The sequence below is a fragment of the Sminthopsis crassicaudata genome, chromosome 2, assembly GCF_048593235.1.
Source record: "Sminthopsis crassicaudata isolate SCR6 chromosome 2, ASM4859323v1, whole genome shotgun sequence".
NCBI classification, from domain to species: domain Eukaryota; kingdom Metazoa; phylum Chordata; class Mammalia; order Dasyuromorphia; family Dasyuridae; genus Sminthopsis; species Sminthopsis crassicaudata.
In genome coordinates this window covers 285,997,603-286,285,960 of record NC_133618.1, presented here as the reverse complement: position 1 = coordinate 286,285,960, position 288,358 = coordinate 285,997,603, and positions in this window count along the sequence as shown.

Sequence of the window (288,358 nt, the reverse complement as noted above, 5' to 3'; positions counted from 1 at the left end):
TACAATATAACCCAGATACAATATATGTGTGTAAATACCATTTTCTTGTTGCACATTAAGTATTAGATTCTGAAGGTATAAGTAACCTGGGTAGATAGACAGTAGTGCTAACAATTTACATTCACTTCCCAGTGTTCCTTCTCTGGGTGTAGTTATTTCTGTCCATCATTGATCAACTGGAAGTGAGTTGGATCTTCTTTATGTTGAAAATATCCACTTCCATCAGAATACATCTTCATACAACATTGAAGTGTACAGCGATCTTCTGGTTCTATTCATTTCACTCAGCATCAGTTGATGTAAGTCTCTCCAAGCCTCTCTGTATTCCTCCTGCTAGTCATTTCTTACAGAGCAATAATATTCCATAACCTTCATATACCATAATTTACCCAACCATTCTTCAATTGATGGGCATCCATTCATCTTCCAGTTTCTAGCTACAACAAAAAGAGCTGCCACAAACATTTTGGCACATACAGGTCCCTTTCTGCTCTTTAGTATTTCTTTGGGATATAAGCCCAATAGCAGCAATGCTGGGTCAAAGGGTATGTACAGTTTGATAACTTTTTGGGCATAGTTCCAAATTGCTCTCCAGAATGGATGGATTCTTTCACAACTCCACCAACAATGTATCAGTGTCCCAGTTTTCCCACATCCCCTCCAACATTCATAAGATGAACTTTAGAAAACTTTTCTTCAAAAATCCATTGCCAATTATGTAATAGCTGAGATATCTTTAATGGAGACCCATGTGTAAAATTTGGAGTTGTGGCCAATAAAATTTGCCACTCTGGGATGGTTTCACAGCATACATTAATTTGTGTGTTGGTATAAAAGGTATATATCTTGTCAGGACTTATCACAGATACTTGTACTACTTGCTTAATGGCATGTAATAAAATTCTAGCCTCAAGCAGTGGGTAAGGAGTAAGGATTTGTTTTGGTTGTGCTGGGAGGTTCCCCTCCTGCTCTTTCTCCTCATACTTCCTTGTCTGTAGTCCACCTTAAAAAGCTTTTCTTTTTTGTAGACCTTATGGGATTCTTTAAAGCCAATTGTATTATATTGTACATAAGGAATGTTTCCTCAGGAATTGAATCAGTACCCATAGTTTTGTAATATTCAATTAGTTGTTCTCCAACTAGTTCCCACATATCTGACTCTAATTTTTCTTCCTTAGAAAGCCAAGAAGACATGCACTCTAATATATTTAGCAGCCCAATGATATGCCTTTGAGTTACCAACAAACCTTGCTTCTTTATTAACCTATGCATTCTACATACTTCCCTTGGGATGGGAAAGACTCTTTTCTTAGTATTTGCCCCATTTCAGCTGAAAAAAGAAAGTGTGTACTTTAGCCCTTACCAAAGTTTCCTGCTTCTCTGTTTTTATACTCACCTTATTCTCGGATCACAGGGACTTCTCCACTGCGCTTACAATGGCATCACTTAAATTGATTTGAGCTTTGCAAGGCCCTGCGTTTCTAGGCACCAAAATGTAATATCCAGACTAGCTCTCTGGAGGACTTTGGGATCAGCCTGAGTTCTTGGTCTTACTGGAGGAGTGATGAAAGCAGGAGAGCCATGAGGATGGTCAAAGATGGAATCCTGAGTCTTTCCTGTGTCTGTGTCTGTGTCTGATAGAGACTCCCTTAAATATTTCAGTAAGATTATGTCACTACAGCACACTGAGCATGTGTCATTACATCAACATCACATTAAGGATATGTTTAGAAAACCATTATCTCACACTGAGTGGTGCTTAACTATAAGCACCCTGCTGTCCTTGATTCAAGTACATCTTTTTAGAGTTCTGGCCCTCTAAAGAATATGACCATTTTTTGAACAAAACAAACAAACAAACAAACACACACACACACACACACACACACACACAAACAAGGTTATAGTTATATAAAAATTCTCTAAATTGTTACTTATTAGAGAAATGCAAATTTAAACAACCTTATACTTATTAGATTGCCAAAAATCACCAAAAAGGACAATGATAAATGTTGAAAGGGATGTAGGAAAACTGGGGTACTAATGTGTTGTTGGTAGAGTTGTGAACTAATGCAAACATTCTGAAGAGCATTTTAAAACTTTGCCCAAAGAGCCATAAAACTGTGGATCTCCTTTGATTCAGAAATATCATTGCTTGATTGATATCCCAAGACAGCAAAAAAAAGGAAAAAAAAGGATCTATTCTATAAAAATATTTATAGCAGCTCTTTATATGATGGCAAAGAATTGGGAATTGAAGGAACACCCATCAATTAGGGAATGGCTGAACAGGTTGTGGTATGTAATTGTGATGGAATTCTATTGTGCTATAAAAAGTGATAAACAGTATGATTTTAGAAAAATGTGGAAGGACTTATATGGATTGATACAAAGTGAAATGAACAGAGACAGGAGAATATTATGCACAGCAATAACAAAACTTAAGGAAGAACTGCCAATAACTTAATTATTCTTAGTAATACAATGATTTGAGCTAAACCCAAAGGACTCATGATGAAAAATGCTCTATGTCTTCAGAACTGATGTTTGACTACAGACAGAAGCATAGTATTGTGTTTCTTTCTCTTCTTCTTTCCTTTCTTTTTTCAAGTCTTGCACAAAACGACTAATAAAACATGGATATATTTTACATGATTGCATGTATATAACCCATAGTAAATAGTTTACTATTTAAGAGAGGTTGGAGGGCATGCAGGGTATGAAAGGTAGAATTTGGAATTCAAAACTTGAAAAAAATGTTAAAATTGTTTGAATGTAATGAGGGAATGTAATTTTAAAAAACTGTTACATCCATATATTTTGAAATAATTTTTAGAGATTGGTTCCTCTGCTTTGATTGATTCTCCCCTCTTGGGCAAATTTCTCTACTTTCTTTTCCTAAGAGGGACAGTCATAGTCCCATTCACTTTGAGCAGTTCTCTTGCAATCAGAAAGCTTTGCATTTCCTTTTTCGCTAGAAGGATCAAATATAAATGCTGTTTGCAAACTCCTGCAATGTGAGTAGCTTACAGGATATAGTCAGCCTTCCCATGGAGAGCTGGCCTATCAAGCATGTGGCGAAAACCTTAAGGGGGTTGGTTGTTGGATGACTTGCCAGTGCAATGAGCAACTTGCCTCATCCCTTGTTGTAAGCATGTTAATTCAGGCTTAACTCCTCTAAAACCTTAAAGGCTTGAGCAAATCTCTCTCTCCACTCTTTTCCCTCTTAAAAAAAAAAAAAAAAAAAAAAAAAAAAAAAAAAAAAAGTTTATATTTTCACACATTCATTGGCAGGATTTAAATGATAGAGGGGTCTTTGCTAAATCTTTATCACAGCTGTGACAACAGTTAAGCATACATCAGCTAACTCAGATTGAAAATCTGCCTGTGGCATAAGCGGGATAGGACTCTGTTCACATGTGTTTTGCTTTGCAATATGTCAAATTTGTATCAGGGCACCATATAACATTTAAGGTATTGGTCTTTTCCAAGCTGTGGTTCTCTGTTACATGGGCTGTGAGCCAACCAGAAACTGGCTTTCCGTATTCAACTACAGAAGTTAATTAAATCCCATCTGATGGTCTAAACCCTATTTTCCAACAGTCTGCAGTCATATGGATGCTCATGTCTTACACAACACATAGAAAAGATATAGCATGTACTCTGGAGCATTACAATTATAGCAGGTGGTTCTAGGTGGCTGGCTTTGTCACTTACATTATTATTTTTTTTAATCCCTTCATTAGCTTGCATTTAAATGATTGTTTGCATCACATGCATTCTATTTCTCAAAGAAGATGCCAAATAATGAAGATGGGCAGTCTCACATGGAACAACCATTAGGAAACTCTGTTTTAGTTAGTGGTTAGTTATTCAGTTAGCAAATATTTTTTAATCACTTATTGTTCCAAGCTCCAGAAATACAAAGAAAGGATATGTGTGTGTAAATATGTATCTATACACATATATGTATATATTTGGTAATATGTGTTAGGATTCTTACAAGGTGCTAAGTAAGTGGAATTGATAGAGACAATAATAATGTACTTAGTATTTACTAGAGTTCTACAAGATTCACACTTTTAAGAGAGCATATCTAAACTGGGAGCCTCAACCAGGACTCACTCCGGGAGATTCAGAAGCCAGGATTCAGTTGAGTAGATTCACAAGCCAGAGAAGGCAGTCGGGCAGAACTAAGGAGAACTGAGAAGTGGTGGCAGGCTGTCCTGTGGAGAACACTGAAATCAAGATCCAGAAGGCCTCCAGAAAAGCTAGCCAAGCCCCAAGTGAAGGAGACAAGATTTTGAAGAAGAGGATAAAGGATTTGGACTTTAATCCGTGGCTGAAACGAAGGATGCTCCCAGAAGCCTTCCAAGAAACCTGCTCCCAGAGAACATTACATTTTTTAGAGAAGAACATTACATTTTGGTACTTGAATGTGGGACCAAGAACCTTCATCTGTGACCCAGAAATTAGGGTGAGTACAACAAGGAAACTTTGCTAAAAAGCTAAAGTAGAATTTCAGCTAAAATGGGACAGATGTTTAAAAAACAGTCTTCTTTTCTAATTCAAGGAAAATGTGTAGAGGACATTGTTAGACTTATGAAAAGCCAAAGTTTGATTATAATTTGGGAGCAGATCACTGAACTTTTAGAAACTGTACTGTACACATCTCCTTGGTTCTCTAAGGAAAAAGAATTGAATCTAGACAAGTGGAAATTAGTAGGAGAGCAACTATGTCAATTCTATAATGAAAATGAACCTGCCTAAATTTCCAAAGATACACTTAATACATACAATTTAATACAACTGGCTTTAGGAAATTATATAAGTTATAGAATAAGGAAAAAGATGAAAGAGCAGGGGGGGAGGATTCAACTAAACTAGGTGAAAAGGATGAAGAATCAGATAAGAATGGAGTTAAGTACAATTCTAAGTATGGTATTCACAGCAGGAGAAATTAGGTCATTCCACATCCCCTGACCTACTTCCCTCAATAAACCCTTCATGGGTGGAGAGAGAAGGAGAAGAGGGAGAGACAGTAACACAATCAGCATCTCCTATGAAGCAGCTTATGACAAGATTACAAAAGGCATTGGTTAAGGCTGAGATAGAAGGACAGGATATATCTGATTTAAAAATAAATGCATACCCTGTTATTGAAAAGCTTGACTTTTCAGGTCAGAAGAGGAGAAGATATAATACTTTTGATTTGGGAAAAATCAAGGATTTGAAAAAAAGGTTGCACTCTTTATGAGATTATATCATCTTATTTTAAGATGTTACTAAATAATTTGTCTTATGAAATCCTAATCCCAAGTGATTGGAAATCCATAGCAAGGACATGTTTAGAACCTGGACAAAACTTATTCTGGCTTTCAGAGTATCATGAATTATGTAGGATTCAAGCCCAACACAATAAGCAAACAGAAATTAATGTACAAGTCACTTTTGATCAACTAGCCAGTGAAGGTCAATATGGAGAGAATTCAGCACAGATTAATTACCCCACAACAGCTTATGAACAGATTGCTACTGCTGCTATAAAAGCATGGGATTCCCTCCCAGGAAAAAATGAAATTAAAGCCTTTACAAAAATAGAGCAAGGTCCCAATGAATCCTTTGCAGATTTTGTGGGATGTCTGCAAACAGCTGTCACAAGAACCATTGGAGAAAATGCAGCTACAAGAATAATGATCAGACAACTGGCTAAAGAAAATGCCAATGAAGTTTGCAGAAGAATTATATGGAGATTACACAAAGATGCCCCTTTAGAGGAGATCATAAGACACTGTGCCACAGTGGGCACAAATGCTTTTTATACCCAGACTATGATGAACATGGAAAGACGAGGTCCCTTTTGACAAGGGACTTTTAGAGAAAATCATTGATGTTTTCAGTGTGGAAAACTAGGACATCTGAGAGCCAAGTATAGGCAAAGAGATAGAGTGAGAAGACAGGATGAGAGAAGACCTAAAACCCTATGTCCAAAATGCCACAAGGGTTTGCACTGGGCCTCAGAATATAGATTGACCCAAGGAAATGAGAGGCAGAGCCCAGCTCTAAAATATCATACAAAAGACAGGTGGGGCATGATTACACCCAGAGAGCCTTTAGAAGTTCAGGATTCTGATGTGATCAATCAGCTGAAAAGCAATCACAAAGCAGAAAGGGATTTCACTTGGGGAAAATAAAGGCTTTTTAACCCAACAGAAGGGCAGTGTCCAGTGCAAGCAGCTTCAATGTAATTGCCAGATGACAAGAAGAGATTTAGAAAGTGGGAAATTGAAGAGACTAGGTAGGTTAATGGCTTGGGAGAAAGGGTTTGTTTGTATTTCTACAGATGGAGAATGAATCAGATGGATGCCAATGAGCTGTATTTGCCTTGTCCATCAGAGAGAGACAGAAAAAAGAGAAAAAGCTCAAAACAAAGGAGAAGACCTAAAAAAATCTGACACTGAAAGAGAATGGCTGATAATGAGACTGTTGAAGAACTTCAAAATCTGCAGGAATCATTGGATTCCTTTTTTTTTTTTTTTTTTTAATTTTTTATTTTATTTTATAATTATAACATTTTTTGACAGTACATATGCATGGGTAATTTTTTACAACATTATCCCTTGCACTTACTTCTATTCAGATTTTTTCCCTTCCTCCCCCAACCCCCTCCCCCAGATGGCAAGCAGTCTTATATATGTTAAATATATTACAGTATAATTTAGATACAATATATGTGTGTAGAACCGAATTTTTTGTTGCACAGGAAGAATTGGATTCAGAAGGTAAAAATAACAGTTTACATTCATTTCCCAGTGTTCCTTTTCTGGATGTAGCTGGTTCTGTCCATCATTAATCAATTGGAATTGGATTAGTTCTTCTCTATGTTGAAGAAATCCACTTCCATCAGCATACATCCTCATACAGTATCATTGTTGAAGTGTATAATGATCTTCTGGTTCTGCTCGTTTCACTCAGCATCAGTTGATGTAAGTCCCTCCAAGCCTCTCTGTATTTCTCCTGTTGGTCATTTCTTATAGAACAATAATATTCCATAACATTCATATACCATAGTTTACCCAACCATTCTCCAATTGATAGACATCCATTCATCTTCCAGCTTCTAGCCACTATGAAAAGGGCTGCCACAAACATTTTGGCACATACAGGACCCTTTCCCTTCTCTAGTAGTTCCTTGGGGTATAAGCCCAGTAGTAGTATGGCTGGGTCAAAGGGTATGCACATTTTGATAACTTTTTGGGCATAATTCCAGATTGCTCTCCAGAATGGTTGGATTCTTTCACAACTCCACCAACAATGCATCAGTGTCCCAGTTTTCCCACAGCCCCTCCAACATTCATCGTTATTTATTCCTGTCATCTTAGCCAATCTGACAGGTGTGTAATGATACCTCAGAATTGTCTTAATTTGCATTTCTCTGATCAATAGTGATTTGGAACACTCTTTCATATGAGTGGAAATAGTTTTAATTTCATCATCTGAAAATTGTCTGTTCATATCCTTTGACCATTTATCAATTGGAGAATGGCTTGATTTCTTATAAATTAAAGTCAATTCTCTGTATATTTTGGAGATGAGGCCTTTATCAGAACCTTTAACTGTAAAAAATTTTTTCCCAATTTGTTACTTCCCTTCTAATCTTGTTTGCATTAGTTTTGTTTGTGCAGAAACTTTTTAATTTGGTGTAATCAAAATGTTCTATTTTGTGATCAATAATGGTCTCTAGTTCTCCCTTGGACACAAACTCCTTCCTCCTCCACAAATCTGAGAGGTAAACCATCCCATGTTCCTCCAATTTATTTATGATTTCGTTCTTTATGCCTAAATCTTGGACCCATTTTGATCTAATCTTAGTATGTGGTGTTAAATGTGGGTCCATGCCTAGTTTCTGCCATACTAATTTCCAGTTTTCCCAGCAGTTTTTGTCAAATAATGAATTCTTATCCCAAAATTTGGGATCTTTGGGTTTGTCAAAGATTAGATTGCTATTTTTATTCACTATCTTGTCCTGTGAACCTAACCTATGCCACTGATCAACTAGTCTATTTCTTAGCCAATACCAAATGGTTTTGGTGACTGTTGCTTTATAATATAGCTTTAAATCAGGTACACTTAGACCACCTTCCTCTGACTTTTTTTTCATTAGTTCCCTTGCAATTCTCGACCTTTTATTCTTCCATATGAATTTTGTTGTTATTTTTTCTAGGTCATTAAAATAGTTTCTTGGGAGTCTGATTGGTATAGCACTAAATAAATAGATTAGTTTGGGGAGTATTGTCATCTTTATTATATTCGCTCGGCCTATCCAAGAACATTGAATGTCTTTCCAATTATTTAAATCTGACTTTATTTTTGTGGCAAGTGTTTTGTAATTTTGCTCATATAATTCCTGACTCTCCTTTGGTAGATATATTCCCAAATATTTGATACTATCGACTGTTATTTTGAATGGAATTTCTCTTTGTATCTCTTGCTGTTGGATTGTGTTGGTAATGTATAAAAATCCTGAGGATTTATGTGGATTTATTTTGTATCCTGCGACTTTGCTAAAATTCTGAATTATTTCTAATAGCTTTTTAGCAGAGTCTTTGGGGTTCTCTAAGTATACCATCATGTCATCTGCGAAAAGTGACAATTTGATTTCTTCATTTCCTACTCTAATTCCTTGTTTCTCTTTCTCGGCTCTTATTGCCAAGGCTAGAGTTTCTAGTACTATATTGAATAGTAATGGTGATAGTGGGCAACCTTGTTTCACTCCTGATCTTACAGGGAAAGGTTCTAGTTTATCACCATTACATATGATGTTTACTGAAGGTTTTAAATATATGCTCTTTATTATTTTAAGGAATAGTCCATTTATTCCTATACTCTCAAGCGTTTTTAGTAGGAATGGATGTTGGATTTTATCAAATGCCTTTTCTGCATCTATTGAGATGATCATATGGTTTTTATTAATTTGATTATTAATATGGTCAATTATACTAATAGTTTTCCTAATATTAAACCAGCCCTGCATTCCTGGTATAAATCCCACTTGGTCATAGTGTATTATCCTGGGGATGATTTTCTGAAGTCTATTTGCTAATATCTTATTTAAGATTTTAGCATCAATATTCATTAAGGAAATTGGTCTATAGTTTTCTTTCTCAGTTTTCGATCTACCTGGTTTAGGTATCAGTACCATGTCTGTGTCATAAAAGGAATTTGGTAGGACTCCTTCAATCCCTATTTTTTCAAATAGTTTACATAGCATTGGAGTTAGTTGTTCTTTAAATGTTTGGTAGAATTCACCTGTAAATCCATCTGGTCCTGGGGACTTTTTCTTAGGAAGTTGGTTAATAGCTTGGTCTATTTCTTTTTCTGAGATGGGACTATTTAGACTACTTACTTCTTCCTCTGTTAATCTGGGCAAGCTATATTTTTGAAGGTATTCTTCCATTTCATTTAAGTTATCGAATTTATCGGCATAAAGTTGAGCAAAGTAGCTCCTAACTATTGTTCTAATTTCCTCTTCATTAGTGGTGAGTTCACCCTTTTCATTTTCAAGACTATCAATTTGCTTTTTCTCTTTCCTTTTTTTAATCAGGTTTACTAAGGGTTTGTCTATTTTCTTGGTTTTTTCATAAAACCAACTCTTAGTTTTATTAATTAATTCAATAGTTTTTTTACTTTCAATTTTATTAATCTCACCTTTTATTTTTTGAATTTCAAGTTTTGTGTTTGTCTGGGGGTTTTTAATTTGTTCCTTTTCTAGCAATTTTAGTTGTAAACCCAATTCGTTGGCCCTCTCTTTCTCTATTTTATGCAGGTAGGCCTGTAGAGATATAAAACTTCCCCTAATTACTGCTTTGGCTGTATCCCACACATTTTGGTATGATGTCTCATTATTGTCATTTTCTTGGGTGAAGTTATTAATTATGTCTATGATTTGCTGTTTTACCCAATCATTCTTTAGTATAAGATTATTTAGTTTCCAATTATTTTTTGGTCTATTTTTTTCTGGCTTTTTATTAAATGTTATTTTGATTGCATTATGGTCTGAAAAGGATGCATTTACTATTTCTGCCTTACTGCATTTGATTTTGAGGTTTTTATGCCCTAGTATATGATCAACTTTTGTATAGGTTCCATGAACTGCTGAGAAGAAAGTATATTCCTTTCTGTTTCCATTTAGCTTTCGCCAAAGATCTATCATATCAAACTTTTCTAGTATTCTATTTACCTCTTTGACTTCTTTCTTATTTATTTTGTGGTTTGATTTATCTAATTCTGATAGTGCAAGGTTGAGATCTCCCGCTATTATAGTTTTGCTATCTATTTCCTCTTGCAGCTCTCTTAATTTCTCTTTTAAGAATTTAGATGCTGCACCACTTGGTGCATACATGTTTAATATTGATACTGCTTCACTATTGATGCTTCCCTTTAGCAGGATATAATGCCCTTCCTTATCTCTTTTAATTAGATCAATTTTTGTTTTTGCTTAATCTGAGATGAGGTTGGCTACTCCTGCTTTTTTGGTTTTGCCTGAAGCATAATAGATTCTGCTCCACCCTTTTACTTTTAGTTTGAATGTCTCATCCTGTTTCAGGTGTGTTTCCTGTAAACAACATATAGTAGGATTCTGACTTTTAATCCAGTCTGCTAACTGCTTCCTCTTTATGAGGCAGTTTTCCCCATTCACATTTATGGTTAGAAGGACTAATTCTATATTGCTTGCCATCCTATTAACCCCTGCTTATGCTTTTCCCCTTTCCTTCCCTTTTACCCTCCTATCCAGTATTAAACTGGTAAACACCACTTGCTTTTCACAGCCCTCCCTTTTTAGGATCCCTCCCCCACCTTAAAGATCCTCCCCTTATTTTAACCCTTTTCCTCGAAATTACTGTATTCCCTTCCCCTTAGCTTACTCCTTCCCTTTCACTTTTCAATGAAGTGGAAGAAATTTCACCATAAATCGAATATGTCTATTGATACACGCTATGTTCATCTCCCTCCTTTCTTTCTCTCAGATATAATAGGTTACCTTTGCCTCTTCATGAGATGTAGTACCACCACTTTATACTTTTTTATGATATAATCTCCTTTCCACCTCTAGTTTCTAAGACAAATTGTACATATGTTCTTTACATATTTTTTTGACAGAAGTATAGTTCTCAAGATTTCTTTTTACCTTTTTTAGAAGTCTCTTGAGTTCTGTATTTGAAGATCAAACCTCTTATGTAGGTCTGGTTTTTTCATCAAAAATAGATGGAATTCATTTATTTCGTTAAATGTCCATCTTCTTCCCTGGAAAACGATGCTCATTCTTGCTGGGTAAGTTATTCTTGGCTGCATACCAAGTTCCTTAGCCTTTCGGAATATCATGTTCCAGGCCCTGCGTTCTTTTAATGTGGATGCTGCTAGATCCTGTGTTATCCTTATTGTGGATCCTCCATATCTGAATTGTTTTTTTCTAGCAGCTTCCAATATCTTTTCCTTTGTCTGATGGTTCTTGAACTTGGCCACTATATTTCTTGGCGTTTTGATTTTAGGGTCCCTTTCAGTAGGTGATCGATGAATTTTCTCAATGTCTATTTTACCCTCTGTTTCCAAAACGTCTGGGCAGTTCTCTTTGATAATTTCCTCGAAAATGGTGTCCAAGCTCTTTTTTTCCTCCCATTTTTCAGGGAGTCCGATTATTCTCAAATTGTCTCTCCTGGATCTGTTTTCCAGGTCTGTTGTCTTTCTGGTAAGGTACTTGACAGTCTTTTCAATTGTTTCATTTCTCTGGTTTTGCTTGACTCCCTCTTGGTTTCTCCTTGAGTCATTCATTTCTACTTGTTCCAGTCTAATTTTCAATGATGTATTTTCTTCACTCACTTTTTTTATATCTCTTTGTAATTGTCCAATTGAGTTTTTATCTTCTATGGAATTTTTTTCCATTTTATCCATTTTATTTTTTAGAGAGCTGATTTCTTTTTCTAGCTCTCTAATCCTGTTTTCCTTGGAGTTGTTTACCTTTTCCAGCTCACTAATCCTGTTTTCCTTGGAGTTGTTTACCTTTTCCAGCTCACTAATCTTGTTTCTCAATGATTTGATTTCTTTATCCATTCTGTCTTTGAATGCATGGGATGACTTCCCCAGGCTCTCTTGCCAAGCTTCCCTTTCCTTTTCCCATTTCTCTTCCAGCTCTCTTGTGAGAGCCTTTTTGATTTCCTCTATGAGGTTCTTTTGTATTGAGGAGCAGCTTATATCCCTCCCAGGGGATACATCTGGGGACAATCTGTTCCTAGTCTCCTCAGCATTTGAAGTCTGCTCCCTCTCCACACAGAAGCTGTCAATGTTTAGGCCCTTTTGAATTTTTTGTTCATTTTGTCAGAGTAGGAATCAAAGAAAACAAACTGACAAGAGAAACAATTGGTCTGTTTTGCGGGGGATAGGGCTGGATGTTATTAATGGGCTTCCTCTACAGACTGGGGGTAGGGCAGCAGAGAGCCACTAACAGAACAGCAATGACTGTACTGAGTCTGCGCTCTGAGGCTCTGAGAACGCACCGAGTCAGTCCAGGTGGGGGTTGGGGGTGGCCGGGCTCTGAGAGACGCTGGCTTTCTGGGGTTTTAATCTTCACCTCCGGTGTTTACACCCTCTCTGCAGCTCCTGGCTTGCTGCCAAGACAGAGCATCCACACTGGGGCAAAAGCCCTTTCGCAGAAACGGCAGAGATCACACCCCTCCCCCTCCGGTCTGAGCTGTGTGAGCTGCCTGTCTTGCTCTGGCTGTCTGCCCTCAGTCTGCGCCCAGTCTGATTGACCCTCCCCCAAACAAACACAGACCTTTTCTGGCGACTTTCAAGGATGTCTTCTCTTGGTGATAATTTGTGGATTTCTTTCTGGGTCAAGCATTAAGTCAGAGGCTTGTCATGAAGTAAGTTCTGAGAGAAAACGAGGAGCTCAAGCAGCTGTCTGCCTCCACGCCGCCATCTTGGCCGGAAGTCTCCATTGGATTCCTTAAGATGAAAAATTGTTGATAAGACTATTGCAGGACTTCAAAACTTCCAGGAATTATTGGATTCCTGGCATATGAACTAATGGATAATAGATTGGTTTTGGACTATTTCTAGGACTTATGGACATGTATAACTCCTCATGTTGATTCATGTTATTTGTTACATCATTACTAGCCTGTGTTATATTGCTATGTGCTTATAATTTATACAATTATGTGTAATACCTCTCATATTGATGGATTTATGTATTCCTGGTTCAAGTGAGCCTCTTCAGAAACCCGCTAGTCTGATTTGACTTGCCATTTCCTTTGGTGTTTTCATCTTCCTTCCTGAGATGTTAGGGAGGGCATGATCACCTCTTTTTATGGTATTTTCACTCCTTTTTTTGAGCAGTCAGGGAAGGCATGATCACCTTTTTTGGGGTTCTCACCTCCTTGAGAAGTGAGGGAAGTCATGACCACCTATGTTCTAAAAAAAAAAAAAAAATTAAAAGAAAGCAGGAGATGTTAAGATTCTTACAAGGTACCAAGTCAGTGGAATTGATGTGATAATGATTCTCTAATTTACATGTACTTAGTACTTACTATAATTCCACAAGATTCACACCTTTAAGGGAGCATATGTAAGCTAGGAGCCTCAACCAGGATTCAGTTCCGGAAATTCAGAAGTCAGAGTGGACAAGCCTACTAAAGAACAAGCCCACTCTTGGAGGAGGAGACAGATTCATTCCATCTTCCACCTTTGTTGTGGCTGGAGACTGAATCAGAAACCTTTGGAGTCTGGGAGATTCAGAAGCCAGAGACAATAAAGGATTTTGACTTTAACTCCTAGCTGCATTTGGGGTGGTTGAACTGAAACTAAGGCTACTCCCAGAAGTGCCCCAAGAAACCTGCTCCCAGAGAACATTATATCTTAGAGAAGAATATTACAATATGTATATATACACACATGTATATATACATATATGCACATAAATATACATATATACTCATATATATGTTGTTTCTGCCCTCAAGGAGTTCTCATTTTAATGAAGGAAACAACATGTAAATAACTATGAGCAAAATATATATGATATAAAAGGAAGAAATAATGTGGGGAGAGGAAAGAGGAAAAGACCTCTTGGAGAAGATGAATCTTGAAGAAAGCCAGAGGAGTAAAGAGGTAAAGAAATAAGAAAGAAATGCACTTCAAGCATGGGGAAAGTCAAAGAAAAGGGGTGTGGAAGCTCAGGGAAATCACCATTTTTCTTATTACCTTCTGACTACCCATGTAGTTCTAAAATGCCAAGAAGAGGGAATTTCCACCTTGTTCTTCCTTGCCCATGGGGAACCAGTGTCATAGACTTCTTATCTTGGTAATACCCCTTACCTTCATTTCTTTTTTGAGAGTAAAGTCCTCTTTACCTGCATTCTTTTTTTTTTTTTTAATTGTAGTAAGTTTATTTATTTATTTTTAACAGGCATTTCTTTATGGATCATGTCGGGAGAGAAAAATCAGGCAAAATGGAAAAATTATGGGAGAGGTAAAAACAAATAAACAAACAAACAAAAGAAGAGAACATAGCATGTGTTGATTTCTATTTAATTTCCTTAGTTCTTTTTCTGGCTGCAGATGGTATTTTCTGTCCAAAATCTATTAGGATTGCTTAGGATAGGTGAATTACTGAAAAGAACCAAGTCTTTCATAATTGATCATCATATATACTTGCTGTTATTGGGTACAGTGTATTCTTGGTTCTGCTTGTTTTGTTCAGCATCAGCTAATGTAAATCCTTCCAGGCCTTTCTATAATCAGCTTCTTTATTTTTTTTTATAGATAAATAATATTCCATTATCTTCATATACCATGATTTATTCAGCTGTTTCTCAATTGATGGTCATCCACTCATTTCCAATTCTTTGATACCACACAAAGAGCTATTACAGACATTTTTGTAGATGTGGGTCATTTTCCCTCCGTTAAGATTTCCTTGGGATTGGCACTACTGGATCAAAGGGTATGCACAGTTTTATAGCCTTTTGAGCATAGTTCCAAATTGCTCTCAAGAATGGTTGAATCATTTCACAATTCTATCAACAATGTATTAGTGTCCTTGTTTTCCCACATCCCCTCCAACATTCATCATCATCTTTTCCTGTTATCTTAGTCAATCTAAAAGGCATGATGTGATACCTTAGAGTTTTTAATTTGCATTTCTCTAATCCATAGTAATTTAGAGAATTCTTTCATATAACTATAAATGGCTTTAATTTTGTCACCTGAATATTGTCTGTTCATGTCCTTTGACCATTTATCAGTTGAAAAATGATTTGTATTCTTATAAATTTGATAGTTATTTATATATTTTAGAAATGACACCTTTATCAGAAACACTGGCTATATCTTTTTCCCCAGCTTTGTACTTTTAATCTTGTTTCTGTTGGTTTTGTTTGCGTAAAACCTTTTTAATTTAACATAATCAAAGTTGTTTATTTTGCCTGTATATTGTTCTCTATTTCTTCTTTGGTCATCAATTCCTTCCTTTTCCAAAGATATGATAGTAAATTACCCCCAGTTCTCCTAATTTGTTTATGGTATCATCCTTTATCCCCAAATCATGTATCCATTTTGTCCTTATTTTGAGTGGGGGATGTGAGATGTAAGTCTGGCTGAGTTTCTGATATAATATTTTCATGTTTTCCCAGCAATTTTTGTCATAATAAATTCTTATTCCAGAAGCTAGAGTTTAGGGGTTTATCAAATATTAGATTGCTATAGGCATTGATTATTGTGTCATGTGTATCTAATCTATACGACTGATCTACCACTATTTCTTAGCCAGTACCAAATGGTTTTGATGACTGATGGTTTATAATACAGTTTTAGTATTGATACTCTAAACCACCATACTTAGTATTTTTCTTTATTAATTTCATTGATATTCTTGACTTTTTGTCTTACAGATGGATTTTGTTATTTTTTTTAGTTTAGCTTTATTTTAGTTTAGTGCCAAAATAATATTTTGGCAGTTTGATTGATATGGCACTGAACAAGTAGACCAATTTAGGCAGAATTTTCATTTTTATTATATTAGCTTGGTCTAATCATGAACAGTTCATATTTTTCCAGTTGTTTAGATCTGATTTTATGTCTGAAGTGTTTTACAATTGTGTTCATATAGTTATTGGGTGTGTCTTTGCAAGTAGACCCCTAAGAATTTTATTTCAGTAACTATAATGGAATTTCTCTTTCTATTTCTTGCTGATGGGATTTGTCAGAAATATATAGAAATGCTGATGATTTGGGTGAATTTATTTTATATCCTGCAACTGTGCTAAAACTCAATTGTTTCCAGTAGGTTTTTGGAGGATTTTCTAAATTCATATCATCATATCATCTGCAAAGAATGATAGTTTTATTTCCTTATTGTCTATTTTAATTTCTTTAATTTCCTTTTCTTATTTCTAAAGCCAACATTTCTAGTACAATATTGAATAATAGTGATAATGGGCATCCTTGTTGGGAATGCATCCAGCTTCTCTCCATTACAAATAATGCTTGTTTCTTTATGTTTTTGAAAGGTATGTTTATGATTTTAAGAAAATATCCCTTTAGCTTATGTTCTCTAGTGTTTTATAGTTCTATAGGAATGGATGCTTGTATTTTGTCAAAAGCTTTTTATGCCTCTACTGAGATTATCATATGATTTCTTTTGGTTTTGTTATTGATGTGATTGATTATGGTAATAGTTTTCCTGATATTGAACCCCTCCTGCATTATTTGTATAAATCCTACTTTGTTATAGTATATTATCCTGCTGATAAGTTGCTGGAATCTCTTTGCTAACATTTTATGTAAAAATTTTGCATCAATATTCATTAGGGTGATTACTCTGTAATTTTCTTTCTCCATTTTGGCTCTTCCTGGTTTAGGTATCAGTACTATATTAGTGTCATAGAAGGAATTTGTCAGTACTCCTTCTTAACTTATTTTTCCAAATAGTTTACATAGTATTGGAATGAATTTATTCTATTTAAGTATTTTATTTCCTCTTTTGTTATTTTGGGCAATTTATATTTCTGCAAATATTCATGCATTTCAGTTAGATTGCCAGACTTCCTGCCATAGAGTTGGGCCCAATAGCTCCTAATTATTGCTTTGATTTCTATTCCATTGATGGTAAGTTCACCTCTTTCATTTTTCATGATGCTGATTTTTTTCTTTCCTTTTTCTGATCAAATTAACCAAAGGTTTATCTATTTTGTTAGTCCCTCCCCCATAAAACCAACTCTTAGTTTTGTTTTAACAGTTTTATTAGTTTCTATTTTATTAATCTTTTATTTGAATTTGAATTTTTAAAAATTTGGTATTTAGTTGGGGTTATAAAATTTGTTCTTTTTCTAGCCTTTTTAGTTGCATGCCTGATTATTGAACTCCTCTTTCTTCTTTTTTTTAAAATGTAGTTATTTAGAGATATAAAATTTTCCCTACGAACTGCTTTGGCTGCATACCATCAATTTTGGTATGTTGTCTCATTTTTGTTTTTTTCTTGGATGATACTATGGATTGTTTCTGTGGTTTGTTGTTGAGGCAATTGGAGTTAAGTGACTTGCCCAGGGTCACACAGCTAGGAAGTGTTAAGTCCCTGAGGCCAGATTTGAGCTCAGGTCTTCCTGATTTCAGGATTGGTGCTCTATCCACTATGCCACCTAGCTGCCCTTAGTAGTGGTTTTTTAACCCACTCTACCCACTACCTTATCTTCTATCAACCAGTTCCCCTCTTCTCTTCTCTTTTTTCCTCTCTTTTTTCCTTCTCTTTTTCTCTTCTTTCTTTTCTTTTCTTTTTTTTTTATGGTTTTTGTTCTCCCTCTTTTTCCTTGTACTTCTTTCTAATGTTAGATGAATTTCTATACCCAACTGAGTGATTAAATTATTCCCTCTTAGAGCCAAAAAAGACAATATCAAGCTTCAGACAATACTCAACCCTCTCCCTTTTCTCCTTCAATTATACTAGCTCTTTTGAGCCTCTTGGTGTGACCATGTACCATTATACCTCTTCTTTCCTCTTTTTCCAGTATAGATTTTTTTTTCTACCCCTTAATGTCTTTTTCTTTCATGTCAACACATCAGAGTCCATTCACAACCACACCCTCAGTCCATGTGATGCTCCTCTCTGTCTGCCCCAGTGACAAACACAGTTCTCAAAAGCCACAGATACCATTTTCCTATCTTTGGATGTAAACAGTTTAACCCCAAATATATATTTCCCCCCTGTTTACCTTTCTATGCTTCTCTTGAGTTCTGTGCTTGTAGATTACATTTTCTGTTTAGTTCTGATTTTTTCAATAGTAATGACTGAAAGGCTCTTACTTCATTGAAACTCCATCTCCTCCCCTGAAAGATGATGCTAAATCTCTCTGGGTACTCAATTCTTGGTAGTAACTCCAGATCCTTTGCTTTCCAGAATATGGTATTTCAGGCCCTCTGATCCTTTACTGTAGAAGCTTCCATATCCTGGGTAATCCTGACTGTTGTGCCTTGATATTTGAATTGCTTTTGTCTGGCAACTTACAGTAATTTTTTCCTTGAGATTATAGTTTTGGAGTTTTGCAACAATGTCCCTTGGGATTTTCCTCATAGAATCTCTTTCTAGAAATAATTTCAATGTTTCTAGAATATAGGGATAGTTTTCCTTAATGATCTGAGGTAGAATGCTATCCAATTTTTTTATCATGGCCTTCAAGTGGGCCAATAATTTTTAAATTGCCTCTTCTGGATCTATTTTCCAGGTTGGCTGTTTTGCCAATGAGGTATTTCACATTTTTTCTACTTTTTCATTCTTTTTAGTTTGTTTGACTGATTCTTGGTGTCTCACAAAGTCATTAGCTTCCATTTGCCCTGTTCTAGTTTTTATTGTAAGATTTTCTTCAATTATCTTTTATATCTCTTTTTCCATTTGGTTTATTATATTGTTTAAAAGTTGTTTCCTTCAGAGAATTTTTTCCCTTCCTTTTCCAAAGTGTTGCCTCTCTGGTGCTTACCTCTCATTTCTTTTCTCATTTTTTTTTCTACTTCTCTTATTTGCCTTTTGAAGTCTTTTATGAGTATTTTCAAGAAGGCTCTGAGCTTGAGACAATTTCATTTCACCTTTTGAGATTTCTTTTGTTGATATTTTGTTTCTTCTAAGTTTGTATTTTGGTCTGCCTTGTCACTATAGTATCTTTCTATGGTCAAAATTCTTTTTGGTATCTTGCTAATTTTCTTTCTTTTGGTATTTCCTCTTTTTTTTTTTACTTTTATGGTTGAACTCTACTTCTAGGATAAAGGGAATACTGTCCCATATTCTGGTAGCTCTGAGCCTTGGCTTTGAGCATAGGGGCCCCTTATGTTTGCAGTGGGTAGATTTACCTATTCTGTTCAGAGAACAGCCTGGTTTCCCATAGTTTTCCTTCTGAGCTGGGACTGGAAGCTGCCCCATGATCTGCTTCTCTACTGAGCCAGGATTGAGGATCTTAGTTGCTGATTAAGATCCTTTCACTGGTTTTCCCAGAATCTGTCTGGTCTGAAGTGAACACCCTTTTCATCCCAGTGAGATTGACCTTTCTTGAAGTTTTTTCAGTCTATCTTGAGCTGGAGATTGGTTTTATTCCATCAAACTCTGTCCAGAGGCTTGGTTTCATGTGTTTTTTGAGGGAAACTGGGAGAGCTCGAGTAGCTTCCTGAATTTACTCTGCCATCTTGGCTCCATCCCAGAATGTCTTTAGCTCTACCACCTGAATTTTTTCCTCATAATGTAATATCCTTCCTTTCACCATGTAAACTGGCCTATCCCAGTTGATCTAAGCATTTTACATTTAGATAGTTCAGCATAGAGCAACTGAGAACTGAACTTGGTGCACCCAAAAACTGGATTTTTAATTACATTTTAAATTTGTGTCATGAATAAATTATTATCTAATTTATCTTCACCTCTTCCACAGAGGCATCATCTATAATTAACATTTATAAGCAAAATAGATTTAAAATCAGCAAAACTGATCAACATAACAAAAATATCTGAAAAGATATGTTATATCCCACATCTTTACATGGAGATGGTTGTCTTCTCATATTTCTTAGGATCATGGTTGTTCTTTGGAATTTTGCCATATTTAATAGTTTGTGGTTGTTGTTTCAATTTACAATGTTTATCATTATATACATTGTTTTCTTAGCCTGCTTCACTTTGTATCATGACATATGAATCTTACCATGTTTCACTGTATTCATTGTATTCATCATTACTTACAAAATAGCAATATTCTATTATATTCATATACCACAATTTGTTTATCCATACTTCAATAAATGAACAGCCACTTAATTTCCAATTTCTTGCTATTGTGGCGCATCTTCTTCTGTTTTCTTATTAATAGCTTCCTGTCAGAACAAGCTTAATAATGGACTCTCTTGTTCAAAGAATATGAACTTTTAGTTGGTCTATTTGAGTAATGCAAATTGTTCTCAAAAAATGTATAATAAACTACTATAGTTGACTCTTCCTTTTTTTTTAAACCTTTATTAATTTGATAGTAGTGAAATGAAACCTCAGATTGTTTTATTTTGCACTTCTCCAATTATTTGAGAATTATAGTATTTTTTCTTAAGGTTGTTAACAGCAGGCAATTTTTCTCTTGACAACTTGACAATTCATATTTTTGTTCCCTTATCTATGATGAGTAGAATATGAAGATCTAGTTTTGAATTGTACTTCTGAAACTTAATAGTCATAGAAACTTCTTATAATTCACTCTTAGTCTCTGATCCTTGATTTCTTCATCTGCATAATTGGGAGAATAATAGCACCTATCTAACAGAATAGTTATAAGAATCTAAAGACAATATACCTAAAGATGTTTTCAGACCTTAAGATACTATATGTTTTTAGCAATTGTTATTGTTACATATAACTTAATATAATTGAGAGAATATAACTTTAGTGTTAAAAGGATAAAATGTTAGTTTACTAACTAAAAATACCTGGGTAATATTTAAATTTCTTTGTGCCTTAATTTTCTCACCTTATATTAATTACTTCACAGGATCCTTGTGAATATCAAACGAGATTATGAAAAGCTCTTTGTGCCTAAGTTGTTATCATGACTTTAAGAATGATTCCTTGGAGCCTGTGTAGGGTAAAACTAATCTTTTCATTTCAGTCTAGTCAAATTCAATCAAAAATTCATCAAGAATGAATAAGACAGATCAGCATTTTTTTTAAACCATATAAGAACTCTGGAAGTAAGTAAACTTTAAAAATTCATACATAAGCTGAAGAGTTATTCTTCAATATATATGTTTAAAGATTAAAGGATAAGAACAAATAGTATGCAAGAGAAGAAATGCAAAGCATCCACAACTACATAAAAATTATTTTTGTTTTTCTATTGCACTTTGATGACTTTGCAGGAGAGAATAAAGCTAACAACTTTGCACAGCTCTGCTTCACTTAAAACTAATTTATGCTCATGTAAAGACATTACCCTTTCTTTATCATTGGTCCTCTTTGAGAATGAAGAAAGAATAACAACAACCACAACAATAATGTTTTAAATCACTTATAACAAGAAAATGCAAGTCAGAACAACTCTGAAGTTTTGCATTTTCAATAAGGTAGTCAACTTAACATGGTAAAAGTGGAAATAGTTGATGCTAGAAAAGCCAAAAGGAGAAAGACACATAAATTCTCTGTTGATGAAACTATGAATTTATTTAATTGTTCTGGAAACCAACTTGAAATTACATGAGAAAAGACCTTAAAATATTCAGAGCATCTGACCTAGTAATCTCACTATTGATTATATACTCTTAGATGAAAAATACAAAGCAAGGTACCTTAGCACATTTTTAGGAAGTAGAGTTGGTAAAAATTAACAGCTGACTGAAGAAGGAAAATAACAGAGAAAGGATTCTAAGTTAATATAGAGGATATGCCTTTGAATGAAAGGGGTAAAAATGTTGCAGTGATAGAAATTGAATTTGTAGATATTGTTTTGATATTCACTTTTAAAGACTTAGTAGCTCAAATCAAGAAAATAGTCTAATAAAGGAGAGAGATGGAGAAAGAAGGAAAGACTTCTGAGACTGCATGTCAGAGAAATATCAACATTTATGTAGTTTAAGGAGCCAAGGCAGGAAAAGACATAGCAAAAGAACAGTTAGGAGTCTGGGAAACAACCAGGAGACTATGGTATCAATGAAAGCAAAAGAATCAGAAAATTTCAAGAGGTAGGAGAAGGAAAGAACAGTATCAAATTCATCAAAGATATAAAAGATGATAGGACTGAAGAAATATCATAAGCATTACTTAGAGGAGCATACTTAGAATGTAATTTCAGTAGACTAGTGGATACAAAAGCTAGTTTTTTTTTTTTTTTAAGCTCAGGAAATACTCATCAGCAGGTAAAGCACAAAATTCATTATCTGCGGACTCTAGGAGACACTTCTAATGAGTTGATTGCTATTAAATCACACAGGCAAAGAAGAGTTTTCCCCTTGATCTGTTGTTTAAATGTGATTTTATTCCACTTGTGTATTTTGTATCCTGCCTGATTTAAGTCCTGGGAAGTAATTTATAGGAAAACTGCTTAAATCTGGGGTCATGTCCCCACATGGAGTTGCTTAACTGAATGTGGTGGTCAAGAAAAATTTGGTATTTGTAAAAGTTTTCTGAAAATGCAATGATCAAAAATTAATTCAAAATCAAACGCATAATGAATCAGAGATATTCTGGTAGTGATTACCTATGTCGCACTGTGGAATTTCACTGAAACCTTGGTTCTGAACACACATGATCACTTTGCACTGTGCATGAACAAATGCTGCTAGAAACACATTGGCTCATATTCAAGGCAGAGCTGTGTACAAATTTCTTGAACTAAAAGAGGTCACAAGTGGGAAAAGTTTAAGAAGCTCTGATCTATAGGAGCATCATTCCTCTAAACTATTCAAAAATAACCTTGTTTTAGAACAAACAATAAGATGCACAGGACAGCATTTAGATTGTCCCTATGAGATCATAGGAATATAGATTTTGAAGTAGAAAGGACCCTAAGGGTCATCCAATTAATTTTCCTCATTTTATAGATGAACAAACTGAGGCTCAGGGATTTTAAGCATCTTGTATTATCTACAAAGGTAGCAATTTGCAAAGCCCCTTTTTAAGTGTAGTTCCTTCTGTCTCCAAATCTATCACTTCCATTTATTTTAAGTCTCTATAGACATAATTGGATTAAACCTTTAAAAAAATCACTTCAATAATTCAACAGTATGATACCTGTTTAAAGTTCTATTGAATAGTTCCTTTGAACAATTTAATTCAGAGTATGCTTAGTGGATTTTCATCATCTGTTTTAGCTTGACCATTTCTTTGAGGATGATTAGGCATCATGATAATAGAATAGATGTTTCCTTTCCAAAATTTTCTTATATTCAACTGAGGAAAAAGCATAGCCTTTGACAGAAATAAGATTATCTGGAATCTATATCCAGCAAATAATTTGTAAAAGATTGTGTTTTGGTGAATAATTGAGAAAGGAATGAATTAAAAAAAAATTTTTTTTGAAACTTACTTTAAGCCTTCAATGGTTTTCCTTCAGCAATTAAAATTGTAATCTATCTATTCTTCCCTGTAAATTTTGGAGGGAGGAGGGAAGGCAAGCTGAGTAATGGGATAAAAGGAACATATTGGAGAATTTTAGTTTGCTGGAGTTGTTCACCAATTTTTTATTCTCCCTCCACCACTATACCTCCATTTAATCCATTTCCTTTGCATTCTGGTAGCATGGTGTTAGTATCAGGGAAGCACATAGATTTTCCATTAGTTATCTCTTGTTCTTGCCACATTGGTATCACATTCTTTCTGGTAATATATTTCTCTGATTATATTGTTTATACTGCTTTCTTCCTTTCGTTCAAAGCAAAAGGAGTTTGCTCTGGGCATTGGGAGTTGAGACTTCTCAGCTATTCTTACCCTCTACCTTAAATAAAATTTAATTCCTGGTTGGGAATGAATTACAGAATATTCATACATATCAGATACCTCTCTGTTGCTCTTTGAGGCAGGAAATGTACTTCTCTTCATAATTTAACTCTTTGGAGAAAGTAGCATCTCATGACTCTCATCTCTACAGTATCACTGGAAAAATCTTGTATAATAAGATAAATCTTTTTTCTCCCTAAGAGAGAAGCATAGGGTTATTGTAAACATTTTAAAACAAATGTGATTCTAAATTAGAATCAGTACATTATACTGAACATAAAGCTAGCCCTAGAGCAAGAATGACCTGAATGTAACTTCTATTTCTGACATAAATCAGCTATGTGACTCTGGGAAAGCTACAACCTCTCACTTCTCTAGATTGCAGACAAGGTACTGACTTGTACCGCTAGGAAAGTTCCTTTACCTAAGAGTTCCTTTTACTAATAAAATCTGTGTTCCAGCCCACATCCCTATCATACACACTATTTAATGGGCCTTCACACAATTTTGTAGGATATTCCAGATTAAAATAAAAAGCCAAATATCAGTGATGCAGATGGCACTAATTCTCTGGCTTTTTTTTTTTTTTTTTTTTTTAATAATTTGACATTTTCGTCATGATCATAACTGACCTCTTAAGTTCTTAAATACTGCAAATGCTTAAATACTATCAACACTACAAGCTGAATTTATGACAATTTCTTCTCTTGTTTTTTTTAAACTTAACAACTTTCACAAGGGCTTGATCAAAATGTTCTAGAAGTTTTGACTCCCAATATTCAGATCAATGTTTCTTCTTTAGAATCATATTGTCTCAATCCTTGGGAAGAACTTTAAAAAAGTCAGTTTTCCATTCCAGTATCATAATGCATTTGCACATGTTATAACTTTTCCTGAAGCAGGCTCTGAATTCATTTGAGTTTTTGTTCTTGGTGTCACCATGACACAGGATTGAAGGACTGAATTTCTTAAAGGTAGATGAATTTCTTTTGAAATTTATAAGGTTAGATACTTGCTTGTTAAATGAATGATTGGAACCTAATGTTCAGAACAGAACCACATTACAATGATTGTTATCAGTTTTATCACCCCTTAGGATATTGAAACTAGAACTGAAATTTTGTTCAAGACATATATAAAATACAACTAAGTTTGGAATATGGATATGGATATCCATATTTTAAGAAAACACTTAGACAAATATAGTTAATCCATATAAAATTTTCTGTGATTGAATTGATTATATTATATTGAACAGTACTTAGCAAAGGATTGGATGAGAGACAGTGCTATTTATCACTATTGTCCAAATCTTGGGTCAAAATATAATGGACAAAGTACAATTCTTATAAAAAGGACCAGAAGTTTAGCTTTCTATAAATCAACAATGTCATAGAGCACCATTTCTTGCCATAAACATCTCCATTGCGCCCTTGAAAAAAAATTTATCTCAGGATGAATCGATGAAAACAAAGCATTCAGAATAAAGACATTAACTCTTTCCTTGTCAGAATGTGTCTGGTATACTGGATTATGTTTGAAGTGCCATCTTGGAGGAAAGACTTTGAGAAATTGTGTTATGTCTGGAGGAAGATAAAGCTATTGAAGAGATATCTTTCCATAAACAGATTGCTTAAAATAAATGGGAGGGGGGGTGAGGATTTGCTGGATAAATAGGGAGATGGTACACTTGAGGATTGCCTTTAAGCATTTGAATGGTTAGCATGTGGGAAATACACACCCACCCACACCCACATCCACACCCACACACTCATTAAAGATTTGTTGCTTTAGGGTCCTAAAAGTCCTCCAAGGTAAAAATGAAAATAATATAGAGTTTAGTTAGATATAAAGGAAAGAAAAAAATACCACCAGTAACAATTAGGACAATAATAACACATCTTGCTGCTAATTACAGCTATCTAAAAATGTAAGGGCTATCCAAGGAAGAAATGAGTTTATCCTTGGAGTTTTTTAAACGGAGAGGGAAAAGCCAATTTCTCAGTATCCTGACAAGAGTTTGGGTCAGGTGTACATTTGACTGATGTACCATGTTTGGTTCCAAATTCTGATCCCCAGATTCTGTGAACATTCATTTTCATTTGTAACCATTGTTTTATTAAAGTAACTAAGACAAATGACAATAGAACTTCTAAGATTGCTGCATAAAAGCCATGGCTTATTTTCAAGTTTATGCCTTGAAACTTTTTAATATTATAAATTTACAACAAATTTGTCTTGACCATTTGAACTGTTTTTTTTTTTATGCAACAAAATGCTTCCTTTAATTTTGATTTTTTGTGTTTTTAAGGAACTAAACTCTTCTATAGCTCCTGTTATCCATTATTAGTCTTTGATCCATGAAATATCAGTGTACCCTTTCCAATTTTGTCAATTAGGACCTTTGAGACAATTTATGACATCCAAAATATTTCATATTATAGCTCATTTGTTGTAAAATAAAAATTAAGATCTTGAAATTGTGGGAAAGTTTTGAAACAGTCTATTTTGCAATTTTTTGATTGTTTAAAATAGCATAGTTTAAAAAATAAATCTGATTACTTCTTGAAAGACAATCTGGCTAGTTTTGGTATCCTTGTTTCCTTTTTAGAATAGTAAAATTTCATTTCATTATTTCTAGCAGCACTTAGAGGCAAAAAAAATTGTACATCCTGCTCATGGCTATCAAATAAGAAACAAAGGAAGACATAGGAATTGATGTTGAATAAGGTAAGTATAATAAGAAAAATCACATATACAGTGACTACAAATATATAATTAAAAAAAAAAAAGAATAGCTCCTCTTCCTTGCAGATGGATTAAAAAGTGATTATGGATATAATGGATGTATATAAAGGATAGACTATGTAAGTATGTTGATTTAGTTTTGCTGAATTGCTTTCCTCTCCCCCATTTATTTATTTTTATGAAAAGGCCTGTCTTGCTGACTAGACAGAAGGATAGGGAAGGTACATTAATAAAAGTGAGGTAAAAACAAAACAAAACAAAATACCAGTAATTTTTTTTTTTCTTTTTTTTACTGAGGCTATTGGGGCTAAGTGACTTACACAGGGCACACAGCTAGGAAGTGTTAAGTGTCTGAGACCAGATTTGAACTCAGGTCCTCCTGACTTCAGGGCTGGTGCTCTATCCACTACACCACTTAGCTGACCCACAGTAAATATTTTAAAAGGAAATGTATAAAGAGAGGTAAAAAAAGAATGGAGTCAATTAGAAATCTAAAAATATTAAAATTTTTGGTGGATAGTGTATAAGATCTAGGACTTAAAATAATTATTAGTTTGCATTCTAGCCAATTTTCTAAATTCATTCAGTACATTCAAACTTTGTTCAGATGAAACCAATGGATTGAAATTAGTGAGGTGTATTTTAAACATCTGGATTAAAGTGAAAAAGGAGATAAACTTCCAGGAATCACCAATCTCAACTATAGCCTGAATCTCTCAAGTAGCCTCTTCTTGTTATGCTATTTAAATTTAGTGGAAAAAAAAAAAAAAAGAAATTGAATGATAGTAAAAGTAGAGACCATAACGTTTAGGAATCTGAAAGAGAATATAACTTCAAATGAACTCACAGAACCCAGTAAGGGGATAATAATTTCATCAAGAAGGATTAGAATAAGAAAAATAAGTTGAATATGAGAGTGAGACAGAAATATATGCAAATACTATGTTAGATGACCATTCCATTGTACTCAGCATAATTCAGAACTTTTTTTTTTAAGTTATTGATTTACCCAGTTCTAGGCTTTCTAGATTTAGTTTCCCATTCCATGGTACCAACTGCCAACTAGATTTCTACAGAAAGACATCTCAAAAGCGAATTATTGTTTTCTTTCAAATTCTCCCATTTTCTTAACATCCTAATTTCTGTTAAAAAAAAAAAAAAAAGCACCACTAATCTTATGTCACCTAAATTACTTAGTAGTCATCTTCAACTCTTCCATTGCCTCATTTATCAACTGCCAAATTTTGTCAATTATTTTTCTACAGTATCTTCTGTCTGTCCCCTCTGTAGTCATAATGCCACTAATCTAGTTTAAGTTCTCCATTTCTCATGAACTATTATAACAGCTTCCTAATTCTATCTTCCTGCAGGCTTATTTCACATTACTTTTTCAAATAACAAGTTTAATTTCACTTCCACATACTTCCTCCATTAATATTGCTATAACTATGTCTAATCTTTTCCTAATGTAAAGTCTGTATAAGTGCCATTGAACTGGCCACCACATATATAATATATGACAGGCTTGGGATCATGACACTGAAAAATTATGATACTAACATAAGAATTGATCATATATTACTGCATATGATGTATTACTATCAATATATAAAGCAATAAACTTGTGACATTAAAATATTTTCATCTGTGTGTTTAAAATAGGATCATTTCTGGTTTTTCCCTTCTTTCTACCATGTGTTAAGTCTATCTGTCTCTTCTCCATCCCTAACCCACACTGAAAAATAAAAATTAAAAAAAAAAAAAAAAAAAGCTGTGTCTTCACTTGATTATTCCAAAGATCAAAGGTTCAAATTTAATATAGGTTTCTGGTGATTTCTGACAAAAATTGACATGGTTCTATGGTTGCTAAGGTAAAAAAGGGCCCACTCATTTGGAGAGCCCTTCACACTTGGTGGATATCTAAAGGCCCTTCAGTCATTGCAATCTGCCTTACTGATAGAAAGTATTTCCATATGAAGGCAAGGGGAAATTTTTTCTACCAAATTCAAGTGTTATATTATTCTTGTTGAATACTCTTCTTTTCCTATTGCTAAATAAAACTCCTTTAGTTAGCTCTATGCTACATAGGTATCTCATTGGTTCCAACATGTACTTAACAACCAAGTGAAGCATAACCAGTATAGTTTCCTCGGATTAAAACATTTTGGGTATTCTTTTTTAGAATTGACTTCAAAGCCAATTAACAAGTTCTAGACAGAAGAAAGTTAGTTCTCATCCTACTCCCTCCAGTCCTTTTTATTACATTTTTTTTTAAAATAGTATTATCCAATTTGTTTTTCCATCTTATTCACCAGACTTGCTTTGGGATCATGTTTGGGTGTTTCCAATACTCAAATAATTAGGATTTGTTACCACTGAGGGCATGGAAGCTTTGACAGCAGATCCAAAAGAAGTTACCAAAATGTTCTGAGCACGTCAGTAAGTTGAAATAAGTAAGTTGCCACTTCCTAAATGAAATATTCATTAAGTATTTATAGTTTTATTTGATTATTTTAAATACTTAAACTTCTTCTCCAACTTAAAAATGATAATAAAAGAAATACAAATCAAAACAGCTCTGAGGTTTCTCCTCATATTCTGTGAATCAGCAAAAATGATAAGAGATTGGGCATGGTTAATATTGGAACAGTTATGGTTACATGGGATGTCTAAAGTACTGGTGTTGGAACTATGAGCTATCAACTCAACCATTCTGGAAAATAGTTGGGGAAAAGGTGACTAAAATGTTCATATACTATGAGCCACAAATTTCATTGTTAAATATATACCAGAAAGAGGAATGTGATAATTTTGCTATATAATACTTCAGTGAGAACACATCTGAAAGATGTGTCCAATTCTTGAAGTCACATGTATAAGAATACAAAAAATATTTTAAAAAATACTTTTGCAAGCTGCAGTATGTCTTGCTAGGGATGAGAAGAATGATGAGAATTTTGGAAGCTTTATATTAGATCAGTTGGAGGAAATTGGGTTCCTAACCCTAAACAAAGAAAGAACTGGAGGTGATGAAGTTGCTTTAGAAATATTTGAAGGTTTATCAGGTGAAAGAAGCATTAAATTTATTTTGCTTGGCCTTAGGTAGTAGAACTAGGAGCAATTGGTAGAAGTTATAGGAAAGTCTATTTTTAGCTCAATAAAAATAATCACTTCCTAATATTCAACAAATCATATAGATGTAGAAAGAGGATTATTTTGTGGGTAGTGAATTCCTCAATAATGGAGGTCTTTAAGACAAGCCATAATGGCCATCCAATAGAAATATAGTAGATTGTACTCATATTTCAAGTAAAGGGATGAGAGTTGATGGTTTGTAAGATATCTTTCTCCCCATTCTAGGAAGATACAATTTTACAAATCTTTTCCCATTTTTTTTTCTAACCTAAGCCTGAGCTAGAAGACATCTAGATGGTACAATGATAGGATACTGAGCTTACAAGCAGAAGGCTCATCTTTTTTTTTTTTTTTTTTTTTTTTTTTTTTTTTTCCTTGCTGAGGCAATTGGGGTTAAGTGACTTGCCGAAGGTCACACAGCTAGGAAATGTTAAGTGTCTGAGGTCATATTTAAACTCAGGTTCTCCTGACTTCAGGGCTGGTGTTCTAATCATCTTACCACCTAGCTGCCCTAGGCTCATCTTTCTAAATTCAAATTAGACTTGAGAAATGTATTAGCTATGTGACCTTTGGCAAGTCACTTAACACTGTTTGCCTCAGTTTCTTCATCTATAAAATGAGCTGTAGATGGAAATGGCAAAGCATTCCAGCAATTTTATGAAGAAAATATCCCCAAAAGGATATGAAAAGGTGGACATGACTGAAAAATGAATAAGCTGAAACATAAGTAGAATTAATCTCTCCCTCTTCTGAATTCCCCTAACAATTCAAATTTCAAAACTTAACTTTGAGAGTTTATCTTGAATTATAGTCAGCAATATGCTGATAAATGTTTTAATAATTTGGCTTTTAAACAATAATAAAATCATCAATAACAAAAGACAGGATACTTTTAAGTTTAAGCTGCATTGTTTACATTTTCTCCATCATTTTATTATCTACACCAGGGATCCTCAAACTATAGCCATGTGGCCCTCCAGGTTATGGCAAAATCAGATTGGAAGTGATGTTGGACCTAAACTTGCATTAGCAAAGCACACTTCTGGGACTTCTGCTGAGGCAGCTAAGACAGAGTGTGAGGCGATACTGAGCTGTGGTAAGTTCCCAGGCCGGGGTGTATGGTGTGGGGAAGAGAGAGAGATGCAGAAGACGGAGAACTGATGGCCCACGGCCTTGTAAAGTAAAGGAAGCCACCACAACAGACAGGGGCGAGGGATGTACAGTGCATGCTGCACATGTCACAGCCACTGCAGGGGGAATATATGGGCTGTGTCTGGTGCGCGGGTATAGTAACAGTTAGTACTACAAGTCCCAGCTTGACTCTATCATTGTCATTATGCTGTAATGACAATGTAACAGCTTCCTCTCTAAGCGCATGTTGTGGTACTGACTGCTATTGTCGCCCAGAGTGAGGCTCCTGGTACTAGGCCATGGCCCTGTATCCATAGTGACCTCATGTCTGGCTGTTGTGGTCATCAGCTTTATCATTGTGTGTATGTTCTGTAGTTTCATAAAGAGACGGAATATTGCTAATATTTATCATCATCTTATAATCACTGGGGGGTCTGACTTTAGTGCCCCCCCCACTTATCCTGAGTATGAGGGGGTGAAGAACTGGTGTACTGCTTCATCCCCCTCCAGATTCTTAAGGTCCCCATACACTTGTGCAGCTTCAAATCATATGATGACCTCCCCCAGAAGCCCCAATGTACAATTTGTCACTGAAGCTCATTATGCACATACAATATATCATGCAGTTATATACATATATGCACAGTCTTACCTGCGATTATGATAAATTACAAATGCAGCACGTACGATCATGCAGTGCGGGATCATGAGAATTGATCCCAGGATTCAGAGGAAGCCAGGGCATTTGGGAGGGCCGCCTGAGCGGTGACTTGTGTGCAGTGAAGGTCTGAAGCAAGAGAGAGAATGTGGGAAATGGAGGCATCACAGCGCAGAGGCAGCTTGGAAGAAGTTGGGCATTGCAATCTGTATGTTTCTGTGTGGGCAAAGTTATTTCTGATATATTGTTTTTGTAGCGCTGTATATATAATGGTATTTTACTAATAGCAATTTGGAATCCCTTAGAAATAATGATGTCAAGAAAAAGAAAAACTGACTTGGGTGTAGGATATTCAAAGAACAGTGGACTTATGATTACTTTTTCATGCAGTACAAGGAAAGAACTGTATGTCTGATGTTAGGGTTTTATTTTCCTCTCCCTAACTAATGCTAATCTATCCTTATTCCTAGGCCTATCAGAGAAAATCTGGTAAATATAATATCATCAATCTCACCTCTATTTTGAGGTCTTCAGAATCCTCTGGCTACTATCTCATAGAAAGTAATTGAAGCATAACAGAGCACCTGAGAGTTTAAATGAGCAGCAATCTTAAACTTTATCTCCTTAAATCACATCTACCCTATGACCTCCTGCACGTACCTTAGTATCGACTTCCCAGTCCAGGCTCCAGGTGGAAAGAAGAAGGAGAAAAGGGAAAAGAGGGGAAAAAAGGGAAGGGCTCTCCTTGTCTCGAGCTTAAATAGAGTCAATGAGGTCACGGACACAAGCCAATCAACGATGAAGTCTACATTCCGAACTTTGACTGAGATTTCAGAGCGAGATCTAGGTTCCCACCATGGGAACCCACGAAGGAAGTCCCTATGTAATCTACTCTTAAGCACATCTAGGGATAAAGACCATTGGTCCACTTACATCTTAATTGAGCTGGCCTGACCTTTCTTGGACCCTTACAGTCTGATATGCCAGAATATAGTGTCTGTGTTCAAAGAATATAATTTGCGTCAATACTATGAAACTCAACGTAAAGATAAATATGGTTGTTTGGTTGGAGAAGTGAGAAAAGATAAAATATTAAAACTGAAAAATACATTGACAACTCAGCAAAATATTTTTGTGAAGCAGAAGCAACTAAATATTTCATCACTGCAAGCAAGTTTTCAAGTTGCCAAACTAATAGCACCCACTGGCAGACCATTTGTGGAGGGAGAATTTGTTAAAGATGCTTTCTTTATGTTGCCAAAGAGATGTGTCCAGAGTAGGCCGATTTATTTAGTACAGTGAGTCTTTCAGGACCTACAATTACATGGAGGATTGAAGAAATGGGAGACAATCTGCATCAGCATTTGCAAAACTTCACAAAAAAAAATTCATATTTTCCTTGGCACTCGACAAAAGTAATGATTTTTGTGAATCTGCACAACTTTTAATTTTTATTTGTGAGACAAATGATTATTTTGAAGTCATAGAAGAGCTTGCTACACTGCAAAACATCAAAAGAACAACTACAGGAAAGGATATCTATGAAAAGGTTTGCCAAGCTATGAATACTTTGGAACTGGACTGGGCTAAATTAGCTAGCATGACAACTGATGGTGCCCCTAGCATGGTGGGGTCTAAGAAAGGAGCAATTGCTTGCATTAACCACGAGATGGACAAACATAACCATTCTCATCCAATAGCCATACATTGCCTCATATACCAACAAGCGCTGTGTAGTAAATCACTGAAGTGGGAGCTCAATGATGCAGAATGGAAATGGCACCTTGCCTTTCTGACAGATGTAACAGAGCTACTCAATAATTTCAATATGCAACTTCAAGGAAAGGGGAAGCTCATCTGTGATATGCAATCACATGTCAAAGCATTTGAAGTAAAATTAGGCCTCCTCATCATACAAGTGAAGGAGGAAAACTTCTGCCATCTCTCCACAACTCAAAATCTGTTAGCAGAAAAACTGCTGATTGCATTCCCAAACAAAACACGTGTGGATTCATTGGAAAAATTGCAAAAGGAGTTCCAATTTAGATTTAAAGAGCTTCATCTCCATGAACAGGACATACAGCTTTTCCATAACCCATTTTCTATTGACATTGAAAATGTGGATACAATTTACCAAATGGAGCTGGCTGAATTGCAGAATTATGACTCTCTGAAAGACACATTCAAGTCAAGCAGCCTTCATAATTTCTATGCATCTCTCCCCTCTGAGACATATCCTCATCTCAGGAACCATGTACTCAAAATGGCAACCATCTTTGGCAGCACTTATGTCTGTGAACAGACTTTTTATAGAATGAAACATTTGAAATCTCCAACCAGATCAAGACTAACAGATGCACACTTGCATCACTTGTTACGATTAGCAGTGACAAATATGGAACCAGACATTGACCGTCTCATTAGCCAAAAGCAGGCCCATAGTTCCCATTGAAATGCTGGTAAGTTTGTTGATTTAACTTTACTTCCTTTTAAATGTTGTATTTGTTCCCATTTTGTTTCTTTACTTCAAAATAAGATATATGCAGTGTGCATAGGAATTTGTTCATAGTTTTTGTTTTTATTATAGTCTGGCCCTCCAACAGTCTGAGGGACAGTGAACTGGCCCCTATTTAAAAAGTTTGAGGACCACTGGTCTAGACAATCAACAAAACAATAAATCAATCCCTGATTTATAGTGTTTGCTGATTTCTTAAGTATTATATTCATATTAAAAATTAAAGCCAATTGTCCTGAGCTGGTTGTTGAACACCTCTGAACATAACCTCTTTTTAAATCACTCATCTATAAACTTTGTGAGGGCATCCAAAATCTTCTTTAATACTTAGAGCAGTAGCTAAAATGTGGCAAAAATCCAAATATTTCCTTAATATGTGAATAAAAGTTAGGCAATGGTGGCTTCAAAGTAGTGTGTTTACAGAAAATAATCCATCCAAGGGAATCTCACACACACACACATGAAATCATTTATCTGCCTGATCATATTGTCAGAATTTTTCAAACATCTAGACTTTTAGATTGCAATATTCATCCATTTCAAACTTAATACACACAATTGCTATACTTATTATTATTTATTAACACACCTTTTGTCTTGTGACCTTGAATTCATATCACCTTTTCCCTTTGGAATTGGGAAGTTATTAAATAAATACTTGTTAGAAACAGTTGTTACTTTACTTCTTACATTTTCAGTCTTGCAAAATAAGTGTCTTGCTACTTTTCAAGAGCTCTTGTACCATACCTTCCACTAAAGTGTTATGCCAATGTCTCATCTTGGCAAAGAGGTGACCCTAAATTCTGGAAAGGTATGCCAGCAGAGTGCTACCAAGCTCTGGCAGGTCTTACCGAGCTGGATATGCTTCAAGAATGGACCTTGGCAGACTGTTTGTTTGTCATCCAAGGACTAGCCTAGTTAAGCATGAAGAACCATTACCAGGAACACTGAACAGTAAGTGAGTATTTTTTTTTTATAGCCATATCAAATGAGGAAAGCCATCTACTAAGAAGTACAGGGAGAATTATATATTTCAGTAGAGAGATTAGCCACAGATGAAAGCATGAATCCTTGTAGTATTGAAGCATGTAATAACACTCTTTAAGTGACAACTTTTAAAAATCTACAGCTATGTGATTTTGTAGGAAAGGTTGGGTGATTTTATTTGGTTTTAAATGCAGAAACTTTTTTTTTGGATGAAACAAATAGTGAGAATTAAAAAGAAAAATGTTCTTGGCTTCAACAATTGCCTACTTGTTACAAACAAATGATTCTATTTTTTTAATTTATGTGACAAAATTCAAATGGACTTTTTCCCCTCAGAAGATGAAGAAAGGTAACTGTTGTCAACATTTAGAAATGGAAAGTATTGTATGAGTGTGCATTAAACCACATAAAAGATAGCCAAGAAATGTTCAAAACAAGGCCAAAGGTTTGTTTTACTATATTCTGAAGTTTCCTCTGAATTTTTATGGAAATTTACAAGAGAAGAGAGTGGTACAAAAGTAGACACATAAACTTGTTCTCTAGTTGTTAGGTTAAAAGATAAAGTCAAGGGGCAGCTGGGTGACACAGTAGATAGAACACCAGCCCTGCAGTTGGGAAGACCTGAATTCAAATCTGGCCTCAGACACAACACTTCCTGGCTATGTGAGTCTGGGCAAGTCACTTAATCCCAATTGCCTCAGGAAAAAAAAAAAAAAAAAAAAAAAAAAAAAAGATAAAGTCAAATTAATTAAGTAGTTAATGAACGAAATTCTGTTGTCCTTACTAAAATTTATTATTATTGTTGTTGTTGTTGTTATGCCATTGGGATTGGATAAATTGAGATAAAATGCCAAAAGATTATTCTGCTATTGATTTTATTCAGTTTCTTCTACTTGTTGTGGATAGTAATATGAAGGATGGGGCTAGAAATAACAGATGTTTTTGCACTTCTGGCAGAGAAGAGTTTTACTCAAAGGCTGGGATGATTTGAAGCTTGCTTAAAGCTGATTTGGCATCTGCTAGATGTTATTCTTCAGGAAAAGGGGATGCTCAGCTTAAAGGAAAAGTTGGTTGGACTTTATTGGCTATAGTTCAAATTGATTGAAGAAGATAGGAAAAAAAAAACCCTTTGATTTGAAGTACTTTTGTAATACAAACCAAGATTTGGCTTCCAAATAGTCATACAATGAATAACCTTGGAGAATTCTTTCTTTGTAATTTTTTTAGAAGCTCCATCCCAAAACTGTGATCTCCAAGTATTTTACTTTTGCCAATTAAGAGTTAAAACAGAAAAACTCCTAAGAGCCATAACTGCCCAAACTTATTTCTGGCCCATGGAAAATGACATATGTCACCCACTCTGCCCTTTCCAGCACCCACCCACCCACCATGAGGCTGACTCAATAGGTGGAGCAGGTGTCATAAATTCCATTGAGCTCATGTTATTCCCAGTGCAAGTCACTCAGTATGCCCTCATTTGTCAAATCCTTTGAGAAAGCCAACTATTCATTAGTTGGAATAAGAAAAAAAATGTAAAAAGCTAGAGGAATTATAAATGAATTCCAATTTTATCCAATTTATATCATATTTAATTTTGTCTTCAGTCTTCTAAAGCAATGGAGTCTAGTAGTTTGCTAGTTTATAGATAATTATCCATATGCTTAAAAATTCTTAAAGTTTTAACCTGTTGGGTGTTCTGTCTGGTTTGTTATTGTACTGAAGATAAGAGGATCATGAACTCAGTGTAATTGAAATAAGTAAGCCAGGCACTATTTTAGGCACTTATCAAACTTTGGTAAAACCTCCTCAAACTAGGTATTCTCTTCACATACTAGGTGTTATAGAAATGTTTAATGTTTATTCCCATCAACCTTTATTATTACTTAGCTATAACCATTAAATACACATATATATACCAAAACTCAATGAATTGTCCATTTAACTTAGTATTATGTTCTGGACAATAGGCATTCTTTATTCATTTGGACGTGCTTAGGTGTACAATAGGTTCAAATTCTTCTGAGTGATTATTGATCTTATTGAGTGAACCCTGTAATGTTACAGAGATTTATTCAATTGACACAATTTCTATAACTTAAGTAACTTACCAATTCCATTGAAACTCTGTGCTGAAATCCTGCATGACAGTGATAAACAACTTTGGAGAGCATGTATCCCACTATTTTATGCTTTATTTGTGATTTATTAGCAATCTGAACATTGTTAGAAAAAATTGTTTCTGCTGTTACATCTTTCAAGAAATTTTATAAGATTTTGACATATACATGGGAGATGTAATGTTGGAGGAGCTCATGTGTATAATAATCATAGATGATAGAGAACATTAAGTTTTGCCAAGCCCCGTACATATATTATTTGATTCTGTTGTTGTCTTTCAACCACTTCTGACTCTTTATAACCCCATTTGGGGTTTTCTTGGGAAAGATACTGAAGTGGTTTGCCATTTCCTTCTCCAGCTCATTTTATAGATGGCAAACTGTGAGACAAACAGAATTAAATGACTTGGCCAAAGTCATCCATCTAGTAAGTATCTGAAGTCCTATTTGAACATAGGAAGATGAGTCTTTCTGATTCCAGGTCCAGTACTCTTTCCATTGTGCCACCTCACTATCCTTTTATTATCTGATTTAAATCTCTTCAAAACCATATTGTACATATTCTGCAAAAATTTCGAACCCATTTTATAGATAAAGAGGATAAGTGATTTGCATGGGATTACACAACCTATAAGTGTCAGGGACAGGATTCTAGAACCCCATTCACTATGGCCCCATTTCTTGGTAGATAAACTAACATTTATTCTAGAAATAATTGAGCAAGAAACTATCTTAGTACTTGGGAGACAAATACACACTAAGGAGTTGAATAAAAAATAAATAATTGTAATAGTGACCTAGTTCATTTTGAAAAGGGTGAGATTGATGAGTGTTGTTATTTTTACACTGAAAATCAGGTTCAGTCTGTCTTTTTTTTTTTTTTTAAGAATATAACAAAATTTTTGACAGTCTAGTATCATGTTAATTGAAAAGGTCTATTCCCATAATTAAAATAACAGCCTAAAAATTGATAAACTCTTCAAAAGTATTTAATATCTGAAATAGCTTATCCCATATGAAATTGAGGAGGGGATGAAGAGAAGTTTTAACCCACCTAATCCTATAATAATAATGGCCTATGCTGAAATCAATGTTTGAAAGTTGTAGAGCTATATTCAATGAGTGGATCTGTTGGGAGACGTTGGCTTTGAACAGAGGAGTCTTACTGTGCTGAATATATATCTTTTTGGGTCTGATCCCTTTAAACTATCAAACATGAAATGAATGAACTATTTCAAATAATATACTTAACTCAAATAGCTGTTGTCATAGAAATAGCAAGAGCATAAAAATGTAAAATTCAAGAATTATCCCAAAACTTCAAATTAATCGTTTTTCCATTTTTTTTAACTGAATTCAATTTGCTAGACATGTAAATGAGCCCAAACTAAGTTTATTTTTGTAATCTGTTATTTCTACTTCTGATCTTTACATCAGTGCCACCATTATTCTTATTAGGAGGTACTACTGTTAGCTAGTTAGAATTTATATAATGCTTAAAGTTTTGCAACATACTTTATAAATGTCTCATTTCATGGCCACAAGAATGCTGAGAGGTAAATGCTGCTATTATGTTCCTTTTACAGATGAGAAAACTAAGGTAGACAAAGGTTTCCTGTGTTACCCAGCAAACAAATGTTTGAAGCTGGATTTTAACTCAGGTCTTTCTGATTCTACATTCTGCCACTATCAGCTTTGACTGCTGCTGTTGCTATTGTTGCTCTTGCTACTACTACCATTGTTGTATGGTCATTTCAGTAATGTCTGACTGTTCACAATCCCACTTGGCTTTTTCCTGGCTATGATACTTGAGTGGTGTGTTATTTCCTTTTCCAGCTCATTTTATAGATAAAGGAACTAAGGCAAACAGGATTAATTGACTTGTCCAGAGTCACACAGCTTCTGAGACCAAATTTGTACTCAGGAAAATTAATCTTCCAAACTCCCAGTCCAGCATTCCAACCACTTTATCACCTAGCTGCCATGATTGCTACCATTATAATTAGTTAAAAGTTATAAGTGATTTTCAGATAAAAGGGTTTTAAGAATTTTCCACTCATTTCCCTATATATGAAAATCTAAAAAAGAAAATAACTACCCTTAGAGATAGCTTTGATCATTGCTTTCATTTGATTGATAAAGAAGCCAACTTTCAGACCAGTTAAATGATTTGCCCAAGATCATACTGCTAGTGAGCATCCAAAGCTCTTCTCAACCCATGTCCTCCAAAGTCAAAGTCTATTCTCTATCCTTTATACCACAACAACTTGATCTATTGTCATTGCTCATCAAAGTGCCTGGTTCAAAGTAGACAGTTAACAAATCTATATTAGTTAATTTGGTATAAACTCATTCTGGAAAAAAGTCTGGTCTTTAGGCTTATTCTCTCTTGCAGGAACTTAGCATAGACCTTGTACATAGTAAGTCTTTAATTGATGTTTGCTGAATGAATGCGTGAATGAATTAATCTTTTCACAATGATATAAGTGCTTACTGGGAAATAAATTTTCTGAAGAAGTGAGGAGTAGAGCTGGCCAAGAAAACCCACAAATTCAGATAACTAGATAATCAAGAGGAGATTTCATCAATAATATTCAGTAAACTGAATAAGCCAAGCCAATGAATATTAAGTGCTTGTCATGTCCCAGGCACTTTACTAAGAGCTGCTCTGAAATCTCATCACTACGCCCTTTTAATATTACCTTCTCATTCAGTTTCCTTTCCCTTTGGATTAGAAGATTACAGAATAGAACAACACACTCCTGACAAAACCTTATTTTCTAGAGGGCTGTGAAATATCAGAATTTTCCAGATAAGTCTCCATTTTCCATCTGCAACAGAGTTTGGTTTGAATTCCATGGAATAATTTGGTAGGTAACTATAAACTTTTTAAAGGGAGGACCTATCTTCCTTTTTCTTATTTATATCCTCAACATTTAGCAAAGTGCCTGGCACATACTCAGTGCTTAATTTACTAAATTGAATTGCTATTTTAACCCTTGTCACAAAACCCATTGGGATGGAATTCTCTCCTTATTAGTGGAAGTCAATGCCCTGACCATCATGGAAGATAGTGTAGGCAAGAACTTCAGTTCTCAAGCACTATACATTTGAAATTCTCCCAGGAAAGATGGACAAGACCAGTCCCCTGTTGTTGAAGGAAAAATGTAAAGGAAGATAGGAAAGGAGTAGATAGACTTCATCATGTTCTAACTTCCAGCTTGCTTCTAAGAGGTTTCCTTGGATCAGTCCAGGACTCTCTCTTGATTAAGCTGAGTTTTTTTTTTTTTTTTTTTTTTTTGTTAAGTCATTTTAGTCTGTGACTCTGTGATCTCAGATCTCTGTGTATTCTTTACAAAGACCACTAGAGTGGTTTGCTCTTTCCTTCTCCAGTTCATATTATATATGAGGAAACTAAGGAAAATGAGGTAACTGAGGATTAAGTGACTTGTGCAGCATCAAAGTATCTGAGGTCACATTTGACCTTAGGTCATTTTGACTACAGGTTCAACACTCTATCCACTAAAAATGTATACATTCTTTGATTTCTGTTTTGCTATGATTTTCCAAAGTTGGTTTCTTTGCTCTTCTCCTGTGGGATTATGGTAAAACTGTTATTAGGTGGGAAAGGGTTCAAGCCTTACATATGTAGCTTGGGGGTCCTCATTCTTACTCCAAAATGACAGGGCAGTCAAAAATTAACTTGAATCAGGGGCAGCTAGGTGGTACAGTGGATAGAGCACCAGCCCTGAATTCAGGAGGACCTGAGTTCAAATCTGATCTCAGACACTTAACACTTCCTAGCTGTGTGACCCTGGGCAAGTCCATAACCCCAGCCTCAGGGGAAAAAAAAATAATTTGAATCCAATCATACCCCTTAGACTAATAATATTTAAGAGAACAGATAGATATGCTTCTATCCCAGTTTCTCTTCTTGAGGAGAACAAAGTAGTGGCCTCTGGCATCAACTTCCTGTTGAAATGAGAAGGATGGAAGGAGAAGAGGCTAGAGATGGTTATTCTTCCTCTCTTTGATTCACACACAAAAATAGCCCCTTGGCATACATGGCCTCTCAATACATGTAGGGTTCATCCTTTTGTTTCTTTATATTGGTAATACAAATATTAACAAAAAGAAAGAATCCCCCTCCCTCAAGGACCTTGCATTCTAATGAAGGAAAACAATGCATAAAAGGCAGCTGAAAAACCAAGGGGAAAGATAGAGAAGGTACTCAGAAGTTGGAGGAAAGGGGAATGGTTCAGGGAGTCAGGAACAGAGCTAGGAAATGAGTAAAGGAATAATTGTACATTTCCTCCAAAAACAAAAACAAAAAAAGGTAGAATTGAGTCCTCAAAATATATTGAGTAGAACCAAATTCATACATAATAATGAATGATATTGGTGCAATGTGTTAAAATTTATAAAATATTTAATATAAATAATTTTGTTTGACCCTCATAAAAATCTTTTCATAGGGTCATAAATTTAGCACTTGAAGGAATATGAGAAGTCATCATGAGTGCTACCCACTCATTTTATTATTAAAGAAACTAAGGCATAAAGAAGCTGAGTGATCTGTCTAGGGACCTGCTTTTTAAGTATCTGACACAGGATCCAAAACTAGGTCCTGATCCCAGACCAGTGCCCTGTGATTTTACTATGTTGCTTGCCTTCTTTAGATTGGTGCTTATTGCTTATATTTTTCCAAATTGGGCAACTGAAGCTCAGAAAGATTAATTTGGTATGGGTCATACATCTAATAAAAGTGTATGAGGCAGGGTTCATACCCAGGTCTTCCAGATGATGAAATTGACTCTCTGGTTACTTATTTATTCTCTAGAAATGCTATGTCAGAATTTTGAACAAGTATTTATTGAAATCCTACTATGTTCAAATTATAATTAAAGAGCAAGATTTTTGGACTAGGACTCAATAATATCAAGCGCAAAATTTGCTGTATGTATAATTTCAAGGAAGTTATTTAAATTTTTCAGGTCTTGCTTTTTTCATCTGATAAATGAGATTGTTGACTTATAGTATCTCAACTTTCTACCAGCTTCAAGAGTCTATAATCTTCAATAGTTGAACAAAATGATGTTTTTCTTTTTTTATCAAAACAAACCCACTATTGGCATAAAATTCTTCTTGACTTCCCTAACTGTTAAATTGTTATCAAGTGTCAAAATATATCATTGCCTAGAATAATGTCAGATAAATCCATTCAATGCACATTTAATGACTTATCTCCACAAATTTATTTAAATCTTTCTCTCCTCTTATTACTTACCAACCATTGTTTTCTTATTATTTTCTTATACATTAATTCAATTCCATTTAACAAATTCTTATTAAGTACCTTCTTTGGAATGTGTAAGGCATGGTTCACCAAGACAAGAATGCTTTCTTCCAAGTAATTTAAATCAAATCCAATTCAGGATTGGAAAGTGGTTTTAGTCACTTTACTATCCAATCAAAGAAAGCATTTAGAAATGGGAGATGAAAATTCCTCTCTATATTCATATTAATGAGGACTGCTGCTTGTCTCTAGAAACACTTTAATTTTAAAAGATTTAGATGAAATTATTTGAAGTTTAGAGGATTAGAGTTCATGTGATTGATGGCAAGGACACTTCTTTATGTTTGGAAGGAATAGTTTGGAATGCCTCAATGTTTTGTCAGATTTAGGATTTGGGAGCAGGTGGGCAAAAGAAACACTTGGGTAATACCAGAAGTCATTTCATGTTGCTGGTGCCGAGCTTGCTATTTTGGGGGCCCTTCATTGGTTAGAAGCAGTGGGATGATTGTTGTGCCATGCACTTTCGAGGAGTGATCACTAGGCCCTCACTCTGCCAACCACTGCTGAATAACCAGCACCAGATGGTACCTTGACAGTATCTGAGATGATGCTGTGTGACAGTACCCATTGTGATGATCAGAATTTATGCCCCAATGTGTTTGTGACTTGTAGGGAATGCCAACTTGTTATATAACCCCAAATAGCACATTTACTCTAAATGTAATTTTAAAAATCATTACTATTTTATGAATGGTGCATATGTTTCTGCTTCTGCCTAGAAACAGAATTTGAACTTTGGGAATTTGTCCCAAATAGACATTTTTCCTATTTTTTCCTAGGAAAAAATATCATGAAGTTTACAAGGTTATTATATAATATTCCATGAGCAGGAAATCAAGAAAAAGTTAAAAATTTCTAGTAGCTTGTCTTCCAGACTCCCTAGTATCTTTATTCTTTTCTAGAGATGATAGCATCCTTCCTGTTGTATCTTTTATTTCTTATAGCAGCAACAAGCCAGAGGCCTGCCTGAGAGTCCAGTTTCCTGAGCTGTAGAAACAGTACTCTCTTTGAGAAAGGTTCTGAGAGGTTATTTATACTGCAGGCAACCAGATGGCTTTGAACTTTTGGAGAAGCTCTGGGACAGGGATGTTTGGAATCAAGGGCAGATTTGAAATCCCACGTGTCTCAGTTTTAGGCCAGAAAAGTTCAAATATATTAAGATTAAAGATGGAAAATCACCCTTCTATTGATCATTGAAGAGAATAGGGGTAGGTAAGCATTCATTCTTTGGAAGAACATGTACTGATTTCATTAAAAACAAGTAAGCAAAAAACCAAAATCTTTCTGCCCATCCTCAAATGAAACCTCTCTCTCTCTCTCTCTCTCTCTCTCTCTCTCTCTCTCTCTCTCTCTCCACCATTCCCCTCCTTTTCCTTCCACATACACACAAAAAGAGCAGCTTATATTTTTGATATTTTATCTCCTTGGTAAAAGGTTCTGTTATTGTCAAGTTTCTTGAGAGCAGCCATAGAGAGGGTAAGCCCAGTCATTTGTTGTAATAGAACCCCCTGTTCTATTCGAACAAAGCTCTAAATCATACTCTTGTTTTATTAGACAAAAGTAACAGACAAAATGAGCATTTAAAAACAGGGGAAATAAAATATGGCTTGAAAATCCCTAACAGATTTGTTTATTTCACTCTCACCTTTAATCACAAACAGAATTATTCTTTATTCACAAATACAGTGAATCTAAGCTTTTAGCTGAGCATTTAGTGGAACAGCTACACAGTAAGCTTTGCTTATGTTGCAGACAGCTACCCTGAGGAGTGATTTGAATTTAAATGTGATTCCCTTATTAGTTTCTGCTAACTGCAAATATCCCAGGCACTTAATTAAGTGGCTGAGTAATGTATGAATGCTCACTTCTGCTTGTCATGCAGAACAAAGTGATGTATTTATATTCCATGCACAATATGAAATGTAATGACACGGGCAGTGGTAAAATTTAAAAAAAAAGAAACTCTTTGTATTTTTTAATTGTCCTTGCTTTGCCTTAAGAAATATTAGTCCATTATCAGAATTTGGCCAGGGCAGTGATAGGAAACATAGACTAAATTGGAATGGTAAGCAGATAAGATTTCCCTAACCCCATCATAGGTTCTTGCTCTATGTCCCTAGAATGAGCTATCAAATTGACGGTTTTCATTTTAAAAGCATCATTTGGAATTTCACTTCTTACTCTCCATTTTAACTTGGTAGCAATCATTGGTGACTCCTAGAATTGTATTTCACACTTGAAACAAATGAGACTGGTAGATTCAGATAGGATTTGAATGAACTTAGCCTGTGGAATTGCAAATTAATGAGTAAATAAATTAAAAAGAGCAAGAAGAGCAAAGCTATCCAGTCCATCACATTTCTTTGCATTAGCTAAAGTCTCTCTAAAAGAGATTTTTCAAGTCCCTTTGATATCTTTGTAGGTAATTCCATTTATATTTCTTCATCAGCATCTATACAGGTGTTTTTTTTTTTTTTTCTTTTTTCTTGCATTTAAAGTCCTTTAACACCAATTTTTTTTTCTTTTATAATTATTTCCCCTTCTATTCTCCCTAATGTTCCCACAATCCCCCATAGGCCACAGTTAAGTGTTTGTGGTTTTTTATTTATCCATTTGAAAGCAGAGGAGTTCATATATCTGGCCATTTGGACAGCTGTTTGATTTGTCAGATGCTTGCAATTGTCATGTAGAACAGAAGAAATTCTTGTCCTGGTGATTTCCCCTCCTTTGGGCTCTAGCTCTAGTCTGGGAATGATCCTTTTATTCAAGTCACAGATTTTCTCTCAGGGCTGGAAACACTCATCTCAATTAGTTGGCTTCTTTTGTTAAGAAACTTTCACTGTTTATGTAATTGGTGAGTAGTGGATAGTTAGACTAGTCTTTCTGCTATTGCTGTCTTCCTTAACAGAGTGTCTTACACATAGTAGGCAGTTAATGAATGTTAGTTGAATTAAATCAAATTTAACATTTTGTTGTTGTTCTAAAAGAGCCCAATTTCTCTGTCAGAAGAAGGTGAGGGCATTTAAGGCTATAAAAACTGAATATAATCTGCAACTATATAGAAAGCAATATGCACAAATATGACAGCTCTTCTTGACTAGTTTATTTGCTAAGAAATATTTCTTCTTTTGCACACCTGCCTTTAATTTACTTCTTGAGTGTTTTCAGCCTAGACTTCTGTGTACCATAACCAATCCAGAATGATGTCAGGCTGCTTGGAGAATATTGCTGAAAATTCCTATCAGTGTAGCCATGCTCCACAGTGAAATCTTGGCAGGGATAGTCTTTCATGTCTCATTCGCTATAGACTGCTCTTCAATATGTATACATCCCATTTTCCTTTGTAGAACTATACTTGTGTTGTATTGAAGCCACAGTTCTACTTGGAGATATTTCAATATTACCTTTATTGCCCATTCATATTTATCTCAATGGTGGGCTTCGGGGTATACTGCCAAGCAAACTGGATTTGCAATAGAAACCCAGTGGATTGAGGGTAAGGGGAAGAAGTTCCATTATCATTGTTTCTATACACACAGATTTGATGGACTTGTTTACCTTGTTAGAATTAATAACTTTTTTTTTTAACCCTCTGCGTTTTCTTAAATACTTCTGTGACCTCCCATATGCTCATATCTGGAAAGAAGCCAAGGTTGACTGCATAAGTTCATAGAGAACACATATGTTAAGGGGAGGTACCCCAGAAGGCAGCTGACAGTGTTTCTTCATCCAGAAATCCTACAGGGGAAAACTGTCTCTCTGTTTTGCCTGCTTATATACTGCAGACAGGTAGATTGAATCAGTGGTTGGCATAGCTAGCCATAATATCAATTTACCTAAAGTCAGGATTGTTTTAGGGGGGAAAAAACAAAAAAAAAAAAAAAAAAAAAAAAACTAGTCCTGGTATCAAGAGACCTGATTTCAAATCCTGATTTCAAATCCTTATTTTGCTCCTTCCCAGATGTGTGGCCCTGGACCACTTAATCTCTCTGAGATTTTGTTCTATGAATGGGGATAATGATAACTTATACTACCTACTTCAGACCTGTGCTATATAAATGAGAAGCAGCATTATTTATCCCCCAGCAAACCGGAGGCAAAATATAGATGACATATCTCTTATATTTAGACAGGAGACATGTAAGGAAGTTTCCTGTTTGTCTTTATTGTACCAAAGAGTCACATCTCTCAGATTTAGGCTGATCTGCAATGACAAGTTCCTTTGACTGGCCACTTCCTAGGGAAGGCCCCCAGCCTCTATGCATCAAAATTAGTCAGGTTCACTCCTGAATGGTTCACTTTGTCTCTTAGTGACATGAGAGCATTGCCCAGGGTGTGTGGTGGATTAGATGTGTCAGTCGATATATTCCTTTGCCATTTCAAAGCATTTCCTAAATACTTCTACCTGAAGGAGTCAGAAATTTCCATGAAATTTCTTTATGTCTACCATTTTATCCCCCTCCCTGGCTCTGTGCCACCCTACTTCCTTGCCTTCTTATTTGCTGTTTGGTATAAGACTACTTCTTTATCATTTATGTATATGAAAACTTTTCAGATCTTGTATCTCATAGTGGTTGTTTTACATGTCCTGAACACTTTAATAGGAGATGGAATGCTTTCTATCTACTCTGTATATGTACCTATTCATATGCCCTCTTTTTTTTTTTTTTAAATAATATCGTATGTTTTAACTAGTCCTTCCTAATGCTATATGATTCCTTCTGGAGATGAGGAAATTAGCATAGAAGGGTAAAATTTTGTCTAGTGCTTTTTATAAAACTACCATAGACATAGTATCTATCTGAATAGTAGATTTGTTACTCTGAAAGATCATTTTTCTGATAGCTAAGTTCTTGGAACCTCTATTTTACAATGCTCAGGAAAATAATGTTTACTCTCTCATTTCTCTCTGAATTCTACTTCTAATGGTCTTCTTTCTCTACCATGACTGAGTAGCTGATTACTCTGGAAGATCATTTTACCCTTGCAGGTTCTTTCTGTGATTCGTCGGTTTCTTCTAGAAGCTCCATTTTAAGAATAGTACCCAGGGTACTCTGTTTCATATATATTTGGTAAATGAGGTCTTTATCAGAGAAAATTGCTATCATCCCTTCCTCCAAATTTCTGTTTTCCTTCTAACTTTGGTTGTATTAGTTTTATTTATGCACATTCTTTTTAATTTGATACAATCAAAATTATCTAATTTACTTCTCATGTTCTTGTTTGGTTATATACTCTTTCCTTATCTATAGATCTGATGGGTATATTTTCCCATGCTCTGTTAATTTAGTTATGTTATTATACTTTATGTTTAAGTCATTTATCCATTTTGACCTTTATGTTAATAGTGTGAGGTATTGATTTATGTCTAATTTCTTCCGAACTGCTTTCAAAATTTTCCCAGAACTTTTGTCAAGTTGTGAGTTCTTATTCAAAAGCCTAGATCTTTAAGTTTATCAAATACTGAATTACTACAAATATATACTGCTATTAATACCTAATCCTATTCCACTGATTCATTTTTCTAGTCCTTAGTCATTAGCAGTGATTTTCATGATTATCACTTTGTAATATAGTTTGAAATGTGGTGCTGCTAGGCTGTCTTCCTTCATTTTTTTCATTGGTTCTCTTGATCTTTTGTTTTGCAGATGAGTTTTATTATTTTTATCGTTCTGTGAAATAATTCTTTGGTAGTTTGTTATGTTAGGTAAATTTTTATTTTTATTTTATTGACTTGGTCTACTCCTTGACAAATAATATTTCTTTAATTGTTAAGATCTATTTTTGAGTATGAGTATTTTATAATTGTGTACACAGTGTACCTTGGTTTATCTTGGTTTGTATCATGTGCAGTTACTTGAAGTACAATTTATTTTTCTATTTTTGCTATAGCTATCATTTTTGATCATAGTGATAATAGTGGATATATTTCTTTATTGCAAAGGTTTCAAATTTATCCCCATTATAGATACTGCTTACTCTTAGTTTTAGATATATACTACTCACTATTTTAAGTTCTATTGATTTTTTTCATTGCTATTTTTTATATAGATGAGTTTTGTATTTGTCAAGAAACTTTTCTGAATTCTTTGATATATTCATTTGATTTTTGTTGTTTTTGTAATTAATGTGGTTGATTAGGCTTATAGATTTCTTAATATTGAAACTGAATTCCTAGTATAAACTCCACTTGATCATAATATATGATCTTTGTGATATATATTTTGATCTCCTTTCTTTGCACTGATATTCATTAAGGAAATTGATCTGTAGTTTTCATTCTCTTTTTTTGCTCTTCCTATTTTAGTTTTCAAATCTTTTTTGTGTCATAAATTGAATTTGGTAGGACTCCATTTTCACTTATTTTTTTCAAATAGTTTTTTATAATATTGTCATTGTTCCTCCAGTGTTTGATAGAATTCACTTGCGAGTACTTCTAATCCTGGAAATTTTTCTTAGTGAAATAATTGATGATTTATTCAATTTCTTTTTCTAAAATAGGATTATTTAATTTGGGGCAGCTGAGTGATGAGGTGATTGGAGCTCTTAGTTTAGGAGTCATCTTCCTGAATCCAAATCTGGTCTCAGACATTTACTAGCTGTGTGACCCTGGGCAAGCTTCTATACCAATTTTACGATCACTTCTTCCAACCTCCTAAGCTAGCTTGGGCTACAAGAATCTCTCACCATAACTTTTAGTTGGCTCTATCTTTCTAGAATTATATTTGAAATATTGTTTGGAGGCTGATGTGAGAAGAGATGTATTAAATGCTCTGCTGTATAATAGTACTACTTTATCCAACAGCAAGAAACGAGGAGAAAAGGGGAAAATGTTTATAGAAAACTTGGTGAGAGATTCTTTTAATTTCAAAGAGGAGCTAGCTGGTTGATTAGATCTTAATCCCAGACCTATTTGAAACTACAAGGAGATGAGTCTTTGTGTGGACATATTTGGCCTAAAATGACAGAGATATCTCCGACTAACCTAATGAATTTGTAAGATAATGAGTCTTTGATTTGATCTTTTGAATACATCTCCTTATTGGAGTGGGCATGCTATTTGCCATTGTGTTGAAAGACAAAAAATTATTTTCTTATGTTTCAATGACTATAGTCACCTCCTAGAAAAGTTGGTTGATTATATTTCATGGGTGAAACCAGTTTTAGGATTGCCAATGACACAATCATCTAAGATTAAAGTGAATTCCTGTCATAGGGTCTTACACAGCCCCCTCTCACCTGATCCATTGTGTCAATCTATATTTTAAACTCCTCATGGAAAGTAAATAAACTTTGGAATTATTAAATGACGTACCATCTTTTAATGAGATGCCATTACTCTTCCCTGACTTCCAAAGACTTTCTAAGGTCTTAGATCTCTAAGAAAGGAAAAGCACTTTGAGGCCAATAGACAGGCAACCTTTTTCCTATCAGACCTTCACTGTCTGAATAATTAACTACAGTTTTAGAAAATAAATTCAAGATAGTCCCTATTTCATATCACTCTGGCTTCTCTGGCTTGCTTCATGTCCCAGCTAAAATATCACTTTCTATAGGAAACCTTCTTGATCTTCCTTAATGCTAATAATGCTTTCCCTCTGTTGATTGTTTCCACTTAATTCTGATAATCTCTTACTAGTACATAGTTGCTCTTATGTAGTCTCCCCTACTAAATTGGGAACTCTAGAGAAAAAGAACTGATTTCTTTCTTTATTTCCTTTTTGGTCTTTGTTATCTTCAGTGTTTTGCATACTGCCATGTATAAAGTAGATGAAAATAAATACTTCTTCACTGATTGTTTTCAAATAAATGAGTCCAGACTGGAATAGAAGAAATAAAATTACCTTTCCTAAATTACAATTGGGAAATTGTGGAATGATTTTAATGATCACTAGGTCTATTATTTTAAAAGTAGTAGTCTTCTTGTAACGGTATATTATTGTCATAGAATAATGACACCCCCCCCCCCATATAACAGAAGTTGTGATTTACTCTGAGGGGTTTAAGGTAGAGAATGATAAGCAGTAGTGCATTAACAATGAAAAACTGCATAGAAGAAATTGCATAAAAAATGTCATCAGAGAGATGTATGGTTTAAAAAAAGAGTATGCATTAATCGCATAGGGAGATCAAAGAATAATAGAAAAGATATGTATTATTCTTTGATATCCCTATGTGATTAAGGAAGAAAACATAAATGAAATGGTATATTAGGTCTTACTATGTAACTAAGTAGTATGCTAAACATTAAGGACAAAAATACTTACTCTCAGGAAGCCCCAAATCTAAGAGTGAAATAACATATTTAGCAGATTTTATCTATAAGTCATTGTTTCCTAAGGCACAGCGACTGCAAGGAAGATGTTAACTCATTTGGCATCATTTCCTTGAAGTAAACTATATTCATTTTTTATATTGAAGTATTTGATAGTATAAAAACCTTTATCAATAATAAATTTAAGCATGTCCATAAAATGCCATTGAAATAATTCTTTCTTGCTATATTTTTCGGAAAATTAGAGTATTTAGAATAAGACAAGGAGATAATTTAACATATAAGTACAATAAGAATAAAAGTATAATTGTTTAAAATATCATTTTAGGTTACTGATTTTCCTCTAATCTGGAATATAAAAAATTTGGTTAATTTGTGTTAGACTGTATCTTAGATTAAATGACAATAATTCACATTGAGTAAATTCATCTTATTTGGAAGAAAGATATGAAAGGTAGATGTAATATTCTACTTCTAGAAAGAGAGAAATCCACTTCACAGATTTATTTCTGTTGCAAACTTGAGTTAAGAAGTATGAGATATTAGGAACAACCTAGGTATATTAATATTATTTATATATCTACCTTCTATTTTGTCCCTTAAGTCACATGGCAGTTTATCTGAATTATTCACTGCTTATTTTATGTTCTGATATATTGTGTGTTGGTGCTAAAGTAAAATGAGAAAAAAAAACTCTTGGAAACTTCAGTTTTCGCCTAGTGTCCAGGTGAAAAGCCATTATATTGAGGAGTGTCTGAGAGTGTAATATAGCTCTCTTCTCTACTTTTACCTAACAGCTATCTGCATATAAATTTTAAAACAGCAGACTAAAAATTACTAATGTGCATACAATGGTAGGAAATCAGCATGACCCTAACAAATATTTATATTTAATAAGGCAGGAAAAATTTAACACTGAAACTGGAAAAACAAGAGACTATTTTCTGTAACTTGGAAGGGACTGAAATTGTTTAAATGAGCTTTATTGTTCCATTCTAGAAATATAGGTGATTCTAGAGTTGTAAAATTCAGCCAAGTTCTAAATAAATGTCCCTGTGTTTGTTCAGTGTGAGTCACTGGGGACTAGAGAAGACAAGCATCCTTGCTGCTATTCTCATCTTTCTATGAAGTAAGAAATAGTTCCTTATATTTTTATCTCTGCTAGACTAGAGAGACCAGTATAATTATATTTCCAAGCCATTAGACACCCAAGTGTGGCCTCCTAGACATGTACTTTAAAGATCCTCCATTTTAAGTCAGGGATATTGCAGCACTGGCCCAACCTCTTTTTCATATCAAAACCTTTTATTCAAAATATATGCTGAGAAAGAGGAGAAGAGAAGGGAAGGACAAGACTTTTTTTTTTAATCTCATAACTCTTGAAATTAAACAAGGAAAGACTTCTAAAGTAGTTACATCACTCACCATCATTATTTTAGGATATATGACTGTTGATCCAGCATGACCATTATCCCCAAATGAAATACGGGGTCCAGAATCCTATTTTATTTTCTTTGTCCATAGTCACTGGGAATATGACAACATTATTTAATGAATTATTGAATTATCCATCAGAAAAGAAGATAAATATAAAGCAATATGATCATTTTCTGTCTCTACTTGCCAGTTAGATATGAATATATATGTATATATATATTATCTTTATATGTAGTTTTGGTTTTATCTTCAAGATAGAAGTTTTTCAAGATCAAAAGTAAATAGCTGATGTGGAGATTTGTTTTGATTGACTATTCATATTAAAAAGGTTCTTTTCTTTTGCCTTTTCCCCCAGTTGAAGTTGTGGTGTGAGGGGGAGAAAATAAATTCTTGTTAAGTTAAAAGAAAAGAAAAGCAATTAAAAAAACAAACAACAAAGTTAAGTGTAAGGATAGGCCAGAACTTCATTCTCAAATAAGTCAGCTGTAATTTTGGTCCTGGCTTCTCTTTTCATAATTAAATATAGCCATAACTCATTTAGATTTTCTTCATAAGATCTACATTTTTAATGCTTAATTATTTTTGGGTGACCCTGGATGAATTACTTAAGTTCTAAGTGGTTCAGGCAATATACTATGACTTATCTACTAAATCATAGATGAATTGTTATCTGATCTTTCACAGTGGGAGTTCTTATAATGACCAAATCACAGCTCCTTAATATATTTAAGCAAAATGATGTTTCACAACTCTTGCTTGTTTCTATAATATAAAAAGTAGGTTTTTAAAAAAATATCACTAGTTATAAATTTTCTTGTCTGATTAGAACATCATAGCAATATCAACTGAACAACTAAGTCTCCTAATGACTACTCCATTATATGTACACTGTCACATTTTGTCTAAGATAGTCACTGCCAACTCTAAATCTTTTGAAATTCATATACATGTCTCTCACAAGTGTAATATCACAGTGCTGGTGACATAAAAGTACATAAAAGTCTTGCTACAATACAAGACATAACAGAAAGAAAATAATGACACACTTGTCAAATGTAGATATGGCACAGATTTAATTCTACCATCTCTTTGACTTTCCTGACCAAAATATTCTTCACTGGCTCAAACTTCCTTATGTGTTTTATCTTCCTTTATTTGTAAATCAACTCCTTGAGGGTAAGCACTGTGTGTGTGTCTTCATTTAGCAAAGTATTGGACACATAGTAAGCAATATTTTTTATAATTCATAACTAATATGTTTGATGACAAAATCAATAGGTACTGTGGGATGAAACTAACAAGATGAAATATAAATAGGGATAAATATAAAGTCTTTTATTTATGTATATGCTAGTTTATTTAAAATGCTTATGAAATATCTTCTGCTTTTCAAAAAAATAGAAGACATTACTCAAACTATGTATAGACTGCTGATATTAACTTAAATTCACAACATTCTATAGTACATTTATAAAGGGTCAGTTTATTAATATTTAGGAGGGAAAGTAGTAATCACAATGAAGAATCACTGTTTCACCAAATATGACTGCCGATAAATTAGAAGATAAGAGAAATATCATAATTATAACATACTTGAATATCAACGTAATTTTTTTTTATTCATTTTTCCAAATTATCCCCTCCCTTCCTCCACTCCCTCCCCTAGATGACAGGCAATCCCATACATTTTACATGTGTTACAATATAACCTAAATACACTATGTGTGTGTAAATACCATTTTCTTGTTGCACATTAATTATTAGCTTCCGAAGGTATAAGTAACCTGGGTAGATAGACAGTAGTGCTAACAATTTACATTCACTTCCCAGTGTTCCTTCTCTTGGGTATAGTTATTTCTGTCCATCATTGATCAACTGGAAGTGAGTTGGATCTTCTTTATGTTGAAGATTTCCGCTTCCATCAGAATACATCCTCATACAGTATTGTTGTTGAAGTGTATAGTGATCTTCTGGTTCTGCTCATTTCACTCAGCAACAGTTGATTTAAGTCTCTCCAAGCCTCTCTGTATTCCTCCTGCTGGTCATTTCTTACAGAGCAATAATATTCCATGGACATCCATTCAACTTCCAGTTTCTAGCTACAACAAAAAGAGCTGCCACAAACATTTTGGAACATACAGGTCCCTTTCCACTCTTTAGTATTTCTTTGGGATATAATCCCAATAACAGCAATGGTGGGTCAAAGGGTATGCACAGTTTGACAACTTTTTGGGCATAGTTCCAAATTGCTCTCCAGAATGGCTGGATTCTTTCACAACTCCACCAACAATGTATCAGTGTCCCAGTTTTCCCACATCCCCTCCAACATTCATCATTATTTGTTCCTGTCATCTTAGCCAATCTGACAGGTGTGTAGTGGTATCTCAGAGTTGTCTTAATTTGCATTTCTCTGATCAGTAGTGATTTGGAACACTCTTTCATATGAGTGGAAATAGTTTCAATTTCATCATCTGAGAATTGTCTGTTCATATCCCTTGACCATTTATCAATTGGAGAATGGTTTGGTTTTCTATAAATCAGGGTCAGTTCTCTATATATTTTGGAAATGAGACCTTTGTCAAAACCTTTACTTTTAAAAATATTTTCCCAATTTGTTACTTCCCTTCTAATCTTGTTTGCATTAGTATTGTTTATAAAGAAACTTTTTAGTTTGTTGTAATCAAAATCTTCTATTTTGTTATCAATAATGATCTCTAATTCTCCTCTGGTCATAAATTCCTTCCTCCTCCACAGGTCTGATAGGTAGACTATTCTCTGTTCCTCTAATCTATTTATGATCTCATTCTTTATGCCTAAATCATGGACCCATTTTAATCTGATCTTGGTATATGGTGTTAAGTGTGGATCCATATCTAATTTCTGCCATACTAATTTCCAGTTTTCCCAACAGTTTCTTCCAAATAATGAATTTTTGTCCCTAATGTTGGTATCTTTGGGTTTGTCAAAGATTAGATTGCTATAGATGTACCCTTTTTTGTCCTTTGTATCTAATCTGTTCCACTGATCTACCGTTCTATTTCTTAGCCAGTACCAAATGGTTTTGGTGACTGCTGCTATATAATATAGCTTTCGATCAGATACACTTAGACCACCTTCCTCTGACTTTTTTTTTTCATTAGTTCCCTTGCAATTCTCGACCTTTTATTCTTCCATATGAATTTTGTTGTTATTTTTTCTAGGTCATTAAAATAGTTTCTTGGGAGTCTGATTGGTATAGCACTAAATAAATAGATGAGTTTGCGGAGTATTGTCATCTTTATTATATTCGCTTGGCCTATCCACAAGCACTTAATGTCTTTCCAATTATTTAAATCTGACTTTATTTTTGTGGCAAGTGTTTTGTAATTTTTCTCATATAATTCCTGACTATTCTTTGGTAGATGGATTCCAAATACTTTATACTCTCAACATTTGTTTGGAATGGAATTTCTCTTTGTATCTCTTGCTGTTGTATTTTGTTGGTGATATATAAGAATGCTGAGGATTTATGTGGATTTATTTTGTATCCTGCCACTTTGCTAAAATTCTGAATTATTTCTAATAGCTTTTTATTAGAATCTCTGGGGTTCTCTAAGTATACCATCATATCATCTGCAAAGAGTGATAGTTTGATTTCCTCATTTCCTACTCTAATTCCTTGAATCTCTTTCTCGGCTCTTATTGCCGAGGCTAGTGTTTCTAGTACTATATTGAATAGTAATGGTGATAGTGGGCAACCTTGTTTCACTCCTGATCTTACTGGGAAAGGTTGCAGTTTATTTCTATTGCATATTATGCTTACTGACGGTCTTAAATATATACTCCTGATTATTCTAAGGAATAATCCATTTATTCCTATACTCTCAAGAGTTTTTAGTAGGAATGGATGTTGGATTTTGTCAAATGCTTTTTCTGCATCTACTGAGATGATCATATGGTTTTTATTAATTTGATTATTAATATGGTCAATTATACTAATAATTTTCCTAGTATTAAACCAGCCCTGCATTCCTGGTATGAATCCTACTTGATCATAGTGCATTATCCTGGGGATGATTTTCTGAAGTCTTTTTGCTAAAATCTTATTTAAGATTTTAGCATCAATATTCATTAAGGAAATTGGTCTATAATTTTCTTTCTCAGTTTTCGATCGACCTGGTTTAGGTATCAGTACCAAGTCTCTGTCATAAAAGGAGTTTGGTAGGACTCCTTCATTCCCTATTTTTTCAAATAGTTTATATAGCATTGGAGCTAATTGTTCTTTAAATGTTTGGTAGAATTCACATGTAAATCCATCTGGTCCAGGGATTTTTTCCTGGGGAGAAGATTAATAGCTTGTTCTATTTCTTTTTCTGAAATGGGACTATTTAATCAATTTATCTCCTCCTCTGTTAATCTAGGAAGCCTATATTTTTGGAGGAAGCCATCCATTTCACTTAAGTTATCAAATTTATTGGCATAAAGTTGGGCAAAGTAACTCCTTATTATTTCTCTAATTTCCTCTTCATTGGTGGAAAGATCCCCCTTTTCATTTGTAAGACTAACAATTTGATTTTCCTCTTTCTTTTTTTTTTTTTTTTTTGATCAGATTTACCAAAGGTTTATCTATTTTATTGGCTTTTTCATAAAACCAACTCTTGGTTTTATTTATTAATTCAATAGTATTTTTACTTTCAATATTATTGATTTCTGCTTTTAATTTTTGTATTTCAAGTTTAATTTTGGGTTGGGGGTTTTTAATTTGGTCTTTTTCTAGCCTTTTAAGTTGTAAGTCCAATTCGTTAATCTTCTCTTTCTCTATTTTCTTCAAATAAGCCTCTAAAGTTATAAAATTTCCCCTTATTACTGCTTTAGCTGCATCCCACAGATTTTGGTATGATGTCTCATCATTGTCATTATCTTGGGTGAAATTATTAATTGTTTCTATAATTTGCTCTTTCACCCAGTCATTCTTTAAGATGAGATTATTCAGTTTCCAATTACTTTTTGGTCTATATATCCCTAACTTTTTACTGAATGTAGCTTTTATTGCATTGTGGTCTGAGAAGAAGGCATTTATTATTTCTGCCTTCCTACATTTAATTTTGAGATCTATATGTCCTAATATATGGTCAATTTTTGTATAGGATCCATGAACTGCTGAGAAGAAAGTATATTCCTTTCTATTGCCATTCAGTTTTCTCCAAAGGTCTATCATACCTAGTTTTTCTAATGTTCTATTTACTTTTTTAATTTCTTTCTTGTTTGTTTTGTGGTTTGATTTGTCTAAATCTGAGAGTGCAAGGTTAAGATCTCCCACTATTAGAGTTTTACTGTCGATTTCTTCTTGCAACTCTCTTAACTTTTCCTTTAGAAAGTTATATGCTATACCACTTGGTGCATATATGTTTAGTATCGATATGGCTTCATTATTTATGCTACCTTTCAGCAGGATATAGTTTCCTTCCTTATCTCTTTTAATTAGATCAACTTCTGCTTTTGCTTGATCTGAGATAAGGATAGCTACCCCTTCTTTTTTGGCTTTACCTGAAGCATAATAGATTCTGCTCCAACCTTTTACCTTTACTCTATATGTATCTCCCTGCTTTAAGTGTGTTTCCTGTAGACAACTTATTGTAGGGTTCTGATTTTTGATCCAATCTGCTATCCATCTCCGTTTGATGGGATCATTCATCCCATTTACATTTACAGTTAAAATTACTAATTCTGTATTTCCTGCCATCATATTATCCCCAGATTATGCTTTTTCCCTTGACCCCCCTGATCCCCCTCCCCGATATTTAATTTACAGACCCCCCTTGTGATGCGCAACCCTCCCTTTTTTTTTTAGTATCCCTCCCCCCTCCCTCCAAGTCCCTTCACTTATTCTCCTTTTCCTTTTCCCTTTTCCTCTCCCCCCTTTTAATGAGGTGAGAGAAAATTCTCTGAAAAACAAATATGTTATTTATTTACTCTTTGATCCTCTCCTGATGAGAGTAAGATTCACACAATGATTCTCCCCCTCACTAAGTTCCCTCAGATATGGTGTATTTTCTATGCCTCTTCCTGGGATGTAGTTTCCCTCTTTTTATCACTCCCTCCCCTTTTTCTGATACTACCCCCTTCCCTTTACTACACCCGTCCTTTTTTTTTCTTTTATATCAGTAAAATCAAATTATCCATGCGTACTTTCTATATACCCACAACAGAGATATAGTTCTCAAGGGTTCTGCGTACCTTTTTCTGTTTCTCTTCAGTCTTGTGTATGTAGATCAAATTTTTTGTTTAAGTCTGGTTTCTTTCTTAGAAACATATGGAATTCCTCTATTTCATTGAATGACCATCTTCTTCCATGGAAAAAGATGCTAAACTTAGCTGGGTAGTTTATTCTTGGTTGCAATCCTTGATCTTTTGCCTTACGGAATATCAGGTTCCAGGCCCTTCTATCTTTTAATGTGGAGGCAGCCAGATCTTGTGTGACCCTTATTGTGGCACCTTGGTATTTAAATTGTTTTTTTCTAGCTGCTTGGAGAATTTTCTCCTTTGTGTGGTAATTCTGCAGCTTAGCCACAATATTCCATGGTGTTCTTTTTTTTGGGTATATTTCAGAAGGAGTTCGATGAATTCTTTCAACATCTACTTTCCCCTCTGTTTCTATTATCTCTGGACAGTTCTCTTTGATAATTTCCTGTAAAATGGAATCTAGGCTCTTTTTTTGGTCATAGTTTTCTGGAAGTCCAATGATCTGCAGATTATCTCTCCTAGATCTATTTTCCAGGTGTATAGATTTTCCCAGTAAGTATTTGACGTTGTTCTCCAGCTTTTAATTTTTTTCTTTTGTTTGCCTGATTCTTGGGTTCTCAATGAATCATTCATTTCTATTTGTTCCATCCTGACTTTTAAGGGGTTATTTTCTTAATTAACAGTTTTTAGTTTTTTTTGTAAATGCCCAATTTAATTTTTAAATGAGTTATTTTGCTCTATTGAATTTTTTTCCATTTCCCTAATTTTTTTTTTGAGAATTATTTTCTTTTTCCAATTCAGAAATCCTATTTTCTTGGGACTTTTTTATCTTCTCCAATTCAGAAATCCTATTTTCTTGAGACTTTTTTATCTTCTCCAATTCAGAAATCCTACTTTCCTGTGATTTTTTTACCTTTTCTAATTCACTAATTTTGTTTCCCTGCATCTCCTGTGAATTCTTTATTTTTTCCAACTCCAATTTCAGAACGTTGTTATTCTCTATCATAGCTTGTCTTTCCTTTCCCCATTTTTCTTCAAACTCTCTTAACTTTTTAATAGTCTCTTCAAGGAGAGAGTTATGTGATCGGGGGCAGGAATCGTTCCCCTTTAGGTTGTTATCTGCTGACTCTCTGCTGTTAACTTCCTCGGGGTTGGATACCTGCTCTTTCTCTGTGTAGAAGGAATCTATGGTTTTTTTGGGCTTCTTGCTCATACTTAAAAAATCTTTTGGGGTCTGTCCCTGGGGTAGGAAATTATTTATTTATTTCTTTACCAGCTTCCTCCCAGACTGGATGGATGCAGCGGCCCCTGTGCCTGAGCTAAGAGAGAGCTCTGGGAGAGAGTTCCCCATCCCCTCCCTGGAAGTGCCTCAGAGGTGACCAGCACTGCTGTGCTTTGAGGGCGCTGTGTTTTAGCAGCTTCCCTGAGGTTGAGACCGAACAATAAAGGCGACTCAAAGCCTAGCCTATGTGTCCCGGTGGGGCGTGGATGTCTGCAGCAGGTGATGTGAAAAGCCCCTGCACTCAAACTGGGAAGTGTCTGCCAGAAACCGGGGTCCCTAGTTCAAAGGTTCCGCTTCTCTGGGACTTTTGTTCCACAGCCTCCAGCCAGCCCAGCCAGGCACTATGAGTTACCGCCCCGCCCACTCTTCAATCTTTTAGCTACCCCGAGGTAAAAGCCTGGATTGCCTATGTCGGCCACACCCCCGGTCCCGAGATCTGCTGTGTCACCCCTGGGATCCGGGAAAGTAAAAAAACTATTGAATTAATAAATAAAACCAAGAGTTGGTTTTATGAAAAAGCCAATAAAATCGATAAACCTTTGGTAAATCTGATCAAAAAAAAAAAAAGAAAGAGGAAAATCAAGTGGCTTGATTTCTCTTCTGAACTGCTGTTTTATAAGCAGAGAAGAGCTAACAGCCTGTGCCAGATTCTTTTATCTCGGTGGATTCTCTGATCCCAGAGCACTCCCCAGCGCCACCGGCGCAGTGTACCACTCCCCCACCGTCTGCTCTGGCCTCTCTTCTTCCTCCCCTGGGAGCTGACCTTTCCTGCTGAAACTCCAGATTCTCTTCAGCTGGTAAGTTGTGCTTCCAGTCCTTGTGGATTCTATCAGTCCAACGCTATTTCTGAGGGTGATTAAATCTAGTTGGTTGTGAAGGAAGAAAGGAGCTTACACAGTGGCGTGTATCTTCTCCGCCATCTTGGCTCCGCCCCTATCAACATAATTATAAAGTAGGCATTATGGTTAGTTGGGCAAGATGATATCATTAAGAGAACAAAGAAATTGAGGTTAAAAGCAAGTTTCACATCAACTTTTTGATTCTGAACAGGTTGATTAATCTCTATGGGATTTTTCTTATTTATTATTTATATATAAAATATGGAGTTTATATCAAATGTTTTCTAAATCAAGTTATCCCACAAAGTTGATATGAAAAGTCTTAGGGGAGTTTTCTGAACTACAAACTATCTAAGTCATCAATGTGATATAATAGGCTAAGTGTGTGCGTGGGTGCGCATATATACACACACACACACATGCAGAAACAGAGAAACACATACATCTTGTGACTTATGCAATATAAAGAAAAAGAAAATTTATAGAGGGTAAATGTGAGAAATTTAGTTACAGTTTCCATCATTTATCAATAGTATCTGTGATTGTGATTTTCCTGGCAAAGATACTGGAGTAGTTTGTCATTTCTTTTTTCCAACTCATATTACAGATGAGGAAACTGAGGAAAATAAGGTTAAGTGACTTGTCTAGGATCATATGAGTAGGAAAATGAATCTTCCTGACTCCAAACCTGGCACATTATCTACTCTATCACATAGCTGCAATTATTGGCATTCAAAAGCAGAGTGACTTGCTTTTAGGATAAATGAGTTGTTATTCATTGGAAGTTTCAAATAGAAACTTTCTACACTCTTGATAGAGACATGTACTAGAGGGGATTCTTCATTAGATCTGAGTTGAATTGAATGTTCTTTAAGGTTCCTTTCAATTCTGAGACTGTTTTGCAATTCTTTTTTTATATTTCTTTACAATGCTTCTCATCAAATGGACACTAAAATGTTTATTAACTTCATCTATTGTAACAGAAGATGTTGATTTGGACCTGAAACTATCTCTCACTAGCTGCATGATCTATTTACTTCATCGAGACTCAGTTTCCTCATTTATGAAATGGGAGAGTTATAATGATACTGTATAACAGGATTCCTCTGAGGAAAATAATTTGGAGAATTTCACTTTCTCAGTTTCTTTATCTATAAAATTAGTGTGCTTGGCTAAATAGCTAAGCAACAGTTTGTGTGACAGAAAGATTTGAAGGTTTTAGTTGACTCCAAAATTAAAAGTCATCAATGTGATGTGGCATTCAAAAAAGGTATTGTGATCGTAAGCTACTATAAGAAAAGCAACAGAACTAGGAAATCATTATATACATATACATTTACACACACATATATGTACACACATAACATCATTGGTTTCCATACCCTGCTCATGTCTAAAGCATTAGAGTGAGTTTGGAATCCCTCACTTAAGAAAGAAGATTTATGTGCTGGAGTGTCTGTTGGATAGCATACAGGGTGATGAAGGCCTCAAATTCATGCCATATTGAAAACATTTTGAAGAAACAGAAAATGATTAGCTAGAGATACAAGGCCTTGAAAGTAGGGTATGACTAGTGTCTCAAGTATTCCAAAGGTTGGGACGTAGAAAAATAATTTTATGACAATTATTCTTTGCCCTAGAAGGCAGAACTGGCAATAAGAAATTAAATTGCCAAAAGACAAATTTTTCCTGACAATTAGAGATATCCAAAATATAATAAGTTGGCTGTCTTTGGAGAAGGTAGGTTCTGCTTTACTAAATGTCTTTAAGCAAAGACTGGAGATAGGCTGTTGCAATATATTTTGGAGGGAAATTCTTTTTCAAGGCTTATACAAAATACCTTCTAAGGTCCCTTTCATCTCTGATACTCTGTGAAATTTAAAGTATAATATAAATAATATTCTTCTGGTATCCACATAACTATATATGCTATTATTTGCATCCATATGACATCTTGATAATGCAAGATGATCTTTTAAGTTAAATTTACACACACACACACACACACACACAAAACTTGCTGCTCATTTCTCCTCACAGATCTGTTTCCAATCGCTTCAAATAAAAAACTGCATTTATATCTTGTCCCAATCCAGTATTGCTAAGTTGTTATAATACTGAACCTAGGAAACTAGCAGGGGATCAGGTATACAGTGAGTTGCCCACAAGATGATTATTTCTTAGCATTATGAAAGTGGAATGATCTGTGACTGTTGTGTTATAAGAACTCCTTTAGTTATTTCCTTTTATGAGAAATTTCTCATTCCTTATCTTTGCTTGTTATCTATCATCCCAGTCCTGATTTTGACTTTTTTGGGTCTTTCAAAACAGAACTATAGGACATATGAAGCTAGTTATTAAAGATAATTTACCTAATCAAAATTCACTTTGCTTTCAGAATAATAATAAGCACAAGTATGTAATTAATAAAACCTCATCTGACCAACATTCCATTACTCAAGGAAAAAAAAAAAAAAGGGTAAACAACCACACAAATATTACAATTGAAAATTTGTTCAATTAATCCATTTTAATTCAAGTTGATGAAACTCTTTTTCAGATTTGTTATTTTAAAATACAGGTCTTTTTAGTTTACTCACTTATAAAATGAAACGGCTAGATTACAAAATCTCTGTGGTCTCTTTCAGCTCTATACTTCTATTTTTATTTTTATTTTTTATTAATTTTATAATTATAAAATTGCAAAAAAATGTTGACAGTACATATGAATGAGCAATTTTTTTATAACATTATCTTTTGTATTCATTTTTCCAAATTTTCCCCTCCCTCCCTCTACTCCCTCCCCTAGATGACAGGCAATCCCATACATATTAAATGTGTTACAGTATAACCTAGATACAATATATGTGTGTAAATCTAATTTTCTTATTGCACGTTAAGAATTGGATTCCGAAGGTATAAGTAACCTGGGTAGAAAGACAGTAATGCTAACAGTTTACATTCAATTCCCAGTGTTCCTTCTCTGGGTAGTTGTTTCTATCCATCATTGATCAACTGGAAGTGAGTTGGATCTTCTTTATGTTGAAGATATCCACTTCCATCAGAATATATCTTCATAGAGTATTGTTGTGGAAGCATATAGTGATCTTCTGGTTCTACTATTTCACTCAGCATCAGTTCATGTAAGTCTCTCCAAGCCTTTCTGTATTCCTCCTGCTGGTCATTTCTTACAGAGCAATAATATTCCATAACCTTCATATACCATAATTTATCCAACCACTCTCCAATTGATGGACATCCATTCATTTTGCAGTTTCTAGCCACTATGAAAAGAGCTTCCACAAACATTCTGGCACATACAGGTCCCTTTCCCTTCTTTAATATTTCTTTGGGATATAAGCCCAGTAGTAGCACTGCTGGATGAAAGGGTATGCACAGTTTGATAACTTTTTGGGCATAATTCCAGATTTCTCTCCAGAATGGTTGGATTTGTTCACAACTCCACCAACAATGTATCAGTGTCCCAGTTTTCCAACATCCCCTCCAACATTCATCATTATTTGTTACTTGAATCTTAGCCAATCTGGCAGGTGTGTAGTGGTATCTCAGAGTTGTCTTAATTTGCATTTCTCTGATCAGTAGTGATTTGGAACACTCTTCCATATGAGTAGATATAGTTTCAATTTCATCATCTGAGAATTGTCTGTTCATATCCTTTAATCATTTATCAATTGGGGAATGGTTTGATTTCTTACAAATTAGGGTCAGTTCTCTATATGTTTTGGAAATGAGGCCTTTATCAGAACTTTTAACTGTAAAAATATTTTCCAATTTGTTACATCCCTTCTAATCTTGTTTGCATTAGTTTTGTTTGTACAGAAACTTTTTAGTTTGCTGTAATCAAAATCTTCTATTTTATGATCAATAATGATCTCTACTTCTCCTCTGGTCATAAATTCCTTCCTCCTCCACAGGCCTGAAAGGTAGACTATCCTCTGTTCCTCTAATCTATTTGTGGTCTCATTCTTTATGCCTAAATCATGGACCCATTTTGATCTTATCTTGGTATATGGTATTAAGTGTGGATCCATATCTAATTTCTGCCATACTAATTTCCAATTTTCCCAACAGTTTTTTTCAAATAATGAATTTTTATCGCAAATGTTGGTATCCTTGGGTTTGTCAAAGATTAGATTGCTATAGTTGTACCCTTTTTTGTCCTTTGTACCTAATCTGTTCCACTGATTGACTGGTCTATTTCTTAGCCAGTACCAAATGGTTTTTGGTGACTGCTGCTATATAATATAGCTTTCGATCAGATACACTTAGACCACCTTCCTCTGACTTTTTTTTTTCATTAGTTCCCTTGCAATTCTCGACCTTTTATTCTTCCATATGAATTTTGTTGTTATTTTTTCTAGGTCATTAAAATAGTTTCTTGGGAGTCTGATTGGTATAGCACTAAATAAATAGATGAGTTTGCGGAGTATTGTCATCTTTATTATATTCGCTTGGCCTATCCACAAGCACTTAATGTCTTTCCAATTATTTAAATCTGACTTTATTTTTGTGGCAAGTGTTTTGTAATTTTTCTCATATAATTCCTGACTATTCTTTGGTAGATGGATTCCAAATACTTTATACTCTCAACATTTGTTTGGAATGGAATTTCTCTTTGTATCTCTTGCTGTTGTATTTTGTTGGTGATATATAAGAATGCTGAGGATTTATGTGGATTTATTTTGTATCCTGCCACTTTGCTAAAATTCTGAATTATTTCTAATAGCTTTTTATTAGAATCTCTGGGGTTCTCTAAGTATACCATCATATCATCTGCAAAGAGTGATAGTTTGATTTCCTCATTTCCTACTCTAATTCCTTGAATCTCTTTCTCGGCTCTTATTGCCGAGGCTAGTGTTTCTAGTACTATATTGAATAGTAATGGTGATAGTGGGCAACCTTGTTTCACTCCTGATCTTACTGGGAAAGGTTGCAGTTTATTTCTATTGCATATTATGCTTACTGACGGTCTTAAATATATACTCCTGATTATTCTAAGGAATAATCCATTTATTCCTATACTCTCAAGAGTTTTTAGTAGGAATGGATGTTGGATTTTGTCAAATGCTTTTTCTGCATCTACTGAGATGATCATATGGTTTTTATTAATTTGATTATTAATATGGTCAATTATACTAATAATTTTCCTAGTATTAAACCAGCCCTGCATTCCTGGTATGAATCCTACTTGATCATAGTGCATTATCCTGGGGATGATTTTCTGAAGTCTTTTTGCTAAAATCTTATTTAAGATTTTAGCATCAATATTCATTAAGGAAATTGGTCTATAATTTTCTTTCTCAGTTTTCGATCGACCTGGTTTAGGTATCAGTACCAAGTCTCTGTCATAAAAGGAGTTTGGTAGGACTCCTTCATTCCCTATTTTTTCAAATAGTTTATATAGCATTGGAGCTAATTGTTCTTTAAATGTTTGGTAGAATTCACATGTAAATCCATCTGGTCCAGGGATTTTTTCCTGGGGAGAAGATTAATAGCTTGTTCTATTTCTTTTTCTGAAATGGGACTATTTAATCAATTTATCTCCTCCTCTGTTAATCTAGGAAGCCTATATTTTTGGAGGAAGCCATCCATTTCACTTAAGTTATCAAATTTATTGGCATAAAGTTGGGCAAAGTAACTCCTTATTATTTCTCTAATTTCCTCTTCATTGGTGGAAAGATCCCCCTTTTCATTTGTAAGACTAACAATTTGATTTTCCTCTTTCTTTTTTTTTTTTTTTTTTTGATCAGATTTAACAAAGCTTTATCTATTTTATTGGCTTTTTCATAAAACCGACTCTTGGTTTTATTTATTAATTCAATAGTTTTTTTACTTTCAATATTATTGATTTCTGCTTTTAATTTTTGTATTTCAAGTTTAATTTTGGGTTGGGGGTTTTTAATTTGGTCTTTTTCTAGCCTTTTAAGTTGTAAGTCCAATTCGTTAATCTTCTCTTTCTCTATTTTCTTCAAATAAGCCTCTAAAGTTATAAAATTTCCCCTTATTACTGCTTTAGCTGCATCCCACAGATTTTGGTATGACGTCTCATCATTGTCATTATCTTGGGTGAAATTATTAACTGTTTCTATAATTTGCTCTTTCCCCCAGTCATTCTTTAAGATGAGATTATTCAGTTTCCAATTACTTTTTGATCTATTTACCCCTAACTTCTTATTGAATGTAGTTTTTATTGCATTATGATCTGAGAAGAAAGCATTTACTATTTCTCCTTCCTGCATTTAATTTTGAGATCTATATGTCCTAATATATGTTTAATTTTTGTATAGGTTTCATGAACTAATGAGAAGAAAATATACTCCTTTCTATCACCATTCAGTTTTCTCCAAAGGTCTATCATACCTAGGTTTTCTAATGTTCTATTTACCTCTTTAATTTCTTTCTTATTTGTTTTGTGGTTTGATTTATCTAATTCTGAGAGTACAAGGTTGAGATTTCCCCCTATTATAGTTTTGCTGTCTATTTCTTCTTGCAACTCTCTTAACTTTTCCTTTAGAAAGTTATATGCTATACCACTTGGTGCATATATGTTTAATATCGATATGGCTTCATTATTTATGCTACCTTTCAGCAGGATATAGTTTCCTTCCTTATCTCTTTTAATTAGATCAACTTCTGCTTTTGCTTGATCTGAGATAAGGATAGCTACCCCTTCTTTTTTGGCTTTACCTGAAGCATAATAGCTTCTGCTCCAACCTTTTACCTTTACTCTGTATGTATCTCCCTGCTCTAAGTGTGTTTCCTGTAAACAACGTGTTGTAGGGTTCTGACTTTTGATCCAGTCTTCTATCTGCCTCCGTTTAATGGGAGAGTTCATCCCATTCACATTTACAGTTAAAATTACTAATTCTGTATTTCTTGCCATCATATTATCCCCAGATTATGTTTTTTTCCCCTTGTCCCCCCTGAACCCCTTCCCTAGTATTTAATTTATAGACCCCACTTTTGATGTGCAGCCCTCCCTTTTTGTATCCCTCCCCCCATCTTCCAAATTTCTTCCCTTTTCTTGCACCCTTGCCTTATTCCCCTTTTCCTTTTCCCTTTTCCTCTCCCCCCTTTTATGAGGTGAGAGAGAATTATCTGAAAAACAAATATGTCAATTATTTACTCTTTGAGCCTACTCTGATGAGAGTAAGATTCACACAATGTTTCTCTCCCTCTCTAAATTCCCTCAGATGTGGTAGATTTTATATATCTCTTCCTGGGATATAGTTTCCCTCTTTTTATCTCTCCTTCCTCTTTGTCTGATACTATCCCCTTCCCTTTATTATTTCCCTTTTTTTTTTAATATTATATCAGTAAAATCAAATTATCCATGTGGACTTTCTGTTTATCCACAACAGAGATACAGTTCTCAAGAGTTCTTTTTACCTTTTTCTGCTTCCTTTGAGTCTTGTGGATGTAGATCAAATTTTTTGTGTAAGTCTGTTTTTTTTTGTTTTTTTTTTCTTAGAAACAAATAGAATTCCTCTGTTTCATTAAATGACCATCTTCTTCCATGGAAGAAAATGCTTAACTTAGGTGGGTAGTTTATTCTTGGTTGCAATCCTTGTTCTTTTGCCTTTTGGAATATTAGGTTCCAGGCTCTTCAATCCTTTAATGTAGAGTCAGCCACATCTTGAGAGACCCTTATTGTGGCACCTTGATATTTGAATTGTTTTTTCCTAGCTGCTTGCAGTATTTTTTCCTTAGTTTGGTAGTTCTGCAGCTTAGTCACAATGTTCCATGGAGTTCTTTTTTTAGGGTCTTTTTCAGGAGTTCGAATGAATTTTTTCAACGCCTATTTTCCCTTCTGTTTATATTATCTCTGACAGTTCTCTTTGATGATTTCCTGTAAAATAGAATCTAGGCTCTTTTTTTGATCATAGTTTTCGGGAAGTCCAATGATCAGACTATCTCTCCTAGATCTATTTTCCAGTTCTATAGATTTTCCCAGTAAGTATTTGACATTATTCTTCAGCTTTTTTTTTTTTTTTTTTTTGCTTGTTTTGTTTTGTTTGACTGATTCTTGGTTTCTCAATGAATCATAATGTTATTTTCTTCATTCACATTTTTTAGTTATTTTTGCCTAATTGAGTTTTTAAATGAATTATTTTGCTCTATTGAATTTTTTTCCATTTCACTAATTTTTTTTTAGTGAGTTATTTTCTTTTTCCATTTCACAAATCCTACTTTCCTGTGATTTTTTAACCTTTTCTAATTCACAGATTTTGTTTCCCTGCACCTCCTGTGAATTATTTTTTCCAACTCAAATTTCAGGATATTGTTATTCTCTATCATAACTTCTCTTTCCTTTCCCCATTTTCCATCAAACTTTCTTAACTTTTTAATAGTCTATTCTAGGAGAGAGTTATGTTATGGTGGGGCAGGTATCATTCCCCTTTAGGGTGTTATCTGGAGACTCTCTGTTGTTAACCTCCTCAGGAATACCTGCTCTTTCTCTATATAGAAGGTGTCAATCGTTCTCTTCAGCTTCTTACTCATTGTTAAAAATCTGTGGGAGTCTGCCCTTGGGGAAGAAATTTATTTACCAGCTTCCTCCCAGACCAGATGGATGCAGCAGTCCTTTGCCTGAACTAAGAGAGAGCTGTGGGAGAGAGTTCCCCTCTCCCCTCCCTGGAAATGCCTTAGAGGTGGTTAGCACCACTGCATCTTCAAGGAGTGCCCAGTGAAGGACCCCGCTGTGTGGCCTAGCAACTTCCCTGAAGTTTAAGGCTGAACAGTGAAAGCATGACAACCCAGCCAAAGCCTCCTGTGGGGCCGTGGATATTAGCAGCTGATGCAAAAAGACCCTGCGCTCAAACGGGAAGTTTCTGCCCAGAAAGGGCTGTCCCTACTTCAAAGGTTCTGCTTCTCTGGGAATTCCACTGTTGCTAGAATTCCACTGCCTCAGGCTGAGCCCCACAGTATGTGGATTAGAGGCTGCCTCAGGCTGTGTCCCCCACTGTTTAGGCTCTCAATTACCCCAAGGAGAAGTCCCGGGTAGCAGAAGGCGGCTGCACAGCAGTGCAGATATTGGTGTTAGGTCACTTCCGGATTGCGGTGGATTTAGGATCTGCATTTATATTTTAAAGTAGCTTGACTTCTCTTCTGATCTGCTTTTCTATAAGCAGAGAAGAGCTATCAGTCTGTTCCAGATTCCTCTATCTCACTGGCTTCTCTAATCCCAGAGTTCTCCACTGCCTGATCGGCACAGTGTGCTAGTACCTGATCTATTTTTCCTCCCCTCAGAATGATTTTTTCTGTTGAAATTCCAGATTCTCTTCAGCTGGTAAGTTGTGCTTCTAATCCTTGTGGTTTTTATCAGTCCAGCATTATTTTTGAGGCTGATTTAACTAGTTGGTATTGAGGGAAGAAGGGAGCTTACAAATTTGCGTGTATCTTCTCCACCATCTTGGCTCTTCCCCCTACTTCTATTTTTAGAACTAAGTTCTGTGGATAAATATAATAAAAAAAGAAAATATTAAGTTTTTGAGGTAACTCTAATGAAAGTATTCCTTTCCACTCTCATATATACATATTGTTCATCTTCTCTCTTTAAAGAATAGGTGTAAGGGCTATCCATTGGCTTTCTCAAATAAAGCAAAGACTATCTAAACTTTTTGTCAGCTCCTTTTCTAAGTGTCCTTGAATCAGGCTGAAGAGCCTTCCCTGGATGATTTCCCACTGGGTATCTGAGTTCCATAAATGAAAATTTACTTGCATTTTTCTTTAGCTTAAAAGTGATTGGAATATTTTTTGAAACATTTATGGAAAAGTGATTTGTTCATACTCTTTCCAATGATTCCCTATAATGAAATTCACATTGTTATAGAGAAACATAGTAGGAAAATAACTATATTTCCCATGAATCAAGGACAAGACTGATTGAAATTCTCAGGGTATTTATTTCTGATTAAAAAAAAAAATCTAATATTTAGCTAGCTTTTTGTGGGAAGAAATAAATTAAATGTTTTGCTATAATAATATATTTTCATCTATGGTCTGGTACAAAGAGAAATTAGATGATTATATGAGTTTTTAGCTGAATTGGGATGAATACTAAATCCAAATACACATCTTTGAAATATTCTATGCTGAACTCATTTGTTATAATACCATTCAATGCTGCATTCAGTTATCTACAATCTATTTTTTCTATTAGCCTCTGAGTTTTGACCCTTTAGAGTTTTACACATATATCATAGTAATATAAATAAACCTTAATGTAAATAAAAGAAAAAAAATTAAAAAAATTATAAGTCATTCAAGAAACATTTATTAAGCACCTATTTGCCAGTCACTGTGCTAAGTATTGAGTTTATAAAAAAAAAAAAAAAAGGTCAAGGACAATCTCTGTTATAAAGGGGTTGTCACAGCTTAATGGGGTTGAAAATATGCAGACAACTACATGCAAACTACATGCAGACAGGATAATTTTGAAAGAATCAGAGGAGATTAAGAGAATCCAAGAAAGGTATACTAATATAATGTGAGATTTGAAGAAAAACAAGGCAAGCCAGGGTGCCACGATGAGGAGAGAGATATTGCAAGAATATAGGATAGTCAATGAAAATTTGGGATTCAGAAGATAAAGTGTTTTACTCAAGAAACAATAAGGTGAACTGTCACTAGATAGCAGAATATATGAGGGAGGGGAAGGTTTAACGAAAAATGGGAGTTGGAGAGGAGCAAGTTTTCCCCCCAAACCTCCTCCTTTACTCTCCTGTGATGAAATGATGTGACTATAACTTGTCCTTGTCCTGTGCTATCATATCAACATGATACTCAATCTAATTGGCTAGTAACAGGAATATAGTACCTGTCAGACCAAAGATTTAATAAAGTCTCACTTCTGTTATACTTCTTCTGATTCTAATTAATCAGTTTGTCTTCTTAACTCTTTAGCATCACTTTCAATTTATTCTGAATGATTTAGAACTAAATTAATATTATATTTCTTTGCTCTTAATCTTCCTTTTGAAAGAAATGATTATTAATAACCAATTATTAATATCAAGATCCAGTTTTTTTTCTCTTTTTATTTCCCCATTTAAACCCCAACCCTTGTAGGTCAGTCTTTGAAGGACAAAGTGAATGATGGGATAAGCCTAATCTTCAGGGAAAATTCTCTCTAATCTTGGCAGGGGGAGAACAAAATCATGCAACTAGGAGAGTTTACTTCTGATTAAAGTTCAAATAAAATATAATCTAAGTGAATTCAAACTCTGTCTAAAGCATTATGCTCACACCTTTGGAAACCCCCTGCCTCCTCTATCCCCCCATTGTTCAATTTGAATGGTTTGGATGAAGATGGATGCTTTGTTCAGAGCAAGCAGTTTAAGTCTTAAGCCACACAGCAGGAGTTGCTAACAACTTTCAGCCCATCTCCTCATCCCCTAACTCATGGCCCACCATTTTTCATCAATCAGGGTTGATTCTGCCTGTGTGTAGGGGTGGGGTGGGGAGGAGGAGAGTACCCGAAGATATTTAAGAACATGATGATCTCCATGGTTTTATTTATTTATTTATTTTGGTTACCAAGAAAGACCACCGACCATCAATACACTAATTATTATCTAGCCTAATTAATAAATTGATTATTGATTGCTCAGAAACTCTATCTCTTAAGATTTTTCTTCATCTCTCTCCTTCCTTCCTTCCCTCTTTTCCTCTTTCCTTCTTCTCCCTCTCTCTCCTTTTCCTCCCTTTCTTTTTCCCTCCCTTTCCCCTCCTTCACTCCCTTTCCCCTCCTTCCCTCCCTTTCTTTTTCCCTCCTTTCCTTCCTTCCTTCTTTATTGTTAGTGTTGTCTTATATATAAGCTGAGTCACATGGGGCTAACAAGAACCATGAAGATTAAATAACTTAATTGTGGGTATATTCATTTTACAGATGTGAAGATCAATTATCTAATGTAATTTTCATTACATTAGGTCTTCAGATTCCAAATCCAGGATACTTACTACTAAATCATACTGTCACTTTTATGGTGAATTGTCTAGGAAGAATTGTCAACTTCTTTTAATTTTTAAAAGTTTAAAAAAAAACATTTCACAAAATAGAGTTAAGAATGTACTAAATGGATATCATATATGTGTATATATAAATTTATATATGTATATATATATATATATATATATATATATATATATATATATATATATATATATATATGTATGTATGCATGCATGTATAATTTAATCCAAAAAGGAAACAAAACACAAATGTGCACATTGGTCTTGCTTGCAGGACCTTGAAATCCTGTCTTTTTATGTACTAAATAAAATTTACCCATAAGTATTCACCTTCTATGGTTAGAAGTTAAAAGGGTTTATACTTTTTCTTTCATTTTCATTTCCTGACTTGCTGAATCTAGGAACATTGGAATCATTTATGCAAGGTTAAGATCAACTGCTGGGGTCCCTTAACTGCGTATAACCTTGTTTGACTTTCCACTAACCCAGACATCTCCCAAGGTCTCTTCTCCCATTAGACAGTCCCCTGGAGTCCCATATCATTTTATGTTACTGTTAATACTAGATGAGAAGTAGAACAAAACTCATTTTTCTACCTACTGTTGACAACTTTGCGGTTCTAAGTACTAATGTACAGTATTATATTTTGGATTAGTAACATTTAAACTATTGCAGTATGAAATTCTAATGCAGCTAAAATCTGACCTATATACATTATTAAATTGAGCAAAATAGAATAAGACTGTTCAAGGGTAACTCAAAACCTGCTACATTTGGCATCCATGTACTTATATTGAAAATCCCACTTTACTTACTTATGAATCCTTTTAACTAGGCAGGTAACTTTCCTGTTCTGTGAAATGTAGAAAATAAAGTTTATACTGCCTACTTCCTAAGGTTGTTTGAGAGAAAGCACTTTGGCAATTGTAAGACTCCATACCCATTTGAGTTATCATCATTCTTAGAAGAGGAGAAAGTGGCAAAAGCCTAACATTATAAACTCAGTCCCTTAAAGTTTTTGATAGACATAGATAATGATGACTGAACTGCATTTTATCTCTATCCTTTCTATTCTTGTACTCTAGAGTCTATAAAATGTTTTTAAGATATGATTTTATTTCCTAGAAATCAGGAATATTTGCATCCCATTCTGCAACAAAGCTAAGCAATAAGGCATTAGGAGCACCAGACCTAGAGTCAGAAAGTTCTGACTTCAAATACAGCCTCAGACACTTACCAGATGTGTGACCCTAAACAAGGCAGTTAACTCTGTCTGTTTCAGTTTTCTCATCTATAGAATGAAAATAATAACACATCCTCCCTTCCCCTACCTTGAGAGGAGCAAATGAAATAATTATAAAACACTTAGCATAATGCCTAGAACATAGAAAATTACTATTACTACTATTACTACTACTACTACTACTACTACTGATGAGGAGTAAACTGAGGTTCTAAACCGAGATGGGTCAGTTCCTTTTCTCCTGGGTCTGATTATCTCTCTCTCTCCTTCCCCAAAGTAACCAACAGAATGAGTTCAGTAGCAAATAAATTTGCTACTCAATGCTATATGGAAACAAAGTCTTTATTGATTAGAATGGAAACACCAGAGAATCAGTGGGCAAAATGGCTGCAAGGTACAAAGAATAGATTTTTTTTTTTAATTTTGTATTTTATTTTATAATTATAACATTTTTTGACAGTACATATGCATGGGTAATTTTTTACAACATTATCCCTTGCACTTACTTCTATTCAGATTTTTTCCCTTCCTCCCCCAACCCCCTTCCCCAGATGGCAAGCAGTCTTATATATGTTAAATATATTACAGTATAATTTAGATACAATATATGTGTGTAGAACCGAATTTTTTGTTGCACAGGAAGAATTGGATTCAGAAGGTAAAAATAACAGTTTACATTCATTTCCCAGTGTTCCTTTTCTGGATGTAGCTGGTTCTGTCCATCATTAATCAATTGGAATTGGATTAGCTCTTCTCTATGTTGAAGAAATCCACTTCCATCAGCATACATCCTCATACAGTATCATTGTTGAAGTGTATAATGATCTTCTGGTTCTGCTCGTTTCACTCAGCACAAAGAATAGATTTTTGAAGACTCTGTTTTATACATGAGCACAGTCATTCAGATGCAGTGATGTAATGAGGTTTCGGAGAGTGTTGTAAAAAAGATAGGAATTCTCTTATTGTTGTAAATAAGACAAGAATTCTCTGTTGTTATAAATAAAACAGGAATTCTCTGTTATTATCTCCTTCTGTCTCTCCCCAAAAAGGAATTTCCTGCTGGCATTTGGTCTTTTTGATCTTAAGCTATCTCCTTTCCAAATCTCATCACTACTACTACTACTACTACTACTACTACTACTACTACTACTACTGCTGCTGCTGCTGCTGCTGCTGCTGCTGCTGTTTTTGCCATTATTAGTTCCTGATTTCACACTCATCATCTGTAAAGTGATAATGTTGGACTGGATCATCTCTGAATTCTTTTCTAACTTTTAATTCAATTAGAATGCCTATGATTGTGAGGGTGAGGAAATTTTTTATTTTTCTTTTAAACCATCTACCTGTTGGTATAGGCTTTATTTTAAAAGCATTATTCCTCCTTGGAAAAATTTACAAAAGAGAAGATAGTATGTTTGGAAGAATAGTAGGAAAACATAGTTGAGATGAAGAGAAAGGGAACTATTTAATATGAGATGTCACATCCTTTTACTCCTGAGTAAGACATGTACCAACAATGTATTAGTATCCCACTTTTCCCACATCACCTTCAACATTTATCACTATCTTTTCCTGGCATCTTAGCCTATCTGAAAGGTGTGTAATGGTCCCTCAAAATTGTCTTAATCTCCATTTCTCTAATCAATAGAGATTTAGAGCACTTTTTTCATATGATTATAAATGGCTTTAGTTTCTTTATCTCAGAATTGTCTGTTCATATCCTTTGATCATCTATCAATTGGGAAATGACTTGTATTCTTATAAATACATTTATAAATAAATATTTTTCTTTTTCTTTTTGTTTGTTTTTTGCAACAAAATTTTAATTTAATGTAATCAAAATTATCTATTTTGGATTTTATAATGTTTTCTAGCTCTTCTTTGGTCATAAATTTCTCCCTTCTCTAAAGAACTGACAGGTAGACTATTTCTTGTAATGACTGCCTTAGTACCCTGTATACCTTAGAATCAGCCAGAGTCAGGATAAGCAAAAGTCTTTATTCTTGGTCTTTTTGGGTCACTGTCAGGGGAATAGAAATAGGAATCTCCACACCTCCTTTCTCTCTCTCCATGCCAAAGAAAGATCCCTCTTGTCTTACTCCACCCTCTCAACTCTCACATTTCTCTGTCTACACCCACAGATCGAGCCAGCACAGAATAATTGGGGATGGTCATCCTCCAAACATATGTTAATAGAGTATTGTCCAATTGGTAATTAGCTTTAGGTGCTCAGTTATGTAAGTGCATCTGCTCAGTTTCAGCCCTTTATAATTTCTTGCTCTCCTAATTTGCTTATAACATCCCCCTTTATGTCTAAATCATGATCCCATTTTGATCTTAGTATAAGGTATAAGATAACATGGTCTATTCCTAGTTTCTGTCATATTATTTTCCAATTTTCCCAGTTTTTTTTTTTTTTTTTTTTTTTTTTTTTTAAGGGATAGTGAGTTTTTAATCCCAGAAACTGGAGTCTTTGGATTTATCAAATTTATCAAGATTACTATAATCCTTGACTATTATGTTTTGTATACCTAATCTGTTCTATTTATCTACTACTCTATTGCTTAGCCAGTACCAAATGTTTTTGATGACTTCCATTTTATAACATAGTTTTAGGTCTGGTTGGGCTAGGCCACCTTCCTTTGAATTTTTGTCATTAGTTCCCTTAATATTCTTTACCTTTTGTTGTTCCAGATGAATCTTCTTACTTTTTTTATAGCTTTATGAAATGATTTTTTGGCAGTTTGATTGTCATGGCATTGGAGATATAGATTAATTTAGGCAGACTTGTCATTTTTAGCTTGAACAATTAGTAATTTTTTCCAGTTGTTTGGATCTGATTTTATTTGTGTGAAAAGTGTTTTGTAATTTTATTCACATAGTTCCTGGGTTTGTCTTGGCAAGTAGATTCCCTCTTATTTTATATTGTCTACACTTTTTCTAAATGGTATTTCTTTTTTTATCTCTTGCTGCCAGGCTTTATTGGTAACATATAGAAATGCTGATAATTTATCTGGGTTTATTTTATATCCTGCAATTTTGCAAAAATTGTTAACCATTTTAAATAGGTTTTTAATTGATTCTCTGGGATTATTCCATCATATCATCTGTGAAGTGTTATTTTTGTTTCCTCATTGACTACACTAATTCCTTCCATTTCTTTTCCTTTTCTTATTGCTAAAGCTAACATTTCTATTGCATTGTGGAACTTTTTTTTTTTTTTTTGGTTCTTTGTTTTATTTATCTATTTAATAGTTTCCCCAGTTACACTCAAAACAAATTTTTTTTTCACATTTGTTTCTAAAATTCTTGAGTTCTAACTTCATTCCCTTATCCTCACCCACAATTAACAAAGTACTTGTGAAATCATGCAAACTTTCCATAAAAGTCAAGAAAAAAAAGATCTCTCACTCTAATGAAAATAAAAACCACTAAGAAAAATTAAGTTAAAGGGAGAGAGACAGAGAAAGACAGAGACAGAGACAAAGAGAGAGAAAGAGAGAAAGAGACAGACAGATAGGGGAGAGAGAGAGAGAGAACACTTCTTTCTCTGAGTATAGATAGGATTTTTTTTTCATAAGTCCTTCAGAGTAGTTGTGATTGTACTACTGAGAATAAAAAAAGTCATTCACAGCTGGTCATCCAGGAACTTTGCTATTTGTATACAGTACACTTCACTTTGTTCATGCAGGACTTTCCAGGTTTTTTTTTTTTTTTTAATTATTCCTATCATGAATCCATCATGAAACTTTTATAATCATTCCATCATGAAACTTTTATAGCTTATGAGGAATGATTTGTCGAGGGGAGAGACTTTGAAACAAAAAGCTCAATTAGGGGGTCATTAGTATAATCAAAGGTAATCCAAGAAGTGATGAGTATACTAGGTTAAGTAATATTTGATTGAATAAACAAGTATTTATTTAAAAAAAGAGGGGGGGGAGGAGAATAGAGAGAAGATAAATTTAAGGCTATTACAAGATAAAATGAGGAGGATTTGATCAGAGATTTGGTAAAGGGAGTTTGAAAGAAGTAGAAATAATATATAACTCCAACGAGTTTAAGTCTGGATGATAGGAAGAATAGTGCAGTTTTGAGTGATATGAGAAAACTTTAAGGAAGAAGTCAGTTGAGTTGTAGTGGGAGGAACCTAATGATCTGAGTTTGGAACTTATTTAATTTCAGATATAGGTGAAGAATCTAAATGGAATGATCTCGTTGTCTTATGAGTAGCTGGAGTAAACTACAAGGAGATGCAGAATTAGAAATAAAGATTCTGGAATTACTTGTGAACTCTCCATGGTAGAGGAAATAAAGTAAAAACAACAAAAAATTCAATTGTCTTGAAAGATTGCCCACATATGAAAAATAAGAGGAAGAAAAAATATCAAAGGAAATGAGACGATATACCAAGAATTTGAAATAAATAATGCAGATCTAAAAGCCAGTTGAATATTGTCAAAAATAAGTTTTATTAAAAATTTAGTCTAGAAACTGGTATTTGTCCTTTTGCTACAAATGATCACTGGGCAATCTAAGAAGTCCAGGTTCTATGATAGTAACTGACAAAAGGAAAAATTTTCATGCTGATAGATTTTTTAACTCCAACTATAATGTTGCTACATATGCCCCAAGTAATAGGGCATGATAAAGTACTTCAAATACCATCTCTTCATGAAATCTCAATTGATATAATTGAATGACAGCAGTTGAATAATGTAATAATAGCTGCAGATGAAGCCATTGTTTATCAAGTGATAGGTTGCCACTTTCATTACTTATCCAGGGGTGTAGCTGTTTTATATAATTAAAGAATGTAGAGTCAAGTCTACCAGAGCTCAGTAGTAATTTATTCCATTTACTGATTTGGGGCATAAAAATCCTCAAGTATAAAGAAAAAAGTTGTTATAAAATGTAGGAGAGTTGGGTTCAATTGTCAGATCTTCCACTTGTGTTTGTGATTTAAGTCTTTACAAAGGTCCTCAGAGAATCAGCTTCTTGATCTTTAAATACGAAAAGTAATACAATGCTATAGAGGATTTCTGTGATTAAGCAATTTTTTTTATGCATAAAAAGTGCTTGTAAGCTCCAGATAGAATTATAAGTATCAATAATGTTTTAAGATGCCATTAAATTAAGAGGGAATAGCTGTTATAGAAATATCTTTCAAAATACTTTGATTATTGCAGAAGCTAATACCCTCACCATTGTCTAGTATGTATATGTGTATATAAACATATGTATATATATATAATGTATGAATATGTGCATATCACATATCATACATCTGTTCTATGCATATTATCTCCACCAATAAAATGTAATATATTTAAAAATAGGGATTGTTTCACTTTTCTGTATCCCCAAAGAAGTGAAGGAATCTGAAATCCAGAGAGCACAAATGACTTATCTTTGTTATCCTTCATTCTTTATATTCCTTCTCTTCTTAGGTATTAAATAACAAAAATTTTTTAAAACTTTTCCTTACGGGAGATATTTTTCAACATTCATAATAATTTTGACTCCAAATCCCTAGTTTAGTGCAAACAACTTTTTTTGAGAAATTGATAGTTTGATCATTGATCAACTATCATTGATAGTTTACCAGTGTTTCATCAAATACAAAAGTATCCATTTCTGTTGAATTATGTGAAAACCAACAAGGTCCAAAAAATAAAATAATATCTACAATGCGTAATCAAAATTTATGTATTCCTTACACACTTCTGTTTATATGTCTATAATTTGTTCATTTGACAAAGCTTTCCTGTTTTAATTGTAGTAAAGAACCTATCAGTTAATGGTACTACATTTGAATTCTGCTGAGGTTGCATGACTTATTTATCTTGTTTTGGTAATAGGAAATCAGGCTCAGTCAATATTTTTTACATATTGATTCTTGTACTCAAGTATTTGGGCCTTACTTAAGTTGACAAGTTTTAGTTTTCACAAGTAAAATATTTAATAAAACGAGATGTTTGAACTAGGTATCTCCTGTATCTGAAAAGTTATTTGATCCTAGAACTCAAAATATAATTAATGGATATGGCACATTAAAATCATACCGTCTTTGTTAGCTGGATAATCTAGGTTCATTTTCACCTCTTGTGTGTTCACAGAGAATCAATAGAGAAATTAAATAATTAAGAGCAATCATTCCTGTGGTGTTATTGGGAGTATATGGGATAGTTAGGGACAATTGGCACCTTTGGTGTGAAGGCTTGCCAAGAATTTTTTCAGGGCCACTTGTCCATCATTGATGTCCCTAACTTTACATATGGATTCAAGAAACTGTAGCATACTCAGTGACCATACCTCAGGAAAATGTCTGAGAGGAAGGGTTAAGCCAGGTTGATGTAGTTAACAAGTTTCAAACAAGTCAGAGGTTGTCTAACCTGAAGCATGAGAAGACTTCCCCTGATGGAATGGGTGGATGAGAACAACCACAACCATGAAGAAGATCAAAGTAGGGGCTATGAGGCACCTTAGGGCTTGATCAAACATCAAGATCATCCCCTGGATCCCAAGATATCAACAGTAATCTTGACTTTTGTTTTGCCACTGTCCTTCAATTACTTGGAGACATAATCTTATGGATGCACAAACTGAATCTCAGGTGACACAGGAAGGAAGCTTCAGAGGTGAGAACTGAAACTAAGTCCTCAAACTAGAAAGGACATTACTCTTTCTCCTGGACTATATGGGCTAATTAGATATGGGATCCTAGAATCAAATAATTTTAAAGATAGAAGAGATGCTTAGTCCAAGCATATCATTTTAATAGTTAATATACACTTAAACATATATGAATATATACTCACATTTAACCTGTGAATAGAAATATTCCATTCTCATGATGCACCATTTCAGTATTAATAACACAACATTATAACATTTATTAGGGAAGATGCCAGCTTCTTAAATTGTAGTATGTGACCCCATATGGGGTCATGTAACTGCCAGAGTTGGATAAATCAGGAAAATCAGGGAAATTAAATTTAAATTGAGGAAATGAAACTGAAAGGTAATCAATGATTCCTAAAGGTTAGGCTGTTTGAGGAACAAAGGAAAAGAATCTATACAGGAAATCCATAAAATTAGAATAAGACACTTACTATTAGTAGATGTAGAAGGGGCATCTATAAGGGAAAAAATAAGAGGAAGAACGGGGATAAAAAAAAAAAAAAAAGGAAATAAGGGGAAAAGAAAATAAGGGTTAGGGTGCCTGAAATGTGGAGAATGGAAATTGCCATGGTAGGGGGGACCATCATAGTCACTCATGGAGAACTATGACCAAATAATGTGAATACTAATGGAAATCAGGATTGGGGACTTATGCTCATGTCGGGGAATTAGGTATTTTGGTTAGGCTGTAACCTCTGTAGTTAGTACCCAGCCAATGGGGAAAATAGGGAAAGATTTGTGTTTTGGAACAGGAAATAAAAGGCACTTCAAGGATGTGCCTATTAATTTAGATATCATAAGAATGTAAAATAAAATCTTTCCTGGATTATCAACAAGTCAATGGAGTTATTGGTAAGATGCTTGATTCTTATATAACTGAATGTGGAGATCATGCTTATTATCAGTTGTAATGCCGAAGAAACTGAGACAAGATAGAGATTATTTTTTAATATTTTAATAGTAGAGAATTTGGGTTAGCTAGTTGTACAGGACTCATGTCCAAAAGTTGCTTTACCCATCCCCCTGCCAGCTGCATGGGGCTCTTGTCTCAAAGCAATCAGCAGCAACCAATTAATTCTAGAGACTTATATAGGGGTCCAGCTATCAAGGAAACAAAGGCAAAGTGGGGGTGGGGTAAAGACAGTGGGTGAGTGGACAAGCCATAATTCCAGGAAAGTATCATAACTTAGTCCTGACAGGATAAAATAAGGGCAGAAGACAACCAGTTGGAGGGGCATTTTCTAAAATGAGAGAGAATTATCCCAGCAGGCCTTTGAGATAAGCTGCCTGGAGTTTTATGACTCACTGGAATGCAAGAGTGGCTAGAGCTTTGAGGTTTTACTTCTCTTAATCCTAATGGCCAGGAAGGGGGAGATGACCATAACAATTTTATTCAGGACATAATAATTCAGGGAAACTGAGGCATTACAGAGTGAAATTTATTTTGTATATCTTTTTTTTATATATATAATGTACATATGGGACATGTAAAAATTTTCTTGGGTGAAAGAATCTGAGAGTGGAAAAAGTTTAAGAAGCCCTGTTTACCTATAGCCATAGAATGAGAGAAAATGTGTCAGGAACTCAGAGATCATCTACTACAATTTTTTCATTTATACATGAAGAAATTGAGGTTCAATTACTTAACCAAAGTCTCACACCTCCAGTAGATAGTAGTGTAGGCATTTAAACCTATTGTCTCTGTTTTTAAATCCAATGCTCCTCCACTCCTGTCATGTTACCATTCTAGGAAGCACATAGAGAAGCATTAAATATATCTGTTTTTTAATTTGAGCAAGAAGACAAGACCTATGGTCTTTTACAACTTTAAGAGCTGATCAAGATCAGGATTTCCATTCACTCAAAAGCAAATTTAACACTTGGGGAATTAGTTTGCTTTGTATCAGTAGTCCTTCTTTGCAGCTGAGCTTACACAGTAGGGGCTGAGAACTTTGCAGAGATCAATGAAGGCTGATCCCTCCAGCTATTTGGAAAAGAATATCTGCTAATTTGCATACAGTGAAATCAGTTCCAACCACCAACTTGATTAAGGAGGAAAAGCAAAATGCTTTCCAAATTTCTGCATTCCAGTATGATTTGGAGAAATGGCAGCTAAAATGGTACTGGTTGAAAAATGCTAATCATTTCCTCTTCTTGTTAAACAGATCACATTTGTCAGTCATTTTGTTGCTCTTAGCTGAATACAACAGTGGGCACTTAAATTTTTAGAGAATAGCTATAATCAAAATTTTATTTTTATAAACATGTTGAATCACTTATCTTCTAACTCAGGTTATTCACTCCAGGTAATTTTATGTCTCATTCCTCAATTGCATCTTTAGACACTTACTTTTTTAAGTGGAAAGATCTCTTAACCATTGACTGGCATATTTGTGGTCCAGTTACTTCTTCAGTTACCACTACCACCTGAATACTCCCTTTTAACAAGGACAGAAAGTCACAATTTAGCCAAACCTAATGACAAAAAGGACAATAGAAGAATGCATCATTACCCCAGCTACCATCTCGATTTTATTCTTAAAGAAGTATCTTTAATTTATTTGTTTTCTGATCATTACAATTAATCTGTGTTCATCTCAGTTCCTTTTCTTAATGTTTTCATAGTGAATGTTATATTGTTTTCATGGTTCTACATCTGAAGCTGTGGGACAGCTAGGTGGCACAATGGATAGACTATTCTGCTTAGAGTCCAGAATATCTGAGTTCAAATCTAGACTGACACTTATTTAGATATGTGTACTAAAATGACCTGAAAAAGTCATTTTACCTAAATTTGTATTTTTCTTCATCTGTAAAATGAGGATAATAAGGGTACCTCCCTCCCAGAGCTTTTGTGAGGATCAGGTGGGACAATAGTTGTAAAGTACTACTTAGCACAGTGCCTGGCACGTGGTAGATATTATATATATGCTAGCTATTTATTGAATTTCATCATGTTTGCTGAATTCCTCATAATTGTCATTTCATATAATGTAATTTTCCATTTATTTAATAGCATTTTACATATCTAACATGTCTTATTTCATGGAAAATTCTTTCAGAAGCCTACAATTTTCTTTTATTTTGGATAATGGTCTCTCCCCCTTTACTTCAGTGCTCATAAGAACTAGCACAATACCATGCATGAATAGGAGATCACCAAGTAATTGAGTGAATGAATGAATGAATGAATGAATTGAAATATATCTTTAATTGCAGTGCCTTGCTTAAAATAAGGAACCTTTCTTTTTATGCTTAGTGTGACCTTTGAAAAGAATTACTTTTTGCTTAAAACCAATTCTTGCTTGGGAATTAGTTGTGGGGCATGGTAGTACAGGACCGGTTTATCTCCACTTGTGGGTGTTCAGACCCCATAGACTGAACCTACTCAAAATGGTCTTCACCTTTTTTTCTTTTTTTTCCATTTTTAAAAAAGAAGTTGACTGTGTCTCTTAGCTTCTTTTTGATAAATGAACAAAATTTCTATTTTCACATTTTCTTTCCTGGTACAAAAGATGAGCTCGACACAGAGGGAGAGACAGACACAGAAAGGCACACACTCAGGTTCAGCAATAGACAAACAGCCCAGAGGCCCAAAGATTTGTCACAATATGTGAGACTTTTCTGAGATCCTAGCATAGCCTCCTATTAGAAAAGATCTAGCTTTTATAGAAAGTGCCATTTAAAAGACTGTGTAGCTCAGAGGGGAAAAAAAGCAATATTCTGGTAGGCTGCTTTTGGAAGCTGTAAACACCTTTCATGTCATTTAATAATGGCTTGGATAGCTCAGAAAAAATATGTGTCAGGTAACCTGAAAACAAGTTTGGTGAACTCTTAGTTATTTGAATCTTAAATTAACCTATCCTAGTATCTTAAAATAGTGTTTTTAATTCATTTTAAGTTTGCCTACAAAATAGGAACACTAGTCCTAGTCTTAAGTGTTATTTAATCTCTAGCTGATGTCCAAGATTAATAGACACCACTCCTTTTTCCTCTTTGGGAGGTATAATAAAACTCCCTACTGTGGTTACTTACAGGAAATGACTTTGCTGTTCTTTATTTGTTGTGGGCAAAACAACTTATTTCTAAATAAAACACAGACTCTGACCCCAACTAAGCTCAAGTTCACAAATTTGAAAGAAATTTTTGTTGGTGTCACAGATAGCTATATATATATATATATTTTTTTTTTTTTTTTTTAGAGTATAGTTTTGCTGGATGTAGTTTTTCCTTTTCCATTTAGGTAGTCAGACTCATAATCCACATCATTTGTCTAGAAAGATGAAAATTTCTCAAATTCTTCCTCCTTCCCAAAATATTTCTCTTTGTTTCTGTCTGTCTTTCTCTGGAAATTTCTCAAATTCACCCCCCCCCAACATATCTCTCTCTCTCTCTCTCTCTCTCTCTCTCTCTCTCTCTCTCTCTCTCTCTCTCTCTCTCTCTCTCTCTCTCTCTCTCTCTTCCCTTACCCCCCACACCTACCACACCCTTTTCTTTTGGAGGGATAATTCTGAGAATCCTTTCTCCCACATGACTCACATTGAATGTTGCAATACTTCATTTCTCTAACTTAGCCAAAGCTCTTGAGTCAGGAAGGTCTCTCTTTCATATTCTGCCTCTGTGGCATGGTAGTCTAGTGCTCATGAACCAGTCATTGATTGTTTCTTTAGCATCAGGCAGCTCTCTAAATCTGTATACACAGTTTGCTTATCTGTATTGGATTAGAAAATTCCTTATTCAATGAAATCACAAGTTAAGAGGACAGGACCAAAAGGGAGGTTAAGGGGAAAAAAAAAAAAAAAAAAAAAAAAAGAGAGAGTTATTCAGAGGATGTTATTAAGGGACTTCAACTCCAAAATACATATCGCTCTTTCCTGTACCCCTACATTTACTTCACACTGGTAAGGCAATGACTTTAATCCTGTAAGAGTTCCTTATTTGGGGTGAGGCTAACTAACTAAGCAAGAGCTCATGCATAGTTATTGTCACAAATGCTGAGCTAAGTTGGAATGATGGTAGATAATTTTAATGTGCATTGAATTGAAATCACCAGACTCATTCTCCTTGCCATTCTTCAGGTTGGGCTTAAAATATAGTGCTAGAAGTGAAAGACTGGATGTATTAAAATTGACATTAGGTATCAGGGTTAACTGCTGTCCCCAGGAGCTCTGAGATAATATTGCTTAGCTTTTAACCCCATTTCATCAAGCTGAATAGCAGCTGAACTCCAAAAGACTCTTGCAATAGGGAAAGAAGCAGCAGGAATTTTGTTTTAGTTAAGAGGATTAGAGATACATTTGGAATCCCCTTTTTAACGTAACAGGTCAATTATTATTACTTCAGATGATTTTCTTTGTGGCAACGTTAATCGGGAAGAATTCATTTAGCATTAATGCGGATGAAATAAGTAATTTCATATACATTGCATGCAAATGCCTGGGTCTCAACTTTGATTACTTTTTTTTTTTTTTTTTTTTTCTTATGCCAAACTTACATCCGAGAACTAAAGCAGTGGGACTCCTGTTCAATTACAATCGAGATAAGAGTAGCAGAGCTATAAAATTAATAATTAAGTGATAACTCTACAGTAGCATCAGGCATAGGAAAGAATGAGAGGCTGCAGTTCTTTGAAACAAAGAGATGAAGCCAAGGTTGTTAAACCTAAATGATTAATATATTTCAAAGTGCACCTTCTACTGTAAGGAGGTTTTGTCATAGAACTAGAAGGGACCTTGAGAGGTCATCTAGTTTCTCTGCACAAAACAAGACTGTAGCTAACGTTTGATAGACATTGACTGGGAATAGGTCCCAATGTTTAAATTTTCAAAAAAGAGAAATCCTCATCCCATCTTCGTCTAATTCCCTCAAATAATCCATTTTAATGTGAATAAAATAGCAGGAAAGATCATTCCTACCTCTTCATACATTTGTATATTATATGAAAAGATTCAATGCAATACCTGATCATTCCTTCAGAAAACCTGAAGGAGGATTTTTGCTTATTTGTTTGTTTTGTTTTTACCCATTGCTGTATTGGAAGCTCAGGCCCAATCATGGCCATTTTAAATGAAACTAGCCAACTTTGGTGAACCCTTTGATAGTCTTGGGAAATCTATAGATCACTTCTTAAGAGCTTTTAAAAATATTTTAAAATTAGATTAGATTAAATTAAATTGAGTTTTAAAAAAAAATTATGATTAAGGAAAACGCTATGTTTCAATTAGAAGCTAGTGACAACAAAAATGTATTTTTCCCCTAGCCATATACCTGTACTCTCTGTAGTTTATCCATGTATTACCTCCCCCTCTACCACCAGATTAAGTATTTTTATATTTGACCAGAGATTCTTAATATTTTTTTTTCACTTCTTTCATGGACTCCCTTTTATAGTCTAGTAAACTTTTAATATTTTGCCCAGAACGATATTTTAAATACATAAAATATAATGATAGGATTATAAAGGAAGCCAATCATATTGATATAGAGATTTTTTCCCCTTCTTTGTAATTTATAGTATTTATTTTTTCCAATTACATGTAAAATTCATTTTTGTAAGATTTTGAATTTCATTTTTTCCTCCCTCCCTTCTTCTCCCAATAGCAAACAATCTAACATAGGCTATACATGTACAATCATGTTAGACATATTTCCACATTAATCATGTTATAAAATAAGAATCAGAATAATAGGAGAAAACCATGAAAAAGAAAGAACAAAAAACAAATTAAAAAAAGTGAAAACAGTATGTCTTTATCTACATTCAGATTCCATAGATCTTTCTCTATACATGGATAACATTTTCTATCACAAATCTTTTGGAATTTTTTGGATCATTGTATTGCTGAGAAAATCTAGCACAATTGATCATTGCACAATATTGCTGTTACTGTATCCTAGTTCTGCTTACTTCATTCAGCAACAATTTAGGTAAATCTTTTCAGGTTTTTCTGAAATCCACTAGATCATTTCTTAAAGAACAATAGTATTCTATTGCATTCATATATCACAACTTGTTCATTTCCCCTCCAGTTGATGGGCATCTCCTCAATTTCCAATTCTTTACTGTCACAAAAAAAGAGCTGCTATAAATATTTTTATACATGTGGATACTCTCTCCTTTTTATGATCTCTTTAAGATAAGAAAAAGTAATAATATTGCTGGATTAAAGGGATTGTAGATTTATAGCCCTTTTGACTTGATTCAAAATTATTCTTCCAGAATGATTGTATCAGTTCACAACTTCACTAACTGTATTTGTGTCCCAGTTTTTCCACATCCCCTCCAACATTTATAATTTTTTTCTTTTGTATTAGCCACTCTGATAGGTATGAGGTGATACTACAGAGTTTCTTTAATTTGTATTTTTTTTAATCAATAATGATTTAGAACATTTTTATAATATAACTATAGACAGCTTTAATTTCTTCATTTGAAAACTTCCTCTTCATATCCTTTGACCATTTATCAATTTGGTAATGACAATGAAAATGTTAATTTTTTAAAAAATCACATACCCCAAGTAAAGCTTCTTAAATTAAGATAGTCAGCAAGTCTTAATCTATACTTTTCCTTTCCCTTCATCATATTTCTCAGTTAGGATATGGCAAATCAACTTAGTGGGATAAAGTAATAGTGACAATGAGATCTAAAAGTCTATCCCCTCATTATGGTCCAGTTTGCTTCATGCTATATCACGGTCATAGATTGCCTCTCCTTCTCTCATAGCTCAGGGAGCCATGATAATCTTTGTTTGAAAAAACAGACAAATAAAAAGACAACAATAACAATATATGTACTCTAATTATCTCTTATGTCAGGTGATAATGTAGAGTCATCATTTTAAGTTATTAGTTGTAAAAAGGCTGGGAATGTAAGTGTGGATTGGTCATAATGAGTTCATCATCATTATTGGTAAAAATAATATAATGAATATAAACAGTGGATTAGATCTATAGGTTAAAGGTATTATTTTTCAAATCATAGACCAGATGATATCACCATAGTATACTTGTTTCAATCAGAACTCTTTTGACTTCTATGAAACTAAACCTGTTTCTATATTCATGAAACATGTTTTTTCATCTGTAAGTGGAGATAGGGATTTTGGATACCACTACCTCTGGACTAAGCCTAACATTAGAAATTTTACTCTTTTTTGAAACTGCTCTCTGGTAAGGGTCTTTTAAAGGACTGAACAAAGTATTAAATGCATCTTAGAGAATTTTAAAGTGCACCAAACCCAGTAATGAGGAAAAGAAAAAGAAAATCCACAATTTACAGAACATTCTGGTTTCCTCTGAGGCTTGTAAAATATGCATTAGAAGTGAGCAATTTAAGCACCATGAATTTTATTAGTAACCCAAAAGTTATACTGAGAGTCCTATATTTTAGCCAATTTACATTTAGCCTGTCTTTAGGGGGCAATAATAAATATAGTACTGCTTATATCTGAGTCCAATTTGGAAGGTGTTAGTAGAAAAAGTTTCTTAGTTGAAGTAATATAAAGAGGTTAAATTATTATTTTATCTCCTTTCCTCCACTTCTAAAGAAAATACTACTACTACTACTACTACTACTAATAATAATAATAAAAAAAAAAACAAACAAATTTGGCTTCACCAAAGACTCTAATAGTGCTTTCCCATGATGATAGCTTCCTGTCTTTTAAGCATTAGGAATTTTTAAATGTTTAATGTTGGTTATGCTTAAGCTCGATTTTCTTCATAATTCCTCTTTTCTCTTCCTTCTCTCCACTATAAAGAAGGTCTGAATGGTAGACGTAAATCCTTAACTTATCTGATAAAAATTGAGTAAGACTTTGTCTTTGAAATGATATTCAGTTGTTGTTTAAATCATTTATTTATTAAATACTTCTATGATTCAGAGATCTATGATTTTGTGAGAGTGGGTCAGACATAACTGACTTTTGGTTTTATGTGAATACTATATTTCCTCAATGGAGGAGGCAATGAGAATGCTCTCCAACATATGATGATATATGCAGCCCATTTGTATTACAGATAAGACTCCTTATTTCTTAAAAATGAATGTTTTAATTTCTAAAATAGTAAATATCTATAGAAATAAATCATATAAAAAGCTCTTTAGAGTCTTCAATAATTTTTAATAATGTAAAGTGGCCCTGAGAGCAGAAAATTTGAAAACTGTGAAAGTCTAGGGTACTAAGAGACTAAATGACTTGCTTAGAGTGTTGCCTAACTCTTTCATTTGGTCCTTCTAAATTAATTGACTTTTGTTTGATATCTATCCTAGATATCCATTTCTTCAAATGGCAATTCTGGTGTTTCTTTGGCTTCTTCATGGATTGGCCAATAATTCTAGCTCTCATTTTCTGATCTCACACTACATTTGAACTCATACTTTTTTCTTGTTCTTGGTTTTATTTCTCTTATTGTTTCTGCTTCTCATTTTCAGAGCAGCCATAGTCTTCAGTCTTTATCTTCCTTGTTATTTTCCTGTTATTTCGAATTCTTATTGTTGTTTAATTTACACCATTAAAGTATAATTTTCTTGGAGGGTGGGGTGAGTTGTATTTTTTTTTTTTTTTTTTTTTTTGCTGAGGTATTTGGCGTTAAGTAACTTGCCCAAGGTCACATAGTTAGGAAATGTTAAGTGTCTGAGGCTAGATTTGAACTTAGGTTCTCCTGACTTCATAGATAGTGCTCTATCCACTGTGCAACCTACCTGCCTCCTAAGGTGAGTTGATTTTTTATGAAAGAAAAGAAAATGACTTGTCTAAAGCTAAATAAATGATCAGGATTCAGGTTTTTTTCTAGCTCTAATTCTAACAATCAATGTTTGAGATAAGAAATAGAATTCAGATTACATTTTTTTGGAAAATAATAAACTTATGAAAATACTGCCTTCTGTAATGGGGCAATGGAAATGCTCCTCCACTATGTATTGAGATGTCCAATCTATGTTCTATTCAGGCCTGTGGTGTGAATATTCATACTATATATTGGATTCCCTGTATTGCTTAAACATGTTTGAACTTGAAAATTTAAAAGATATATAGTTTTTGTCTTGGGTCTTAATTCTCATAAGTTTAATGTAAAGTAAAGGGATTGTGCTGATGATCTCTGAAGTCCTTTCCAGTTTTGATTTTTTGTGGTATGTTTATTTTATAATTTTCCTTTGACCAGTAAGTTTAGAATATAATAATTAAAAATCATAATGCATACATATGTGTATTATGTATATTTATACATATTTACATATAGGATTGTATGTATACACATATGTGAAAAGCAGGCAGAAAAATAATAGCCAGTGAATAAAAATAATTTTTGGTTTAGATTTTCTAAATCATGGAAATTATTTTTCATTTATTGAAATTTTTTCATAACTTCTACTTGTGATTTTATTTTTATCATTTTCTAAAGAATATGGTTATATTGAGTAGAAAATATCAACATTGGAACATAAAAAGCAGTTTAGTGTGGATAGATCAAAGGAAAATAATTTTACAAGGGAAACAAAAACTTTTCATTTGGTATAATTGAGGGATATGTGTGTGTGTGTGTGTGTGTGTGAGAGAGAGAGAGTCAGAGAGAGAAAGACACAGAGAGAGAGATGGAGAGAGAGAGAGATGGAGAGAGGAAAGGTGGGAGAGACAGAGAGGAAAGGAGGGAGAAAGAGAGAGAGGGAGAGATTGGAAAAGCTTTATGTGAGATAAGATTTTGATTGTAGTATGTAGCTTTATTTTGTCTTGAATTATATAATAATGCCTGGTTCTTGAACATTTTATAATTAAGAAAATCATTTTCTAAAAGTGGCCAAGTAAGATATAGTACTGGTTTTATAGGTGAGAAAACGGAAGTCCTTAAAGTCTAAACCATCCCCCCAGGACCATATTTCTAATAAGCACTATAGACAATACTTATAGTTTTTCTGAGTCTAAGGCTTCCAATGACTTTATCATCTCCTTATCCTTCAGTCCTCCTACCTTATTTCTGTCAATCAATAAAAATTTATTAGACATCTATGGACCGAGTATTGTGGTTCATTTCTATTTGTTACTAATTTAGTAGTTGCCTCCTAATTGTCCATATCTGTGACACTTGGTAGGATTCTTAGTATTAGTTGGAAAGACAACACAGTTTAGTGGCAAGATGATCAGACTTGGAGTCAGAAGTGATTATAAAACTTTGATTCTAATTCTGCATGGAGTCTCAGTTTTCTCATCTACAAAATTGCAATAATAAAATATCTACCTCACAGGGTTGTTCAAAACATCAAGTGAAGCAATGTGAAAAGTGTTTTGAAAATCAGAAAACATTCAATAAATCAATATTAGCTACTGTCATTTTTATAAGACAAAATAATGCTATTGAAATTATTCAAATTGATGGATCATCACTAGCAGGTCTAAATCTTTATATCACCATGGAAAGTATAAAGTATGTACCATACAGCTCTGAAAAGCTTTAGCTAGGATTAGTATTTAAATGTTGTCATCACATTCTGAGATTCTGTAATTGAAATGACATATATTTTCTCTCTTTGCTTGCTTTTTTATTTTCAAAATCTACAAACTTTCTCTTTCTCTTGGTAGTAAAATTCAGTCTCTACACTCAGCTTATGCTTAGGTTAGTATTGTTAAAATTTGTCTGTTTCTGGTTACACATAAATAACATTTTATAAATATTTATTAAATTATAATTTACTTAACTGCTTCACTCTTACTAAAATATGTAAGATAATATGTGAGATCCTTTACTACTTTGAAATTATATCTGTTCAATTCAATAACAAGCATTCATTAAATTCTTATTATTTGGTAGGAACTGTACAAGGCACTGAAAAATATAAAGGAAAAAAAAAAAACATGAAATGATCCCTGTCCTCAAGAAGCTTATGCTGACATTCTTATGTATGACATTCTTATTCATATAGAGATTATTTTTTCAAAACAGTTAGGGGCAGAGCTGAATAAGGCTGCACTTCTATTTAAGGAAATGTGTTATAAGAAAGCCCAGATATATAGAGAAAGAGAAATTGAGGATGGACCATGGTTTTTATTGAATTTATAAAAAGCTTCCCTTAATTTGGTATTTGATAGACTTTTAAAATATTGATGCATATTCATATTCTTGGGTAATGTGCTATAATGGAGAGAACATTTTAGAGTTTGAAAGTCTAAGTTTAAATATTGAATATGATACTTATATTCATTGTGACTGAACAACTACTTAACCTAGATTTGCTTTGATTTGTTCATCTTTTTCATAAGGAAGTTGAATGAAAATGATATTTATAATTTTCTCTAGCTCTATGATGATGACATGATTTTTAAAGGATTAATGTTTTGGGTTTTAATTTTTTTTGCTTTATTGTCTTTTTTGATTACTATTTTTATTTCTATTATTTTATGAAAAATACTTTCTATTAATGCCTTTTTTTCTGAGGCAATTGGGGTAAATGACTTGCTCAGGGTCATACAGGTAGGAAATGTTAAGGTTAAATGTCTGAGGTCAAATTGAACTCAGGTCCTCCTGATTTTAGGGCTGGTGCTCTATTTACTGCACCACCTAGCTGCCCCTGTTGATGTCTTCTTTTGTCTCTTCTCTCTCCCCCAGACTGACTGCTTCCATTGTAGTCAAGAAAAGAAATTAAGCAAGAACTTCTAAGACAGAGTAACTATATATAACAATGAATGGTATTCTCTGGCCTTGGCTTAGAGTGGCTGGAGTTTGATGTGGTGAGAGGTGACCCTATGCCAAGGAGACTTATATTCAAATGTCTGTTATCATACATTCTTGGCTGTGTGAATCTGGTCAGGTCATTTAATGTTTCTGTATTTCAGCCAACTCTATGATGCTATAAATTACAGAAGTAGTGCTCACCTGTATTTGTAAAGGTAGATTCCTTATACTATCCCTAAGCCATGAAAATATATGCTCAGTACCAGTTACTTATGTCTTTTTGCCCTTCCAGGGAGAAGAAGATATGTTTCATTACCTGTATTCTGGTATCATTCTTGTATTAAAAATTCTAAGAGGGGAACTCTGAAATTTTACAGAGCATATTACTATATGTAACCCATGCTTGAGTACAGTCTTTTGAGATATTGTACCATGGTTGCAATGAATCCTCCATGTGGATGTATTTAAGAACATATATCCCTTGAAATGAAGCCATGTTTAAAAAACTAAGCATAACTTATATAACAGGCTAAATCATTCCAGTTTTGGAAGCCAACTTTTAAATTTGCTTTTGTTCATTCATTTCCCATCAGGTGTCTCTATCCTGCAGCTTTCTTGAGGAAGAATGAAGAAACAAGTAATCAGATAAAAAGAAAATAGACTAGCAAGTAGAGAATGAATTGGTCTTAGGGTACCTCTGTGATGAAAATACAAGAAACCTACAGACATCTAAAATTTATGGACAGGTCCTTTAGGTTTAGGTACTCATGACAAATAGAGATATGTAAATATTTTAGAAGTATTCTGCATTTAAAACTGCATTTATTTATTTTCTTTTTTTCCCAAGCTGTTTAAAACATATTTTTCATGAATTACAGAAATACTTTCTTACATTTCTGACTAGCATCACTGAATAGAACCTGTTTGGTCTGCATCATTTCTATCCAATAACTCCTCTAAAATTTATCTTCATCATCAACTAGTATGAAGTCTCAGAAAGATAATGTTTCAACCTTTGCTGTGATCATAAATTTGGAGGTTAATGAAGACTGCAGGCACTAGGAAGATGGAGAGGTATGGGAAAGAAAAAGCAATGAAATAATTTTATGGGCCGAAATAAAATGTCCAGTTTGTCTTGATGCAGGGGAACACAAAACAATTTCATTTCATTCACAACACACAAAAATTAACATTTTATCACTTAATTGGCAATATGTAATCTTTTTAACCAAACAAAATTTATGCTTTAATGGATCCCAGTTGTATTTCTTCCCACATCTAAGTGGAATGAAAAATTCCAACTTTACATATAAAAGGAACTAGATTCTGTTTTACATGTGATTTTTAAATGCAGATTTCATGCACCAAAAACACTGGGAGATGAATAACTGAAGAACTCAGTGAACATGAGCTCAAACTCAATAAATAGTTGTGGAATTTATACTTACTGGTAAGCATCCAGGATATCCACTGTTTACAAATTAAAATCTGTTTCATTAATTTGTAAAGACCTAGTATTTGCTATGTTCTTAATGAAAAAAATAATATGGCAAGTTCTATTGAGTCTATAAAAATGGTGAGCAACAGATTTAAGCCCTGACCAGACTTTAGGACCAAATGATTATAATGAAATTTTATATTCACTGGAGTTTATAGTAAAATGAATAGCAACTGATAACATCTTATCACCCAATGTCCCAGATGAGTTCATGAGCAATTTAAATAAATAAATAAAATATGTTATGAGTAATTCTAGCCATCCCACCATTATGGGTCCATTGTTCATCAACTCCATTGTTATCTTTTTTTGTTACATTTCTTTAGAAAAATAGAGTCAGAAACACTAAGGGATTCCTCCCTCCCCCCCCCCCCCAAAAATCATATCTATCCTGACAATCTTCAAGAAGAACTGTATCTTTAAACATTAGAAAAAAAAATAAAGCATCCAGGGCTATCCTTAGGTGATAGTTAAAATGTTTTTTCCTCTGGTGTCTCACATTTTATCTCCTATATTGTGGTCTTTATTTCATCTTATTGTTTTCTTTCCTTCAAGAAATTTGTCTTCATAAATATTTCTGCCTACTTAGGACCAGATTATGGTGTTTCATTTTTACTTGCACTTATTAGAATTACTCTATATTAGAACCTTATGTTCTTTCTTTTTAAAAATTAACTTTTACTTATCCTATATCTCATTTACTCAAAGTCTTTCTTAGTAATTATTTAATCTGCTAAATTAAAAATGACAACACAGTAAGTTATTAGTAGTAATCATAGTACCCAACTATGTAATGGTTTAACCAGAGAGTTTCATCTATGTAATAACATTTTAAACAGAACTCCTTTCCCCACAGTTTACATTCTTTCACACAGATGATGCTTTCTCATAAATGTATCATGTCTATTGCCTCCATTGAATATTGGATATTTTAACTTTTAGGTTTAGTTAAGCAAATAGTGATGGGGAACTCAAGTATCAAAAATTTGAGTTGCTTATTATTATTTTTTATTATATTCTTAAAGCTCTCTCTCTTTCTCTTTGTGTGTCTTGCCTCTCTCTCTCTCTCTCTCTCTCTCTCTCTTTCTCTCTCTCTCTGTCTCTGTCTATGTCTCTGTCTCTGTGTCTCTCTCTCTCTTTCTCTCTCTCTCTCTCTCTCTCTTTCTCTCTCTCTCTCTCTTTCTCTCTCTCTCTCTCTTTCTCTCTCTCTCTGTCTCTGTCTATGTCTCTGTCTCTGTGTCTCTCTCTCTCTTTCTCTCTCTCTCTCTCTCTCTCTCTTCTCTCTCTCTCTCTCTCTCTCTGTCTCTCTCTGTCTCTGTCTCTGTCTCTCTGTCTCTGTCTCTCTGTCTCTCTGTCTCTCTCTCTCTCTCTCTGTCTCTCTGTCTCTCTCTCTCTCTCTCTCTCTCTCTCTCTCTCTCTCTCTCTCTCTCTCTCTCTCTTTCTCTCTCTGTGTGTGTGTCTCTCTCTCTCTTTCTCCAAACATATACATATATTTGTGTATATATTGATGTATGTATAGGTATGCATATAGGCACATATGCCAATAGTTGTTGATATTCTTCCATTTGCCTCTTTTGGAGAATAGAATCTCTGAGATTTTTTTCTAATCTCAAATATTTTAAGAATCAACTCCTCAATGAAATCACAATTGTTTCCTCTAGTAAGTTTTTAAAAATGTATTTTTACTGTTTCAATTCTTATTTTCTTCAATGCTATTTCTACCTGTAAAAATATTTCAAATAAAAATTACAGAGAAATAAAAAGATGCCACCAGAAAAGACACAGTAAAAAGTAAGATAGGCTAATCACATAGTAAGAGATAATAACAGCACAATCCATTTTTTTCCAGCAAGATTCTTGCTACATTATGAGAAGGTAAGAAAGACCTTCAATCAAATAATAAACATTTATTAAGCAGATACTATGTGCCAGATATTGTATAAGCAGCATGTTAAATGAATTCCCTATGTCTATTTTAATGAAGGAAAGAACAAAAATTGTTCATTACCAAGCATTATGACTTTTATTTTAAGAGGGAATATCCATATCAATGAGAAAAATAGACCCACCTGTTTATTTTTAGAATTTTAACTGACTTTATTGAAAAGGATCTGAGATTAATAATGAGAATATTAGTCTCTGTCTTTGACTTATAGGTAACTTATTTTGGACAAGGGACATTTCAAAATACTCAAATCATTCCATGTTGTATATACAATTAGATTACTGATTTTAACAAATTGATCCATGTATCTAACAATGGTACATCGGTAGCAAGTAGAAGGCATTTGGTAGAAGGAATCAGCTACATGGTCAGAAGGACCAGAAGTAAGGAAAGGAAGGAAGGAAGAAAAATCACAAAGGACCAGACAAGAGAGTAATACAAAAGCTAGTAAAATAGTCAAGACTTAGAAAGCCAAAGGAATTTAAAGGGTAGATTGTGATTCTGAGATACATTTAATCACCAGTCAGGAAGCTTCTTAAACATTTCCTATTAAGATAGAAACCTATTCCATGATATGGCTAGAGATGTGTACCAGAAAAGTCAGATTTTATATTGAACATCTGTAGTACCTGAACTCATCTCAAGTGACTAATTCTGATATTACGCTACCTATAGCTTGTTAACGGTAAAGGATGTGAAAATTATTTTTGGAATCTAAACTTAATACCTCTTGTGGCATTGCAATTTTTTTCTCCCTTTTATCATTATCAAAGAAAAAAATAATATAAAAGATTGTGTACTAGGAAACAGAAGGCTGGTTCTAGATTATATTTTGCAATTAATTAGCAGCATAACCTTTGACAAATGATGCAACCCTTCTGTGCATCAATTATTTTCATCTCTGCAATGTAGGTAGTTAATTAGATAAGGCTGATGGCCTTCAAGGTTCTAAAATTACATGATTCTTAGTTCAGCTAGTCATAATTCTCTGTGTGATATCTTTTATAAACTTGAAGATAGTTATTCCATAGTATCTATGTTACTTTGAGGAAAAAAAAAACCATGCTTTTTTCATTCAAAATAACTCATGTAGAAGAATAGTAATTATGTTTGTTTCAAAGATTATTTTCATCTCAGGCCACAAGAGGTAAGTATAATGTGTATAGCCAATCGAAGAAAAAGGTTTTGATCATAAGAACAGAAATATCTTATAACTAAGATAATCAAATTGGACTTGATTAGGCAAGCTGTTGTCTTTAACTTTTATTTAAAAAACATGTAATATGTAGTATTTATAATTCTTCTTTCAGTGGACTTTGTGGCTCATTTCTTAGCAGAGGGCAAGTAGGTTAGTACCATTTTACACTGAAAGAAATAGGTAAGAAATACTTCAGACAAATGTTTGAAAGAGACAAATGCTGCCTCAGGTATTCAAGTGGACATTTTTGCAATTCTCAAATGGAGGAAAAAGGAGACTATTTGAGGGTACAGCAGAAAATCTTTTCTTGGTCATGTTAACAATTGGATCCAATAAGTGAGAAAATTAATATAAGGGGCATTGGTATGAATACAAATGAAATTCCTGGCTAAGAGAGGAAGTAGCAGTACTTGTTATTTTTGATGTAGTATTCAGTATATGATGAGAATGCTACATGTTTGGATAAATTGTCACTAAAATTGGTTTCTGTTGATTGAACATAGTAAATTATATTTTTAGACTTATATATTCCTTTAATCTAAGTATAGCACAAATCATAACAGAATAATTTTAATTTACATATCAAAAAGTACTCCCTCAAATAATCTGTGGAAATAGGACAGTTTATATGAAGACTGAATTAAACATTTTAAGAAATTTCTTTCATATAGAAATATTCTAAAAATCTAATCCCCCTAATAATATGCTACTAGGTAACATGTAGCATTCCCATTTGCGATTATTAATTATATAATCATATTTCATCACAGAAAATACACTTGTAGAAGTCAATATTAAAAATTAATTTTAGGTTTTCTGTGACATAACCCCAAAGTCTTTAGATGAAAGAATGTTTTTATTTCATCCATAGAGTGCATTATATTGTATGAATAATAAAGGGAAAGGAAATAAAAAGAAAGGGAAGGTAACAAAACATTTGTTAAATGTCTACTATGTGCCAGACACTGTACTAAGTACTTTATACATGTTGTCTCATTTAATTCTCTCAAAAAAAAATGAGATGGGATTTTTTTTGTTTTACATTGAGGAAACTGAAGCAGACAATGGTTAAATGAATTACCCAGAGTCATTGAACTAGAAAGTATCCTACTATGTGTGAGTTATGTGTGAGTTATGAAATAAGGTCTTACTGACTTAAGGTCCAGCAGTTTATGCACTGTACTACCTAGCTAGCTGCTATGCTAAGGATAAAAGGAGTTGAAAAATAACCCAATTAAAAAAAATGAACAAGCCATCAATGAAAATCCCAAGGAGCAGATGGATTCACAAGAGAATTCTACCAAACAATTAAAGATCAATTATTCCCAATACTATATAAGGTATTTGGAAAAATTAGCATAGACTTACTAAATTCCTTTTATGATACAAATATGGGATTGATACCAAAAATAGGAAAAACCAAAACAGAAAAAGAACATTATACACCAAGTTCCTTAATGAATATTGATACAAAATTCTTAAATAAAACAATATCAAAGAGATTATAACAACATATCATAAGAATCATACACTTTGATCATATAGAATTGATAACAGGATTGCAGGGCTGGTTCAGCATTTAAAAAATATATAGCATAATTGACCATGTCAGTAACAAAACCAAGAGAAATCACATAATTATTTCAATAGATGTTAAAAAAAATCTTGAACAAAATTCAGCATCTTTTTCTATTAAGTACACTGGAGACTATAGGAAAAATTGGAGTTTATCAGAAAATGATAAGTAATATTTATCTAAAACCATCAGCATTATACATAATGGGGATAAAGTTGGAAGCCTTCACAATAAAATAAGGGATGAAGAAAAATGTCTATTATTATTTAAGATTATGCTAGAAATGTTGATTATAGCAATAAGAGAAGGAAAATAAAGGAATCAGCATAGGCAATAAGGAAATAAAACTATCACTTTTTGCAAATGATATAAACCTGCTTGTAATTATTAAGAACTTTTTTTTTTTTTTTTTTTTTTTTTTGGAGAATTTTTTTTTTATTCATATTTTTTTTATTATATATATATATATATATATATATATATATATATTATAATATTATCCCTTGTATTCATTTTTCCAATTTACCCCCCCTCCCTCTATTCCCTCCCCCCGACGACAGGCAATACCATACATTTTACATGTGTTACAATATAGTCTAGGTACAATACATGTGTGCGAATATCACTTTCTTGTTGCACAATAAACATTAGATTCCGAAGGTACATGCAACCTGGGCAGACAGATATTAGTGCTAACAATTTTCATTCCCCTCCCAGTGTTTCTTCTCTGGGTGTAGCTACCTCTGTCCATCATTGATCAACTGGAAGTGAGTTGGATCTTCTTTATGTTGAAGATTTCCACTTCCATCAGAATACATCCTCATACAGCATTGTTGTTGAAGTGTATAGTGATCTTCTGGTTCTGCTCATTTCACTCAGCATCAGTTGATTTAAGTCTCTCCAGGCCTCTCTATATTCCTCCTGCTGGTCATTTCTTACCGAGCAATAATATTCCATAACCTTCATATACCACAATTTACCCAACCATTCTCCAACTGATGGACATCCATTCATCCTCCAGTTTCTAGCTACAACAAAAAGAGCTGCCACAAACATTTTGGCACATATATGTCTCTTTCCGCTCTTTAGTATTTCTTTGGGATATAATCCCAGTAGTAGCGCTGCTGGGTCAAAGGGTATGCACAGTTTGATAACTTTTTGGGCATAATTCCAGATTGCTCTCCAGAATGGCTGGATTCTTTCACAACTCCACCAGCAATGTATTAGTGTCCCAGTTTCCCCACATCCCCTCCAACATTTGTCATTATTTGTTCCTGTCATCTTAGCCAATCTGACAGGTGTGTAGTGGTATCTCAGAGTGGTCTTAATTTGCATTTCTCTGATCAGTAGTGATTTGGAACACTCTTTCATGTGAGTGGATATAGTTTCAATTTCTTCCTCTGAGAATTGTCTGTTCATATCCTTTGACCATTTATCAATTGGAGAATGGTTTGGTTTCTTATAAATTAGGGTCAGTTCTCTATATATTTTGGAAATGAGACCTTTGTCAGAACCTTTGTTTTTAAAAATATTTTCCCAATTTGTTATTTCCCTTCTAATCTTGTTTGCATTAGTATTATTTGTACAGAAACTTTTTATTTTGATGTAATCAAAATCTTCTATTTTGTGATCAATAATGATCTCTAGTTCTCCTCTGGTCATAAATTCCTTCCTCCTCCACAAATCTGAGAGGTAGACTATCCTCTGTTCCTCTAATTTATTTATTATCTCCCTCTTTATGCCTAAATCATGGACCCATTTTGATCTTATCTTGGTATATGGTGTTAAGTGTGGATCCATATCTAATTTCTGCCATACTAATTTCCAGTTTTCCCAACAGTTTTTTCCGAATAATGAATTTTTATCCCTAATGTTGGAATCTTTGGGTTTGTCAAAGATTAGATTGCTATAGATGTACCCTTTTTTGTCCTTTGTATCTAATCTGTTCCACTGATCTACCGGTCTATTTTGTAGCCAATACCAAATGGTTTTGGTGACTGCTGCTATATAATATAGCTTTAGATCAGGTACACTTAGACCACCTTCCTCTGAGTTTTTTTTCATTAGTTCCCTTGCAATTCTTGACCTTTTATTCTTCCATATGAATTTTGTTGTTATTTTTTCTAGGTCATTAAAATAGTTTCTTGGGAGTCTGATTGGTATAGCACTAAATAAATAGATTAGTTTGGGGAGTATTGTCATCTTTATTATATTCGCTCGGCCTATCCAAGAGCACTGAATGTCTTTCCAATTATTTAAATCTGATTTTATTTTTGTGGCAAGTGTTTTGTAATTTTTCTCATATAATTCCTGACTTTTCTTTGGTAGATGGATTCCCAAATATTTTATACTCTCAACATTTGTTTGGAATGGAATTTCTCTTTGTATCTCTTGCTGTTGCATTTTGTTAGTGATATATAAAAATGCCGAGGATTTATGTGGATTTATTTTGTAGCCTGCCACTTTGCTGAAATTTTGAATTATTTCTAGTAGCTTTTTAGCAGAGTCTTTGGGGTTCTCTAAGTATACCATCATGTCATCTGCAAAAAGTGATAGTTTGATTTCCTCATTTCCTACTCTAATTCCTTGAATCTCTTTCTCGGCTCTTATTGCCGAGGCTAGCGTTTCTAGTACTATATTGAATAGTAATGGTGATAGTGGGCAACCTTGTTTCACTCCTGATCTTACTGGGAAAGGTTGCAGTTTATTTCTATTGCATATTATGCTTACTGACGGTCTTAAATATATACTCCTGATTATTCTAAGGAATAATCCATTTATTCCTATACTCTCAAGAGTTTTTAGTAGGAATGGATGTTGGATTTTGTCAAAGGCTTTTTCTGCATCTATTGAGATGATCATATGGTTTTTATTAATTTGATTATTAATATGGTCAATTATACTAATAGTTTTCCTAATATTAAACCAGCCCTGCATTCCTGGAATAAATCCTACTTGATCATAGTGTATTATCTTGGAGATGATTTTCTGAAGTCTTTTTGCTAATATCTTATTTAAGATTTTAGCATCAATATTCATTAAGGAGATTGGTCTATAATTTTCTTTCTCAGTTTTCGATCTACCAGGTTTAGGTATCAGTACCATGTCTGTGTCATAAAAGGAGTTTGGTAGGACTCCTTCATCCCCTATTTTTTCAAATAATTTATATAACATTGGGGCTAATTGTTCTTTAAATGTTTGGTAGAATTCACATGTGAATCCATCTGGCCCTGGGGATTTTTTCCTGGGGAGTTGATTAATAGCTTGTTCTATTTCTTTTTCTGAAATGGGACTATTTAAGCAATTTATCTCCTCCTCTGTTAATCTAGGGAGCCTATATTTTTGGAGAAAGTCATCCATTTCACTTAAGTTATCAAATTTATTGGCATAAAGTTGGGCAAAGTAACTCCTTATTATTTCTCTAATTTCCTCTTCATTGGTGGAAAGATCCCCCTTTTCATTTGTAAGACTATCAATTTGATTTTCCTCTTTCTTTTTTTTGATCAAATTTACCAAAGGTTTATCTATTTTATTGGCTTTTTCATAAAACCAACTCTTGGTTTTATTTATTAATTCAATAGTTTTTTTACTTTCAATTTTATTGATTTCTCCTTTTAATTTTTGTATTTCGAGTTTAATTTTTGGTTGGGGGTTTATAATTTGGTCTTTTTCTAGCCTTTTAAGTTGTAAGCCCAATTCGTTAATCTTCTCTTTCTCAATTTTCTTCAAATAAGCCTCTAAAGATATAAAATTTCCCCTTATTACTGCTTTAGCTGCATCCCAAAGATTTTGATATGATGTCTCATCATTATCATTATCTTGGGTGAAATTGTTAATTGTTTCTATAATTTGCTCTTTCACCCAGTCATTCTTTAAGATGAGATTATTCAGTTTCCAATTACTTTTTGGTCTATTTACCCCTAACTTTTTACTGAATGTAGCTTTTATTGCATTGTGATCTGAGAAGAAGGCATTTATTATTTCTGCCTTCCTACATTTAATTTTGAGATCTTTATGTCCTAATATATGGTCAATTTTTGTATAGGATCCATGAACTGCTGAGAAGAAAGTATATTCCTTCCTATTGCCATTCAGTTTTCTCCAAAGGTCTATCATACCTAGTTTTTCTAATGTTCTATTTACTTTTTTAATTTCTTTCTTGTTTGTTTTGTGGTTTGATTTGTCTAAATCTGAGAGTGCAAGGTTGAGATCTCCCACTATTATAGTTTTACTGTCTATTTCTTCTTGCAGTTCTCTTAACTTTTCCTTTAGAAAGTTAGATGCTATACCACTTGGTGCATATATGTTTAGTATTGATATGGCTTCATTATTTATGCTACCTTTCAGCAGGATATAGTTTCCTTCCTTATCTTTTTTAAAGAGATCTACTTCTGCTTTTGCTTGATCTGAGATAAGGATAGCTACCCCTGCTTTTTTGGCTTTACCTGAAGCATAATAAGCTCTGTTCCAACCTTTTACCTTTACTCTGTATGTATCTCCCTGCTTTAAGTGTGTTTCCTGTAGACAACATATTGTAGGGTTCTGCTTTTTGATCCAATCTGCTATCCGTCTCCGTTTGATGGGATCGTTCATCCCATTTACATTTACAGTTAAAATTACTAATTCTGTATTTCCTGCCATCGTATTATCCCCAGATTATACTTTTTTCCCTTGACCCCCCTGATCCCCCTCCCCGATATTAAATTTACAGACCCCCCTTGTGACGCGCAACCCTCCCTCTTTTTTTTTTTTTTTTTTTTTTAGGATCCCTCCCCCCTCCCTCCAAGTCCCTTCACTTATTCTCCTTTTCCTTTCCCCTTTTCCTCTCCCCCCTTTTAATGAGGTGAGAGAAAATTCTCTGAAAAACAAATATGTTAATTATTTACTCTTTGAGCCTCTTCTGATGAGAGTAAGATTCACACAATGATTCTCCCCCTCACTAAGTTCCCTCAGATATGGTGTATTTTCTATGTCTCTTCCTGGGATGTAGTTTCCCTCTTTTTATCACTCCTTCCCCTTTTTCTGAACCGACCTCCTTCCCTTTACCACACCCCCCTTTTTTTCTTTTATATTAGTAAAATCAAATTATCCTTGAGTATTTTTTATATACCCACAACAAAGTTACAGTTCTCAAGGGTTCTGTGTACCTTTTTCTGTTTCTCTTCAGTCTTGTGGATGTAGATCAAATTTTTTGTTTAAGTCTGGTTTTTTTCTTAGAAACATATAGAATTCCTCTGTTTCATTGAATGACCATCTTCTTCCATGGAAAAAGATGCTAAACTTAGCTGGGTAGTTCATTCTTGGTTGCAGTCCTTGATCTTTTGCCTTTCGGAATATCAGGTTCCAGGCCCTTCTATCTTTTAATGTGGAGGCAGCCAGATCTTGGGTGACCCTTATTGTGGCACCTTGGTATTTAAATTGTTTTTTTCTAGCTGCTTGCAGGATTTTCTCCTTTGTGTGGTAATTCTGCAGCTTAGCCACAATATTCCGTGGTGTTCTTTTTTTAGGGTCTATTTCAGAAGGAGTTCGATGAATTCTTTCCACATCTACTTTCCCTTCTGTTTCTATTATCTCTGGACAGTTCTCTTTGATAATTTCCTGTAAAATAGAATCTAGGCTCTTTTTTTGGTCATAGTTTTCTGGAAGTCCAATAATCCGCAGATTATCTCTCCTAGATCTATTTTCCAGGTCTATAGATTTTCCCAGTAAGTATTTGACGTTGTTCTCCAGCTTCTCATTTTTTTTGTTTTGTTTGACTGATTCTTGGGTTCTCTGTGAATCATTCATTTCTATTTGTTCCATCCTGACTTTTAAGGAGTTATTTTCTTCTTTCACAGTTTTTAGTTCTTTTTGTAAATGCCCAATTTCGTTTTTAAATGAATTATTTTGCTCTATTGAGTTTTTTTCCATTTCCCTAATTTTTTTTTTTTTGAGAATTATTTTCTTTTTCCAATTCAGAAATTCTATTTTCTTGAGACTTTTTTATCTTTTCCAATTCAGAAATCCTACTTTCCTGTGTTTTTTTAACCTTTTCTAATTCACTAATTTTGTTTCCCTGCATCTCCTGTGAATTCTTTATTTTTTCCAACTCCAATTTCAGGACATTATTATTCTCTATCATAACTTCCCTTTCTTTTCCCCATTTTTCTTCGATCTCCCTCAATTTCTTAAGAGCTTCTTCTAGGAGAGAGTTATGTGATGGGGGGCAGGAATCGTTCCCCTTTAGGTTGTTATCTGATTCTCTGCTGTCAACTTCCTCGGGGTTGGACACCCGCTCTTTCTCTGTATAGAAGGAATCTATGGTTTTTCTAGCTTTTTTGTTCATACTTAAAAAAAATCTTTTGGGGTCTGTCTCTGGGGTAGGAAATTATTTACTTCTTTACCAGCTTCCTCCCAGACGGGATGGATGCAGCGGCTCCTGAGCCTGAGCTAAGAGAGAGCTCTGGGAGAGAGTTCCCCACCCTCTCCCTGGGAGTGCCTCAGAGGTGATTAGCACTGCTGTGCTTCGAGGGCGTAGAATAGTGAAGACTGCAGGAAGCCCAGGCTATGTGTCCGGGTGGGGAGTGGGTGTCTGCAGCAGGTGACGTAAGAAGCCCCTGCGCTCAAACTGGAAGTGTCTGCCAGAAACCACGGTCCCTAGTTCAAAGGTTCCGCTTCTCTGGGACTTCCTGGAGCTGAGTTTCACTCCCTCCAGCTAAGCTAGGCAGTGTGTGTTGCCTTGGGCCGTATCCACCCACTTGTCAGTCTCTTAACTATTCTCAGGAGGTAGCTGAGGCCACACCCCCTGGCGCTGAGTCTGCCGAGTCACCCCCCAGGATCGGGGAAAATCTAATCTTGAGTTTTAAAATATTTTGGCTTTCTCTTCTGAACTGCTAAATAATTAGCAGAGAAGAGCTAACAGCCTGTGCCAGATTCCTTTACCTCAGTGGCTTCTCTGATCCCAGAGCCCTTCCCAGCGCAATGGGCGCAGTGTGCCCCTACCCCACCGTCTGTGCTGGTCTTTCTTATTCCTCCCCTGAGAACTGACCTTTCCTGTTGAAACTCCAGATTCTCTTCAGCTGGTAAGTCGTGCTTCCAGTCCTTGTGGTATCTATCAGTCCTGAGCTAATTTTGAGACTTAATTTATCTAATTGGTTGTGAGGGAGTGAGGACGTTCACTGAGTCGTGTGTTTCCTCTCTGCCATCTTGGCTCCGCCAATTATTAAGAACTTAAGGAATATTGTAGCATACAAAATAATCCTACATAAATCAGTGTTTCTATACATTGCCAACAAAATCAAGTGGCAAGAGATTGAAAGAAAAATTCTGGTAAATGTAGACAATATAAAATAGTTGGGAGTCTACCTGCCAAGAGAAACTCAGATATATATGAACATAATTACACAACACTTTTTGCACAAATAAAACTGTACTTAAACAATTGAAAAATATTGAAATGTTTAAGAGAACTTAAGAAAATTGAGACACTAGTTTGTTGTTGATGAAATTGTATACTAATTCAACCATTTTGGAGGGTAATTTTGAGCTAGGTCCACTCTTGGGTAAGCTAAATGAATACAATAAAAATGGTACTTTCATCCAATCAATTTATTTATCACTTTGTCAATCAAATAATAAAAAAATTATTTTATAGAGCTAGAAAAAGTAATATCAAAATTCATCTGGAAAATCAAAAGCTCAAGGATATTACAAGAATAAATCAAAAGAAATGTGCAAAAAGGTGATCTATGTACACAACTTAAACTGTTAATGATGTGGTATACATATATTTAACTGTGATAAATTGGTAATTATCAAAAGAATCTGGTACATTCTAAGAAACAGAGTAGTGAATCATTAGAATAGGTTTAATACAAATTATATAATAATAACTAACCATAGTAACCTAGTAGATGATAAACCTTAAGATCAAAGCCTTTTTTTTTTAGAATTTTTTTCCCACAGTATATATGCATGAGTAATTTTTTTAATATAATATTATCCCTTGTATTCATTTTTCCAAATTATCCCCTCTCCCTCCACTCCCTCCCCCCAATGACAGGCAATCCCATACATTTTATATATGTTACAATATAACCCAGATACAATATATGTGTGTAAATACCATTTTCTTGTTGCACATTAAGTATTAGATTCCGAAGGTATAAGTAACCTGGGTAGATAGACAGTAGTGCTAACAATTTACATTCACTTCCCAATGTTCCTTCTCTGGGTGTAGTTATTTCTGTCCATTATTGATCAACTGGAAGTGAGTTGGTTCTTCTTTATGTTGAAGATATCCACTTCCATCAGAATACATCTTCATACAACATTGAAGTGTACAGAGATCTTCTGGTTCTATTCATTTCATTCAGCATCAGTTGATGTAAGTCTCTCCAAGCCTCTCTGTATTCCTCCTGCTGGTCATTTCTTACAGAGCAATAATATTCCATAACCTTCATATACTATAATTTATCCAACCACTCTCCAATTGATGGACATCCATTCATTTTCCAGTTTCTAGCCACTATGAAAAGAGCTTCCACAAACATTCTGGCACATACAGGTCCCTTTCCCCTCTTTAGTATTTCTTTGGGATATAAGCCAGTAGTAGCACTGGTGGATCGAAGGGTATGCATAGTTTGATAACTTTTTGGGCATAGTTCCAAATTGCTCTCCAGAATGGCTGGATTCTTTCACAACTTCACCAACAATCCATTAGTGTCCCAGTTTTCCCACATCCCCTCCAACATTCATCATTATCTGTTCCTATCATCTTAGCCAATCTGACAGGTGTGTAGTGATATCTCAGAGTTGTCTTAATTTGCATTTCTCTGATCAGTAGTGTTTGGAACACTCTTCTATATGAGTAGATATAGTTTCAATTTCATCATCTGAGAATTGTCTGTTCATATCCTTTAATCATTTATCAATTGGAGAATGGTTTGATTTCTTATAAATTAGGGTCAGTTCTCTATATATTTTGGAAATGAGGCCTTTATCAGAACTTTTAACTGTAAAATATTTTCCCATTTGTTACTTCCCTTCTAATCTTGTTTGCATTAGTTTTGTTTGTACAGAAACTTTTTAGTTTGCTGTAATCAAAATCTTCTATTTTGTGATCAATAATGATCTCTAGTTCTCCTCTGGTCATAAATTCCTTCCTCCTCCACAGGTCTGAGAGGTAGACTATTTTCTGTTTCTCTAATCTATTTATTATCTCATTCTTTATGCCTAAATCATGCACCCATTTTGATCTTATCTTGGTATATGGTGTTAAGTGTGGATCCATATCTAATTTCTGCCATACTAATTTCCAGTTTTCCCAACAGTTTTTTCCAAATAATGAATTTTTATCCCTAATGTTGGTATCTTTGGGTTTGTCAAAGATTAGATTGCTATACATGTAACCTTTTTTGTCCTTTGTATCTAATCTGTTCCACTGATCTACCGGTCTATTTCTTAGCCAACACCAAATGGTTTTGGTGACTGCTGCTATATAATATAGCTTTAGATCAGATACACTTAGACCACCTTCCTCTGACTTTTTTTTTTCATTAGTTCCCTTGCAATTCTCGAACTTTTATTCTTCCATATGAATTTTGTTGTTATTTTTTCTAGGTCATTAAAATAGTTTCTTGGGAGTCTGATTGGTATAGCACTAAATAAATAGATTAGTTTGGGGAGTATTGTCATCTTTATTATATTCGCTCGGCCTATCCAAGAGCACTTAATGTCTTTCCAATTATGAATTTATTTTTGTGGCAAGTGTTTTGTAATTTTTCTCATATAATTCCTGACTATTCTTTGGTAGATGGATTCCCAAATACTTTATACTCTCAACATTTGTTTGGAATGGAATTTCTCTTTGTATCTCTTGCTGTTGCATTTTGTTGGTGATATATAAAAATGCTGAGGATTTATGTGGATTTATTTTGTATCCTGCCACTTTGCTAAAATTCTGAATTATTTCTAATAGCTTTTTAGCAGAGTCTTTGGGGTTCTCTAAGTATACCATCATGTCATCTGCAAAGTGTGATAGTTTGATTTCCTCATTTCCTACTCTAATTCCTTGAATCTCTTTCTCGGCTCTTATTGCCGAGGCTAGCGTTTCTAGTACTATATTGAATAGTAATGGTGATAGTGGGCAAACTTGTTTCACTCCTGATCTTGCTGGGAAAGGTTGCAGTTTGTCTCCATTACATATTATGCTTACTGATGGTCTTAAATATATGCTCCTGATTATTCTAAAGAATAGTCCATTTATTCCTATATTCTCAAGCGTTTTTAGTAGGAATGGATGTTGGATTTTGTCAAAGGCTTTTTCTGCATCTATTGAGATGATCATATGGTTTTTATTAATTTTATTATTAATATGGTCAATTATACTAATAGTCTTCCTAATATTAAACCAGCCCTGCATTCCTGGTATAAATCCTACTTGATCATAGTGTGTTATCCTGGGGATGATTTTCTGAAGTCTTTTTGCTAATATCTTATTTAAGATTTTAGCATCAATATTCATTAAGGAAATTGGTCTATAATTTTCTTTCTCAGTTTTCGATTGACCTGGTTTAGGTATCAGTACCATGTCTGTGTCATAAAAGGAGTTTGGTAGGACTCCTTCATCCCCTATTTTTTCAAATAGTTTATATAACATTGGGGCTAATTGTTCTTTAAATGTTTAGTAGAATTCACATGTAAATCCATCTGGTTCTGGGGATTTTTTATTGGGGAGTTGATTAATAGCTTGTTCTATTTCTTTTTCTGAAATGGGAATATTTAAGCAATTTGTCTCCTCCTCTGTTTATCTAGGAAGCCTATATTTTTGGAGAAAGTCATCCATTTTACTTAAGTTATCAAATTTATTGGCATAAAGTTGGGCAAAGTAACTCATTATTTCTCTAATTTCCTCTTCATTGGTGGAGAGATCCCCCTTTTTATTTGTAAGACTAACAATTTGATTTTCCTCTTTCCTTTTTCTGATCAGATTTATCAAAGGTTTATCTATTTTATTGGCTTTTTCATAAAACCAACTCTTGGTTTTATTTATTAATTCAATAGTTTTTTTTTTACTTTCAATATTATTGATTTCTCCTTTTAATTTTTGTATTTCAAGTTTAGTTTTTGGTTGGGGGTTTTTAATTTGGTCTTTTTCTAGCTTTTTAAGTTGCAGGCCCAATTCGTTAATCTTCTCTTTCTCTATTTTCTTCAAATAAGCTTCTAAGGATATACAATTTCCCCTTATTACCATTTTAGCTGCATCCCACAGATTTTGGTATGATGTCCCATCATTGTCATTATCTTGGGTGAAATTATTAACTGTTTCTATAATTTGCTGTTTCACCCAGTCATTCTTTAAGATGAGATTATTCAGTTTCCAATTACTTTTTGGTCTATTTACCCCTACCTTCTTACTGAATGTTGCTTTTATTGCATTGTGATCTGAAAAGAAGGCATTTATTATTTCTTCCTTTCTACATTTAATTTTGAGATCTTTATGTCCTAATATATGGTCTATTTTTGTGTAGGATCCATGAACTGCTGAGAAGAAAGTATATTCCTTTCTATCGCCATTCAGTTTTCTCCAAAGGTCTATCATACCTAGTTTTTCTAATGTTCTATTTACTTTTTTAATTTCTTTCTTATTTCTTTTGTGGTTTGATTTGTCTAAATCTGAGAGTGCAAGGTTGAGATCTCCCACTATTATAGTTTTACTGTCTATTTCTTCTTGCAATTCTCTTAACTTTTCCTTTAGAAAGTTATATGCTCTACCACTTGGTGCATATATGTTTAGTATTGATATGGCTTCATTATTTTTTTACTACCTTTCAGCAGGACATAGTTTCCTTCCTTATCTCTTTTAATTAGATCAACTTCTGCTTTTGCTTGAAGATCAAAGCTTTTGAAACAAAACCTCATTATTTTACAAAAATTTGGATTATTGTTTTGTGAAGAATAATTAAATCATTCACTGTTGATTATAAAATATTGTTGCTTGTTTATAAAATGTTTTCATGGTTCGGTTCATTTCACTTTTCATCAGTTCATGTAAATTTTTTCAGGTTTTTATGAGAGCATTCTGCTCATCATTTTTTACAACATTCCACCACAACTATCTTCTATGTATTGTTCAGTTACTCCCCAAATGATGGACATCCTGCCAATTTACAATTTTTGCCACCACTAAGGGAAAAAACCCTGCTACGGATATATTTATACAAATAGATCCTTTCCCTTTTTGTTTTATATAATTTTGGAATCTAGACCTTGTATTAGTATTGTTGAGTCAAAGGATATGCATAATACCATAGCGCTTTGGACATAGGTGGAAATTGCCCTCCAGACTGGCTGAATTTGTATACAATTTCATCAACAACAAACTAGTGTCTCAATTTTCTTAAGTTCTCTTAAACATTTCTTGAACCATTGGGTAATTATGGGGTCATAGTTCAGAATTGTTTTAATTTGCATATTGTAAGCAATAATAATATAGAGATTTTTTTTAATATAACTATAGAGAGATAGGACTACTTTGCCAGAAAACTGCCTATACATATTCTTTGACAATTTATCAATTGAAGAATGGCTCTTTATGTTTGACTAAATTTTCTATGAAAATGTAATGATACCTTTATTACAGAAAAGTTGTAATTTTTTCCATAGATATGGTTGTCATACATTTCTTGACATGCTCCATTTCTGAGTTATTTCACCTGTCCTGAGACAACCTGGTGGTTCCTTATTCCCAGAGGGTCACCATATTGATACCGAATTTAGTGTGGACACTCAATCAGCATGCACATGGCAGCCCCAAACTTCTGCATTCAAGCCGTCCTCCAACCTCAGCTTCCCAAATAGCTAGGACTTTTGGTGAGCACCACTACCCTCCATGTATATTTTTCTTTTTTCTCTTTATTAATATTTTATTTAGAATTTTTAATCAATATTCATAATGGTGATGGATTTATAATTTTCCTTCTGTGTTTTGGCTCTTCCTGGTTTAGATGTCAGCATCATATTTGTAGCATAAAAGGGATTTAGCAGGACTCCCTCTATTTTTCCAAATAGTTAATGCATTACTAGAATTATTATTTTTAAAAGTTTTGATAGAATTCTCTTGTAAATTCATTTGGCCCCAGATTTTCTTATTTATTTTTATATATATATTTTAAAAACTTAAAGCATTTTATTTTTAAAACATATGATAGTTTTCCAATATTTTCCCATGTAAAACTCTGCATTTTATTTTTTTCTCCTTCTCTTCCCCCAATCCCTTCTTCTTTATAGCAAGCGATCCAATATATGTCTTTCTATACATATTTCTACAATTATCATACTGCATTAAAAACAATCAGATCAAAAAGGGAAAAAATGAGAAAGAAAACAAAATGGAAGCAAACAACAGCAACAAAGGTGAAAATACTCTCTTGCAATCCATACTCAGTCCCTATAGTCTCTTCTCTGCATGCAGATGGCTCTCTTCATCGCAAAACCATTGGAACTGGCCTGAATCACCTCCCTGTTGAAAAGAGCCACGTCCATCAGAATTGATCATTGCGTAATCTTCTTGGTTCTGTGTACAATATTCTCTTGGTTCTACTCACTTCACCTAGCATCAATTCATATAAGTCTCACCAGGACTTTTTGAAGTAATTCTGTTGATCATTTTTTTATGGAACAATAATATTCTATAACATTCATATACCATAACTTATTCAGCCATTCTCTAACTAATGGGCATTCACCCAGTTTCCAAAAAAATGAATAAATAGAAGAAAACATACAATACCTCATCAGAAAAACTGACCCAAAGGCCTATCATACCTAACTTTTCTAAAATTCGATTTACCTCCTTAACTTCTTTCTTATTTATTCTGTGATTTGATTTATCTAGTTCTTATAGAACAACATTGAGATCCCCCCATTAGTATAGTTTTGCTATGGTACTCTTTAGCAAAATTTAGTTTGCTTCCTTATGTGTTTTAATTATCTATTTTTGTTTTTTGCTTGATCTGAGATCAGGATTGCTATCCCTGCTTTTTTTCCCCTTTAGCTGAAGCATCATGGAGTTTGCTCCATCCTTTTACCTTTACTCTATCTGTATCACTCTGCTTTAAATATGTTTCTTTTAAACAACATATTGTAGGATTCTGGCTTTTAATCCAGTCTGCTATCTGTTTCTCTTTTAAGGAAAAGTTCATCCCATTCATATTCACAGTTAAAATTATTAACTCTGCATTTCCCACCATCTTATTTTCCTCCAAGTTATATTTTTCTCTTTCCTTTCTCCCTTTTCCTCTTCACCAATGTTTTGCTTCTGACCAGCAGTTTCCTCAATCTGATCTCCCCTTTTACAGATACTTCCCCCTTATGCCTTTCTCCTTCTATTTCTTTTCTCCTTTCTATTACCTCCTGCTTTCTTTCTCCTTTCTTCTCCTACATTTCTATAGGAAGAGATACATTTCTATATGGAAGTAAATATGTCTGATATTTTCTCTTTGAGCCTTGAGATTAATCTTGAGAGTAAGATTCACACAATGTACAACTTCTCCTCCATTTTTTCCCTCAGTTGAAATAGGTTGTTTTCCCCCCTTCAGATCAAGTAATTTACCCTATTTTACCTCTTCTCTCTTCTTCCAGTACAATTCTTCTTCCACCCTTAGTTTCTTTTTTATATCATCACAGTCAAGTAAATTATACCTATACCTTCTAAGTACAGTCCTTACAAAGATACAGTTATCAAAAGGTAAAAATATCATCTTTCCATAGAGGCATGTAAACTATGTTTTTCCTTCCCTTTTTACCTTTAATGCTTTTCTTGAGTTCTGTATTTGAAGATCAAATTTTCTGTTCTGCTGTGATCATCAAAAATAAATGAAAACCCCCTATTTCATTGAATGCTTATCTTTTCCCCTGAAAGATAATGCTTAATTTTGCTGGATTCCTGGCTTCAGTCCAAATACTTTTGCCTTCCAGAATATCATATTCCAGGCCCTTTGATTTTCCAAAGGGAAACCTGCTACGTCCTGGGTAAGTCCTGATTGTGGCTTCTCAATATTTGAATTGTTTGTTTCTGGTTTCTTGAAGTATTTTCTTCTTGATCTGATAGTTCTGGAATTTAGCTAAAATGTTCCTTGGAGGTTTTATTTCAGGGTATCCTTTATGAGCTGATCAGTGGATTTTTTTAATGGCTATTTTGCTCTCTAGTTTCCTTGATAATTTCTTGAAAGATGTTGCATAGGCTCTTTTTTTTTTCCTAATGATTTTCAGGTAGTCTGATAATTCTTAAATTGTCTCTCTTGCATCTATTTTCTGGGTCAGTTTTTCTGATGAGGTATTGTATGTTTTCTTCTATTTATTCATTTTTTTTTGTTTTGTTTGATTGATTCTTGATGTCTCATTGAATCAGCTTCTATTTGTTCAATTCTAATTTTTATTGAATAATTTTCTTCAGTAAGCTTTTTGTTCTCCTTTTGCATTTGGCCAATGGAACTTTTAAATGAGTTATTATGTTCATTGCATTTTTTTTACATTTCAGAAATTCTGTTTTTTTTAAGGAATTGTTTTCTTTTCCCATTTTACCAAACCTGTTCTTTAAGGAGTGATTTTCTTTGGACAATTTCTGTCTTTCCTTTTCCAGGCCTCTCATTTCCTTTCCCCATCTTTCTTCTGTTTTTTAAGATTCTTTTTGAATTCTTCCAAGATGGCCTTTTGAGATGGAGACCAACTTAGATCACCCTTTGAGGCTTCATCTGGAAAAAAAGCTTTTAGTGTTCTCAGGGTTTGAGTCTGTTTTTCCATCTCTATAAAAGCTATTTATGGTCAGAGCTTTTTTTGCTTTTTTGCTCATTTTTTAAAAAAGGTTCTGGTCTGCTCTTGGAGCAAAGAAGAGATTTTTCCAATTTTCCTTTATAGGTGACAATAGTTTCACACTGCTCTGTCACCAGTGCTGCTGGCTTCTTTTCCATGCTGGGTGGGCCAAGTACTGTGTTATTCTGGAGTTCAGGTGCTCACTATTTGCCTTCTGTATTTGCATTGAACGTCTCACAGCTAATATGCTGATCTTGTGGCTTCTGAACAAAAACAGAGAAGCAAATGCTGCTTTATTTTGGCTATGAGTTTTCCACTAAATTCCCCCAGCCAAGGAAGCCTCTCTGCCCTGGGTCTCACTGCACTGCATTGTGCTGCATTATACCTGCACTGGTCTGCAAAACCCTGCTCCCTTCTCTCACATCCTATTGAAACAGATCTTTCCTGCAGTTCTTCCAAAATATCTTTTGCTGGAAATTTGTTACACTCTAAATATTTACGTGTTCTGTCACTCTAAAATCCATTCAGAGACTTGATCTGGTGTTGATGTGAGGGAAGTTAGGAGGAGTTCAGACAAAGAGTTGTCTACTATCCACCATCTTGGCTTTGCCTCTCATATTTCTTTTCATTAGAATTTTCTCTTGTTTGTCTGTCTGTCTGTCTCACCAGTCTCTCTCCTTTCACCCTATCAAACCATTTCAAAGTGTTTTGCTTCCTTTAATCTTCCCTCTTTTCTATTAGTTCCCTTCCCTCTACCACTCCCCTTTTTCCTCCCACTACCCTGTATAGTAAGATTGATTTCTATATTCAACTGAATGTGCATACTATTTTCTTATTGATCCAATTCTGATGAGAGTAAGAGTCATGACCTCCCTTCCCACTCCCCTTCACCCCATCTCTTTTCCTGTCCATTTTAAAAGCTCTTTTTCTCCCTCTTTATCATATAATTTATCCCATTCTATCTCTTCCTTTCCCCCTTTTCTAGTACATTCCTCTTTCTCACACCTTATTTTATTTTGAGAATAATAATTTCATTATATTCAACTCACATGCGTGTTCAACTCACACCCATGCTTTTCATCTATCTGTACTCTTTCTAACTGCCCTAAAAATGACAAAATTTTTAGACATTTTGAATAATATTTTCCCATGGGGGAAACAGTTTAACCTTATTGAATCTCTTATGGTTTATTTTTCCTGTTTACTTTTTGATGCTCCTCTTGAGTCTTGTTTTTGAAAGTTGAATTTTTCTATTTATCTCTGGTCTTTTCATCACAAATACTTGTCCTCTATTTCATTGAATATAAATATTTTTTCTTCTCAAGGATTATGCTCAGTTTTGCTGGGTAGGTGATTCTTGCTTGTAATCCTAGTTCCTTTGCTCTCTTGAATATAAATTTTCAGGCACTCTAACCCTTTAACGAATAAGCTGCTAACTCCTGTGTTCTCCTGAGTATCACTCTCTATTCCAGGCCATCTTCTAAAAGACTTCCAGAGTAATTTTTCTAAAACTGTAACTCTTTTCTTCCTCCCACAATAAATTATACTTACTATAACTGTTTGGTGAATAACACTCTTCACAACTCAGACCAACCCTGTCTTCCAGCTAAATTATATATTACTTTTCTTCAGGATCTCTACAATTTAGTCATATTCATTTTTTTGCCATTTCATTTGCACAACATTCCATTCTTTATGTATGTATTTTATATTGTCTGTTTCCCACATTTGGAATGTCTCCTTTCTTACATTTGTCTCTTACAATTAATAATATTTTTAAAGGGAGAGTTCAAATATTACTTTAGGCATGAGTCATTTTCTCTATTCTAGCTGTATACTGTGCTGAATGCTGAGGATACAAAAACAGGCAGGCATATAGGTGAAAAACTTTATGAATGTTTTTCATGTGAGAAGATCTTTAGTTGGGATACAAAGTTATGGAACATACAATAATTCATTCTGGAAGAAAACCTAAGAATGTGGTGACTATGAAATATTATTCTGCTTGAGAAGAGAATATTCTCAACATAAGAGATTTATTTCAGCCTACAAAGAAATTATGTGGCTGTATTTATTGAGGGAAGACTTTGTTTCTGAGCAAATGCTACACTCATTATTAGCTTGTACTAACCAGAGCAGCCTGATGTATATAATAAAAGTAGAAATCGCTTAAATCAGAACTCTAAACATATTCAGTATTTAAAAATTCATATGGAGAAAATTCTTTTGAATGTAATCAATCCATCAATAAACATTTGTTAACAGCAAAAAAAAAAAAAAAAAGAGAGGAAACTTTGTTATACATAACTTTTGCAGGATAGCCTTCTTGCTCTGAGTTGAAACTGGTAAAAAAAAAAAAAAGAAGTTGCCTTCTGGAGATATATCAAAACTTCTGATTTGTACTCCCAGGAATGGGTATGTTATAATGCCTTTGAGAAGTTGGTAGCTTGAAAATTAAAGGGAGAAAGCAGAATGGGAAAATATTAGACAACAGGGGTAGGTGTGCTCATGCTAGAAACAACTTCCATGATTGGCACTTATGGGAAGGTTTGGATTTGACCTATATAGCTCTCTCAGATTGTTTGATCACACATCCCTTGTCCATTTTTGAGACTACTGCTCCTTAATATCAGCATGACCTTGAATCAATCAAAAACTTCTATCATGTACCATGCTGTGCTATACATGATGGAGATTCAAAAACAAAAAAAATGAGATAGTCCTTGGCATCAAGGACAAATTTATAAATATAAATTCATATAAATCAAAATGCCAGTAACTTTGGAAAGAGAACATTAGCAGCTAAGGAAAACAGTAAAGATCTCATGTAGGCAACAGTCTTTGAGCTGGGCTTTAAAGGAAACATGTCTAAAATAGAACTCATTATTATTCCTCGACTTCCTATCTTCAAAACTTCTCTTTTTCTGTCAAAGGCATCATCATTCTTCTTATAAGCCAAGTTCATATTTTCAACTCACCATTTACATCCAGTGTCTTTTCAAGTCGTGTCAATTCTTCTCCCATGATATGTCTCACATTCATCTCTTTCTTCACTTTGTTTCCCCATTTGTATTATGAGAAGGTTGAACTAAATGATTTACTTCTAAATTCCAGCACAGCTCTAAAACTATGATCCTATGAACTGGGAGGGTTAAACTCAAAAAGGGAATACTTGGGATGAGAGGCCTTAATAGCTATTTTAAAGTATTTTATGAAATGTTACCTAAAAAAGAGAGGCAGAGTAGATAAAAGATTGGCCTTATATCCAGGAAGACCTAAGTTTATGTTCTGACTATGAGATGCTGACATATATTGGTAGAGAAAGATACTTTATTCAAGAGTTCTCTATACCAATGAAATCACAGGTACAATTCATATTTTTATCACATGAAAAGATTTTAGATTCATTCTTTTTGGTGATAAGAACAATGTATTTAAGTTTAATAGGAGTGGGGGAAGGTTCCCAAGACTATAGTGATTCCAAAATGTAATGGGCTGCTTTGGAGAGAAATGAGTTTCCCCTCCCTGAAGACCTTAAAGTTTGGATTACCCATTGTTTAAATTTGGGGTTGAGGGGATTCTTTTGAGGCATAAACTATAACAGATGGTTACTGATGTCTATTTGAACTCTGAAAATCTGTGATCCAATAAAATTAAAATTCTTTAAATCCATAAAACAATCCAGTGCTATTTGAAATTTTTAGTCATGAAAGCATAAAGATGTGTTCTACTGTATAAAATAACTTCTAAAAGGCCTCCTGTTTCCTTATCATATTTTTATCAAAATGCCCTTGATGCATGCACAGATTCTTCTCATAAAGATTTTTATGAGAAAATATAGAAATGAGAAAGCAGGCTGATGGGTCAGCAGGTACTAATGATCTTTCAGCCACATATATTTCCTTTTTGGGGGAAGAAAATGTGTCTTGATCTTTTAGATTCCTTTTTTATAGTTCTTTATTCAAAATATCTTGACAACTAATCTGTAAATGCTTTGAAAATTAAATCATTTGTAACAGAGAATTTCTTCTTTGCTTGCTCACTTTTTTGGTTTGTTTTTCATCAATCTGGACTTTCTGGTTTGGAAATGCATACTTTTGAGGAGTTCAACTCATTTGAAACATATAGTCTTAGTATTTCATTATGATACTGAGACATTAAAGACTTATCTTCACACTGCCAGTACATTTCAGGATTTGGATTCAGATGACTCCAAGGTTTGAGCTATAGCCACTAAACTATATTGCAACTACATAGAGGAAGACCTTGATTCAAATCCTACCTTTACACAGACTAGTTATGTTACCATGATTGAGCCATGTAACTACTCAAAGCCTCCCATCAATTCTCTACACCTATACAAAATACACTAATTGCCTTCCCATGCCTGAAATCTCTTAATTAAGGAAAATCACCAGCTTGTTTTGTAAGAAAAAAAAATCAAAGTTGAAACTCAAAGTTACAAGAATATCATGTATGTAAAGAATATATTAAATTCCAGAGAGATGTTGCTCTAGGAATTATTTTTGTTCTCATAATATAGATAAATTTTCTTAAGAATTCAAAAGTAATCCATTTATACTTCAGGATGCTATATTTGCCACTGTTAATGCTGAATACTGTAGAATTAATTTTCAGAGTTGAATTAATTTTCTGACATCATTGATGACCTATGTTAAGAAAGATGACCCTAGCAAAAATGTACAGAGAATATTTGATTAAATTTGGTTTTGATTAAGGGACTAAGCTTTCTAGAAAATTCCATGAAAGAAAGGACAGCCAATATTAAATGCTACAGTAATGTCATTATATAACTTGAAATACCCTTTTTTCTCCCATCAAACTCTACCAAGTGGACTTCTGTTGACCCTTTCTGATCTAATTTTAATGTCATCCATGAGAAAACCTTTACTGACAGAAACTGTCTTACTTTATATAGTATATTGCACATCTCTTGCATTCCTTTTATTTCTATTTTGCTTCAGTTATTTGAATTGCTAACTTCCCTCTACATTCCTTCTTTTCTACCCTATAACTAAATCATGATATAATGGCAGAGAAAGGAAAAGGCTATATTTAAAGTTAGGGGACCTAGATTTATATTCCAAGTCTTCTTTCTAGCCATACCATTCCCCCTCCCCCACTATTTTTATTTATTTCAATAAATACTTCCCAATTACGTGGAAAGAAATTATTTTTCCTTTTTATTTATTTATTTTAAACTTAAATACAAAATAGGAAAAGGAAAAAAAAGGTTGCTATGTGTACAGTAGAACATAAAAGGATCCAAAATTTGCATTTCAAGAAAACCTAAATAATAAATGTTATGCATTGTTTTGAAAAGTGTCCATGTTTTCTTTACTTCCTTCTAGGTTTTCTTCTGTTCTCTGCTGTGCAATTTTTACTTTATTCTTTTTAACTCATTCTCTCCCAATTCCCCAAGAAGACTATCATTAAGCATGGATATACATATTCACACATACACACACATGTACACAAACATATTTACATGTACATAAATACCTATAATCTTACATGACAACACATATATGTATATGTCTATACATTCATATGCATCTATTTAAAAGTATACTATGCTTCTTGTCCTTTATTTCTCTGATGATAAAAAGCATCTTTCTTCATAAGTCCAAGTCTTTCCATATTTTTTTTAAGTCCACCAACTCATCTTTTCCTAAACTATAGCAATATTCCAACCTTAAATTTTAAATAGTCCAAAATGGTTACTATGGCTGATGTATAATATAGTTTCCCTATTTTCCCCTTTTGATTAATCTATTTTAGCTTTAACTTTGTGTGAGATAATGATTACTATCACTGTTTGTTTGCTTACATAATAAACTCTACTCTTGATCTTTATATTTGGGTATATCTTATTTCCTATCTTTGTCTTCTCTGCTTTACTTCTACCTTCTTGTGTTTATTTCTACTTATTATCTTGCCTTGCTATTACTTATCTTACTCCATCTCCAAGGATCCCATCCTATCCTCTTTCCTCACTCTTTCCCTTTGTATTCTTGATCCTTAACGTAGGACATTTTTATGGACTTCCAAATATACACACATACATACATATATGCAAATACATATGGTGTTCCCCCCGTATCCATTTTTCATTAGTCTATATACTTTATCCTAGTCCCATTAATTAATTCTCACATGCTTCTATATGCCCTTTTCATCCTATTCTTTCATCCTCTTATTTTTTTATAAGTTTAGATTTTTATTCTCTTCCAATTTGTATGTTATTCTATTTTTAATTCTGATCTGATGTAAGCAGAGTTCCTTCTAAAAATCCTTCCTTTATCCTCTCCCTTCTCCCTATCCCCCTTAACCTTTCATTTCATTCTGAATTTAGACTTTTATACATATATTCATATTTATATTATATGTGTATACATATAAGTCCACAATATGTATGTGAATATATGTGTTTGTATGAATGTATGTATTACTTATTCTACCTTTGATCTATTCCCAATGAAATTCGGGTTCCAGAATTACCAGCCCTCCTACTCTATTTAATTCTTCTATGTCAGTTCTTGTCACACCATATTTGCAGATTAAAATAAAAATGCTTAACTTTGCTGGGCATATTTTTGGACCACAAACCCATTTCTCTTGCTTTTCTTGAATTGTTCTTATTTTTTCAAGTTTTTCTTCAATTTTTCTCATTTGATTTTTAATGCCTTTTTTGAGTTCTTCTATAAATTGTTTTTGGGCAGGTGGCTATTTAACATTACTCTTTGTCATAGAAGAAGTCTTTTTTTTTAATTCCATATTTTCCCCTGATGATGACCTCTGAACTTTTCTATTCCCATAGTAACTTTCTGTGGTTGGTATCTTCCTCCTTCCCTTGCTCATTCATTCATTCATTCATTCGTTTGTTTGTTATTTATAGCAATTTGTTACTGTGACCACCTGCTGTGGGGGAGGGTGCTCTTGGCTCAGGTCCTCTTTTAGTTCTTCTCTCTGGTGTGGGATTGAAACCAAGAACTCTGCCCTGGTGTAAGGGTTCAGAAGCAACCGCACCCAAGTTCTCTTGTTTCTGTACTCGTTGAGCATGTGCTGCTTCCTTCCTTCCCATGCCCCTCTCTTGTCTTAGAAGCACTTCTGGGCCTGGAATTTCAGCAAAAGTTTCTTCAATCTCCCCCTAATTAGATGCCTGGCTTCCTGCACTGCCCAGGGCCCTTGGCTAGTTGCTTGCTGTTTCAGTGGAGCTAGTCTAGAGGTATTGTCCACTGATTTCAGTTGGATTCAACTCTTTATGACCCCATTGGGGGTTTTCTTGGCAAAGACACTGAATTGGTTTGTTCTTTCCTTCTCCGACTCATTTTACAGATGAGGAAACTGAGGAAAACAGGGTTAAGTGACTTGTCCAGGCTCACATAGCTAGTAAGTGTCTGAGGCCAGATTTGAGTCTTTCTGACTCCAGCCTAGAACTCTATCCACCGTGCCATTAGCTGCCCAATGGTATTGTTAGCCACACATTTTAAATCAAATCATTTCACCCTCCCACACTTCAGTACCTTTTTTCATAAATGGAGAAAGTTGAATAGATTATTGATAAAAATCCCCTCTAGATCATTTGTAGATCCTTTGATTTTATTTTCCTAGTCTTATAGATAATCAGCTCACTCTGGACCTCCTCTAATCTTTCTCTAAAGTTTCCTCTAAAGTTATTTCTATGTCTTGGATTCTATTATTCTGCTAAGTTGCAAAATCCATGAAGGTAGTGACTACTATGCCTAATTAACTTATATGCTTATCTTTCTCTCCTAGTACAGTGTTCTCCACATGAAGGAATCCTTGAAATGAATACATTGAACCTCACAAAAATCTATGTAGTATCTGAAATTTGAAGGTGTTTAAATAGCATTTCCTAGTATAAGGCTTCTCTTTCCCAGTTATATCTTCTCCTTTTATAATCTTTATCATCTTTACCAGTGTGAGAAGTATATATTATTATGCATTTTGTTTGCTAGAGTTCTTTCAATCACAGCCTCCCATACAAACTAAATAAAAAAACAAAACAAGAGGAAGAATTGGTAAAATGTTTTAGGAATCTTCAAAATATTTCCTGCTACTTGATATTATTTATAGAATTCTTTCAGACTTTCTATCTAATTTCTTTCAGGCCTATTTATATATATTGTTTTAGGACTTGGAGTAACATAACGTTTTCAAGATTCCTAAATATTACCTTGTATTGAAAAATACAAAGGAAATTAACTACCTCAATGCCTCTTTAAGTTACAGTTTAATAGAAGTTATTTTTGGACTTGAAATAATAACAAAAAAAGGATAACATACTTTTATATATTGCTTTATAATTTATACAGAACTTTTCTTACAGTTTTTATCTCCAAGGGTCAGAAATGTTGTTACTTGATGAAGCAAGTCGAAGAGTTAGTAAATAAGACTACTATTTGAATCTATGTCCTCTGATCTCATTTCTACTCTCATTTTGTTAGAACAACTTCATTCTTTTATCATTGAGTAGTCCCAAAACCTTTGTTGTTTAATCATTTTTCAGTTATATTCAACTTTTCATAATCTTACAGTTTTCTTGGCAAAGATACTAGAATGGTTGGCCATTTCCTTCTCCAGTTTATTTTACAGAAAAGGAAAGTGAAGTAAAGTTAAGTGACTTGCCCAATTATATTTTCTCCTTTCATAAGTCTTATTATCTTTACTAGTATGAGGAACATATCCTATGTGTCTTGTTTGCTAGAGTTCTTTTAATCACACTTTCCCATGCAAACTAAATAAAAAACAAAACAGGAGGAAGAACATAGATGTCAGTGTCTGAGGCTGTATTTAAACTCAGAAAAATAAATCTTCCTGATCCCAGGTCTGGCATTCTATTCACTGGGCCATCTAGATGCCTTTACTTGTCTCATCATGGAAATTCTTACAGAAACACACACACACACACACACACACACACACACACACACATCCATGTGGCAATACAATTATCTCAAGAGAACTTTTTTATTGTTTTGTTCTTAAATTACTAATAATGTTTGGTATGAGTTGAAACATATGATATTCTCCATATAATCTGGAATGTAAATAATGAGGAAATTTCAATGGCTATAATTTTTGTTTTCAATTTTGAAAAAATTATGATATGATTTCCATTTAAAATTATGATTTTCCAATTAATACTCACTCACAGATATTGAGATGCTTAAAAAAACACTATTTAAAATAAAGTTTAATCGAATCCTCACTTTGATGAGGCAAGTATGCTAAGCATTTTGTGACATATAAAGTTGTTTTACTTATGTAGGAAGATAACACATAGATATTTGACAGGTTGAAATAAAATTATACATATATAAAATAATAATTCAAGGAGAAACATATGAGGGGATGGTCTGGAAGCAGAGGAATAAAGAATGATATAATGGATGGAGAAACAGAGAACCTTGGTGGTTAGCATCTTTCATTGACTACCTGTGTGAACTTAAGAAAATAAATCATTTTACATTTTTGCCCTTTCTGTGACAATATTGCCTTGTCTGTGAAATAATATCAAAGGTCCTATCAACATTCTAAATTTCTGATTTCATGATTTACATCTACAGAGAGATTACTTGCCTTGATAAAATCACAGATAATTCATAATATCAAATATTCCAGATTATATTAGGTTATGTGTGTTTAATTTTACTATGTTCAAATTCTTTGAAAATCACGATATGCACAATACATCAAATTGATACTGTACACTAATACAAGTCTCCTCACTTGCTAATCACATAGCACAATGCAAATCTTAGTTCACTTTAATCCAACATTCAGATCAATAAACTTTAATGAAGTACCTACTAAGAACAAAGGTCTTTGTCATATGCTAGGAATTCAAGGATAAAAATTAGTCAAAGGGGCCTAAATTTATAAGATAATTGAATCTATGAGAGCATTTAATCCAACCTCCTTCATTTTTACAGATTAATAAATTGAGGACAAGATAGTCTGATATACCTTACAGGTTGTAGGCTTAGCATTGGTAGTGGGCAATGCCATGAAAGGAACTTAGAATCGAAATTCAATGCTATTTCTAGCATCATGTTACTCCATTACTGAAGGATCTTAAAATCTAACTAGGAGTTAAGAAATTTATAATACAAGGTATCTGAAAATTTTTAGGGATTAATTCTATTAGTCTTTGAGACATATCACTGTTAGATATAATACAAAATAAAGAATCATAAAAGCAAAGGAAGAATCAGAGAAAATATTTCAAGAATGTTTGAGAGGGGACATAACATTGATTATTCTCAAGGTTTCATTTTTCTGTCTCTGAGAATGTTGGACTACATTTTTAAGGCTTCTCCAATCTCTCATACTGTGTGATCCTATGAAGATATTTTCGGTTGTTTCTTTGATAGTTTCTACAAGAAGAAGAATAGATCTGTACATATAACTACCTCATATAATTAGACATATGGCTGTCCCACTGAGGCAGCTGGGTAGCACAGCAAGAGTGTTGGGCTGGTATCAGGAAGGCCTGAATTCAAATTCTACCTCAGTTTGTTTGTAATGGTTTGGGGCAAGTAACTTAAGATCTAGTTGCCTCTGTTTCCTTACTGTAAAATAAGAATAGCAATAACATCTACATCCCAGGAGTGCTGTGAGGATCAAACGAGATAATATTTGTAACATGCTTAGCATAGGATCTTTCACATAGGAGGAGGTTTGTAAATACTAACTATTATTAGCATTACTTCTAGTACTACCCATAATTATGCACTATTTTCCTTCACTTGATCACTATCAAGGCAAGATAAATGATTACCTTTAACAGTACTTTTAAAATACCCCTGCAAGAAAAATTTCCATGAAAACATAACCTAAAAGGCAAAGAAAGGAAGACCAACATTCACAGAATTTCTTTTAAGCTTAAAGCCTAATACTGATTAGGCCTCTTGACTGATTTTCTTTTATTCCTACCCTGGTTTCTTTTAGGTTCTGGCCATGTGGGCCAAGACTTCTTTTCATGGTTCATCTCATTCACCTGAATCTCCCCAGTCTAATGAATATTTATCACATTTTTATAGACCTCCTGAGAAGGAGAGTCTCACTTTCCTAAGTAAGTCATTCCAATGTATCTGACCTTCACTATCCTCATTCTTCTAAATGCAGTTCAGAATCTTTCTTTCTGTAGCTTAATTTCACTTCCTCTCAGTATGCTTTTGAGGGGAATAGAAACAATTGGCTATTGTCACCCAAGTAATGCTTTCCTATTCTTGAATATCTCTAATAAGCAAACCATTAGGTTTCTCTCTTCTAGGTTAAAAAAATAAAAATCTTTTCTTTAATTTGTTTTCTAATTTGCTTCTGTTTCTAGATTTGTGGTTCTTTGAGAGTAGGGATTGTATATCATACATTTTTTGCATAGCTGCAAAGGCATTTTGAAAGTAATTTACATTTAGTAAGTGCCAAATAAACATGTTAAATCCAGTTAGACCTTTTATTCCAATATCTAGGCACCTTTCTGCTTTTTCTAGTTTTTTTTTCTCCATCTAACTTAGATTAAACAGAAGCTCAAAGTTAAAAGACCCAAAAAGATTCACATAAGAAAATATAACTTCTATGCTTAATGATGATTTTGAAGTTAAGTCATACAAACTAAAGGAAAAATAGGTAAACGTGGTTTTTAGATGACTGCACTTAATATATTAGGTTCTATCCCCTAAGGTGTAGTTGTAGTTAGCCTACTGAAATGGGAAGGAGATGCTGAAAAATAAGAAGAAAAACAATTATGAAATACATGCACATTAGAGTAGGACACCCTGTTTATAGCAGAACAAAATGAACAAACTGGAAATGCTCAAATGTGCCATGGGCCAGTTGGGAGTGAGGCAAAAACAGGAGGAGGGGATTCCATTAATACACTCACGTTGGCTGAAGGAAAAGTACTAGCCACTTACATTGCCAAACAAAATAAGAATCTTATGTCCAGAAACAACTTTGGAACATCTTTCCCCTGACTGCATCTATGACCTTGAGCAATTTAACAGAAAGAAGTAGGATATTTTTCTCTCCATCACCCCCTGGAGACCATTCTATGAAACAGCTAGTGCTGCCTCCTCAGGAGGCTAGTTTTCACCTGTTTATAAAAGAACAAGCAGGCAGAAGAATGAGTATGAAAAAGAAGAAAATTGACCTTTTCCAGGCTAATGGATTAAAAATATCTACAACTTCTGAAATAGAAATCTTAAAGCTACATTCCTCATTCTCCTAGTCTTCATGTGTCATTCATTCCTTTTTCCTTTGCTCAAATGAATATGCAAACTAAAAATCCTTAAAAATTAAACAAATTCACAATTTAAAAAAGTTATTAAAGGAGAACAGATATAGATAATAGAGAAATGAAGATGAGCACAATTAATTTGAAAGAAACATTTAATTTTAGTTTGGGACCACTACTTATTCCAACGTGAGCTCTGTGAAAGTTTTATCAGCATGAAAAGTATGTTTAATAGGGCAAGAAAGCTGTTTATGATTCTAGGCAACTGGTATATTATCCAGAAATTTGCTGCTTTAATGAACAGAAAGTAAATCCTATTAAAGACTCACTAAAAACTTAGAATGGACTCCTTCACTTTACTCTTTTTTACAGAGAGAAAACATGGCTTAATAGATAGAAGGTTGAGCTCAGAGGTACAAGAGCTGAAATCCTGTTTCTGCTTACATAGTAACTGGATGATCAAAGGTGTCACCTAACTTCAGGACAAGTTGAACATCAACTTAATTTTTTTGGAGTCCTATAACAAGAGTTCCTCACTTTTATAAAACAATTATTATGCCTAAAGAGATAATAAACTTCCTATACAAAGATTGGGAAAAATGCAAAAAAACCTCATCTGTCCTAAAATGTTCATAATGGCTCTCTTGGTGCTGGCAGAAAATTAGAAATTGCAGGAAAATCCATTAATCATGGAATTGTTGAATAAGTTATAGTATATGATGGTGATAGGATATTATTGTGCCATAAGAAATGATAAACAATGTTTTAGAAAAAACATGGAAAGACTTGCACAAAATAAGGAAAAGTAAAATGAACAGAACCAAGAGAACATTGTACACAGTAATACAGATATTGTTTTAAGAATAACTTTAAGAGAGTGTTATTTTGACTATTATACATACCTAAATTAACTTTTTATATATGAAGAAAGACACAATCTGCATCCAGAAAAAGAATTAATAAATAGAAGTATGTATAGATTGTTTTTATATACACACACATATATGTTTAACAGTAACCAAATTTAGGGGGATAGAGTAAAAAATGATTACTATTTAAAAGGAATAACAAATTTTACATAATAGATATAAAATATTATGTGTTATCATCTTTTTTATTGTAGCATGTTATGGGAATGCTTGTTTTATTTAACAAATTAAAAATAAATTTTAAAATTATACTTGAATCAGTTTCTAAATATATTTTTAAACTTATTGTACCCTTCTCTGAGATATGACACTTCAAGAGGTGCATATGCAAATGTAAATATGTATGTTAAAAAAGAAACTTAGGGGAGATTAATAAATTATCTTTTAAGTTATACCAATATCCTCATTTTTAAACCTTAGACTATATGGGATCTATTGTTAGATCTGAAGTTGAGAAATTCTGTGACCATCTTCTTCTCACAACTAGATATTCCATTAATAAAACTAATAATATAATTCAGAATTTCAAAAATAAACTATTTCCATTCCTCCTATCAGATCAAATTTGCCTACCTGGTGCAATATGAAATTGTAGATTTCTAATTACATGGGATGTTGATAAGCAATTACTTGAGTTTACTGAAAAAGATTAGAAAATTTCACTTACCAAAGATCTTCTATTTATTTTCTTGTAATAAATACACATTGGATGAATTTATGAAGTCTTGTTTAAGTGAATGTCAGCAATATATGAGGGAGATAAGATAGGAGACAAAACCTTGACATTTATGAATAAAATTAGAAAATATAGAATTATACAATCTTAGAGTTGGAAGAGACCTGAGTGGCTTATACAAAAAGAATCTTATTAGAAGATATCCAACAAGATGTAATCCAAAACCAAAAAAGAGGTAATCCAAAGTCTGTTGGAAGACCTTCAGACAAGGGGAATTTCATAGTCTCCTGAGACTGCCCATTACTTTGAATTATGTTGTGTTACCGGAGCCACCTGCCAGTGGCTGCTGGATGCCTAAATCAGACCTATAGAATGGATCTCTTCCTGGGAGAGGATGATGATGATACAAGGAGACTGAGAGGCAGTTGCAATTTTTTTTTTTTTTCTGATTTCAAACTTCAATTTATCTCCTTACAATTTTTATACACTATTCCTGGTTCTTTCTTCTGACACCAAAGAGAACAGTTAATTCTTCAACCACATGACATAATCCTTCAAAATAACAAGTCATTTATTATTTCTCCCCTGAGTCTTCTTTTCTCTAGGCCAAGAACACCAATTTCTCTTAATCAATTTTCATGGGACATGAGCTCAAGATCTTTCACTATCATGGTTGCCCTCCTTTGGATGATCTCCATCTTATCAATGACTTTTCAAACAAAATAAAGTCAGTTCATTCTAGCACTTGTATAATTTATGGATAGCTATATAAAAATAAAAATATTATATTGACAATTTAAACTGTTATCTAACAGTTTTGAAATGCTTATTTATAAGTCAGTGGAGAGAATTGAGACAGATCACTAATTTGTTGGATCACTAAAATGGCCTAGACAAACAAGATCTCCTGCATCTAAAGAAGGGTTACAAGTAACACAGGGAGATTGGAACCATTTTCAGCATGTTATCAGTTAAAAGAAATGTGACTGTTTAGCCTGAACAAGAAAAGACTTAGGGGAGGATGTGGTTTCTGTATTTAAATATTTGAGATTAAGTTGATTTCCCTCAGAAGACCAATCTAAGAACAAATAAGAAACAGTGTTTGGCTCAATATAAGAACACATTTCTAATACTTCAAACTAATCCAAAATGAAATGAGGTGATTTTAGATGTAATGAATTCTCTTTCATTGTTTTTTCCCTAACTAGGGCTCAGTGATCATTTATTAGGAATGTTGAAAATGGTATCCAAATTTTGAATAAGGGTTAGGCTAGATGACTTCTGAAGTCCTTCCAAATATCTAAGTTGGAATTCATAAAGTGGATTCATAAAAATAGAGTTTATGGAATCATTAAGTACAGACTGACATCATTTTATTGGGAAAAATTAGTCTTTATAGCTTAACTAGAAACCCTTCAAAGTTAGGATCAAGGAAAAAAAGACAACAGTGGAAGGGCAATAGAGTAATACTCTATCTCTTCTTTTCAAAAATAAAGGCAATAACTACCATTTCCAAAACAGGATGGGATAGGACAAGGAGCAAAATCAAGAATGTTGCCAGTGCCGTGTAACTAATGATCTTTTGACAAGAAGGGTATTCTGTGAGGTTTCTCCTAATGCATAGCAACATTAAGATCTCATCATTCTATTAATCTCCTTTCTATGCAGCTCAGGATTTCTAAAGGTTTTAGAGATTTTACAGGGAGAGAAAATGTCTTGGTAAGGTTATTCCTATTGGTTTCCCATTTCTGATGTTACAGAAAAGGAGAAAATATGAGTGTAACTTTGAGAAAGGAGATTCTAGCATAGAAGGTTTCAGTAACAGAAGATGAAAGATTTAAAGGAAGTTGCTTGGTTCTAAGTTTAAAAAAAATGATACATGACTAACAGCAAGACAGTTTATCACAGGAAATATCAGGCCCTATAAATCAAAAATTTTATTTTTTAATTTTTGTTTTTTAATTACATTACCCTATGTGTAAATTTCTTCATGTCTAAAATTAAAAGGTTGCAGTAGATGAACTCTCTGTTTTGTTCCAGGACCAGATTCTTTAATTATGAAAAAGGACGTAACAAAATAATAGATTTAAAATTTTAAATGACATTTAATAAAAGAAATAACAGAGGCCTAGTAAATGAAGTAACTTGCAAACAGAAATAGCAAACAAACAAACAAAACCCAATATGCTTTTATATTTACTAGAAATATGACACTTTCTCTCCATCTTCACTGATTTAAAGAATTTTCATGATTTTAAATAAAAAAGAGCCTCATGTGATGAAATTCTTAAGGTACCATAAATGTCTAATATGAAAATGGAGCCATGATGCAATGGAAAGATTACTAAAATTCAAAGTCAGAAGACTCAGGTTCTAATTCCAGCTCTGTCATTTATGACCTGTATGATCATGATCAAGTCATTTAACTTCTCTTTGCATCTAGGAGAGAGAAACTGTATGAAAATCTTAAATATAGGCTCTCGGGAGACATAGTCTAGATGCTCTCCTAGATGCTAAGGTTCTGTAGATGTAGAGGTGGAAGAGTAGTAAAATTGTGAAATTTAACATAAAGTATTTATTGTGAAAGTGCTATAATAATGCAAACAAGCAGAGATAGGGGAGGAGAAGAAAAGCAAGAGAAGGAGGAGAGGATGAGAGGGAGAGAAAAGGGGAGAGAAGAGAAACAAGAAGACAGAAAGAAAGAAAGAAAAAAAGAAAGAGAGAAAGAAAGGAAAAGAGAGAGAGAGAGAGAGAGAGAGAGAGAGAGAGAGAGAGAGAGAGAGAGAGAGAGAGAGAGAGAGAGAAGAGGTTTAATTTGAGAAGATTTTTTAAACAACTGGTTCATTATTCCTATCACAGATAAAGGTCGAGTCAAGTTTGTGAAGCGGTAAATGAAAAGTTAACAGTTCAGCTTATCACTCCAAGCGAATCTATATAGTTTCATGGCATTCGTCTCTCTTCCTTTTCTCTTCTGCCCTGCTCTTCTCAGTTTTGATTAGCTCATTCACTTAACTGGTGAAGCAAGCATTTGTCCTTCAAGTCCAATAAGTTCCACCTCCCATTAATCACAGGTTTGTTTGGTAGGAATTTCTAAAGTCCATCTCAAGCAACGAGAAGGTTAGAAAGAATATATGGGAATACTTCAAAGTCCATAAACAAGGCTGAAAACCAGGTCCCCATAGAATTATGCTTTGATGTACAAAACTAGCTCAGGTGATTGATTACTATTATTTGATGTCCCTGTCTTCTGCTCACAAAAAGAGCAATACACGCCCCCTCCATAACAATAATAGCAACATAAAACAGTCTAATTATCATTAGCCTTGATTCCTATTTTTTTCTATTGTCACAAATGAATAATCAACAAATTTAGCATAGAATGTCAAAGTTCGAAAAGCTGGGTCCAAACTTAATGCAGGTATTTCTAAACATTCCTTCAGTTTTGGCTTGACAATTCCTTAATGAAGAGAAACTTATTAGATTTCAGAAAAATTAATGAACTTTTGAAAAACTCTGCTGAGAAATAATTTGGTTAGTGGATAGAGATCTTAGTCTAGAGTGAGGAAGACTAGGGTTTTTATACTGTCTCTTGTGCTTACTAGCTGTGAGATGCTGGAAAAGTCACAGCCTCCAACTTTTGCACTCTTGGGCCAAGAAGAACCAAACTCTCTGTATATGTGTCACCTTTCACCCTGACTGTATAGTCTACTTTATTCCTTTAAATATATATTTTTAATGTAATATTTTATGCTGCTTTTTAAAAATGCTCATCATCAGTAATAAGTTGCAGCTTATTTATATGAACCATAAATCTTTACTCATTCTTCTGCATGATTTTTGCATTGATGGATATGTGATCTTATTGATGTGCATATCATACAGTGCATATCATACAGTGCATATCATAGCTCAATTCTGCCTTTTCACCTGATGTAATTCTTTTTCATTTCTTGTCATGAAATTTTCACAGAAATCTACTTAATTTGCTATATAGATTTTCTTCTTGTTTTCCTGATATTATAGTACAATATATTATAATTAATTATATTTACATAATTATAATTATATTGTGATTAATGTTATATTATAATATGATAATATTATCAAAGAAGCATATTCATAGCTCATTTCCCACTCTTTACCATCTCTCATTCATGCAATGACTCTTTCTTTAGAATATTTTTTGTTGTTATTCAATCATTTCCAACTCTTTGTAACTTCATTTGAGATTTTTTTGGGCAAAAATATTGTAGTGGTTTGCCATTTTCTTTTCCAGCTCATTTTATAAATGAGGAAATTGAAACAAACAGGGTTACATGACTTGCCCATGGTCACATAACAGCTAAATGTCTGAAGCCAGATTTGAACTAAAGATGAATTTTCCTTATTCTAAGCTTGGCAGTTTGTTCACTGTACCAACTATCTGCTCTTAGAATACTTAAAAGATAGCAATAATATTTCACCTAAATCTTTTTTATAAGGTAGGTAATCCTAGAATCTTCAATATATATTTGTCTAAAGATTTCTTAACATTCTTGTCATCACTTTATGGGCCCTCTGTAATGTTTCAATGTGACATCCTAAGCCTTCTAAAATGTAGCAACAGAATTAAACACAATATTAATAAGAGTATCAGATGTCATTTGGCAAGAGACAAATATATTGGAAATAACTTTCTATGTTTTGCATTATTTTAATACTTCATTAGATTCTATTCTTATTAATGTGAACATACTTTTCACCTGATGTCTATTGCCTCTTATCCATACTTTCCAGTTCTGACAAAATTTTGCCTATGTTCTCCCATAAATCCTTTGCATAAATGATTTATTTTATGTGTCTATCCAGTGTGCTGGAAATTTTGTTCAAGTCTCTTGACATTACAAGGGCATCCATAAAATAAGTGGTCTGGGATTGTGTCACCTTTCACCCTGACTGTATAAATAGTCTACTTTTTTCTTCCTTTAAATATATTATCTTTAATGTAATTTTTTATGCTGCTTTTAAAAAATGCTCATCATCAGTAATAAGTTGCGGCCTATTTATATGAAACACAGATCTTTAATTATTCTTAGGCTAATCTCCTGTTTTGATTCCTTAAAAAATGTGATAGTCTATGATTTGTAGTTTTATTATGGGCTGTTAAGTAGTAGAGTGAATAGAACACTGGATCTTGAGTCAGAAAGACCAAATTTTAAAATGTCTTTAGCAATTTATTAGCTGTGTGAGCATAAAAAAAGTCATTTAACTTCTGTCTGTCTTATATTTAAAATGAGGATAATAATTTCAATCTCTCATAGGAAAGGATAAAACAAGATAACATTTTTTCAAAACAAAGCGTTAGTAATTATTTTTATTATTATAATCACTATAAATAAAAATATCAGTGTGTATATATAACAAACCTTAAATATTACATATTTTAATGATTATTATTTTCATTATTATCACTAACATTATCAATAGCATGAGAAATCATAGCTCTTAAAACATGAGGTTTTTTGTTTCAAAAACAAGATTTGGTCATTGAGCACATTTTTTTCTATTCTTTTCTATAATGTGCTTACTTCATTCTCAAAACACAAGTTATGTGTATTGATGAAACAGTTTCATGAATACAAGTTAACTTTTTACTGTGTGTCTAGTTAAGCTAATATAATTTAAAGCATATAGATCTCATTCACAAAACACAGCAGGCTACAGGTACATAATATTATCTGTAGATAGAGGCATCTGGAGGACTTCATATATAGGGGAACCATTATCAATTCAACTTAGATTCTTCTTGGACAGCCTTCAAAATGTTGATTAATTCCTTTTTTTAAATCTACCTGTTTTATGCTTTGCTTGATATTAATAATCATGGTTGAACATTGTTATCTTTCCTGTGTCTTTTAAGAAACTGTGTGTGATTTTGAAATTTATGTGGGACAGTCTTTGCTGGAGCAAAGCACTTTTAAAAAACAGTACTTTTTAATAAATAGTACAATATGAAAAATATAATCTTGAATTCCCTGTAATTAATTTTGTCTACAAAAATATGACATTGATAACATAATGACTAAAAACATCTCCCTAAATACCTTTTTAATTAATAATAATTTTGAGTTTTTCAATCATCTATCAATTTTTCCTCATTTTTAAAACTGATGGATCAAAGTTCTGATAACTGGATTGCTTCAAGGATGGTCCTGTTTTGTGAATCTCTGTACACACACACACACACACACACATATATGTAGTATGTATATATATATATACATATATATATGTATATATATATATATATATATATATATATATATATAATATACATACAGAAAGTGTAGTGGTTCTACTACATTTGGTGGAGAATATAGTACTTTATAGAACTCTTGGGATTTTCATGTTTTATTTGTTGTCCTTCATATTCCATGCTTAAATGCTCTTCTTGTGTAATCATACTGGACCACTTGCTGTACTTTCTTCATGACATTCCGCTTTCCATATCTATGCCTTTAACCTAGGTATATTACATGCTTGACATGGTATACCTTCCCAATTCCACTACTTGAAGTCTCATTCAAGTTTCAGTTCAAATATCATCTTCTATGCTTTCTAGTTGTTGGTGCTTTCTCATCCAAGGTTGTTTTGCATCTGTTTTATCCATTTATCATTTACAATTGTATATCTGTATTTTTGCTGGTTGGAATTTTAAACTCCTTGATGATAAAGATTGCTTCAATTTTGTCTTTTTTATTTTATATTTATTAACATGTCTATTACAAAATATGAGCTGAATAAATGATAACTAATTGATTTTAAAAATCTTTTGAATGAATTCTGTTTAGGCTCCCCAAAGTGAAAATGCAATTTGAAAATGTTCTATAATAGTTTAGATTAAAAAAATAATTTATACTCAAAGGTGGTTCATATCTGGAAGGATATCCAAGGTCATATATTCCAACTAGTTAAATTAAATTATTTTAAAATTTCAGATATTAAAGTTTTCAAGGAAGAAATAAAATTGATGAAAGATGATTTTATTTAAAAGAAAAGAAAAGAAAAGAAAATACTCTTCCAAAGAATAAATTCTCTGAAAAAAAAAGGAGAATTAAAATATTGGAACAAAAAAAATGAATAGTAAAAAAGAAAAATCAACTAAGAATAATTAAAATAAATTAATGCTGAAAAATATTTAGGAGTTCTAAAACTGTGAAAAATATCAAAATTGAAGATAAAAATAAGTTATTACAAAAAATGATAAAAATCTGTATGACATCCTTCAGGATATCATAAAAGGTTGGTGGTAGTGGGGAGCAACTCCAGCTATTTTAGAAAAAAAATGGCCAAAAAAGTATTGAAAATATAAAGGTGTCCAAAGTTTTTATTGGCCAGAAAATATAGTTAAACTTTAGATGTATATCAAATAAAAATATTGTTAGTAGTCAAGGAAAAAAAAGCCTTTCACACTCGAAGAAAATTAGTCACATAGTATAGATGTACTACTAAAATTACATTTAAAAATTATTGCAAAAAGCAATAAAGATCAATTTCCTCTCAATATAACGTATCTTACAAAATGAGCCAATGATTATTGAGTAGTAAAAAGTGATACTTTGAATGCTCATCACAGCTCATCTAATTCATGATTTTCACCAGCCATACTTTTCTAGAATTTTCTCTCCTCACTGAAGTTTCTAGCCAGCCATACAAGTTGATCAGATACATGGAGCTTAAGCCACAGAATGATTATGTGGACTGCCTAAAATGAATTATGAAATACGAAGTTTGCACCTCTTTTTGATCTTTTCCACAATCCTCCTGCTGGCTGTCTTTTTATTATTTTATTGATCATACAATTATAACAACATTGGACTTTTGGATCTCTCATCTCTTCATAGCTTTCAGTCTTCATTAGACTTCATCTTATGACTAATTCAATTTGGTGGAACTAAAGAACAATGTCCATTAAGGGTATTGGTACAAAGAACCTTTGCCATTTGGCTTCTTCTCTAAACATGCTAGTATTATAGTTTCATTTAAAGCTAATTCCTTTCTTCTTTCTAGAGTTTCAGGAAGTAGTTGGGAGTACTCTATTCAATCCAAGGGAAAGGTCTCTCAGAACAATTCTGTATGGTAAATTCCAAAAGACAATGCCTAAAGCATCAGCTGCTATTAGAATTAGGGTGTTGTTCTAAGCCAGTTGAGCAAAATGGACTGTGGAAGGAGATGCCAGGAATAATAGATATAGGACCTAGATATTTTTAGCTATTTTTTGGTAAGAATTATATTATCATGCCTTTATTTCTGGTATAGTTTGTGTGTGTGTGTGTGTATTTTTTCTTTGTTTTTGCATTTTGGGGTACACATTGCTTGATATTATGTTGTAGTAAGAAAAAGTAGTATGGTATGAAAGAAATGGTAAGGTATGGTATGACATGAGGCCCTGGTTGTAGAATCAGAGAATTTTAATACAAATTATCTATCTCAAGATTTTTATCTATATAATCTTTATATATCTTGGAGTCTGTTTCTTCTTCTGAGAAATGAGAGGAGTAAACTAGACTATGTCAGAGGACTTGCTCAAATTTCTTTCAGCATTAGAATGAGAAACATAAAATCAATGACTAAGTCCAACTAACCACATTTTTTTACCATCTAATCAGATTTTCACTACCCTATAGGATGTTTATTTATACTGACCTTACAAAATCAAAAAAAATTCCATTTCCCCTCAAGATGAATGGTTCAAGAGAGAAATAAGAATTGTGGAAACAGAATAGATGGCCTGTATTGCAGAAATAATTGAAATAAGCAAAACATATTGATCTTGGAGAAAGGTTGTATAGCAAAAAACCTTAAAGATCATAGGTTTCCCAAAAGAACAAAACATGTTTTAAAAAAATTACACTGTAATAAAAGACATGTAAAGGAAAAACATTCCAAACTTCTGATTACAGAAAACAAACCAAAAATAACCCTCAGGTTGTTGAGAGAGAGAAAGAAAGAGAGAGAGAGAAAGAGAGAGAGAGAGAGAGAGAGAGAGAGAGAGAGAGAGAGAGAGAGAGAGAGAGAGAGAGAGAGAGAGAGAGAGAGAGAGAGAGAGAGAGAGAGAGAGAGAGAGAGAGAGAGAGAGAGAGAGAGAGAGGGAGAGAGAAGGAGGGAGAGAGAAGGAGGGAGGGAGGGAGGAAGAGAGGGAGAGAGAGAGAGAGAGAGAGAGAGAGAGAGAGAGAGAGAGAGAGAGAGAGAGAGAATGAACAAGAAGAATGAGAAGAAGAGGAGGAAGGAAGGAGAAAAAGGAGGAAGAGGAAAAGAGAGAAGAGAAGGAGGAGAAGGAGAAAAAAAGAAAAAAAGAAAGAAGGAGAGGGAGGAAAGAAGAGAAGAAGAAAAGTTCACTATTATGAAATTGAAGACATATAGTGGTTAACATTTCCAATGAAAAACACCAACTTCTTAAAAAAAATGAAGATCTTCAAATGTAGAGAAAAAAATTACTAATAAATAAGACTATTCTATGAAATGATATATTCCAAAGAGCAAATGAGATGTAATCAAAGGTAATAAAATTTGCACACTTAAGTCTCATCATCAATTTTAAAATATGATTTTCATGAAAAAGAAAAGCTTTTTGATAAATTCTTATGAAAATAAAACAGATTTGAGAAAATTATTATCTTTGATGACACCTCTGACAATATACAGAAGAAAGATAAATAAGAGGAAAGGGAAATAAATCAATAGGGTAAAAAAACCAAATAAACTTAAAAAAAAACAAGCCCTAAACTAAAATAACAATAGAAGAATCACTTTGGATTTTTTTCTCCTAAAGGTATACAAAGAAATAAAAAAATCACCATGGATTAAATCTCACATTTAAAGTCAGCTAATATATTAGAATTATTTTTCTGTTATTTTTTGTGTTAAAATGCGGAATTAGAAAGTATTTCAAAAAGCCATCAAATGGAAACAAAATAAGCTTTCAAGAAGAGGTATTGAAAATTAGAGGTCTAAATAAGAAATCAAAAAAATATATAAATAATAAACAAAACTAAAAACTGATATTTTGAAATGATAAAAATGAAACATTTAAAGAGGTTAAGAAGCAAAATCAACAAAATAGTAAATTTATAAAGTCAAATTTCAACAAAACTTGAAGAAACAAAAACAAATATCTGATCTTCCTATAGTTATATGCTAAAAAAACTGAAAACACACAAAAAATAATAAAAATTTCAAATATGGAAGTACCAGAACTAATAGATATATTCTTAACAAAATAAAATACTCATTTGTAATAAAACTCCTATGAAGTATATTCAAAAAAGGACATTAATATCATAAAACAAATCAAAACCTAAAAGTTAGTTTTATTTTCCATAGATATATACTAGAAGCCTTCTCAAGTATGGCAGGAATAAAAGAAAGAAGTCTATTGTCCTGTTTTGTTTTACAGAGACCTAAAAATGTTAATAATAATAGTAAGTTAAGAAAGTTTTAAGAATAGACAAAGAAGAAATAGTTATGCCTTTTTTGCTAATTACAAGATGGTTTACTTGGAAAATTCGACTAAACAAGCAAAGATCCTAATTAAGACAATCAATAATTTCTGCAAAGTTGTAGGCTGCAGAATGAGCCCACAAAATCAATACTTTTCTATTTCTATGTACAGTAATAACAAGTCAAGAAGCAATAATAGAAAGGGATATATCATTTAAAACCCCATAAAACACATAAAATGTTTGGGGATCAGTCTACCCAAAGTCATATGATACATATAGATGGCATGTATAGATTAAAATATTGGAGGAAAATCTATTGCTTATGACTAGATTGTGCAAAGGTAATTAAAAATGTCAACATTATGAAAGTTAATTATATTTTTGACATGATATTTTATGGAACTTGACAAAATATAATAAATGCATTTGGAGAAAATTATCTAAAATTTGAAGATAGTTTAAAAATAGTAATGAGTTAGAGCACTAGCCCTGAATTCAGGAGGACCCGAGTTCAAATCTGGTCTCAGACACTTAACACTTGCTAGCTATGTGACCCTGGGCAAGTCACTTAACCCAGCCTCAGGGGGAAAAAAAAATAGTAATGAGTAAATTTTATTTCCAGCCCTCAAATGATATTGTAAAGTAGCAGCCATGAAAAACTTTGTCTTATCTGTTCTAATGATTTGCTTTTCAATCAAAGCTTTCAATTGTCACATGAAAAAAATGCTCTGAATCATTATTGATTAGGGAAACAAAAATTAAAACAATTTTGAGATAACTTACACTTATCTGATTAGCTAGCATGATAGGAAAAAAAAAAGAAATTTTGGAGGGGCTATGGAATAATAGAGACCATTAGTTATAATTCAAGGATATCTAGGGTCTTGTTGGATAGAGTTGGGCTTGGGGTTAGGAAGACCTGAGTTCAAATTCAACTTGACATTTACTAACTGTGTAACACTAGATGAGTCACTTAATCTCAATGGCAAATGTACTAGAGTATTTTTGCCAAGAAAGTCCCATAGAAAGGTCACAAAATGTGGGACACTACTGGAAGAATGAACAACAATAACAAAATAACATCTATTTGTTCCTTCAGGATTTTGAGTTGTAGTTTCTCTTGGCCTGACAACTTGAACTCAAAAAAATGTAGTTATTTTTATTGTATCCTTACTTATTTAGGATTTAACTTACTCTTAACTTTTTTTTCAGTCATTTACAACCCCAAAGTCATTCTTCTTACTTGAAAAAACAAACATTAAGAAATTAGTAGTTCTGACTTCCTATTCATGTTCATTATTATTATATTAACCTTATGGGTTGGGACTGGTTTTTAGTTTCTTTTTATCATTTTTTTAGTAGCTAAAATGTATATTTTCTCTCCTTCCCAATACATTAAAAAATCTTTTATACTTAGTAAAACAATTTCTCTCATCAATCATGTCCAAAATTACATCTTATGATTCTCTTTTTTTATTGTCTCTAGTATTTACTTTCAGCTTCTATTTAGCTTTAGTATTTGTGATATAATTCTAAAACATGTATGTTTTATCTTTGTATTCATTGTATTATTATTCTACTGTTAGCTCTTTTTGATTGACATGTTTTTTTTTGTGCTCTCATATTGGTCCTTTCAGAGAGGTTATTCTCTTCCTTTTTGCTGCACTGATTCAGCTTTTGAATTTGAGACCAAATCATGTCTCTGAACTTTGTAAACTGCACACTTTCAGAGTAAATAAAACATATAAACTATATTTAGACCCCTACTTGTTCTCAATCACTAGTTTTTAAGGTGATTGGAGTACACACCCAATATTCTCCTCATTTCTACTTCAGAAACTTGTTGATTACAGTTGGAACCAGAATGTTAATTCCTTTGTTGTTGTTGTTGTTATTGTTGTTAAATAAGGGAATTATTATTAAAGTAATACAAGAATGTATTTGCTGCCTTGCATTTGGTGGATATAAAATCACATCAAAATCCAAATCATTACATTTTGCCATTACTGCTATAGCATACTTCCATAGAATATATATGATTTTTGTCAAATGACTCACGTATTTCTATTTTCCTTTCAGGTGATCTGTAGTGAATGTTCACCTTCTTAAATATATTATTACTGTTTCTTCCTTTAGCAATTTTCAACCAAATACATCCCACCATGCATTCTCATTTGAGTTCCTGGAATTAGTCAGGTAATTCTATCCAAGCTATTCCCCCCCCCCTTTTTTTTTTTCCTGCCTCTCTAGATGCAGGTAGATAGAAAGCAGGATCAAGTGCTGGACTGTGGTAAATAATGTCTCAGACACAGGCTATTTGCATGCTAGGCAAGTCATCTGATCTCTTTGTTCTAGTTTTCTTATTCTTAACATGGGAAAAATACTAGCACCTATTTCACAAAATTGTTCTGAGAATAAAATGAAATACATAAAGCACTTTTATAAATCTTAAGTTTTATATAAACATTTTCTATTACTCTCTTTTGCATAAACTATTATATTCTTCTATAGTAATACTTTAGGCAAATTTCACCTTTAATCCAATTATTCTTAGGAGGTTAAATCTGCATGTTTATCTTCTAGAGTTCACTTGCCAATACCTTCCAAAATTGCATATATTTGTGTATCAACATAGCTTTTTTTGATAGTGCTATTTTGGGATTTTGTTTCCTGTTACTTATGAGGCATCTCTACTGTTTCTTCCCATATTATAGTTATTACTCTCTATGATATCTGGCTTGATAGAGATACATTTAGACAGTTTTCTCCCTCCTATTTTGTTTTTGTTTACCACTTCTTGGTCATATTTGTAAGGTGTGTATGTGTGTGTCTGTGTGGGTGTGTATTAGGTGCATTTCAACCTTGTTTAAGAGTCCAGAATTTTTGTATTTTAACTGATAGTTTGGAAAGCATATATTATAATCTTAAGCTAATTATTTAGCCATTTACTGCCTCTATTTTTTTTTTCTTTCCAAAATTCCTACTGTCACTAATCAGATGTGATTGAAAATATCACTTGTGACTATAGGTTCCTTATTTTCTTGTCCAAGACTTCATAATCCTTAATAATACCTTCTAGTTTCTTTCTTTCAATATTATTTTCCTTGTTTGAATCACTAGAAGCAAGCTGTGCATGTTAGATTTGAAAAGTCTTGTTAGATACTCACTTGAGATTATTCTGAATAGGGCATGTATAGGACAGTCAATTGTAATTTGGTATCCTCCACTAGGGAGTCACCCACTACTATCACTACTATTTTCTTCCTCTGGATCTTATTGGATGAATTTTTTCCAGATGATAATTGTGATTTTATCGCAATTTCTTAGAGTGGAAGCAGCTTATTCCTTCTCTGAGGATTCAGACATCTCATTTTGGAAAGAATATTATACCCATTACTTTGGTCCAACTGTGCAGAGATATTTCTTCTAGCCTTCCTTTGCACACAATCTTTTACAATTCCTTCTATCATATTGTTCATGGAATTTTGTTTATTTATTTGTATCTTAAAGCATTCTTTCCATCTTTCAAAAAAGAAAAGAAAGAAAATCATCATTATCATGATTACTATGATCAACAATATCCTAACATTATTGTCAAATTGTGTCAAAGATGAAAGAACTAGGTAGTGATCTTAGTTGGGTGGAATACTACAGTTCTCTTAAATTCATCTCCCAATCACTAAAGGATTCTTACTCATTAAGATTCTTTTGGTAGTCATGTCAAGAATACAGAATTATGAGTTGAATACCCTTGGATGCACTATTACTACAAATGGGATCATAAGGGCCACAGAGTTAACACATTTTCTTGAGTACTCAACTTATTAGAGACACAATTTTTGCTCTCAGAAAGAGAAGCAATAAGATTGAATTTTCAAGATCTGGAGTCTTCAAGCTATGAGACTGGGGTTAAGTGACTTCCCCAGGGTCACACAGCTAGGAAGTGTTTACCACAGGATGACTTAGAGAATAGGGAGAATTTAGTTCATTTATAAATAGCTAAATTCAATTAATTAATCAACAAGTATATCTTAGACATCTATTATGTGGTATTTACTGGGGTGGTACTAGTAACAAAAATAGAATAAATGAAAAATAACAATCAAATATGCATTTAGTGCCTACTATGTGCCAAACACTATGCTAAGCACAGGAGATACAAAAAGGCAATAGACTATTCTTGTCCTTAAAGAGTTCAAAATCTACTGGAGTAGACAATATACAAACAAATATATGTTGCATATACAAACACACACACACACACACACACACACACACCAACCTATAAATATATACACAAAGACTGGGAAATACACAGAGAGACAAGAGACAGAGACTGTCACACAGAAACAGACAGAGAAGAAACTACATACATGATAAATGAGAAATAATCGAGAGCGGGAAGGCACTAGAATTTAGAGGGATTGAAGACTTTTAACAAAAGAAAATATTTTATAAGATTTTTATTTGGGACTTCAAGGAAAATAAGAAAATCAATAATAGATGTGAAAGAGGAAGAATATTCTAAGGAGGAGAGCCAGAGAAAATGATCAGAGTTGAAACATATAATATCTTCTTCAAGAAACAGGGAGAAGGCTGGTATTACTGGATCAAAGAATATGTGTGAAGCAATAAAGAATTAGAAGACTAGAAAGATAGATTAGGCTACTAAAAGAAATGACCATTCTTTCCTCAGGTAACTTAAATTTGGTTGAAGAAATAGCATATGGTTGGTAGACTGATCCAAAGAAGGGTAGCAGTAAAGACATAGGCCATAAGTTGTTTTAGAGGGAAATTTTAGCCTTAGAGTCTTGATATAACTTGGATTTCTGACTGGATTACCTTTATAGAGTGGGACCAAGGAACTAAACTTACCTCCACTATTAGAACCTTCTTCCTGTTTGCCTAAGGGATTAATTTTTATCAATTCCTCTGCTAACCATTCCTAACATTGAAGACCTCATCAGTAGTATGCCACAAGTGAGGAGCCTTAAGATCTATTTGACAGAATCACAATCTATGTATAAGAGAGTAATGCAGGATAAGCCTGGAAAGGTAGGCTGAAGCCAGGTTATGAGTTGGAGAATTCCTAAATAGTGTGGTCATATCTATCACACTTATACTGAATTGCTTAGTCAGTTTGGGTATTAAAATCAGTTCTAAGTTATTCCTTCAGGAAACCAGAATTTCCAGGACTTTCATGTTTAATTTTAAAACCATGTTGTGTTCTAAGGCAAAAGAAGAAAAAAAATGTTCTTCCCTCCCTCCACCCCCTAGGTTTATTCCTAATGAATTCAACTCTCAGTGCTATAAACTCAGAATGCTACAACATTCATCTGCATTACATCCATAAGTATCTCCCATCTCTGTTTATGTCTCCCCAGCTCTCACTCTCCACCTTCCCCCAGGCAAGGATCTGCGTGGTAAGCTGTGCATTTGCAAGTAAGGATTTCCGTACTTTGAGCAGTATGTCATTCCACTCAACAGAATCTGTAGAAGTATACTGTAACATTCTAACTAATCTTTCTAACTTTGTCTATTCTTTTTACCCACGAATTAATAGACGAACAAGTCCATTTTCTCTTACCTCCACCATGTCAACTTCTGCAAAGGTTGTTTTCTTGGAGGGTGGGAAAACTCTGTAGGCTCTGTTAGGGTTTCAGGCAAGTTAAATAAGTAAAATTATTTCTACAGGGTCACTATTCCTCTTGGTTCAGAGTGGCATTAAGCACTGGCAGAATGGATTGTTGTGTTGTATGCCACATTATCCGGTTACATAGCTTTTTTTTTTTTCTTGTGATATTAATTATAATTCACATAGTGAGGGAAGCTAATGGAATACTTTATTACAAATAGCTATCTAACATCTACTAACAAATAGCTATTTGTCCATACACTGTTTTTCTCCAAAAACTTCAGTTCCTAACTTAGGACAGAAACCATTTAACAAGTGATATCACACATTTTTTTCCTTTATTGGCTTAAAAAAATAGAGGCATTGAACCAATTAAGGGGACATCATATAATAGAACAGAAGGAAACATACAAGATGGATGGAAATTGCACTGGAATGTTAACAGCCACAAGAAGACAGAAAGTAAAGAGCAAGAAGGTCACTGAACAAATATTTTAATAATGCTTTATTTGAAATTCCATCAGTTACACATTATTACCTCTACCATGCTGCAGAAACACAGGAGGGATAATGTGAACAGTCTTATTTATAATACAACAAACCTCAGCACCTCTAGGGCGGGCATCAGCCACCAAGCATTTTCATTCTGCAATGCATTTATTTTCTGACTCTTCTATACCATGCTGTCTCCCTCAAACTGAATAAGTGCATACATTTTCAACCCAAGATTAGTATAATAACAATTTCCTCATTTTTTTGTTTGTTTTTAACTTTCTGAAGATGAATCTCTTTTTGACTATCTCATGTCAGTATAATTTTATGATTTCATGTAAAGGATCTAGCCAAACCATTAAAAAGCTCAGATATAGTTAATTATATTTTAAAAATAGATACATAAATGAAGAATGGAAATTGATGATGTGTCTTAGTAGAAGTGTCATGGTATAGTGAAAAGGTTACTAAACCTAGTTGCGGCTCCACTAATAACTAGCTAGGTAACCTTAGACAAGTTGCTTTTTACACTCCTAATCTCTGCCTCCTCATCTGTAAAATTGAGACAGCAATATCCAATTTACCTATGTAATTGGGCTGGTATGAAAATATTTTGGAAAAGCATGCATAGCAATGCAACAACAAGAACAACAATGCAAAGATTTTTCTCATCATGAAGGTGATGAGGATAGTAGGAATAGGGAAGTCTCCCCACCAATGAAGATCACAGTTTTCCTCTGACTTTGAAGGTAAATTCTAGGGAGTTGTCTTGAAATATGTAGGAGGAAAATTAGTTACAATAGATAGTGTCAGAGATGGAATTTGAGCTGAAGTCTCTCAGATTCTAAGACTATTACTCCAGGCAGGATACTTCATTGCTTCTCAAGGGCTGTGCATATTTTAATTTGTCCCAGAGCTTACCAGGATCTCAATAATCTGATATTAATTTTTTTATGAAGTCCCAGTAGCAGGTCTAATTGCTTGCTATATCCTAGAAATATTATTCCCACTTTAGAGCAAAAGTTGAGTTTCCTTTGGAGAATGTTATTTGCCCCCAAATTTCTATAAGATCAGACTTAAATATACTTAACATTTACTGTATTTTTGAATTTCATTTTTAGAATAATTTAAATGCTAATAAATACATTTTGGAATATATAAAAACAGAATAAAATGTTATTTCTAATAGGTAGTATGTGTTTATATCAGTTTGCAGCTCTCTTAGTGTCCTTGTCAGACAATTTCGATTTCATTAGCCTTTCACGGACATTAGGCATGTGTTAATGTCTTCACACTTTTATACTGGCAGATAGTTATTCCTTGCTGTTGGTAGGAAAATAGACTGAGAATTTCAGACTCATAACTTAGAGAGAACAGACTGACACAGAATAGCAGCATTGAGTTAATCCACAAACAAACTGGACATTTGCCTTGTGGTCCTTAAAAACAAAGTGATAGCAAGAGGAAGAGAAAACAAACCAGTTATCTTAGAACTTTGGCCAATATTTTTATATCTCGCAAGTTCATGCCATTTTTATGGAGGTTATCCAATCTTATAAGGAATAATAGACAAATGCTAATTTTAATAATTTCCTCTTCTTATGATTTCTGACATCCAGTTTCACCACTGAAAGTCAGAGTGAATACCCCCTACTGTGACCACCTCTCTCTCTCTTTCTTTCTCTGTCTCTTCTCATTATTATTCACCCCCTACATCTCATTTCTAATTCTTCTCCTCCAGCTTCTTCCTTTATGTTCTTTACAAATACAGTGTCAATTATAAATAATCACTTGTTTACTCTAAGTTTACTCTTTTTTCATTCCATAGAGTTATATGAAACCATGCATTCTTTGAAGATAGCTTATCAGTGCCAGTCTTTTCTTTCTCTCCTTGCTTCTTTTCTGATTTTTAAGAATCTTAGAGTCTACAGAAGGGAAATTTCACATCGAGAAGTCCCTATGTGCTGAGGGAATTTCTAGGATAAGGACAAAGTTCTCATGGTGGCAAAATCCTGAGTCAGAATCATAATTATTAAGGGAAAGAACCATAGCTATCTTGAGTCCATCTCTAAAATGGATATCTCTTGAAGGAACTCATCAATTGGGGAAGACGGTTAAAATGGTGGAAACAATATCTTGTCCTTCTTCCTCCTCTCTTTCCTTATTCCTTTCAAAGTTGTTCTTTACTCTCATTGTGAGTAAACCTCTCATTCCATCATTCCTTTACTAGCTTTACTCCCGTCCTCACTTAGTCTTCTTCATTCATTCAATTATGCATTCTCCTCAGCCCTTGAATAGCTGTCTTTCTTTAAAAGAAAAAAAAAAATCAGTAACTGATGTTCTTTTTTTTTGTCTGACTCCTATTTCTCAGTACTCCTTAGTACTTTTAGTTCTCCCTTGAAGCAAAAGAAGTGTAGAAAAGCAAAACCAATTGATACATAGCTATATATGAGAATTTAAACTTCATTCTGTACATTTCCTCAATCACCTTTCTTTCAAGAAGTGAGACCCATTCTTCCCTTTCAGTCCCGAGAAATTTGATTGCTCACTGCATCAGTCATGATCTTTCAGTATTTTTTTGTTTGTATTTTTGTAGTCATCAAGAAAAGTTTTTTTTTTCTGTTTTCACTTATTTTGCTCTTCATTACTCCATACAAATCTTTCCATATTTCCTTGAAATCTTCATATTGGCAACTTATGGCTCAATAATATTCCATTATATTCAAAAACCACAATTTATTTGACTGTATCCCAGTTAAGGCACTCACTTTCCTTCCAGTTACTTGCAACTATTAAAAAAAAAGTAGTATAAATATTTTTATTTGCTATTCTCACTGTCTTTAAATTTGGGGGGTTATATAGTCACAAAATTTTCAAAGTTCCCACAATACAGATTCACCAATTAAGAAAATTCCTAATATCTGCCCTCTTTTCTAGATTATTGAATAACAAAATAAAAGTATTACTAGAAAACATTATGAGTTGAGTGATAGTAAAATTTATGAGATTTTATCTCCTATCCTTCCTCAGTTAGGTGCATCGCAATTCACCTGGTACTTGGCAATTCTTTTGTCCATCTTTATTAACTCTCAATCACTATTCTTCTCAAAGGTTACTTTCTCCACCTAAATACTGAAAAAAATTACTTGAGGTCATCAGATGCACATTTCCTCATGTTGCCCCATCTACTCTCCCAAATCCCTCAATATCTTACCACTACCTGTTCTCTTTTCTTTATCTGAAATGATGAGATGACTCTCTGCCTTGCCAAGACTAGCATGTCTATCTTTGCCTTTGACTCCTTTCCATCTAACATCCTCCATAATCTTGATTTAGAAATATCTATGTTTCTTCAATCTTTCTCTAATGCTTCTTAATTTTACTGATTCTCCTTAAGTAGACATATTTATGAAATCCAAATGCTAAAAACTCAATCTTCTTCTCTGTACCATGTAAAATTGTTGAGCATTTCATTCCTTTTTGACACCTTCTCATCCCTTGACTTCCATAATATTGAAATTTCATGATTCTTCTACCTCTCCTTTGGTTCACTATTTCTTTCATTGACTCTTTGCCCTCCTCATGATGATCCTTAAGGCTTTAGATTTTACTCATTATTCTTTGTTGTCCTCTAAGACTTTGGGTTTTACCCACTTTGTTTTAATTCATATGTTCTTTCTGTTATTCTTATCCACATTTGTGTTATCAATTTTTACCTCTATACAAAAAATTCCTAAATCAGCATTTCAAAACTTAATCCCTCTTGGAGTGCTAGTACTGTATTTTTAGCTGCTTACTGGGCATTTATAAATGGTGAGACACCATTGGTATCTCTAAACTTACTTGTACTTTAAATTCAGCATATCCCAAACTGAACTCCAACTTACTAGTACAGTTTCCCCCCATATGTTTTCTCTAATATACTCTATATTACAATCAAATCAGGTCAACTATTCTTGCTTTCTTTCAGATTTTCTAATTTTCCTCAAGCTTGATATAAACAATTTACCTCTATCTGTCAATTTTTTTTCCTTTCCTTCAAAGCCCAACTCAGGTAATATCTATATGCTCATGATTTTTCTATCTGCCTTCCGTTCCAGTCCCTTTTCCATATATTTCAATCTGGAAATTACTTTTTTTCTCCTTAAATTTCTCATAGAACTTAGACTCTCTCCTATGTATTTATCCTATTTAGTGTGTGTGTGTGTGTGTGTGTGTGTGTGTGTGTGTATGTGTGTGTGTGTGTGTATGTTGAATATACTTTCTCCCATATTAAACTATAACTTTCCTGAGAACTGAATAGTACTCAGTACCATATTTTATGTTTTTGCTTTCCCTTGCTTAGCATAATACTGTGTCTTTCTTTTCTCTGTTATAATATTAGTTCCTTGATTGGGTATTGACTAAGCCATCTTCATATCCTATGTTTTTCTTTCTTCATTTGTAAAAGATTCAATAGATTCAAAAAATTCATTCAATCAATGAGTGAATTTATTAAAAATTTCATATATGAAGCTTGCCACACTAAGTCATCTGTGATATAAAAAAAAGATAAAGTCTCTGGCCTCAGGAAACTTATGATCAGTTAAATAGTCAGTCGCAAAGCTCTTTTTAATAACACAAGAGAAACAGGTCAAGCAGTTTGAGCTCCTAGGTATTCAAATTTAAGTGAGGAGATTAGAAAAAATAGAAACTGAGTTTATTTTAATTTATATATTGTTCATGATAAATAATTTAAATTACATTGTCAATTCAGTAGCTAAATTATTTTTAATAAATTATTTAAATATATGGCAACTTATTTGAAAAGAATGAATATTTTTAATCATTTCATTTTGAATTAATGAAAGCTTGCAATCGAGCAATCTCCTCATTCAGGAAAACAAAAAACTGTTGTCAACAAAGTGACAGCATTAGAGAGAGAAAGTACTGTAAAAATAGCTGTAATCCCAAATTTTTTGAAGTTACATTACAATGACGTGACATACATATTATATTGTGACAACATTGCCATATGTATTTGTGATTCATGAGAGCAAGCATCTACATTTTAACTGTTGATTGTCTAATAGCAAACAGTCATGTAACATTAGGTGAGGACTGAAGGAATCCAATTCATATAAGTGGATATAAGATTGCTAATTTACTCATATTCTTAAATTTAGATTGAAAAGACAAAGATCATTCAGTGATTTTCTCTGGATAGTAAACCAAGCTTAGATTTGGATGATGAGAAGGTTCTGAGAAAAGCACATTATACATACATGTTATTATTAATTCCTGTTTACAGATTTTAAAATATATTCCTAAGATGATTAAATAATACAGCTAGTTATATTGCAGTTAGCCAACAAGACTTAGTCGCCACCCCTAGCCTGCTATCTTTAAGAGACCTTTGAGTTCATTATTGCAGGACAGTCTAAATGAGAGCACTGCTCTACCAGTTTAGAATTGCATCTGCTCTGCAACACATAGTCTTCTAGAGCAAAGGTGTCAAATATAAGGTCCATAGACTGTAATGAAGCCTGTAACAATCTTAAATGCTGTCAATCAGATTGAAATATAATTGGTAAATATTTAAGATAATAAAGAACACAGTAGAACATAGATGATGTTACCTACAGGGAGCCATCTATAGGTTTACTGGTATACATTTCTGTGTGAATCTGACACCATTGTTCTAAAGTTACTGGGTTGCTGAAAACTTAAACAACTTCCCTAGGAATACAGTAGCAATATGTACCTTATTGAAGTCTAGACTTGAATCAATGTCATAATAATGTTGAAGCATTAATATCTTTTTTTTTCCACTACACCACACAACCTTTGACTATCTGATATAATTTAGTTCTATTTTAGTCAGTCAATTTAGTCAGTGAATCAATAAACAATTATTAAGTGCGTAGTATGTACCAATACTTTGTTAGGTACTGAGGAATCACAAAGCAAGGTAAAAGACAGTCCTGTTCTCATAGATCACATAGGAAGGAGAGCATGCAAACATTAAGGTGCAAAAAAAAATTACATGTAAGATAAACTGAAAATAATTGACAGAAGGAAGGTCCTACGGAAGCTGGGAAAGGCTTCTTGGAGAAAGTAGAACTTTAAATGAAATATGAAAGAGATGAGCAGAGAGAACATTTCAGCCACTCAAGTTCACAACTATAAAAATCAATCCTGGGAATGATTCATCACAATTAAAGTAGAAAATGAATAATTGCTTAGACTCCTCGAAAAAGTTTTGGCACTTGCAGGAGACCTTTTGAGGTTAAAGTTATTTAGAAGGAAACAATTTATTAAAAGACAAATAAGTCCTTAAGCGACTCAGAGTGGCTAGCCCATGTATCCTGGCTAAGCATTTATCTGTGCGAGCAGTACATTACTCTGACTCATTCATTTTATTATCTATTTGCCTCTTGGGGCATTGTTTAATATTTAATGCTTCTTTTATATTTATTGAGTAGTTATCAAGTACCATGGGACCATTAAAAAACATTCCACTGTCTTACAATCCTTGTTGGCAGAAAGTTTTCTCTCCTTCTAAACTGTATTCTTCCTGCTTCTGAATGAAACCATTCTTTTTTGTTGTCTTCCTTTTGAGGAATAGAATGGATACATTCAGTTCATTCTGAGCTTTAGCCCTACAGTCATTATCCCCAGAGCACTGTGCCACCATCCTTTTAGATTCTTTCTTGTTAATCCACTTTTTCTTGTGGCTTTTAAATATCTCAGTTGATAGAGTTCCCTGTGCATCCACATTATAATCTTTAGATAGTTCCATATTTTCTCCATCTGAATCATTTGTTTTTATTTTTATAATTTTATTCTTTAGAAGTTTTGCTCTACCTTAGGAATCCTTTCTGTGAGATACAACTTAGATCTTTTCTTAACTCTCCCTCAGTCTACTGTGTGTGTCAGACTATTTCTAGCTTTGTCCTCTTTATCTATCACACACTGGAAGATGGAGTGGTCAATTCCTCCCAAGGTTCCCATCATTTCTACTTCAGCAACCATTGCCTCCTTACTTGTCAGGAGACCCAAAATAGCAGATTTTCTTATCTCTTCTTCCAAAAGGAAGACTTGTACAGTGCAGTTCATAAACTATCTTTTCACATGCTTGACATGTGCTATCAAACCTCACTGATGCCCCAGATTGCCTTTCTTCATAAAGTCTGTTTTCCAATATTTCAATGACTTCCAAGCTTTTCAAATCATTACTCAATTATAGAGACTTTAAAAATCACATGCTAACAAAAAATGGATAATGGCATTTATTAATATCTTTTAGTAGTGTATAGGTATTTTTTATTTCTTTAAAAAGCCATTAATGTAAAATACCACCTAGAGAATTCGGCAGTTCACTCATCAATATTAAATGGCTCCTGTGTGCAATATGTTTCATTAGGTATCCAAAGAAATACAGATAGTATTAAGATTTGATTCCTCTTCTCCTGGATCTTATAATTTGGCAGAGATTTTTATTTTTTTATGTTAAATGCAGAAAATTATGGGACATGATAGGTACTTACGGCAATAAGAAAAGATAAATTCTTAGAAGTATTTATTACCTTTGTTTAAATGTTTCAAGCTTAAACTATAGAAGGAAAAGTTCAATTTGATTCTCTAACAAGTGTAGAACTATAGTAATACTGTTCTTAATGGTGAAAAATGCCCCTTGTTTTATAAGTTATATACATTTCAACACAAAAAGCCATTTATTGACTTTCTATGGAGAAATCATACCTAAACTGACTGAATCAAAATCTTGTGATCAGGAAAGAGTTAAGATATTTGTCAACTTTGTGGCATTCTGCATATTATAATATGATAGTAGGTTTGTACCTGGTAGATATTTTAACCTCACATAACCATTTCCATTTCCTTTTCTTTGACACTATTTTCAACTTCTTGGAGGAATTTATCATTTCTATCACACCCTTCACAGTATCTTTTCTCAACTACCCATTATCTTTTTAAGCCTCCAGGCTAGAGTATGTTTTCCTTCTAATTTCTATCTTTTCCTTCTAATTCTATACTTAAAAAGGTTAGACTTTTTTTTTCTTCTTAATGTTTATAAAAAATATGCCAAGAAAATTAGGCCCTAATATTCCTCTTCAATAGCAGCTATTACTGTGCTGCATGAAACATCATAGTCTTATCTTTTTTTTTTTTATTTAGTATTTTATTTTAGTATGTCATTTTCCCCTAATTGCATGTAAAAGCATTTTTAATATTAATTTTTAAAATGGGTTTCTATATGCACTTTCCTTATTATTTATTTAATTTGCCATTTACTTCTTTTGCTGAAGAGTAAGGTAGACTTTGACAGGTCTTAGACTTGGAATTAGGGATACCTGAATTTGACAGACACTCATCAGCTTTGTGACTGGATTTTCTTAACTTAAGCTTTCTGAGCCTCAGCTTCCTCTTCTATAAAATGGGAATAATAACATCTCTATAACAGGACTGTTGTGGTAGTAAAATGAGATTATGCCTGAAATGATCTTTTTAAAACTCCATATAAATTGATGCCTGAAATAAGACCCTTTTTAAGAAAAGGCCCCAGAACAATAATAACAATAACACAATAAAACTTATAAGCATCAGTTATCATAATCATAATCAGTTATGAATATGGGGTATTTCTGTATATAATGAAAAGATGCTATTACTCAGACCTTTTTTCTTTGACCAGATTTGGATATGTCTACATTAGATTACAAGGTCCAATTAATGCATTGAAAGAGCAGAAATCTGTGAATCTTGATGAAAGTCTGAAGGATATTATGCTTAAAGAAAAAGCTTCATGCCTCTTCTCTCCAATATCAGAGATGTTTTAATGGAGGTGAAAGAATTTTTTAGAGCTGTTTTAGGAAATGGTTATAGACCACCAGGGTAAAGAAATGAGCAAATGTGGAAATATTTATGCAGAGGAAGGATGTCTATAAAAACAGGAGAACATTGATCATCAGGGACTGCAGATCTACCCTGAAACTGATTCAAATAGGAGCAGAGCTTTGGAGACTAACTGACCAGAGATGTGTTATCAAGAGAGAACCAGGCCAGTAAGATCAAAGCATCTGCTAAACATAAAGCTAAGTTAAATGCTTTCCAATCAGAATTTCTTTGAAAAAAATATGTCAATGTACTATATAATTTATTCACTTTCAGAAGATGCTAGGACATTATAGTAATAATCATTAAATATGATTATTTAATCATAATCCCCCATTATGATTAAAACACAAAAATGTTTTCCAAGGTGACTAAACTTACTCATGATGACTTTTACCTATTCTAAACAAACATAACTGATTAAAATATTTTGCTTTATGTTGTAGTGGGAAGAACTTTGAAGAAAAAAACCTTTTTGAAATATCTCTGATTCTTACTACTTGGGTGATTTTAGGCAAATTGATAAATATTTTTGGGTTTAAATTTCTTTAGCTATAAAATAAGGAAGTTGGACTAGATGATTTCTAAGGTCACTTCCAATTCTAAGATCTATATGGTTTTTCATATGTGATTGCTTGTATCCCCTAAAGTTCTTCTGTGGCAGGGGATATGCTAGGCACAATTGGGAAGGCATTTTTCTTCAATGTCTCCATATCACTCTTACTTTCAATGATCTTTTTAAACCTAACAATCTCTTTAGCTGAACCCATGGTACTGAACCCTCTAGTCAGGTCTGACCACAAGCTGGCTATAGTCTTGTATCTCCATGTTCTGTGCCCCTTCCCTACCAAAACCCTGTGCTAGCTGACATGCTGAAGGTAGCTAATAAAGTTCATATTGAGCTGTTCATGATTTATAGCAACTTAATGTATTATCCTTCTCAAGCAGATTTACCTTTTTGTAGCAGTAAGATCCTGCAGAAATTCAAGTATCAGGGACAAAAGGGAATTATTTGATGCTGGAACCCCTAAATAAGCCAACCTTGGAGGATCTTAACAGACATCAGAGGTATTTATTTATTGTCATCTGTGGTCATCTATGCCCTATCTCAGTCTGTAGATCATAACTAGTTCTCACTGAAACTGTGTACCAGTATATTAGTGTGTTTTACAGCAGCAGATAGATGCATTGGCCTGAAATTTTTCTGCCTTTGGAGAGGATGAAACAGAATGAAATAAAAATCATGGCAAGACTTCACAACCTGCCCACCACACACACGCACAAGCACATACTTTTTCCTGTCCCCAATTAATCTTTGCATTTCAGTACTGTAGTGATACATGTCATTGGTAAAAGTTACTCCAACCTCCAGGGCATATGGTATAGAGAGCTTCTCCAAAAGAAGACTGGCTCTTATAGTAATATTTACTAAAGGAAGGGAGCTTTTACGTTACTGAATTCAAACTCCTTATTTTGCATATGAGGGAATACAGCTTTGTGTGAAGGGGAATGATTCATTCTGTCAAGCAGAGTAAGAAACAAAGCTCAGATTCAAACCTGGATCCTTTGACTGCAAACTTAATTTCCATTATGTTAAATAGACAACAGTTTTGCTGGCCAACTCAAAGCTTTTCCAGGAGGGTAGGCTCTTCTCAATCAGTAGATAGTTACCTGTTCTATATAAGGTAAAGTGCTGAGACTGAGCACAAGTCATCATAATTCATTTATTTATTGCTTCATTCATTAGATTGTATGAAATGAACCTGTGTTTTTATTATTATAGGAAAGTCCCAGGTAGAAAACTCTTACCAAAGGCATATCTCTGCTTCCTTTGCAGTTCAGTCTTAGAACATTGCTTGACAGTGAAAAATCAAATGATTTGTTTTTGATCACAAAGCAAATTTGTATTAGAAACAGCCATTAAATTTTGGTCGTAATGATGCTAAAGGTAAATATATCTTGCTGAGATTCCTGAGGTATTAATGCTAACATTGAACTGGTTCTAGAACACCCTTGCTTCTTCTGGACATTCTCCTCTCTTTGACCATTTTCTCCAATCATCTTTATCCCATTGGAAATTTGGACTCCATCCCTGGATCCCCTCTCTCTGATAGGTGAACTTTCTTTTTATCTTAGCAGGGACCTCTCCTCACCTCATCCTCCAAACATAACCTCCTACTCTATTTTTCTTCTCCTCTCACCTGTATAGTATTCCTTTAAGTGGTGTATCTCCCCCCCCATTAGAATGTTAATTCCTTGAAGGAAGAGTTTGACTTATTTATTTGTATTTCTGTTCCCAACTCAATATTACCTCTTGCTATAAGTAAAATTTTAATAAATAATTCTTTCTATCTATTTGTTTCTCACCATGAGAACAAACTTTTTTTTTTCAGTATTTGTATTCTGTGACTGTGGTCTGGGTTTCTTCATTTTATCATATATTGGAGAAAGAGGTATACACAAATAACAATTAGGTAAAGTTTTTATGATCCAAAAACCTCAAAGCTGGATTTAGAAGGAGAGAAGATTGAAGGTAAACATTCAAGGAAAGGAGAGATGCAAAAAATACAGAGGTGGGAGACTATTGAATGTGTTAGGAGAAAGTCAAATTCTGTGGTGTAATTTTTCTAGAATAAGGAAGAATGTGAGATCAGACTAAAGAGATAAGTTGGAACTTGGCTTTAAATGCTAATCTAAAAAGTTTGGATTTAATGGAGTTATGTAATCTGGACTTTTCATTGGGAAAGTAATGGCAATGTTAATGCTCAATTGAATAAGGAGGGATTGTATGTGGGCATAACTGTTAGGTGTCTATTGGACTCTTATAGGTTTAGAAGATATGAACCAGCCTAGCAACAGTAAGAATGATAACAAAGTAATTTATATGTGATAATGTATTGATATTTAAAAGGAGTTGGTTGTTTTAGAGGATATCATTTTTTTCCCCCCTGAGGCTGGGGTTAAATAACTTGCCCAGGTTTACACAGCTAGGAAGTGTTAAGTGTCTGAGACCAGATTTGAACTCGGGTCTTCCTGAATTCAAGGCTGGTGCTCTATCCACTGTGCCACTTAGCTGCCCCTAGAGGATATCTTATAGTAAATAATTATCCGTACTTAATAGGTCAATTAATACAAGGGCAATTATTCATTTTACAAAATAATTCTAAAAAAGAATTCTTTTAAACAGGAACTTTCTTTGATACATTGAAATAGATTTTGAAGAGTCTGGACCTGTGATTTCCTTGCAACAGGGAGATTTTGATGAGGAAATTGCCCTCTACTAATATACTAATGCAGCCTTATCTCTGCAAAAAGTGAGGGTTGCCTGGACCAATATCAATCTGAAACAAAAATGGCTTCCCTATGTGTCACACATTAACTTAGTTTTAAAATATAGTATTATTTGTTTTATCATGATTTTATTTATTTATTTTGCTAATGATCTCCAAAATGCATTTCAGATTATTCCAGCTGCAAAGGGGAGTATTGTGGTCTGTATGCAAGTGGTCTGACCTAGAGCACTAAGGAAGTAAACAGCTTATTTAAGGGCATATAACCAATATATGTCAGAGAAGAGTGTGGAATTTAGGCCTTCCAGGATCCAAGAAAATTCAATGCTCATCCAGTAGGTTAGTGATTAATGAATAATTGTTGACTTTTAACTGACTATTCACTATTGTATGTTTCCATCAATGCATTTGAAAAAGGATTTAAAAATATTTTGGTGACATAATTCTTTGGGAACATATATATTGCCTAAAACCATAGAATGCTTCTAATAATAATCTCTTAGAATGTTTATCTTTTTGATCATTAAGAATTAAAGTAATTAACAATTATTTTTCTCCTTAGGCCTATATGCAAACATTTTATAGACTCCCAAGAACCCAAGAAATGGTTATGAGATAGATTTAGGAGGAGGACTAATCAAATTATCTCTCCATTTTTTCTCTACTAATGTCACTATTTGCCCGAACTGTCAATCAGCACTGATTGTTTGGATTGGAATATTATGGTACAACTGACTTGTTGTTAATTGGCAGCTCAACCAACTGGTGATAGGGTATGGAGGAAATATGGAGAAAATGAGTTGTGTTCCTCCCCCTCAGTCTGCTGATTCAACACAAAGAGAAGGTCATAGGCAGTAGTCTGAGGACAGAATGTCTACAGAGGCTTTGAGAATGCTATAACCAACACTAACACATTCTCAGATTGCTACTTGGTATCCTCCTGGCCACTGTGAATAAGGATAGTTGTCCAGCTGGGCCTTAGCCATCTCCAAATTGGGCAATGCCCCTAAATGTCCTAGTGTGGTTAGAATCCTACCTTTATAATGATGACTCCCTCTATGGCTTTCTATTTGATTTTCCAAACAATGCCTAATAATGCTTTGGCAATGTCAGGCATCCTGGGAAGTGTTAACTCTTTAAACATACTGGTGTAATTTTTGTATGGTGGTTTATAACTTGTGATCCTTGAACTTAAAAAAAACAAAAACAAAAAACTATTTAAATATAAAAAAAAATTGTCATTCTATATAATTTATTTTTTGTATTTAAAAACATTCTTAAAATAAGTACACAAGCCTGATTTTGTCTTTTCCTGAATGACCAACACAATCTGAAAGTATTTGGGTCTTGTGTGAAACAAGGGACCCAGCTACAAAGAAAATATTGAAAGAAATGTGAATCTGGGGCCTTTAATCAAGGTTGGTGTCTAGATTATATCAAGCTAGTTTATGATATTGCAAACGGCTTAAAAAAATGCCACAAATTTGAAGCTACATCATAAGCAGAATGCATTTTTCCTAACTACATTTATTGGTTTCCCAATAATTTGAAAATAAACAAAACCTTCTGGCTTCTCATGTCTATTGGGAGTTTGGGACTTTAGGTACACATATTTGAGAATATTTTGCATAAATCTGCATATGTTTACATGCAATGACAGACATACTGTAGCTTTCCAAATGTGGCTAGGGTAATTTAATCTTCTACAACATTTTGCATAGCATATGTAGGTGTAATCTGCACAGAAACATTACCTGAATATATATTCAAAGTACATTTACCATGTAGTTGTCATGTGAAAAGGCGTAGGAAGGACTAAGGCATTTTATAGCATTATTTCTACAAATTGAAGGAACTCAAATTAAGCCATATTAACACAGCAAGAAATTAGTATAATTATTTTGGTTTTCAATTTAGCTTAAAAAGTCATTGTTTGAATTAACTCCTTCAGTAACTTTTAGATATGAATTTTGTAGTGCATTAGATTTGCCTTTTACCTTAACTTTTAAGTTAGATTAGTTTTTAAACAACTGCTATGCATCTGTTTGTGCCAAATGCCAAATTAACATTTACTATGAATCAATAAATACAATATTGGTGTTAATATAATATCATCTTGAATATAAGGAATCTTGTAGATTCAAAAGAAGGGGGAATGTTTTTAAAACTGAAATGAACCTAGTTATTTAAAACACTGTTTATTGTCTCCAGTTATATGGAGGGAAAAGGCTTATGTTAGTCTTTTGTTTTCCATGGGTGTAGCTACTGCCATCAGTGTTGTACTTTAAATGTAATTGGTTCATAATCCTCTTGGACTCTATATTTTTGTTTTTTGTTTTTGTTTTTGTAACTCCCCTTCATATAAAGTTCCTTAGACTTTGATCTTTGAAAGAAGCTGTGTTTTTTCCCCCAAACATCATTTTAAAATAACAACAAAAAACAAGGATTTCAAATAGAGCTTAAAAAATATATTTTTATAAACTTAAAATCAGCAAATAATGACAAATGTCAATATACAAAGAACAAAGAAGGGGTTTGTATATGAAACTAAATTTGTTTTTTTTTAATGCATATTAAATTTAACTAGATAGTAATAACATTTCTTTGTTATATCCTCTTTTGAATTTTTTGTTTTCTTCTGTGTATATCTAAAATATTTTATTAAGGTTTTCCTTCTCTTTTTATATCTATCTCTGTACATCTCTGTATTTCTAATACTCTTCAGTGCCACTACCATCACCCTTTCCTATGCCATAGGGCCTTTGTTAGGAGTTCCTTATAGGTTTGAAATCACATGTCCAGTTCCTATCATTGCATTCAAAGCGCTAGATATATGATTGTTTTTGTTAATCATTTTTCAGTCTTGGGCAGCTCTTCATGACCCCATTTTGGATTTTTTTAGCAAAGATATTGAAGTGGTTTGCCATTTATTTTTCCAGCTCCTTTTATAGATGAGCAAACTATGAAAAACAGGGTCAATTGATTGTCCAGGGTCATATAGCTAGTAACTGTCTAAGGAGACATTTGAACTCAGGAACTCTCTCTCTCTCTCTTTCTCTCTCTCTCTCTCTCTCTCTCTCTCTCTCTCTCTCTCTCTCTCTCTCTCTCTCTCTCTTTTTCTTTCTCTCTCTATCTGTGTCTGGTATTAACAATCAACTTGAACTCTCAGATTGGATGTATTGAAGGAATCACTACCATAGGTGCTATGTATCCTTTTGGTTTACATTAGTCTGCACCAATAAATATACCTTTGGTAATTAACTAGAGAACAAAATTAGCCCGAAAACAAAGGCCTTATCCTGGGGAAAAAAAACAAAAAAAAAATAATAAGAATTAATGGCTGTAATGTATTCTCTCCCCATAAACCTTGGGCATAGTCTATTAGGACACATATACTCTAATAGAAAGGCACACACAGAGAGCACAGAAATGTCAAACAGAAGTTATAGCTCCTGAATTATATGTTCTTAATGTCTTTTTTCTTCTCATATTCAACCCCAAACCTTGAGTTCAATGTTTCTCTTGGTAAGGTCACTCACTCCTCAGGGCTTTCTGGCCTTAAACCAAAACCAATCATTCTTTTTGGCCACCAGTAGATTCTAGGCCATGGCCCATTTGGTCAACTGAGTTGAAGAGTCTCTTCTTTCATCTAATGAAAAATTAAAAAAAGCTGAATTAAAAAATGAATGAATGAATCAGGACCCAGATAATGACCAAATGGGCCTCAATTGCTACCTATCCTTAATCACTGAATGGTTGTAGCCTCAGTCAATCTGAATTCTGTGGAAGACTTTAGCTTAAAAAATTCAGTCTTGCATTTCATCCAGGGCCCTCTCCAGTCATCTTAATCTATATCTTGCCACTGACCCAGTTAGCTCAAGAGGAAAAATGAGGCAGATGACCTTGCACAGCCCTCCCTCACTTAAATCCAATTCACTTTCATGTCATGGCATCATCTCCCTGATGTCATGGTCATCTTCCAGAAGGAAGGACAAACAACAACAACCTCTCTCTGCAGCTCAATTTGACTCAGCAAGTAGACTCAAAGGGTCTGCTTTCTGCTAAGGTGAAGGGTTCAGTTGAAAGATTCCATTATGGATAGGGAAAAGAAAATAGGGTAATACCTTTGTTCATCCTTACTTCTGTACCTTGAAAAATGTCTTTCTTGAAATGGCTTTTCCTCAATTGAATGCATGCCCATCAATTTGAGAATGGCTGAATAAATTATGATATTTGAATGTTATAGAATAATATTGTTCAATAAGAAAAGATCAGGAAGATGATTTTAGAGAGGTATGGAGAGACTTATATGAACTAATGCTAAGTGAAATTAGCAGAACCAGGAGATCATTGTACACGGCAACATCAATATTATACAATGATCAATTCTGATGAATGTGACTCTTTCCAAAAGTGAGATGATTGATGCCAGTACCAATGATTTTATGATGAAGAGAGCTATCTACACCAAGAGAGAAGACTGTGGGAACTGAATGTGCATCGCAACATAACATTTTTGCTCTTTTTGATATTGCATTTTATTTTCCTATTCATTTTCTTTCCTTTTTGATCTGATTTTTCTTGTGCAACAAGAGAATTGTATATGCTTACACCTAAAAAAAGAATAAACAAAATACTCAAGGTAAAAAAAAAAAAAAAAAAAAAAAAGAAGAAGAAATGGGTTTTCCTCTACAACTGGCTCCCTTCTTGACTTCCTGTTTCAACTTACTGAGTTTTTCATGTCTAAACACATTTCAGAAAAGATAAATTTCTTTTTTTTTTTTTTAAAGACTAATATGTAATATTGTATTTAATTTACACTTTAACATATTTAACATGTATTAGTCAACCTGCCATCTGAGGGTGGAGGTGGGGGAAGGAGGGGAAAAACTGGAACAAAAGGTTTGGCAATTGTCAATGCTATAAAATTGCTCATGCATATATCTAGTAAATAAAAAGCTATAATAAAAATAATAATAATAATAATAATAATAATAATAATAATAATAAAAGACTAATATGTATATAACTGATCTTAGTGTGTCAACTATTAGCTAACCAACCTATAATTCCATAAAATTCTAATGAGGAGGATTTGGATTATGCATCTTTTACATTTGTACCAGAGAGCTAATGTAAAAGGGAGCCTTGGAAGCCATCTAGTATAACCCTTCCATTCTGAAACCATTGCACAAGGATGTTAATTGACTTACCAGCATCATACAGGTACTAAGTATCAGAGCTGGAATTTGAATGGAAGCCTTCTGATTTTACCTACTGTATCACAATATCACAGAATTTATATTTTGAGGGATTCTCAGAAGTTATCTAGTCAAATACATAATTTAAAAAATCTCCACTATAATCTATTCAGCTGTATGCTCTTCTAGTCTCTAATATTGGGTAATTTATGGCTAGTTGGGATAGTCCTTTTCATTTTTGGAAAAGTTTTAATATTAGGAATTTTTTTTCCTCTGGCACTAAACTTAAATTCACCATTTTGCAATGTCTATCCATTGCTTCTGATTTTTCCTTCTGAGTACAAACACAAACTGATGTAATTTATTTTCCACGTGACAATTCACAAAATAATTGAAGACAATAATCATACCTCCAATCATTTTTTTCTTCTCTAGAATAAATATCCCTATTTCCTGAAATCTATCATAGTATGACATTGATTCAATATTCTGTACCTACCTGGTTATTTTCCTTCATATACTCTACTTTATCAAAGCAGCTAGGTGGTGTCGTGGAGTGCATTGAGCCTGGAATCAAGAACATCTGATTCCAGTCTCAAACATTTAAAATTTGTGGAGCTGGACAAGTCATGTAACTCTGCTTCAGTTTCCTCAATTGTAAGATGGGAATAATAGCATCTATCAAGCAAGGAAGATGTAAGAAACAAAAGAGATTAGACTTATAAAGTGCTTACCATAATTCCTGACACAGAGTAAACATTTAACAAGTGTTTTTTTTTTTCTTTCTTCCCTTCCTTAAATATTCACACATCATCTTCAATTAAAATGCAGCCTACCTATGCTGATCATCTATGATGACAGTATCAAGGCAACTATTCAAACTTGCAAGAGGGACAAGCCTGGAGAAATAAATCAGTTCAGTTTGAGACATCATGAAGGTAAGTTTCTGGTAGATAAATTTGGTAAACATTTGGAGATATGAGATTTTAATTATAGAGAAGAGATTGCTGATAGATATATGAATTCAGTGGAGGTAATAATTAAAGCCATGGAGCGGATATGAACTTTGGTTACAGAGAGAAATAAATCTGAGCCCTAAGGCTCGAGTCTTAGAATCTAGTTATTGGGATATGAAGATTTAAATGCACTCATGTACACACACACACACACACACACACACACACACACACACACACACACAAAATCCTTCCACCAAAGTAATTGTATTCTAAGAAGAAGGATGTACCTTTGCATCAATTGCATCAAATGTTAACAGAGATCAAGAAAAAAAGCAAACCCTGAAAGAAGCCTATTGAAATTATAAGATAGAAACAATTGCTAAAACTGAAAATAGCATTGTTTTTAATAGAGGAGTGATTAAGGAATAATTTAATGATTCTTCTCCAAAATTGAGCAGTGATAGGTAGGGAAAATTTATAAATATAAAATTGAGTATAGATATATTCAATAGTTTTATTGGTAACAAGAATAGAGATTAGTTCCGTGATTTCATTTATATAGAGAATTTTCTCTAATTCCTTAGCTCAACATCTTTAAATTTTATTATCTTAAAACTTTCTATAGCACTGAGTGATTGAGTCATTTGCTTTTTGGTCACACAGCCAATGTGTCAAAGGAGAGATTTGAACCTATCTACCTGCAGTTGATGTCAGCTGTTATTTAGTGTTATCTCCCATGGGATTAAAATATAAATACTGAAAACATATATATAACCTATATCCAAGAAGAGAAACAATCAGCATTAATATGGGTACACCTGTGGAACACTTTTGAGATTGCCCAGTTGAGGAAAAGGAGAGTTTTGAAGAGGTAGTGATTGAAGATGAGAGAAAAAAATGGGAATGATAAATGTAGGGAAAGCTTACAAAAGATGAATTCTATTTGGAAAATATCAGTGTTAGCCTTAACAATGGAGCTTAACAAAGCCAGATGGGCTTTTAAGGTCTATTTTATATTAGTTTATTTGAGTATCTCCTGGATCTAGAAATCATATAGTTACTTTTTCCCTTTTAATTATTTTCAGTTATATTGTTGCTTATTGATGACCTCATGAGTTGGTGTTTTGACCTGCATACAAATTGGATTTAAGTGAGATAGAGTTGTACATAATTGGCAACTTCCCTCTTACTTCAAGTTATTGAAGTCCAGGGGCAATACAAAAGTCAAGATGACTGGGGATGGCTTAGGATACAATGGATAACTCAGTAATTGGAATCAAATGATCAATTTAAAAAGCACCTACTGTATACAGAGCAGTGTGGTATACACTAAGAAAGATAAAGCTTTAAATAAGATAATCTGTTACTTTAAGGAATTTACATTCAAGTAGGGAATAAGATGCCAACAGAGTTAGTTACAATGCACCACATTACATGATAAGTGCATAAAATATTACAAAAGTAACATATTTCCAGAGCAGGGGAAGAATATCATTACTAGTTGAGGTTTCAGGGAATGATTTTCTGAGGAATATTTGAGGTGGATCTTAAAAGATAGTATATTTCAACAGTCAAAGAAAGGAAATGAAAGACATCCATCTCAGGAGCATTGAACAGCATGAGAAAATATATGGAAGTATGAAAATTCAGGGTATTTTTAAGAAACACATTTGCCCAGTTTGGCTTGAGAAATATAATGATAACTCACATTTACATAGCGCTTTAAAGTTTTCTGTGTGATTTACATCCAAAGTGACAGCTTTGATCCTAATAACCCTGTAGAAAATAGGATTCAGAAAGAGTAAGTTGATTATGGTGGCACAACTAATAAGTATTAGAGGCAAGATCTGAGCCTAGTGCTTCTTCATGCCAAGACCCAAATCCTATATTCTTTGTAACAGGTGGCTTCTCTGACATAAAAAGTCTATTTAGGAGACTAACACAAAATAGATTATAAAGGTATGGTGATACCAAGTTGTGCAAGACCTCGAGTGCCAGGCAAAAGAGATATGTGTGTTTGTTTGTGTGTATGTGTGTGTGTGTGTGTGTGTGTGTGTGTGTGTGTTTGTATGTGTGTGTATGTTTGAAGCTATTGAAGTCCTTGAAAGACAATGTGCTGTGACCAAATAAAAAGATATAAAATGTTTATTTTTATACGGGCATGAAGGGGAAGAAAAAAACCTGAAAAAGATTATAAGGAGACATTTGTGGGTGGTACCTTGGTCCTAACCTAGGTAGGTAAGTAAAACAAATATAAGGGAATGAATACGATTAAAAAACAATCACAGGACTTAAAAAAAGAGTTGGGAGAAAGGGAAAAAGAACTGGGAGGTTTAATAGAGCTAAAAAGTGCAGAGAGGTCAAGGTATATGGAGACTCAAGAAAAAAATTCTTGATGGCTTTGGTAGCTAAATGGTGTTGGTGACACAAGAATTTTGGTGGAAACATGAGAATGGAAATATGACTGCAAAAGATTGTAGAGATGGTCAGAATAGAAAGAGAGGCATGAAACAGAGATAACTTTTTTTGAAGAAAGAAAAGAAAGAAATGGCCAATAATGGGATGAAGTGGAAAGGTCAAGCAAGAGAAGACAATGATGAGAAGATCTAAGTTTGCTGGTCATTAGATGAAAAATCATTAATGAGAGGGAAAAGTTGAAACTGCATAAGAGGAATTAAGTGACTTCTTGAGCATATTCAAGACAAGTGGGAATGGAATCAAGGTCACAGGGAGAAGGATCAAGAGTAGAAACAGTTTTTATATTAAAGCTGGAACACAGAAAAAAGAGAAAAAGATGCTGATTAAGTCTCAAGAGTAGGTGAGGGAGACAGAGGCCTTGATCTTTTTGTAGTTGATTAGTTCATTTACTCAGGCCCAAAGATTGCAAATGGGGATGAGTGTAGAAGGAAAGATGTTCATAATAATTGCTAATGGTAATGAGATAACAAGATGATAATGGAAGAGGGAAATTGCTAATCAGTAGGGAGTACTGATGATCCTTATTTATTATTTACCATGAATCTATAGTCGGCAAAATCAGCTGAGTTTTCTTTAGGAGTAAGATTGTCAATGACAGCTTCCAATTCAATTCAATTTGATAGTCATTTCTTAAGTGTCTACAACATTCATAGTACTTTTTGCAGCATTTGGGGTAGGCCTTTCCCTTAGTTTAAGTGATATCACTGAGCAGAAAGACAAGCTGAATTGCCTTTGGGACTGTTTTTATAATGGTAAAAACTTATCCCTGAAGTAAAAATTCCATTTTTAAAATAATAAGATTTTTCTAGTGATTTTGTATGAATGCTAGTCATATCTCTGAGGAATTAAAGTTGATGATTATCCAAAGGGTCAGTTTTAAATTTCATTGACTTTTAAAGTCCTTCACAACTTGACTTCTGCTGGTCATTCCATTATTTCCCTTCCTGAACTCTGTGTTTAAATCATATCAATGTTCTTGCTGTTCCTTAATGGCATTCAATCAGTTGTCCCTATGCTTTGTAATGCTTGTTCTTGATATTTTGAATATATACTTTCCTTCTTCCTGCTCCTTAAAAATCTCTACTTTTTTTTTTCTAAATTCAGTTCAGATGCTACCTAAAATGAAATTTTTCGTGACTGGTTCAGCTGAACTCTTTTCCACAATCAAAAAAGATAATTTCCTTGAATTTATTTTGTATTTTATGAGAAACAGTATGGCATGAATGGGAGGAGAGTTAGTTTTGAAGACAAAAAGATCTGGATTCAAGTCCATTTTTGAAATCTATTGACTATATCACCCTGACCAACAAACATTTCCCTTCAGAAATTCTCTAAGAAAATATCATTGTGCACCTGGAGAAAATTTTGCTTCTTAGGAGATCCCTATATGAATGACTTCATGGATTCAGTTCCTATGCACATTTAAATACATCCATTATCTTTTTGATATAGATTCTCTGGGGGCAAAGATAGCTTTATTTTTGACTTTGTATTATCAGTACCCAGTGTAATATATGTCACACAGTAGGGATTAATGAATGCCTACTGATTCATTTTGGTTGCTATGTTACAATACATTATCAAAGAATGCACGTGGGAAGTGGTATAGGAATCAATTTATAAGCATTTATTAAGCATCTACTTTGTGCTTAATCTGTAAAATGAACTGGAAGACGTAATGGCAAATCATTCCAGTATTTCTGCCAAAATACCTTTCTGCCAAAATGCCCCAAATGATATCACAAAAAGTCAACACAACTGAAATGACTCAACAACAATAAATATATGGTATGTATATGATTTTAGCATTTAGTACAATGTTTGACAAATAGATATGATTGAACAATAACAATCTGTACCAGGTACTGTGCTAAGCACTGGAAATGACATCAGAAGGACATATCATTGAAAAATGTGGCCAGTTAGTCATATGGTAGGAATAAGAGTTAACCATTAGTGTATGCAAAGTCAAGTAAATGAGAGGAAGGACTCTAGCATTTTTAGTTAAATTCATTTTAATGTATTTTCAGGATATGAAGACAAGAGGACACAAATATATTGTGCTCTGTATTGTTTGAAGTTATACTGGTATAAATGACATCATACATCATCTAAGTATAGAAGAAGGTGATTTAAAAGGAATTCAGGTCTCCTTCTTCTGGTTTCTCTTTTTAGCTATACTCATCCTTTTCTATATACTCAGAGTAGCAAAAAGCTAACTGAACATATCCATCTGCTTCAGAGTTCTATAAAACCCCTAGAAAACAAAATAAAACATTTTAAAAGAAAGGTAAAAAATCAGACTTTTTTTTTTGGTATATTCCTATTTTTATGTATGGAAAATAATTTTAGTTAGTAACTAAGAAACTTACTCATGATTCCTCTATTTATCTGACTTTTTAGGCCAACTCCACTATATAGAGTTGGCACTGATATTATTTTACTTAACATTTTTTCACATACATAAGAACCTCGTCATTGTAGATAAATAAAAAAGTATGTCAAAAAGATTAAGCAGAAGCAATTAGTTGAACCTTTTTTTCCTTTTCTATTCATTTTTTTTTTGACAAAACCATATGGCCATTGTGAAGGTCATACAGAGTTCAGTGTTCTAAGGGAACAGTTATTGTAAAATACTTTGTTCAATTCCTTCCAATTCAACGTACAATTAATTTAATATTGTATATTGATAATTTCCTTGGACAAAGACAAATTAACTCTTTAAATCAAGGTCATGATGATGGATATTGAGTTTATTGAATAATAAAGGTCACTAATCATTTGTATAATCATCTCTAGAAGTATACATTTCATGACATTTTCTGATGTTATTAGCTACCTCAATATTTCAAGATTGCAATTTAATATGCATGGATACAGATGAGAACTTTTCTGTTTTTCTCCTTGTTCAGACAATATCTGAGGTAATTCAGTTCTCAGTTTTATCTTTCAGGAAGATAAGCTAAAATAATATTCAATCAAATATATGTTCCTTAAGATAAGATATTTTTTTTCCATTTTGTATTTAAAACTTCATTGAGTATCGCATTCATACATTGAGTATGGATTAATGAATATTCATAATATTATAGTAGGTTAAATTAGAGCAGAATGGATGGCAATTTAAGTTCAGAAAGGTCACAGATAAAAAGGCTTCACAGTGAAGGAGAAAGTTTCACATTCATGATGGCTTGGATGCAAAGTATAGTAGCACCTATGTGACATATGATGAGTCATTATGAGTATCAGTTCTTTATAAAATGAAGATGATTTCTAAAGTCTTTCCATATATAAATCTTTGATATTATGATGGAGAATGAAACAAAATCAACCAATATGAGGATCCATGGAAGGAATAGAGTATAGTTACCACTGAGAAGTAAAAATTGGGGACATGATAAGAATTTGTTGGGCAGACATGGTGAAACAGTAGATGGAGAGTTGGGCCTGGAAGCAGGAAGACTCATCTTCCTGATTCAAACGTGCCTGAGATACTTGCTAATTATGTGACCTTGGCCAAGTCAGTAAAATCTTTTTGTCTCAGTTTCCTCATCTGTAAAATAAACTGGAAAATGAAATAGGAACCACTACAGTATCTTTTCCAATAAAACCTCAAATGCTATCATGAACAAACTGGATGAGTGAAATAGCTGAACAACAACAGCAACAAAAGGATTAGAAGGTTTTTCATGTAAAAAAATGAAATCGGTTGTTTATAGAATGCAAAGTTATAGGCAATGTAGAAAAATTAGAGAAGCATATTCCAGGTTGATATAAGGGAACTCTCTCCAACAATTATTTGGAAACTATGTAACATTGTCCAAAAGTGTAATGAGCTGCCTAAGTTAATATGTGTTCCTCATTAATGGAGATCTCCAAAAACCCAATGACCACTTGTTACTAATCTTATAGGACTTGTTTTCATATACAAAAGAATCAAAGTTTAATAGTGTAATGGAAAGAGGAATAGAATATAATTTAAAAGGAGACAAAAGTGTCAGATTTACAATCAAATACAATGGCTTTCTTCTTCTGTTACTTATTTGTATATGCTTAATATTTCTAGGCCTCATATACCTAATATACTAAAGTAGGGAAATAGATTACTTCTAAGATCACTTCTAGATGAAAATTAAATCTGTAATCCTTTTCTCCTTAAGGTGGTATGCTGGAGTTCTAGACTTCTTAATTCCTTCCAGGTCAAACACCATTATGAGTAACCTGCCCTGAAAATTTTGATCTTGACTGGAATGAAAGAAAGTCATACTCCAAGGAATTTCTTCTATTAATTTCTTAGCCCAACATCTGTGAACTACACATACACATATAAATGCACACACACACACACACACACACACACACACACACACACCACCCAAAAAAAACGTAAGAATTTAGCATAAGAGATGGTCACTGTAGAAGTCTTCAGATTCTAAGTATGGTTGGATTCTTCATATTGGGTAAAACTGTTAACCACTATAATATTGTTCACATTGCTATGAGTCTGTTTCAACAATTAAAATCTGTGAGCCATTATTGCTTTTGTTTTCTAGGCAAATGGTTTAAATTAAATGGCACTTTCCTTTGAATGCATTGGATATAGGTCTTGAGCTTTTTGTATGCATTTAAATCTTTTAAGAATCAGTAGAATCTGTTTCTTGTCAGATCCAGAATTTTCTTTTGGCTAATGTGTTCCAAACCATTTTGACATGAAAGCACTTCTAAAGATAACTTCCATAGATAAATCTTAATTTTTAAAAATCTAACCTTTGGAAAATTCCAACAGGAATACATTCAAATATCTTATGATGCAATGTCAACAACACCATAAACATTTTGGAGTTAGGGTTATGTAGCCAGAAAAAAATAGGGAAGAGGAAAAAAGAATGGAATAAATGAAAAAGTAGGAAGGAAAGAAGAGAGGAAAAAAAAGAATGGAAGGAAAGAAAAAAGGAAAGAAGAAAGGAAGGAAAACAAAAATGAATTAAGAAAGGAAATAAAGCAAGGAAAGAAGGAAGGAACTAAAGAAGAAAGGAAGGAAGAAAGAAGGAAAGAAGGATAGCTACCACCATATAAACTTATTAATCAGTCATTTGGGAACTTCATACTCCTTTTTTGGCTTCCTTGGGCTCAACATTATCAAGGTCCAAAAATATTATTGTATATTTCCTTTCTGTCATACTCTCATATACCTTTGATGTGATTTTCTTACAAAACCATGAGCTAAAAGAAATGTTGTTCTCGTGAAAACCATTGACTCAGCTTCATGTTGTTATATTTTAAATTCTGTATGGTGTTTCATGATGGTGATGGTGGTGGTCTGTTAATTTAGTGTGAACATCCAAACAAGATACCAAAGTAAGCAGAATCCTGCTGGGCAAGGAAAATATTAGTATCTACTTTTAACAACCTTTAGGTTATTTCATAATGCTAATTCTTGTATTAATCAATGAATTTGTTGAGCACTATCCTTCCTTATTTTTCCCTCACTTATTTAATATGCCCCAACAAAATAAACAAAAATAAATGAAGTTTGCTAAATATATTTTGATCCTAAAGTCAGTTATTGTAACTCCAAACCAATTTAACTGAATATATGCCCAAAGGCTCATAAACTTGAACTAATTTGAAACTATTGATACTCCAACATGAATAGGATAAAACCTTTTAGTTTGAAATTGATCAAATGCAATTTAAGCCTCTCAGAAGAAAGTTTTAAATGATTTTAATTCACTTTTATTAAACACTGATGCAGTTATACAATAAGTCTTTGTAGATTTCTTCTTTTTGTTATTTTTTTCTATGAAGCAGATTACTAGGATAAAAAAATGTTCTATCAGCCAAGCTTCTATAACATTTGCCCCCAATTACAAGTTTAAATTTCTTTAACATTTTAAAAGTTTTTTTTTTTTTATTTTCAAAACATGTGCATAATTCTCAAAATTCACCTTCAAAAAATCTTGTATTACAATTTTTTTCTTCTTCCCTTCCCCTACTCCCTACCCTAGATAGCAATTAATACAATATATGTTTAATATTTTTTTAAAAAAGGTTTGAATTCCAAATTCTATCATTTTCTCCTTTCCTTTTCCTCATCCCTCCTCAAATGGTAAAAACTCAGATATAAGTTATAGAAGTGCAGTTATATAAATCATTTCCATATTAGTCATTTTCATGCAAGAAGAATAAAAGAAAAAAAAAGAAAGTGAAAATAACATGCTTTCATCTGTATTCAAATAAATATTAGTTCTTTTCTCTGGAGATAAATAGCATGCTTCATGATTAGTCCTTTGAGAGTGTCTTGTCTCATTGTATAGCCAGAACATTCACAATTTTTCATCAAACTATAATATTGCTGTTAACATGTACACTGTTCTCTTGGTTCTGTTCATTTCACTTTGCATCAGTTCATGTAAGTCTTTCTGGGTTTTTCTGAAATTTTTTTTTGCTTTCCCTTGCAATCATATGCTATAGATTGTTTAGCTATTCCCCAATTGAGGAGCATCCCTTGGGTTTCTAATTCTTAGCCACCATAAAAAAAAGTTACTATAAATAATTTTGTATAAATAAGTCCCTTTCCTTTTTTGGATAGCTTTGGAATACAGACATAGCAGTAGTACTGATGGACCAAAATGCCTTGGCCATGATTCAAAATTGCTTTCCAGAATGATTGGATCAGTTCACAACTCCATCAAGAGTACATTATTTTCATAGTTTTTACATATCTTCTACAACCAACCATCATTTTCCTTTTTTTGAAGGGGGTGTTATATTAGTCAATCTGATTCACATGATATGGTATATCAGAATTGTTTTAATTTGCATTTCTCTAATCAATAGTGACCTAGAGTAAACCTTCTTAAACTGTGGATCATGACCCCATGTAGAGTTGTGTAACAATGTGAATATCACAAAAAATATAATTTATTATCAGTAAACGTTTGATTTGCATATCTATAGTGTATATCTATACATTATCTAATATATCATATATATATATATATATTATATGATTAATATTATCATATAATATTATCATATTATAATATGACCCAGGGTCACATAAACATTTCTAAAGTAAAAAGAGATCATGAGGGGGAAAAGTTTGAGAAATCTTGATTTAGAGTATTTTTTTATCTGGCTATATTATTATCCATTTTTCCTTTTGTAATACTTTCTATGTTTTCTCTGGTCCTAAATTCTTCCCTCATCTATAAATCTGATAAACTAAACTAAAATTAAACTAAACTAAAATAGATAAATATTCAATCTTCTCTTAAATTGCTTATAGTATCACTCTTTATATGTAAATCATATACCCATGTTGACCTTATTTTGGTATAAATTGTGAGATATCAGTCTATACCTATTTCTGCCAAAGTGTTTTCCAGTTTTCCCAAGCAGTTTTTGTCAAATAATGAGTTTTGTTCCAAAAAAAAATGGATCTTTAGGTTTATCATATACCAGATTATGATTGTCCTTTCCTTTAATATAATTTGTGCATAATCAATTCCATTGATCCATCACTCTATTTCTTAACCAGTACTAGAATGTTTTGATAATTGCTTCTTTATAATGCAGCTTGAAAACTATTTCAGCTAGACTCAAATATCTATTATGAATTTATTTTGGAATATTTTTAAGATGTTGGTCTAAAAAAAGGGAAAAGATGTTGGTCCAAGCCAATTTTCTGCCAGACTGCTTTTCAGTTTCCAGAGGGAGAAAAATAGCCATTCTGTTCTATAGTAACTTATGTTTTCGTTATTTTGCATCAACATTCCCCTACCCTCCCACCTATATATATTTGTTTGTTAAATGTCTATATATCTGGGAAACTAAATAAAATTCTGAGAAAAATAGATTTTTTTCATCTGACTTCTACCTTTACATATTCATACACAGACATACACACACAAATAAACACACACTTTATATATATATATATATATATATATATATATATGTGTGTGTGTGTGTGTGTGTGTGTGTGTGTGTGTGTGTGTGTGTATTTATTCTGCCATTAATACATGTCTTCTTGACCAAATTTCTCATTTTTTAAATTACTTTTATAATTATAACATTTTTTACAACATTATCCCTTGTACTCCCTTCTGTTCTGAATTTTCCCCTCCTTCCCTCTATCCCCTCCCCTAGATGGCAGGCATTCCTATACATATTAAATATGTTATAGTATATCCTAGGTACAATATATATGTGCAGAACTGAATTTTTTTTGTTGTTGTTGTTGCAAAGGAATAATTGGATTCGGAAGGTAAAATTAATCTGGGGAGAAAAATAAAAAATGCTAACAGTTTACACTCATTTCCCAGTGTTCCTTTTCTGGGTATAGCTGATTCTGTCCATCATTGATCAATGGGAATTGGATTACCTCTTCTCTATGTTGAAGATATCCACTTCCATCAGAATACATCCTCATACAGTATCATTGTTGAAGTGTATAATGATCTCCTAGTCCTGCTCATTTCACTCAGCATCAGTTGAAGTCTCTTCAAGCCTCTCTGTATTCATCCTGTTGGTCATTTCTTACAGAACAATAATATTCCATAACATTCATGTACCATAATTTACCTAACCATTCTCCAATTGATGGGCATCCATCCATTTTCCAGTTTCTAGCCACTACAAAAAAGGACTGTCACAAACATTTTGGCACATACAAGTCCCTTTCCCTTCTTTAGAATTTCCTTGGAAAATAAGCCCAGTAGTAGCACTACTGGACCAAAGGGTATGCATAGTTTAATAACTTTTGGGGCATAATTCCAGATTGCTCTCTAGAATGGTTGGATTCTTTCACAACTCCACCAACAATTCATCAGTGTCCCAGTTTTTCCACATTCCCTCCAACATTCATCATTATTTGTTCCTGTCATCTTAGCCAATCTGGCAAGTGTTAGTGGTATCTCAGAGTTGTCTTAATTTGCATTTCTCTGATCAATAGTGATTTGGAACACTCTTTCATATGAGTGGAAATAGTTTCAATTTCATCATCTGAAAATTGTCTGTTCATATCTTTTGACTATTTATCAATTGGAGAATAAATTGATTTCTTATAAATTAAAGTCAATTCTCTGTATATTTTGGAGAAGAGGCCTTTATCAGAACCTTTAACTGTAAAAATGTTTTCCCAATTTGTTACTTCCTGTCTAATCTTGTTTGCATTAGTTTTGTTTGTGCAAAAGCTTTTTAATTTGATGTAATCAAAATTTTCTATTTTGTGATCAATAATGATCTCTAGTTCTCCTTTGGACACAAATTCCTTCCTTCTCCACAAGTCTGAGAGGTAAACTATCCTATGTTCCTCTAATTTATTTATGATCTTGTTCTTTATGCCTATTTCTTGGACCTATTTTGATCTTATCTTAGTATGTGGTGTTAAATGTGGGTCCATGCCTAGTTTCTGCCATACTAATTTCCAATTTTCCCAGCAGTTTTTGTCAAATAATGAATTCTTATCCCAGAAGTTGGGATCTTTGGGTTTGTCAAACAATAGATTGCTATTTTTTTTCACTATCTTTCCCTGTGAACCTCACCTATTCCACTGATCAAGTATTCTATTTCTTAGCCAATACCAGATGGTTTTGGTGACTGCTGCTTTATAATATAGATCTAGATCACAGCTAGACCACCTTCATTTGATTTTTTTTTTCATTATTTCCTTTGAAATTCTCAACCTTTTGTTCTTCCATATGAATTTTGTTGTTATTTTTACTAGGTCATTAAAATAGTTTCTTGGGAGTCTGATTGGGATAGCACTAAATAAATAGATTAGTTTGGGGAGTATTGTCATCTTTATTATATTCGCTCGGCCTATCCAAGAGCACTCAATGTCTTTCCAATTATTTAAATCTGACTTTATTTTTGTGGTAAGTGTTTCGTAATTTTGCTCATATAATTCCTGGCTTTTCTTTGGTAGATATATTCCCAAATATTTTATACTATCGACCGTTATTTTGAATGGAATTTCTCTTTGTACCTCTTGCTTTTGGATTGTGTTGGTAATGTAGAAAAATGCTGATGATTTTTGTAGATTTATTTTGTATCCTGCAGCTTTTCTAAAGTTCTGAAGTATTTCTAATAGCTTTTTAGCAGAGTCTTTGGCGTTCTCTAAGTATACCATCATGTCATCTGCAAAGAGTGATAGTTTGATTTCCTCATTTCCTACTCTAATTCCTTGAATCTCTTTCTTGCCTCTTATTGCTGAGGCTAGTTCAAGTACTATTTTGAATAGTAATAGTGATAGTGGGCAATCTTGTTTCACTCCTGATCTTACTGGAAAGGTTCTAGTTTATTGCCATTACATATGATGTTTACTGACGGTTTTAAATATATGCTCCTTATTATTTTAAGGAATAGTCCATTTATTCCTATACTTTCAAGTGTTTTAGTAGGAATGGATGTTGGATTTTATCAAATGCTTTTTCTTCATCTATTGAGATGATCATATGGTTTCTGATAATTTTGTTATTGATATAGTCGATTATGCTAATAGTTTTCCTAATATTGAACCAGCCCTGCATTCCTGGTATAAATCCCACTTGGTCATAGTGTATTATCCTGGGGATGATTTTCTGTAGTCTTTTTGCTAATATTTTATTTAAGATTTTAGCATCAATATTCATTAGGGAGATTGGTCTATAATTTTCTTTCTCAGTTTCCAGCCTACCTAGCTTAGGTATCAGTACCATGTCTGTGTCATAAAAGGAATTTGGTAGGACTCCTTCAATCCCTATTTTTTCAAATAGTTTATATAGCATTGGAGTTAGTTGTTCTTTAAATGTTTGGTAGAATTCACATGTAAATCCATATGCTCCTGGGGATTTTTCTTAGGGAGTTGGTTAATAGCTGGTTCTATTTCTTTTTCTGAAATGGGACTATTTAGACTATTTACTTCTTCCTCTGTTAATCTAGGCAAGCTATATTTTTGAAGGTATTCTTCCATTTCATTTAAGTTATCGAATCTATCGGCATAAAGTTGAGCAAAGTAGCTCCTAACTATTGTTCTAATTTCCTCTTCATTAGTGGTGTATTTTTAAGAGTGACAATTTGCTTTTTCTCTTTCCTTTTTAAAATCAGATTTACTAAGGGTTTGTCTATTTTGTTGGTTTTTTCATAGAACCAACTCTTAGTTTTATTAATTAATTCAATAGTTTGTTTTTTTTTACTTTCAATTTTATTAATCTCACCTTTTATTTTTAGAATTTCAAGTTTCAGTTTTTCTGGGGGTTTTTAATTTGTTTCTTTTCTAGCAATTTTAGTTGTAAGCCCAATTTATTGACCTTCTCTTTCTCTATTTTATGCAAGTAGGCCTCCTGAGATATAAAACTTCCCTTTATTACCTTTGGCTGTATCCCACACATTTTGGTATGATGTCTCATTATTGTCTTTTGTTTGGGTAAAGTTATTAATTATGTCTATGATTTGCTGTTTTACCCAATCATTCTTTAAGATTATTTAGTTTCCAATTTTTTTTGGTCTATTTTCCCCTGGCTTTTTATTAAATGTAATTTTCTTTGCATTGTGGTCTGCAAAGGATGCATTTACTATTTCTGCCTTATTGCATTTGATTTTGAGGTTTTTATGTCCTAGTATATGATCAGTTTTTGTATAGGTTGCATGAACTGCTGAGAAGAAAGTATACTCCTTTCTGTCTCCATTTAACTTTCATCAAAGATCTATCATATCAAACTTTTCTAGTATTCTATTCACCTCTTTGACTTCTTTCTTATTTATTTTGTAGTTTTATTTATCTAATTCTGAGAGTGCAAGGTTGAGATCTCCCACTATTATAGTTTTGCTGTCTATTTCTTTTTGTAATTCTCTTAATTTCTCTTTTAAGAATTTAGATGCTGCACCACTTAGTGTGTATATATTTAATATTGATACTGCTTCACTATTGATGCTTCCCTTTAGCAGGATATAATGCCCTTCCTTATCTCTTTTAATTAGATCAATTTTTGTTTTTGCTTGATCTGAGATGAGGATGGCTACCCCTGCTTTTTTGCCTTCTCCTGAAGCATAGTAGATTCTGCTCCATCCTTTTACTTTTAGTTTGAATGTATCACCCTGTTTCAGGTGTGTTTCCTGTAAACAACATATAGTAGGATTCTAGCTTTTAATCTAGTCTGCTAACTGCTTCCTCTTTATGAAGGACTCTACCCCATTCAATTTATGGTTAGAATGACTAATTCTATATTGCTTGCCATCCTGTTAACCCTTGCTTATGGTTTTCTCCTTTCTTTCCCTCTTACTCCTTACCCAGTTTTAAACTTGTGAATACCACTTGCCTTTCACAGTCCTCCCTTTTTAATATCCCTCCCCCACCTTAAAGTTCCTCTTCCTATTTTACCCCTTTTTTCTCCCAATTTCTGTATTCCCTTCCCCTTAGCTTACTCCTTCCCTCTCACTTTTCAATGAAGTGGAAGAAGTTTCACCATAAATCAAATATGTCTATTGATACACAGTATGTTCATCCCCCTCCTTTCTTTCTCTCAGATATAATATGTTACCTTTGCCTCTTCATGAGATGTAGTACCATCACTTTACCTTTTTTATGATATAATAATTTCCTTTCCACCTCTAATTTCTAGGATAAATTGTACATGTGTTCTTTACATATCTTTGTGGCAGAAATATACTTCCCAAGATTTCTTTTTACCTTTTTAGACACTTCTTGAGTTCTGTATTTGAAGATCAAACATTTTGTGTAGGTCTGTTTTTTTCATCAAGAATAGATGGAATTCATTTATTTTGTTAAATGTCCATCTTCTTCCCTGGAAAACAATGCTCATTTTTGCTGGGTAAGTTATTTTTGGCTGCATACCAAGTTCCTTAGCCTTTCAGAATATCATATTCTAGGCCCTTCATTCTGTTAATGTGGACGCTGCTAGATCCTGGGTTATCCTTATTGTGGCTCTTCCATATCTGAATTGCTTTTTTTTTCTAGCAGCTTCCAGTATTTTTTCCTTCGTTTGATTGTTCTTTAACTTGGCCAGTATATTTCTCGGAGTATTGATTTTAGGGTCCCTTTCTGTAGGTGATTGATGAATTTTTTCAATGTCTATTTTACCCTCTGTTTCCAAAACGTCTAGGCAGTTCTCTTTGATAATTTCCTGGAAAATAATGTCCAGGCTCTTTTTTTCCTCACAGTTTTCAGGGAGTCTGATTATTCTCAAATTTTCTCTCCCGGATCTGTTTCCCAGATCTGTTGTCTTTCCAATAAGGTACTTGACATTCTTTTCAATTGTTTCATTTTTTTGGTTTTGCTTGACTACTTCTTGGTTTCTCCTTGAGTCATTCATTTCTACTTGTTCGAGTCTAATTTTCAATGATGTATTTTCTTCACTCACTTTTTTTATATCTTTTTGTAATTGCCCAATTGATTTTTATTCTTCTATGGAATTTTTTTCCATTTTATCATTTTATTATTTAGAGAGCTGTTTTCTTTTTCCAGCTTACTAATCCTGTTTTCCTTGGAGTTGTTTACCTTTTCTAATTCACTAATTTTATTTCTCAATGATTTGATCTCTTTATCCACTCTGGATAATTTCTCCAGGCTCTCTTGGCAAGCTTCCCTTTCCTTTTCCCATTTCTCTTCTAGCTCTCTTGTGAGAGCCTTTTTGATTTCCTCTATGAGATTCTTTTGTATTGAGGAGCAGCTCATATCCCCCTTAGGGGATCCCTCTGGAGACAATCTGCTTTTAGCCTCCTCAGTATTTGAAGTCTGCTCTCTATCCATACAGAAGTTGTCAATGGCTAGAGCCCTTTTAACTTTTTTGTTCATTTTGTCAGAGCAGGACTTGAAGAAAATAAATTGACATGTGAAACAATTGGTCTGTTTCTGGGGGGGCTGGGGCTGGATGGTGTTACAGAGCTGCCCCTATGGACTGAGGGAGACAGCAGCGAGGCACTAACAGTACAGTGATAGCTGCACTTTGTCTGAGCTCTGAGGCACTGAGAATGTGCTGAGTCACTCTGGGTGTGGGTAGGGTGGTCAGGTTCCGAGAAATGCTAGCTTTCTGGGGTTTTATTCTTCAGCTCTGGTGATTACACCTTTTCTGCTGCTCCTGGCTTGCTGCCAAGAAGGAACATCCACACTGGGGTAAAAGTCTTTTTGTAGAAATGAAAGAGATCGCACCCCTCCCCCCTCTGGTCCGGGCTGTGTGAGCTGCCTGTCTTCCTTTGTCTGCATGCCCTCAGTCTGTGCCCGAGCAAACACAAACTTTCTCTGGTGAATTTCTAGGATTTCTTCTGTTGGTGATTATTTGTGGGTTTCTTTTCTGGTCAAGCATTAATTCCGGGGCTTGTCATGAAGTAAATTCTGAGAGAAAACGCAGAGCTCAAGCAGCTGTCTTCCTCCATGCTGCCATCTTGGCCAGAAGCTCATTATTTTTTAATATCAAATTTTATATTTTCTTCTATTTTTAAAATTTTTTGATTTTGACATAGTTTTCCTTTCCCAGGAGTCTTAATGATTTCAGTTTATTATATTGCAGGCTTGAGAAAGTCTATTCCTTGTATAAGGAATCCCACTTTCTCATTTATGCTATTTATTCTTGATTCCCCTGCCTCCTTTGAGGCAATCAGGATTAAGTAACTTGCCCAGGGTGACATGAAGTGAGTATCAAGTGTATGAGGCTGGATTTGAATGCAGGTACTCCTGACTACAGGACTGGTGCTCTTTCCATGGTGCCATTTAACTGACCTTAAATTATTCTTCAAACTTTTCTCCTGAGCACTGTTATTTTACTTTTGAATTCTTGCTTCATTTCTTTTGGGTATTTCAGCTGTTCTTATAGAAAATCTTTTTTTTTCCTTTGAATTATTGAGTGAAATTCTTATAATAACAACTGTCACTACCACATTTTAGGGAGCACATCAATGAATTAATTATACCTGACCATGCCATTCTTTATTTAATAAATTCCAATAGTTCCCTATTCTCTGTAGGATTAAATAAAGCTCTTCTGGCTTTTAAATTTTACCACTAATTGGTCCCAAACTACCATTCCATTCTTGTATATTATTCCCCTACCATGACACATTGATTCAGTCAATCTAATCTTTTGCAGGTCATACATGTGAAGGAGGGCTATAGATGTGCTGAGTGCTTCAAAAATATAATATTATTTGATACCCACAATGATTCTGGGAGGTAGATGCTATTATTATCCCAATTTTACAACTGATAAAACTGAAACACAGAGAGAACTTAAGTGACTTTCTCAGGGTTACTCAACTAGTATTGTCTAAGGCAGAAATTGAACTAAAGTTTTCCTCACCTGTAAAATGAGCTAGAGATAGAAATTGAAAACCACTCCAGTATCTTTGCCAAGAAAAACCTTAGATAAGGGCACACAGCAGTAGTCAGAAATTCCAGAATGACTTTATGTAAGGGGCATTTATCTCTTGGCAGAATTTGTTTCTGCTCTCTTGAAGACATTTCTAAAATTGGCTAAATGTAGTTCAATATTCTTCTTAAAGTTTAGTCCATTAAACAGTTTCTCAGATATAGCTTTGGCTTTATTTTTGAGATATCAAATACAATCTTAAATTGTGCCCCAATACTCCTAGGGCTTATGTAGAAATATCTTAATCTTACCTCAAATGCCTCTAAAAGCTCCATCTTACTTACCAAGTAAAATATGGACTCATTATCCTGGCATTCAAAACACTGAAAATCTGCTGTGGCCCAGCATTTCCATATCTATTTTGTACTATTTCCATCAACATACTGAATGCTATAGTCAAATTGTACCATTCACTGTATCCAATATGTGTCCTTTGCTTTTTGTTTCTATGATTTACTAACACTCTTTCTTATTGTTTTGGAATCTCTTTCCCCACATAGCTGGTTGAATTCCTGTAAATCCCATACCTTAGTTCATATTATCTCCTCCATGAAGTCTTTTTCAATGCTCCTATTAAGTAGCAACATTTCTATCCTCATATTATATCTAGTACTTTGCTTGTTCTTTTTGTAAGCATATGTGACTTCTGTATTCTGTAAGTTAATATCACAATAATTATTGTCTTCCCTGTAGGATCAAGTATTGTGAGAGTCAGTCTGCATTTTTTTTAACAAACTGTTTCCCCCTACCATTACTTCTTTTGACTTGTGTTTTAGGTTTTATAAACAACTTTTTTAGAAAGAAATCTATTATATTGGTCTCTCTCTGTTGTTATTTTGTTGTCCTTGGTTACTAATTTTTTCTATCATTATTTTATTTCTGTTGTAACATGTAGCATTATATCATCATTCTATATTTGAGGAAATGGAGGCACTTGTCTCAGGTCACCTAGATAGCAAATCACCCAAATAAAATGTCAGAGGTAGGATTTGAATCCAAATCTTCTGATTTGTGTGCACTTGATCTAGAAAGAGACATCTGTGTGCAAACCACATATACAGAATTTTAAAAGTTTATTTGCTTTCTTGATCATGGAGGGTTGGGATTAAAAGAAAATTTTTAAAAACTAAAAAAAAAATTCTTTAAAAAGTCTTCTTAAAAAAGAAAAAAAATTAAAAGAGGGTAATGTTAAACATAGATGGGTTGTTCTAGCACATTCCAACAATTTGAGAAAACAAAACATTATTTGTAGGAAATGTTGTAAATATGTTTAGTAGATTAAGCATCTGGAGGAATCACTGTTGCATCTAGAACAAAGAAATATCATGTAAACAAAACAAAGAACTTAATAACTTTTACTAGTTTCATAAAATTTAAAAATATGAAGAAGTAAACTCTAGGTAAAAATACAAAGGAGATTCATGACAATAGAGATAGAATTTGTATAGCCCTTTAAGAATTAAGAAGATCATTACAAATCTAATTTCTCTTGATTCTCACAATAACTCTGGGAAGACATAACTCTATTACTATTAGACTCATTTTATAAATAAGTAATGAATACTGGGAGATATTAAGTGACTTGCCCAGGATCACATAGTTAGTAAGTATCAGTTTGATTTCAACTCTACTTTTCCAGACTCTAGTTACAGTCTAGTACCAGTCTAGTTCCAGACTCTATCCACTGTGTGACCTAGCTACCTGTTGTGTGTGGAAGTGCAGAATATCTATTAATAAGCGTATATATATATATATATATATATATATATATATATATATATATATATATATATACATATACATATACACACATATATATGTACATCACATATATGTGTTTTATGTGTGGATACACATGAGCTATCCTTTTTTTTTTTTTAAATAAAATGTACCATACATCTTCTTTATGTTACAAATAGGGGGAAATGGATGATGGAATATCTCTTATTCTTCTAAAGATCTTAACTGTATCCCGCAGAATATGTTTTAGCCACATGAATTAGCTGACTGGTATATAGAAACTTATGGAGCCTGGCAGCTTCCTATTAAGTGGGCATTAGAAAAGAATGATGTGTTAATTTCAGTTGTTGGGAAAACAATACTGAATTCATGACATATGGCCCAGATACAAGGGTTTCTGAAAAGACTGCAAAAATAATTAGTGAAGCATTCTAAAAATAAACAAAATAAAAAAGCTCAGCCCATTTTCATAAAAAATGCATTTTTGATGTTATTTGTGCCTCTTCTCCTAAATAATTCATATGTGTGTGTGTATGTATACACACACACAAGACATACATACATACATACACACATATATATAAGTTTGGATATCTGTGTATATATATGTACATATATATATATATGTATATATATTTATAATATAGATCTATATTTATCAATCTATCTACCTATCATTTATCTACATCACCATATCTTTCACATCTCCATTTTCCTATAGGTATTTCCCAACTTTAATACTACAGTAATAATATATTACATGACCCATAGTCAACATGATCTGAAGAACCTTGGTACTAAAATTATGCCCTTTATTTTAAGAAGAAACTTGGAATCAGTAGTAGTACCTAGCAGTTTCCTAAAGACAATTCAGCCTTCTCTTCTTTTCCTGTTCAATTTGGGGCCTATCTTTTTGCCCATTTGTAGTGTTGCCCCACTGATAGATAAAACATACAAGCTATAAGTGGATACATCCATCTATTTATCACAGTATGGACAAAAGGCATTCTTCAGTGATTTGATTTTTTTCTTCTCTGGGGAAAAAGGAAAAAAAAAGAAAAAAACTTGCATATTTAAAAAGCATAGCAGGTTAAACACAATAGATTTGCAGTTTCATGTGCAAAAATCTTTTTAAATACACTATGTTATCAAAATGCTTGTTTTGTTCCATAAAGTAAAATTAAAACAAGTTTTTTTTAAAAAGCTATTTGGTATTCTGGGGTTGGAGCAATAAACAAGATATATTTTTAAGAAAATTTTGGTGAGACTTGAGTTTAAATTCCACCTTAGTCACTGACTGGCTGTGTGACCCTGGCCACAATCATCTGAGTTCTTTGTAGTTGTTTCCTTTCATATAATGAAAAAACTGGTTTGATGTCCCCTAACATTTCAACTTTAAATCTAATCTCTGATGTTAAAATCATTCCCAAAGGGGAGAAACTTAGCAATTCCTCTATAACTTAATGCTCTATACTTCATCCTTGGCAGTGATACAGGCTTCCTTATTTTGTTATATTCTTGATATCTATTATTGGGAGGATATTTAATGAATTTTTTTTCTCGACCTTTGATAATTCTGATATATACAAGGAAGAAAGTTTGTTGAAGATAAACAGGGATTTAGATCAAATATGTGACTAGCAGAGTCTGGGTATAAAAATGCAAGCAAACAAAATTCCTTCTTTCCTCAATGAGCTTATATTCTTTTCATTTGGGTATCTCTTTCAAGAGGTGATCAGGGGATTCTTTTCTTTTCTATTTTATTCTCTAGTTCTAGAATATCAAGACAGTTTTACTTGATAATTTCTTGAAAGATAATGTCCTAGCTCTTTTTTTTTTTTTTTTTTTTTTTTTTTTTTTTTTGATCATGACTTTCAGGTAGATCAATAATTTTAAAATTATCTCTCCTGGACCTATTTTTCGGGTCAGTTCTTTTCCCAATGAGATATTTCACTTTTTTTTCTATTTTTTTTTGGTTTTGCTTTATTGTATCTTGATTTTCATAAAGTCATCTATTTCCATTCAATTCTAATTTTTAAGGAATTATTTTCCTTAGTGAGCTTTTGTATCTCCCTTCCCAATAGACCAATTTTGCTTTTTAAGGCATGCTTTTCCTCATTAGCTTTTTGCATTTCCTTTTACATCACTTTCAATTCTTTTCCTAATTTTTTATCCATCTCTCCTTCTTGATTTTCAAAATTTCTTTTGAACTCTTCCGTAGCCTGAACCTAATTCTAATTTTTCTTGGAGGCTTTGGTTGTAAAAACTTTGATTTTATTATCTTCTTCTGACTGTCTTGCTCTTTCTTGTCACCATAATAATTTTCAGTTATCAAAGCCTTTTTCTATTGTCTGCTCATTTTCCTAGCCTATTACTCAGCTTTTAATTCTTTGTTAAAGTAGCGTTCTATTTCCAGGGTGGAGGGTGCACCCTGTTCCAAACTTCAGGGGTTTTGTGCAGCTGTTTTAAGAGATTCTTCTAGGAACCTGACCACAAGCCTTCTCTTCTGCCCTGAAACCATTAAGAATGTCTCTATAGCTACACTGATCTAGTATGTTAAACCAATAGAGTCCTGCTTTGCTGAGGCTGGGGCTGGGGCTGTATTGGTATGGCCTGTTCATCCCATTGCCAAAGACCCTTTCTGATAACCTTCCAAGTCCTCCCTAATATCTTCTTGACTGAGAAGTACAGAAGCTGCCACCACTGCTATTGATTTAGAGGTCCCCCTGTTGACTGGAGTCTGGGCTGGATCAGAGCTGGTGTGAGGTTGAGTTTGGGGATGAAGGTGGGGCTGGTGTGACCTGCACTGAGATTTCATGCTGGACTCCCACCTGGTTCCCAGACCTTTTCTGCTGACCTTCCAGGTCCCCTTTGGTGTCTTTGGGCTGAGAAGTCTGGAAGTCACCAGTACTGCTGCTGGTTCAGAGGTTGGGCTGGGGCTGTGTTGAAGCAGGCCACACAGAGACTGCATACTGGTATCTGGTATCACAGACTTTTTTCTGTTAAGTGTCTTAAGTTGTCTTTGTCTGGAAAATATTCTACTCCATCTTTTTTGGTGTTCTAATGCTCCAAAATTTGTTCAGAATCATTGTTTAAAGGAATTTGGAGGGGTTTGGAGGAGAGGTTGGTTGAATTTCTGCCTTTACTCTGCCATCTTGGCTTTACCCCCAAGGAGCTTATAGTCTAATAAAAGAGGGGAGAAGGTTAAGGTGGAGGATTAAAATTACAACTCAGCTCACAGCTGCAAGAACTGCAGCTTTGTTAACTGTTAGAGATCTCATATACACAGAGAGTTTCTAGGCGAAGATAGGATAAATCAGCTGACTCATTGTCAAGATCTTAGGCTCAGCGGGGTCTTTTTCCTGACCCCTATCATATTTCAAGAAATCATGAAAGTATTTTACCTTATACTTTATATATAACTTTGTATATAACCTTATATATATATATATTATATATATATAAAGGCTATATATATATATGGTTATATACAAAGTTATATATATATATATAAACCTTTAACCTTTGATCGTATAAGAACAATAAAGTGAAAATAGTAAGAATCTGCTACATATCCTGAAAACAAAACAAAATATAAGCTCCCAAGAATGTTATAGCCTAAACCTTCAGTTTCCAGGTCAGAGAAAGAATATTGTGAACAGTTAAAAAGGAAGATTTCCAGTACTGAAGAATTATAAGATCATACAAGGTTTAGTAGGTGCCATTGTAAGCAATGAGGAACTATTTCAAAATGGGAACATTGTAAATATACATATACACACAGCGTATATACATCTATATCTATCTATCTTTATGTCTTATATGTATGTATATACATATATGTACACATACATATAGGCCTATAACCAGTAGTAAACATATCCAGGAAATTTAGTTTAATTCTTCAATGGAAAGTATGGGTATATAATAAAATAAAGGATTCTAAGCATTTCTGATGAAAAGAACAGACCTATGTAGAAACTTGCAAACCAAAATAATGGAATCACTTGTCATACTATTAAAAAATCACTTGAAATACTAGAAAGTAAATACAAGTTAGAAATTGGAAATGACTTTAGAAAGATCAAGTGTTTAATGGTGATGAGAGATCATGTAATTGTTCTTTCATTTTTTTCATTTGTTTGTTTGTTTTTTTATCTAGATTCAAAGAAGAAAACCCCAATGAGATGAATGACTTGGAAAATGTTTTTAATATTTTGATGAGATTAAAAATTAAAAGGAAAAGGAATACATATACACTATGAAAGTTATCATACATATTAAAGTTTACAAGTAGTAATCTATACAAATAAGAAAAGTGTTGGGCACTCACTTTTGAACCTCACTTTCACTTGAACTAGTCAAGGGTGTATGGAAATATATTCAATTCAAAAGGAAAATAGGAGATAACAGAGATAAGGAAAAAGGAAGAACTAGTGGGAGGGAACAAATTCAAGGAAGGTATAATTATAAGGAAAACAAATTCTAAACTCAAGGAGTAGAGATAGATCATAAGAAATATTTGAAAAGAAAAAAGAAGGAACAGTAAGAGAACAGGGCCAAGGGAGATGATGCTAATTTCATTAAGCACAGAGCATTAGCATAGAACATATTACAGGCCACAGGTTCCTCTTCTTTACCCTGTTTGACTTAACCTTGGAATACAGGAGAGGGAATATGGGGCAAATAGTGGAACAGGTAAGTTGAATACAGGTAATAAAGGCTTTAAAAACCAAACAGGAACTTTAGATAGAAACACTAAGAAGATAACAAAGTGGTTAAATAGAGAGTTGATTTGGTCATACCTGTTCATTAGGTAAATCATTCTATCATCTGTGGAGGACAAACTGGAATGAGGAGAGACCAGGACACTAAAATAGCCCAGAAAAGAGGATGATGAGTTAGGAGCCATAAGATTTTATAACTGAATGGATGGATGAAGCAATGACAATTGAAGTGTCAAAGATAACTCCAAGGGTGCTAACATCAGAGATGGAAAGGATGGTGGTACCTTTGAAAAAAATAGAGAATCTGGGAAGAAGAATTGATTTGGGTAAAGAAAAATGAAGTGTTAACTTTTTTGTTTGTATATATATGTATATATGTATGTATATTGCATTTGGGTTTGTGGATGGGACATAGAGCTTGAAATGATCAATAAGCAATTGTTGATGTGGAACTGATCACTGGGGAGAGACTAGAGCTGGATAGCATAGACTTTTATTATAAAGAGAATAGAGATGAAGAATTTTATAGCAGCAGTTATAGATAATAAAGGTGTCATCAGTGCTGCAAAAAGACAGGTATATTAGCTGCCTATGGAAAGAAAAGAGTCTAATTCAGGAAGGAAGGAAAGATCATTTATCTTGTATTTTATTTTGTTATTTCTTGATATCTTAGAGCTTTACCAGCTTTGTCTTGCTCAATTATAATTTTTAAAGAATTATTTTCTTCTTTAAGACTCTGTATCTTCTTTGGGAGGAATAGGGAGTAGAGGGAAAGAAGGGAAGAAGAAGGAAAAGGAGGAGAGGAGAGGGATTGGAAGGAGCCTATCACAAGAGGACATGATATAGATGTTCTTTTATGGGAAGGAGGAAAATATGGAGAAAGTTATGGCAGGAAAACCTGGAGAAAAGAGAATACATAGGAGGAAAAGGTTTTTTATTAGTGTCAAATGCTGAATATAGGTCAAAAAGAATGAGTCTCAAGAAAAGGATATCTTCTTTGACTAACTTCTTCATTTATCTCTCTTTGTCAACCTGCCATCTCTTATTTAATTTAACTGCAAGTTTGCTTTGTGGACTGCTATAGTCTATGATGAGAACATTGTTTTAAAATTTTTCGATTCCTATGATTTAAATTCTACTTATTGGTCAGTAGATAAGGATTTAGAAAACATATATCTAAGCTGAAGTTTACATATGAACCATATGATTTTGAACATATTTTGTTATCCTTTTTCTCTATTGTCCCTTCATCATTTCAGAAATAGAAAAGAGACTAAACAAGACTAAGGAACATTTTTAAATTTTGTCTTCATTCATGGGCTCTTTTGGCCAAAGAATTTATCACCCAGTGATTAGCCTACTGGCAATGATCCTCTCTTTCCTTTTTCTAAGCTGAGCCTAGATGAATACTATTTATTTATGAGACCATATTTTTAGGTCTGCTAGCATACTCTTCAATCAACCAATATTAATTTAAAATCACCATTTGGAATCTGAATATGACGCTGGAAGATACAGTAGATAATCTTTTAATCATGTTGTTCTCTTACTAAAATAAAACAAAAACAAAAACAAAAACAAACAAAACACCAGACATTAATGGCTTCTATTGTTAGAGGATACAAATAAGATCTGGATATAATAACCTCCGAAATTCTCCCCAGAGCCATCATATCAAGTTCATATCCATTCTACCAGTCTCTTCTAAGCAGATCAATTTTATCCCATTGACCCAAAGTATTTAGAACTCTATTTTTCTTTTTCTCAGCTTCTATCTCTCTGCCTCCCACACATGTAGCTCTATATCTATATACATATGGTGTTAGATCTATAACAATGTAGATATAGATATGTGTATACCATATATAATACATGTATATATTTTTTATCTTTCCCTCCTACTTTTAGAAAGTCAGTTTATTAAAAAGAAAAAGTAAATCTCCTGACAAATATACATAATCCAGCTGAATTCCCATATTGACCATGTCTATACATTTTTTTACTTATCCTGCAAGTCAAGTACTTTATCTTTTCGGCAGGAGACAGGTTATATGTTTCACATTCAGTCTTCTGTAATAATATTCGATCTTTGCATTAATAAGAATTTTAAAGTTTTTCAGTTGTTTTTCTTGTAAAAGGTTGTTACTCTATAATTTGTTCTTCCACTCCTGCTCAATTCATTTTGCATCAGTTCATAAAGGTTTTCCAAATTTGTTTTGGATAAATCTTATATGTCACATTTATATCTTTAAATGTATTTGCATGTTATTTGGAAGTTTACCATATCTTAGTCTTTATTGTCATCTTCTTCTTTAGTATCATTCCTATGATGTACTGCCCGTTTTAAAAAGGAACACGCTTTTTTTTTTTTCTAATGAGATTGTATACTCAATTAGGTCAGCACCACTATCATACTTCTTTGACTCTTCTATTGTATCTTTCATATAATATAACTTTAAAAATTACTGTTTCCTTTTAATGCTTATCTCCCTATTTTTTTCAATTCATTCAATTCAATTCAAACGTCAAGCCTAGAAACCTGGAACTTTTTATGATTAGATGTCAAGATGATGCATAAAACAGACTTTATCTTTATTTAGATAGCTTAGTTATTTTCTGGAGTATGACTGATTTAAAGAAAAGAACAACTCCTCCTTTCTATTAAAAATAATGAAAATTACTTAAAAACATCTTCTTGCCAGCTGTTGGTATGAAATATCATAACATCACCTCTAATAGTCCAATTTAAATATTAATGAAAACCTTAAGCTTCATCTACAGCAGTTAATTTAGTATTTCAATTCATATTCACATCCTGGTACAAAAAGGGAAGAAAAAATGGAGGTGGGAGGGGGCAGATGTTTTAAGGGATTTGTAAATAACTGATCCCTTGGCAGACAGCCTGTTTGCCAACAACTCAGCACAGATGTTATTTGTCTGTCACAAGGACTACCAGCCTATAATAGGCTCACTTAGCTTTTTGTGTTTATGTATATGTGTATAATGTGTGTGTGTGTGTGTGTGTGTGTGTGTGTGTGTGTGTGTTAGAGCTATTACACTGCATGGTAAACCATAATGATAAGAGTCTGCCAATTTGCCATAGAAATTCTGTTGTTTGTGTTAAAATAGGGCTACGGCATTCACAAAGCAAAAAAAAAAAAAAAAAAAAGTTTCAAGATTATAAGAGTGTAATACAAAGCTCAAAGCTGAAACAAAAAAAAGCCACATACCTTTTAATCTTACTCAAATTTATTCATAATCAGTGAACTTCTGAGCTTTGATTGATAGACTCCAATAAAGATTGTTTCTCCTACATGAGAGCCCCAGACATACAGCATTTTACCAACCCTGTGATTTTCATATATTAAAGAACACAGTTCTCAGCTAAATGAGGAAAGTGCAAATAGATTTCATGCCTGAGTTTCATCTTATTCTCCTAAAGATTCAGGCTCATGCAAGACTTAATGTTTTCCAATTCCTTCATGAATACTTCCAAGAAAATACTTCTGTATTTGGGCTTATTGTGCTGGATGAACAATGATTGATCTTGTCAGGAGAAAGCCAACCACATTTAACCACTTTTAAAGCAAACACTAAGGCCAATATCTTAGTCAAGTTCCCTTTGCTGCTACTTCAGCTGTCAAAGTCACTGGTGCACTGCAGCATTCAAGGTAATTTCCATTTAGTGGTGAAAGCTGTTTTCTTCAATTTCTTGGCTTCTTTGTCTTTTCACTTGCCCCCTATCCATCTAATACCACTCAGATGTCATTGGGACACTTACATTTACCTCACCCCACTGATTTCTCCCCACCTGCATGACATTCCAATAGTGTCAGTGCTGATGATGCATTATACGTCTGGTGCTTGGTTCGACGGTGACATTCCAGAGCAGAGCACAGCCTATGGGCATCTGCTGGTATGTAGGAGCTCTCCTCTCCAGCAATTATTCAGTTTGATTACACACTGATGATAAGCTATTAAAAGGCACTCATGCACGGCCTTCTATTTACCAACATTCTCCTTTGCTTCTGCCTGCCATGTGAGAGCCTAATTGTGGCAAAGTGAATAGAAAGGTCTGGTGGAGGCGCCTGCAGTGAGGGCAGCTCTTCAGCTTGGTTAATATGAGTCCTATAAATATAACTGTATTAGTGGGATGGCATAAACAGATTAGTCTCAAAAAAAAGAAACATCAGGAGAAAAAGACAGAGATATAATCCAATAGGATTAACAATAAGGACCTAGCTTTTTAGGTCTTTATTTTCATTCTCCACTAAAAGGTGATTATAGACCTAAGACTCACTGTTATTTATACACATGTATAACACAGGGCACATTATTCTACAATGAATCAATAGATATTACAACAAATAAAATTCATTAAAATGAATAATAAATAAATAACTGTACATAGGTTCTCACTTTGGCTCCATGAAATTGTGTATTGCTAAATTGGTTTCAATATAATTCTTTATAAGAATAAATTAATATATGATCAGTTATTCTGATTTGTTCATTTTCTTTTTTATATCTTAAAGTACTCTGAAGGGGAGGGGGGAAGGGAAACTGGGAATAACTATGATAATGTAAAAGATTAACATTACTAAATGACATCACCTTTTGCCTCTATTTGGTTTTCATCTGCTTTTCAGTTTTATTTAACTTTACTCCTATTTATGAAACCCTGTTCCAAGTTAACTGGAGTGTTAGATTTTTTCACCCATCATTCCTTTTCCTGTAGTGATGTGCTGGTAAATGTTTAACAACCAGCTCTCCAAAAAAAAAGCTTGACCTGCTTTTAACTTAATAGGAATTTTTAATGTTTTCTCAATCACTTTCTGAAGTCTAAAGAACAACAATTATTGAGAACAGGCTCCAATCACATTTATTTGTATTCCCTGTGTCTGGTCCAGAGCTTGGCATGTAGCAGATATTGAATATTTGTTGAATCAAATTGAATTCACACATTCCTTTGCTGCATGTAGATTACAATAGGTTTATTATAAAACTTTTATTTAAATGTATCTGTGATATGTATGTTCTTGCAAACATGTGTCTATAATGGTGCCCTATGGATATCTATCTTCCATTCTGATATGAATTGTATTTTAGATTGATGATTCATCTCAGTGAAGCAGCAAGTGAGGAAAATGATTGTTTTAGAACTAGAGAGTACAACTGACATTCTGGAGAACTATCAGCTCCCTGGTAATAGATGTTCCCTACAAACACATTATGCATATTCTCTCAGATACAAGGCTGTCTCATCTGAGCTAGTGAAGGGTAAATGTAGAAAGTTCCAGAGACTTAGCTTGAATAAACAATGACATCATCATCCAGAAGACAGGACTGTCCATTTCTGGGATAGAAGGGTGCAAATAGCTATTGTCAATATTCCTCCTACTCTATAAGAAGACATCTAAATATTTTGAGTGTGCCATGGTCATACCCATTGTAATATGGAGCTTGAATTATGGGGTGTCATAGTATCAGATGAGACTGCCTTGTGGTAGTTATGGGGAGCTGGGATATTACAATAGCTTTTCTCATTATCTTTATTCTTGTTTTCTAGGGCATGTTAATCTATGTTAAAAGTTGCATTCATTGGTCTATCTTAAGTCCAGAGCACAACCAATAGTTAAACATTATTAACTCTGTGTCACAATGTTGAAAGAACTTCTTTTTTCTCTCTAGTGTGGCTATGTAAGAAATTACAAGTGATTTCTAAAACAATAACAACAACAACAAACCAAAAAAGTAATGAAAAGATATTTGGAATGCCTTTGTTATACTTCTGAAACATTAGTTCTCAAAACTGTTCTGAAAACTGATATATAGGAATTCTGATGATTTATGAAGATTTATTTTATAGCCTATTACTTTGCTATAATTACTGATTATTTCAACCAACTTTTTAGTTTGAATCTTGGAGATTATACAAGTGTATATGAACAGATCATCTGCAAAAAGTGATAATTTTATTACCTACAGAGGCTATAAAGTATAGGAAAGTGCAAAAGAAGAACTAGAACTGATCTGTGATTAAGATAATCCCAGTTCTATTGTTTACTAAACCACTAACTGGCTTTGTGATTTTAGACAGGTTTCAGTTTTTTCTCCTATAAAATGTCTTACTAACTCTACCCTTCTATGGCATTTGTATTTAAGATGGATCATTGCTAAGTTCAAGTTCTTTTGGAAACCGACCTTTTAAAATGCACTGTGAAGTAAGTGAAATGTTTTCTGGAAAACTGTGAAATTATTATTAAATATAAGACACCATTTTCATGCCTACTATATATGTATATAAGTGCACATGCCTGTATATGCATGCAAATCTATGTACATCTGCATATATACATGTGTGTATAAAATCTTATGGATTGTTTATTCCTATGACAAACTTCACACTTAATTGAACATACTTTTTTTTTTCTCATCCTGCAAAAGAGTGAAAAAAAAGTTAAACCCTGATTTCCCAATCTGTCAATTTCCTTTGCTTATTCTTGACATAGTATCTCCTAGTCTTGAATATAATTGTCAGATTGTTGTATAAACACACAGCTTATTTCTAAGATCTAGAAAGGATCATAAATATAGATTAAAATAGATTTGAAAATGAAATATTTCTAGGTAAAAAGCATAATTTGGTAAGTTGCTTAAAACTACTTTTAAAATGATAAAAGTATACTACATTAAGTGAATTTTTTTAATTTGCCAATGGATACTGTTCAAGAGCAAGATATAATTTCAATACTCACACACGCAAATATATATATATATATTATATGCACACATATATCATACCGCATTGTAAATATGTGAGTACAGTACATGTTAAAATGTTAAATACATGTGGCACATTATATATTAAAATATATTTGTGTTATATATCATGCATTATTATGCAGTATACATATATTACAGATTGCCATATGTATATCATGAATTATATTTATGTTTATATATATTTTATATTTAATGTTTGTGAAAATCCTAGTTGCTACAGTTGCTGGTCAAGAAAATATTCATATAAGATCTTCATAAAAGTAAGGACATTTTCCTTGATGGTGACATTCAACAAAGACCAAGTGTCAGCCTTCAATCCAAGAAAAAGGCATTTCTATGCTCTGAAGGGTTCATGCCATGATTTCATATTACTAGGTTTTCTAGACTAGTTAGATGTTTTTCCTGCAATATGATCTGTGGATGCTGTATTGACTAGGGTTTTCTTGACCACACTCACAAATCCTTTAGCAATACCAGAACTCAAGTGTTCTATTTTTATGGGGACAGGAAGTGGGAGGTGGGGAGGAAGATAAATCAGTTTGTCAGTGAGAAAAGGCAATTGATTTTGGCAGTCTGATGCATTCAATGAAGCTATTAAATGAATTCTTTATTAACTGTGGTAATTAATGCAGATGTGGCCATAAAAACTGATCTATTCAGTGAACAGATAAAGAGAGACTTGAAGAATGGAAGAATTTTTTCCTCAAATTAACTTACCTGATACAATTGGGTTCAAAGGCCATGCTGTCAGTTAGTGATTTAGATCAGTATCAAAACACAACCAGATAACTTAATTTCAAATATATTTCTTTCAGGATTTAAATGGAGATGTCATTCAACAGTTGTCATGTAATAAATTCAAGATTACATCTCATATGTTTTCTTATATAATAAAGTCTTTTTTCCCCCTCCAGGTCAATATGGGTCATTTCTCTGTAAATTGATAGTAACCATGTTGAAGGTAAGTTTGATGGCTATCTCTCAATAACTAGTGTTCAGTGTAAGATGAATGTTTAAGAAATATTGTTTGGGTAGCTAGTTGGTGCAATGGATAGAGCACCAGCCCTGAAGTCAGGAGGACTTGTGTTCAAATATGATTTCAGACATTTAATACTTCCTGGCTGTGTGACCCTGGACAAGTCACTTAACTCTAATTGCCTCAGTAAAAAACAAAAACAAAAACAAACAAACAAACAAACAAACAACAACAAACCAAATAGAAGTGTTGTTGAGGGACTAACTTTCTTAATGACATACTGAAGAAAAACTTTAATTTGTTTTAGCTATAGAATTCCTCAACTAGAGTTAAATAAAATAATTCAATACAAGGCAATAAATAAATAAAATGGAATAAAAGTACATGTTCATGAACTAGAACAGAGGGATAAGAGACTGAATCTTTGATTTTATTGATATAGACCACACAGTTGAAGAGTACAGATTCTACAAGTTCAGGTTATATTTCTAATTTATAGTTTTAGTTGTCTTGAAAGGAAAATAATTCAAATGATTTTGGGGGGCTTTCACCCTGATTTCTGAGGATAAAAATAATTAAAAGGACATCAAGTATATCAAGGTATTGTTGTTGAAATAACTTTTGTAAAGCCAATTCAAATAAGTCTATATCAGCAAAAGAGGTTAGGCTTTTACCTTACTCTCCAAGGTTACAAACATGCAACAATTTCTAAGTAGGGGTACAAAGTCACAGATGGGAGTACCTGACAAAGAGCAAGTAATGTAAAAAGCTGCAGACTAGGTGCTGTCTTATCCAACAGAACCTTCCCCAATATTGATTGACAAGCAGTTCTTGAGAACAATGCTTAGATCACTGTCATTCTATTTACCAATGTGTGTGTGTGTGTATATATATATATATATATATATATATATATATATATATATATATATATATATATATATATATATATATATATATATATATACATATATATATATATATATATATATTACATACACACACGTATATATGTTTAGCAAATCTACGTGATTTATGGATCTGCAAACATATATTGTCAAGGAGTGACAAGGATCAGATCAGCAATATTTATTAGACATAACACCTGAATGTTTTCAAGTTAAGTAGAAACCTAAGATATTATAAATAAAAATATATACAAGTTTATTGAGGGCTGAGAATAGATCTATGATTTCTTTAAAAAAAACTCCTGGTGGAAAAAGACAGATATGCCATTTGTCTATGCCTTACATGTTTTTTTTTAGCATTTATCTTTTTTATTAATAGCTTTTTATTTTCAAAATATATGCAAAAATAGTTTTCAGCATTCACCCTTGCAAAACCTTGTGTTGCAAGATTTCCTCCTCTTTTCCCCCAACCCCCTTCCCTAGACAGCAAGTAATCCAATATAGATAGAAACATCTTTCTACATTTATCATGCTGCACAAGAAAAAAATCAGATCAAAAAAGGAGGAAAAAATGAGAAAGAAAAAAACAAAACAAAAAATAAGCAAACAACAACAGAAAAGGTGAAAATATCATATTGTGATTCAATATTCAGTCCCCATGTTCCTCTTTCTATGTCGATGACTCTCTCCTCAATACAAGACTATTGGAATTGGTCTAAATTACTTCATTGTTGAAAAGAGCCAAGTCATCAGAGTCAATTATCACATAATTTTCTTATTGCTGTGTACAATGTTCTCTTGGTTCTACTCACTTAATGTAGCATCGTTCATGTAAGTCTCTCTAGGTCTCTCTGAAATCACCCTGCTGATCATTTTTTATAGAACAATAATATTTCATCACCTTCATATACCATAATTTATTCAGCCATTTTCTAAGATGGGCATCCACCTAGTTTTCAGTTCCCTGCCACTGAAAAAAGGACTGCTACAAACATTTTTGCACATGTGGGTCCTTTTTTATGATTTCTTTGGGATATAGACCTAGTAGAGACACTGTGATAGCCTGATAGCCCTTTGGGCACAGTTCCAAATTGCTCTCTAGAATGATTAAATCAATTCACAACTCCACCAACAATGCATTAATGTTCCAGATCTTCCACATATCCTCCAACATTTATCACCATCTTTTCCTGTCATTGTAGCCAATCTGAGAAGTATGTAGTGATATCTCAGAGTTGTCTTAATTTTTATTTCTCTAATAAATAGTGAATCTGAGCATTTTTTCATATGACTAGAAATGGCTTTAATGGTGTACATTCTTTGAGGGTCACATGGGGCACTAAGAAGTTAAAAGACTTTGCTATGGCTGTATAGATGGTATATTTCAGAGAAATGAGCAGAAGTCAGGTATTGCTAACTCTATTCACTACACTTAGTGACTATAATATTAGGGGAAAAACCCAACAACTAAAAGAGTACTACAGATATATTTTTTTCTATACCTATATAGATTCTCAGTTTGATATTATATAATACTAAATTAATTGGAAGTAAACATTCAACCTAGGGAGATAATAAAGATAGAAAAATCAAACTGACTCCTTTGAAGCTTCAAAGACAATATTGTTTTACTCAGACATTACATTTTAAAATTGACTACTGAGAACCACAATTTCCCTTCTGCCTTCCTCTACTCTCCTTCTCTCTTTCTTCTCTACAAAGTTTATTTGAAAAAGGAGGTGGCTAATTTTCCTGGACTCAAGCACATTTAAAAATACCAACATAGTATTAGATACCATTTTGCACTTTTTCTGTAAATCCATATTATTTATGAGGCTGCAAATATTTATTTTTTAGGATTGTGGGAAATAAGGACCATACACAAATAATGCTTACCTTAATCATTGTAAGATTCTTAAGTGGATGAATAGTAACATAAATTGGGGTATAGAATTAAGAAAAGGGAGATAAGAGATGTGGTGAAAGCATGAGGGAATGAATATAGAGGATGTGTGTGTTCAGGAACGTGCAGTGGAGTGCACCTGTCCTATACAGTAGAGATGATATTGCAGATATCTGTTAATAATCTATTCAACGTGGGGGGATAGTTAAAAGAATATTTAGAAATGTGCTATATATTTTGAATCTACTGAAAGATGACACTTAAAATAAAAATGTATATAAATATTATATATATATATGTACATACACACATATATGTATATTCAACACATATATGTAAAAGGAGTTACCACATTAACTTGTCCCAAGGCTTTCTGAACTGTACTGAGCTCTACTTTGTTGCTATACCATAAGTGCATTGCCTTTTCATAACACCAGGGTCTAAAGCAAGATACATCTCCATGGCAACAATGACTCTAATCTAGAGCTAGAAAATGGGAATTCTGTGATATGCATAATGTTTGTTCAGGGGTGCTGCTTTTGCAGACAGTGTCTTCAGGGGTTCAACTGCTGGATATCAGCCCTGGGGAGGGTAGCCATCAAGCCTTTTTATCCTATTTCTTTCAATTCTCCTTCCCCCCTTACCTTTTACCCCAATCATGACATATCTTTTATTATGAGGTTTCTGGCATTATTCCATGGGTATTGGAGGAATATATCAAAATATTATGTCATAATTTAAGGAAAATAAAGGGTTTCACATTTCTTTCTTTTTTTCCCTTTGGAATGACTATAGATTTGGGGAAAGGGAATCTCTATCTAGCCAGATCTCCCATGTCTCTCTCCATTTCTTAGTTCAGAAAAGGGTGAACTTTTAAAACAGGTAAATAACTTCACAACTGAATAAGATTAGTTTAGAATTTGTCTCTGTCATATTGACCTTCTGAACACGATTTTTAAATAGTACAGTTCTTCCTATATTATTCCAAGGCATGACTGTTTAACTCTTGTTTCAATATGACTCCTTTAAACAGGTGGAATTCATCAGGTGAGAGCTGAATATCTTATTTTATTCTAGTCACGCCATTCCAAATATTTATCTGTAAATAGAAAACAGTAGAGACTTAAGATGTCTTACAGGTAAATTGAGCCTTATCTCCATGTCATACTAATGCATCTGTAGCATCATACATAGATGATTAGAATTTATTCTTTGTTAGAGAGCAAGCTAGGTATATTACAGAACTGGCAAGGAAAAGAAGTGAGTAGAGATGTCATTAATCATATATCATTTTGAATAGACTAATTGCCTGTCAGAAGCAAAAAAAAAAGGTCATTGAAAAAAGGAGGGTTGGTTTTGTGTAAATAATGTGCTTAGGGCAAGTATCAGGTATAAGTCAGATTATGTGATTTATAAACCAGCATATATAATAACTGTAGAATCTTCCAATTGGGCAATGTATATTTTGGTAAGAAAAAAAAAAGAAACTAAAATAAAAAGTTTAATTTACTTGTATAAAGTTGAACCTCTGTCTTGAAGTGCTGGTCTCTTATAGAAAACAGTGAACAAAGATGATAGCATTCATAGCCAGCTAACAATCTGGGTTTTTTTCTCATTCACATACATACTGAAAAAATATTTTTAAAACAAGGTTTCAGTACAAGGTCTCCCAATAGCTCTTTGCTAAGATGAGAGAGAAAGGATGCTTAAAGATATCCTTTTCTAGGACTGAGATGAAAAAGTGAAATTATAGTAGAATTTTCAAAATAAAAAGCCATTCTTTTATTTATATTTAATATCTCTTTTAGTCTTATTCAATGTGCCTTTGTTCATCTGTTTATGTGTGGAGAAATCATAGAAAACATAATGAGGCAGATTGTAATTACAAGCTGATTTGTACAATAGGTTTAAGGACAAAGTTTTCTTGTTTGTTTTAACCTTAGTTTCTTTGCTAAAACTGAGAGAGATGCTGAAGTAATGAAGGGGGGATGATGAAAGAGCAATTCATCCTCAGCTTCCTTTTGGATGGGCAAATAGTCTTAGACCTGCATGTGATTTACTTTGTGGGCAGCTGGAGAAGAGCTCAAGTGACTGAAAGGACTTTCTGTTCTAGGCATGAGGTCTTTCCAGTGGCAGCAAGAAGTGTTGTACAGATGAGTCACCCTAATGCCCAGGTGCTGGCTTTATTCTGTTTTTGGACCCTGGCTTACAGCATCAATAACCAAGTTATACAAACATTCCTCTTCTCTATTGAAGAACAAGGAAAGTATTCTCCTTTTCACTTTTCATGATGCCAAGAAAAAAAAAGTGACCCCATTTTTTTCTGAGAACAAACAAACAAAAAAGGACAATTAAAATGATTGACAGTTACTAAAGGCTCAACTGGACCAGTTAATGCTTTCCTTTCACAGGCATCATCAAAAGTCAGATTACTTAGAGAATTTAAAGGCCATGTAGTCCAAGAAGTATCCTGAACAAGATCATTTCTATAGTATCCTTGAGGAGTCAACATCCATCATTTGCTTAAAAACTCTTTAGAGACAGGAAAACTAGTAGTTTTCCTGGTGGAACTCATTCCACTTTTGGAATTATCTCAGAAATAGTAAGGGTTATTTGTTTTGTTTTTCACATCAATTATTGTCCTTTCTTCTTGAAGAAGACCAAGATGAATCAAGTTGTAGTGTGTTCAAATACTATTGACTAAACCAATATGTGCTCAAAATATTCTACCACAAGTCGGCACAAATAATCCATGTGAACATTTTTGGTGGATGCTTTAAATTTGCACATCCTGCTTTTCTTTTTGTTATTTCAATTCTGCTTTGCTCTTACATGCAACCTAGAACTGCCTATCTACAACTTTATCTATTGCTTCTTATTCTTTTGAAAATAAGCAGAATAACTTTGATTGCTTCTATCAAAGAGGCAACCAACTGATGAATATTTAAAGTATTTAGAGCTCTCCTTCTGGAGTCAAGAAGACCCCAAACAAATAACAACCCCAGTGTCTTCAATTGTAAATTCTAAGAATTATATAGTAGCATCTACCTCCTAGGGTTGTCAGAATTAAACAAGAATATTAAATGCTTCTTTCATTCCTTCCTTTCTTCAACATGAAAATCTTTCAAATAATCGAAACTATTAATTTAATTTCCCTTTTCCATTTATTTTTTCCAGGTTAAGCCATTTCTGGTTTATTCAACCTACTCATCTTTCATAGATATAGTATTTCCCATAGATAATTTTCCAGAATAGCAAAGTATAGCATAACAGCCTAGTATAGCATGGAATATAAAGGCTGCTAGAAGGTGCATTGGATAAAGTACCAGGACTGGAGTCAGGAACATTCACTTTCAAGATTTCAAAGGCTGGGGGCAGCTAGGTGGCGCAGTGGATAGAGCACCAGCACGAGTTCAAATCTGGTCTCAGACACTTAACACTTCCTAGCTGTGTGACTCTGGGCAAGTCACTTAACCCTAGCCTCAAAAAAAAAAAAAAAGATTTCAAAGGCAGCCTCAGACAGTTATAGCATAATGCAAGTAACAGAACTAGAACTTGAAATCGATTGGCAGCCTCTAAACTCCATGTTTCTATCACACTTTACTGAATATTCTTCCCCCACATCTTGACTTTAATAATAATAATAAACTTCCTTGTAACACTCAGGCTGTAAGCAGTGAAAAAGTTATCTTTGCTTCTTAAATTATCTTTTTTTTTTCTTTCACCTATATTGTCTGTATCTTCTCTTCTGATCATTTGTAGGGAACTCTGCATCATCAAAAGTTATGACTGTTCAAGCAAGTTCTATGTAGATAGAAAGGTGATAATCTGATATCCTTGGAATATTTTCATCACCAGAAAGTTACCAATAGATCAACATATTATTTTTTTTGGATGCAATAACTCATAGATACTATTTAGTAAGGCTTCAGGCTTCTTCTTCTTTTTTTTTTTGCTGAGGCAATTGGGGTTAAGTGACTTGCCCAGGGTCACACAGCTAGGAAGTATTAAGTGTCTGAGGTGGGATTTGAACTCAGATTCTTCTGAATTCAAGGCTGGTGCTCCATCCACCGCACCACCTAGCTGCCCCTATTAAGGCTTCTTTAATGCTTTAAAGCATTAAGAGAAAGAGAATCCACTCTGATGAAGCTCAAGCTCTTGAGAAATAAAGGGAGTTATGCTTTGGATGGGAGGTGGGGCAATATTTGATCCATGTTCCAATTGTTGTTAAATTAAGCCATGTTTGAAAGAGTCTGTTGCACTAAAACTTATCATTAATCAGATAACATAATTTTATTTTGCTTTTTTTTCAATGCTACTGAATCTTCATTACCTAAACATTTATTTCTAAATTGTGCTTTCCAACAACTTAATCAAATTTGTGGTTCTCCTTGTAACGCAAAGGTCTTCAACAGCTTCCTGATTATTAAAATATTAACAATGAACTTAGAAAAATTATTTACCTAAACATGATTGCTGTTTATCCTTAGAAGTGTAGATGAAGTCAGAGGACCACTTACTATCTTTTTAATTCCTCCAGCAAATTCAATGCTTAGTATCAATGCAATATCAATGCAATGTATTAGAACTTAGATCTGAGAACCATAAAGATCAATACATTAAAGCCGGAGAGGATATATTACTTTCAAAAGGTAAGAAAGGAAAGCAGATGTTAATCCCACAGTAAAAGTCCACTGTTCTTGTCTACAGTTCATTTGCTTAGAAATTATATATAAGCCACTTGATGTCTATTTGCTTCAGTTTCCTCAACTGTAAAGCAGGAATAATAAGAGCACCCATCTATCAAGGTGGTTGTGAGAGTCAGAAGAAAAAAATATTTGTAAAGGGCTTAGCATAATTTCCGGCATATAATGCTTCTTCCCTTTAAAAAAGAAATAACAAGGAACTATATCTATTTCCATGTGGTTAAACATATATAAATGAAATACTTTTAAAAAAAATCTGTCTTGCTATATCTTATTTAACATTTCCAAATCCCTGCTATGTTCAAAATTGTATAGACAGATTGCTATGTATTAAATAATGAAATATTTCCTCATGTATGATTCAGCTCTTTTTTAGACTTTATTTGAAATGAGTGAAGTACAGCAGATGAGACATTATTTATTGTCATTTAGCATCTCGATACCAAGAGACACTCTCTAAAATTTCTAAATAATTCTCAACTAATAATAGGTGAAGGCTTTCTTGGAAAATAAAATTAAATAAATCCTCATCCACAAAGGCTTATGTGAATGGAGGATGTGAGTTGAGGAATCAGTTTTTAGGACTTAAGATTTTAGAAAGCAATGCTCTAGTTTCTAACCATTTTTGTGTTTTGTCAATAGCATTCTAACCAAACTGTCATCCATTATTCTCTGCTAGACATTGTAGACAATTGTTTAACAACAAACAAACACAGGAACAAAAAACACAAGCATCATTCACCAAACATCACCCATCATCAATACTTTCACTACCACCACCACCACTAAAAAACTTCAAACCCAAACCCAAAACAAAACAAAATTAAAAACTCATTGAAACTCTAGAGGCAGCTAAAATTCTATTTCCAATTCCTTTTCAAATTTTATGAATAGCTTACAATTCATGCCATATTTGTTGTTAAATGTTGGCAAGTATGACTGTTTCCATGAGACTTTAAATCTCACACCCAAAAAATATTGTGGTGCTTTAGAAGTAATACAACCAAACAAACATTTTCAATGCTTTCCAAATCAATTTTGATTCTTTTCTTCCTTTGTTGAAGTTTTTGGCTCCTGAATACAATAGATTTGACTTGAGAAAACTTCAGAGAGAAAACTTCTGAAATGATTCTAAATGGAGCTTTACTAAGTCAGATACTCCCAATATACTTGAAGAAAGAAATTAATCACTAATTAAGAGGGGAGACTGTATCTGCTTCATTAATATTTTTAGGGAGAAAAATATTGTATTTACTATCAAAAGGCCTAGTTCAGAGTCTCGATTCTGCTATTTTCTCACTGCTCTCACTGAGTCTGAGATCTCCCATTTGTAAAAAAGGAGGAAAACAGAGCAAGGGTTATCAGGGAAACATATGATTTGATGGTCTGGGGTACTTCCAATATAGCTGAACATGTGGTCTAGTTCATTTGTTAAGAAATGTGTACTTTGTTGGGATGGCATTAGAATAGAAGTTTCTTGAAAACAGAGATTGCTTTTACTTTTCTTTCTGCCCCCATAGGATTAGCTTATTGCCTAGTATAAAGCAAGTACTCAAAAATACTTATTATTAATTAATTTGTTATTTGATAAAACAAGGAATTGCTGATTAATCCCCATTGACTAGAGTTAAATTAAAGTTAATCCATGACTCTGAGTTGGGATTATGAACTAGGAGGGATTATGTCAGGATTATATTTTGATCAGGATTATATCTAGGAGAGAAGGCATCTCTTTTGAGATTTATCAGGAATGTGGAAATGATTTGCATTTCTTTGTTTTTTGGATCCTTATTCCATTATGCAGTTATAGTCACTGGAATCCAATTAGTTAGAAATCCAGCAAGTAACCTGTCCATCAAAAAGAAGTCAGAGTGCATTTCTAACTTCATGGGGGATGCTCCAAACTAGCTACTAAGAGGTTCTCTCAATGATGTCTGAAACAAATATGTATGTGAAAGTATACAATTGTGTATATATCTGTATGCACACATACATTAAGACATATGCTGCTACCAAACACTTAATACATCTAAGCTTTTATGGTCTTACATCTTCAGGGAGACAGAGACCAACTCTTAGTCTAAGTCCTGTACTCTATTCCCTGAGCAACCAAGCACTTTTGACAATAGACAATAATTGTTTATATATAGAATGTTGCTTGATGCCTGATCTTGGATCCTGTTTCTGAAACTTAACTATGTAACTATGGGCAAGTCCATATATTGATCTTCTTACATCTGTAAAAAGGCAGTAATAATATCTGAAGTTCATCTTAACAATAGAGTTTCTGTGAGGTTCAAATAGAATAATTTATGAAATTTTATTTTTTTTTCATTTTAAATAAATCTTTGTTTTAATCACCAGAATTTCTGAATTTCTCCTTCTTTACCTAGTGAATTATTCATTATAATATGAAATAAAAATAGAGACTAAAAGAAGTAGTATAATAAATCTAATTGATATATCTACAAACTTGATTGTACATGTGATATCTTAAATGAGTGTTCTTTCACTTCTAGAAAGAGGGGAAATAATTCTTTGTAAACTTTAAAGTATTATGTGAATGGTAATCGTTATTAATATTTTAAGTATAATTCAGAAGTGATTTAAAACCAGTTATAATTCAAAATAAGCATATCTTTTATATTTCATGCATTTATACAGAGCTCTGTAATCTGTGCTAGTGGTGAGACAAAGCATGGAACCATCAGATTTTATATACAAGGCCAACTTTTTCCTTTTAGGAACTTGTTTTCTGGCCAAGGGGAATAAGGCGTGCACATATGAGAAACAATAGGAAAAATTAATTCTACATATGATTAAAATTTGACATAGGAACTGCTAGAAAGTTAATTAGGAGAAGAAAGTCAGTGTGAGCTATAGTAACGGGCTTATAGAGGAAGCAGGACATCATCTGAATCTGGATGGATTTACATATAATAAAAGGCAAAGAGAGAAGTACATCTCATTTGAGGAGAACAGTATGTGCAGAATCACATGAATGTAGGAAACAATATGAATATAGTTAGCAGCAAAGTTGTATATTATTCAGTAGGCATCCTAGAAGTCAGGAAGACTGGGTCCAAGTCCTTCCTTAAATAGATACATAGATAGATAGATATATGATAGATAAAGATATATCATGTATGTGATTCATATGTATGTTATTCATATGTATAGATATATGTGTGTGGGTATATTTATCTTTTATTCAGTTATTCATCTATTTATTTGTTGGCTTTTTGTTTACCTGAAGAATTCAAGAGTACAGACCTGTGATGCAATTGGTTTAGGCATCTTTCTATTTGGGAACTCTACTAATAGATTGGCAAATGTTATTCAACTTGTGGTGGTAGGGTGTGTATGAAAAATTAATTAACTTGTCTGGGCTCACACTTCTTTAGCTTATAGACCTATAGATCTGGAGCCAGAAGATACCTCAGAGGTCATCTAACCTAATGTCTCATTTATAGATAGAGAAACCAGAGGCTAGGAAGGTACAATAGCTTTACAATAGCTTTCCCAGGGTTATAAAGGTACATGTCAAAGATAGGATTTATGTGTGTATGTGTGTGTATGTATGTATATGTATACACACACACACACATATATATGTAATATACAGACATGTCCCTGTATGTTACATACATTCTACACAAGTATATACAAAAATTTATATATGTATATTTGTACACACACACACACACACACACTTGTGAACACATACACACATAGGTTCCAACATAGAAAGTTAACATGGTGACAATATTGCCTCTGGAGCCAGAAGTCCCAAATTCCAATCCTGTCTCTGACATTTACTTCTACAATCCTGAGTAAGCCACTTTATTTCCCTAGGCTTCAGTATATTCATTCATAAAAAGAGAAAGTTGGGATAGGTAACTTCTGAGGTCTCTTTGAGTTCCAGATCTATGAGTCTATGAGGCAATAGTGGTGTGAACCCAGACAAGTCACTTAAGCTCTCAGTGCCCCAAGTAACACCTTAAAACTACAAGTTGAATATCATTTGTCAATCACTCAGTAGAGTTCCATAACAGAAACTATCTAAAACATTTTTATCACAGGTACTCCTCAGATAAACAAATCAAACAATAAATAGGCTGATAAATGAATAAGTATAAGTATAAACATGTATAAACATATATACATATATACATACACATATTAAGGTTAAGGGACAATGAGGATACCAGTAATAAATTAATAGAAAATAGGGTTGGAAACAATAGATGTAATGGAATCTATGGCTGGGTTAATATTTAGGAACTAAGATTGCCAAACTTGGAGTTTAGATTTGCCCTTACTGGTAGTAGAGAAATACTGAAGGACTGTGAATAGACTAATGCCATCAAAGTTTTACAATGAGACTGAAATAATGCTTCCAACTTGAAATTCCCTTCTTTCAAATTTAAAATGTCCTTTGAGGTAACTCTATGTTGACTCAAACTTTCTACACCTGCCATAATCTTATTTGGATTTTAGGTGTTCCATAGAGAGTGTGTAGTAATATGGCGATTTAGCCTATACTTGAATCATAAGGCATGATGCACTCATACATTTCAATCTCCATGAAAAACTCTCTCTGTTTTAAGGCTTTTTGCCTGAGGTTATAAGTCATTATCTTGAAGCAGACTCTTCTGCCATTTTTTCTTTCTTCCTTCTCTCTCTTTACTCCCTCATCATCTCATTCTCTCTAACCATCCCTCCCTCCCTTTCAATGAACAGATGGACTACTCTGAAGTTTTTGCAAAATCAATGGCTAAATATTCTTATGAACTAAGCAGCTCTTGAAAATGAAATCAAACATTTGTTTTACTGCTCTTCCATCAATTGGGGCAATGAAATGGTTCTTTAGGGAAAAAGTTGGAACTGATCATTAGGGGTATTATTGCCTCTAGAAAAATGCTATGTTATAATTTCCAATTATTTTCTTTTTATTCTAAAAATATGTCAATTTAATCATCATCACATAATATTTGTTCATTGATCATCATCATAATCATCATCATTAGATATATAGGAATTTAAGTTTGACAGAGAATGAATGATGGACTCCATAGTTTATGTTTTCAAAGTTAAATCAGCTTCTTTCATTTGTCTTATTTCAGTAAGATCTGGTTCAAACTCTTTATTATGACTAATTTTTTAATCTTGACAATGAAATAATATTATTTTAAAAGATATTTGCTGTTTGGAATTAAGACATTGGCAGGGGGCACAGTATCTTGTTTACTGAATGTACAAATAAATATATTGGTTTATGAAAAGAAACACTGGGGGAGATAGTCTGCAGAACTGAGTGAACTAAAATGGAGACACAAAGCCATTCATCTCCTCTGTATACTCTTTCCAGAACAATAGCAAATCAAAGTTTGTGCAATTCTGACAGTTCTTTGATGGTTGATAAAAATGAGTTAGTCCTCTATGTGCAGTTCACATTAAGCAGGTGTCCACATTCTTTTTGTCCCTCAATAATCATAATTGGCACTAATTAAGACCATTGTTGACAAGTTTAGGACAAAGGTCAGATGCTGAATGAGTGTGAAGATGGAGTTACCTTATCAGCCCTAGAGGTCCCTTCAAATATTGCTGATTGTATTATTACAGTCTAAGAGAATTTGATGTAGTTATCTGGTGGAGAGGATACCGTGTACTGCTTGTATGGGCAAATACAAAAAACATCCACATAGTTAAATATGTTCCTTCTATTTTAAATCAAAGGGATTGGTATGATAAAGAGAGGTGTGACATCAATCTAAACAAAGGAGTTAAAGACCATTTCTGACTCTTTTCATAAGTTTAAATATTAGGTTTCTAAGTTAATATTCAAAGTGTTTGTCTTCTAACAAAAAGAAAAGAATAAATTCATAAGTGTGGGTTGCTAGTGGGTTCACAATGTAGACAATATCATTAATTATTTTGTAGTCTAGTTGTTAGAATCCTTGAGTTTTGATTCTAGTACTTGCTACCGATATATTCATTTCAACCTCCCCTTTCCAGTCTAATTTGTAATTAGTATTTACCACTTGGTGCATCTGTACCCTTCCTGATAGTTTACAATTGAAAATAAAGAAATAAATTAAATTAAATATCTTGGGATCCACAACATCCCCACTCCCACCCTCTGACAAACAAATATATTCTCATGTTAACTGCCATAACCTATTATAAAAATGGGAAGGCTGGAATAATTTTGGATTAGAAATCATAACTAACTGTACATAGGTGTGACTAAGCATAAGGCTTGTCTCTCTCTATATATATACATATATAATATAATTTACACACAATATATATGCTTTTACACACATGCATGTATATACATAGTTATACATTGTCTATGCATATATATATATACACAGATATATATATATATATATATATATATAGGGAATATATATGTGTGCATATGTAAATATATGTGTGTATGCATACACATACACATATATAAAACACTAGGTCATATTAATATAAATAACAATAATAAAAACAGTGGCCAAAGTTTTTTATTTAAACAACAATATTTACAAGTTGTTGAGTTTAGTTGGCCACTGCAGGGGTGAGGTAGGAAGATATGTGGAGAGAAGAGGAAACCTCTGAAGTGGTGCACTTAATCATATGAAGGTCTGAAATTTAGTTAGGAGTAATAGAGAAGCAATATTGAGAGAGCCGTAGGGTTAAGGAACATGGAAGTGGCTTTCATGTGCAAATTTCTTTTGAATCAGTGAAACAACAATTCCCTGAGTTGGGACTGATGTCCATACATCTAGGTCTGCATCTGCATGTAAATGACTTCATTAGAGGACGAAACTGTGTGCATCGATGATCTGTACAGGACGCTTACAGAGACACCAGCTTTGTGGACTGCTTGCTTGCTGTGCCTGTTTCCTGTCCAGAAGATAAGTGCTGCATTTCTCTTTTTGTTAAAGCAAATGCAAAGGGGTAGTTTGATTATGGGATGAAGAGAAAGGCACACTGTTAAAACTTCTGACTCCTTTATTCTTCTTGTAGCCTGACAATTTGAAACATTTTTTTAATTGTAAGTGAAATTTGTTTCTATAAATCTTTACTCAATTATTTTTGAGAGGCTATATCTTCTTGTTACTGGCCATTGATCAAAAACCAATAAAATAATGGATATTATACAGTAAAAAGGAATAATTAGGGAATTTTCATAGTAGGTTTTTTCTATCAAACTCTGAACTGAATGTCGTTTAAATATATAAATAAAAGCTTCAGGTTGTTATTTTTATGATTCTGTTCTTGGGTTAAACAATTGGCCTTCCCCTACCCAGCAAATATATATATTGAACATCATCTGATGAAGATGAAGATGTCGATAATGATAATGATAATTGTGCTGATGATGATGACATTGAGGAGAAGGGGAGGAAGAGGAGGATAGTATTTAAAATTTGTGTAGTCACTTAAATTTTACATGCATAATCTCATTTGATCTTTACTATTTTGAGAGGCTGATGCTATTATTCCCATTTAACAGAATACTGAGGCAGAAATAATTAAATGACTTTTCTAGGTATTTATCTGAGGCAGAATTTAAACTTAGGTCTTTCTGATTCCAAGTCTAGCACTTTCTCTGATACATCATTTAATTGCCTTCTCTGATGATCAGAAAGAGAACCCATCTCCAAGATATGGGACTAATTTTATTCCCTAGCATTTTTTCACTCATTATCAATTAACAGTGACGTTTATTGATTGAGCTCCTGACAAGCTATGAAGTGTTGACACAAGATAAGATAAAACTGATTTATTTTTATTGAAACACAATCATTTCAAGACCAATGGTGTCTTAGGTGTCTTGTTTCCTCTGTCTCAGGGCCAAAACAGGACTAAGTTGAAATCCTGCAAGAAAGCTAACTTCCACACTGGTGCTGCTCTGATTTTCAGCAGCAGAGTTGGCAATTGCCCCCAGACAGCTTTAGCTGGTTTTCAAATCACAAGTGACAGGCCCTAAAGATAAGACATTTCCTGAGCTGAAATGGATGTCTGAGCCTTTTGAAAGTAGCCATTTGCAATTTCATGGAGAACTCAGCCAGGCTGAAAACACATATTGTTGGCCAGAAGGGGCACTAGACAAAAGACCACTAGTAAGGAAATAAGCAAATAAACACAAGAATAAACAAACAAATACATAAATAAATGGACAAATATCTGAGCAAAAAGACAAATGAATGGATGGAAGGATAAATAAATTACATAACATACATATATGTGTATATGTTCTCTCTGTCTCTGTGTGTGTGTGTATGTGTGTGTATGTGTGCATACATTTATGGTCCAGTGACAATGGTATTGTTAATATCTTTAGTCAGCCAATTATAGTTTTCAGTCAGTAATTTATTGTCTACTATGTACTAGTCATACTGTTTCATATACTGAGAAGAATAGGCTTATAACAATTTTCTTCCCTCTGCATATTCCTCAAACTTATTCATAATGAATTTCTGTTCATTAATTCTAGGTTACCTCCAAACTAATCAATATTGTATGACTTGAATCATGTTCTGCATGACATTGTTAACATTCTACCTTTTTTCTGTCATCACTGAATTTTCATACTTATTTCAACACTTATGTAATAATAGGTGAATTCAAGGGGCTAGCATGTAATCTTCTAGCCAACTTCACCAAATAAGACCCTCTTTTTTTAAACCACATATGAGTCAAGAGGGATAATGAATGATATATTTTCCTAGTACTTACATAGGCCACATCAGTTTTTAAGTCTTTTTATCCTTTTGTTTTCTACTATTTGTAGCCCTTTAGTGTGACTGGGAGAATATTAGTATTAAAAATTTTGCATCAGCAAGCAGCTCAGGATTATTGAAAGCATTGCCAACAAGCCTCCATATTTCATCTTTTAAGTAATTTATAAATGTATATAAGATGAGATCAGACTGAGAATGGAATTTGAGGCTTCTTTTTACTTTGACATCATTTTCTAGACAGTAAGTCTTTGTTAAAGTATATAGAATACAGATTAAAGCAGAGGGATGGATAAACATTTACATGGTGTGAATAATAAACTAATGCTTCCTTAAACTATGCATATAATTTGGGTAATTTGTTTATTTTCCTTTGGAGCTTTTATCTTCCTTCCTTCCTTCCTTCCTTCCTTCCTTCCTTCCTTCCTTCCTTCCTTCCTTCCTTCCTTCCTTCCTTCCTTCCTTCCTTCCTTCCTTCCTTCCTTCCTTCCTTCCTTCCTTCCTTCCTTCCTTCCTTCCTTTCTTCCTTCCTTCCTTTTTTTGTCTTTCCTTCCTTCCACTCTTCTTTTTTTTTCTTCTCCTTCCGTTCTTTTTTCCTTAAAAACCAAGGGTTTTTTCATTACTCAGATGTAGCCATGAAATACTTTTCTAAACAATTCTGACTTCAGTATGTTGGATTAGATAGATTCATTCTACTTTGATAATTGTTTAGTCTATAAATGAGGATATTCCCTTATCAGACATTAAATTATAATCAGACATTAATTTAACATAATTCCATACCATTCCTGTTTATGAATTGCTTTTTCCATCCATCAAAATAGTAATTATGTTTTTTAAAAGGTGGTATTTTGTAAGTGATGATGAGAATCCACTATTTAATATAGAGTTTAAATTTGCTTTCTTTTTTCCCCCCTGAGGCTGGGGTTAAGTGACTTGCCCAGGGTCACACAGGTAGGACGTGTTAAGTGTCTGAGACCAAATTTGAACTCGGGTCCTCCTGAATTCAAGGCTGGTGCTCTATCCACTGTGCCACCTAGCTGCTATTAAATTTGCTTTAAACCTTTTTGGGGCAATCAAACCTAACTTAAAAGGTGTCCAAGACATTCTTATTACTATCTCATCACTAAAAATAAAACCCTTCTTCAACAGACATAAGTGATGGCTATAGTTGACAAAGAAATGAAGCATATGTGTCCACTACATTTTATATATACATATACATATATATATATATATATATATATATATATATATATATATATATATATATATATATATATATATATATATATGTATATACAGGTATATATATATATATATTATACAGGTATATATTCTATACACATGTGTGTGTAAAGACACATATTTTATGCATATATGTGTAAATGCATATATTTGTATGTGTGTATATATTTTTTTTATGATCTCTAGTTAATTTTTGCCTTTTTTTTTCCAGAAGGGCGCGCACACACACACACACACACACACATGCCTAGACTCTGAAATTCTCATTGACATTACTGAATATTTTCAGTTCTATTATATGCTTTGCTAAATGTTTCATGTTCTGTGCTTAAAGTAATCTAAATCTGTACTTCTGCATCATTGCAGTTAATGTCTTGAAAGTGAACCCAGACCCCAGTAGCATGTGGAGAAGGTATTTCATTGTCATAGAGCAAAAAATGAGTTTGATATCAAACAGCTTGGAGCTGAGTCATAGTTCTGTACTTACTATCCAAGAGCACTTGGAAAAGTCACTTTACTTTTCTTTGGGCCTTCTTAAATAAATAAAGAAGGATCAATTTTAAAGTCCATTCTAATTCTAAAACCAATGATGTCAAGTAATGGGGCTAGGAAAATGATAGTGTTTGTTACATGAAAAGGATTAAATTTTGTAATAAAAGGTCTCTAGGTATCAAGACTGCTTTTTCTTTTGTGTTTGTATGATAATGCCCATTTCACCACTTTGCACTTAAATAGACACTTAAAAAATTCTTGATGGATTTGATCAGATTTCATATGCCCATAATTTTAACAAGCTGATTTGTTTTAAACTAGCTTAAATCTATTTATCACAGAGACAAATCTTATTCTCTAGTTTTCTTTTCTACTTTTTTTTTTTTTTTTTTTTTTTTGGTGATTTTTGATTTGATTTTCCTGTCTCTGACATTGCTTTCTATCTTGGGCTAATTCTAACTTATTGATTTATCTGTTTGGCAATCAGCATTGACTTGGTGCAGAGTAATACCAATATTCATTTGAACTAGAACTTCTTCCATTATTCTCTGAGAAGGGTCATTACTCATCTAGCACTATAGGATTTTACTATCACATACTCACTAGATCACCACTCAGAAGCCACATCAGGAGCTCAAGTATATGAGTCAGTATATCACTGAATTTGGGTTCCAAAATCATTGCACATGGGACCTGGATTTCTTCCTTCCTTCTTCCCTCCCTCCCTTCCTCCTTCCCTCCCTCCCTCTGTCTTTCTTTTTCTTTCTTTCTTTCTTTCTTTCTTTCTTTCTTTCTTTCTTTCTTTCTTTCTTTCTTTCTTTCTTTCTTTCTTTCTTTCTTTCTTTCTTTCTTTCTTTCTTTCTTTCTTTCTTTCTTTCTTTCTTTCTTTCTTTCTTTCTTCCTTCCTTCCTTCCTTCCTTCCTTCCTTTTTCTTCCTTCCTTCCTTCCTTCCTTCCTTTCTCTTTCTTTCTTTCTTTCTTTCTTTCTTTCTTTCTTTCTTTCTTTCTTTCTTTCTTTCTTTCTTTCTTTCTTTCTTTCTTTCTTTCTTTCTTTCTTTCTTTCTTTCTTTCTTTCTTTCTTTCTTTCTTTCTTTCCTTTTTTCTTTCTTTCCTGTATGTGTGTACAAGTTCATGTGTGTGTGTGCTTGTTTGCATACATGGGTGCACAAGAACAAATATACATAGTAAGTATATATCTTGAGGAGCAGTATTTCTGGAATTTCAATATTCCATTAAAACTGCAATTTCAGGAGACTGCAAAAATATATTCAAAATCAACCAGCCTATTGAAAAGGTATTAATATTATACTTATTATATAAAAATACTGTGCTAGATCCTAAGGATTCAAAGACAAAACTAACCATCTCTATCCCTAAGGGTCTTATATTCTATCAAGGAGACGTGTGTGTGTGTGTGTGTGTGTGTGTGTGTGTGTGTGTGTGTGTGTGTGCTGACTGTAGCTTGTGCTGGGAGGATCAAGCTACTTCACTCCTTATACCATGTCAAACATCACCTTCTTTTACACAGCTCAATACCTAGCCCAAGAGCTGTGAAACTAACAGTCTTTCATAGTCCCATCATCCCTTTTTTTTTCCTGAGCCCTATAATCATAATCAAAGGAAACAATCTCTATTGAAAAAGGATATATTATTCTGATTACTAGTATTAACCAATGATTAACAGCTACTAACACTTGGATAAACCCAAGATTTGTGAGAATAGCAAGGATCCATACAAGAGCAATCCTATTTCTAACCAGGTTCTCACAGCCTTCACCCAAAGGAGCCAAAAAGGATGACATTTTACAATTGCCTTTGCAGAAGCTGAAGACTTTATCTTATGAGCAGCCACAGATCCAAAAGACACAGAAAATAAAAGTATTCATGCCAAAGTTATTGGTACTATCAAAAGGTTTGCCATCAGAAATAATATGAATTTATCAATAGAAATGAGACTGAAGAAGGTACATCACCATCTCTTTTACTTCTGCCCCATATGGACCAATGGGCCATTTCATCAGTCTTATAGGAGAAAGCTTCCTCCCCTCACATCTCCCTCTACTTATTGTAAACTCCTTGAAAACACAAGCTATCTTTTGCTTTTGTATTTGTGTTCCTAAAATTCAACTAGGTGCTATGTATATAGTAACTTCCAAATATCAGAATTTTCATTGATTAACTTATTTGTACTAGAGTCTAGTCTAGAACACAGAATTCCTTCCTCCAAGTCTTTATCTCTTTCAAATACATTAAGGTAATTAAGTGGAAAGGAAATAATGTTACAATTATAGAGAAAAAAGTACTGTAAAAACAAGAAAATGAATCTATGTTCTAATTCAAAAGTGAACAAACCACACACATATTATATATGTACATGTATGCTCATATGTGTTATACAAATATCTCTATATGCACACACATGTGTATGTGTGTGTGTATATATATATATATATATATATATATATATATACATATAATATAATATTAATATCATAGTGGCTTCACTGGCTATATCACGCATATGCCAAGTTCTGACTATGGCTTAGTCTTGTTCTCTATTCTTTCACTACTATAGTTCCTGATTCATGACTTTTCCTCAGACACCTCCTTCACTCATAGATTCTTAGGAGTGGGGAAGATTAAAAACCTGTTACTCATGCTGCTGCAGCAGACAGTGATGGGCATGTGGCCAGTAGACAGCCCACTTTGCCTGCACCATCTTAGTCAAATGTAAACACTGCAGATGGTTGATTTCTCATTCAATGTCCTTATTTGAACCCAGCTTGGCATATGGGGATGACTTTCAATTGTTTAGTAGCTGGGTCTTCAGTTAACACATTCTATTGGCCTTTTATGAGTTCTTTTCAGTCTTTTGAAATCTTTCCAAACTCTTTACAGCCCATGTTTACTAACCATCTGATAGTAAGCAGGTGCAAGGAAGAGGAAGTAAAGCCATCATCAATTTTCCTTATTTTTCAAAGTTTTATGTGTGTGTGTATATATACACACATATATACACATATGCATACATATATGTACATACTTGTTCTTTCTTCCATTAGAATGAATGTTAATTCCTTAGGAATAGAGACATTATTTCATTCATTTTATCTTCATCTTCAGCACCTAATTAATACATGATACAAATTTAGGTACTTAGTAAATGCTTTTTGATTGATTAGATTATAGACTTTCCAGAGTTTTCACTTTTTTCCCTCTTTTTTTCCCATTCCCTCTTTATCTTAAATGTATAAAACTGAGAGCTATTAATAAATTTTACATTCCAAAGTTGTTGCTGTAGTTTGATCATAATGAATTTTTAGACTAGGGCTTCCATGGAATTCACAGTATAAGAAAAAAAAAAGTTTTTGGACTTAATAAAGATTGTTGTTGTATCAGTGTGTTCAAAGAATAAAGGTTCCAGCCCTGCAAGACTCTTATCATTTAGGGATAGATTCCTTCCTATATGAGAAGTTGGCTGTACATGTCTTTGGCTAGAAGCAAGGATATAGAATATCCCCTCTCCAAGACTTAAGCTCTATTTTAATATTTTTAGAATAAAATAAGGAAACATTTCAGTTCATGGAGCAGATAAACAACATAATAGAACAAATGAACCAATTGAAACTATTGATGATGATGATAAGGTTATGAAAACATCACTAGGATGAATCATTTAAAATGCATCCTTTGTTCTTTAACATTTTCTTATCTGCAGCAAACAAGTGAGAGTTGTAGGAAAGAAGTTATTAGAAATAATAAATACTCCAAAAAAAGGTTAAGTGAAGTGAGGTTTTCAAAGTACTTGATAGAACATAGAATAGTAGTAGTTTGAGAGTCTTCTAAGATCCTGACTTTTGATGGACGGGCTAATCATCTTGGGAAGAACAAAAAAAAAAAAAAAAAAAAAAAAAAAGTATGTGAGGAACGGCCTTCTGAAGAATGTAAACTTTCAAAGAGTTTCTTTATCAAGCAAGAATGGAGCAGTCCAACATCTTGCTCTTTCTGGAGGTGATGAGGTCTGCACCAGTTTCAACATAGACCCTAGAATGACTAGGCGTTTGGGTGTTCAAAGGTCTTATGCAAAAATAATTCCCTATTATCTCTCTCTGTCTATGTCTCTGTCTCTCTGTCTCTTTGACTCTGTCTCTCACTGTCTCTCTGTTTCTTTATCTGTCTCTGTTTTTGTCTCTTCTCTGTTTCCCTATCTCTGTCTCTGTCTCTGTCTCTGTCTGTCTGTCTCTCTCTCAGAATTGCTCTTCTCTAGATGGAAATCCATCCTGATCAAAGATATCACATCCATTAGCTCAGCTCATTAGTTTCAGACGATCTGCTGCCCTCTTGTGGCCAGAGAATTTACATACCTTTTCTCCAAATCAACCCTCTTAATGGTTTTCTTCCGCGAAAATGACATTTCAGACTTTAATTAACCTCTTCTTTACTGCCCGCCAGGAGGATTAGTTAAAAAATGGGTCATTGGAGTATCCTGGAAGTGGATGAATTTATTAAAACTTCCACATGGTAGTAACTTGGGGAATAATCATCCATTTGAGCTAAGCTCCAAAATAAGTTAAAATTATATCACTTTAGTGAGAGTTTACAAATACACTCCAGTAATGGGCATGAGGATCATTAGGATATCTCCCCAGGAAACAAGGAATCATTTCTTTTACCCTCTCTCCCACACGTAATCTTATAGATGCCACTTTATTATCAGGAGATAAAGATCTAATGGAAAATGAAATATCACTTACCAACACAGAAAACAGTTGTTAAAAAATACCCCAAAGTAGCCATCAGATTTTTGATGAATTCCTGAGCAGATTGACTTAATCAAAACACCGTTTCACCGTTTCATAAACACTTTCTTATAATAATGGAGCAAATAATTAATTTCAGATAGAGAAGTAAAAATGGTGGATTATTCATTCTGCTGTTCCATAGTTGTAGATAAATTGCCCTAAGGCATACTAAGTGGAAACCTCAGAACATACATGAATTAATAAACTTATCTATAAAATGATTGTATCTTATCCCTTGCCTTCCTTTCACAGCAATACTCATCTGCTTTCTATGTCAAATGCATAGGTCCTTAAGCCAAGGTAAGGATAAAGGAATCTTTATTCAAATGAAAATATCATGTCCCTGCAATTGTCTCTCCCATTTTTTTTAACTTTCATATTTTTTTCCATTTCCATTTTAAACTAAGAACAGAGATATTTAACTTTCTCAATGTAATGTTTTTTAATAGAAATTAAAGAGCTAAATCAGTGCAGCACCATTCTCTCAGCTACTACAAATACTCAGTTGGGCTGACAGTTTCATTTAAAAGAGACATTTTTTTCTTTACTTGGCCTATTGTTTAAAGACTTTATTAGGCAATTTAAATTTTCTATTAAAATGTTTCCTAATTAAAATATTTAAGTAGATGTGGAGAAAAGGAAACAGATTAAACTTTCAAGCGTAAGACTGCAGCAATATTAAAATCAGAGATACCAGCAACAGCAAAAAGATTCACTGGGTAGTTTTGCTTTGTGGATGCAGGTTGCAAGCATTGTTCTCAATCTCTGAGAAAAGAAGGAACAGAATTAGAAATGTAGAGACAGTGATGCAGTCCAATAAATTTACTTTTTTATCCCAGCTATTCTTTTTTTCTTTAATTTAAATTTTTGATCAACAAATATGTATTGCCCACTTACCCATCTCCCCAAATAGAAAAGAAGTAGAAAAAAAAAAAAACCAAAATCCCTATAACAAATATGCAGTCAAGCAAAACAAATTCATTCTGTGCTCAGAGTCCATCATCTCTGTCAAAAGGTGGGCAGTGGAATTTCTAAATAAAGGTCTGTGGAATTTAGTTCTCCATCTACCACCTTTCTTTGAAATTTAATCTTACATCTGAAGTGGGAGATGAAATTACATTTCTCCTTGAAAATAATGATGAAGATACATTATTACTTTTTTAACTTAAAGATTAAATAAAATATTCTTTCTATATGATGATAAAGAATGGTAATACAAGGATTTTGGGTGCTTTAAGGATTATGGAGCTGAATGATTATAATATTTATTAAACACTTACTAACACTTTCCTAACACTTGCTAAGCCTTGGTGATACAAATAGAAAAGTAAAAGAGCTCTTGCCATCAAGGAGCTCATATTCTAATGGGAGAGACAACAGTTATGAAAGGTTTCAACTGCATGCCAGATGGAAAGGTTTCAAGGTCCTTTGGGTGTAGTAGTAATACAGATGGTAATGCTTCTTCTTTAATGTCATTTCAACTATAAAATCATTCTAGTTTCGGATATTGAACCATTTAACACTACTCAAGTTTTTGGTGGCAAGAATTTTATTTTTGGATCTTCAATAAATTTCCAGGTTGCCTCTCCATATTGGTGTCTTATAAGCACAGAGGTGGAAGCACTGCTATTGCAGAAATTCTTGGATACAGAGTCTTAGATATGATCTTAAAGGAAACAGTGGTGGCTTCAGGTATGGAGCAGTGTTTCATTAGATTGATGCATGCTGCTTCGTGCCTCCCTTGTTTTTTCTATATTGGTTTGCATGCCCTAACTATGAAGCATTAATTTGACAGAACATTAGATTGAATTGTGCTAATACTTGCACTTAACTCCAATGTTTTTTAATTCTTTTATTTCATATTAGATTCATATGTCATTATTTCAATGGATCATTTATTTCATTAACACAGGTTGTCTTTTCCAGTGGTGTAGGTTATAGTTCACAACTCAAAATGTTTTTTTTTTAATAAATTTTATGCATAGGTCTCTGTCTGCGACTCTCTGTCTCTCTCTGTTTCTCTCTCTCTCTCTCTTTCTCTGTGTGTGTGTGTGTGTGTGTGTGTGTGTGTATGCGTGTGTGTGTGTGTGTGTGTTTATATGTGTATTGAGATATATCTATACTCCTATACAGCAGGGATGATATTTAAGATTTATGTTAATAGTCTATTCAACTTGAGGAAAATAGAACTTTCTTATCTAGAAATTTCTGACACTAATAAAACGAGAGTCTAGTTTTTACCTATATCTTTATGAAAATGAAGAAAGAACAAATGTATATATTTCTTGACTTTTTGTTTTCCAGAGTTCATGTTATTGACCATGTTTGCAATCAGTTTAATTAACTAAACCTAAATTCCTGCCCAAATGCTACTGGGGAAATTTCTTTTTTTCAAATAGATTGTTGTTTTTGGAAATATGAATCTATATTTGTGTTTCTAAAAAGTTAAAAGTATATACTATCAATGGTCATTCTCTTCTCCCAATTTCAAGGATCATATATGATATCAAAGAGCAATCTCTATCGACATGACCTTTTTATTAAGGGTTTTTGAATTTCCTATTACTTTTTATTTGCTTATTTCATTGGTTCCCTTTGTTTCTAAATCACATTTATTTTGAAAGCATATCTCTACATTTCCCTACTTATGTCTTCTTTTATATCAAAAATTAACAAAAGAAGAAAAGATAGCAAAATCACTCAATATATCTATTGTTCTTGGAAACATATGCAACATTCTATTTCAGTAGTTTTCCATTTCTGCAATAAAGGGAGAAAACAATTATTTTCTGGAGCCAAGCTTGGGCATGACCCATATTCAGTTTTTTGCTTGTTCTGTTTATATTTTTGATCCATTGGATCTATTATTTTTCTGACTCTTCATTTTCCATGCATCACACATTTCTACTATTGTATTTTCGGAAAAGATATGACTTTAAACTCCTTCCATTAATATAGTTCAACAACTTATCTGTAAATGATAGTCTTTGAGAGTTACCTGGAACACTGGAAGATTTTGACTAGCTCATGGTAGTGAATGTGTGTCAAAGGATAGACTCAAACCCAGAAAATCCTTCCTCCAAGGACAACTCTGTAATCTCTCTATAATGCTGCCTCTTATTTTAGGGGAATATTTGTATATTATTAGCTAAAGATTACTACAATGACATGCTATATATATATATATACACACACATATATATATATATGTATATATATAACATCTTGAATGATTTATTTTTGAGTTATCTGAAAGGTGAGGATACTTTCTCTTAATTAGGAAAACAGTTTAAATCATGAGTTAAAAGCTTTCTATCTCATATAAAGATTTACATGAACTGAGATTGAGTGAGTAAAGGAGGATCTAAGAAACAACTAATTTTCAAACTGAGTTAAGAGCAACTATTTCCCTGATACCTACATTGTAAGTGAGAGGGAGGGAAGGCATGGATTCATATGCTCAGTGGAACCTAGTTCTCAGAAAGAACTTTTAAAATTTTCATTCGATTAAATAATTATATTTTGTGTATATCATGTACTCCATTCAGCTATTTCTATTTTCTAATCTATTGTTACATTATAATTATCAGCAATTCTCTCTTTCATACTTTCTTTTCTTCCCCTTGTCTCTTATTCCCTCCCAACCTTTGCTTTCTTGATAATGCTTTTCCTTTCCAAATATGTGTTTTATGTCCCATGTGCGTGAACAGTTCTCTCAAAATAGATGCAATATCCTATAGTTGAAGTGGCAGAGATGATGTACAGCTGCATGCCCCCCACATCCTTCTTCTCTAAAGCCGCCGAGCACACATTTAAACTCAAATCTCAGAGATTGCAGGCCCTAGATTGCAGTACAAATTGGTATGACCAACCAGCCCCAGCAACCATCGATCTTCATTCTCTCTGCCACCCCGTAAACTGAAACCTTTTGTAGCAAAAGGTAACTAAAATTCTGAAGTCTGCCTGCAATAAAGGGAAGCAACAACTTGGAGATTGGGCCAAGATATCTGACAGCTCTGTGAAACAAAACAAAAACAAAATGTACCCAGGTTTCAGTTACGCTCTATTTAGTTTCTTTTCTTGTTAAATAAGCACTGGCATATAACTCATTAGACACCTTGTGGGCAGCCCCACAAAGATGTGGGCAGTTCAATTTGGAGTAAGTGGGAGGTGTATAATGCAAGCTTTGCGCTTCTGGATAAATCAGGCTTCCGCATATGAGATTTTTACCATACGCTTCAAATATTCTTATTACCCTTGCTGCTGGCTCAAATTTATCTCTCCACTTGCAGCCAAAGAGGAATATAAACAATAAATTGAAAATACAAGTCTTTCTATAACAGTTTCCACTTATAATGGAATCTTGTCTCAGACATTAAAGGAAAATAAGAATGTTTTTGTTTTCCCCCTTATTTGCTACCTTTGTTTGGGAACTGGCAGTGCAATTGTGTACTCTTCCACAAAGTAATTGAAAAAAAGAGTATCTGTTTACTCTACCCCAATTTCATCCTTCCCTCTATACACCTTCCCATCCAGGGGTATCTAAGTTTATGCTTGGTTGCCCCTGAAGACATGTTTCAGTACTGAGACAGAGAACAAAATCCTTTTAATTTTGTGGCTGGTGTTTCCTTGGGGAATTGAAAAGGGTTACAGCCTAGTATTTGTAATTCTATTTTTGATACTTCTTACCTTTAAAGCATTAAGTAAGTTAGTAGACCTCCCCAAGCCTCAGGTTATTTATCTCTAAAGTGAGATGGTTGGTTGTGATAGTCAATAAGGTTTTTCTAGCAATATAATTCCCATCATCCTATGAACCTATTTATCTGAATAAATCCAGACTTATTCTAACCACCTTCCATGCTATAAATCCTTTGCTATGACCAAATTAAATCTGAAAATAAAGGTAGATATTTGCTCATATATAACAAATTGGAGGGAATTGGAAGGGTAGTAGAATTCTCTCCTGTTCAGAGAAATCTAAGAAGGGTTTCCTATGATGTGTCTTTATGATGTACCTACTATTCATTCCTTAAAATAGAATTCTTAGAATTTTATTGAGTTTTTGATTTTCAAAGTGATCCACAGACCACTGATATAATGAAGTCTATTTTTCACGAAGGTAGAGGGTTTGGAAAGGACTTCAAGTGACCATATTCGTTTGCTTTCTGTGTCCAGAAAGTTTCATGCTTAAAGAATTCGGAGAGGTTAGTTGTCTCATGTTGTTTTGAAAATCTTCAGAGAAAGGGATTCTACATTTTTTGCTAGTCACACACAAACTCTTGCATCAGGAAAAACTTCCCCTTAGTTATAAAACAACCTAAATAATGAAATTAAAACTCTTCTATATCATACAAAGATTGACATGAACTAAGGCTGAGTGAACAATGTACACAATGTACAAAAAAGAAAAGAAAAGAAAAGTTCAATAGAACAAAAACAAAAACAAAATAGCTGAATTCTTTGTGATTCTAAAGACAAAGGCTGTCCCTGGACAAACTGATCATTCAATCAACAAATATTAATTATTACATGCTGGATACTGTGTTTAGTAATGGAAACAAAAGAGTAATCGTGAAATTATTCCTGCCCTCAAGAAATTTACATTCTGATGTGGATGATAAGAGGGAGGGAGCAGAGATCTGTTTGTAGTTCAGAGAGGACGATCCATATCCAAAAGTCATTACTCAAGTAAGTACCTTATGATTCTTAGATGTCATGCTCCTGTTTCCTTGCACGGAATGGGAAGGATGTTTTAAGGACAGATAGATATGTCAAGAGACTCTTCAAAAATAAATTTCGCCTAAAATGGCAGGTGCTTGAATGGAGAGTGCCAGGAAGTAATTATAAGTAATGGATACATTGCTGTGCTCCAAGAATTTTTTTTTTTTTTTTTTTTTTTTGTTCTGTTTCAGGAACACAGCAGAAACACTGGCAAAATCTACAGTCTCTTATGGAGTTGTTCTTTTATGTGGTTGAACCTAATTAGAGCCATGCCCTTTGATGTATCAAGTTGAGGGGGAAGACACATTTGCTTTAGTTTTTATTAACCCACATGACTTGGAATGCTGAGTATACCATCCTTAGCTTTAAAACAATGTTTTGGCTCATTCAATTCCCCCACCTGTTAAAATATCCTACTTAATGCTAATACACCAATGGGAGTGGTCCTCACCTCACTCAAAATTAACACAAGCATATTTTAACATTAATCTTGTGAAAATATTATTCATGAAAATATGAATTCTTATTGTGTTTGGTATAGTCTAGCCTAACTTACCTTTACCTAGCAAAACATAGCTTAATATAGCATATAATATAAAATGGTATTGCATAGCCAAGCTTATCATAATGTAGTAAAGTGTGCTTTGGTTTGGTATGTTCTATAATAGAGGCAGCAAATTGTATTGAGTATTATGATAGAAGTTTCATATCATATGTTTGATAGATATACAAGAATTTTGATAGTCCTTAAATAATGTTACATATTCTACCTATATGAGTCTTGTCTGTGCCAACCTAAAAATACGGACAGCATATCTTATGCTCTTAATTTGATTGCAAGAAAGCAAAGTTTCAGTTCTTGAGCAGAAAGGGAAACAGTGCATATTGAATAGCCTAGGTTGAACCAAACTTTACCACGTAAGTGAAAGATTAGTGATGGAAGCAGCCAAAAAAAATATGAAGAGAAGGGAAGGAAAGAAGGAGTTGCTATAGCTTTTGGGAAGAGAAGATATCTCAGTATAAGTCATAGCATCTAGAAAGTTGGGATGAGAAAGAGCATTAGGGAGTTCCAGACTGGATGAGTTTATGAATAAGTGCACAGGGAAAAACACTTTGTAAGTTCCTTGAAGGTTGTAGTGTTTTTAATTTTGTCTTTGTATTCCCATCATTGTGCCTAAATGATTTGCTTATAGTAAGTGCTTTATATAGATTTATTAAATCAAATTATAGATTAATTCCGTCTAATTCTGGTTCCTTTTTCACTTGAAATCTTAATTGAAAAGATTTTCATAAGTCATCCAGGACAAGTCATTCCAGGACAGGCATTGTTTTCCCTATAACTCCAGTAAATTTTCACTTACCTTCTCTTTAGAGAGGCCCAGTGATGGAGAGCTGAATATCTTGGCATCCCAATTCATTCCACATTTGAATGGTTCTAATATTTTTTTCTTGATTCATATCAATGTAAAAAATTTTCTGTCCTGTAATTTTTATTGGCAGCTAGTAGTTTTTCCTGTAGGAACCCAAGTAATAAAAAGAATAGTGTCTTTTCTATAGCCCATTAAATACCTGAAAACAAATATATCCTTCACCATTTTACATTCTTTAGTATGAACATGCCAATTACTTCAAAATAATGGGTAGTGTTGATAAAGTACTTTAAGCATTGCAAAACACTTTAAATGTGTTATCACACTGAATCCTCATAAGAAAACTGTGAGGTAATTTCTAGTATTATGCTTGTTTTACAGATTAGGAAACTGTCAAATGACTGATCTTAAGATCATCCTAGTAGTTTATGTTTAGTTAAGGTTTCAAATTTAAATTTTCCTTTCCCCAAATCCAGTGCTTTATCCAGTTATAACCATGATCTCTTGGGGATTCCTTTTGTTTTCAATCCCTTCAATATTCTGAAATTACTATCTATTACATTTGCATGCATTTGTAGATTGCATTTAGAATATCTTTAATGCAACTTTTCCAATTAAATTGTAAACTCTTCAACCAGAAGGAATTTAAATTCTGTTTCTCTGGCACCTTCCCCACAGTATTAGGAAAGTTCATAGAGCTATTTCTTTGATGGAAATTTAGTAAGAAATAATGATGTGCAAAAAGTCTAGAGAGCCAAGAAACCTGCAAGGATTGAATTGGAAGGCCTTATTCATGACAAGAATAACAAGTTTGGTTAGAAAAATTGGTTACCTGGCCCAGTTACAGTAGAAAGTTTACAGTAGAAAGAAATCCACACAAATAGGCAGCATCAGAAGAGTCTAACACTAATTTTCAGGCACCCAAACACAGACACTTGGGTTTGGAGATGAGACTTCAATACTCAAGTGTACTGATAAAAAGGAAGAAGATTCTCAGACCTAGAGAAACTGAGGTTCTGAACAAAGAATCAATGCAAGAGCCTAAGGAATGGGCTTCTTTAGGAGAATATAGGAGAATCACTTAAAAGAAATTTTGTATTCCATCTAGTCCAACCTCTTCATGGAATATTTGAAGAAACTGAAAACCAGAGAGTAAAATAACTTGACCAAGTTATCAAATGATAAAATATGAATACAAATTAAGATCCTCTGACCACAAATCCAGCACTTTTCCTGCTGCACCATGATGAATAAATTAGATTTGGTCTACATGATCAGAATAGAAAGTACTTCATAGGCACACAGGGAAAGGTTTGCTAGGCATACCCATATACCCTAAAATATGCATTTTTTGTCTTTTACTCTTCAGTAGAAGTTCACTATTGTAGTTATCTGCCTCATCCTTGATCCATCCCTTTCTTTTGCAAAAGGAATATAGTGGTAGACCAATTGGGGATGCCACTATGGCCTTGAAAACAAAGATTAAGTGTTTTCAGTCCTACAAGCCTGCAGTTAAAAAAGGTACTTTATCATTACAGAAAGACATTTGGCTGAAAAAAAAATTTGAAAAACATCACATTCTAGTTTTTCAGGACTTGAATATGAGCATCACATCTAACTAAGCTCCACATGATTACATTTTCTAATATATGATTTTTTAAACGTATACTCTGTGCTATTGTTACAGGGATGGCAATGCAAAGACAAAAAGTAATATAGTCCCTGTTCTTGATTCTTACATCCTACTTAGTAGTATTGGGATTAAGGAATCAAAACCAGTTCCTATTAAACATAATCATACCCACAGACACTTCTTCTTAGCTATTTATTCACATCTGTTTCTCCTATCCTTATGTCCTTTATGCTTCATAATTTTATGTAACCTGAGACCTTTTTTCCTTTTTCTATGTCTTTCATAGTCGGTATTTCAGCTATAATTTTCACTTCCCTGTGGTTAGTAGAGTACCCAGCACATAATAAGCAATTACTTTTTTTGTGGACTTTTCTTGTTTTCCTAGATATCAGAACTTCTTGGTCCTTATGAGCAACTAAATAAATAGATTTGAGTTCTCCTTTTATGTTCTTTATAAGTGACTTCCTTACAAGGAATTTCCCAGAAAAATTTTGTTTCCTTAATTCAGTAAAGGCATGTATTGGAGCTTCCAGGAATCAATTGTGATATCTGAGTTAGTATTCTAACTTGGAGTAAGTAAAAAAGGTAAAGAAATTTGAGAATCTTTGGTAGTTTTCAAATACTATCTTCTTCCAAAGTACTCTTTTAATCCTTCAGATCCCTTTCTTGATTTAACAACAAAGAAGTAATGGATAACATATTAAGTTATATATAAGAAAAATGACTAGCCTTCTCACAATGAAAGTTGAAAACAATTTAAACAATCCTAGCATTAAGAATTCAAGTCAAATGATGGTATACTTAGAGAACCCCAAAGACTGTGCTAAAAAGCTATTAGAAATAATTCAGAATTTTAGCAAAGTGGCAGGATACAAAATAAATCCATATAAATCCTCAGCATTTTTATATATCACCAACAAAATGCAACAGCAAGAGATACAAAGAGAAATTCCATTCCAAACAAATGTTGAGAGTATAAAGTATTTGGGAATCCATCTACCAAAGAATAGTCAGGAATTATATGAGAAAAATTACAAAACACTTGCCACAAAAATAAAGTCAGATTTAAATAATTGGAAAGACATTCAGTGCTCTTGGATAGGCCGAGCGAATATAATAAAGATGACAATACTCCCCAAACTAATCTATTTATTTAGTGCTATGCCAATCAGACTCCCAAGAAACTATTTTAATGACCTAGAAAAAATAACAATAAAATTCATATGGAAGAATAAAAGGTCAAGAATTGCAAGGGAACTAATGAAAAAAAAAGTCAGAGGAAGGTGGTCTAAGTGTACCTGATCTAAAGCTATATTATATAGCAGCAGTCACCAAAACCATTTTTTGTATTGGCTAAGAAATAAACCGGTAGATCAGTGGAACAGATTAGATACAAAGGACAAAAAAGGGTACATCTATAGCAATCTAATATTTGACAAACCCAAAGATACCAACATTAGGGATAAAAATTCATTATTTGGAAAAAACTGTTCGGAAAACTGGAAATTAATATGGCGGAAATTAGATATGGATCCACACTTAACACCATATACCAAGATAAGATCAAAATGGGTCCATGATTTAGGCATAAAGTATGAGATAATAAATAGATTAGAAGAACAGAGGATAGTCTACTTCTCAGACCTGTGGAGGAGAAAGGAATTTATGACCAGAGGAGAACTAGAGATCATTATTGATCACAAAATAGAAGATTTTGATTATATCAAACTAAAAAGTTTCTGTACAAATAATACTAATGCAAACAAGATTAGAAGGGAAGTAACAAATTGGGAAAATATTTTTAAAGTTAAAGGTTCTGACAAAGGTCTCATTTCCAAAATATATAGAGAACTGACCCTAATTTATAAGAAATCAAACCATTCTCCAATTGATAAATGGTCAAAGGATATGAACAGACAATTCTCAGATGATGAAATTGAAACTATATCCACTCATATGAAAGAGTATTCCAAATCACTACTGATCAGAGAAATGCAAATTAAGACAACTCTGAGATACCACTACATACCTGTCAGATTGGCTAAGATGACAGGAACAAATAATGATGAATGTTGGAGGGGATGTGGGAAAACTGGGACACTAATACATTGTTGGTGGAGTTGTGAAAGAATCCGGCCATTCTGGAGAGCAATTTGGAACTATGCCCAAAAAGTTATCAAACTGTGCATACCCTTTGATCCAGCATTGCTGCTATTGGACTTATATCCCAAAGAAATACTAAAGAGCGGAAAGGGACCTGTATGTGCCAAAATGCTTGTGGCAGCTCTTTTTGTAGTAGCTAGAAACTGGAAGATGAATGGATGTCCATCAATTGGAGAATGGTTGGGTAAATTATGGTATATGAAGGTTATGGAATATTATTGTTCTGTAAGAAATGACCAGCAGGAGGAATACAGAGAGGCTTGGAGAGACTTACATCAACTGATGCTGAGTGAAATGAGTAGAACCAGAAGATCTCTGTACACTTCAATGTTGTATGAAGATGTATTCTGATGGAAGTGGATATCTTCAACATAAAGAAGATCCAACTCACTTCCAGTTGATCAATGATGGACAGAAATAACTACACCCAGAGAAGGAACACTGGGAAGTGAATGTAAATTGTTAGCACTACTGTCTATCTACCCAGGTTACTTATACCTTCGGAATCTAATACTTAATGTGCAACAAGAAAATGGTATTTGCACACATATATTGTATCTAGGTTATATTGTAACATATGTAAAATGTATGGGATTGCCTGTCATCAAGGGGAGGGAGTAGAGGGGGGGATAATTTGGAAAAATGAATACAAGGGATAATATAAAAAAATATTCATGCGCATATACTGTGGGAAAAAAATTCTAAATAAAAAAAAAAGAATTCAAGTCAATAACTGCTTATTGAGTACTTATTAGGCCCGACTCTTTGCTAAGTAAGCACTCAGTATATAAAGAACAACAAAAGACTTAGTCTTAGTAAGTAATTTGAAAGGCAAAATAATGCTTTATTAGATCTAAGGAAGAGTGATGAAACTTGTTTATGAAGTTAATAAAATGGTCATATTTTATATTTAAGTTGACATAATTCAATGATGATGGATCTAGAGCTGGAAAGCATACTAGGGGTTATGCAGTTTAACAATCACTTTTTGAAGGAGAAAATTAAGTTTCATACAAATGAAGTGACTTGCCCTAGTTTCCATAGGTAATAAGTGGTAGAGCTAGAATTCAAACTCAGGTCATATGCCTGCTTTTTTTTTTTTTTTTTCCCTTATTGTACTATTCTCAGAACTCCAGAATTCAGGTGATCCACTTAATCTGAATCTTCCCAATAGTTGGGCTTATAGTCATAAGTCAGTGACTTTCAATTTTTTGTCTATGTGGAATAGTAAATAATCTTTGTATTTAAATATTTTGAATGTACAAATATAGTTTATTATTAAAAAGACAAAAAATAATCAGTTAGTTTTAAGAAAAAAACATTTAAATTTAAATAGAGAGTTTAAAGATGATAAAAGCTCATCATTAAGACTCCAAAAAAATATTTTTTTTCATGCCTTTTAATACAAATTGATGTGTTCAACTCATATAAACTGGATTTTTAGGTATGGAGACCAAATGAATGATTTTCTCACTAGAGAAAGTGACTTGATAAAGACGAAACTTAGAGAAAAGATACTTAAAAGAGCTACTAGTCTATTATTTGTGAAAATAATGACAATCTTAAGTAAAATGTGAATTATTAATATGCATTATTTGAAAAGATTATGAAAAAATAGCATGATATCATAACTGGAATTTAGAGCCTCAGATAGTCACTGGCTCTTTTATTCTAAACAAATTATTCTCTACATGCCTCAATTTCCTCCAAAAAATGAAAGCTTTGGACTCAGTAGCTAAGGGATTTTCTTGCTCTAAAAGCCACGATCCTATGAGCTACTAAGTGATTGCTTGGCCAGTTTGAAATTATATTTACTACCCAGTTATTTTTGAAAACATTTAGCTAGAATAGAATACTTTCAAAGTGACTGCCAAGAAGTGGCACAGACATATCAGAGGCCTAGGGAATAATTTCAGAAACAATCAAAGCATTACATGCAACATCAAGAAAGTAGAAAGATTCTTGGAGGAGTGCATACCTTTATTTCATGGACAAATCAAGAACTAATGGCAAAAAAAATTGATGACATGCTATAAAATTTCCAAGCTGAAATACATACACAAGTTAAGGAAAAAATGGATAGAAAAAATATAAGTGACTAACCTGTGACATTGAATGAAAAATTCTGAGTACTTCTAGTGTTGTAATGGACACAGTTGTTCAGGACTTCTGATAATGCTTAAAAATGCATTCATCTTTTTCTTCAGGTATCACTTACATAAATACAAGAAACTCTGGTCACATAAATTTTAAAAATCCAACTTTGAATAAAAACTCCCAACATTTTTTGGTTGTGAGAATAAATGTAAAAAAACCCAAAAAACAAAAAACAAAAATATCAAAATTTTCTTCAGAAATGATTTGGAGTGATTTTTTTTGTAGAAAAGGATTTTAAAACTTAAAAAAAGAATTTATCAGAAGGAGGTGGGTGTAATTTAGAACAAAAATATGTGAAAAAATTTGGAACACCAAGTTTTGCAAAGGGAAATGTTAAAAACTATCTTTGCATGCATTTAGAAAAATAAAATACTATTAAAAAGAAGATTTAAGATCTTAAATGGGGCTTTGACTATGTAAATCAGATGATAATTAAAATGAAAGAATCAAAGGAGATAATAAAGTAAAATTCCAAAAGCATATGTAATTTTATCTTGAGCATCTATAAATTTTGATGTACTGCTTTTGAGGGGAAATTGTGCACAGCTTTTGACAATAAGCTGTGGCTCTCCACTGAAGGTAAGAAGTTTTACTACCACCAGCAAATTATGGATAGAATATTAGTTGAGTATCTAGGAGAAGATGGAAAATTCGTTTGAAAGCAATATAATCTAGGAAAAAATAGGTATTTTAGTGAATAAAGTGCTGGGCCTGGAATCAGGAAGACTTGCTATGTGCCCCAGAGTAAGTCATTTAACCTATGTTATTCTCAATCCACTGGAAAAGGAAATGGCAAGCCACTCTAGTATCTTTGCCAAGAAAACCTCATGGACAGTATGGTTTTTGATGTCATGAAGAGTCAGATATAACTAAATGATTGAAAAACAACTATGATACTCTAAGAAAAAGAATTATTAATTAAAACATCCTTCACCCCAACCTCCATTCTGTCATAGTATATGCCGGTGCCACATGTATTTTGCATATATTCATGTTTTTAAGTAATTCCTACCAATTCCCATTCTTCCTATTGGAAATCTGACTACTTGTGGGATAGTAAGTTCCATGTTAATAGATGTTTAGGAATATTCTTTGGTTACTTTTATAGTTATGCTATTTAATTTCATGGTTTTTTTTTTCCTTTGAAATACTTATACTCTCTGGTTGACTAGTAATAGTAAGCACAAACTGTCACATATAATTGGAATGCTTTATTTCCTCTACTCCACCATTCATGATATTTTTCTTCCTTCATGGATAACTTTGTGTGTGAATTTTTTCTTGATCTCCCCTCCACTAAACTCTTTCTCTCCTCTCATATTTTCCCAGAAAACTTGGTCTGGATTTCTCTTTCACTCCAACCTCACCTCCCTTATACTAAACTTATCTGTATACAAAATTTTCATTCTTCTCTCACCATATACATATATACCCACCAGTGAAGTGTACGATCCTTGAGGGTAGGGCCTATGTCATTTTCTCTCTTTGAACGCCTAATAGAATACTTTGTAAATGATAAGGACACCTTATGAGCTAAGGCTTAGAGGACTTAATAATGAACAGAATTTTTAACTTGATGAAACACCTATGGACTCATGAATGGAGGACTTGAGTCCTGTACCAAAATTACAATATTGTAATCGAAGGAAAATGATGAGAAGCAAAACATTCATTTGCAAAGAAGGAATGAAATTTTCTTTATTTATTTTTTATAATTTTGACCTTTACCAAAAAACTCTCAGAACTAAATATGTCAATTAAAAATGAATAATGAATGAAACAAATGATAAGCAACTATAAATGAAGTGTTCTTCCTAATGTTCATAAAATCTAATCAGTTTGAATATTGAATGTTATATCCTTGAATTGTATATGACATAATAGAGGCAATGTTGAACTAAGAGTCTGTTGAATTGAATTATATTTTGTCTGTCTTGCCACACAGGCTTGTCTATGAAGACAAGTTACATAATCTCTCTATACTTTAGTTAATTCAACTACCATATGACAAAAATAACACTCCATTCTAGCCTTTCTTAGAGTCTGAAAAAGAGATGATAAATTTGAAGGCTGCCATTTGTAGATATATTATATTATTATTGTTTTTTTTCTTTATGTATCTGATAAGTTTACAAAAAGCAAGGATGGGTACCTTCAGACAAAAGCATCTAAAGTGATTGAATGAAAAAAAATATATGGTTCCTTATATTCTGCTATTCAAAAAGAATGGGTATATTATTTACTTGGACTTTATGTTATCTGCTGACTGGTTACTGAAGAAATATTTGTTACCAAAAGTTTACTCAAAATATACTTTTTTTTTTTTCCCATTTATATTTTGTTCCCTGACTATATGACAGACCTTTCCTCTGGAAGTTATCATATTATCATAAGGAGAGGCTTTTAACCATATGTGATGGATAGATTTTAGGAAGTGAGAAATTGGAGGAAATCTCTGAAATATGGAGATGTAATGTGATCACTGACAAGTCACAGAGTTTTTTCTAGTGCATTGTATTCAAATTCTAGAATAATTAATTATATGAATAAAGAATATTTAATGTACTTGGCAAATTGACTCATTAAAGTATCCTTACTCAGTGATGGTGCTCACTGAAGAAAGAGCCTGGACTTTGGAATCAAGATGGTAAACAACATCAATAACAATCACATTAATAATAAAATATTTCGGCTTTTCTTTATCTTGTCTAGAAACAGTGCCCCACCTGTAACCTTCCCTTTCCATCATCAGTCTTTATGTTTTGTCTTTCTTTATTCAATGTTAAACTCCTTGAGGGCAGGGAATGTCTCATTTGCTTAAATGTGTATTGTTTGTTTATTACTTTCATAAGTACTTAATAAATGCTCAATTATCTATGATCCAATCTGTCTACTTTATAGTGTACAGAGTACTTTTCACAAAACAGTTCAATGAAGTTTATTGTCTTAGACTATGGAAAATTAATTATCTCCTTCAACATTTAGTTTCTTTGTCTTTAAATTTGCATCATTATTATTAAAAATTGTATCATTAAATAATTGCATTAATTATTAAACTTTTGGAGAAAATATTTTCTTTTTTTCTTTTTTTTAAAATTAATTTTATAATTATAAAATTTTTGACAGTACATATGCATGAGTAATTTTTTTTTATAACATTATCCCTTGTATTCATTTTTCCAAATTTTCCCCTCCTTTCCTCTACTCCCTCCCCTAGATGACAGGCAATCCCATACGTATTAAATGTGTTTCAGTATAACCTAGATACAATATATGTGTGTAAATCCAATTTTCTTGTTGCACATTAAGAATTGGATACCAAAGGTATAAGTAACATGGTAGAAAGACATTAGTGCTAACAGTTTACATTCAATTCCCAGTGCTTCTTCTCTGGGTGTGGCTGTTTCTGTCTACCACTGATCAACTGGAAGTGAATTAGATCTTCTTTATGTTGAAGATGTCCACTTCCATCAGAATATATCTTCATATAATATTGTTGTTGAAATTTATAGTGACCTTCTGGTTCTGCTCATTTCACTCAGCATCAGTTCATGTAAGTCTCTCCAAATCTTTCTGCTGGTCATTTCTTACAGAGCAATAATATTCCATAACCTTCATATATCATAATTTACCCAACCATTCTCCAATTGATGGATATCCATTCATTTTCTAGTTTCCAGCCACTACAAAAAGAGCTGCCGCAAACATTTTGGCACATACAGGTCCATTTCTCATATTTAATATTTCTTTGGGATATAAGCCCAGTTGTAGCAATGCTAGATCAAAAGGTGTGCACAGTTTGATAACTTTTTGGGCATAATTCCAGATTGCTCTCCAGAATGGTTGGATTTTTTCACAACTCCACCAACAATGAATCAGTATACCAGTTTTTCCACATCCACTCCAACATTCATCATTATTTGTTCCTGTTATCTTAGCCAATCTGACAGGTATGTAATGGTATAAGTCTCAATTTGCATTTCTTTGATCAGTAGTGATTTGGAACACTCTTTCATATGAGTGGATATAGTTTCAATTTCATCATCTGAACATTGTCTATTCCTGTGACCATTTATCAATTGGAGAATGGCTTGATTTCTTATAAATTAGAGTCAGTTCTCTATATATTTTGGAAATGAGGCCTTTATCAGAATCTTTAACTGTAAAAATATTTTCCCATTTTTTTACTTCCCTTCTAATCTTGTTTGCATTAGTTTTGTTTGTACAAAAGCTTTTTAATTTGATATAACCAAAATCTTCTATTTTGTGATCAGTAATGATCTCTAGTTCTCGTCTGGTCATAAATTCCTTCCTCCTCTGCAGGTCTGAGAGGTAGACTATCCTCTGTTCCTCTAATCTATTTATTATCTCATTCTTTATGCATAAGTCATGGACCCATTTTTATCTTATCTTGGTATATGGTGTCAAGTGTGGGTCCATATTTAATTTCTGACATACTAATTTCCAGTTTTCCCAACAGTTTTTTTCAAATAATGAATTCTTATCCCAAATGTTGGTATCTTTGGGTTTGTCAAACACTAGATTGCTATAGTTGTATTGTATTTTGTCCTCTGTACCTAATCTATTCCACTGATCAACTAGTTTATTTCTTAGCCAATACCAAATGGTTTTGGTGATTGCTGCTTTATAATATAGCTTTAGATCAGGTACAGGCTAGACCACCTTCATCTGACTTTTTTTCCCATTAATTCCCTTGAAATTCTCAACCTTTTATTTTTCCATAGGAATTTTGTTGTTATTTTTTCTAGGTCATTAAAATAGTTTCTTGGGAGTCTGATTGGTATAGCACTAAATAAATAGATTAGTTTGGGGAGTATTGTCATCTTTATTATATTTGCTCGGCCTATCCAAGAGCACTGAATGTCTTTCCAATTATTTAAATCTGACTTTATTTTTGTGGCAAGTGTTTTGTAATTTTGCTTATATAATTCCTGGCTTTTCTTTGGTAGATGGATTCCCAAATATTTTATACTCTCGACATTTATTTTGAATGAAATTTCTCTTTGTATCTCTTGCTGTTGCATTTTGTTGGTGATATATAAAAATGCTGAGGATTTATGTGGATTTATTTTGTATCCAGCAATTTTGCTAAAGTTGTGAATTATTTCTAATAAACTTTTATTAGAATCTCTGGGTTTCTCTAAGTATACCAGCATGTCATCTGCAAATATTGACAGTTTTACCTACTCTTATTCCTTTAATCTCTTTCTCGACTCTTATTGCCAAGGCTAGCACTTCTAATACAATATTGAATAGTAATGGTGATAGTGGGCAACCTTGTTTCACTCCTGATCTTACTGGGAAAGGTTGCAGTTTATTTCTATTGCATATTATGCTTACTGACGGTCTTAAATATATGTTCCTGACTATTTTAAGGAATAGTCCATTTATTCCTATACTCTCAAGCCTTTTCAGTAGGAATGAATGTTGGATTTTATCAAATGCTTTTTCTGCATCTATTGAGATGCTCATATGGTTTTTATTAATTTGATTATTAATATGGTCAATTATACTAATAGTTTTCCTAATATTAAACCAGCCCTGATTCCTGGTATAAATTCTACTTGATCATAGTGTATTACCCTGGGGATGATTTTCTGAAGTCTTTTTGCTAATATCTTATTTAAGATTTTAGCATCAATATTCATTAAGGAGATTGGTCTATAGTTTCTTTCTCAGTTTTCAACCTACGTGGTTTAGGTAACAGTACCATGTCTGTGTCATAAAAGGAGTTTGGTAGGACTCCTTCATCCCCTATTTTTTCAAATAGTTATATAACATTGGGGCTAATTGATCTTTAAATGTTTGGTAGAATTCACATGTAAATCCATCTGGTCCTGGGGAGTTGATTAATAGCTTGTTCTATATTTTTTTTTTCTGAAATGGGACTATTTAAGCAATTTACCTCCTCTTCTGTTAATCTAGGAAGCTTATATTTTTGGAGGTAGTCATCCATTTCACTTAAGTTATCAATTGGCATAAAATTGGGCAAAGTACCTCCTTATTATTTCTCTAATTTCCTCTTCATTGGTGGAAAGATCCCCCTTTTCATTTTTAAGACTATCAATTTGATTTTCCTCTTTCCTTTTTCTGATCAGATTTTCCAAAGGTTTATCTATTTTATTGACTTTTTCATACAAACAACTCTTGGTTTTATTTATTAATTCAATAGGTTTTTTTTTTTTTTTTTTTTTTTACTTCTAATATTATTGATATCGCCTTTTAATTTTAGAATTTCAAGTTTAGTTTTTCGTTGGGAACTTTTAATTTGGTCTTTTTCTAGCTTTTTAAGTTGAAGGCCCAATTCATTAATCTTCTCTTTCTCTATTTTATTCAAGTAAGCCTCTAAAGATATAAACTATCCCCTTATTACTGCTTTAGCTGCATCCCACAAATTTTGGTATGATGTCTCATTGTTGTCATTATATTGGGTGAAATTATTAATTGTTTCTATAATTTGCTCTTTGATCCAGTCATTCTTTAAGATGAGATTATTTAGTTTCCAATTACTTTTTGGTCTATTTACCCCTAACTTCTTGTTGAACGTAGTTTTTATTGCATTGTGATCTGCAAAGAAGGCATTTACTATTTCTGCCTTCCTGCATTTAATTTTGATATCTGTATGTCCCAATATATGGACAATTTTTGTAGAGGTTCAATGAACTGCTGCAAAGAAAGTATATTCCTTTCTATCACCATTCAGTTTTCTCCAAAGATCTATCATACCTAGTTTTTCTAATGTTCTATTTACCTCTTTAATTTCTTTCTTATTTGTTTTGTGGTTTGATTTATCTAATTCTGAGAGTGCACTATATATATCACCCACTATTATGGTTTTGCTGTCTATTTCTTCTTGCAACTCTCTTAACTTTTCCTTTAGGAAGTTAGATGCTATACCACGTGGTGCATATATGTTTAATATTGATATGGCTTCATTTTCTATGCTACCTTTTAGCAGGATACCGTTTCCTTCCTTATTTCTTTTAATTTGATCAATTTCTGCTTTTGCTTGGTCTGAGACAAGGATGGATGGTTATCCCTGCTTTTTTGGCTTCACCTGAAGCATAATAGATTCTGCTCCAACTTTTAACCTTTACTCTGTATGTATCTCCCTGCTTTAAGTGTGTTTCCTGTAAACAACATATTTTAGTGTTCTGACTTTTGGTCCAGGCTGCTATCCACCTCTTTTTAATGGGAGAGTTCATCCCATTCACATTTACAGTTAAAATTACTAATTCTGTATTTCCTGCCATCATTATGTGTTGATTATGTTTTTTCCCCCTTGTCCCCACTGAACCCCTTCCCAAGTATTTAATTTATGGACCCCACTTCTAACACACAGACCTCCCTTTTTAGTATCTCTACCCCCTCTTTATAAGTCCCTTCCCCTTTCTTGTACCCTTCCCTTATTTCCCTTTTCCTTTTCCCTTTTCCTCTCCCCTCTTATAATGAGGTGAGAGAGAATTCTCTGAAAAACAAATATGTCAATTATTTACTCTTTGAGCCTACTCTGATGAGAGTAAGATTCACACAATGTTTCTCCCCCTCTCTAAATTCCCTCAGATGTGGGTTTCTATGCCTCTTCCTGGGATGTAGTTTCCCTATTTTTATCTCTCCTTTCCCTTTTTCTGATATTATCCCCTTCCCTTTACTACTTCCCTTTTTTATGTTATATCAGTAAAATCAAATTATACATGTGGACTTTCTGTATATGCACAACAGAGATACAGTTCTCAAGAGTTCTTTTTACCTTTTTCTGCTTCTCTTGAGTCTTGTGGATGTAGATCAAATTTTTTGTTTAAGTCTGTTTTTTTTTTTTCTTAGAAACAAATGGAATTCCTCTGTTAAATTTTCTTCCATGGAAGAAAATGCTCAACTTAGCTGGGTAGTTTATTCTTGGTTGCAATCCTTGTTCTTTTGCCTCTCAGAATATCAGCTTCTAGGCCCTTCGATCCTTTAATGTGGAGGCAGCCAGATCTTGTGTGACCCTTATTGTGGCATTTTGATATTTGAATTGTTTTTCCCTAGCTGCTTGCAATATTTTTTCCTTAGTTTGGTAGTTCTGCAGCTTAGCCACAATGTTCCTATGGAGTTCTTTTTTTATGGTCTTTTTCAGAAGGTGTTCGATGGATTCTTTCAATGCCTATATTCCCTTCTGTTTCTATTATCTCTGGACAGTTCTCTTTGATGATTTCCTGTAAAATAGAATCTAGCCTCTTTTCTTCATCATAATTTTTGGGAAGACCAATGATCCTCAGATTATCTCTCCTATATCTATTTTCCATGTCTATTTATTTTTTTTTTTTTTGTTTAATCATTCATTTCTATTTGTTCAGTCCTGATTTTTAATGAGTTATTTTCTTCATTCACACTTTTTGGTTCTTTTTGTATGTGTCCAATTGGGTTTTTAAATGAATTATTTTGCTCTATTGAATTTTTTTTCCATTTGACTAATTTTTTTTATAATGAATTATTTTCTTTTTCCAAATCACAAATCCCACTTTCTTGAGAATTTTGTATCTTTTCCAATTCAGAAATCCTACTTTCCTGTGATATTTAACCTTTTCTAATTCACAAATTTTGTTTCCCTGCACCTCCTGTGAATTCTTTATTTTTTCCAACTCAAATTTCAGGACATTGTTATTCTTTATCATAGCTTATCTTTCCTTTCCCCCTTTTTCTTCAAGCTCTCTTAACTTTTTTAATAGTCTCTTCTAGGAGAGAGTTATGTGATGGGAGGAAGGTATCATTCCCCTTTAGGGTGTTATCTGGAGCCTCCTTGGGGTTGGAAACCCGCTCTTTCTCCGTATGGGAGGTGTCAATTGTTCTCTTCAGCTTCTTACTCATTGTTAACACTTTGTGGGGGGTCTGCCCTGGGGGTAAAAACTTTATCAGCTTCCTCCCAGTCCAGGGATAGAATGCAGCAGTCCTGTTTCTGGGCTAAGAGAGAGCTCTGGGAGAGAGTTCCCCACCTCCCTCCCCAGAAATGCCTCAGAGGTGGTTAGCACAGCCGCACTGTGATGAGTGCCCAGCAAGGAACCCCGCTGTGTGGCCTAGTGACTGCCCTGAGTTTTAAGGCTGAACAGTAAAGGCGACACAAAACCCAGCCAATGAGTCCCGTAGGGCATGGATATCAGCAGCTGATGTGAAAAGCCCCTGCATTCAAACTGGAAGTGTCTGCTTGGAAACCACGGTCCCTGCTGCAGAGGTTCTGCTTCTCTTGGAGTTCAGTTGCTGGTAGAATTCCACTGCCTCAGGCTGAGCCATACACTATGTGGATTAGAGGCTGCCCTGGGTTGTGTCCCCCACTGTTCAGGTTCTTAACTACCCCAAGGAAAAGCCCTGGACAACAGAAGGCAGCTACACAGCCATGCCGAGATTGGTATTAGGTCACTTCCGGATTGGGGTGGTTCTAGGAACTGGCTTTGTATTTTAAAGTAGCTTTATTTCTCTTCTGATCTGCTGTTTTATAAGCAGAGTAGAGCTATCAGCCTGTGCCAGATTACTCTATCTCAGTGGCTTCTCTCATCCCAGAGTTCTCCCCAGCCCATTTGGCACAGTGTGGTAGCTTTTAGTCCAACCCTGTCTGTGCTGACTTTTTTTTTCGTCCCCTTGGAACTGACTTTTTCTGTTGAAATTCCCGATTCTCTTCAGCTGGTAAGTTGTGCTTCTAATCCTTGTGGTTTTTATCAGTCCAGCGTTATTTTTGAGGCTTCCCTCAATACCAACTATTTATGTATACATACATACATATATATATATATATATATATATATATATATATATATATATACACACACACATACATATACATGTACATAAATATTCATAGTGAAAAGTCAATAGTCACGAACATTTAGTAAGATAAATTTTAAAGGTTAAAAAAAAAAAAAGATCAAGACAATCCCTGCTCTCAAGATGCTTAGGATCTAATAGAGGAAGATAACATTCAAAATAAAAGATGAGAAGGGATGGTGCATTGTGGAGAAGTCAGTGAATTCCCAGAGTAGTGGAGGTAGATAAGAAAAGAGGAGATATCTGAGCTGAGTTCTCTTTTTAATTGGAAATTTTACATTTAAGATCCTACCTTCCAATCAAAGAGGCAGAGGGTCATGATAAGGAGTATGAAGACTGATAAGATTTTGTTGGAAGATATTTTCGTTTTTTTTTTCTCCTGATGAACTTGCCGAGGTATGGTGGAAATGTTAGAGAAGTTCCAAAGTAGTGCAGTCAGATGAGAAATGAGGGTAGACAAAAACTGCTTTATAATATATTCCCCACACCCCTACATACATACATACATACATACATATGCATATATACACATACATATACATTGACATATATATATATATACATGCATATATATATATATATACATGCATATATAAAAATAAGTATGCACACACATACACACAAGTCTCTCTGTGGGTGTACAAATTGTAATAGAGCTGGGGAGATAAGATATGATGAAGTAAAGGTAAGGAGGACATGTATTCAGGAAACTGTGTGAAATAAGCCAAGAATGAATGTGACACATGTGATTGAAGAGATGGGTTTAATGGCATCTGAGGATTCATGTTAGAGAAGAATGGGAGAATAAAGGGAATGATAGATCTAAAATTTGAAGGGATCTTATATGTTACCTGATCATAGTGTCACAGATTGTAAACCTGATGGGATCTTAGAAGTAATTGAAACCAATTCCCTTACTTTTATAAATGCATTCCATGAAGTTCAGAGATAGACAATGATTTACTCAGGGTTATATTATTAGTAAGTATCTAGATCAGTATTTGAACTTCTATCTTCTTGAATAAAAGTGAAATTCTTCATTTTGTAATCTAGTTGTTTTATACATGAAAAAACTAAGTGATTTGGAAATTTTTACATTGGAGCTAAGTAGTGGAACCATGAGTTAATCTCAGGTTAAGTTCGAGATTCAAAATTTTGTTCCTTTTTTATTGTTCTGCATTGGAATTTTCTCAAACTTAGGAGGATAAACACTTCAAAAGTGTTCAGGATAGAAAACATTAACCAGTCTTCCTTTATTAGGTTTATCTATCTGAATTATTTCTGTCTTTTCTCTGCATTTCTCTAAATACACACACACACACACACACACACACACACACACACACACACACACACACATACACACACATACACACACACAAACCCAAAGTTAGAAACCCTCTGAATTTTATTCTCCTTGACCCCCAGGAAGAGAGAGACAGACATTTCCAGAAGCTTAAAAGTATAATTACAACATTCTTTCTCCACATTTTTACAAAAAAACTTTCCCCCCTATCAATACCTAAATGTAATGATTGGCTTTCAAATCACTGGCCATTCTTTCTCTTGTTCTACTGATTATTTCTCTCATTTCTTTTTTTCCCCTTTGATGCTGTTTTCTCATCATCTCAGCATAAACTCTCAAAGGAACAACTCAAAAGCATCATAATATTACTTTTGCATCTCTCTTCAGCTCTGCTTCTGCATTCTTACCTTTTCTATAGGGAATACAGAGCCTACATCAACTATATTCACACAGTATTGAATCAGTTAAATTGGTATCAAGTCTCCTAACTATAAACATGGAAAGAAAAATCTTATGAGATAACTGGCATTAGGTCTATCAATCTGCTCTTGCAGATTGAAAACAAAAGCCACCTTGTAGCACATCAATAAAATTATGGTTTCCCCTGTGAAAGACCATTGCATTGGCTCTGATTTGTTCTCATCTCAAAGGGGAACATAGGAGAGGCTATTAGCTTCAAAAATAGCCTGGCCTGATGATTTATTGGTGGCATTGCATATATTAGTAATGTTTCCTCCTACCTATCCCCAATCCCAACCCATGTTCACATTGTTATTACTAGCCTTTAACAACAAAGGTTTGGTTGAGTTTCCATTTTAAAAGATTAACTGATATCTGTATATACATAATAAATAACAAAATATCCAATGAGACTTTGAAATAGTGTCAGTAAAAGTATGAACTTTGTGGCTTTGTACTCCTTTCTTTCCTTATAGAAATCTATCCCCATTCATCAGCATGTCTTAGCTCTATTAATTCTAGTCCTTCATCAAGCAGTGATAGTTAAGAGCCCCACATAGTGCACAGAATATAGTCTCAGATAATCTTGGAATGGGAAAAGGAAAAACAAAAGCAAAAATAACAAAAAAAGAAACAGAAAGATAAGCATTTATTTATTCCATCTCATGTAGGAAATGTAGTAATTCAAATTCTCATGTGCTGAGATCAATCAGCATATCTTGCTTTCTGAAATATACTCACTTCAACAAAAATTGAAAAAGAAATAGTCCTTTTATTAAAATCACTAAAATAAAATAAAAAAAAAAAAACAAAACAGAACAAAACTATATACTGTCAATGTTTTCTTTAGTCAGTATTTGATCTTTCAAGAATAATCTCTTATTATTTTTTTTCTTAAAAAAATAAAACCAGACTTTTGGTGACTGCAACAATTTGCTTCTTCCAGTCACTTAGCTCCACTGTTCTGCTCCCTATACAAGCATCCATTTTGCTCCTCATTGCCATTGTGGGATGTAAAATCATCTGCTACCATTTCAAGAGTACTGAAGAAATAGGGGAATGTGCTGCAAGTCAATGTATTGCTGTTTAAAAATCACAAACATCCAACCCAAGTGATACTTTGGGTACTTAATTGACAGAAATTGAATGATATAGAAGAGAAATGAGAAAATAATCATTGCTAAGGGAAAGAATGGGGAGAGACAGAGGACAAGGTAAAAATAACTCTAAAATATGGGAAGTCTTACTAACTTCTGAATCCCTTAAATATGCTTAATTATCCTATTTTAAGCATTTTTAATCCTTCAAGTCACTTTGGACAATTTGGCTGTAAGCATCAAAACAATAATTCAAGACTCTTTATTTTTGTACGCACCTTTTATTCCACAAGGCATTAAGTCAAGACAAAGTCATTTTGTAAAGAAGTTCTGAAGTTAGCTGACCTTCTGAACTGACCTTTATTGTAGAACAATGATTGGATGCCACTGAATAAAAATAAAATGGTTTATGCTTCATGCTTTTGAAGTGGGTTATAAACTACATGAATTTGGTTTTATTGAATTAACTTTTCTCCCCTAAACACCATCTGTTTGGGTTTGGCTAAGGACCTTGAAATTTAAGATCCTAACAGAACAAATAAGGAAAAAACCCACCCTAAAAGAGAAAATGGCTTGGAACTTTTCTCTTTCCCAGATTCTGCCCTGATATTTTATTTACCCTGGACTAGTAATGGATTGAAACTATCATTTATAACATTATACAATGAATTCTTTCAAAGGTAACAATAATAATTCATTTATATAGCCCTTCATAGTTTGTAAACATTTTGTATTCATTCTCAATTAAACGTCACAACATTTCTAGAAAGCTAATATAATTATTTCCATAGCACAGATGAAATAAGATTCAGATAAGTTAAGTGGTTTCACTAACTAGGAAGGCCGAATAATACAGTAGAAAGACTAATTGGCTCTTGAGTCCGAGAACATGAATTCAAATGCTTCCTTCTTGATCTATGCTGCTTAACATTTTTTCAATGAATTGAGTGAAAAGATATATGGAATAAAATCATTTTCAGATGGCTCTCAAGCAGATACATTGGGCAATACAATCAGTAGCCAGTAAACTTTAAACAAATTAGTTACAATGATATGCCAAGCCTAAGATGAAATTTGACAGAAATAAATATAAACTCCTACTTTGGGTATGAATAAAAACAAAATAAAATAACTTTCCATATGAGGGATAGGAGAGGTGTGGCTGTATAGCTTACCTTAAAAAAAATCTGATAATTTTGTTTGATTACAATCTCAACAAAATAAACAATTTAAGATAACCACTAAAAAAAAAGTCAAACAATATTAGACTGCACTAATAGAGTCTAAAACATAGGAAGTGAGTATCTTACTATCTTATTCAGATCACATCTGATATATTATATTAATGTTTGTGTACTACATTTGAAGACATATCATTGACAAACTGGGTAATGGCCAGTGGGGGAGGAGGAGCTTAGACCAAGGCAGTGAAGGCCTCAAGACAATAGAACTCATAGATCAAAACATTCATGAAAACAGCTTTGGTGCTCTAGAGGAATTTAGAATATTTAGCCTAAAGAAGAAAACACGTATATTATTCTTATTTATGAACAATTCAAAAACACAATATGCACACACATACACATATGTATATATACATGCATGGCTTAGTAGTAGAAAATTAGTACGGCAGGGTAGATAGGGGAAAAGATCAAAAAAAGGAAAAGGACCAGTAACTGAGATGAATTTGACAATGAAAACAAATGATAAAAGTGTGCTGTTCAACTGTAATTTTATGACTTTTTTTCTATCAGAGAGAATGATTTCAGCATAGGATAATATAGAATTTTAAAAATCATTAATAGAGAATTAATATCTAAACCATCATTCTACACGTATCTATTTAGTACCTACTTAATAAATAAGGTCAAGTACTATGCTAAATGCTGAAGATACAGAAAATTGATACAAAGAGGTACCCTGATTTCAACATCCTTTCAGTATTTGCAGCCATGTACAAGCTAGCAACTATTGCAGTGTTGCATGAAGCAACTTTTAAGGCCATTTATTTGCACCATAAGCCTTTAGTATAGTGGGACTTAGTACACTGGGATATAGTGTACATCTTTTTAGTGTAGTTAATTTATCTTTTTAGTGTAGCTAATTTATTAGTACATTTGTATAAATGATATTATGTTGCATGTTGAATGAATTGACAAATGCTTATTTATTATATACCTACTACTAAGAAGCTACTGTGCTAAATTACTTTGGTGAATACAAAATAAAGAGATGAGACTCCTGTGTTCTAGAAAGTATTCATCTAGATATTTTTAGTAAATACTTCTTTTTAACTATAAAATACTACATGAATATAGTTTGTCACCCTTGAATCCTTGTCTTCCTGATTCCAGGGCTGATCTAATCAGTATATTATCCTGTTTCATAGAAGAAACTTTGGGATAAACCCTCCCCTCCTAACTATATATCATTACATTCTTATCATTACAGTCCAGCTGAGGAGGCAAGGCATATGTAAAACTATTAGTGACCAAGTATAGAGTAAGAGAGCAATGAATACTATACAACATAGTACATACTGAATATATAAGGAATGAGTGTAGGTGTGAATTAAGGAGTGATCAAAGTAAAGATAAAGTCAATTGAGGAAGGTTTCCTAGAGGAAAAGCATTACATTTTGTACAACATATTTCTAAAAATGTAACCTTATCCTTAGGAAAGAATTCTACACTCTCTGAGAGATCCAAAATAATAATAATAATAAAAAAATCTTGTCATGTAAACAACAAACATAAGTGAGGATTCAATATAAAGCAATATATTTCCATTTCAAGAAAATCCATATACTAAATACTACACATTGTTTTCATAGCTGTCCAGTCTTTCTTTCCTTCATTGTAAGGTTTTTGATCTCTGCTGTACTTTTTTTATTTTTAATTTTTTATCTTCTTTTTTATTTTATAATTATAAATTTTTGACAGTATATATGTGTGAGTAATTTTTATATTATTATCCTTTGTATTCATTTTCCAAATTTTCCCCTCCTTCCTTCTACTCCCTTCCCTAGATGACAAGCAATTCCATACATTTTACATGTGTTACAGTATAACTTATATAAAATATATGTGTGTAAATGCAATTTTCTTGTTGCATGTTAAGTATTAGATTCCGAAGGTATAAGTAACCTGGGTAGATAGATGATTTACATTCACTTCCCAGTGTTCCTTCTCAGGGTGTAGTTGTTTCTGTCTATCATTGATCAACTGGAAGAGAGTTTGATCTTCTTTATGTTGAAGATATCCACTTCCATCAGAATACATCTTCATACAGCATTGTTGTTGAAGTGTACAGTGATCTGTTGATTCTGTTCATTTCACTCAGCATCAGTTCATATAAGTCTCTCCAACCCTTTTCTGAATTCATCCTGCTGGTCATTTCTTACAGAGCAATAATATTCCATAACCTTCATATACCATAATTTACCCAACCATTCTCCAATTGATGGATATCCATTCATTTTCCAGTTTATAGCCACTACGAAAAGGGCTGCCACAAACATTTTGGCACATACAGGTCCCTTTCCGCTCTTTATTTGGGATATAAGCCCAATATCAGCAATGCTGGATCAAAGGGTATGCACAGTTGGATAACTTTTTGGGCATAGTTCCAAATTGCTCTCCAGAATGGCTGGATTCTTTCACAGCTCCACCAACAATGTATTAATGTCCCAGTTTTCCCACATCCTTTCCAACATTCATCATTATTTGTTCCTGTCATCTTAGCCAATCTGACAGGTGTGTAGTGGTATCTCAGAGTTGTCTTAAATTGTATTTCTCTGATCAGTAGTGATTTGGAACACTCTTTCATATGAGTGGATATAATTTCAATTTCATCATCTGAGAATTGTCTGTTCATATCCTTTGACCACTTATCAATTGGAAAACGGTTTGATTTCTTATAAATTAGGGTCAGTTCTCTATATATTTTGGAAATGAGACCTTTATTAGAACCTTTAACTGTAAAAATATTTTCCCAATTTGTTATTTCCCTTCTAATCTTGTTTGCATTAGTATTGTTTGTACAGAAACTTTTTAGTTTGATATAATCAAAATCTATTTTGTGATCAATAATGATCTCTAGTTCTCCTTTGGTCATAAATTCCTTTCTCCTCCACAGGTCTGAGAGGTAGACTATTCTCTGCTCCTCTAATCTATTTATGATCTCATTCTTTATGCCTAAATCATGGACCCATTTTGATCTTATCTTGGTATATGGTATTAAGTGTGGATGCATATCTAATTTCTGACATAATAATTTCTAGTTTTCCCAACAGTTTTTTTTTCAAATAATGAATTTTTATCCCAAATGTTGGTATCTTTGGGTTTGTCAAACACTAGATTGCTATAGTTGTATTCTATTTTGTACTTTGTACCCAATCTGTTCCAGTGATCAACTGGTCTATTTCTTAGCCAATACCAAATGGTTTTGGTGACTGCTGCTATATAATATCGTTTTAGATCAGGTACACCTAGACCACCTTCATCTGACTTTTTTTTCATTAGTTTCCTTGAAATTCTGGACCTTTTATTCTTCCATATGAATTTTGTTGTTATTTTTTCTAGGTTATTAAAATAGTTTCTTGGGAGTTTGATTGGTATAGCACTAAATAAATAGATTAGTTTGGGGAGTATTGTCATCTTTATTATATTTGCTCAGCCTAACCAAGAGCACTGAATGTCTTTCCAATTATTTAAATCTTCCTATTTTCCCTTTTGTTTCTATTTTCTCTGGACAGTTCTCTTTGATGATTTCCTGTAAAATAGAATCTACGCTCTTTTGTTTTTATCATAGTTTCTGGGAAGTCCAATAATCCTCAGATTATCTGTCCTATAACTATTTTCCATGTCTATAGATTTTCCCAGTAAATATTTGACATTATTCTCCAGCTTTTCATTTTTTTTTTTTTTTTTTGTTTTTGTTTTGTTTGATTGATTCTTTCTCAATTAATCCTTCATTTCTATTTGTTCCGGACAGTTCTCTTTGATGATTTCCTGTAAAATAGAATCTAGGCTTTTTTTTTAATCATAGTTTCCGTGAAGTCCAATGATCCTCAGATTATCTCTCCTAGATCTATTTTCCATGTCTATAGATTTTTCCAGTAAATATTTGACATTATTCTCCAGCTTTTCTTTTTTTTGTTTGTTTGTTTTGTTTCACTGATTCTTGGTTTTGCAATGAATCATTCATTTCTATTTGTTCCGTCCTGATTTTTAATGAGTTATTTTCTTCATTCACATTTTTAGTTCTTTTTCTATATGCCCAATTGAATTTTTAAATGAATTATTTTGCTCTATTGAATTTTTTTCCATTTCCCTAATTTTTTTTTGAGAATTATTTTATTTTTCCAATTCAGAAATCCTACTTTCTTGAGACTTTTTTATCTTTTCCAATTCAGAAATCCTACTTTCCTGTGATTTTTTTAAACTTTTCTAATTCATAAATTTTGTTTCCCTGCCTCCCATCACATAACTCTCTCCTAGAAGAGACTATTAAAAAGGTAAGAGAGTTTGAAGAAAAATGGGGAAAGGAAAGAGAAACTATGATAGAGAATAACAACTTCCTGAAATTTTGAGTTGCAAAAAATAAAGAATTCAGAGGAGGTGCAGGGAAACAAAATTTGTTCCCATTTAGGCTGTTATCTGCTGATTCTCTACTGTTAACTTCCTTGGGATTGGAAACTCACTCTTTCTCTGTGTAGAAGGAATTGATCATTCTCTTTAGCCTTTTACTCATTGTTAAAAATCTGTTTGGGTCTGCCCTTGGTGTAAGAAGTTTATTAATTAATTAATTAATTAATGTATTTATTTATTCATTCATTCATTCATTTATTCATTCATTCATTCATTCATTCATTCATTTATTTATTTATTCATTCATCCATTCATTCATTTATTTATTTATTTATTTATTTATTTATTTATTTATTTATTTATTTTTACCAGCTTCCTCCCAGACAGGATGGAGGCAGTGGCTCCTGCGCCTGAGCTAAGAGACAGCTCTGGGAGAGAATTTCTCTCCCCCTCCCCAGAAATGCCTCAAAGATGATTAGCATGGCTGCACTGTGAGGGTTGCCCAGTGAAGGACCCTGCTGTGTGTCCTAGCGACTGCCCTGACATTTAAGACTGAACAGTAAAGCAACACAAAGCCCAGCCAATGAGTCCCATGAGGTGTGGATATCAGCAACTGATGTGAAAAGCCCCTGTGCTCAAACTGGAAGTGTCTGGAAACTGAGGTCCCTATTTCAAAATTCTGCTTCTCTGGGAATTCTGATGCTCCTAGAGTTCCACAGCCTCAGGCTAAGCGCGACACTATGTGGATTAGATGTTGCCTCTGGCTGTGTCCCAGCTATTCAGGCTCATAACTACCCCAAGGTGAAGCCTGGGACAACAGAAGGTGGCTTCACAACCGTGCCGAGATCTGTTAGGTCACTTCCGGATTGGGGTGGTTCTAGGATCTAGCTTTATATTTTAAAATGGCTTGATTTCTCTTCTGAACTGCTGTTTTATAACAGAGAAGACCTAACAGCCTGTGTCAGATTCCTCTATTGCAGTGGCTTCTCTGATCGCAGAGTTCTCCCCAGCCTGATTGGCACAGTGTGCTAGCACCCAATCGTCTGTGCTGGCCTTTTTTCTTCCTCCCCTTGGAACTGACCTTTTCTGTTGAAACTCCAGATTTTCTTCAGTTGGTAAGTTGTCCTTGTGGTTTCTATCAATCCAACGTTATTTTTGAGGCTGATTTAACTAATTGTTAATGAGGGAAGAATGGAGCTTACAAATTTGCATGCGTCTTCTCTGCCATCTTGGCTCTGCCCTCTCTGCTGTAGTTTTTTATTTCCTCCCCAAGAAGCCTATAATTGGGTGCAGATACACACACACACACACACACACACACACACACACACACACACACAAACACAAATACATCTACAGTACACATAATTGATATTTATAAACAAGCACATATATACACACCAACACATATATGGAAAACTACTTTTTTTCAAATTTTTTCAACTAGCTTCTCATTAAATTTTAACTTCCCTCTTTTTTTGAAAAATGTATTTATTTATTTAAAAATTAATTAATTGGGGGCAACTAGGTAGTGCAGTGGATAGAGCACCAGCCTTGAATTTAGGAGGACCCAAGTTCAAATCTGGTCTCAGACACTTAACACTTCCTAGCTGTGTGACCCTGGGCAAGTCACTTAACCCCAGCCTCAGGGGGATTAAAAAAAAAAGACTAACAAAAATTAATTATTATTTTTTTCTTTTTTGTATTTAATTTTTAAATTAAATTAATTTTGTGGTTAAGTTTCCTATTTTGTATTTGTTTAAAATTAATTAATGAATTAAAATAATAAGAAACTCATCATTTTCTACACTGTATCCATATTCCAATAACTACCTAGTTATTTTAAATAGCCTAAAACAATATTAATTAATATGGCTGACATGAAATGGTTTCCTTATTTTTCTTTTTTTGTTAAGTCTATTTTAGCTTTAACTTTGTCTGAGATAAATGATTACTACCAAAATGTTTTAATACATTCTACCCTGAATTATCATTATTATTATTATTATTATATTTCTTTATCTCTTATTTTCTATTTCTGATGACTACCCTACTTTATTTCTACCAGCTATCTTGCCTTAATTAACCTATCGTATAGCCCTCTTCCAAGGATCTCTTCTTTATCCTCTGCTCCCACTGCTTCACTATTCCCTCTGTCTTTATCCCATTCCTGTTAATTTAGTACCTTATCCCATTCCCATTATTCTACACTGATCTCTATATTTATACAACCTTATCTTATTTCCTTCCCCTCTTATTTTTAATAAAATTTGAGGGCTTTAATAGCCTTTTTACACACACATATAAGTATACATACATATATGTATGTATTACTCCCTCTTTAATCCATTTCTGATATCTGTGTCAGTTCTTTTTCTTCCATATTATTCATATAATCTAATTACTCTTAAAAAAAAAAACTTTACTTAGATGGCTTTGCTTTTTTAAAAATCACATCATACTCAGCTTTACCCCAATTTTTCTTGTGAACTATCCATTTAGTAAAGACAGTTTTAGAGTTATATTTTACATTTCCATGTTTAAACTATAAACAGTTTATTCCTTTTTGACTCCCTTGAAATTAATCTTCAATGTTTATCTGTTGTTTTTCTTGGATATTATGTGTCAAGTTTTCCATTAAGTTTAAGTCTTTTTTGCAACAAAATCTTGAAGTCTGACAAGTCATTAAATATTCTCTCTCCACTCCATTCAAGATTATGTTTAATTTTTCTGGGTGTAATATTTTTTGGCTACAACTCTTAATTTTTTTTGCTCTTCAATAAATAGTGTTCCATGACCTGCAGTGTTGTTTTTTTTTTTTTTAAGTTAGCCATTGCTAAGTCTTGTGTGATTCTAATTGTGGATCTGTCCCATTTAAATTGTTATTTTTCTTGTTGTTTTCAAGTTCTTCTTACTGTTATGTCTTGTGATCTTCTCTGGGGCTCATTCTTGGGCTCTCCTCTACACTACTAAACTAAGCAACCCTTATTATCTCAATAAAAAACAAATAAATCACATTTAAAGATTATGTGCAAAGTATTTTCTTAAGTGTCTATCTATACTACTTATCTCACATAATTGTCATAAATTATAAATATATAAATTGTCATTTAAAGAGTTTTATGAATCATATCCAGCATAGTGATATTCTAGTCAGAGGTAGAAAGAATTCTATGGCCTAACATTATTAGATACCTTTGGGATATACCTTCTATATGTATTTGCATGATTATCATGTTGCACAAGATTTTGGGAGAAAAAATAATAGGAAGATGTGCATTCAGCTAAAATCCTGATAGTAGAGGGTGTGTGTGTGTGTGTGTGTGTGTGTGTGTGTGTGTGTGTGTGTGTATCACAGTTTTGAGCCATTAATGTCTACTTGTACTTGCCTTCAAATTCAACGCAAATAAATCCTGAGTGGGAATATGAATGTATTTTGAGAAAGAGCCCACTGACTTTTAAAGAATGCTACAAAAAAAGAAAGATGAATACAGTTGCAAGATTTAGGAAGCTAATGGAACCTGTCATCACTGTGTCCATAACTGAGGGTTCTTCTCTCCATCCACACTCCCCCCAACATTGTTTTTGGTTTTGATCCTTTGGTACTGTCAGTTGAAAAATACCACTGAAGAGAGATAATTCAGTAAGACTGAAGCACTAGATAAAAGCTCTGTCAAAGAGTAGATAAGAGGATTGCTAAGGCACTGTCCAGGGTTGCATTGATGCTTTGTTTATGATGGGTTTTGATGTTTCACAATATGATATTCTGGTAGTACACTGCAACTGCATTATTAAAAGGACTTTGGGAATCTCAGATAGGACTTGGGTCCCACTGAGCTCTGCTGGTTTCTGGCAAAGTTTTACAAAGCTTTAGGCCTAGAGTCAGTAGGTCGATTCATATGTGCTCAAAACACAAAGTTGTATGAACTCTCAAATTGCTTTGTAGCAAACCTGAAGAAACTTCACATTTCCTTCGTGAGACATCTTATTTGGGAGTACATAAGAAACAACTCTGTCTACTGAAGTTCTGAGTTTTTAATAACTTGGAACATTAACCAGGATAGAGTGTACTCCAATCAATACATGTGGTTATTAGATAATTAAAATCTTTGCCCAGAAAGATGGACAATGTATTATGTGATCAGTAGTTGATGAGTGATAATGACATTAAACAAAAGATGATCATTGGAAACAAACTAATTATTGTCACAGTGAATGATGTTACCAAAATTTTCTTGCCAGGAGATCCAAGCACATTTCAGCTTTATAAAAACACTGTTATAAAGAAAAACAAACAAAAGCTTTCTTGTCAATACAGCTCTCTGAATCTGATCTCAAATCAGTTCCTCTTTTCCACTAAGCTCTCATTGTCAATAATAGTCTTTTAAACTTTTAATAACATAAGGACTAGTTATTCCTACTCCCCAATATTCTTAATTCTAGTTCAATAACAAGTAAAGCAAGAATGCCTGCTCAGTTTCCGATAACTAAAGCTGTGAAGTGGTAAATTATATGATTTTAGTATCTCTCTTCTTTTGTTCTTTTCTCCTGTTTTCCTTAATATTTGTATAAATTGGGAATGTCATTATTGGTATTCTGAATGGAGCTTGTTTCAAGTTGATGGAACTGTCCTTTCCTGCACTGCCCTATAGTAGTTTGCTACATTTATTATCTACAAGGGTTCCAATCTATTGCCAAACAAGGAAAATTCCTTCATGTTCTTTGTGTACTCCTTTGTATTTTGATAAATTCATATAAAGAGGACCTTAAAAATGAACCATTCTTTTAGGGAGAATTCCATGTTGAGTTCAAGAAAGACAGCTAAATGCTCTTTCTTGAAAAAAATTCAGAAAAAAGAATCCCAAACTACTCCTATTTATGTTCCCTGATATTTTAGATAATTCTTAACAAGGATTTTTGTTGTTGTTGTTCTTGAAATGTATTTTAAATGCCTTCTCCTCCAGCTTAATACCTTTTCTACTAATCCAGTTCTTGGAAATACAAAAAAATATATCTAAATATGTATTCTTTTGACTTTCCCCTAGTCAAAAAAATTCAAAACTTTTAACCCCCTTTTGGTTTTTTCCCCAAGGAAAGCAATTATTTTGATTAATCACATGTTTTAAAGTTCTTACTTTCCTTCCATGGATTGAAGCTAGATAATATTTCTTTGAATTTGGCATTTATAATAGCACTTTAAATTTACATAAATTATTTCATTCTGATTTCTCAACAGAAACAAAGGTATTACAGTCTTATTTTACAGAAAAAGAAATTGAGTCACAGAAAAAATAAGTGACTTTTCTAACATTTAATTCTGAATAGTTGTGGGTGTTTTCTTCTGCTCACCATTTGACATTTACATTTATATAGATAAATATATAAGTAGATAATAACATTTATATAGTGTTTTCAAAGTTCCTTACAAATATTACTTCACTTTGACCCTTACAAATACCCTGGGATATGGGTAGTGTAAAACTATTTAAAGATATAATTGAACCTGAAAGGTTAATTGATCTATCTAGAATTACATAACTATCTCAGGTGACATTTGCACTCAGATCTTTCTGCCTCCAAAAACAGCACTTTAGCTAAGAAGCATAATTTTTGGTGAGTTAGTAAAATCTTTGGCATCCTTAAAAGAAAAAAAGTATATAGGTACTCAGATTTCTTTTTTCTTTCATTTTTAAATTTATTTTTAGTTTAATAAATAAAACAAGCATTTCAAATAAAATTTTCATCAATATAATTCTCTTAATCTGATCTCAAATATTTCCATCTCTTGCATTAAGCTCTGGTGTCAGTAATTTCCTTCTAAATATTCAACCTCAGGAGCAACTTAGTTTTGGAAACAATCTTCTGCCCATCAGGATAGTGCCAAATGTACTAAAGAATTGTACAAAGAAGTAATGATTAACTCTTGCCCCTGGACCATCTACAAGCTTAGCTGTTACAATGCCAAAGATTTTTACAAAACTATCATTTATAGAAGAGTCATTTATCCACATTCATCAAGGAAATTTCTCTGGTTTAGGATTATTGCCTTTGAAATTTCATCAGTATGGGAATTTACCATACTGATGAAATTTCAAAGGCAATAATCCTAAACCAGTACATGATATTTGTTTCTCTAACAATGCTGTTCTTCAATGAACCCTTTCTGGAACTCACACTAAAAATATAAAGTACTGAAAACAAGACCAGTCGATCTCTTAATTTTGGGCATTCCTCTGACTGTCCTTCATGTCTAGAACACTCTCCCTTTTTTACCTACTGAATTTCCTGTCTTGAAGTTCCAAATAAAATTCCATCTTTTACTGGAAGCCTTTTTCAACTCCTCTTATTTTAATGCCTTCCTTCTGTATAGGGAAAAAAAAAAAAATATAATATAAATATATGCATGTATATATATATATATATATATATATATATGTAGGAAAAATATATAGTTTGTATTGTGGGTATTTGTTTACCTGTTGAATCCCCCATTAGATTGTAAGTTTCTTGGGAGTAGGGACTATCTTTTAACTCTTTTTGTACACTCAGAGTTTAACACAGTGCCTGGAATGTACAAGCACTTATGTGTTTATTGATTGATAAAAAAATTAAAATTTAATTATATGTTAACTTGTGTTATTTTAATCTTTTAAATTTTTTTCTATTTATTTCTATCTTTGAGGATTTTATAATCTACTTAAGGTGAAAAGACTATGTTGTATAGTTCCCCCCTTCCCACCTCATATGTCCATGATAACTTTTATACCTAGTATGTAGTGGAGGCTTTGCACATAGTCACTGAGTAGTTGATTGTTGAAATCAGATTGAATCTAGAATTGCAGTGTTGAAGATTAAATTTAAAATCAGATGGTAGAATTATTGGTTGCCTAAAAACAATAGGGGGGAGATGAAGGTAATTGGGGATTGGCAGTTTATTTTATCAAGACCAGGGGATAGTGCAAAGCTTCTTTTTTAAAGCTTTTTTATTTTCAAATATATGCATTGTTTTTAATATTCACCTTTGCAAAACCTTGTGTTTCAAATTTTTTCTCCCTCTCTTTCTTCTATCCCCACCCTTAGACAGCAAATAATTCAATATATGTTAAATGTGAAATTTTTCTTTATGTATTTCCACAATTATCATGTTGCACAAGAAAAATCAGATCAAAAAGGAAAAAAAATGAGAAAGAAAACAAAAAGCAAACAAATAACAAAAAAAAAAAAAGGTGAAAATACTATGTTGTGATCCACATCTCTCTCTCTCACACACAAATCTATTGGAATTGACCTGAATAACCTTAATTTTGAAAAGAGCCACATCCATCAGAATTGATCATCACATAATCTTGTTGTAGTGTACAATGTTCTCTTGGTTCTATTCACTTCACTTTGCATCATGTAAGTCTCTCCAGGCCTTTCCAAAATCATCCTGCTAATTATTTCTTATAGAATAATAATATTTCATAGCATTCATATACCATAACTTATTCAGTCCCATTCTCCAACTGAGGGGAATCCATTCAATTTCCAGTTCCTTGCCATTACAAAAAAGGGCTACCCCAAACATTTTTGCATATGTAGGTCCTTTTCCCGTTTTTATGATCTTTTTAAAATACATGCCCAGTAGATACACTTCTAAATCAAAAGGTATACACAGTTTGATAGCCCTTTGGGCATAGATCCATATAGCTCTCCAGAATGGTTGGATAAGTTCACTACTCCACCAACAAATGTATTAGTGTCCCAATTTTCCCACATCCCCTCCAATATTTATCATTGTATTTTCCTGTCATTTTAGTTAATCTGAGAGTATGTAATGGCACCTCAGGATTATCTTAATTTGCATTTCTTTGATCAATAGTGATTTTGAGCATTTTTATATAATTAGAAATGGTTTTCATTTCATCTGGAAGTTGTCAGTTCATATCCTTTGACCATTTATCAACTGGAGAGTGATTAGCCCAAAGCTTCTAAAAAGTCCTTCTACATCCTTACCTATTTGCTTTTGAAATTCCAGCTATAAATGTATTTAAGCTATCAAAACTACTCTGCCATTTAATCTCAAATCACCCAATTACTAATCTTGAAAACTGTGACCTTGAATGTTCATTATATACTCCAGCACTTTTTCTCCTTAATCTAAAATCCTATTTACAAACATATGACCCTCAGATATCTGTAGAGTCTTGTTAACCAAGTTAAATCTCAGGGCTTGGCAAAGCCATATGAAAGGCCCCAGGGAATCTCATCCTACTACTCTAATTGAAAATAAATTTATATATCAATAAAACATGAAGGAACACACAGTGAATAAAAGCAATGCTCTTGTATACCTACTGTCTTCCCATTCCACTCTATAAACTCAGGATGAGAAAGTTCCTGGATTTAGTTATCACTATTTGAATCTCTGCTTTTCCAACTGGAAGTGTATTTGGAGCCTTCTGAGTTTGTGATATTGTTAGGCAAATTTAAATTCAGGAAAGGAAAAACTGTTCTAGGCCTCATTTGCTCCCCTTGCAAAATTGAATGGCAATTTTTGCTCCTCCATTTCTGTGCATATCTTGATCGTTAATGTCTCTGAACTGCCACTGGAATAAAAAAATAGATTAGTTTTGAGATGGTTTTCAATATTATACAGCCCATTTGTGTATTTTATGTAAAAGTACAAACCTGTTTTCAGAGTCATCCGCATTGTGGCTCATGTCCTTCTACCAATTATAGTCTCCTTTTTGCTGACATCTGTGCAACAGACTGATTCCACATTGACTAATAAAAGAGCAACATATTCCAAATACTATATGGTAATGAAACCACAGGCACTTACAAATGTCTTCAATTTTACATGGCACAACTTAGAAAAGAAAACTAACTTTTTTTTTTAATATCTTTCTTCTGTTCAGAACTTAAAAAGTTTCTTTTTTGCTAGTTGTTTTTGTTTGTTTGTTTGTTTTTAAGGTGGCATATATACCTGATCTCTTCACATGCCTGATTAGATTATTTGAATCTTAATACTCAGGAATATAATTGTGATATAATCTGTAACTCATAGATTGACATATAATTGAACCATTTGATGGCAGATTTTGTGAGGTGTCATGTAGTTTACAAACCAAATAATTGCACTCATCCTAAACAAGAGGAGTCATCCCACCTTTTTTGATGAAAAAGGAAAGGGAATAGATTTATATGATCAAAACAATATGTGCAACTGTTGCTTTTTTTTAACTTTTAAAAGTAATGAACAAAGAATTTAGTAATAGCTCTAGATAACAAAGAATGGTAAATTGAGAGAACTAAGCTCATTAAGAAACTAAATGAAGGGGCAGCTAGGTGACACTGTGGACAGAGCAACAGCTCTGAAGTAAGGAGGACCTGAGTTCAAATCTGACCTCAGACACTTAACTTACTAACTGTGTGACCCTGGGCAAGTCATTTAACCCCTTGCCTAAGCAAAACAAACAAACAAAAAAATCAAAAAAACAAAAAGACCTGAATGAAAATGATTTAAATAAATGTGAAAATAAAATCAAAGGTAATGTAACTTTTTCTCATTTAGTGAAAGAATGTCTTCCAAACTCTCGCTGGCAGATTTTTTTTTTTTTTCCTGTTTGGATTTCTCTGGTGACAGGAAGATTATTATCTACTAAGCAAAAATACTCCTTATTGGGAAGTTCTATTAGATGGTTTTTTCTTTACATTCTTTACATGAATTAATTCAAGCCAATTCAATATACAGTTATTGAATGTGCATTGAAAGTAAATTCTGGGGGTCTTCCAGCCAAGATGGTGGCATGGAGGCAGACAGCTGCTTGAGCTCCGCATTTTCTCTCAGGACATACTTCATGACAAGCCTCAGAAATAATGCTTGACTGGAAAAGAAACTCACAAATCATCACCAACAGAAGACATCCTTGAAATTCACACAAGAAGGAATGTTTTTGCTTGGGAAAGGGGATGAACAGACTGGGCACAGACTAAGAGCAAGCAGCAAGAGCAAGACAGGCAGCTCACACAGCTCAGAACAGAGTGGGGAGGGGTACAAACTTTTCTGTTTCTGCAAAAAGGCTTTTACCTCAGTGTGGATACTCTGTCTTGGCAGCAAGTGAGGAGCAGCAGAGAAAGTGTAATTACCAGAGGTGAAGAATAAAACCCCAGAAAGCTAGCGTCTCTCAGGTACCCAGCCATCCCCACCCACACCCGAAGTGACTCAGCACATTCTTAGAGCCTTAGAGCACAGACCCAGCACAGCCATCACTGTCCTGTTAGTGCCTCACTGCTGTCTCCCTCAGTGTGTAGAGGAAGCTCGGTACACCATCCAGCCGCATCCCCCCCAAAAAAAAAACAGAACAATTGTTTCTCATGTCAATTTGTTTTCTTTGATTCCCGCTCTGACAAAATGAACAAAAAATTCAAAAGGGCTCTAACCATTAACAGCTTCTGTATGGAGAGAGAGCAGTCTTCAAATACTGAGGACACTAAAAGCAGATTGTCTCCAGAGGAATCCCCTAAGGGGGATATGAGCTGTTCCTCAATACAAAAGAATCTCATAGAGGAAATCAAAAAGGTTCTCACAAGAGAGCTAGAAGAAAAATAGGAAAAGGAAAGGGAAGCTTGGCAAGAGAGCCTGGAGAAGTCATTCTACCCATTTAAAGACAGAGTGGATAAAGAAAACAAATCATTGAGAAATAAAATTAGTGAGCTGGAAAAAGAAAACAGCTCTCTAAAAAATAAAATGGATGAAATGGAAAAAAATTCCATAGAAGAAAAAAACTCACTTAAAAACTCAATTGGACAACTACAAAAAGATATTTAAAAAGTGAGTGAAGAAAATACACCATTGAAAATTAGAATCGAACAAGTAGAAATGAATGACTCAAGGAGAAACCAAGAAATAGTCAAGCAAAACCAGAAAAAACAAAACAATTGAAAAGAATGTCAAGTACCTTATTGGAAAGACAACAGACCTGGAAAACAGATCCAGGAGAGACAATTTGAGAATAATCAGACTCCCTGAAAACTGTGAGGAAAAAAAGAACCTGAACACTATTTTCCAGGAAATTATCAAAGAGAACTGCCCAGACGTTTTGAAAACAGAGGGTAAAATAGACATTGAAAAAATTCATCAATCACCTACTGAAAGGGACCCTAAAATCAAAATGCCAGGAAATATACTGGCCAAGTTCAAGAACCATCAGATGAAAGAAAAAAAATACTGGAAGCTGCTAGAAAAAAGCAATTCAGGTATGGAGGAGCCACAATAAGGATAACCCAGGATCTAGCAGCGTCCACATTAAAAGAATGAAGGGCCTGGAATATGATATACTGAAAGGCTAAGGAACTTGATATGCAAACAAGAATAACTTACCCAGCAAAAATGAGCATCATTTTCCAGGAAAGAAGATGGACAAAATAAATGAATTTCATCTATTCTTGATGAAAAAAACAGACCTACACAAAATGTTTGATATTCAAATACAGAACTCAAGAAATTTCCAAAAAGGTAAAAAGAAATCTTGAGAACTATATTTCTGCCATAAAGATATGTAAAGTACACATGTAAAATTTGTCCTAGAAAGTAGAGGTGGACAGGAAATTATATCATAAAAGAGGGTAAAGTGGTGGTACTACATCTCATGAAGAGGCAAAGGTAACCTATTATATTTGAGAGAAAGGAAGGAGGGAGATGAACATAGTGTGTATCAATAGACATATTCGATTTATGGTGAAACTTCTTCCACTTCATTGAAAAGTGAGAGGGATGGAGTAAGCTAAGGGGAAGGCAATACAGAAATTGTGAGAAAAGGGGGTAAAATAGGAAGAGGAACTTTAAGGTGGGAGAGGGATACTAAAAAAGGAGAGCTGTGAAAAGCAAATGGTGTTCACAAGTTTAATACTGGGTAGGGGGGTAAGAGGGAAGGAAAGGAGAAAACCATAAGCAGGGGTTAACAGGATAGAAAGCAATATAGAATTAGTCATTCTAAACATAAATGTGAATGGGGTTAACTCCCTCATAAAGAGGAAGCAGTTAGCAGACTGGATTAAAAGTCAGAATCCTACTATATGCTGTTTACAGGAAACACACCTGAAACAGGGTGATACATTCAAACTAAAAGTAAAAGGGTGGAGAAGAATCTACTATCACTGGCTGCAGCTGGTTCTATTCATTACTGCACTATTGGAACTGATTTGGTCCATGTCATTGTTGGAGAGAGAGCCAAGTCCATCAGAATTGACCATCATATATTATTGTTGTTGAAGTAAATAATGATCTCTTAGTCCTCCTCACTAAACTCAGCATCAGTTCAGATAAGTCTCTCCAGTCCTTTCTAAAATCATCCTGCTTCTCATTTCTTACACAAAAATAATATTTCATAACATTCAGATACCACAAGTTATTCAACCATTCTCCAAGTGATGGGCATCCACTCAGTTTCCAGTCTCTGGCCACTACAAAGAGGGATGCCACAAATATTCTTGCAAATAAAGGTCCCATTTCCTTCTTTAAGATATCTTTGGGAAATAAGCCCAGTAGTAAATATGTTTTTCCAGTTTATTGCTTCCCTTTATTGCTTTAATTTGATTACATCAAATTAAAAAGCCTTTGTACAAACAAAACTAATTCAAACAAGATTAGAAGGGAAACAACAAACTGGGAAAACATTTTAAAAGTTAAAGTTTCTGATAAAGGCCTCATTTCCAAAATATATAGAACAATGACTCCAATTTATAAGAAATCAAGCCATTCTCCAATTGATAAATAGCCAAAGAATTTGAACAGAAAATTTTCAGATTATGAAATTGAAACTATTTCCTCTCATATGAAAGAGTTCCAAATCACTATTGATCAGATAAATTCAAATTAAGAAAGTTCTGAGATGCCACAACACACCTGTCAGATTGGCTAAGATGGCAGGAAAAAATAATGATGAATGTTGGAGGGGATGTGGGAAAACTGGGACACTAATACATTGTTGTTGGAGTTGTGAATTAATCCAACCATTCTGGAGAGCAATCTGGAATTATTCCCAAAAAGTTATCAATCTGCGAATACCCTTTGAACCAGCAGTGTTACTACAGGGGTTATATACCAAAGAGATACTAAAGAAGGGAAAGGGGCATGTATGTGCCAAAATGTTTGTGGCAGCCCTTTGTGTGGTGGCTATAAACTGGAAAATGAATGAATGCCCATCAACTGTAGAATGGTTGGGTAAATTGTTTTATATGAATGTTATGGAATATTACTGTTCTGTAAGAAATGACCTGCAGGATGAATACAGAGTGGCTTGGAAAGACTTACAAGAAGTAATGCTGAGTGAAATGAGCAGAACCAGGAGATCATTATACTTCAACAATGATACTGTATGAGGATGTACTTGGATGGAAGTGAATATCTTTGACAAAAAGAAAATGTAATTCAGTTCCAATTGATCAATGGTGGACAGAATCAGCTACACTGAAAAGAAACACTGGGAAATGAATGTAAAGTATTTGCATTTTTGTTTTTCTTCCCATGTTATTTTTACCTTCTAAATCCAATTCTCCCTGTGCAACAAGAAAACTGTTCATTTCTGCACACACATATTATATCTAGGATATACTATAACATATTTAACATGTATAATACTGCTTGCCATCTAGGGGAGGGGGTGGAGGGAGGAAAGGGAAAAGTCAGAACAGAAGTGAGTGCAAGGGATAATGTTAAAATTACCCAGGCATATGTTCTGTCAATAAAAATTATGAATTTTTTTCAATATTTTGTGATCAATAGTGATCTCTAGTTCTTTTTGGTCATAAATTCCTTCCTCCTCCACAGGTCTGAGAGGTAAATTATCCTATGTTCTTCTAATTTATTTATAATCTCATTCTTTATGCCTAGAACATGAACCTATTTTGACCTTATCTTAGTGAACAGTGTTAAGTGTGGGTCAGTGCCTAGTTTCTGCTATACTAATTTCCAATTTTCCCATCAATTTTTTCTCAAACAGTGAATTCTTATGCTAAAAGCTGGGATCTTTGGGTTTGTCAAACACTAGGTTATTGACTATTTTGTCCTCTGAACCTACCCTATTCCACTGATCAACTAGTTTATTTCTTAGCCAATATCAAATGGTTTTGTTAGCCACTACTTTATAATATAAGTTTAGATCTGGTATAGCTAGGCCACTTTTGTTTGATTTTTTTTTCATTCATTCCCTTAAAATTTATGACCTTTTGCTTTTTTTTCCATATGAACTTTGTTTTTATTTTTCTAGGACATTAAAATAGTTTTTTGGGACACTAATTGGCATAGCACTATATAAATAAATCATTTTGGGTAGTATTGTCATCTTTATTATCTTTGCTCGCCCTATCCAAGAGCATTTACAATTTTATCAGTTGGTTAGATCTGACTTTATTTGTGTGTACAATGTTTTGTAGTTTTACTTGTATAATTCCTGATTTTCCTTTGGAAGATAGATTCCCAAATATTTTATACTATTGGTAGTTACTTTAAATGGAATTTTTCTTTGTAGCTCTAACTGTTGGAATTTGTTAGTGATATATAAGAATGCTGATGACTTCTGTGGGTTTAGTTTGTATCCTGCAACTTTTTTTAAAGGTGTGAATTATTTCTATTAGCTTTTTAGTAAAATCTCTGGGGCTTTCTAAGTTACCATCATATTATCAGCAAAGAGTGATAATTTGGTTTTATTACCTACTCTAATTCCTTTCATCTCTTTCTCAACTCTTATTGCCAAATCTAGCATTTCTAATATAATATTAAGTAGTAATGGTGATAGTGGACAACCTTGTTTCACTCCTGATCTTATTGAGAATGGTTCCGGTTTATCCCCATTACTTATGATGCTTACTGGTGGTTTTAAATACATGCTACTGATTATTTTAAGGAAAAATCCATTTATTTCTATACTCTCAAGTATTTTTAATAGGAATAGATGTTGGATTTTATCAAATGCTTTTCTGCATATATTGAAATGATTTTTGTTAATTGGGTTATTGATATGTTCAATAATACTAATAGTTTTCCTAATATTGAACCAGCCCTGGATTCCTGATATAAATTCTACTTGGTCATGGTGTATTATCCTGGAGATAATTTTCTGTAGTCTTTTTGCCAATATTTTATTTAAGATTTTAACATCAATATTCATTAGGGAGATTGGTATATATATATATATATTTTGTTCTCTGTTTTCAACCTACCTGGTTTAGGTATGAGTACCATGTTTTTGTTATACAAGGAATTTGGTAGGACTCCTCCCTTCCCTATTTTTTCAAATAGTTCATATAGCATTGGAGTTAATTGTTCTTTAAATGTTTGGTAGAATTCACATGCAAATCCATCTGGTCCTGGGGATTTATTCTTAGGGAGCTGGTTAATAGCTAGTTCTATGTCTTTTACTGAAATGGGACTATTTAAGCAATTTACTTCCTCCTCTATTAATCTGGAAAGCCTATATTTTTGAAGACAGTCATCCATTTTACTTAGGTCATCAAATTTATTGGCATAAATTTAGGCAAAGTAATTCCTTATTATTGCCCTAATTTCCTCTTCATTGGTGGATTAATTGGGGGGGTTAATTTGTTATTTTTCAAGCTTTTTAAGTTGCAAACCTGATTCATTGATTTTCTCTTTCTCTATTTTATTCAAGTAAGCCTCTAAAGACATAAAATTTCCCCTTATTACCACTTTGGCTGAATTCCAAAAATTTTGAATGATGTCTCATCATTGTCATTTTCTTGGGAGAAATTATTAATTTCTATGATTTGCTGTTTCACTCAATCATTCTTTAGGATGAGATTATTTAGTTTCCAATTACTTTTTAGTTTATTTATCCCTAACTTTTTGTTGAATGTAGTTTTTATTGAATCATGATCTGAAAAGAATGCATTTAATATTTCTTTCCTTCCTGCATTTAATTTTGATGTCTTTATGTCCTAATATATGGTCAATTTTTTTATATGTTCCATGAATTGCTAAGAAGAAAATGTACTCCTTTTTGTCTTCATTCACTTTTCTCCAAAGATCTATCAAACCTAATTTTTCTAATATTCTATTTACCACTTTAATTTCTTTCTTATTTGTTTTATGGCTTGATTTATCTAATTCTGAGAGTGCAAGATTGAGATCTCCCACTATTATAGTTTTGCAGTCTACTTCTTTATGCAATTCTCTTAACTTCTCCTTTAGAAAATTAGAAGCCATAGCACTTTGTTCATATATGTTTAGTATTGATATTGCCTCATTGCCTAGACTACCTTTAACAAGATATACTTGTTTTCCTTATCTTTTTTAATTAGATCAATTTTTGATTTTGCTTGATCTGAGATAAAGATTGCTGCCCCTGCTTTTTTTTTACTTCACCTGAAGCAAAATACATTTTTCTCCAACCTTTTACCTTTCCTGTATATGTATCTTCCTGCTTTAAATGTGTTTACTATAAACAATATATTGTAGGGTTCTGACTTTTGATCCAATCTACTACCTACCTCCATTTTATAGGAGAGTTCATCCCATTCACATTTAGAGTTAAAATTTCTAATTCTGTATTTCCTGCCACCTTATCATCCCCAGATTATGCTTTTCTTTTTCTTACCCATCTTATTTCCTTCCCCAATATTAAACCTGTGAACACCACTTGCCTCACACAGCTCTCCTTTTTTGGAATCCCTCCCATCCCCTTTGAATCCCTTGTCCTTTATTGTATCCTTTTCCTTTCCTTTTTCCTCTCCAACTTTTTAATGAAGTGAAAAAAAATTATTTGTAAATTACATATATCAATTATTTTCTCTTTGAGCCAATTTTGATGAGAGTAAGATTCTAACAATGGTCCTCCCCCTGTCTAAATGCCCTCAGATATGATCTGTTTCCTTTGCCTCTTTGTGGGAATAGGGTAGGTTCAAAGGACAAAATAGTCAATAACCTAGTGTTTGACAAACCCAAAGATCCCTTTTCCCTTTTTCTGATACTATCTGCTTTTCATTTCTACTTCCCTTTTTATTATATCAGTAAAATCAAATTATACATGCACGCTTTATTTATATCCATAAAAGAAATACAGTTCTCACAAGTTCTTTTTACTTTTTTTCCTGCTTCTCTTGAGTCCTATCGTTGGAGGTAATTTTTTTTGTTATTTTGCTTATTTTTTGTTTTTTTCATTGGAAACAAATTGAGGGACGGGGCGGAGCCAAGATGGCAGAGAAGATACACATGACTCTGTGAACGTACTTACTCCCTTACAACCAATTAGATGAATCAGCCTCAGAAATAGCGCTGGACTGATAGAATCCACAAGGACTGGAAGCACGACTTACCAGCTGAAGAGAATCTGGAGTTTCAACAGAAAAGGTCAGTTCCCAGGGGAGGAAGAAGAGAGGCAAGCACAGATGGCTGGGTGCTAGCACACTGCACCAATCACGCTGGGGAGGGCTCTGGGATCAGAGAAGCCACTGAGATAGAAGAATCTGGCACAGTCTGTTAGCTCTTCTCTGCTTATAAAACAGCAGTTCGGAAGAGAAATCTAAGCCACTTAAAAAAACCAGATTGGATCTTCCTCGATTCCCGGAGGTGACTCAACAGATCTTGGCACTGTGGGTGTGGCCCCTAGCACTCACCTGAGAGTAGTTAAGAGATTGAGAAGTGGGCAGATACGGCCCAAGGAAACACACACTGCCTGGCTCAGCTGGAGGCTGTGGAACTCAGCCCCGGAAGTCCCAGAAAAGTGGAACCTTTGAACTAGGGATCACGGTTTCTGGCAGACACTTCCAGTTTGAGCACAGGGGCTTTTCACATCTCCTGCTGCTGACATCCATGCCCCACTGGGATGCATAGGCCGGGCTTTGTGTTGCCTTTACTGTTCAGTCTCAAACCTCAGGGAAGCCGCTAGAACACAGCTCCCTCAAAGCACAGCAGTGCTGATCACCTGTGAGGCACTTCCAGGGAGTGGGTGGGGAACTCTATCCCAGAGCTCTCTCTTAGCTCAGGCGCAGGAGCCGCTGCATCAATCTGGTCTGGGAGGAAGCTGGTAAATAAATAAATAAATAATTTCCTACCCCAGGGACAGACCCCAAAAGATTTTTTAAGTATGAGTAAGAAGCCAAAAAAAAAAATTGACTCATTGTACACAGAGAAAGAGCAGGTATCCAACCCTGAGGAAGTTATCAGCAGAGAGTCAGCACATAACAACCTAAAGGGGAACGATACCTGCCCCCCATCACATAACTCTCACCTCGAAGAGACTATTAAAAAGCTAAGAGAGTTTGAAGAAAAATGGGGAAAGGAAAGGGAAGCTATGATAGAGAATAACAACGTTCTGAAATTGGAGTTGGAAAAAATAAAGAATTCACAGGAGATGCAGGGAAACAAAATTTGTGAATTAGAAAAGGTTAAAAAACAACAGGAAAGTAGGATTTCTGAATTGGAAAAGATAAAAAAGTCTCAAGAAAATAGATTTCTGAATTGGAAAAAGAAAATAATTCTCAAAAAAATTATGGAAATGAAAAAAAATTCAATAGAGAAAAATAATTCATTTAAAAAGGAAATTGGGCATTTACAAAAAGAATTAAAAACTGTGAAAGAAGAAAATAACACCTTAAAATTCAGGATGGAACAAATAGAAAGGAATGATTCACAGAGAACCCAAGAATCAGTCAAACAAAACAAAAAAAAAATGAAAAGCTGGAGAATAACGACAAATACTTACTGGGAAAATCTATAGAGCTGGAAAATAGATCTAGGAGAAATAATCTGCGGATCATTGGACTTCCCGAAAACTACAACCAAAAAAAGAGCCTAGATTCTATTTTACAGGAAATTATCAAAGAGAACTGTCCAGAGATAATAGAAACAGAAGGGAAAGTAGATGTTGAAAGAATTCATCGAACTGCTTCTGAAATAGACCCTAAAAAAAGAACACCACGGAATATTGTGGCTAAGCTGCAGAATTACCACACAAAGGAGAAAATCTTGCAAGCAGCTAGAAAAAAAAAATTAAATACCAAGGTGCCACAATAAGGGTCACTCAAGATATGGCTACCTCCACATTAAAAGATAGAAGGGCCTGGAACCTGATATTCTGTAAGGCAAAAGATCAAGGACTGCAACCAAGAATGAACTACCCAGCTAAGTTTAGCATCTTTTTCCATGGAAGAAGATGGTCATTCAACGAAATAGAGGAATTCTATATGTTTCTAAGAAAAAAACCAGACTTAAACAAAAAATTTGATCTACATCCACAAGACTGAAGAGAAACAGAAAAAGGTACACAGAACCCTTGAGAACTATATCTCTGTGGGGGTATATAGAAAGTACGCATGGATAATTTGATTTTACTGATATAAAAGAAAAAAAGGGGGGGTGTAGTAAAGGGAAGGAGGTCATTTCAGAAAAACGGGAAGGAATGATAAAAAGAGGGAAACTACATCCCAGGAAGAGGCATAGAAAATACAACATATCTGAGGGAATTTAGTGAAGGGGAGAATCATTGTGTGAATCTTACTCTCATCAGAAGAGGCTCAAAGAGTAAATAATTGACATATTTATTTTTCAGAGAATTCTCTCTCACATCATTAAAAGGGGGGAGAGGAAAAGGGAAAAGGAAAAGTAGAATAAGTGAAGGGACTTGGAGGGAGGGGGGAGGGATACTAAAAAAAAAGGGAGGGTTGCGTGCCACAAGGGGGGGGGTCTATAAATTAAATATCAGGGAAGGGAATCAGGGGAGTCAAGGGAAAAAGCATAATCTGGGGATAATATGATGGCAGGAAAAACAAAATTAGTAATTTTAACTGTAAATGTGAATGGAATGAACGCTCCCATCAAATGGAGATGGATAGCAGATTGGATCAAAAATCAGAACCCTACAATATGTTGTCTACAGGAAACACACTTAAAGCAGGGAGATACATACAGAGTAAATGTAAAAGGTTGGAGCAGAGCCTATTATGCTTCAGGTAAAGCCAAAAAAGCAGGGGTAGCTATCCTTATCTCAGATCAAGCAAAAGCAGAAGTTGATCTAGTTAAAAAAGATAAGGAAGGAAACTATATCCTGCTGAAAGGTAGCATAAATAATGAAGCCATATCAATACTAAACATATATGCACCAAGTGGTATAGCATCTAACTTTCTAAAGGAAAAGTTAAGAGAATTGCAAGAAGAAATAGACAGTAAAACTATAATAGTGGGAGATCTCAACCTTGCACTCTCAGATTTAGACAAATCAAACCACAAAACAAATAAGAAAGAAATTAAAAAAGGAAATAGAACATTAAAAAAACTAGGTATGATAGACCTTTGGAGAAAACTGAATGGCAATAGAAAGGAATATACTGTCTTCTCAACAGTTCATGGATCCTATACAAAAATAGACCATATATTAGGACATAAAGATCTCAAAATTAAATGTATGAAGGCAGAAATAAGAAATGCCTTCTTCTCAGATCACAATGCAATAAAAGCTACATTTAGTAAAAAGTTAGGAGTAAATAGACCAAAAAGTAATTGGAAAATGAACAATCTCATCTTAAAGAATGATTGGGTGAAACAGCAAATTATAGAAACAGTTAATAATTTCACCCAAGATAATGACAATGATGAGACATCATACCAAAATCTGTGGGATGCAGCTAAAGCAGTAATAAGGGGAAATTTTATATCTTTAGAGCCTTATTTGAAGAAAATAGAGAAAGAGAAGATTAACGAATTGGGCTTGCAACTTAAAAAGCTAGAAAAATACCAAATTAAAAACCCCCAACCAAAAATTAAACTTGAAATACAAAAATTAAAAGGAGAAATCAATAATATTGAAAGTTAAAAAACTATTGAATTAATAAATAAAACCAAGAGTTGATTTTATGAAAAAGCTAATAAAATAGATAAACCTTTGGTAAATCTGATCAGAAAAAAGAAAGAGGAAAATCAAATTGTTAGTCTTACAAATGAAAAGGGGGATCTTTCCACCAGTGAAGAGGAAATTAGAGAAACAATAAGGAGTTACTTTGCCCAACTTTATGCCAATAAATTTGATAACTTAAGTGAAATGGATGACTTCCTCCAAAAATAAAGGCTTCCTAGGTTAACAGAGGAGGAGATAAATTGCTTAAATAGTCCCATTTCAGAAAAAGAAATAGAACAATCTTTTAATCAACTCCCCAGGAAAAAAATCCCCAGGACCAGATGGATTCACATGTGAATTCTACAAAACATTTAAAGAACAATTAGCCCCATTGTTATATAAATTATTTGAAAAAATAGGGGATGAAGGAGTCCTACCAAACTCCTTTTATGACACAGACATGGTACTGATACCTAAACCACGTAGGTTGAAAACTGAGAAAGAAAATTACAGACCAATTTCCTTAATGAATATTGATGCTAAAATCTTAAATAAGATATTAGCAAAAAGACTTCAGAAAATCATCCCCAGGATAATATACTATGATCAAGTAGGATTCATACCAGGAATTCAGGGCTGGTTTAATATTAGGAAAACTATTAGTATAATTGACCATATTAATAATCAAATTAATAAAAACCATATGATCATCTCAATAGATGCAGAAAAAGCATTTGACAAAATCCAACATCCATTTCTACTAAAAACTCTTGAGACTATAGGAATAAATGGATTATTCCTTAGAATAATCAGGAGCATATATTTAAGACTTTCAGTAAGCATAATATGCAATAGAAATAAACTGCAACCTTTCCCAGTAAGATCAGGAGTGAAACAAGGTTGCCCACTATCACCATTATTATTCAATATAGTACAAGAAACACTAGGCTCGGCAATAAGAGCCGAGAAAGAGATTCAAGGAATTAGAGTAGGAAATGAGGAAATGAAACTATCACTCTTTGCAGATGACATGATGGTATACTTAGAGAACCCCAAAGACTCTGCTAAAAAGCTATTAGAAATAATTCAAAATTTAACAAAGTGGCAGGATACAAAATAAATCCACATAAATCCTCAGCATTTTTATATATCACCAACAAAATACAACACCAAGAGATACAAAGAGAAATTCCATTCCAAACACATGTTGAGAGTATAAAGTATTTGGGAATCCATCTACCAAAGAAAAGTCAGGAATTATATGAGAAAAATTACAAAACACTTGCCACAAAAATAAAGTCAGATTTAAATAATTGGAAAGACATTCAGTGCTCTTGGATAGGCCGAGCGAATATAATAAAGATGACAATTCTCCCCAAAATAATCTATTTACTTAGTGCTATACCAATCAGACTCCCCAGAAACTATTTTAATAACCTAGAAAAAATAACAACAAAGTTCATATGGAAGAATAAAAAGTCGAGAATTGCAAGGGAAGTAATGAAAAAAAAAAAAAAAACTCAGAGTAAGATGGTCTAAGTTTACCTGATCTAAAGCTATATTATATAGTAGCAGTCACCAAAACCATTTGGTATTGGCTAAGAAATAGACCGGTAGATCAATGGAACAGATTAGATACAAAGGACAAAAAAGGGTACATCTATAGCAATCTAATCTTTGACAAACTGAAAGATACCAACATTAGGGATAAAAATTCATTATTTGGAAAAAACTGTTGGGAAAACTGGAAATTAATATGGCGGAAATTAGATATGGATCCACACTTAACACCATATACCAAGATAAGATCAAAATGGGTCCATGATTTAGGCATAAAGTATGAGATAATAAATAGATTAGAGGAACAGAGGATAGTCTACCTCTCAGATTTGTGGAGGATAAAGGAATTTATGACCAGAGGAGAACTAGAGATCATTATTGATCACAAAATAGAAGATTTTGATTACATCAAACTAAAAAGTTTCTGTACAAACAATACTAATGCAAACAAGATTAGAGGGGAAGTAACAAATTGGGAAAATATTTTTAAAAGCAAAGGTTCTGACAAAGGTCTCATTTCCAAAATATATAGAGAACTCGCCCTAATTTATAAGAAACCGAACCATTCTCCAATTGATAAATGGTCAAAGGATATGAACAGACAATTCTCAGATGATGAAATTGAAACTATATCCACTCATATGAAAGAGTGTTCCAAATCACTACTGAGCAGAGAAATGAAAATTAAGACAACTCTGAGATACCACTACACACCTGTCAGATTGGCTAAGATTACAGGAAGAAATAATGATGAATGATGGAGCGGATGTGGGAAAACTGGGACACTAATACATTGCTGGTGGAGTTGTGAAAGAATCCAGCCATTCCTGAGAGCAATCTGGAATTATGCCCAAAAAGTTATCAAACTGTGCATACCCTTTGACCCAGCAGCGCTACTACTGGGATTATATCCCAAAGAAATACTAAAGAGCAGAAAGAGACCTGTATGTGCCAAAATGTTTGTGGCAGCTCTATTTGTTGTAGCTAGAAACTTGAAGATGAATGGATGCCCATCAGTTGGAGAATGGATGGGTTAATTATGGTATATGAAGGTTATGGAATATTATTGCTCTGTAAGAAATGACCAGCAGGAGGAATACAGAAAGGATTGGAGAGACTTAGATCAACTGATGCTTAGTGAAATGAGCAGAACCAGAAGATCACTATATAGTTCAACTACAATACTGTATGAGGATATATTCTGTTGGAAGTGGAAATCTTCAACATAAAGAAGATCCAAGTCAATCCCAGTTGATCAGTGATGGACAGAGGTAGCTACACCCAGAGAAGGAACACTGGGAAGTGAATGTAAATTGTTAGCACTAATATCTGTCTGCCCAGATTACATGTACCTTCAGAATCTAATGCTTATTGTGAAACAAGAAAATGGTATTTACACACATGTATTGTATCTAGGTTATATTGTAACACATGTAAAATGTATGGGATTGCCTGTCATTGGGGGGAGGGAGTAGATGGAGAGGAGGATAATTTGGAAAAATGAATACAAGGGATAATATTATAATATATATATATATATATATATATATATATATATATATATATATATATATATATATATATATATATATATATATATATAAATTAAAAAAAAGAAAAAAGAAAATTTTAAAGCAGTGTATAATTATCAGTTATCCACAAAGAACTAATGAAGCTTGTCCTGTTTTTAATTGTGAAGCTTTCTTATCATCTCAAATGAAGAAGGGATTGTTAGACTCATTTCTCAAGTAGGAAATGTGAAGCAAAGAAGTCAAGGCAACCAATCAAAACCATAAAGGACATTTTTGCTCCTGGGTCTCTGATTGCCTGATGCCTGTTTTCTCTCTGTCCAAAGATACAATCAGAACAGAGTTCTTCCATGATGTGATGTGGCCATGAACACATTTCCCCTTTTACTTAAATTTGGGATTTACAAGTCATGTTATTCCCTCCATGAAGCCTTCAAGAAACTTCTGTACAAATTTCAGGCCTCTAAAAATTTGGACCCAATCCGATCTAGTACAGGACCTGGCACATAGTATGTGCTTCATAAATTTGTATTGAGTCTGACTTTCCAGATGGATTACATTTTACTCCTCTGCTTTGAACATTGTAGCGAATCTAAATTGTACTATCATCAAAACTGCATCTCTCCATCTTTTCCACTATATTGCCATAAGAGACACTGTCCAATACTTTGGTAATATATAGATATACTACAAATAAAGCATTTCCTTGGTCTAAGCCTAATAAACCCATGGAAAAAAATGAAAAAAAAGAAAAAGAAAAAAGAAACAAATTGAGGGACTTCCAGCCAAGATGGCGGTGTGGAGGCAGAAAGCTGCTTGAGCTCTGTGTTTTCTCTCAAGACTTATTTCATGACAAGCCTCATAAAGAGTAAGCAGTTAGCAGACTGGATTAAAAATCAGAATTTTACTATATGCTGCTTACAGGAAACACAACTGAAACAGGGTGATACATTCAAACTAAAAGTAAAAGGGTTGAGAAGAATCTACTATGCTTCAGGCAAAGCCAAAAAAGCAGGGGTAGCCATCCTCATCTCAGATCAAGCAAAAACAAAAATTGATCTAATTAAAAGAGATAAGGAAGGGCATTATATCCTGCTAAAGGGTAGCATAGATAATGAAGTAGTATCAATATTAAACATATACACACCAAGTGGTGCAGCATCTAAATTCTTAAAAGAGAAATTAAGATAGCAGCAAAAAGAAATAGACAGCAAAACTATAATAGTGGGAGATCTCAACCTTGCACTCTCAGAATTAGATAAATCAAACCACAAAATAAATAAGAAAGAAGTCAAAGAGGTAAATAGAATACTAGAAAAGTTTGCTATGATAGATCTTTGGCAAAAGCTAAATGGAGACAGAAAGGAGTATACTTTCTTCTCAGCAGTTCATGGAACCTATACAAAAATTGATCATATACTAGGACATAAAAAGCTCAAAATCAAATGCCGTAAGGCAGAAATAGTAAATGCATCCTTTTCAGACCACAATGCAATGAAAATTACATTTAATAAAAAGCCAGGGAGTAAAGTCCTGTTGTCTCCAGAAACTGCTGATCGCTCTCTGGGAGGAGATCTGCTGTCTCAACTTAGAATCTGGGCCGCAAACTCTGACCTAGAGCAGAGACTTTTCTCCATCTCTTCAGTGCCGCCCTCTTTTATGCTCCCAAAAAATGGGCGTGGGATAACGCAAGGGCTTCTGGGAAAAAATACTTCAACCAATGAACTTGCTTCTCCTAAGCATGCAAGCTCCTAACCTGAAGGGGTAAAACTCCCAGTAAAGACCAGACCTAGAGATTTGTTAAGTACCAACTTAGTACTTAGTAAGAGCCTGATATCTCATTATCTCATTAGCACTTAGTAAGAATCTAACACCAGGGGAAAATAGACCAAAAATAATTGGAAACTAAATAATCTTAAAGAATGATTGGGTAAAACAGCAAATCATAGACATAATTAATAACTTCACCCAAGAAAATGACAATAATGAGACATCATACCAAAATGTGTGGGAAACAGCCAATGCAGTAATAAGGGCAAGTTTTATTTCTCTAGAGGCCTACTTGCATAAAATAGAGAAAGAGAGGGTCAGCAAATTGGGCTTACAACTAAAATTGCTAGAAAAGGAACAAAGTAAAAACCCTTAGACAAACACAAAACTTGAAATTCTAAAAATAAAAGGTGAGATTAATAAAACTGAAAGTAAAAAAACTATTGAATTAATTAATAAAACTAAGAGTTGGTTCTATGAAAAAACAAACAAAATAGACAAACCCTTAGTAAACCTGATTAAAAAAAGGAAAGATAAAAAACAAATTGTTAGTCTTGAAAATGAAAAGGGAGAACTCACCACTAATGAAGAGGAAATTAGAACAATAGTTAGGAGCTACTTTGCTCAACTTTATGCCAATAAATTTGATAACTTAAATGAAATGGAACAATACCCTCAAAAATATAGCTTGCCCAGATTAACAGAGGAAGAAGTAGTCTAAATAGTTCCATTTCAGAAAAAGAAATAGAACAAGCTATTAACCAACTCCCTAAGAAAAAATCCCTAGGACCAGATGGATTTACATGTGAATTCTACCAAACATTTAAAGAACAACTAACTCCAATGCTATATAAACTATTTGAAAAAATAGGGATTGAAGGAGTCCTACCAAATTCCTTTATGACACAGATATGGTACTGATACCTAAACCGGGTAGATTGAAAATTGAGAAAGAAAACTATAGACCAATCTTCTTAATGAATATTGATGTTAAAATCTTAAATAAGATATTAGCAAAAAGCCTTCAGAAAATCATCCCCAGGATAATACAGTGTGATCAAGTAGGATTTATACCAGGAATGCAGGGCTGGTTTAATATTAGGAAAACTATTAGTATAATTGACCATATTAACAATCAAATTAATAAAAACCATATGATCATCTCAATAGATGCTGAAAAAGCATTTGACAAAATCCAGCACCCTACTAAAAATGCTTGAGAGTATCGGAATAAATGGACTTCCTTAAAATAATAAGGAGCATATATTTAAAACCATTTATAAACATCATATGTAATGGCGATAAACTGGAAACTTTCCCTGTAAGATCAGGAGTGAAACAAGATTGCCCACTATCACTATTCAATATAGTACTGGAAATGCTAGCCTCAGCAATAAGAGCCGAGAAAGAGATTCAAGGAATTGGAGTAGGAAATGAGGAAATCAAACTATCACTCTTTGCAGATGACATGATGGTATACTTAGAGAACCCCAAAGACTCTGCTAAATAGCTATTAGAAATAATTCAGAACTAATCTCCCTAATGAATATTGATGTAACACTCTTAAATAAGATATTAGCAAAGAGATTACAAAAAATCATCCCCAGTATAACACACCATGACCAAGTAGGATTTATACCAGGAATGCAGGGTTGGTTCAACATTAGGAAAACTATTAGTATAACTGACTATATCAATAACCAAATTAATAGAAACCATGTAATCATCTCAATAAATTCAGAAAAAGGCATTTGATAAAATCCAGCACCCATTCCTATTTCAAACACTTAAAATAGTCAGTAGCATCTATTCAAAACCATCAATAAGCATCATATGTAATGGGGATAAACTGGAATTCTTCCCAGTAAGATTAGGGATGAAACAAGGTTGTTCACTATCACCATTACTATTCAATATTGTATTAGGAATGCTATCTTTGGCAATAAGAGAGGAAAAATAGATAAAAAAAATATTAGAGTAGGTAATGAAGGAACCAAATTATCATTCTTTGCAGATGATATGATGGTGTGCTTAGAAAACCCCAGAGAATCTATTAAAAAGCTATTAGAAATAATTTACAAATTTAGCATAGTTGCAGGATACAAAATTAATTCCCATAAATCATCACCATTTTTATACATTACCAACAAAATTCAACAGCAAGAGATCTGAAGACAAATTCCATTTAAAATAACTTTCAATAATATAAAATATCTGGGAATCTATCTATCAAGGGAAAGTCAAGAACTATATTAGCAAAACTACAAAACACTTTACACACAAATGAAGTCAGATCTAAATAATTGGAAAAATATTAAGTGTTCTTGAATAAATTGATTGAATATACTAAAAATGACAAAATTACCAAAACTAATCTATTTATTTAATGCCATACCAATCAAACTCCCAAGAAACTATTTTACTGACCTAAAAAATAATAACAAAATTTATCTGGAAGAACAAAAGGTCAAGTATTTCAAAGGAAGTAATAAAAAAAAATCAAATGAAGATGGCCTACCTGTACCAGATCTAAAATTATATTGTAAAGCAGCAATTATCAAAATCGTTTGTTACTGGCTAAGAAACTAGTATGGCAGAAACTAGGCATTGACCCACACTTAACAACGTATACAAAGATAAATTCAAAATGGGTTCATGATTTTGGAATAAAGAATGAGATTATAAATAAATTAGATAAATAAATTAGATAAATAAAATAGTATAGTTTATCTCCCAGGCTTGTGGAAGAGCAAGGAATTTGTGACCAAAGAAGAACTAGAGATAATTATTGATCACAAAATAGAAACTTTCAATTATATTAAGTTAAAAAGTTTTTGTACAAACAAAACTAATGCAGATAAGATTAGAAGGGAAACAATAAAGTGGAAAAAATATTTTTACATTCAAAAGTTCCGATAAAAGTTTCCAAATACATAGATACTTAACTCAACTTTATAAGAAATCAAGCCATTTTCCAATTGATAAATGATCAAAGGATATGATCAGACAAAGAAATTGAAACTATTTCTAGTCATATGAAAAGGTGATCTAAAGCACTATTGATCAGAGAATTGCAAGTGAAGAGAACTCTGAGATGCCACTACACACCACCCAGATTGGCTAAGATGATAGGAAAAGATAATGAGGAATGTTGTATAGGATGTGGGAAAACTGGGACAATGATACATTGTTGGTGGAATTGTGAACGAATCCAACCATTCTGGAGAGCAATTTGGAACTACGTTCAAAAAGCTATCAAACTGGGCATACTCTTTAATCCAGCAGTGTTACTACTGGGCTTATATCCCAAAGAGATCTTAAATAAGGGAAAGGGTCTCACATGTGCAAAAAATGTTTGTGATAGCCCTTTTTGTGCTGATTAGAAACTGGAAATTGAATGGATGCCCATCAATTGGAGAATGGCTGAATAAATTGTGGTATATGAATGTTATGGGATATTATTGTCCTCTAAGGAATGACTAGCAGGATGAGTTCAGGGAGGCCTGATGAGACTTACATGAATTGATGTTAAGTGAAATAAGCAGAACCAGGAACAAGATTATACGGTGATCAACTCTGATGGATGTGGCTCTCTTCAACTTTGAGATGATACAAACCAGTTCCAATCGTTCAGTAAAGAAGAAAATCAGCTACACTCAGAGAGAGAAAACTATGGGAAATGAGTGTGGACCACAACATAGCATTTCCACTCTTTCTGTTATTGTTTCCTTGCATTTTTGTTTTCCTTCTCAGGTTTTTTTTTTCTTTCTTTCTAGATCCAATTTTCCTTATGCAGCAAAATAACTGTATATATATTGGATTTAACATATAATTTAACATATTTAACATGAATTGGACTACATGCCATCTAGGGTAGGAGGTAGGGTGAATGAGAGGAAAAGTTGGAACAGAAGGTTTTGCAAGGGTCAATGTTGAAAAATTACCCAGGCATATATTTTGTAAATAAAAATTTATAATAGTAAAAAAAATTAAATTTCACAAAACTGTGGAATCCTCCATAAAAAAGCTCCCGCTTGATAAGATTATAAGGGAAACAATAAACTGGCAAAACATTTTTACAGTCAAAGGTTCTGATAAAGGCCTCATTTCTGAAATATATAGAGAATTGACTCTAATATATAAGAAATCAAGCCATTCTCCAATTGATAAATGGTCAAAGGATATGAACAGACAATTCTTGGATAAAGTAATTGAAACTAATTCTAGTCATATGAAAAGATGCTCCAAGTCGTTATTAATCAGAGAAATGCAAATTAAGACAACTCTGAGATACCACTATGCACCTGTCAGATTGGCTAGAATGACAGGGAAAAGTACTGCAGAATGTTGGAGGGGATGTGGGAAAACAGGGACACTGATACATTGTTGGTGGAACTTTGAATACATCCAGCCATTTTGGAGAGCAATTTGGAACTATGCTCAAAAAGATATGAAACTGTGCATACCCTTTGACCTACTGGGTTTGTATCCCAAAGAGAGCTTAAAGAAGGGAAATGGACCTGTATGTGCAGGAATGTTTGTGGCAGCCCTCTTTGTGGTGGCCAGAAACTGTAAACTGTGTGGATGCCCATCAATTGGAGATTGGCTGAACAAATTATGGTATATGAATACTATGGAATATTATTGTTCGGTAAGAAATGACCAACAGAATGATTTCAGAAAGGCCTGGAGAGACTTACATGAACTGATGTCGAGTGAAATGAGCAGGACCAGGAGATCGTTATGTACTTCAACAACAATACTGTATGATGATCAATTCTGATGGCCCTGGCCCTCTCCAACAATGAGATGAACCAAATCAGTTCCAATAGAGCAGTAATGAACTGTACAAGCTATACGCAGCAAAAGAACTCTGGGAGATGACTATGAACCACTACATAGAATTTCCAATCCCTCTTATTTTGTCTGCCTGCATTTTGGATTTCCTTCACAGGCTAAATGTACACTATTTCAAAGTCCAATTATTTTTGTTCAGCAAAACAATTGTTTGGTCATGTATATGTATATTGTATTTAAATTATACTCTAACATATTTAACATGTATTGGTTGACCTGCCATCTGGGGGGGAGGAGGAGAGGAAAAATTGGAACAAAAGGTTTGGCAATTTTTAACATTGTAAAATTACCCATGCAAATATCTGGTAAATAAAAACAATTTTTAAAAAAAGCTCCTGCTTTAATGTATTTGTTCAAAGTTTCTTTTTAGTTTCAATTTTATTAATTTCTCCTTTGATTTTAAGATTTATATTTTAATTATTTTTGCGAGGTGCTTGATTTGTATGTTTTCTAGCGGGTTTTAAATTACATGTTTAATTCATTGATATTTTCTCTATTTCTTTTATTGATGATAAAGTGTAGTGATACAAAATTTTCACTAAATACTGCTTTGTATCCCCCAAGTCTTATCTCATTGTTTAAATTATTTTAATGAAATTGTTGTTTATTTCCATAATTTGTTCTTTAATGCATCAATTCTTTTGGATTAAATTATTCAGTTTCTTATTAATTTTTAATCTTTACTTCAAAGGCCCTTTATTGAATACAATTTTATTAGGGCCAGTAAAAGAAGCATTTGATATTCCTATTTTTCTAAATTTTTTGGTGACACTATTTTAAATTCCCTAAAATGTGTTCAATTTTTATGAAAATTCTGTATATTGCTGACAAATTAGCACATGTTTTCTAATTTCAATTAACATGCTGCAGAGATCTGTCATGTTTAACTTTTATGAAATTCTATTCAGATTCTTAAGACATCTTTGTTTAAATTATATAAGCCAGTTGTGGGCTAAATTTGACTTGGCTACTATTAAAGTTTTACTATTTCTTCTTTCAATTTATTTAATGTTTCCTTTAAAAATATAGATGATAGGGACAACTAGCTGGTGAGCAAAGAAATAGAAAAGAACCTTAACTTGCACCATAGGATGCTACTATGGAGATAGGGAAGACTAAAACATGAATTTAGAAGAGTACATCCCCACATCCCCCTTAAGAGGGAATATAAATTAGTCTCAAGCCTAAAGAACCTTGTTGGAAGAGTTCATAAAGGATTTTAAAAGTCAGTGAGTAAGGTAGTTCCTTACAAAATGCAATTGGTCAAATGCAAAAAATAAATAAATAAATAGATAGATAAATAAATAAATAAAGTCAAGTGAAGAAAGCAACACTTTTAAAAGTAGAATTAACCAAATGGAAATGGAGCTACAAAAATTATATGAAGAAAATTATGCATTAAAAAATAGAACTGGGCAAATGGAAGCTAATGTCTCCATGAGACATCAAGAATCAGTCAAAGAAACAAAAAGAATGAAAAAATAGAAGGAAATGTAAAATACCTAACTGACAAAAGACAATAGATCCTCAAAGAGATACAAAAGACACATATTAAAAATTATTGGACTACATGAAAGCCATGACCAAAAAAAGAGCCTGGACAGCCTTCTTCAAAAAATCATCAAGGAAAACTATCCTGATACACCAGGGCCAGATGGGAAAACAGTCACTGAAAAAAAAAAGAAAAGAAAAGTATGCAAAAAGAAAAAAAAAATCCAATGTTGCGGAGCCACAGTCAGGATTACCCAGAATTTTGCAGCTTCTACAATAAAGGATAAGAGGGCGTGGAATACCATATTCCAGAAGGCAAAAGACTTTGTATTACAACCAAAAATCTACTGCACAGTGAGATTAAACATCACCTTTCAGAATAGGAAATGAGCCTTTAATGAAGTACGGGACATTCAATCATTTCTATTAAAAAGACCAGAACCAAAAAGAAAATTTGATCTATAAATACAAGATTCAAGAGTAGCATAAAAATGTAAACAGCAAAGATAAAAACACTATTTAAATGCTAAATTGTGTACATCCCTGCACAGGAAGATGATATTTGTAACTTTTCAGAACTACATCTTTTACCAGGGCAGTCAGAAGGGGTATACATAAACATAGGAAGTGGGCATAAGTCGACTTTGACATGACATTTTTTGAAAAAGGTATCAAGGGGTGGAAAAGTAGTGTACTGGGAGAAGAGTAAAGAAAGATAAAATGGGGTAAATTAGATCACATGAAGAGGTACCAAAGACCTATTATCATAGGGGAAAAGAAGGAAGTGTAAGGACTATTGTCTAAAGCTTATTCTTATCAATTTTGGCTTATAAAGAGAATGGCATATACATTCAGTTGTATGTTACAAAATTTATCTTACCCTATAGGGAAGTAGGAGGAGAAAAGGGAAAGAAAAGGATTGAAGTAGGAGAAAAATGTTAGAGAAGGGAAGAAGGATTAGAAGAGGGATAATAGATTGAGAGAGAAGTTGATTAGAAACAAAACACTGGTGAAGAGGGTTAGGATGGGAAGAGAGAAAAAACAGGATGGTGAGAAATACACAGCTGATAATCATAATTGTGAATAGGGTGAACTTTCCTATAGAATGAAAGTGGATAGCAGAGTGGATTAAAAACCAATATCTTACAATATGCTTACAAGAAAAGCATTTGAAACAGAGAGATACATACACAGTAAAGGTAAAAGGCTGGAGAAGAATATATTATGCTTTGGCTAAGGCAAGAATAACAATTCTGATTTCAGACAAAGTAATAACAAAAATAAATCTAAAGAAAAGAAATTACATATTGTTAAAGGGTGTCATAGACAATGTAATATGAAACATATAAACACCAAGTAGTACAGCATCCAAATTCTTGGTGAGAAATTAGGTCAGTTACAGGGGAAAAAAAGACAAAAGTGTTTCCTATCCCATAGATTTAAATGTTTACCTGCACGAAAAGTTAAAAATCAAATAAAGAGATTGAGGAAAAACGAAGGGAAAAAAAGAACCATTCAAGAAAAACAAGATTTTAAAAAGAAAGTCATTCAAGAAAATCCAGAATCTTAAGAAGCAAATTAACTTTTTGAAAATTAGAATAAGACAAGAGAATCCAGCAAAGTTATGAAACCAAGAAATAATAAATCTGTTATGGGCCAGAACTTGAAACAAGGTGCTAAGTCACTGGTATTGATAGAGTCAATGCTTATGTATTTAGCTCACACCTTTAGAGTTCACACCTTTAAGAGAGTTCACACATTGGGGTTTACACCTTTAGAGAGCATATATAAGCTAGGAGCCTCAACTAGGATGGACTTGGGGAGATTCCCAAGTCAGAAGACCCACAAGCTCACTCTTGGAGACAGAGTCAGATTCATTCCAACTTCCACCTTTGTGCTGCCTGGAGACATTGGGAAGATGAGAGGCAGAAGCTGGAAGAGACAAAGGACTAGTGGCAAGAGCTCTTGGAAGCAAGGAGAGATATAGACCTCTAAGAAAGTTAACCAGGCCCCAGGAAAAGATTCAAGACTTTGAAGGAGAAAATAAAGGATCTGGATTTTAACTCCTGGCTGAATTTGAGGTGATTATTGAATTGAACTGAAACTAAGGCTGCCCCCAGAAGCCCCCCAAGAAACCTACCCTCGGAGAACATTATAATTTAGAGAAGAACATTACATAAAACAAAACACAAAGAATGAAAAAAAATAGAAAACAATGTAAGATATCTCATTAGAAAAACAACAGATCTGATGAAGAGATCTAGAAAAGAAAACATAAAAATAGAGTACCTGAAAGCTATGGCTATATATGTGATCGAAATACAATGTTACATTGGCTCAGTCAGACTAAGACTTGTTAAAGATCTTAGCTTAAAAGGACCATTGTCTCCTACAGTATCCAGAGCCATCTCCAATTGTCCTATTTTATGTCTTTTCACTGGATCCAGATAGCTCCAGGGAAGAAAGTGAGACAAATGACTTTGCATAGCTCTCCTTCAATTAATCCAATTTATTTGCATGTTGTGGCATCATCACCTCCCCAATGTCATGATCTTCTTCAAACACAAAGAATACACAACAATTAGTATTATTAGAATAAAAATTATCATAATCAATGTTATTATGTTTATATAGTACGTTAAAGTTTACTTGATCATTACATATATTCTTAGGCAAGAATGGAACACTGGATCTCTATGTTTGCAGAACCAGAGTTAGCATTCACATTAGAGTTTTCTGTCTTCACCAGGGAAGAGACCAATTAAAATAGTCTCCAAGTTCTTTTAGCCATATTCTATTTTATATGAATTCACTTAATACACACATCTTGCCAAGTGCATTGAAAAAGATTTAATGGCCAATGGCATTGGTATTTAATTTTTTTAAATGGGGTTTTTAAAGTGAATTAGTGAGTATATTAATATATCAATTATACATTTGAATATTCAAAGCATATGTCCATATCATCCATGTTGCAAAAAAACAAAAACAAGGAAGAAAAAAAACTAATTTGAAAAAATACTTTTCTATCTGCACTCAGAATTTATCAGCTTTCTTTAAAAGTGAATAACATTTTTTCCCATGGGTAATTTAGAGTTGTCTTAGATTAAAGTCTGAATCAGAAAGGTAAGGATTTCACAGTAGATCAATAATACAGTATTGCTGTTATTTTGTACACTGTTTTCTTAGTTCTGATCACTTCACTTTGCATTAGTTCATATATGTCTTCCTAGATTTTGTGTAAATTGTTGTTGTCATTTCTTATATCAAATAGTATTAATGACAGTAATAAATCATGACTTCATTAAATACCAAGGTCCCCTCTCTTTGTACTATATAGTATACTTTATACTAAAGAATATATTTTCCCACTCTCTTAGTCCCTTTTATGTGGAAGCCACTAAATCTTGTGTGCTTTTTATGGTGACTTCATAATATTTGAATTTTTTGTTGTCAACTTGAAATATTTTTCTTTTCTACATCAATTCTCTGAATTTGACAATTATGCTCCTATAAGTTTTCATTTTTGGATCTCATTCAAGAAGTAATTGTCAGATTCTTTAAATTTCTGTATTAATCTCTGGATCTAAAATATCAAAGCATTTTTTTCTTGAAAATTTCTAGAAATGTAATGTCTAGGTTCTTTCTTTGGTTCTGGATTTTAGATAGTCTAATAATTCTCAAGTTATATCTTCTTGATCTATTTTCCAGGCCAAATGTTTTTCCAATAAAGTATTTTACAATTTCTTCTATTTTTTTTTCATTCTCTTGACTTAGTTTTATTGTAAGGTCACTTGTTTTTACAATGAGATATTTCACATATTCTTCTATTTCTTTTAATTCTTTTGACTGTTTATTGTTTCTTTAATATGCTATGAAGTCAAGAGCTTTCATTTGACCATTTGTAGTTATTAAGAAATTATTTTCTTCAGTAAAAATTAATTTTTAAAAATTCATCCAGGAATTCATTTTTGACTTGCATCCAATTCACATTTTCATTCGAAGACTATGATGACAGTTATTTTGACATCATTATTATCTTTTGTCTTAAGTCTTATGGCTCTGTCTCCATAGTTGACTTTTATGGTCAGAATCTTTTAAAATATTTTTTCCACCTGTTTCTTGATTTTGAAATTTATTCTCTATTATTTGAAATTAGTTCTCTGTTCCTGGTGTAGGAACTGGGCATGGGTGGGTGGGGAGGCATTATTCTAAGTTGCAGGCTTATTTTTGCTAATATTTTTCAGAGTTAATTCTTGAGTTTTGGTATTTTTCAGTACTTCTGAGGGGATGCTTTCTGGGGAAAGATGTGGTTACAGCTTTCTAAGTTTTCTGGTCTTTACTCAGGAGTGTTCCCACAAAACTTTCAGCTACAGCTGCCATTTACCCTCAGGGCCCCTGCTTCCTTATGACTGAAAATACTCCTCTTCATCCTAAAACAGTGCCCCAGAAGTAAAGAGGGGCAATGGAACTACCAAACAGTGCCTGATCCTTCTCCCTAGGTTAGCATAGGGAGTAGAAATCTTATATTGTAAGGAGAAGACAACATGTAAACACATATATACAAATAGATAGTGTGTGTAGTTATATATGTATATTTGTGTGCATATATATGTGTATTTGTATTTATGTGTATATATACATATATGTGTGTATCTCTGTATGTCTGGCAAATTGAGAATTATTTTACAACTGAAGGCAATAAGGTTAAGGAAGACTAGGAAAGGTTTTTTTTTTTTTTTTTTTTGCAAAATGTGAGATTTTAGTTGAGATGCTAAAGAAGTCAGAGATACTAGTAAATGGACATGAGGAAGGAGAAAGTTCCTGATAGATGTGACAGGGCACAAACCTGATCTGATTAAAGAAAAATTAGTAAACATAAGTGGGGAGGTATTATATATTATATGAATATGATATGGTGTAAAAACACTGAAAAAGAAGGAAAAGACCAGTTTTTAAACTAGACTGAGCCTTTTTCTGCTGATTCCTGAGATGAGAGAGACTCAGTAAAGTTGACTTAATAGGATTTGAAATGCTCATATTTGTGCTTTAGAACATAATTGATAAGAGGATTGCTAGAGTGAAGAAAAGAACCAATAAAGGAAAGAACCCTTCCAAACATGTTGATCCCTAAAAGAAAAAGATGATACCTATGGGGCATAAACCTTACTTATGCTAATTATTTATAGTGGCAAGACCTGCAAATCATAGAACATTAGGTTACCCTATTATTTTCTTATTACAGGAAAAAAAAATGTGAACAGATATTCATTCCTAAATTTCATGAATATTTAAAATCATAGTAGAGGTGCCAGGTTCAAACTAGATTTTCTGCCTTGTACTTCTATTCTCCTTGTACTGCCAAACTGAACTCTTCGCTATTATCCAAACTCATGCCTTCTCCCCTCTATTCTCATGCTGTGTTATGCCCTGATTTACAATAAATTAAATGGAGATCATGCTTATACACCTACCTTATGGGATGTTGTAAAGATTAATGAGGTAAGGCTTATAAAAATTCTTTGAGCTTTGGAGAAGAAAAGCATCATCTTCAAAAAAAGATACTATTATTAATTCATATTTTTCTCATCCACAAGCTTAGCAAAGGAGTTCATGATAGGAAATCTTGACTGTTTAATTTTAAGTCTCTATTTTTGAAACTCATGCTTACTGTGTTTTATTAAATAGAGTGTGTGCTTTGATAATCTTGATATTGCAATCTTACTCAAGGTCCTTACAAAAATGAGAATGAAAAATATGAAAAAATGAAAGAAAATAAGGAAAAAGAAGAAAAGAAATAAAAAAATGAAAGAAGAAAGAATGGAGAGACAGGAAGGAAAGAAGGAAGGAAGGAAGGAAGGAAGGAAGGAAGGAAGGAAGGAAGGAAGGAAGGAAGGAAGGAAGGAAGGAAGGAAGGAAGGAAGGAAGGAAGGAAAGAAGGAAGGAAAGGAGGGAGAAAGGGAGGGAGAAATGGCAGGAGA